This window comes from Pezoporus flaviventris, unplaced genomic scaffold, assembly GCF_033815535.1.
Source record: "Pezoporus flaviventris isolate CSIRO_AGI_PZ_B2104156 unplaced genomic scaffold, CSIRO_AGI_Pfla_v1 ptg000059l, whole genome shotgun sequence".
Lineage (NCBI taxonomy): Eukaryota > Metazoa > Chordata > Aves > Psittaciformes > Psittacidae > Pezoporus > Pezoporus flaviventris.
Window position 1 is genome coordinate 752,050 of NW_026892607.1, and position 243,793 is coordinate 995,842.

General features: G+C 43.7%; 5 protein-coding genes and 2 long non-coding RNA genes across 18 annotated transcripts; 5 read left to right on the forward strand and 2 right to left on the reverse strand.

Annotated features, from left to right (window-relative positions):
* The first annotated feature begins 100,963 nt into the window (after positions 1 to 100,963).
* FOXD3 (forkhead box D3) lies at positions 100,964 to 102,337 on the forward strand. The gene has a single exon (XM_061469589.1). It carries the CDS (start codon positions 101,014 to 101,016, stop codon positions 102,220 to 102,222), a length of 1,209 nt encoding a protein of 402 aa, XP_061325573.1. The 5' UTR covers positions 100,964 to 101,013; the 3' UTR covers positions 102,223 to 102,337.
* A 4,568-nt stretch (positions 102,338 to 106,905) lies between these two features.
* Positions 106,906 to 108,407, reverse strand: LOC133277608 (uncharacterized). Its single transcript, XR_009746261.1, has 2 exons — positions 108,097 to 108,407; positions 106,906 to 107,080 (listed from the first exon to the last, which is right to left on the reverse strand). It is a non-coding gene; the product is annotated as an uncharacterized LOC133277608 (long non-coding RNA).
* A 1,801-nt stretch (positions 108,408 to 110,208) lies between these two features.
* Positions 110,209 to 133,554, forward strand: ALG6 (ALG6 alpha-1,3-glucosyltransferase). Its single transcript, XM_061469664.1, has 15 exons — positions 110,209 to 110,251; positions 113,104 to 113,215; positions 116,713 to 116,797; positions 120,159 to 120,248; positions 121,164 to 121,252; positions 123,488 to 123,570; positions 124,191 to 124,255; positions 126,470 to 126,655; positions 127,117 to 127,252; positions 129,510 to 129,595; positions 130,404 to 130,488; positions 131,590 to 131,660; positions 132,199 to 132,267; positions 132,414 to 132,612; positions 133,079 to 133,554. Exons 2-15 carry the CDS (start codon positions 113,134 to 113,136, stop codon positions 133,274 to 133,276), a joined length of 1,524 nt encoding a protein of 507 aa, XP_061325648.1. The 5' UTR covers positions 110,209 to 110,251; positions 113,104 to 113,133; the 3' UTR covers positions 133,277 to 133,554.
* A 3,171-nt stretch (positions 133,555 to 136,725) lies between these two features.
* ITGB3BP (integrin subunit beta 3 binding protein) lies at positions 136,726 to 168,909 on the reverse strand. Of its 8 annotated transcripts, XR_009746268.1 has the most exons (12): positions 168,778 to 168,909; positions 164,659 to 164,701; positions 160,904 to 161,042; positions 153,954 to 154,026; positions 151,183 to 151,261; positions 149,978 to 150,068; positions 147,516 to 147,575; positions 143,965 to 144,045; positions 143,211 to 143,372; positions 142,649 to 142,750; positions 138,812 to 138,865; positions 136,726 to 136,919 (listed from the first exon to the last, which is right to left on the reverse strand). XR_009746268.1 is itself a non-coding variant. In XM_061469661.1 (9 exons), exons 1-8 carry the CDS (start codon positions 168,780 to 168,782, stop codon positions 138,813 to 138,815), a joined length of 543 nt encoding a protein of 180 aa, XP_061325645.1. In that variant the 5' UTR covers positions 168,783 to 168,909; the 3' UTR covers positions 136,726 to 136,919; position 138,812. The 8 variants fall into 8 exon arrangements, 4 of the variants coding, with proteins under 4 accessions (XP_061325645.1, XP_061325646.1, XP_061325644.1 ...); XR_009746266.1 differs by having other exon boundaries at positions 142,649 to 143,372; XR_009746269.1 differs by lacking the exons at positions 136,726 to 136,919; positions 138,812 to 138,865 and adding an exon at positions 141,728 to 141,907.
* EFCAB7 (EF-hand calcium binding domain 7) lies at positions 168,893 to 200,188 on the forward strand. 4 transcript variants are annotated; one of them, XR_009746265.1, is made up of 17 exons: positions 168,893 to 169,004; positions 169,233 to 169,336; positions 171,488 to 171,675; positions 176,457 to 176,668; positions 179,414 to 179,500; positions 180,283 to 180,478; positions 181,559 to 181,683; positions 186,376 to 186,517; positions 187,211 to 187,320; positions 188,367 to 188,524; positions 188,876 to 189,009; positions 191,404 to 191,552; positions 193,160 to 193,369; positions 197,057 to 197,164; positions 198,207 to 198,272; positions 199,059 to 199,128; positions 200,062 to 200,188. XR_009746265.1 is itself a non-coding variant. In XM_061469659.1 (16 exons), the coding sequence occupies exons 3-16, from the start codon at positions 171,489 to 171,491 to the stop codon at positions 199,065 to 199,067; spliced, it is 1,893 nt and encodes a 630-aa protein (XP_061325643.1). In that variant the 5' UTR covers positions 168,893 to 169,004; positions 169,233 to 169,336; position 171,488; the 3' UTR covers positions 199,068 to 199,199. The 4 variants fall into 4 exon arrangements, 3 of the variants coding, with proteins under 3 accessions (XP_061325643.1, XP_061325641.1, XP_061325642.1); XM_061469659.1 differs by lacking the exon at positions 200,062 to 200,188 and having other exon boundaries at positions 199,059 to 199,199; XM_061469657.1 differs by lacking the exons at positions 199,059 to 199,128; positions 200,062 to 200,188 and having other exon boundaries at positions 198,207 to 198,489.
* A 701-nt stretch (positions 200,189 to 200,889) lies between these two features.
* Positions 200,890 to 229,181, forward strand: PGM1 (phosphoglucomutase 1). 2 transcript variants are annotated; one of them, XM_061469655.1, is made up of 11 exons: positions 200,890 to 201,219; positions 216,249 to 216,411; positions 217,042 to 217,188; positions 218,785 to 218,910; positions 219,819 to 220,009; positions 220,443 to 220,597; positions 221,042 to 221,157; positions 224,869 to 225,004; positions 226,351 to 226,534; positions 227,776 to 227,910; positions 228,927 to 229,181. In XM_061469655.1, the coding sequence occupies exons 1-11, from the start codon at positions 200,974 to 200,976 to the stop codon at positions 229,014 to 229,016; spliced, it is 1,689 nt and encodes a 562-aa protein (XP_061325639.1). In that variant the 5' UTR covers positions 200,890 to 200,973; the 3' UTR covers positions 229,017 to 229,181. The 2 variants fall into 2 exon arrangements, with proteins under 2 accessions (XP_061325639.1, XP_061325640.1); XM_061469656.1 differs by lacking the exon at positions 200,890 to 201,219 and adding an exon at positions 211,352 to 211,902.
* A 687-nt stretch (positions 229,182 to 229,868) lies between these two features.
* LOC133277636 (uncharacterized) lies at positions 229,869 to 239,216 on the forward strand. The gene is made up of 2 exons (XR_009746270.1): positions 229,869 to 230,332; positions 237,820 to 239,216. It is a non-coding gene; the product is annotated as an uncharacterized LOC133277636 (long non-coding RNA).
* Positions 239,217 to 243,793: the final 4,577 nt, after the last annotated feature.

Consider the following 243,793-nt stretch of genomic DNA (forward strand, 5'->3'; position numbering starts at 1 on the left):
TAAAGCACTTTACCTCTTGTAACAATTGCCTTTTCTTTATGTTTCCATACCACAGTACATTTCTTCCAAGAAAGGAAAGGCTTCAGATGCTGAGCTGTTCCCTGGTCCCTTGTTTATATTTACCATAGAACCACAGACTGGTTTGGGTTGGAAGGGACCTTAAAGTTCATCCAGTTCCAACCCCTGCCATGGGCAGGGACACCTTCCACTAGACCAGGTTCCTCCAAGCTCTGTCCAACATGGCCTATGTTGAGGTCCATAGGCCAGCTACTGGATCTCTTTTTCTTGTCTACAAATATCACCCCAACAAAAAACAAATCATACAAATTTCAGCAGTGACATAGGCACAAGAAAGCTCTTAGAGGACATAAGCAGAAGAGGACAGAGCAGGTGGGGTATAACACTTTTGATGATCTTAGTCTCTGGTACAGCTCAATTCTGTTCTTCAAAGTAGAAATGGCCTTTCAGTGGCATTCACTTTCTGCCTCCTATTTTCCACATAAACCTTTTCTCTGGCTTTAGTTTTTACTTTTGGTGCAGCAGAAGGATTTCCCCCCTTTGCTTGTAGCAAGATTTTAAGAATAGTATAGTAGGTGAAGATTGAAAGAAGCTAAAACCTTTAAAGTTTCTACCATTTACTGCATAGTTAGCAGCAGCTCAGTACACAGCTTTTCTAGTGCACAAGAACTGGGAATCTTTACTGGATGAGACACAGAGAGCTCTGTAAGGTACACCTCACATATTCCATGGTTCTCTGATTCCTGTGCTCAGTCTCAGCTATATAAAGTATAGATGCATCTTGTCGCAGAGAATCACAAATGCCATCTTTCCTCAGTGACTTTGCTTAGGTACAGGTATTCTCTGCTCAAGCTGCGTTGTAGCTTGAGCAATGCTACAGCACTCATTTTGTTAGCATGAAAAAGCAAAGAAAAAAGCAGTGCTACACATTTGGATTTCTGGGCAGCTGTCCTTTAACAAAAGTAGCTTATTTATCAGTGCCACATATTTAGAGGGATAAAAAGAGTATCTTTTTCTTCAGACATGTCTTAACTTTGTAACAAAAAAAATCCAAACACCTCCAAGTATTTCTGTCTTCTTCTAAATGCTTATTTTGCTTTCAATATCCTTATCTGCTTGTGCTTAATGAGGAAAATGGACTGGATAAGGTAGTAAACTAAAGCTGGTGACTAAATGCCAGATATGCAGGGGGAGGCAGGGAATGTGGTGCCATTACCTATCCAGTAATCAGAAGAGCAGGCAGCTTTTAACATTTTAAATATGACCCAATTTTCTTTTTCCCTACTGTTTGTACACACACCACTGTTTTCCTTGAGCATAAACCCTTCTGTTTACTGCAGGAAATCCCTTTTTGCTGTTGGCTACCTGCTTTGCTACTCCAATCTGAGGGATTTCAGAGAAAAGGAATGGTTTCTTTCCTCTCCTTAGCCAAGCAGCTAATGCAGAATGTTTCACCAGTCTGTGAAAGGCTTTTTCTCTATCTGTGGGGAGTGCTATTTCTGATCCCCAATGTAGCAGTTAATAAAGTCTCAATAGTCTTCCTACCATTTCCCTCAGCACCCGTTTGCAGTCCTAAAACTCCACTGCTCCTGTCACTCTCCAGCCTCTCCAATCTTCTCTACCAAATGATGTTTTCCTTAGCAGGAACTTCCAATGTAGCCCCAATTGTTTCTGTTTTATTGAGGGACTCCTCCTGAGTGGATTTTTCAATAGCATTTTTAACCACACCAGCAGCCACGCTCCTCTAAAGCAAAATTATCTACAGCTTCCCAAGATTTAATAGCAGTAAAGTTTTTAATGCTACCTTTACTGAAGTCCCCTGAGCCTGCAATAGGTTCCTTCTCTTAATATTCCATTATGTCTGACATGCTCTTGCCATCCATGGAGAGAGATTGGATCTTGTACTCCAAGCTTCCAGACTATCACATTTCCTGCCTCTTTCTAAAACATACTCTGCTCTTTCCTGGAGGTCATTCTGCCTCTTCTCCCAGTGAAGCCTGCACACAAACAGGCACACAGTACAGAACAAGATGAGCCAAGGAATTTAAGTTTGAAGAATTCTCTTTTTTTCTTTGGGGGAGGCAAAAACAAGCGTTGTTAGAATGTGTTTTAACTTTGGTCTCGCCGTTTTCCTCCTTTCTCACAGTTAGGAGCTGATTCTGAATGAGATGTTTCTCAGTAGCACATGAATGTCTCAACATAATGGCCCCGAAAACCATACCCCACTGGCCACCACTGAAATCAGCAGCGCAGGGGACACACATGGACACATGCATGCATTGGGTGGCAAAATTAAGGTCTTAGGAAAAAGAGAAATGCTCCATTCAACCGCAAAAACATGAGGTTAATACTCAGCAGGTGCAAATCCAAATCCTAGTTGTGTCAAAACCAAGCAGTGATGGTGCCCTCAGTAAGACAGGTTTAAAAGGAAGTAAATGGCTGTCTGTGCAAGTGTAATTTGGACTAACCAAAGGCTCCACTGAGAGGAACCTGTGCTGTGATGAGGTGTTCTAATAACTGCAGTGACATTACGGACAACTTGGGTAGCGATTTGTGTTTGAGAGTTTTGTCAGCTGGTTTCCATTAGCTCTGCAGGTAGTAAAGTGAGAATACAAAGAGCTAGTTCACGAACATTTAAGATTCTCAGATAAGAAGTAGTTGGTATTATTAAGTGCTGTACATTTACTCTGGCTCTGAAAAATAAATACTACAGTATATGAGCAATATAGCATATATATATTCAGATATCTATAAACAGCAACTTAGAGTTACAAACTGCCACATCTCTGCAGCCTTGTCACTTGGTCATTTTTTTGTCATGTACCTATTTTCAAAGCTGAATTAAAACCAAAAGTTTGGACATATTGTTCCACTCAGAAGAATGTTTTTTACCACAGAGAGTTCTGTATTCTGATAGCTTTCGTATATCTGAAGGGAGCTACAAGGATACAGGAGAGGGACTCAACATCAGGGACTGTAGTGATAGGACAAGAGGTGATGGATTCAAACTGAAACAGGGGAAGTTCAGGTTAGATATAAGGAAAAAGTTCTTCCCTGTGAGGGTGCTGAGGCGCTGGCACAGGGTGCCCAGAGAAGCTGTGGCTGCCCCATCACTGGCAGTGCTCAAGGCCAGGTTGGATACAGGGGCTTGAAGCAACCTGCTCCAGGAGAAGGTGTCCCTGCCCATGGCAGGGGGTTGGAACTGGATGAGCTTTAAGGTCCCTTCCAACCCAAACCAGTCTGGGATTCTATGCTCATATGCTTTGCTTTTTCTGTTTGCTAACATTACAAGGCAGGATGGCTTGTATTGCTAACTGCCAATACTAACTATGACATCCAAAAATCGCAGTGTTTTCACAAAACACAGCATCTCTGCATAATCACTTAAGGATGTTTACACCATCAGTAGTTGCCAAGTAACATTCTCTGTATGTATTTATGTATTATCACTCCCATCTCTATTACTCTAACATGGCAGATACCAACTGTTAATACCACACTGTAATTTCTGTCATGTCCTCTAATGCCTGGTAGGTGTATTTATTTATTTAGCCTCAGAATAGAATTATTAGAACTCATAAATTAAGAGTTGGTTGCCCAAAAAAATACTCAGGCAGCTGGGGATTATCTATGTTCACGGATTAAAAACTGTGTTATAGTAAATGTACCACATATACAACTACTACAGCGTGTATATGTAACTGCTGAATGCATTTACATTTCATTCTGCTCAGCACTTACTGTTGTCTCTCTGGCTCTAATGCAATTCTACCACTGGTATCAATGATAAGAGGTTAAGTGTTTACCTCCTCTAATGTATATTAGATTGCAGCAAAACCACTTCATTGGCAGTGCTTTACCTGTGCCATTGCTTTCACAATTAGAAGTGCAGGAGCATTAGCAAGGCAGGGAAACCCAATGTGAAGACCGCTGGATTTACTAAGGAGTCTATGCATGGAGTAACTGGAATATCAAGATGCAAATATCTCATTTGTGAGTATTCGAACAAGCCAAAAAGCAGCAAGGAAAGTCAACCCCCCAGTTATCCCTGTAATGGAAAGGAAAGGATGAAATGTGTATGGTAACTGATGATGCAGATTGACCAAAAGCTTGTGGATCTTGCTTTAAAACTGAACAAGAGTATTTTAAAACGGTGCTGTACCACACCTTGTCTGTGGAAGAAGACTGCTGACAGTGCAGTTTTAGAGCAGAGTGCAATCTGTATGCAAATGAAATGTTAATATGGCATATAAAAGTAAAATTCAATAAAAGGAGTTTGCACTGAGATCGCGGAAATTTGGCCATTTTTTGGCTTTGTCTCCTCCCTGCATTGTTGCTGAATCAGTTTTCCACACCTCTCCAATCTCCTGTGAAGTTTATATATGTTGTGTGACTTAGCAAATAAAACAAAACAGCATCTTTACTGATAACGATGTGAGATAAAGGCTTTTACTTGTGTCCACTGGCATTTAATGACCTAAATATCTCCAGCACTTTTGATAGCCAGGTTAAAAGCCATATTGATTTCTCTGAACTTTCTGTTGCATTGCAAAGAGCTGCACTAAAAAGCAGTGACTCAGCTAAGCAAAGCAGAGGGCAGTTGTTACTGTGTCTTGGATGGGATACTGTAGTAAAGAAACCATACGAGTAAGAAATGCTGGAGTCAAGCATTTGCTGACAACCTCTCTGTCATTTTCAACATCAGCTGGAGTATTCTGCTGGTAAAATTCACCACCATCCAAAGAGCCAAATTGCTTAAGGAGTGAGGAAAATCAGCAGTTGGCCCTATTTGGAAGAAAGAGAAATTCAGATCTAACAGGTTAAATACAAATATAGGTTAACTATGAGATCATCCTTAATATTCCTATTTGTAGTACAACATTTTGCTATAACCAATCTCATGTTAACTTCAGATCACAGCACTTCACAAACATGAATTAGTGGCTTATCCGTTACAGAAGTGAGATTTTAGCCCCCATTTCACAGAGCAAGAACCTAAAAATCCCAGAGAGTAAAAGGCATCAGAATTCTGACTTAGGTGACTGACCTTCAATGCCAAGTGGATCTTTATGACACTATTCCAAGAGAAGCTGTGGCTGCCCCATCCCTGGCAGTGTTCAAGGCCAGGTTGAACACAGGGGCTTGGAGCAACCTGCTCTAGCAGAAGGTGTCCCTTGCCAGTGGCAAGGGGTTGGAACTGGATGAGCTTTAAGGTCCCTTCCAACACAAACCAGGCTGGGGTTCTATGATATATCAGTGTGCTTTTGCTTACTCTTGTGTTACTTGCACAGTGCCTGACTCCATAATTGAAATATATACTGTATAAAACTCTGGATTCGATTCAGGGGTTATGCTGGGAAGTTTTTCATATGATTATCTAAAATTAATTGACTAATTTTGTTGCTATAACTGCTAAAATTTCTTAACTCCATTTGACAGCAGCTAGGTGAAACTGAAGAGTCACCATTTAGAGAAACTGGCCTTCTTTAGGATGTATATAAAGAATTAACATCTATTTTATCCTTAAACTTAAAACCCCTGGCATCCATCCAGTTATCATTCCTAATTTGTAAGGCTCTGTCTTTGAAGCAATAGCTACTTCCGTAGTTCAGAAAGGGCTCTTTTCATGGCAGTAGCATTTCTTCACATGTCCATGTTTTGTATTTGGGATTATGTCTGCAAAGATATCTATCCTCTTAATGTTCAGTTCAGAAAGGGCTGTTGAATCAAACTCTGTGCTTCAGAATACAAGATCTGCAATTATTATTGCTTTGGGTTACATTTAGTACTTAGAAACTCCACTTTTGCTACCTGGGTGTGTAGGTGGAAACAGTCCATGTGTGTTGCAGAGAGTGACTGGGGCGAACCACACAGGCAAGCAGAGAAGGAGAGGTAAGAGCTAAGGTGGAAAGAGTTGAGCAGGAAAATGGATAGCTGAACTCTTCACTTGGCAAACCAGTATGAAACAGTAATGATTTGCAGGCATTGCAGAGCAGATGATCTTTAAAGATTTAAAAGAGAATATGTTCTCTTCTTTAAAAGAGAAATAGGGACTTTTCAGACTTGAAGAAATCCTTATACTTTCACATGCAGTTTGTATTCTGAAATGATAACTCCAGAAAAATTCCCCTCTTTACCCCTAGTGACCAATTGAATCTTGCAATTATCTGGCATATCTTCTATGGTATTATAATAAAAGATAACAACAGCAACGGTGGTTTTCTATCAGCATAAATATTTATAGTTACCCATTAATAATATTCAGGCCATTTTCATAGTAGGAAATAACCTCAACATCTGACAGTTTATGCTAGTCCAGAGGTTACTTATTTGCAGATCAGAAAGAGTTTTCTTACAGACCGGGAGATATAAATTGGAGTGATTTTTATGTCAGCATCTCTGCCTCAAATGAGATGTTGCCTTTAATCACCCTACAAGGCAAAAGATTCCTTCCTATGTGAATGAGGAATGTGAGGATTCTCCTGTTTAGACTGGTGAAAGCAACTGGTTTTCTTTTAAAGTCAGGGACAACTTTGCTCCTCTTATTGTGCTAAGCCCTTCTGGCTGACAGACCCCCCTGGTTTCTGGAATGGCTCTGGGACAAGCACTTGCACTGCTCACCCCAGAGCTGAAGCTGTTGCTGCACAAGCTGCAGACTCACATGGTGGCAGAACAGTCTGAACAAGAGACAGTCTCAGAGGCAGTCCCAGTAAAGCCAGATGGCTATAGGTGAATACAGCTGGGCTGTGTCTTAGCAGTCACACGTTTTTAGTTAATGATTTAAAGCCCTTCTCACTCTTCCCCTCAGTTTTGCTGCTGTTCCCAAACCATTCCACTGCAGCACCTGCCCACTCCACAAGACTTGGGAGGCAGACAGAAAAACACACCTTTCCAAAGAGAATTCCTCTTCCCAGCACTTACAGACCCAAATCTCAACCCCTTTTCTGTGTGAATTAGCTTTTCATTGAAGAGCAGCTTATGCCTACCTGGGGAACTGGGTGACACTGCAGCAGGGCTGGGGACACACAGGCTCACCCGCTCTCCTGGCCATGGTCCAAAGCACAACACATTGGCTGCTATTCAGCAACAGAGGTTCAGTCCTGAAGCTCCTAAACTTCTGGAGTCTTTTTCTCACACCATGAAGATGAACCCCAATTATTGAATTAGTGTTTCACAGGGGAGCATGCATTATTCTACAAGATACCTACCACAGCTACTTGCTTTTCTATGATGATATAGAGGATCTAGCATCAAGGTGATTGATACCTTTCACTAACAGCACCAATGCCCAGAACATTTTGGTCAGTGGAGAAACAAGTTATGCCTGTTTTCAACATGGGTATCAGGTGTTTGGCAATGGTGTTCAACCTGCAGTGCAGAAACAGCAGCTGCATACGATTGAAATAATGTGCCTTAAAGCTAACGCTTGGATTTATTCCAGCAAATCCTGTATATTTAGTAAGAGCTGATAACAAAACATCATTTCCCATGCTATGACTAGGCTTTAAGCATCAGTAAAAATGTACTTAATCAATTTATATTAAATTACTGTGCAATCACCATGGCAGTTTAAGGCTAGGCCTATGTCTATTAGACATTCTATCAGATAATTATTATGTTCACTTAACTTCAGAGCACTACTTGATATTTTGCATCTGCACAACTGGTATGTTTAAATAGATATTTTATTATATCTTGATACCACAGTAACTGCGACTGCATTGTCTTGAAAAGGCATTTAAAGGTGGTACTTTTTAATTGTCTATGGTATGCCTTTTGATGCAGGGGCCTCAGCTGTGAACTCTGCAGCTGGTCATCTTCCTCCTGACCATCCTCAGTGCATATACAGCTGAAGACTACATGGCCTGGTCAGGGTTCCCTAGGATGCCCTACAGCCCCAACAAGGGTCAACAGGGCTGGCACACAGCTTGCCCATGAAGGAAAAAAAATCAGCTTCAACCCATCTTTACCTGCTGCTTGCCCTCACCTAAGTGTTACAGTCAATGATTCTCAACCTCCATGATACACTGTGCCTTGTCAAAGCACTTTACAGCCTTAAAGACCTAGCTACGGTCTTTCTTCTGTAGTGTAACAGATGTATCATAGCCATATTGACAGATCTCAGCAGGCCTTCTGACAGCACCCTCTCTTTATCCCTATAGTACAAGCCTGCTTTGCTGATGAATGTGAAAACAAGCAATTTCACCATAAAGTAACCATGGACCAAGTCACTCATTCCCCATGGGTCCACCAGGCTTTGGATGTGGCTTTGCAGGTACCAACACAAACACTAGCGTTACATTACTTCATAAACTGGCATAGCACAGGTGCTCTCACCACTTCAGGAGCTGTCAAACCTTGACCTTTCTCTATCTCTACTGCTTCCTTATGCTGTGATCTTGTCCAAGTCCCTTAATTTCTCTATATCTTCCTGTAAGAAGTAAAACAATAAAGCTATTGAAATCTTTGCCTGCAAATGCCATGTCTGTTGAAGAGCAGGACTATGTATAAGAAAGCAGTATGCTCTTCCTTTGTGTGTCCCTACCCATGCAATTCTATTTTCTGATGTGAAACCTCAAGGGGCTTTTTTGGGAACTATGTAAGCTAAAATACCAAGGTCCAGACTTGACAGGAGATTTTCATGCTTTTGCAGTTGTGTCACAGAATCACAGAATCATAGAATCAACTAGGTTGGAAAAGACCTTTAAGATCATCAAGTTCAACCATTACTCCAGGACTGCCAAGACCACCACTAATCCATGTCACTGAGGGCCTCCTTGTAAATAAGGTCAGAATGTAGCCATGGAAGCATCAAGAGCCTTTCCAACCTGTCCTTGGCAGCAACAAGCACTGGACCAACCCACCTAAGACTATGCTCATCCATCTGTTACTCTCCTCCCTTTGAACCCTCCAGCTATTGGAGCTCCAGGTATTCATGTGCAGAGCATACTGCCTTCCAACAGGTGATGGTATGAGTCTCTTCCAGAGAAATTCCACACAGCAGTTCTCCAGGGAAAGCAGCCCATAGCCCTTGCACACCTGGGAGAAGCACTCCCGTGATGCTATGGCAGAGCTGGAGCAGCCCAGGCCCTGCCAGGCCCCTTTTGCTGCAAACCAACAGGCACATACCTAGAGCCACATATTTATTTAATGTTAATGCCTCATTGTCTTGACATTCATAATGTGCTAAGCTAGGAAAGTAATTAAAGTTAATTTCTGCTTGGGGGAGAATGAGAAAAGGTGGGGATAGGGGGAGCATCCTCACTGTAAATCCTTATTCATATTTCTTTCCTGTTTTGTGATTCTCAATCGGAGTTTTCTAATAACAGATCATTTCTTTTTGTCTAACTTTAATCTGGCCCTGCTTGACAAGCACCATCCTTTTCATTGAAGGGTAAGACCACTTAAAGAAAGGCCAATAAGCCCTTGCACTGCTCAGCTGACTAGGGTGATTTGTCACCCTGTGCAGTGGTGGTCACACCAATGGATTTATCTCAAGGTAAATGGAGATGCTGAGACCTGGGACCTGGAGCTTTGATTAAGGCCCCCTTTTTGTAGTGTTGATAGATGTTGCTTGTGTTTATCTATTTGAAATGCCACTAAATCTGTGAATACAAAGGAAAAAGAGAGTAGTTTGCAGCTGAAAACATATTAGTGATTTATGTTTCACTAAGAAGCACAATAAAGAGACAGAGGCTATTAAGAGGAGCTATTTTCATGAGAAATAGTTCTGCTTTAAAACATTAGCAGCCACACCTTGATAAAGACCTACATGCATGCATAATCGTGTTTACTTATCCCTTTAGTTGAGTGCAATATACATTTGGAATGTACAGCCCCAAATTATTAATAAGCCAGTAGACACTTTGCTATGTAAATGCATAAGAATGGGATACTTTGCATGTTAATTGTCTTGCAGAGGAAAAGCAAGTGCAATGTACTGACCTGGGACTTCAGATGGACTCTACATCCCCTAAAGCCCCTTCAAATCCTACTGACCATCATTGCCAGCATTTATTCCCAACATTTTAGTAGAAATAACCAGTGGGGTGACACAAAAGGATTATAATGCATCAATATAAGTTATAACATGAATCAATGTCAACAAGACGCACCCATTTAAATGAATAGGGTCAGATGAGAATGCTGTATCACCCTGACTCGGGTGACAGTTACAAATGCATAACCTAGTCTGCATAATAGGAGTGTACAAACCAGTAGAGATTTGTAAACTTGGTTCATTTCAAGCAGAACTGACCCACAGCAATGGAAAAAGGAAAAGCCAACTAAGCTGTCGAGAAATAAGTGATTCTGTAGTTTGTTGTTTAACCAAAGGCATAATGAGGTTTCATTTTCTCAAGCTTGAATAGAGAACACAGACCTAAAATGCTATTAGGTAACCAAGCTGTTATTTATCCACAATGTTCAATTAAAAGAAAAAGATAACACATTCCCTTCCAAACCCATTTCTGTTTACAAATGCAAAATAAAGCTTCACTGGTCTGCCTCCTATATGCAAATATATAGGCACACTGCAATTACATGTTTGGAATTAACTGTGCTGTGTTCTGATTTATGGAAATGTTCAGAGGATTCCTCTTGAGCACTAATGAGCAGTGGTGGAGGGGGGGATGCTCTATAATGGGTGTGCACCTGGAGCATGAAAACTGGTACAGTAAGTTATGTACCTGTTGGGTGATGCTGTGTCTGTGGCTTGGCACTGCAGTGCACTGATACTCTAGCAAAGCTCTTAAATCTGGACAACACCTGCACCTCATTTGCTTTGCAGAAGCTCCATGACCTGACTGCTGATGGTTGAGCCCTCCCTTTCATCCTTAGGATTATGACAAGTTATTAATTGCCACCATTAGCTGCAGCAGCCTGCTTGAGATCTCTGCTGCTCTCTGGAGGTGAGAAACTATGTGTGTGTGAATGCAGAGAGAAAAGATGTGAAGCACTGGGGCAAACAGAGCAACAATCTGCCCAAAAGGGATTCTGAGACTGTGAATAATTTATTAGAAAACATTTTTCTTTGTCCTTCCCACAGACCCACAAACCCTCCCTAAGCACTCTTTACCAGCCTTGCAGATAATGTACTTACACATCCCAGAGCTTGCTAAATAGACTGAACAGGCCACAGAGTTCATTCTTAACGCTGCTTCTTCAGTACCTTATGCAGATGAAACACCCTCATCACTTCCTGGAAGCCCTTCCTATGGATTTTTTGGTAATTAGGTAGAAAAGCGAATCTAAATATGACAGTTCAATGCTTGGAAAATATTTTTTTCCCCTTTGTTTGTAACCCTGTAGGGAATTTGCTGGTTCCTAGCTACAGCAGACTGAATTGCATCATGGATTCACACTTCATTTCACCTTCTGCATGCATTTGCTTGAAGATGCTCAACCTGTCTTACCATTTTCAGACACCAAAAGTCATATCTCACCACCTAATAAAAAAGGTTGTGGTTGCACTGCAGGCATTTAGAGGGAAAAGCAAGTTCCTAACAAGGTAAAGAGAAAAGAGCCAACTTCAGTAATTTCATGTACAGCCACCAGAACACTATGGGTAAATTTGAGTATAAGTGAAAGATCAATTTTCAGAGGCGACAGGAAGGGAAGCTGATAAGGATGAAATATGAGCTGATGTCAGCAAAAATAGCTTGGAGCATACTTGACCATGCCCATGGGTCTTGGTCTGTAGATCAGCCAGATGAGGGGACCTCTGGAGAGTGTTAAGAGATCAGCTGCAGCCTGTGTAGCCAGGGCTCCCTTCCAAAGACATCCAGAGGAGAGAGCAAGGGAGAAAAGGGACTGGCGTATGCCTTAGTCTCATCCAGATCAGGAGTTAGGGTGCAGCCAGTGGTTGCTCCCAAACTATAAACTCAAAGACTTCAAGAATACAGATGGTGCAGTGGTGTAATTACAGAGAGAACCTGAACTGTCAGAGGAGCCAAGGGATCTGTATTTTAGCAATCCTTTCACAATATTTACAAGACATTCAGTACCATCATGTGCAATCTCTAATAGAGTAAGAATAGTCCATATTTTAACAGAATACATTTTAAATAAGATTTATCAGTTGTGCTATTTGTCTGAACTTTTCAGTTCTCTTCTGGTCATCTTATAGAAGGTGTTTCAGTGCTTGCATTTATGTGTGGCAATAGATTACATGCAGAGCTTACGCACCTACAGTATCACTCCTCATTCGGCTGGGTAAGAAAGGATGCAGAATGCTTTTATAGGCTATATGTAGATAGAATGTACTTATAATTAGGATTGGAAATAAGAACTAATACTGACTCCATCAGAACCCTCTCCAAGAGGCCAATCATTTCATATTTAGCATGAAATCCCATAATGGTGCAGAGTGTTCTTCTATTTGTTACCAGATAAGTTTAAAAGTATCTTCTCATGTTTGGTTATATATTTATACATCAGTATCTCAAGAGCACACAAGATTTCATACCTCCACAAAGCTCCATACATACTTCAGTGTGAAAGCAAAATCCATGAATCCATGTGGAGGTACAACTTACATAGATTATAAATTATTACTAGTAATAGTACTACAATATATGCTAAGCCTGAGTTTGCAGTAAAACCTACAGAAACTTTAGGTCAAAGTAACATGATTTTGTGAGTCATTTGGGTCAGTTTCCATAATTTCTTTTGTGGGACACTTACACAAATAAGGAGCATTGTAACCTCAGTGTCACAGAGGCAGCCTTAGCTGGGATATCAGTCCCCTCCATGTGTTAGCCTCATGTCTGCTTTGATTACTATGAGAAACTCTTCAGTTTCAGCCCCACAATGGACACTGCTGCCAAGGCAGAGGTTCAGGACAGACCCCAAAGAGCCTGGAGAGGGAATGGATTCAACTCCTTGAGCAAAGAGCTTTGACCACTCTGTTGTAATGCTCAACTTCTCAAAAGAGTGAAGCTCCTCTCCATTTAAAGAATACTTGTAGGCTTCTGTCAGGGGATGATTTGGGGCTGTGAATCGTGGGTGAAAAGCAGATCTGTCTTTAAGCCTAGACCCTGGCAGATGCTGTTATTTATTGGTTTGCTTAGTTCCCAAAGTCCCTCACCATTATGATCAGAAATAAAATTTGATCATAAACCTTGGCTTTTCAGCTCTAGTTTGGCCCTGCACCTTTGCCCAACCAACCAACCAACAGCTGTTTCTATGCCTCACTTGGAGGCTCCAGTCCTTTGCTCCATCAGGCCCAACCACCTTCCTCCCCATTTCCTCTTCCCCCTGCACAGGTTACCCAGAGGAGCTGTGGTTGCCCCATCCCTGGCAGTGTTCAAGGCCAGGTTGGACACAGGGGCTTGGAGCAAGCTGCTCTAGTGGAAGGTGTCCCTGCCAGTGGCAGGGGTTGGAGCTGGAGGAGCTTTAAGATCCCTTCCAACCCAAACCAGTCTGGGATTTTATGACTGACAGCTTTATACATGTACAGGTATATGCACACACAGCAGTAAGCAGCTTTACTGCATCCTGCTCTACCTCAGCTTGCAGTGCTCAGAAAGGGATTAGCAAGTTCTGAATTTCAGCTTGACTCGTGGTTCCAGAAGAGCACGAGGAGAAGAGGGAAAAGCCAGTCAAAGATCTCACAGAGAGAGGTAACTTTAGGAACAACAACAACCTTCTTTTGGCAAGGCTCAGAATCCAAAGCTCACACCTACCCCACAACAAAATGCTTTTTCAATACCATTTTGAGAACCAAACCTGTCTCAGAGGGAGGTAGCACCTTAGAGCTGACAAAGTGGGAGGCAAAGGGTTAAGCTGCAAAGCAAGCTGTGTACACACTCAAGGTATGTTTGTTTCTGTAGCAATGAATAGAGTCACTGTAAGGAGCAGAGTGTTGTTTTAACACCTATTCTCTCTTTGGTTCTGTGGCCAGTTCACATGTAACTGAGTGTTTCCATGGAGGAGTGAATCCATCTGTGTTTTCTCACCTGCAGGTGTTGGGGTTTTAATTAAAAGCTCTAACTAATATGTTGCTATTTTGTGAAGGGATGTGAATTATAGCAAAGGCAAATTATGAATTATAATGAGACAAAGTAACTCACTTGTAAACATTTTCTGTCTGCCTTTTTCCCCCTTGTAACAGAAGACAATGCATTTGATTCAAAGATGAACACTAATGTAGTCTCATGCTCTCTTTGTATGTGCAAGACGGGTACAGTTCAATTTGCACAAGGGATTGCACCAAAAAGCATAACCACTTGAAGAGCTTGACTCTTAGTGAAAACCTTCAGATGCATTAAGGAAAGCAGACTTCTTACAAAGAGCTTAAACAACCCACACAGGGAGCAAATTCGTCTTCCATCTGCAATGATTTGTGTACATACAGACACACAGCTGAGTTCTACAACCTGCATTGCACCATCCCAGCTCTCAGTCTCTGGGCAGTTTGAATCCTTTCTGTTTAGTAACATAAGAAAGTAGGATTGAACATAATGACCTCAATTCAATTGGACTGGAAGCATTTCTGCATGTTTCATACAGTGAAGCAAGTTTTATATTCAGAATCTCATTTTCAGAACAGAATACAAACTATCATGGCTTACCAGAATGGTCCTACCTTTTCCTCCATGTATCTGACATGGTAGGTATGCAAGAATCCTTCTGGAAACCTGTTTTAAAGGCAGTCATCCCAAACCTCCCTTAATTACCATTAGGACATCTCTTTATAATACCTGCCCTGTATTCTTGCTCCTCCAGCTCTCCCCATCTCAGAGACGCACAAAGAGCCCCAAGAGCCAAGCAAACAGTGCCAGGCTGCCCTCAGTGTTCTCTGAGAGCCAAGGGAAAGGATGGTGAATAAAACTGACCCCAAGAGGCTAACAGAGCCTGGGTCAATATCAGAGGACTTCAAGGCATTAAAGAGCCATAATATATCATTCAAGCTACAACACAGTTCCAGAAAGAATTAAGTCTCTCACTCCCTATTAAAATACACTATATAGTTGTGTCTCATGCCTATAAAAATTACAGAGAAAAACTCAAGGTGTTCAAATAATAAAGGAAAAGAAGAAGGTGATGAAATGGTGAAAAAGGGAGAAGAGAAGGACAGGCAACAACTAAGCCTCATAAGGGGGAAATGGTCATTAGGTAAAAGGGGATAACTGGGCACTGAGGTGACAGAGAGAGAATGGGGGGAAAAAGGAATAAGAAAGGCAAAAAACAACAGGGGAGAATGACAGAGGAAAGAGAGATGAGGAAGCCTGATACCAGAAAAGCAGTTGTTAATTACACTTGGGTGGATTTGCTGTAGACAGTAACATAACCTATTCTATTCTATTAATCATCAGTATCTGGGTGCCTCCACTGGCACATGAAGTATGTGTTATTCGTCCTCTGGTCATTTCTCTGGGGAAAGATGTGTGTTCAGTGGGCACGGATAGATTCCTTTTCTTCTTTCTTAATATACATGTTGTGGTTTCAGTTTAGAGATGGCAAGGTCAAAGAAATATCCCTTCCCTTGCACAAATGTGTCTTTGAGGCATCAGGGGAGTGAGAGAAAAATCAAACAGAGCTTGCAAAATGCAAGAGACCTTTAAATGTGGCTTTTCCTTCACCTTCATTGGGTTTTGTTCAGACCTTCGGGATCATCTCACCTAAGAAAAATAAGACTGAAACCTCCATCACTGCCCTTTTTTCCTTCCTTTCCCTGCTGCTTTCACTTCACCCTGAATGGGTGCACACCAGAGCTCCCACCTGAGCAGAACCCCCACCTCTGATGCCCACAAAGCTGATGCTGAAGGTGCAGCACATGTGAGGATCTCACAGAGTCCCACTGCCCATGAATGTGGCTGGATGCAATTCCACACAGGAGAGGAAGATGGGACCTTTTCCTCAAGGAACCTACTAGAATGAATTTAACCTGATTAACCTCTTGGCTCTTTAACCACATCCTGCAGTTGGGCTCAGCAAAGGTCCCCCAAGACTGTGTTAGTGGACTGGGATTCTCTCTCTGTGTATATAGCACCACCCCCTTTGCATTCATAAATATCTCGCCACTGCTCTGACTCCCCATCCTTTCATCAATCATAAGTCACATTCAGACACAACTGATAAAACATTGGCATTTGCATGTCTCGAGGCTCTGACACAGCAAGAGTTCAAAGCACCATAAATTACCATATGAGCACTGCAACCTGGAAGTAGCTGGGGACACTGTGAGCATAGGGGGAACTCAGCATCGGGTACCAGGGTGTGCCAGGCACCATTAGCAGTGGTTTTCCTGTTCTTAAGGAAGGCATATCACTGATCCTTATAAATGGACAGTGATTGTAAGGCTAAATTCCCATCAAGGGGCTGATGAGTCATTAAAACCCCTCAAGCTTTGTTCTCACAGTTTATTGCCTCATCATCACCACCGCCCCTTCATGAAATTATTGGCTTCTAATTAGCTCTAGCCTTTCCATTGCTGTCTGTATCATTGCAGAGAAAGAAAGAGGGAAACAGCTCAACTCAAGTATCTGATTGCCCCTTCTGAAGGTAGTAATAGGATAACAGCACAGTGCCATTTAAAATGATGGCTTTTACGTTTCAGCAAACTGATTTTTTTTTTTTCCTAAATGAAGGAAAACCCGGATATGCCTCTTACTTCCTGCCCCAGAGATGCTGAAACTTCATTTCCCTGCCACCAGGAGAGCTTCCACTGTCTCCTACTATCTCCCACCAGCTCAGTAGAGGGGCTGGTGGGCACCAGTGCTCTGAGGCTCAGCAAGCAGCATGAGTTGCAAGCAGCATGCCCTGTGTGGGACCATTTCACCTGATGTATTGTAACACTTTCTACTCCCAGCTTCTGTGTCTCCAATGGAAGATGTTGATTGGAATATGTTAAATAATAGCAAGCATCCCAACTGGAGTATTCTCCTGTATTTAAAACATGGGTTTACATGCTTCATAAATTTCAGTAGTTGTAATTATACGATATATATATGAAGAGAGTGAGTGAAAGAGAGCATATATATTATGTGAGGAAACAGCATTATCGATCCTGTATTATACAGTGCACAAGAAAATTAGTTAACCATACAGCTCATTGGTTTAAAGATGGCAGTAAAGTTTAAAGGCATTCTGTTGTGAAGTTAAATATAACAGCCATGACACAAATAGAACAATTGCTTTCCCTGGATTTCCCTGGCAGCCAAGGAATCCATGGGCTGGATCCTGCCCCAGCATGTTGTTGCAGACCCAAAATAACCCCACAGGAACAAGTGGGGTTACTCCAGATTTACACCACAGTAGCTGGAGCAGGAATTTGGATGCAGAGGTTTAAATGAGGCTTATGTAATAAAAAGGGAATTTATAATCGTTCCCTGTGGAGCTGGAACGCAAGGTGAACGCTCTATCTGCTTAGATCAGAAACAGAAGTAACAGAAATGGACTTCAGCTTCCAACCTGGAGTTATTTTATCTTTAAGAGTTTGGGTTTTTTAAATGAAAAAAAAAAAAATCACAGCAAGAAAAACTATTTACCAAAGGGGGTACTACTGGGAGTATAATCTTGCTCTGCCAGAGGCTTCTCCATTTTCAGTCAATACCAGTTGTGTTCCAGCTTTCAGATCACTTCAGTACAGTCCCTTCACAAGGGCCTGTAGGACAGGACAAGGGGGAAGAGCCTTAGCCTGCCAGAGGGGAGATAGAGATGAGCTCTTAGGCAGAAGCTCTTCCCTGTGAGGGTGCTGAGGCGCTGGCACAGGGTGCCCAGAGAAGCTGTGGCTGCCCCATCCCTGGCAGTGTTCAAGGCCAGGTTGGACACAGGGGCTTGGAGCAAGCTGCTCTAGTGGAAGGTGTCCCTGCCCATGGCAGGGGTTGGAGCTGGATGAGCTTTAAGGTCCCTTCCAACCCAAACCATTCTAGGATTCTACCTGGGCCAGAGGCTGGCTTGTGTGGCAGGAGGGCTGGCACACCACAAGCCACAAGTCTGGTGTGGATGTCAGAGCATGGCAAGAATAGGAATATCCCAGCAAGCAGCAAGACTCCCAAGCAAGAAACCACAAGTCCCAGGTCTTGTTGCTGCTTCTGCCAGGCCTTTGCTTGTGACTTCCAATATATCACTCACTGTCCCTTCTCTCCAAGAGGTGTGAGATGGATGAGGACTACAGAGATGACTCAAGATCTAATTATTCCACGTGGGGAATTCTATTTCCTTAAGAGAGAGAAAGTCCTACAGAAATACAAACCAGTTTCATACTGCTCACACTGGCTCTCACTGCCCTCCAGAGCCATCAGTAGCTCCAACCCCATCACTAGCTGCATGCAGTCAGAAAGGGGAGTGGAGCAGTGGCAGTCAACAGAATATACAAGGAATTGCAGAAATAGGGGTAGGAAGATGGAAAAAATAATAAATTCTGCCTTTAATTTCTGCTCCCCCCCCCTTCACACAAATGTGATCTAATTTCATTTCAAAGAAATCTCTCTCCTGAATGCTTCGAAAAGGTTAAAATGCAATTTTCTGAAACTAAGTTATTAGATAGAGGAATATTAACCTTTGAGCCCCATAGACTTTTACTCTTTTTTATCTCCTTTTCATTTTTGTTTGTGGGTCTATTCATTTTTGGGTGCTCTCGGCCCTGTTGCTAGGTAACAGCACTTGGCGTGCAGGCATGTTCCTCTCTCCAGCCTGCCTGGCCCAGGCTAACCGGCTTCCCCAGCGCTTGCTGCCGGCGCTGCAGCCCCTTACAGAAAGCATTTATCACAGCCTCACACAGTAATGGCCACTCAGTGAAGGGGAAATTGAGCTGACCTGAAGGCCAAAGCTGTTAGGGAGACTGGTGGGAAGGGTAAAAGGGTCACAGTACCCTTTTCCCACCCACTTAGTGGGCAGTAAGCAATAGAACAGCAGTGCCACTGTTTTCGCTAACATATCCCGAGGCTTTGCACCTGAAATAAATGTTTGTTTGACATTAACAATAAACCAAAAATAAAAATCTGGTTTCCTCACAGAAGCTGGTTATGCTGTTTAAACTTTAGCAAGGTAGGGGGAGAGTGGGAAGAGGGGTTTAAGGTGTGATTTGTTGTGTGCTTTGGACAATATAATTACTTCCTTTTGATAGCAATAACTCTAGTACGCTCCCATCTCCTTTGATTTAGAGGAGACAGGAACTGCAAAAGCAAAACAGTAAGTCTTTTGTTTCCTTTGGGTCAAAAGCATCACCTCCTAAGAGTATCTGAGGAAGATGAGTTCTGTTGACAAATCAAATACTTAAAGAAGTAACATCAAACCCAAAACTACCTAAACACAAGCACTGATTTGGACTTCTGAGTGGTTATGGTACAGAAGCCTTTTCTAACACTAATCTAGGTGGCTCTTTCAGGGTGATGGGGAAGCATTTACAAATGGAGAAACTACTTTCCAATGAAAAATGGGGGGGGGGGGGGGGGGGGGGGAATGGGGACAAACCCATCTCTGTTTTCCTTTAATAACCTAAAACTCCAATTTCTTCTGGAGATAATGTGGGCTGCAGGACTGAAATCCTAAAGGAAACAGAGAGCCTGGCTCTCTGAGCACATTTTAGAAAACCGGATGTATTTCTCTTGCTGCATTACTTACAGGGATCTCAGGGTGCGCATCAACCCCTCACACAGGTAAGGTGCTAACCCACAAGTAACTCTTCACCATTAGATCCTTATTGAGAACCTTTAACTGGTGTCAGCAAAGAGCAGGGTTTGGTGTCTATGAATTAGTAAAACATCATCGCTTTTTACCCACACAAACACAGGACAGCTAAAACCATAATAAGATTTCTGCTGCTGTATCCAGTGTTCTCAAACAACAATATTTAAGCAACAAAAAGAGGCAGAGTCAATCTCAGTTTTAGTGATCCCCAGGAAAGTCATCAAATAAAAATGTGAACTTTAAAATTGATCAGGATTAATTTCACTGACACTGTATCATAACATATATCTCTTTGGAGACTCATTTGTTGGGCTGCAGATGCAAAGAAAGTAAGGAAAGAAATAAATCAGAATACAATCAGGCAATTAGACTTTTGCCATTGATAGAATACTAAAAATGTCCGATTTATCAAAGCATTAACAAACAGAAGTAAACACAAGATGGAGATTTTCCTGAAAAAGACCTGCTTAGGAAAAATAAACCAACAACCAAGACCATATTTATCAATAAATTTCATTTCCCAATATTGTGCCTTTCAATGGGGAATGCTATTTCACCTGCTAATTTCACGAGCACAGCAATAGAAGATGATTTATCACCTGAATACTGATACAGTAAAAATCCTATTCTCCTCTCTATGAAATTGTCTTGCTCACAAGAGAACACTCTCTCTTATACACTATTATATGCATATTAATATATAAAATATCCAAGATTTACATGCACACATATATACATGCACATCTAGCAATCTAATTTCACAAATGTTATATTGAATTTGGGTGGGATTATGAGAGATTCCTTTAAAACTCAATGATTTGGAGCTCCTCAGGATTTACTAGAGATCTAGATAGTGGTAATACTCCTCATAATATTACTAAAGGCATGAAACACTTCCATATTTCACAGTTGTTCTGTTATAATAATACAATGAAAACAGTCAGATTACAAGTTTTATTCCCTATTGCTGGCTACAGTGAGGTAGAATCTAAATGATGTGATGTACTGCTGCTTCATGGATCATATTTAAGCTGCTTACTGTACTCGAACACCTGCAAAGATGGCAAAAGTGCAGTTCACATAGCGTCATCTTAACCATCTGAACAGAGTTAAGTCTTCATCTAGAGAGAAGATGGGATGCTGGGTTACCTAATGAACTTAGAAATACCTGACATCAGGGGGAACAATTTCACCTGTGAAATGGAGAGGAGGGAATAATCCTCACATGGGGTCCCTACAAGGGAATTTTCCTGTCATTTCACCCTATGTACCTAAATACCACCAGGGCAACCGTAGGGAATTTCTAAGCTTTCCCAAAAATGTTACTCTCTCAGAATAAGTACAGAGCTTTTCAGAAAAAGGAGGAAAACTGAAGGAAATTCATTGTTTTAGAGAGAAAAGTGAAGAGTAGGAACTCAAGGCAGAGGTACTTAAAATCTTAAGTGATCTTCCCATAAATGCTTGAGCTATTGTTGGTCAAAAGTCTGGATTTTAATCTAAATCTTTTACAAAAGAAGTAAGACAACAGAAATCAAGTCCAGTAACATATTTAAAAGGTAAATATGTGGTACAGTCCTGGTATAGCACAGATGGGGTATAATTCCCCCATCAGCTCCACAAGTTGAATTTTCCAAACAATGTTCCAAACTGGATATACATTGTTTCTTATCACTTACTTGTTCTGAAAACAAATAGCATATTTGTAACTTGATCTGAAACATGCTTAACTAAAAACTTGTCACTGAAGTTAAGAGTCAGCCCATAAACTGCAATGGATTTGGCATCACATATATTAAATATTAGATTATAAGGAAGGCAAAGCACAAGTGTTTAACGGCTTTTGTATGCTGGTATTTCTTAATCATAATCCCGTTCAGAGAACCAGACCAGGGGTCTTGAAACACCCTGAACTAGTCATTTAACTGCAAATCTGGAACAAACCGCGATAACTTATTGAACCCAGTCCTAAGTCAACTCCACAAAAGCTTCAAAAACAAAGCAGGATTGGAGAGACTTTAAAAGAAAGCTGTAGTTCTTTCCCCTCTTCTCCCTGTTATCCATTCCTGGAACTATAACATATTGTCTCTTGTCAGGGACCAACATGAAAAGAAAATTACATGGCTGTCTAAAGTTATGTCTTCACTGCAAACCAGCTTTTCACTGCGGCTTTGCATTGATGGCTTTCTTGGTGGTACACTATAAGCAAAGAGAAGGCCATGTAGTTTTCTTTTGGTGTAACTTGTACAGGTCAACCTCAAATTGTGGGAGGGAAATAACCACAACTACACCAGGATGATAACAACATCCCAGAGCACCCTATAATCGTGTCTTATGGTATTGTGCGGGGGGGAAAATGCTTTAAGAGTTTTCACTGAAAAAGAAGAAACTTAAGGCAATGCGGGGAAACGTTAAAGGAAGTCACAAAACAAAGCCTACCTGAGTGTGAAGAGACATTGATGCAAGACCTGTTTCAGAAGGTGGATTGTCTTCTATTTACCTCAGTAGGTTAACAGCATCAAAACCTATTAAGCACAGATGTTGCTACTGATTCATTGTTACCACTTTATAGAAAGAGCAAAGAGATAACCTGTTCTTTCTCTGTATGCTGGATTAGGATGCAGCACAGCTTTGAGTTCTCGTGGTTATTTCCTGCACCAGGAATTCAGACCTTCCCATCTTTCATCAGACTTTCCAGGTTTATTTGCTCCTGGATTTACTTCCTTCCTGTCATTTCTGTCACCGAGCTTTACACACAACAACCTAAAACAAACTAAACATCACCTGTGACTAGGCTGAGGTGGGGGAGAGGGGATTTGCTTGGTGATACTCCAATACCAACACCATTTGGAGAAGGGAAGAAGCAGCATCTTCTGTTCCATTGACATGCCAGGCAGCAGCCACGTTACAGTACCAAACACTTTTTCAAAGCAAGAGGTTTGCAGTCCAACTTCCAGCAGGAGCTTGGGAAAGTTCAGCGTTCATTCTCTGCCACGTGTTGGAGTCCCCCCACTGCTCTCCCTTGGCACATTAGTTAATGCTAGAAAAATACAGCTGTCAATTCTCACGTAACAGCTGAGATTTGGGAGTTCTTAATGCAATCCAAGCTGCGTTAACACAAGGCATGTTAAAACTGTCGCTTCAAATATGTGTTGCTAAAACAGTCAGTTGTAAGCTTCACTTGTTGGATAGGCTGTTTACAGACTCACATACCACAAGTCCAAGTTAATGTGAATAAAAACTGAAACTAAAGTATGAGTGATATCCTTTTGATGTGGCTTATGTGTGCACTTTCCTTTTATAGCAGATGGATATTTTTCTTGCAGGAGATTAAGCTATAAATTGGAGAATGTTTTCCTTGACGTTTGCCAGTATGCGCCTGACGGAAATGAATGTGAAAAATGAGCGTGAATGGTTTGGTTTGGTTAAATTAAATTACATGTCTTCATGCTCCTTGAAGTTTGGAGGTGCTGAGTAATGCTGGGCTATGCCCCGCATTCTCTTCATAGGTTCTATGTTGGCTAAATGAATTACAAGACAAGCCTTTGGAATTAAGTGTATTTTAAGTTCAGAGGCATCTGTTTAGAGTCTTCTAATACCTCCAGCCCCTTTGGAAATATACTTGTTAGTATGAGTGGTATAATATTCATTTCCGCTGGCATGGTCGTAGTAGGACTTCTTTGGTTTCAGACACACTTCATTTGACCTATCAAGGGCATAAACTCTGAAGATGTTCTTACCGGTTTTGTTTTCCTAACAGAAGTAACAAGATTCATTTAAATACACCCTAAGTATCAAAAGCCTGTTGCTCCTGTTGTTATCCCCTCCAAATACCAAGAGGATTGTTATTTTTAAAGCAATAAAAAATGCAAGAGAAAAAAGGGCCTTGAAGATACAGGAACCTGTAAGAACAATGTAATTGTCTTGCCTGTAATTGGTGCAAAAATCAAATGTGTGAATAAAGTATTAAATATCAAATTCATTAAACAGAATGGAGCAATAATCAGTGGGAATAAATTGGAAATAAAAGAGGCTTCAGGAGGCTTGAATTCAAAGCAGGAAGAGATTTCGCTCTCTAAAATGACAGAACACTGGGGTTGGTTTATCATTTTATTTTGAAGGCGTTGCATTTCATATAAACACTCAACTGAAAGAAGAAATTCCTCAAATGTCTGCTTTTATGGAAAGGATTAAAGCCTGGCAGATCTATGCCCCACAGATCCCTAATACGCTCCAGGATAAGGCTTCACCAGGCATTGCCCACAAGAGAAAGTGAGGCATTTCTGTGTACAAAACACACACAACTGTCTCTTCAAGTGGTGCAGCTGCTCTGCAGTGCCAGAACAGTGGGAAAAGCAGTATATAAGTATATATAGTATATAAATATAAAAGAAGAGGAAGAAAATATTATCTCATTATGGCTGCTATTATTGTTGTTACTTCCAGCCCATGTTGGTGGTAGCCACAAGACATACTTGGCAGACACAAGGAGCTTAGGAGGAAAAAACACAACAAGGAAAAACCTGCTGTAAAGGAAGGAGAGTTTATGTCCCAGGGGAAGGAACACTTCCCTACAGATCTACTCTGTAGGACAACTGGAGCCATCAGCTAGTGCAGAAGCCCAGACATCTACTGGGAAGGAAGGATCATGCTCTGCACTTAACAGCCAAGGTAGTAGCTAACACTAGGTCCCCAGTCTAAATATAAGCCCACTCCCAGTAGCTGAAGCTCAGGAACAAGAGGCATCAGCTCTCTGTGCAGCCAAAATCAGAGGAGAGCCTCTTGACAGAGCAGTGTGATATCAATATGAGGGAGTCATCAATGGGACCTTCTCCAAGAAGCACCTGGACATTAGGAGGATGCTTATCATGTTTCCTGAGCATACCTAGCTGGGCACAGTAGATATTTCCTTACATAAGATCAGTCATTCCTTTATTCCACAATGTTCAGCTACAGGAATATCTTAGAAATCTAAAGCAGGTGGAATCAGCTTCTTTCAGGACACACACTGGAAAACGGTACTGCCATTTACTCATGTCTGCAGACATTAGAAACCCCTCATTATGCTGCAGTTACTCTACTGTGTAAACTGGACACAGTTTAAAATGTCATCAGCTGAAAGAGAAATGCCAAAGTACACAGGATTTAAAAGGCCCTCAGCCATCAAGGGCTGTGGCCAAAGCAGATATATCTTAGATTAAACATGTCAGCTAGCGAGGATACTTGTCACTGAAAGCATCTCTCCCATGCAGCCCCCAGGGTGCTCCGAGTGGCAGGAGCCTGCAGAGCTTTCCCTCATTTCCACGCTTCCCATTGTTTGGTTGTTGGAAGTGTAACACTAATTTAGGATTAATTTCCTGACATTCACTTGGTTCCCCAAACTGAACTATTTCCTTCCTTTTCCCATTTAAATTATTAATATGTATTTACAGCCTTACCTTCACCTTAATAAGGATTGGTTTTGTCTGGGAATTACACTGTGATGATACTCAGGGCATAGTTAGGTGGGTCTGTACTGAGAGTGCATTGCAAATCCATATGTACTGTAAATCTCTTTCTATGGGCTGTATTAATATTCTGCATATACCCTCCCAACCCATAATCTCCTGGCATTACTCATTTCTAAAGCCCTGCTCATCCAGATTTTGCATTAGCTTTTTCCCAAAAAACTTAGCAAACAGGGAGTAAGCTAAGCTAATGTGGGAAAGCTCTGTTCATTGGAATCTAGGGACCAAATAAATTGTGTTGGCACATTTTATTGTGGTTTTGAACAAAGCAATAAGGCTCCAGCCCTGGCTGAGAAGAACTGGAATGCTGGAACTCACTGAGAAAAGTTTTCTCTTGGAAGATGGATTAAATTGATCATTTTTTCCTAGACGGAGTGCACTTCAGGCTCATTTTGCTTTGTAATTAAGAAGAAAGCCAGAAACATCATTTACACATTAAGAATTTAATAGATATATTTTTCTAGCTTTATGCATTAGCACAGGACAGCCCATTAATGAAATAAGTCTTCCTTCAGGGTCAATTTAGATGGGCTGTAATCTTCTGCAAATATATTGCAAATGAGGATCATTTAATGATCTTAAAACTAACTGCCAGAAAAGGATTGTTATAACTCTCCAGACAACAAAAAAGGGCTTTGGCATGGCTTGTGGTACCTTTGTAATTAGCAAATGCTCCATTTCAACCCGCCACATCACAAATATGATCTTCTGTGGAGGTCAGTTGCAGACTCTCTGACCTGGGAGGTTAAATCTGAGAAAGGAGAAGCCTGTGGTTGTGTTTGTCAGTCAGTACAATGACAGCTCCAGCCCTCTTCTCTAGTCTGGATGCTTCAGTTTGAATCCCACCTCTGTATGACCAGACCCTGACATGCAAGGAAAACCTAAATAAAAGGGTTTAGTGATAGCAATATCAAATGGGTGAGGAGAATGAGTATTTTACTCAGGCCAGAATTAGTAAGTCTGACTGGTCATTGAACACCCATATTTCTTCAAGGCGGTCACACAAAAGCACTTCTCCGTCTCCCACTTTATGTTCTGTCTGTACCAGTGTCTTGCGTTTCCCCATGGGTCCCTACACTATCGTAATGCAATTGTATTTTGTGCTTCCAACTATGGTAGGCAGACTCTTGGGAATTTGGGAAGTATATGTGAGTGCATCAAAGTGGCATTTAGGGACTCTGCATGTTTGGTAATTCATACAACAGTCCCTCAATTTTAACTGCTCTACAAGCCTTTCCTGATACTGTAGTATTACCCCTGGTATTTCATCCTAAAGCCCTTGGCAGTGTAATAGCAACCTGAGCACCTTGCTAAAGGGTTTGGACACAAGAATGAAGAGTTTATGTTTCAAAAGTGGACTCATAGAGTTTGTATAATGAACCATCACAACTGCTAGTGACTCACTGGGCTACATCAAAAGGAGCATGACCAGCAGGTCAAAGGAGGTGATCCAGTCCCTCTACTGTGCTCTTGTGAGGCCCCACTTGGAGCACCGTGTGCAGTTCTGGTGTCCTCAACATAAGGGCATGGAAGTGTTGGAACAAGTTCAGAGGAGGCCACAAGGATGATCAAGGGCTGGAGCACCTCCTGTGTGAAGATAGGCTGAGAAAGTTGGGGCTGTTCAGCCTGGAGAGGAAAAGCTGCTTGGAGACCTCAGAACAGCTTCCAGTATCTGAAGGGGGCTACAAGTATGCTGGAGAGGGACTCTTCATCAGGAATGGTAGCAATAGCACAAGGGGTGATGGGTTCAAACTTAAACTGGGGAGATTTAGGTTAGATATACGGAAGAAGTTCTTTGCTGTGAGGGTGGTGAGGCAATGAAACAAGTTGTCCAAAGAAGTGATGAATGTTCCATCCCTGGCAGTGTTCAAGGCCAGATTGGACGGAGTCTTGGGTGACATTGTCTAATGTGTTTTGTCCCTGCACGTGGCAGGGGAGTTGGAGCTAGATGATCTTAAGGTCCTTTCCAATCCTAACTATTTTGTGATTATGATTCTATGAAATACACAGTTCACTTCACTCACAAATGCAGCCTGTGGGCACACTGCTGGTGCTATCAGTGAGCATTGTTAATAGCCAGCCCTGAGAACTGCTTTCTCCTTTTCTTGATAGCAGGATCCTGACACAGACTTTCACTCTACCCATCAGAAACCCCCCACAGCCTGCCTCTAGCAACACTTGGCAGCAAACTGTGAATGACAACATGCAAAACTTCTCCTAGATTGGGACCAGACCATGGTTTTTTGCATCTTTATAATTTCAACAGTCTTCTTTTCACCTCATCTTTCTACCAGGCAGAGAGACACGGATTAGCTGCAGTGTTTCAGTAGCTCATACACCTCTCCCAGAGTGACTTGCAGTCCTTCTGACAGTACTTCTAAGGTGCCTTGCTCAAATAAATGGGCAATTTCTGAGCTCCATTTGGAAAAGTTGGTCTCTGTAGAACATTTCTGCTTTCTTGTACCACTAAAAACCTTGGAACAAATTTTGTATTAGTGCAAGAAACACATTCTCAGTTCTATAAAAGATTTCCAATCTCTCTTCTTCTTACGAGTAAAAATAATCATTTTCATATTTTCTTTGCCTTCCTTCTTTCCTTTCTTTCAAAATCAGTTTTAGGCATCACTTTTAGTTGATTCATATTCGCTTGTTTTCTGTTTCATACACTAATAGTAGCATTTTTGGTAAATGGAAGGGGAGTAATTGCTGTTTTGGGAAAATACCCTGATTGGGAATTTTACCAATGATTTCAACAGAGGCCCATTCAGCTGAAGACCAAATATTACTGGGAATTTTAACCTAATCTTACTTAAATCTCTCTTGGTGTTTTTAATGGAAATATCCAAAGTTCAGCAATCTGCATAGCCAGTAGCGACTTTGAATAGAAGTTAAGGTTTCTGTGCCACCAGCAAGAGATTCGGGGTATTTGTTGTGCTTTAGGAGTGACTTTTGATTGACTTCAGATTTTGTTTTAAAGAGAAGAATGAAATAAACTGTGTTTCCCAAATTCTGAGAGGGATTTTTTAGCCTCTTTTACAATCTGAGAAGATGCTGGATTAGCTTGTAGCAAAGTATTACTGAGCACAGCATTTCTACAAGACCTGGCAATATGAAACAGATCTGACTATCAGTTTCAAAAAGGGCTCTCTATTGACTAGTTGCATAACAACTCAAGGAAGGAACAGTTTGTGGGAATAATTTCTTGGAGAAGCCATTCCTTATTAATCTTTGTTATGTATATACTGTTAAGAATGCAAGATTCCACGCAAATGGAATGGCAACCACTCTAGAGAAAACTATTTGCCAGCATGACTGTTTTAATTCACTGGCTTGAGCTCTAAGAAAGAGGAGAGCTTTAAAAAGGGGCTCTAGACATAGCCTGTATTGTTGTGCTCAATTGAACTCCATGAGGAAGCAAAGCTCCGAGGCTAACTGGAGGCATTCTGTGCTTCCCTCTGTTTTATTGCACAACCTCAGACACAATGTGTAAAAAAGGTCAAGACATCATGTAGGCTTTTGCATTAAGCAGCAGAACACTAATTAGTTTTACTGACAATGAGGTTTTGTGCTTGTGTTCTAATATTTTGATGTTTAGTTTTGCTTGAAAACGAAGTCTAACATGATACAAAGCCACTTCTATTCTCTGTTGTCTTTCCCTCAGCACTATTTCAAAGCTCATCATGTGTTCTCCAGCTTGAGTGCTAAGTGTTCTGTGGCTTTGGTTTTAATTTAATGCTCCTACTTCAAAGAGAATAAATAAGTAAAATCTAGGAGGTATCTTATTCAGCTCTGAAGTGGCATTTGTAGAAAGCATCAGGTAGTAATTGTTTCCCCCAGCTCTGTCTCAGAAATCTGTCCTCCTGATAGGCAGTTGCAGCACTGTCTCTGGGTGTTTCACTCAAGGCTGCACTCAAGATACATTCTTGCTTTAATTTCCCAAGGATATTTGCTCTTGCTGTAATGATGGGAGGCCCTATCTAAACAAGAAGAAAATTTGTTAATAGGTTTTTGCAACCAAATGATCTTTTAGGAGGGCTTTTTGGCTCTAGATAATGTTACTATTGCATTCACTCAGACTCTAGCTTACTGCCTAAATACATATATATATATATATATGTTAGAAACAAAGACCAGCCTTGATGAGCTCTTAATCATAGAATCATAGAATGGTTTGGGTTGGAAAGGAACTCAAGATCACCCAGTTCCAACCCCCTGCCACAGGCAGGGATGCCTCTCACTAGACCATGTCACCCAAGGCTCTGTCCAACCTGGCCTTGAGCACTGGCTATGGATGGGGCACCCGAGCTTCCCTGGGCACCCTGTGCCAGTGCCTCAGAACCTTCACAGTAAAGGACTTCTTCCTTCTATCTAACCTGAACTTTAAACCCAGCGCCCCTTGTCCCTGATGAAGAGTCCCTCTCCAGCATCCCTACTGCCCCCTTCAGATACTGGAAGGCTGCTCTGAGGTCTCCACACAGCTTCTTTTCCCCATCTACAGAGCAGTCACACATCAGATTAAGATACAGAGTAAGTTGATTGGGTTTTTTGTGTAAGAAGTTAAAAATACGTGTAAATGTCTGCAAGATCAAGGTCTGTTTACATTGTGGTTCCCCAGCTGATGTGAATGCACTGTGCCAACCCCAGTGGAAGGAGCCTTATTCCATCAGAGCCACTAAAGAGCTAGAATCATCATGTAATAATAATAGTAATAATATATCAGCATTAAATTATATCCCACTGGTTAAAATATATCCATCCCACACTTTCTGAGAAGAGACAAGCTGCCTCTAACTGTGCCATGAATCAGTCAAGTGCCTGAAGACAACTTTTGCCCAGATGCATATCTGGTTTATTTAGTCCAGTGCAATACTGTGCTCATGTGGTTGCAGGGCTTTTGACTGGCTTGGAGAGCTGCAGCCTGAATGCTTGCCTGCCCAGAATGTGCTGTGGAGAAATAACCTCCATTTTTGGCACAGAAGTGCTATTTCATTCAAAACAATGATGCTGTTAAAAGTACAACAGTTCGGAATGAGAGCATTGGAGGGGCATACTCAAAAGCTCAATTCAAGAGCCACATGACGAGCTCTGAGGCAGCTGTAATGGCAGCAGTTCAAAGGTCTAAAGAGCTCTAAGAAGAACGAAGCCAAAAGCTACTGTGGAGAAGAATTTTTCTTAACTTAGGATCCTGAAGCACCCAAGGAAATAAAGCTAGTTAAAAAAATACATGTACTTTCCTGACATTCTAGGAGACATGGAGAAGAGGAATGAAATAGATGAAGCCATGCATAATAAAACCAGAGGGTAAATCTAAACATTTTGTTCTGCTTTAATCAGAAGTCCACTGCAGTGGTGCACTTACACTGATGCACTCCCTTTCCTGCATCACTACTAGCAGTAACAGATTAGGTGCCGAAAGCTGTCAGTCAGGGGCTCCATTTCAAAGGGAAGTTCTGTTCTGCAGTGAGCAAGAACAACAGGAACAAGGCTGGTTTTTCCTTTGGTACTTTGGAAGAAAATGGCCTAAGAAGCAAAGCTCTAATCAAATCCATCTTTCCCCAGATTTGGCAGCTTTCAGGGTTCTGGTTTCAGGGAATTCCAACATGCAGTTTTCAAAAATGAGCCAGGTGAGGATTCCTTGGCACAGTGGGAAGTTGCATCCTCAGCTGTGGGTGATGCCCAGGCTATGTGCCCAAGACCCTCAGAGTATGCATCCTCTGCATTAACAGGGGAACTGAGTCCTCCCAGCATCTTACCAGGTCAAACTGGTACATCTGGGGATCCCATGATGGCCACAGACAGCTGTGCAAGAGCATAAGGAGGGACACTGCAGTGGATGGCACATACCCAGAACTATGGAGATGCTACCACACTGCCTCACAGGACAGTAGCTGATCTGTAGGGATTTGGGGCAAATCTGTAGCAGATCAGTAACTGATCTGTAGGGAATGGGAAGTAAAAGCTCCTCAAGCTTCCCCTGACAGTCCAGGTTTGGGCTTAGGTGGAACACAGCCTATGAACCAGTCTACACTGGGCAGCTGTAATGAACTATGAAGTAAATGGGTTAATATACTATGAAGTAAATGGTTCAAGCTGAAAGTTCTCTGTTGAATAGAAAAACAGTTTTTTCCCAGTTTTACAAGTACCCATAAGAAACAAGGGTAGTATAAAGATCTTTCAGTTCCTGATACAATGATCTGGAATATTACATACACAAGAACAAAAGTACAGGCTCTGTGCTGCAGGGTTCGTAACACAACCGTAGTTTCTATGCTTAGTACTAACTCTGTCTTGTTTACAACAGAGTCCTAATCAAGCACATTTAGGGGCCATGTGCTCTGATACCTGTATTGCTATTGAGTAGTCCCCTCCTATGTGAGTAGTTTGGAAGTTTTCACTGCTCAGATAGCAACCCACTATCTGGCATGAGGACGTAAGAATTTTGCCTTAAAGCCTTGCTGGATATGTCATCTGCCCTCTCCATCCCTGGCAGGAGAAAGGGTGTTTAACTCTTTGCTCTATTTGCTCACCTGCATATTGAGCTTGGAAAATCTCACACCAAGATCAGAACTGGGTTGTTGTTTGTTGAGGTTGGTTTGATATTTCCTACTTGTTTTTATCTGCTGTGTGCATTGGAAGCAATACAGCAAATCATTTTGGAAGGACTTGGTTATTAGCACCTCACAATACACAGTACGTCTTGTTACACAACTCAATATTTTTAATTACTAGCCTTTACTAGTGAGACAAAATTTACAGTCAAGTTTCAAGTAATCCCTTTTATTGGACTAATGCAGCACTATTGACAGTCGTGCTTTAGGGATATACAAAACTCCCCTGCAGGTCAGGAAGGGGTTGGCTCTAAGAATGGATTCCTATACCTAGAAAGCTGGTCTGTCAATAGTGTACAGTTAGTCCAATAAAAGGGATTACTCAAACACTGGCTCTACACTTAGTCTATAAAGAAAATACCTGAGCTTTTTACTCAACACATTTATGACTTGAAGTGTGTCCATTTTGTGATGAATCACTCCAAAAATGAGGGTTGGTCTAAATATACCTTAGCTACATCCTTACCATGAAAAAAAAAAAAGCCCAAACAGTGAGTCCACAGCTTTTCTTGGTATGTGTTTGAGTGTTTCTGTGATGTTCAGAGTATTTGCATTGACTTGTACCAGCTATCTATCCGTAGACTGCAGTGTTAGTGTTTATGTGTCATTCTTTAGACAGAACTTTTTATAGCCTTATAATAAGACATTCAATCTACAAAAAACAAATAAATTCACTGTCATGGAAGAGCTGTACCCACTTGAACCAAATCTGTATTTGGCCTGGTTATGATGGTTCTACTTAGGAAGGGCAGCATGCTCTCTTTCACCCTGTATTTGATTTGCACTCTGGCAGCAGTTGTACCACCCAGAGGACCTGAGAGGTTATGGCAGAAGACCCTGACATACAGTGTAGCCTGTAGCTATGCCACTGCAACCTGCTCTCTGCAGCTGGGTCTCTACACTCACCCACTGCCCTGGTGATTTACATCAGTCCAGAAACGTCCTGGCACTGAGCAACTTGTAGGAGGTACCACAGATTCCCAAAGCGTACCCATACTTTGTTCCTGTTGTCTGTTAGCCTAAAAATATAAACCAGCAAGAAGTTTAAAGCAAAACACCCAAAACATGGCAAAGACTGGAAGTCACACTAGCAGAGACCAAATTGGAAGGCAAGAGGCCATCACCCACTTAAACTGCAAGTGTCTTTCATTTCTTATATTCCCCAACTGAAAGCTTCACAGCCAAAATGAATTTGGTAATGGAGTTACAAGCTCCTGAAAATAGAGCTTTTATAAGGTAATATAAACCCTAACACAACCTTAATTATAGTGAGGCAATCTCTGTGCTATAAATACCGACATCTTTGACCAATATGATGCATAGTAACATGAAAAGTGATGTAACATAAGCAATGTCACTGCTAAAAGTTAAAGGGGAACACATTTTTCTCCGACAGAATATCCACTATCAAGTCAGACAGCACATATCTGATCTAGATTTACGATAGTGAATAATAGTGTCATGAATGCTAAAGTGTCTGTGGCTTTCAAATAGTTTGGCAAATCTGTACATCAAAATCAGTTTGAAAAGGAAGCACAACCCTTCCTCTGACATAATTGCAACTAGAATAACATCACATATACCTTTAACATGGTTTTCGTAAGCAAGTGCCTCCATCTCTTATGCTGTTAATAAACACAGTGAAGAATGACATTATATATTGACTGAAATACCTGGAAGAGGCAAGATCTATGCATCAGGGAAAATAGGAAGATCTTTAATGAGATGGAGATTATTCAATACCCAGAGAAAATGCCAAAGATTTCCTTCAAGACTTAGCAAATATTTTGGCATCTGGTTAAAAGTTCAGCTTTACCTCACAACCTTGGATTTACTTCACAACGTCAAACCACTTGAGAAATGCACAAACAACAGGTTGTGGTATTCAAGGATGTACTCTATCTTAAGCACATATTTAAAAACAAGCAACATACCTACATTATTCCAAAGTCCCTGAACTCAATGGGATGCATGCATGTGCTTAAGCACCTACTTCAAATATGGCCTGAATCATGAATTCCGAACAAAGTTTGGCTCATCCTAATGAAGTAAACTCCTGTTTGAGTTACCAGGAGTTTTCCTGGCTGAAAATACAGTAAGATCTTGAGGATTTGGTCATCAGCCCAATACACAGGTCATTTCCTCACTGTTTTTCGTTCCCAGGGAAACCACTTCTGTGACATCTTCACTCCTCAGGACACTTTAAAAACTGGGAAATAAAGAGGATCCCAATGAAAGGCAGCCTGCCCTGTGACAGAAAAAGCCACCAATTGATACTCAAAGCAGCAGACAGCTGCTGGAAAAGGAAACCCTTTGCAATAGAAGTAACACTACACTTCATAAAACAGGCTGTGAAATACAGAGGAACTAGACAGATTGAGAAATGAAGAGTCTGACCTAACACCTGACACAGCCTCAGTCATCTCAGCCACCCTCAAATGCACATGATCAGGGCACAGACGTCCCTCAAGATCACTGAAAAAGGTAAAGGTTCTAGTGGGCTGAAATGTCCTTTGCCAAGTGCCATCCAACTCTTTCAACCTCCCTCATTCCTTTTTGACTGTTGTCTGTGAGATGGAAACAACAATATTAATTGTTATTGACCTTACAACATGGCCATGGTTCTGACTTCAGATACTTTAGATTAAGGTGGAAGAAGCAAAACCTGAATGATTCCAGAAGGATTTTTAACCCCTGCACTAACATGGCTTAGTCCTAAGGAGGAGCCCATCAAGCCGGATTCCTTGCAGTTCTGCTGTGCTGTCTCTGTATTTAAGTACTTCAGTGCCTTCCCAGCCAGGATATCGAGGAAGTGCTGAACCATGCAAAGGCTGAGAGAACATTGCTAAAAGCTAATTTTTTTTCAGCGGGATCTACCCAGATAATGAATCCTAGAATCACAGAATCATGGAATGGTTTGGGTTGGAAGAGATCTTAAAGCTCATCCAGTTCCAGCCCCTGCCACACGCAGGGACACCTTCCACTAGAGCAGCTTGCTCCAAGCCCCTGTGTCCAACCTGGCCTTGAACACTGCCAGGGATGGGGCAGCCACAGCTTCTCTGGGCACCCTGTGCCAGTGCCTCAGCACCCTCACAGGGAAGAGCTTCTGCCTAAGAGCTCATCTCAATCTCCCCTCTGGCAGGTTAAAACCACTCCCCCTTGTCCTTGTCCAAAGCCCTTCTCCAGGTTTCCTGTAGGCCCCCTTTAGGTATTATTACTTCCCATTTAGGAAGGAATATGCCAAGATGCATTTGCTTTTTAGTGGCTTTTGGCCTGACTCTTCATTAGCACACACCAAGAACAACATCAGTAAAGGGAATTATACCAGAAGAAAACCAATGCTCTTCTGAAGCATGATCACCCACAGATTGCTGTAAACATGGAGTGATTCAAACCATACATCATTTTCTACTTTGCATTAACATTTTTAACGTGATTAAACAAAGCCCAAAGGACACAATGGCCCTGGTAAGAAAAATGATTTCTTGCACATACATTTGAAATGAAATGCAATGGGACTTTGTGATTCAGACCTTAGTAGGCACAAAATTTAGAATAACTCTGTTTATCTGTGCAAACTTTCCTTAGCCTGTTGCAACTCCAAATGTTTTAACTGTTACACATGGGTGTTTGGTAGAATATACTAAATAAAAAGTTTACAAAGACTTTCTTTTTCTCCAGCCTACAAAGGACTCCAAATCTTTACTGTTCAGCACAGCTGCCTAGAATAGGCACACTAGAGCTTTTGTCCAGTGAGTCAAACTGAGTGGGAGTGAATACCATTAACCCTTACAACAGAATTATCTTATTCTTTTGATTTTACTGGCCACTGTAATATGTTTGTGGCCATATTTGGAACGCATCCGGCTTGATCTAGAAGGACACAGGAATAATAGATATCATTCAGATCATAATTAGCCATGGACTTGCAATAGCGGGATGTAAAGTAAAAGGAAAAACACTGAAAATGTTGTTTTTTTGGACTGTGACAAAGAGCTTTTTAAATGAGTTTGGGCATTTTTAGTGTCTGACTCATGTCTGGAGATTTCTGCTATATTCCAGAATCCTTTAACTTTTGTGGGGTTTATTTCTGCCTTTGACAATGACATGCGAATAGCTTCAGGCTTCCTACTGCCTTCTTGTACATATTGCTCTCCTTTGTTTTCTGTTAGAGAGAAAATGTCAGAGTTTTACATGGGGGATTTTGCAAGAGTTAAGGAAATTTTAGTGTATCCTGTGATGACAGATTGGTCCTTCTGCAGACCAGAGTTTGCACGTTATGTATTCTCTTTCTTTCCTTTTTTTTTCATGAGGCTACACATAACCTTGTAGCAGGAACAAGGAAATATCACTTTAAGAGCCACTGATTTATTCAGCATTTATGTAAGGAGAATGTTTTCATTATTTTACCAAAGTTTCACACAAGGCCAATGCATTTCGCAAACAGAGACTCTGCAGGTTTGGCACCTCTGAGCCTGGCCTGGAAAAAGCAGAAATCTCACTTTTCTTATGTTATCCTCATTAAAAGATCTATGTAGACTAATTCTTACGTGATCATGGAGTTCCATCAACGATCAAGTGATTTCATTATTCCAGTATAAATATTCAGGTAATACGAATCTAAGCTTGAGATTTCAAGTGTTTGTGACTTAGGAAGGCACACTGGGATGTTGAAAATGCTCCTTAAATTCCATTTAGGAAATTATCTAGAACTCTGTAAATAAAAACATAAGACCTGGGCTTTTAAAATACCAAAGTACCTTCTTCCTTGTGGGCAGGGCAGCTACATAGCACGCTGCCCATGTGGACATCAGCTTGAAGGGCAGATCACAGACATGCTCCTCCTCAGATCATACTCTCCATCCCATACTGAAGTGACACTTGTTAAAAGAATGCCCAGAAAGAGAGTGATAAGGATATTATTGACTTTACAGTGGCATTTGATGGCAAAGAATTTTGATGACCAGTGCACATGAACACTTGAGAGAAGGTCCAATTGCACGTGGCAGTAAAAGAAAGGTGGGTGTGAGAGAAAAAGCAAAGGCCTAAAGTCTTTACTTACTGACATAGCTCCGAAGTAATTCCTTTGAAGGCGCTGAATTTACAGTGGTGTCAACCTGATAGTGGAAGATGTCTAAAGATGGCAGAGACAGATGAGCAGGAGGATGGCAACAGGATGTAGAATAAAGTGAGAACAGATGCATATAGGGTGAGTGTAAAAATAGAACAAAGCCCAGAGCCACAATTTTACTGCAAGAGCAGTAAACTATTAATCGTTGTACTGAGGTGATGGAGCCTGCAGCACCCCGGCAGCCAGTTCTGCACCTTTGTGAATTACATGTTTGATGGCAGAAAAAGCTGTTCAAACTCCTCCACATTTTACTAAATGAAGGCTCTAACTGGTTGTGTGCTAGTAAGGAGGAATTTCTAGCATCGATATACAAAACAAAGAGCCTTCCAGAGATGTTAAATTGGATCTGACCATCATCTTGTAGGTTCTGAGTGAAGTTGGCGGGATTGATTAACAGAAGCAGTGTGAAGAAAGCCTAAAACATTCAGAGAGATTAAAATATTGCTCAAAGTATCACTTTGCCTATTGTTTTGGGGGGTTTTCCTTTCTTCCACTGCCTAGTGAACAAGGTGATAAAATAGCATTGAAAAGATGTAGACAGGCTCTCTGGGAATCGAAGAGTATGAAAGCCACAGGTGCTTAAGCTAGAGACTCCAAGAATAGGAAAAGAAAGGGAAGAGGATGTACTGTGCAGGAGGTAATCCACATATATTGCCATCTTAACACCATGGAATATTAGTAGGTCTCCAGTTGCCTGTACATTCTGACATTGAACTAGACGTGTCTGTACTTAGTTTTCTTGCTTATGCCAGACTCCTCAAAGTGTTTCAGTTTCCTTTACTGACTGAAAACAGCCTAAGAAAAACTAAGGCCTTATTCTCACTATGCTGTTACATTAGGGTATGATGCTGGTGCTGCTCTTGTCCTGACTTGACTTAAGATACAGAGCAATTCAACCCAAGATAGGATTTGTGCTCCAACTAATGGGGGAAGTCGGAGGAGAGATTGGGTTGCAGGTGGAAGCTTCCCTCCTGGCTAAGAATACCACAGAAGCCCCAAGAGGGCTATGATCTTGCATGCTTTCCCAAATTACCCTCTGATGGGACTTTCTGGGACTCTGTCTCTCCACCAGCCAACCAGAGATAACCTCTTAAGGCATAATTACCACTTTTGGACGTGGGAGCTTTGCCTCAGTGTGCAAATGCCTGCACCTGTGTTTTCTATAGCTTCACTGGAGCTGGGTAAGCAAATAATATCTAGGGGTGAGACCTTCCTTCATAGCCTGTGGCTATGCGACCTGGCTCTGTGACCTGAGCCTTCCCCTTCAGCTCCTTACTCATGGTTGTGCTGTGACACCAGTAAGATTTATGCTTTGGGGGTCAACACTTCAAATCAGCATGTTCTCATGACATCACATGCAGGCTGTCTGGTGAAAGGGTGCATAGGAGTAGTCACCATTGGCAGCAGGAAAGAATAGATTTGAGGCATTAAAAAAACCTGAGACCCTTACCATGTTCTGAGCAGTTTAAGAAGACACTTTCCACTACTCTGAAGTCCTGAATCTGTATCACAGGGCACTCAAAGACCTGGGAGAAAGTCCACGAGACTGAGGAAGACCTGGAGTTCACATAAGCTTGCACTTGGTAGCCATGGCTACTCCTGCTTTTCCTAGAACTCCAAATAGGTAAGAAAACTAGACCCAGGAGAAACAGGGTAAGAAACAAGCAATAACTGGGAGTGGCTGCCCAAGGAGAGAGAAAGTAATCCATGATGATTAAAGACATATCATAGAAGAAACCTCACACAGGACCACACTGTGTAAGACAGGCTTTTAGAAATGCTAGAGGAAAAATTCATGGCACTCATCTTCCTTCATCATCAAAGAGCTGGTTTTAGCTAATGGTGTTCTCGCATTCCCTTTTGGCCATAAGCCCCATTCTCCCAGTTACACACCCCAGTCTTTCCCTTCCCTCTTTCAGCTTCTGCTTTTCCTTTCTATTCTCATGATTTTGTTAACATGAAATTATAAAGCTGTATTGGGCAAACTTAGGGAAAAGCATGACAGGACTTTTGTCACTAGATCAGAGGACAATAATTTATCTTCACTGCAGTTTTGCTGTATTACTTATTGCCTTGTACTGAGTCAGTGTAGCAGGTACATATAATGCACAATCTCAGAAATTAAATAAAACAAAACACATAAGGGCACAGTCATGTATTTTGATGGCATTTGGGAAGTTTATACTGGGTTTCCCAGGACAAAATGTGTGTGGTATTCACTCTGTGATCTGTTAAAAATCAGTCAGCAGAAAAATGGATTTCATATAGCTGGTGAAATTCGGAGAAAGAAATGAAGCAGATAAGAGAATGGAGGAGGTAATGAAAACTGTCCTATTGACCTTATTAAAGGATAAACAGAAAAGCAGGAGGTAAATTCTTTGCCAAAGTGCTGCAGAAATAAACAGAAGTAGAACACGATTAAAACCAGACTGAACCAGGTGGGGAATGCAGATAAACTTCTGCAGCCACCATCATAAGAGTGATCAAAGTGACTGTCTCCTCATGGCCACCTATGACTCCTCAACCCAAATGCCGAGGAGCCATTTATAGGTGGATCAGCTGGTGAGGAGCAGCCTTCAGTGGGGTCCCAGGATGAGGTTCAACTGGTGTAAGATGCCTCAATTGATTTGTCAGTGTCCCCAGCTTAAGACAGTGCAGAAGCCAATGAAAATTAATGAATTAACTCAAATGACATTGCAGACTTTGATGGGAAGTATCCCTCAGAGAAAATGATGGAAGAAAGAGAGGTGTTTCAATACTAAATCAGAGCAATGGTCCATCTACTACTTGATATAAAATCCCTATAACAGACAGTTATGCAATAAGATACCCATTGGAGAAATTCCTAATACCAGGTGATTTTATTTGGAAGTAAGAGGGCTTATATATTTCTTTCTCACCTGATGTATCTGCAGATGTTCTTCTTCATACCATGGCTCTTTTCTTTTTCTCTATTTCTGCTTCACTGTCTCATGACAAGGAACTCCATAATCTAACATACTGTATTTTCAAAGTGTTTTTTGGTTTCAGTAGTGTTATGTCCATGCAATGGGTCTCTTGTTTGGGTACTGGGACAACAGTTAAACATTTCCTTTCTGTATACACTTCACACAACAAATAACATCAACTTTCTTGTTGAACTAAGCACAAGAACCACATTTCTGCTCCTATAATATAGAAGTTTTTCAAGCTTCCAACAATATTTACTGCTCTTCTGGAAATCGTTGATATTTCCACTGTATGTTTTTCAAAGAACAGATGAGAAGGTCAAAGACAAGAATAGTACCTGGCATTGGTACAACGCTGAGGATGATTGTCCACTCCTTTCTAAATGTTTTTGACCAATTTTAGGCAGTGAGAAAACATTTTTACTACAGCATGCCCACACTATTACTTAGGTCTCCTTCATGAGCACTTTTCTCCATAATGCAAGAGAAAGCCATCAGATGCGTTATAAAGAATGGTCCCTGACCCATTTTGCACTGGAAAAGGAGACTGGTATCAAAATTAAAATGTAAAGTCCCATCAAGCTTTACAGCTTCAGACTTCTAAGCAATGTGCTACTTGCTCACCTTGATACAAAGATTTCGGTCCTCCTTTACAATACACAGCAGTGTTTCTGTAATCTGGGTAGATATCTGGTGAGGAAAACTGAACACAGTCCTGGCACAGGCTGCCTTATCTCTTGAATGAATTGAAGACACTGAACGTTAAAGATGTTCTCTTTAATTCATGTTAGGAATCATGTGTACAACATGATTTGATAAATGTGGCTGGCAGTTTGAATTCAGTATTATGCCATTTGAACTGAGAAGCTATTCCTTCCTTCCAGAAGTGCTAAATTATTGGAGAGAGATCCAGGATATTTCATTCATATATTTCCTCTGATCTAACTTGCTCCTAATTCCAGAACTAAATTCAGAATATTCAAGAGCAACTTGACTATTGCAAAGAGAAGAAAACAACTAACAGGCCTTGTGACCAGCATAAAAAGAGTTTAAAGGATGGAAGGGACAGATTACCTTGTTGATGGCAGCTTTCACCTTATGTAATAGGAATATTCTTTTGCAATCATTTCAGCAATAAGGAAAGGGGATGTGTATTTTACTAAATGATCTGTAATGCATTTCATCTCCTGTTGGTAGATGGAAAGACACGTAAATGTACACGGTCTACAAAGGAGCAGAAGTTTAAAGAAGTTAGCTTGTTTAAGGAAGTATCAAACAAATAGTGTCCACAGCAAACAGAAGCTCTTGGAAGCCGATTTCCACATAATTAATAGTGAAGAGATTCTGTAAGACACAGTAAGGGTCCTCTCATCTATACATGCACACATATTTTAAGGTCAAAGGGGACTCTCCTCTTGCATAACAATGGCCACAGGACCTCCACACTGATGTCTCTAATAAGCATACCTTACTGTGAGCTGTAATCCATCTTGGAAGGGAATAGTCAACCTTCATTCCTGACTTATTTTTACTGTTTGATGAACTCAAACTTACCAGCAATGACAACACACTTGATCAGAAGGAAAACAAAACAGAATCCCAAATACCTGTGTGACTGGGTTGCCGCAAAAAGCATGTTGGAAGAAAATACGATGTTAAAACACTATTTTAGGTGATTAAACCCTATTTTTTATCTTAAAATTTAATCTTGTTTCTTCAAATCCTGATTTTAGTAAACTGAGTGCTGTGGCCATGTAGAACTTACTAACTCACATTAAGAAAGCACTAAGCAGATGCACTAAAATAATCCTGTTAAGCAACAGAAAATTTGTATCTTTCTCAACCACTTTGTCCTAAGGGCAGAACAGGAGTCCAGATACTTTACACCAGTAAAGCAGAGTGTATTGCAACAACTGCAAGTCCTTGAAGACAGCATGTTACATGCCCAGTTCTTCATACTTCATTATCTGCAAGATACACATACACAGACAGCAAGGGACAAGAGAAAACAAGAAATTCATGCAGATAAGAATTTACAGGTATCATTCCAGTTAAAGGTCATAAGTAAAATCAATCTTGTATGGGAAGCAGATTTCCCATTACTGAAATATCCCTGGCATCTCATGACTGCAAGATTGCTCAGTACATCTCTAGTAATAAGGTTAACTTTGGCCAGTATGACTTATCATATCAAGAGTTATAGAAGAATTATGTTCAGAGAGCAAAAGGTGCTGGAATATGCAGAAGATGCCACCTGCAGCAAAGAATATTAATTGTGTTGGGGCTGGTGTAAAGGTGAGCAGCTGGAAAGAAAAGAACTTTGACTGGCAGCATCTCATCTAACAAAGTCAGTTTGTGCCATGTGGAAAACAAGTGTGGTTACAAAATAACACCCTAGTGTAAGCCAGCTGGGAGACCTGGTGGGGATGGTGGGAAAGGGAGAACGTACATTATCTTTAAATGCAAGTAACTTATTTAGGAACAAGACAGAAAGACAGAAATAAGAAGTAAAAGGAAGTGTGGAATAAAACTGAATTTCATGGGAAATTATTTTCCATAGGTGAAAAAGTATTCTGAACATAAAGAAGAAAGGACACAAAACCATCATTATTGTTGTGCTCTGTCTGTAATTAAGAAGAAGCAGTCTTGGAAAGACACAGAGACACAAGAAGATGAATCCTGCATTAGATGAAGGTAAACAAGGAATGCAGGGGGAAAGAAAGAGCTAAATGCAGATAGTGTGTGTGCAACCACCAGGTGGTTGAGAAGTGTATGACATATGAGGAGCTGAGCAGATCAGCTGGCAGAGGGGATGATTGAGTGGATGCCAGCAGGGAAGAGGCCACATGAAAGACCAAATCCAAGAAATTGGGTCTATGTATCCCAAGCTGGAGGTGACAGCATTAAAGCGATGAGATAAATGAATCAGCTCTCAAGGCAGCAATGATGATGGATAAGGTGGGATAGGATCAGCTGCCAAAGGAGTGTGAAAAGGCTCCAGAAATATTCAGAAATGCATCATGGAGGGGAGGGAGGAAGAAAGGGTACAGGAAGGAGCTGTTGGTTTATCTGGAAGATATGAAACACAAGCAACTGGATTTTATTTGCTGTCTCAAGAGTCATTTTGCTTTATGGAGTTTGTTAATGACTTTGTATAATGTTACTAAATGAGAATGGTAGGAGAATATGAGGTGCATTTTCAGTTTGACTCTCATGGCTAGGTAGGTTTGTGCAGTTCTTGCAGGGGTGCTGAGCTCCATAATGGGGCAAATGTGAAACTCCTTCTGAGTTGCTTCAGAGGCTATAGACAGGAGGGCTGCCACTGAAATCCAAAGAAATTCAACTGTGAGGAAAATGCATGTAATCCAGAATCTCAGCATTTGACTTATTGAGTCTGCGGAGAGCCAGGAAGCTCAGTCTCTCACAGGATGATGTTTGTAATGAGAATAGAAAAAATCACTAGTTCTGTATCTTCACAGCACCTCACAAAAGCTCTGCTTTATTCCAGAAACACCTTCACCTTTGTGTGTGAGCTCAGAGCACACAGTGAAATGTGATGAAGAGATCCCAAAACGTTGTGGAGAGCAGCTCTGTCAAAGGTGCAGTGGTGATTTTTAAGACCCTTTCTCACCAGCTCCTCAGGCACAGTTGGAAGTAAGCACTCAAATATGTCTCAGATCTGCAGTGTCCAGATCTCTTGTGCACTGAGCTTTCTTTAAAAATCAAAGGGCAATTGTTCAGGCTCTCTGCTGACTGAGGACAAAATCCCTGACTTTCTTCATAACAATGTCAGCCTTCCCTTCTGAGGAAGGACTCCAGTTGTTTTACAAGTAAAATCAAATATTGCAGTCCCGTTGGAAAACAATTATTCTGGGCCGAATCCCAGAAGGTGCTGAGTGCCTTCAACTCCCACTGCAGTCATGAGGGACTGAACGTGCTTAATTCTGTGCATGATCCTAGAGATTTTCCTTAAGTGTAAGAACCAGATCCCCCATATATTTTAACCTGAGGCACTGTTTGCTCCTGCAAATCGAGCACAGCTTGACCCTGCAAGTCCTTAGCATGAAAGGGTGCACTTACTGCTGTGCCCAGCACCACTAACAAGAACCTCTACCATCCATAATAAAGTTTTGCAGGATGAAGCCTTCAGTAAAATTTATGTCACTGACCTACAACCAACAGCTGCAAGAGGAAAGTAAAACTGTGATGAAAATTCCCAACCCATTAAAGTGGGCATTGCTCTGCTTCGGCTTCAGACAAAAGCTGTATTAGCTCTATCCTTCCAAAATGCTGCAGTCTAAACAGCTCAACTATGCTCATTAAACATCATGGCGGCTTTTCTGTGCAACCTAAGGCCTCAACATTTAAGCATACTTTAAATATGATTGATTAAAATTGTATTGCAGAGATCATCAGTAAGGTAAATTAATTCCCCTTTGCAGCCTACACAGAGGAATGGACATACGTCAGCTAAACACCGGTGTCTGGCTTTATGCCTTGCAAATGTCCCCATATTTATAAACATATTATTCAAAGGGTGAGGAGTTAAGGCGGTGAATAATGATACAATAAAACCTAAAGAGGAGACAGAGATCTGGTCTCACTACAACATCCCTATTTGTATCTGAGAGCCACTCAAAGACCGCCCGGGATTAACTTCATGCATCTGGCACAGTGTATTGAGCATGCCTGTGTTTATGTGTATGACTCTTCTGTCTGTGAAATGGTTAAAAGTTAAGGTTACCCATCCAAGGAGTAGAAAATGAAGGTTCTCAGTTTGATGGACAACAGCTCAGAGATCCCTGATGTCCCAAAATATTAGGTTTCTCTTCTAATAATGTTGGAAATATTGCCTACTGTCATGATTAATCTCAGCAGCAGCTCCGGCTGATTGCAGGTGACGCAGTCACAGCGCAGTGCCTGTGTTGGTTTCCACACACCGTCAAATCTGCTACAAATGCAGGGGTGAAGGGGAAAGAACTGTGCTACCAGGTATCCTAGTGGCTAATAGATTGTGACATGAGAGAAGGAAACCTTTATTTTAATTCAAAAAACAAAAGCCAAATAGCAAAACTTCTGTACGTGCCTAACTTCTTTTTTTTCTCTTCCTCAAGTGGAAAACATTCCCTTGCTAACAACATCTTGGCTGGCATCAAGGGAAAGCGGAGGGATTTGCAGATGTGGAGGAAGACATACAAAACATTTTTCAAATCAAAGGCTTGAATTATTGCACTGGGTTCATGAAGTTTCACAGGCATGTAGACACACCATTGTCTGCCCCCCGGAACAAGCCGCCCTTTCTTCGGGAAGCAAAAGCAAGCCAATGGTTCTTACAATCCTATCTGTATGTAGCAGGGAGCTATCTATATTTTGGAATTCTTTGCATTGTCTGTGGTCAGGGTGTGCTGTTTTGGCCCAACAATGGCAACATTGATTTTAGAATTTCAGAATTTTGGTGCATAGAACAAACTGTGAAACAAAACCGGCCTGCTCTCAATAGTACAACAACAGTGCTCTTACATAAACTTGCCTTGCCTCGCCATTTTCCATAGTCAAAGATCAATACCGGTCATTCAGCCAACATTATTAAAGCCATTTATCAGAGACTTTTTTTGCCTTGTTGCTAATAAAAAGGGTTTTGCCGACAAAGTTATGTCATCTTCCGCTCACTCGGGAGCAGCGCAGATAATCAGCTTTGTTGTGGCCCCAACAATTGGGCCTTGTTTGATGAACTTACATTTATGAAGTGAAAGTATTTGGAAACTGATGGTACATTGAAGTTTGGTTGCCATGGGCAATAATCATCCCCAAAAAGTCATGACCTCCCTGTTATGCAGCTAGTAACTAATTGAAATGATACAAATTACTCTGATTCTCTGTCTGCCAATTTAGAGGCTGGCTGTGGTCAAGGGTCAAATGAGCTCTTATTCACGAAGCTGTGTTTGAAGTGGCTGCTGCCATAGCGAGGGGTTTGGTGTGGACGCGGCGACTCCTCTGGACATTACCCCATACTGGGGACGAGAGTGTTGCACACATAGCAAAACAATAAGCCTACCACTACTACCTTCAGCTGACACATCAAAAGCTTCTCCTTGTCAGTCACTTAGCAGTAGTTGCTACCAATCAGGACATGGTTTACTGGGTAGAAATAAGTGTTGTATTCATCCCCAAGGGCTACTTGATACATTTAACTGACTCTACAAATGCCTCCTGAGGTAGTTCTAAGAAATCAAAGTATCATTCTGCTTGCACTCAGTTCACTAGAAAAAACAAAGACCTCCTTTTCTGTGCAGCAGAAGAAGAGAAATTCAAATCTGATGAACTGTCTGAGGTGTCATCCTTTAAAAACATTTATGATAATGCAACACTAAAAAAGTTAATAGCATAATGGGATTTTTGTCCTTTAGGAAATTCAAAGTAATTCCAGGGAATGTTGCTCAAAGGCTTATTAAATATGTGCCAAATATATCGGTTTACTTGGGAGCATTTGCAATGGCATTAAAGAGGTTTCTTTCTTTGTGTAAGCTCCTGCAGCTTTAATGTGTCTAAATCTATTAAAAATGCGAGAGAAGAACTCATGCTACATGCACAAGGCAGGCTCCTGGGATAATGAAGATTAACATTTTCTGTGGTTCAACACTATTTGAAAGATTTACCTTGTAGTTTGAGGCCAGGATGTTTCAACAAACATTTTTGTCAGTACCAAAACTGTGCACTATCTACTGAGGACAAATATGATTCTAATGGCAGGATTTGTCCCTTATCTAGCAGGTTTTCTCTCTTCAGAAATACGTGACTGTGCAACTACAGCCTGAGTAGATTGGGATGATGCAAGCCAAGAATACAAAGTCGCAAGTGACATAACACATCATCCTACCAGGCATTCTCATTGGGCTGTCCTCCAAGCTTCACTCACACCTCCCATGCAATGCAGGAACAGATATGCCATCAATTCCCAGATATGCCTGAAGGAGCTGCTAAAAAACACCAACAAATATATATTTAAACCACTGAGGATGGAACTGGTCTCATTCTGGAGTCTGTTCTGATCTTCATTATACAAGATGTGAGTGCAGTACAGCCACAGACATCCTAAGGGCTAACTAGCTGTGGTGAGGACCCTGAAATCTCCGTGAGACCGCATTGCTCAGAACAGGGTCATTTGCAGTGTTCCATGGAGTCACAGATTGGTTTGTGTTGAAAGGGACCTTAAAGCTCATTCAGTTCCAACCCCCTGCCATGGGCCACCTGCCTGCCAAGGGACACCTTCCACTTAGAGCAGCTTGATCCAAGCCCCGGTGTCCAGCCTGACCTTGAGCACTGCCAGGGATGGGGAAAACACAGTTTCTCTGGACACACTGTGCCAGCGCCTCAGCACCCTCACACGGAAGAGCTTCTGTCTAAAATCTCAATCTCCCCTCTGGCAGTTCAAAGTCATTCCCCTTGTCCTGTCCCCACAGGCCCTGGTAAAAAGTCTCTCTACAGTCCTCTGCTCCTTGACATGATTTTAATACACATTATGAATTTCAGGTTTTTGTTCTGTTCCTTTCCCTGGTTATGTCCCAGGAACTCCCACATGCACTGGTTGTGTTTAATACTATCTTTTTTACACACAGTCTCCCTAAAATATGGCATAATTTCAAAATGGTTATCACTGATGCTCACAATCTAAGTAGTAGTCTACAGGTGTAGGTACAAGGCAGAGTGGAACAGAAAACAGTAATTTGTTTCCTAAGAAAATGATGTCTTTTTTTTTTTTATCCACCTCAGTGTTTTCTCCTGGCAAAATTCCTGCCTCTTGTCAGGTAACAAAAAATGAAACCTATCCATTTTCACATTAAATACATCAGTTTGGAAGTGTTGTTTTTTAACAGGACACTGTCATGCTCAGAGGAAAGTGGCATCTGTCAAGAAAAATATTCCTAGTAGAAAACCTAATTTTCCTTTAAGCATAGAAAAAAAATTGACCAGCCCTATTGCAGAAGCCTTTCAGTGCCATTGCATGTCAGCACTGTCATTACCGCTCCCATTGTGAAGACAATTGAGAACATGCCTTTGAAAATTTATTCTGGGGTTGCCCTTGTGGCCTATTGATTGTGCTCCTGCTTCATGTGAGAGACCTGGGTTCAAGCGAGAGGGCTGCTTTGAAGGGACGAAGGGGTCCTCTTTGCTCCACAGAAGCAGCCTGACCATTCCAAGGTTTCAAAGTGTGTTTTAATCTCATCTGCCACAGAACTTCCTGGGATGATGGTGTTGAAAGGTTTAAAGAGAGAAAAATGTCTTTTTAAGGGTTCAGAAAGGTACTGAGCACAATCCTGCTGGGAAGAGGCCCAGGGCAGCAGCGCTGACACAAGATGTGGAATGATGGCACAGCTTTGCTGATTCCCTTAAACTGGGGGGCATAAGCAGAATATTTGGATCTGATTCTTCAGTCTACCACAACAGAACAGCTAGAATCATAGAATAATAGAATCATAGAATGGTTTGGTTTGGAAAGGACCTTAAGATCATCTAGTTCCAGCCCCCTGCCATAGGCAGGGACACCTCACACTAGACCATGTAGCCCAAGGCTCTGTCCAACCTGGCCTTGAACACTGCTAGGGGTGGAGCATTCACCACTTCTTTTAACTTCTTGTGCTTATAGCTAATTTCTGTTCTTAAGGACAATATTTCCCCCACTGATACCAGTGTGAAGTGTCTGTCCATCTGTTCACCCCAGTGAAGTTATTCCTAAGTAGCACCATCATGAGGAATGGTTCAAGCCAACCTGTCCATACCCTAAGCAAATCATAGGGTTAATATAAACACAGAGGTCTATGGTTTTCTTCACTGAACCTGCCCTGAGCCAGCAACAAAAGAAAGAGCAGATAGATCGCAGCTCTGGAAGCAGGACAGCATGTGTCAAACACACTCAAAAAAACCCAAGAAGTTACTTGGTTCCACTAAAGTCACTGAACTTACACAGCCAAAATCTAAAACACAGTTGGTAAGGTAGCACTTAAGAGTAGATTGGCTTCTGACTCAAACATTGTGCATTCATTTCCATCTTATAATCATGCGCACAAAAGTAAGAGTAATCTTTAGGTCTATAGCCTCAAAGACACTTCACAGATGCTGTTTACCCGTGTAACCCTGTTTACTCCTCTTAAGGCTCTGCCAGCAGCATCACTGACTACTTCGATTATGCAATACACACATTAAACATTGCCCAAACACATTTTAGCATGAGGGAACACTTCAGCTGAAAAGGAGGGGCAGTGGTTTGTTGAGTCAATGACAAACTCTCTTCCCAAAGTCTAAATGCAGTGCTAGTTGTTTAATCTGCATATTAAAAAAGCCTATAAACATCCATTTACACAATAAAACATAACCATCTGAAAGAGCCATTACAGCCAATTGTCCTTTGTGTCAACTAATTCCTTCCATTCCCTCCCTAAATGGCTCAGCTGAGTCCCCCTTGGAGACCCTACTTCCAATAGCAACAATTCCCTTCCTCCCCAAACTATAAAGCCCCCACTACATGGGCAGTTTCCCTCCTGGCCATCCTCTCCCATCCTGATCAAATCTTCAGCCTCTGTTTTCCTACTCTGAGGCACACAGAGGGGCTGGTATATGTCCCCAGTGTAAAAAGGTCCTAAATCCAAGTGTGCCGAGAGCATTTGTGGCCACTGTTCTGATCTGCACCTACCATGGACGGAGATCTGTAAGATGATTTTTTTGCTCCTGTTTTGGTTGAGAAGTCTGAATGTTGTCAAGTGTCAGGACTCTCCAATCTACTGGCCAGATTTTCTCCCATCTCTTATACAGACTAATATGAATCATACTATGAATGATATGAATGAATAACATGAACCATTTAAAACAGAAGCCAAGGGGGCTGTGTTTGCTAGGTGCTCACTTCTGCTGCTGATCTCTCATGGCCCTGTCCTGCTGTATTGCAAAGCTCAGCCCAGAGATCTGTCTCCCCACACAGTGCTTGCTTATGTCTATTTCCCTTGACTCCTATCATAAGAAAGAAGCACTAAGCACCAGCTTCTTGTTGAGTGACATTAAACACTGCTTTACTTCCCAAAAAGCCCATTGCAATCAGTAGTTATTTATATTAGAAAGTAAATCTCAGCGTGGTGAAAGAGTTGGATGTCTTTCAGCTTCAGTGAATAAAAACAACCAAAGAAGGTAAAACAAAAAAGGAAAACTGCCACGAGGGAAAATGAAGATGCAAATCTCTGGAATATATCCTTCCTTCTGCAGAGGTATAGTCCCACTTTTTTTCCTCAAACCATTATCACCTTAATAAGCAGCATAAGCTTTGAAACAGCCAAAATCAGAAGAGTTACACAACTCCTGAGAATATTCAAAAGATGACAAACATATTTTTGAGTCATCATTACAATACACACATGCATTTTATATGTGTTTATATATATATATGTGTAAATATAGTCAGCACATATATATACAGAAAGACACAGTCAGCATTTCCAAAAAAGATCTGCTTTTTTCTAGCAGAGGGTTTTGCACAGCTGCCACTCTCACACTACTAAAGGGAGCTCATTCTACCAGAGCTTTGTACAGGTTTGGGTGATTTAAAAGACTTTGGATTAAAAGCCCTTCCTCAAACAGAACTAGGAAGTACCCCTGCTTCTGCCTGAGCAGTGTCTGGGTAAAGCACGGAGCCTTTCTGTCCCCTCCTGACTTCAGCCCACTATCTGCTAGTAAAGGACCTTCAGGTTCACCTTCAAACGACAGCAAAAGCTGCTGCAGTCACAGGCAGGGCCAACTTCTGCTTATAGCCCCCCAGGAGAAGTGAGGAGCAGAGGTAGCTGATGAGCATGGATGCTCTTTTAGCTTTTTGCTTTCCAGTATTTTTCCCTTTCTAAAATCCTTTTTTTTGGTAGGTTGGATTGTTCACTAGTTCAGAAAAGGTTACTTAAACCATCACATACTGCGGTGAAGTTAATTAATGCACTTGACTAAAATTCAATGAGAACAGAAAACAGATACAGAACAAGAAAAATGATATTAAGTGATACCTAATCCCACATCTCAACAAATAACAATGGGCTGTTTATGCTGCATTACTCTTTTCTAATCTCCGCATATTACTATAATTATTAACTACTAGTCCTAAAATCTATAGAGTTATCATTATTGTTATTATTATGAAACTCCATCTCATTTTCATGTCATAAAGATAAACCAAATCTCATTTCAATTAGTTGCAGCAGGAGGGAATGAACTTTAAACAGACATTTAATTTCTGGAAAAAAAAAAATTAGGAAGTTCTTCATGGAAATGTTATGGCATTTTGAAACAGATTAATAGTTCAGTATGAACACATCCACCCTGCAGCTAAATGACGGCTGTACTGCGATCAGGAGACAGGTTAAATGAGCAAAAGCAGTTGATGCCACTGCTCTGGATCTAATCAAATAGTATTCATTTTTATGACTTTTTAGCTACATTATTTTTTCATCCCATGTGCTCTCTGAGCTGTTACTATGGGTTATCTGCTTTTTAATTGGGTTCTAGTTGTCTTTAATGTGTTTGATTGGTAAAGAAGTACTAGGACCAACGAGGCACTTCACCTTCTGGTTCCTGTTGGAAACGGTTCAAAATCATACTATCCCCACCAGTACTGAGCTGGTTAAAGGTTGTACCATGCAGTTGCTAGTATCAGTTTGAGCTATGACAGCCATGTGTGTGCAAGGCTGAAAAAGAGCACACCATGAAGGGTGCAGCTCTGGTTCCTCTCAGCTGGGGTAAGGGAGTCCAGTGTGGTGTAGTTTGCTCACTAACTGAACACGTGGCTATAGATGTGGCTCTCCAGAAAGGCTCTCCATAGTATTGAGCACTGTGACAGATGCTGCGATGATGACAGAATCCCTCAAGCCTTGGGAAGTTCCTGTGATGCTGTCGACTACTATCAATCTCCGACAGTGTCCTTTTTTACAGACACTTTCGCACAGCTACAAAATTACTTCATTATTCATTTATTCATCGTTCAACAATCCCAAGTTTTAAGCCAGACGCAAAAAAAAACCACGGAGATGTCAACAGACTGGGGACCCCCTCGCTTTGTCCCCCACCTTCGCCTCGCTGCCCACGAAGAGCAGTGCAGCGCAGAGCGCAGGTACCTGCGCTGTCCTGCAACATCCCCACCTCCTGGTTAGCGCCCAGATGACAGCTCCTGCCGGAGGAGCCATCTCACCCCAGCCTACTCCCTGGTGGCAGCCTACACGGTCATGGTTTTACCCTCTCCTCAAGTATGTTTAGGCTTCAGAAACATTAAATGTTTGACGCTAGGCCGAGATGAAAGCACAGAAATAAAAAGACAACCTGTAGATGTCGTCAAGAACTTCACAGACCCTGTGGGTACAAGCTGAAATCCAATCTCCCTGAGTCAGTGCAAAGAAGTTTCCCTCTTTCCTTCTACTACAGTCAGTTATTTCCTTCCTAACACTGAAGCAGCAAAAAGCAGTGAGAGCCCCAGGAGAAAAGTGCCTTAGCTTGCAATGAGGGGCAGCATCAAATGGTATGGACCAGGACACAGAGAGCTGGTGAAAGCTGGCAGAGAGGAGAACTGGACTGGACCAGGGAACGCAGGACTGGAAGAAACCAGCAGGTGAGAAATTAGGGGATGGCTGATAATAGGTGAAGAACATTATTAGCTGAGATTATGAGGTTAAAAGAGAAGTGAGATTAAATTAGAGGAAATTCTCTACATAAGGGCAAAGAGCTGGGATAAAGCAGAGCAAGGAAGGAGTAGTGGGCGAGAAGCAAAAAATGTTTGGGAGAAGAAGGACTAATCTAAGAAGGCGGCAGAAAGTAGGGAAGTGGACAGCACTGGAATCAGAGTTGGGGGAAAAACTGTGACTGTATTTTGAAACACGAGGCAAATCCAGGCTTCTTGTATGTCAGAATTCCTCTAATCTCAGCAAGCATCTGTGAAATCCTGTGGCAGTGTAGGTCTCATTACAGTACTGTGCTGGTTAGCACAGCAGGATGACACCTTCTGTTCCTCATCAATCCATTGACCCAAAATCTACTTTTAGAATCACTGTGGCAAACCTAAAGTTACCAGCTCTTCAGTCCAGATAAAGCAGTAGCTGTGCCATGTTTCAGACAAGATTTTTCCAGTTGGACCCAATTTGCTTATTTAACAGCTCAGGAAATCACACAGATGAAATCAACTTCAAAATAATAAACTCTAACACTCCCAGTCAGGAATACTAGAATTGAGTTTGCTTCAAACAACTCTAATTTGGTTCTCTTTTATAGTTCAGCACAACATGCAGAGATAACATAATTATATCCCGTTTTTTTCTGTAGGACTCTGTCACTGCAAAGGCCCTTAAGATCCTTTTAATATAAGATTGGGGTGTTATTTTGGCTGTAATAGGAAATCAAGTGGCTTGTTTCCTTTAAGTAGATTAATCTTGAATTATGGCTGTGTAATATCATTTTAGGTTTCTGGTTGCTCAAGCAATACTCACAGAGTTGGCAACAGACCAGTCTGTTGGCCAAGACAATGGGATTCCCACTTGCCCTTTCTTTGCTTTATATATGTATTAATAAAATAGATATATTTAATAAAACATAGCAACATAAATTCATCAGCTTCTCTTGCATAAAAATGCAGGTAAGATCTAATAACAAAACATATATGATCACATAACAAACATGACTCCAAACTTCTCCTTTCTGCAATGACGAGCCTAAGGTGTGATGCACTGATCACACCTCATGCAACAGGAACCCTCAAAGAGCTTGAGAAACTGATCTTAGAGAAAAACAAAGGAATTCGTTGATAGTTTGGCTAACAGCAAAACCACAGGGCCGAGGTTTTCAAAATGCACTCACAGTGTCAGCATCCATCTTTAAATTTCACTTTTTAGAATATGAAAACTTGGCACTTGATGGAAAAAATCCGGTTCCTTTTCCAAGTGCTCCAACTGGCCTCCAGACTCTCTGTTGCCACCTTGATAAAGCTGGTCCACATCTAACAGTTAGGAGCATCTACTGTAACACTTCTTCAAATGAGTGAATGGCAGTGAGTTTCTGAAAGCTTCTGCTCCAATTCAGTGAGATAATAGCAAGTGTAACTAAGGCAAACGTGGGTTTAACATGTGAATCAGGGACTCACCTAAGCCATCCAAATCAGGAGGCTTATTTGTTTGCTGCATTTCCTAATTGTCTCTGGAACCAGCTGAGTGCCTTCCTCGACAACAACTTTGCCTTATTAAGCTTATCCATGCAAGAGAGAGAGAGAGATTCTTGACATGCTCTGGATTACTTCTGCTCCCATCTGTGCTAAGCAGCAATGAAGAAAGTTTCACAGTGCTTACAAACCCCATAGCTGGGAGGCTCCCCAGTCACACCACGTTGTGATTTATTACACTTGTTAAAATCAAATGGGGAAGAAATTGTTACAGGCCTTGGAAAGTACAGAAATTTAAATGACACTCAACTCTCAAAGGGAATAGGATTCTCTGGGGAACAGCAAAATATGTGGGGTATGGTTCTCTCTCCAGTTCATACACCAGAGAGTGACTTCTTTTTGCAAAGGGACTTACTTTATACCTTAGAGTCTCAGGCATGTTATCGACGTTTTATGGTGTTGTTAATGGAATCTCCAAATCTGTAATAGCAATGATCATTTGACATTATGCAGCATTTTCTATTAGAAGATTTATTTGGGATTCATGGGAAATACAGCCCCATACGGCGTAGCAAGAATCAGGTATTTAGCAGCATACTGTGATACCACAATAGTGTCAGCTATTCAGAAGGGAAAGTGAAAAATGTATTTCACTGAGACCTCAAAACCGGTGCATGGAGAGTGAATGTGATAATCCATTTGCAGCCAAGATTCCGGGGCTATTGAAAATAAAATCAAGACAGTCCCCCAAGTTTTCAAGACCTTGGGTTTATGTTTCAAGCCACCATGTGCTACCTGTGCAGCATCTATTTGTATTACTATAGGATCCTAGGCGCTGGAGTTGCAGAAAGGAAGGGACTGACTCCTTCTGAGGCAGTTAGATCCCTTCTCCAATCACAGGGTTGAAGATTTTCAATTATATCTGAAATGCTTTTAAGTTAAAAAAGAAAAGAATATTATGATAATAAATAACTATTACCAATGCCTAGATTTCAGTGTTTGTGTTCAGAGTTTGTAATTTCCTCCTGCAAAATTATACTGCCAACAGTATTACTGAATGCTGGATGCTGATGGTTCCCAAATCAAAGGCTTACATGTGAGAAAACCCCCACAACCTAACACCCACAAATGCTGTTCATGAAGATAAGCTGGAGTTTCACCTTGTGTATCCCTCCTGAGTAATACCCCTCCGTTTCCTCACTAAAGCATTGTATTACCTGTACCAATGGTGTTTATATATATATCTGTACATATATGCATACAAAAACATATTTATGTGTATACATACACACATATATGTATATATGGATATAAAACTGACAGTCTTCATACTGGTTATTTAGTACATACTCCTCTTAAAAATGCCAGAGGCAGCAAAGAATCCAATTCATTCCTCTCAAGACTTGTTTCTTGTGTACTACGCTGCTGGCTGATGCATTTATACAAGGCCACAGATTGATGCCAGATGCACAGGGTGAGAATGGTTTTAAACTGAAAGATGGGAGACTGAGATGAGCTTTTAGGCAGAAGCTCTTCCCTGTGAGGGTGCTGAGGCGCTGACACAGGGTGCCCAGAGAAGCTGTGGCTGCCCCATCCCTGGCAGTGTTCAAGACCAGGCTGGACAGGGCTTGGAGCAAGCTGCTCTAGTGGAAGGTGTCCCTGTCTATGGCAGGGGCTGGAACTGGGTGAGCTTTAAGGTACCTCCCAACCCAAACAAGTCTGAGATAATATGATTCTATGACTCTTCAGAACAGAACTGTACTCTATGCCTTGCTTTGGAGGTTGCTGCTCCGTAGTTAACAGCCATGCAGAGCAGTGGAGCAAATGTGCACAGCCTGTATGGATTTCAGTACAAAGCTGAAGGGTTTTCCTCCTCAGGAACTCTTCTGAGGGCAGAAGGACTACACTGAGCTGTGAGGCTTTGCTCTGGAAAGCTTTGCCCTTTTTCCTGTAGTCATGGACAATCCATCTGTTTTGCAACAGTGTTTTGTAAAGCAGCAGAGATGAATGAAATGTTCTGAGAAGGGTCACAGCAAAAAACATCCACCAATAGGAATGTTCTTGGAGTTCTTTTATTACTTCTCTGCATTTCAGGGAGGGGTTTGCTATTAATATCTTTTATCCTGATCTCCTTCCAGGCTGGTCTTCATATTTTCAGTCTCAATTCTCTTTATTTTAGGGCCCTCTCCAACAGTTTATAAATGTCACCATTTGTCATGTATAAATTCATTTTGAAAACAGGCTAAAACCTTCCAAATTTCCCATGCTGCAGTTCAATAATCCTCCCAATTTTAGAGCAACAAATACTTGCTGTCTTGAATACTCCATAATGCCAGTCAGTGCATCTTACAGGACGTGAGCTATCCCTTCGCTTCGAGAACAGCCTGGCATATGGAATCACAACACATTTGGTTTGGAATAAATATAGCCTTCAGGCAGCAATGTGTGAGCAGGACAAATACCAACCAGCCAGTCCCTGCAACACCCTGAGACTGGGTCATTTTCTTTGTGTGTACACAAGGAAAGAGTATGTCAGTTAAAGGGGTAACTCATCATGGTGCCATGGTGCTGTAGCTGACCTAAGCAGCAGCTTCACTCCCTATTTCCTCACCTCCCACAACAGATTACTCCCCCTTTAGAGCAGCCAGCACAACTGTTCAGGTAGCCATTAGTTAGTCCAAATCTGTCAAATGGTTTGGCTTAGCTTAAAGAGGTTTAGTACAAGGTTCTCTGAAGCAGGATCACTCCTGACTGAGCTGGGTTAATGACTCATTACACCAGCAGTTGTGCTGTCATAGCTGAAGGCTGATAACCTGCAGAGGAAGCAGATATCATAGACCACATCGCTTGCATTTGCAGAGGCCCTTGTGACCCTGAGATGATTTCTACAAATTCATATGAATTCAGATCCAGTGATTCTTAGACATACCAAAGCCTTGAACCTCTCCCAAGAGATTCTAACACAAGCACCATTGCTGGCTTCAAGGTTAAGTTAGTATTAGAGGGACACAATTATTCATTCACACCTATTCTGGCATGTGAGGTTTATGTTACATTAAAACATTGCCACAGAGATAACAGTAAGATACTACACCTGTACCAAGGGTAACAACAGCAAGTCAATGTGATGTACTTGTGCATATATATTACAAAGCCAACAGGGAATACTTCAGCAGGAAGGACGAGGGAATAGAAGGCTAAGAAGAGTTTTTCCTCAGACTATAATAACATTTTCAAGTTTCAGATCTCTTTGATTGTCTTTTGGGATCCTTTCGATGGCTGAGAAGTTTTGTGCTGTGCCTTGCTGCCTCTCACAAACATGGCAACAGGTCTCTAATAACTGGGCCGATTCTTCAAGTTCTTAACTGAAGTCAGTGGGAATTTGTTCCTGGACTTCACATTTGGAGCTACAGATGGTTTACAAACTGACATTTGGTATCCAGACCCTTCATGGAAAAAAGAATACCACATCTCAGAGAGATAGATCAACAACTCTGAGCTTGGTTTTGCTCCTCTTCAGGACATTGTTTTTTACTTCAATAGATCCTAGATCACTTACAGAAGTACAATAAAATCAATAAATCCACTACAGTTGCACCTTATAATTTTATTAGAAAAGAGCCACACCATGAAAAAGATAATGGCACAGCTGACTCCAGACAACATAATGCCAGAAATGGGTTTGACCCTTAGTCTCTTGCTAGTATATAAAGCCACTTAGAGGATGTGGCTGAACAGAGAACTAAGCATGGAAAGTGCTGAACATGTATGTAACAACAGCCTGTCTGTTTCCCAGAGTTCACAAAGAAAGTAGGCAACCAGAATGTGAAATACCATGCCTGGAGCCAAGGGAGGACAAATGAAGGTGCACAGTTTGCGTGGAAGGTCTGAAGACAGAGACCAGGTTCAGAGGATGCTTGTGGAAGGGAAAGGTGGAATGCAACATGCTCATGACTGCTTTAGAACGCAAGATGGAAAGAAACAACAATGTAACACTCCTGCCAATGACTTTGTCTATCACTTGCAGGCCAGTGACTTTTCTTTTTTGGCCAGCTGAATAAATGGTGGCCAACTTCCCCATTACTGCACTGCAATCCCATTCAGACAAGGAAGTTGGTAACTCTAGGAAGAACATACAATCTTGTATTTCAGAAAAGGCTCAGGAAAACTTCCCACCTATCTGTGATATTCTATTGTCAGGTATAAAAGACATAAACAGCATAGTAAACGAAGCAGAACAGTTTTGTTACAAAAGCGTGTGAGGTGAAGCAGACCAAAATCAGGACTGACCAAACACAAGCATCCTCTGCATTATCTTGAAAACATCCACGCAGTAAATAATCAACTGAATTTTGCCATCAAATCAAATTAAGCAACTGTCACATTTACCGTTGAGTTTTGTTATAGCAATAAAGTACATTGTTGTTTCTCTCTGAGGCACAAAGTGCCTAACTCTTCCAGCACAAGCACCCAGACAGCAGAGGGTCAGCCTGGCTAGACTTAATCTTATTCGTCGGCTGCATCGTCTGCTTACTTACTCGTCTGATCAAACATGACCACCCTGCCAGGGGTCTGATGGCAGATAAACCACACACCTTGAGGTGGATCTTATCTTCAATTCAAGTGACCAGTTTTTGCATTTCCCTCTTCTCTTTCCTCTTTCTCCCGGTTTTCCTTTCTATTTGTTTCTCACGATCTCATCCAACATACATCTTCTTATGGCTAACTATCTTTACCATGTAGAACAGTTTCCTCTACCTACCCTTGCATACGTCAGTGAGTCAAATAGATACTTTTGTTATTTCCTCACAGATGCTCAACAGGAGTTATAACCTCTGAAGCTCAGGTCCTTAGTAAGTAAAGTTAGGTCTTATCCCTCTTCTCCCTCCCAAACTGCAAGTAAGTTATAAAATATGGCACACAGTACAACATACTCCAGGCTGTGTTACTCACCCTCAATATGCTAATGCTATTCAATACGCATCTGCAGCCATGACTAGAAAAATGTCAGCAACATGAAAGCAAAGGTAGCTTCACCAGCAATTTCCATCTTTCCATCCCATTTTCCCACTTTTTTCACCCTTCAGTTCTATCACATCTGCCCAGCAGTTCTCATTCCAGATCCTGCCAGGCCATTACTCAGACCAAAAAGCTATGTATTATTATTGATGTAAGCAGTGGTTAAGCAAGACAAATTGCTGGTTTACAGTAATAGATATATGAGGATGTGTTTGAGTCAGTTTAAACTAGATCTAAATAAGGCTTAATATAAGTTTCACCAAAAAATTGTGTGATTAAAAACCAATGGATTATTGAAAGGATGTTTATGGATGTGTAATCAGGATCACTGTTAAATTTGAAAACATTCTTAATAGTACTTTTGTATCTAATCATTCTGTAATAACTCATTAAATTTAAATCAAAGCAGCAGCTGAGATGCACCATTTAAACCAACTGCAATGAAAAACCAGCCCAATTCAATAAAATGCCACCCATACCCACCCCCCCCCCAGAAGACTCAAACAAAATCCAAACCCAAATCCTTTGGAATTAACAGCTGCTCACTAAGATTTGAACTGAAATAAAATGGTCCCAGTTGCTCAACTGTTCCAATTACTGTGGTTCTGCATGTTGCAGGTGCCTGATTCAGCCACCCTTTGGTGAGTATGTAATTCACTGGGTTCTGACTGCCTTCAAAAGTCTTCTCTGATGGGCTAATTGTATAAAAATAACAGTTCATGTCTTCAGCTTCATTTGAGGCTGGAAGACTCCACAGTTGTAAAGGAAAAAAAGATCTATTACAACAAGCTCAGAAGGGGGTTTTCATCCTTTTTTCTTCTACCTATTTTCCCAGCTTTCTCCTAGAGTCCTGCAAAAATGGAATGTTCTGATACCAGGAATAACTTTCATCTATTTATATGGCATATGCTCTCTAGGTTACCCCCAGAAGTCTTTCAAAAAACAATGCTGAAGGGGAAAGAGCACCAGTCTGCACCCTGTGTATGGTACTAGACAGAAGATAGGGACCCTTTCAGAAGTAGGTTACAGACATACAGTGCTGTGCTAACAGATCTACCTATGCCTATGCCAGTGGCCAAGCTGGTGTTTGTCCCAAGAGCACTCAACCCTTAGACATAGGGATATCTTAAAGCACAAAGCCACCCATAGTCAGATTCAGCATAAAATAAAACCAGTGCACAAAACCTAAACAGAACAATGGCTGTGGGATTCTCAGGTGAGAAATCGTTCCACCCAAATAGACCATGAATGTAAACACTGCCTAAGGAGAGTGGGACAGATTGGGCCATTAAAAGCAAGGCAGAGATGAATGGAAATGGCGGAGCAGGAACATAAACCAGACCAATTTCTGCCACTAAGTAGGAGCAGGAGTATAACAGTCCTTGTTAAAGAGTTGCTGGCAGTGATGTTATTGTTAAGGCTGAAAAAGACATTAGATTCCAAATCTCTCTTTTCACTTGTAAAACGGTAAGATTTCCAACTTGATCTTTCACTTCAAAGGTGAACTGCTTAACAAAGGAGAAACGGGAGATTGAAGAGAGGAAAAAAATCAAATGGATTACAAAATGTTACACTGACAGAGGCAGATGAAGGTGAGATTCCAGTTCCACTGAAGTTCAGTTTTACTCTTTTGCAGGCAACAAGATTTCCCCCACCTCAGTAAGCCAATACGGAAGAGAATAACCCAATTACAGCAGAGATCACAGCCGGTAAAATACGTGTTTCAGAAGAGAGGATAGATGAGATGACAACCAATTCCTGACAAAATGGGAAGGAGGTGGAACTACAGGAACTGACGTCTCTAATCTCAAGACTGGAAATGGAAGCCTAACATAGCAAAGCAAATGTTCAGTTTTACCAGTACTGGCTTTAGACAATACACATGCACAAGCATGTCTACAAAGATCTTTGATTCCCAATTTATTTTTCCTTTATACAGACTTAAGAAAACTGGGGTGTTTTTTTCTGTCTGTTTTGAAGGTGCTTAAGATTTATTTATTCTTTTATCCATCAACAAAAAGTTTTGATTCATCAATTCCGCTTGTGATTCCAAAAAGGCAAATTCATGGCTTGGTTTAAGACCACTCTTCTGTTCCTAAAAATTCCTGGCTGCTTCCACTGGGCTTCTCAGGAGTCTCAGAGCCATTCTGAGGGAAGAGACTCACAGCAATGGATTCTGAAGTTTGAACATTTGTCTTTGTTATGACCCGAAATGAAACCTGGAATTTTCAATGAAGGAAAATTTGTACAATGTGGCAAATAGTTTCAGTGCAAAATTGAAACAATAATTCTAACATGGCCTTTTAGAATTTGACCTTTTTATCTCCTAACAACATTTAAATATAATACAGAATTTGAATATTTGAAATGGAAAGTAATTTCAACGTTTGAGATTTCCACTTTTTGCTCTGAAAATGTCAAAACAGGATATTTCAACTTTCTGGGAACTTTTTTCCCTCCCATTTTTACTTGAAAATGGGAATTTTTAGATTGGGCTAGTCATTCCATTCCTGGCAGTGTCCAAGGCCAGGTTGGACACAGGGGCTTGGAGCAAGCTGCTCTAGTGGAAGGTGTCCCTGCCCATGGCAGGGGCCTGGGACTGGATGAGCTTTGAGCTTCCAACCCAAGCATGCTATGATCTTATGAGTCTATGATTTACATGAATCTCTGGGACAACCTGCTGTCAGCATGGAAAGGAAAGCTGATGACATGTGCTTGACACATTATAACAAGCCTAGCCATTCATTTCCTATCCTACTACCCAAAACAGTTTCTTTTTGACAGGTTCTGGAGGAAGAGGCTGGGTTGCATTTCTCAAGTAACTACTCTGTCACTTAGTTACAGACACATATGCAGGCTACAGCCTAACCTGTTGCTAAGTCTACAAAGCAGAGCAAGAAAACCCTTGGACGAGAAAACAAGCAGAGCTTTCAGCATCCTCAGTACTTTCACCACAGATAATAATCAGTTCTGTGCTGCTGCTGCCAGTGCTTCATGTTCTGAGAACACTGTAGTTGCATGGAACTTCTACTGTATGGTGTAAGTAATATGTAATTTTTAATAGCTCGCTTACACTGAGGCAGTCTGAAGCAAGCACATGTTATGCAGCAGATGACGTGGGTCACACACTTTACAGAGCTCTCCATATTTTGGGTGCCAGTAACTGAGAGTGCAACCTTGTGAGTCCTGCTGAATCATGCTGGAGCAGTTTAAAGCTCCTCTGAATATATTTGTTATTCACATGATTATGCAAGTATTTTAGGCTGAAAATTTACTCTGTCAGCTAGTCATGAGGGGAAAAACAGTGGAGATAGATAACCTTTTCAGCTGCTTTGACTAAACCCAAATGGGACTGTGAATAAGAGGTCTCAACCCACAGAGTTACCCTGACACAAAACTGGAGTGAGAGGAATCCATTTATCCCATACTCAAAGATATTTTGTCCAGTTCTGCACTGGAACTCTGAGGTGCAACATTTGCACATCAATCCAGCCATGCCTTGTGAACAACCAACAGTGTGGTCTCAATTCCTCTTCCTCTAAAATGGAGCTAATAATTCTACCCGCATTTACAGATTATTTTGAGATGCCTGAGTGAAGACTATTACAGAATAACTAAAAGTTATTATGCATCATGCATATGTTTGCCCATAAATAATAAATTCCTGAAGCAGGCATAAGAACAGAAGTTCCCACCGTTATCTACCTTTGTAACAAATTCATAAGCAATAGCATTGTATATGATTTCTCAGCCAATCCTTTTGGAATGATAGGTTTCACTCTAGATCCTAATCTCCTTATCTATGTTATGTGGATTTTATTATCTTGAATATTTCCAAATGGAAATGCTGATTTGTGAAGCAAAAGTTTTAAAAATCTATTTTGTCTTGTTTGTTTCTAATTCTTTACACAATTCTTTTCCTAATGATCCTTCTTTAGAGCTCTTGTCCTGCTTATAGAGCAGGAAGTTGCCAAGCCTGATCTATACTGCTCACTGCTGCCTGATAGTCTGTCAGCGTCATCCAAAGCCTGGTTGCCAGAGACTGGCTGTGGCTGGTGCTTTGGTGGTGGTGACTCTGCTGTTCCCAGTCCCAGGTTTGGCCAGCTGAAATGACTGGTTCCTGAAATCCCTGCCACTGTGTATGCCACCAGGATTTTACACTGGAAATAAATTGTCACAGGGAGAATATTTAAATTCAGGAAACAAAATGTTCCCACTAATTCAATGGAGCCATCTCCTGCCTACTAAAAGTTATGAGTTATGTGTGAAGTGAAAAACCTCTCTGCTGCATGAGATAATGAGAAAACGGGAATTCTTTATTCATTGTACTTGTCCCCCTGCACATAACATTTGTATATCATGCCAGGACTAGCCTGTGTCACTGCACTTATAGCCACAGACCAGACTAAATGCCTGCCCTTCACTGTTTTTACGTCATGATTCATATACTCTCTCTGCTCTTTCTGACTGCCTGCAATTACTTGTGACAAATGATTCTTCAGTGGACTGTCTGCTTTACCTTTTCAAAATGTTTCCATGGTTCACAGATAAGTCAGCTAGTGTACACTGTACTGTCTTGTGGGAAGTAAATCCCAGGACACACACAGGAACAGGTTCCATACCATTTTACTGGCAGAACTGTGAACATCCACCTCACTCAGCTGCAGCATGTGTACTCTGGGCCAGCCCTGCCTGCAGTACTGGAGCCCCACCAGTTATGGTGGAGATCCCATAGGAACAGAATGTTACTTACAGACATACTCTCCTAAGAATATGAATCATTGTTTCACAAGGAGCTTGATATCATTTATGATGAAGTACCTGGTCAACATAAAATCAGTTTTTGGTTATCTATCTCCCATGCAAGAGCCTCCAGGTGAATGACCCCCGTCATTGCTCCCCTGGGATGCTTGTTAACCACACTTATATCCAGAGGTAAATGCTGCCTTGATTCAAACCTGTGAAAATCCAAGTGGCCTGATCCTGCTCTCGGTTACAGTAGCGAACACCAGGGCAGCTCCACTAATCTCAGGGGATGTTAGTGCCAAGAGATTCAATCCATTGCATCCTCCCAGTAGCACAGAGCATGAATGAACATTCTGATTGCGATCTCCACCCTGCAGTACAAAGCTCCCACTCATATAATGAGTTTCAAGCACTTTCTGCTCTTTGCCAACTCAGTAGATCAAACTATGACAAGCACATGTAGTGTTTTTTCATGGAAAATGATCTTTCAGTTGAAAATGAAGGCTGTCAAGAAAATAGCTAGCAAGGCTTCCTTCTCTGAACATCTTCGTTTTTTAGCTGATGTATTGCAGACTTCATTTAAAATGTATTTATGGCATCTTTGGCCTTTTTTATTGCCCATAAGTTGCCCTTTCCTATTCCAGAGTTTTTTCTTTAATAAATACATTTCTTTTTTAATAGCAAAATAGTTCAATGTTTGGAACTGTACAAGAAATGTTGCAGTGAATAGAATCATTGTGACAGCTGTGAACTGACAACAGCTTTAAATGCTGTATTTTCCATTCCAGTTCTTCTCGTCTTGTCAAAGTCTGCTTAGGTATGTACACACCTCTTCTCACTACAATAACTTTGCTCAGCAAATGCCAGAAATGGAATCCCCACTGCTAAGCTGCAAATGTTTATTCTGGCCTTTTCCAGACACACACCTCTGCATTAGCTGAAGTAGGACGGATGACATTGTTAAAGCACTTCTTCCAGGTAGACCCTCTGCCTGGGTCTCTGCTCTCACTCCTCCTCACTTCCCCTCTCTGCTTCTGAGCATTAAGTCACCCCTAAATAAATTGGTCTTGCTGCTGTTATGAAGGTGTTAGGAGTGAAAGATGCTATGACGTTCCTGGCTGCTCATAATGTCCACCTCCAACATATTTCACATTCACATGTGGTGCTTGGCCTGCCCGTGCTCATGCCCATCTGTCTGGGAGGCGCTGTGCCTGCCTGCATGGTGGTCAGGTCTTTGGCCAGACTGAGGGGTTTGCATGGGAGGCAGTATAACATTGAAAGTGACATCTGTTCTGCAGGAAGTGTCCCTTTGTGGGACTGAGGTGCTGCACACCCCCTTTCACTTGATTACACTTGTTGATCACCATGTGCCAAGGCAGAGAAGCAGAGCAGGACAGGAGTGGCTGTTCACAGGCACTTATGCCAGCGCCTGGGAGACACTCAGAAGCCACAGAGGCTTGTGAAATCCCATCCTGTCACCAAAATGCATGGCACTGAAAAGGATTACCCTTCCTGTAGTCCATTTACAGAACCCAATTTTCTGGGCATCCTCTTGCAAAACAGATGCAAAATGCCACCATCTGTTCGTTGGTCCCAGGGCTGTGAAAGATGCAAAGAAGTGAAAAAAAGACCTGTATGAGAAAGCAGTCTCCAGCCAACCCAAAGGGAGACACAGTTGTACCACACACAGGAAGTCATGCAGAAGGGCTGTGGTCATGGTGGGTCCTATTTGTAGTGCAGACAACCATTTCCAGTTCTGAAATACTCACACATTTCCTGGCACCCTAATCAAACAACTACGCTGAACCTCCGTAAGCTCAGAGTTTATGGTTGTGGCTGGTTCTGGGAGAGAGCAAGAGTCCACTGCCAGACCTCAGAGTAACTTATCCAGGGGAAGAAGAGAGACAAAACAGACCCCATGTAGTACTCATGCTGATGTGATATCAAGCTTCTGTCTGAGCTTCAGACCCAAGCACCAGCCAGCCAGCAGCTCTATGCTGTACTTGCTACATATGGTAAAACCTGGGTCATCTTCCCTTCACTGATTTTGTTGGCAAGATAAAAATCAGTGTGGGCATGCCCCCCTGTGCTCCAGATGCCCCTTTAGTTTGACATATAGCAGTACCCATCAGGGCCACCATCACAGGCACATCCACATAACTGTGCCTCGGCTGGAGAGAAAAACAGGGGGAAAAAGGGAGCTTCTGTGGGAGAAAAGCCCCAGAGAGAATCCACAGCACAACATTTGGGCAACTGATGTTCTCCTAAATGCTTTCCATTCCGCTCATTGGTATCTGTGCTTCTGCTGAGGCAGTGAAGCCAATTGCTGCTGCAGTCACAGCTGACTGTGCTGCCCCTGACACAAATCCCAACCAGAGACAAGAAGCGTTGGCATGGCAAATCCACCCAGGACAGCAGCACCACTCAAGTTATTTGTTTTTATGGACAGGGACACTGAACCCAGACACTGAATTGTCAAGTCCCTCTTAGCATGCAGAATGCTCCACTATAAAGAGAAAAAGAAAAGCAATTCAGAGAGAAGAAAAGGATGGAAATATCTATCATTCAACAACACTGACAAAAAACAAACCCTGGCAGCAGCCTCCTATGCAATGCCTTGTTTGTGCCAACACTGGTTGCAGCTCCTGTTCGGATCAGAAGCACAACAAATTGTCTGTTCCTCTGAACCCAGCAGGCTTTGATAGCTAGTGACCATGCTGACAGAGCCTATTGCCTGCATTTGAATGGCAACGATGAATAGTAGAAACAGCCACACTTGAACACATACAAGATTGTTTTTATAAATCCAAGACTGCATTTACAAGTTCTAGCTTTTAAGGCCAGGGTATTTTATTTACTTTGCTGTTTTTTTTAATGTGAAAAAGGATGAGAGCAATCCATCTGTCTGAACTGGAAGCTTCTTATAAATAAACAACAATAGAACACCAACACATGAAATTCATTTTCCCAGCTTCTGTTTTGTCTGAGTCGTGTCATTCGCCCCCCCAAGATTCTAAATCAACAAGAGATCAGACTGTAGTTTGTGAGTAAATTTCTTTCAAGTGAAACAAACGAAAATAGACAAAGATAACCGTCCTCCTTATACTTTATACTTTATGCACAGTAATGCAAGTTATTTTCCACTCCATTTAGACTTTTCCCCTTCCTTTCATTTACCCTGTTTTTTACAGTTCAATAAATATTTTTCCAAGCTTCACTTGCCAAACAAAAGAGTTTAGCTTCAGTGTTACTCCTCTGACAAATATCCTTATGGTGTTGCACATGTGAGCCATTGATAAACAAATTAAAATTCTGTCCCAGCTCAGAGCTCAGCTGGCCCATTTCATCCTGCAGGATGGGTTTGGAAAGGTCTGGGTGGCTGTCATCCTCCCCTAACCTTGTCTTTGTCAAAGGGATACAAAAGCCTGCACGCTCGGGGCCTTACGATACTGATTAGTGTGAGTGACAAAGTGGAGTAGCAAGTCCACTCAGCCCTTCATAATAAATCTATCAAAGAGTAATAGAATTCCATCAATTCTGCATCATCCCCGAGGGTCGCTGTGCTGGGATGGAAAGTGTGTTCCGCTGGGATTGTACAACTGTTATTATTCAATTACACTCTTTTCTTCCTAGTTAAAGACCATGATATCATTATCACTTAATGAATACATATAATTGGATCTGGACTCTATGTTTGGCTGATGAATACCACTCACTATTCATTCAGTCTCAGCTCATCTTCTGACCATTTATTATAGACTTTTGGCTGAAAACCATGATGACAAAGGGAATTTGAAATTAGCTGAGATTTCATTCAATGCTCAGTTAGACACAAAGGCAAAATACAATTCAGAGGCTGAGACCACACAGAGAAGTTTTGCCTAAAAGTTAACAGCTGCTGGTTCCTACATAAACACGTTGAGGTAAGTGCAAAGATATTTTTTAAGACCGTCTCCTAACTTTGCAACAAGCAGAGATTTTGTCTCTTCCCCAAAATGGCAGGGAGAGGGGGAATTGTCTCAAAGGTAAATACTCGATCTTTAAGTTGGTACTTTATTTCCCAACTTAGGCAAAATATTAGCTTTAAAGATGTCATCTGAGGCCATTATGATCTTTAACTCAGCCCTGCTAAGCCAAACACCATTTTATGATTAACTAACATTTAAATCTGACAAAGCAAAAGTGCTTTCTATACAGTATATTTATTACACCTAATACCAAGACCATCATTAAGTTTCATCAAACAGTGTGCCCCCAAAGGAAACTGGCCCTCCTATTCATATTGTTGGGAGTAAATGTAGCATACCTCCTTTGGATCACTGGTGAACAGGCCACCTCATTAATCCTAGTTAGTAGATGCTGCTGGGCATGTGGAGCAGCCAAATCCAGATGCTACCCACAGAGCCTCTCCAGGCAGTTAGGGAATCACAGAGTACCACCTCAAGCCCTCCATACATCACTTCAAATTAAATTTACATTAAGTGCTACTCCATCAGAGCCGAGAGAAGCTGACATCTTTGGAAAATGCAGATGATAATCCATTAAATCCTATTATATACATGTCTTCTAATTTTACTTAAGCTCATGCATACCAAAGTGTGAGTTTGTGTTAAAAATTAAAGACCCTTTTACTAGAACAAAAGACTTTATGAACTGTTGACTTTGGGAGGGTTTATTACAGGATCAGGCTATTCTGTCAAGACAAGTAGACTTTTTTTTTTCCCCTGTAAAATTTCTGGTTAATCATTTGTTCCTGGGTTCTTTTTTCAAATGCACAATGTGTCTTTGCTATTTCCATCTCCAGCTCTTTGTTCTCTCAAATAGAAGTGCAGCCTCTTTAACTTAATCAAATGTTATGAATGAAACAGTGGGACGCATATTGTCTCCTTTTGCAATTAAGAAAATATTTGCTGGCAGCTTCCAAACTGGCAACAGTAAGAAGATGCTATAAAATCATCATAGTGAAAAAGCTGAGGCTTTAATTGCCCTATTAACACATATGTCAATCCCTTTATATTTTCATAGTCCTTAGTCACAATTACTTTTACTTTGATGAGTCTCTTCTAATTTCATAGCAATGATCTTGTTATTTTTGATTTAAAGCACTTAAATCTTTATATTGAACTATGGTATTTTATGTTTGTGTTCTGGTGTTTCTGTCTGAATTTACTTTTCTGCAGGACCGAAACTACAATTCAAAACACACAGATTTCAGAAGAAAGGTAATAATTATTTCAGATATTAGGCAAAGTATAGGAAAACATATCAAGAAATAAAATACACACATAGGCATGTACACACACAATTAATATAGAAGCTATTTATCAGACCTTTTAAAGTTCAATCATATTTTGGATTTCAGGCTTAGATTTGCTTTAACTTTCAAATTACGGCTTTCCAAGTGTGTCACTGTGTGTTTGCTTTACAGGACATGTAGTCCATATGTGTTTATTTTTAACTGTTGTCATCTAGCATAAATAAGTTTAGCACCATAAAATTCATGTGAATGAAAAACTGAAGTTTTTCAGTGGAGTATTTCTGGTTTATGCAAGATGGGGATGTTTCCCTGTATTATTTTCTACCACAGAAAGCAGAAGTAGCCCGTGTTTATGGTCTGGGTTTTTCCAGTCTGCTTGTCCAGTCCAGGCAATACTTACGTGAGACAGTAATATCTCCTGTATGACTCCTGATGCTGTGGCAATGGGCAACAACACACTTGGCATTGACAGGTTAGGACAGCACTCATTCTCATTTGGAGGCATTTTTTTAGTATTTCAGATAGTGGCTTTGAACAGCACTCACAGAGGACAGATAGCAAAATGAACACAGACTGTATGGAGGTGGCTATCAAAACGCACACAGCCAGTGTATCTGTCCCCAGGAGAGGTGTTAGCTGCTCTCACGAGCCCTTACTGACCAGCCTGCCTGAGGAGTGAGCCATCAGTTGCATTGAGGCTCCCTTACCAAGAACCAAGTATGACAAATAAAAAAGTAACGTAAGTAATAATTAAAACTGGAGAGTTTAATTTAATCTTCTCAATGCACAGGGATTTATGTGTGTCACTCCAATTAAAACTAGTAGGATTTGCTTCCATAAATTACCATTCATCAGGATTGCAACATTATCCAAATTATTGCTCTATGATTTCAGAAGCTAGCCATCATATATGGGAGTTCCCCAAAACCAAAAGAAATTTCAACCTAACCCTTCTAGAAAGAATAGCCCTAATCTGAGGACTCAGCTGAAAAACCCAAGGCTGGGCTACCACAGCTTTCCACCTGCCCTGCAGGAGCTCCTTACTGTATTCCTTATTTTCAGTAGATGCCATATAATATGACATAATTTAGCCTAATTTGGGCCAAAGAAGTCACCTTTGATTTCATTTGCCACTTGGCATGGATCTTCCTTGAAATTGCATGTGGCTCAGTCCTTGATGCCCCTTAAGTGTCTGGAAACTGTATATCCAGGTGCTGAGAGCTCAAGGCAGCTTATGATGGCCAAAGTATCCTCACATCATGGTCTGTGGGGCAGGGAAGGTCTCTCTGCTCTGGTCTTGTGTAGCACCTAGCACTGTTAGAGGCTCTTCCTTGTTTCTTTCTAGCTTGCCATCACTTTACACAACTGTCTGCCAACTCATTCTCTTTCTGTGATTCCCTTGAAGAGAAGCTGAATGCTATTATTTACATGCAGCACCACTTGAAGATTAAGCCATCTTAGAGGTCCCAGTGCACTAGACATGGCACATACATACAAACAGCAAGAGGTAGCCCTTGCCCTCAATAACTTACAGTCCAAATAAACAAGACAGACAGAAGGTCAGAGAGGAAACAGAGGCACAAAGAAGTGACGTGATTTGCCTGCAGTCACCTAGTAGATGATTGGCAGAGTCAGGATTAGACTAATAGATCACTGAATCAATCCACTGACTAAACATACTGCTTCCCATTATTTCTTGGGAGGCAAACCAGGAAGAATGATCTCACTCGGCTAGGAGCCATAATAAAAATAACAGCAGTACTGAGGGCAAGTTCAGAGTTTTCTACATGATGTGCTGTGGATCAATTGGTGGAGAGGCTTCTCTCCCCACCGCCATATTTTGAATTGTCTTCACGGCAGGAATGATGGAAAACAGAGGAATGGCTGACAGTACTGAATAAAACTCCATGTAAATTCCCCTTATGAACATCTGATAAGTATTTATATGGGCATAAAGGGTTATTTATTTCCCTGTGTCCATGAATGATTTACATGCTACTCTCCATTTTTATAATGCACCCGCTCAGGCTTGAGGAGGAATGTACTCTGACTGGCTCTTTTTCCACAAGAAAGATTGGATACTGAGCTGGAGCCAGGGTGATGGGTGGGGGTGGGAACATTTCAAGTGGTTTAACTGTCTTTCATGGTAGCCATTTCCACTTTTGATCCTTGGTTTTCAACCTCCTGTCACTGAGTTTCATCTTCCCACAAGTCCCTATAGTCTCCAAGCTTCTTTGCTTGTTCTATAGGTGGAATATCCCATTTTTATGTGACAACTTTTAAGGATGTGATTCAGGAAAAAGACTGCACAAGTTTGAACTCTAATCACTCAGTGAGTGAGACTGCAGTGTGCAGGAGGTTCCTCTGGGTCTTTAGCTCTCACTCTAACTCAAGCTGTGCCAGTATTGCCTCCAAGGGTTTCCTACCCAGAGGCCTGGGTCAGATTTTTGGGAACTCTGTAATTCCAAACCAAAAGGAGCCTGAGAATTTGAGAATAACTTGCTCTGAATCTAGATCCAGTTTTGTGGTTTATAAAGAGCAAAATCAAAGTTTGGATCGATTCCTGATACAGAGTTTACAGTTCAGCCAAACCTTAGTATTTTTCCTGAGCTTGTTTCCTTCTCCCTGCCAAATATGCATCTTAATAGTATAAAAAGAACATGAATGGATGTATTGAGGAATATTACAGATAGATAGATTTTATATGGGACTTCTAAGGCACTTTGCCTTCAAATTCCAGGCAGATGGGTGGGAGTTCAGCTTGAGGGAGCACATTTTTTCCTGGATACAGTCAAATGAAGTACTCAGTCCCTCACTTCCAGTAATATCAATTACAACGGATGTGATCCTACTCAGCTGAATTAGCTGGAATGATCACAGTAAATATGTTTACAAAGTGTTGGACAAAGACTTACCACTTAAACTTTGAAGAAAACCTTTTTAAAGAGTGCTTAAAAGAGGTGTAAAGAGTCTTTTACAAACCCGGGGCTCTACAATTTATTCTCTGACCCTTCATATTCAGCCCTCAACATCTTAAAATGCTATTTTGCCTTCATTAAGACTTCTACTGGATTCATCCAGAGTAGAGTTTGCTAATGCTTTCCGTTAGTACACATTTCTGTAGTTGCATTGCAGTATTAGATTATTTTCAGATCAAGAGTCATGCTTGTAAGGAGCATTCAGTGGTGAAAAAGAATAAAAGGCAATTAAAATACAGTGCTATTTATCAGATATAAATGCATTGTGTACACTACCTGCATTGTCAGCTTCCCATGGTCTGCCATTCAAACACCTCAAATATCAAAATGCCTCCAAAGGAAGACATTAGGGTCAGCACCGAAGCAAATCATCAGTACAGGTTTGAGGTTGTGCACCACCTAAAGCAAAGAAAACAGAGTTAATGCCTTGTTACCTGGGTCCCTGGTTGTGCAAACATCAGACCAACTCCCTGTGAAGTCAGATCAGCTCCAAACGCAGCTTCTTCTAAACCCTTTAAAAGCTGTTCTGCAGTCCTGACCCCACCAGACCGACTGCAATGGCTCCATCACAGCATAAAGCCCTGGGCAGGAGTTTGAAGCTCTAGGCAGCAAACCTTGGTTTATAACAAGTTCATATAACTTGTGAGGAGTGGGAATGTCCCATCACACCCATGTGCCTCCCTCTGTGTAGCCACCAGCCAGCCCCCTCTAATTCAAACCTCAGTGCAGCTCGCAGCCTACCCCAGCACTGGGCAGATACCCGAGGGGCACCTCTGCCGGTCACTGTATGAAGTTATGTGTACTGCCAAGCTCCATTTACACCTCCTTCATCACGCCTGGAGCTGGGTGGCCAAACCAACCTGGAAGCAGTAGGCCATGGCAGGCTCTCCCCACACGAAACCTCCGGCACCCAACATGGCGCCAACTTCTCCACAGCGCCCCTCAGCCTGCCCCCTTCCCTCAAGGGCAGCCAGGCTGTGTGGAAGCGCCTGATTGGTCAGGAGCACGTGTCCGCGCATGGAACTGGTCAGAAGCAGACAGATGGCAGCCTGTGATTGGCTGCCAAGGCAGTGTTTTCCCGCCTCCCTCGTGTCTTTCACAGCACTGTGAGGGAGCCAGGGGTCCAGGAATGGGGGACAGGGACAAGGACGAGGATGAGGACAGGGATGGGGATGGGGACGAAGACAAGGACGAGGATGAGGACAGGGACAGGGATTGGGATGGGGATAGGGTTGGGGATGGGGTTGGGGTTATCCACCACCTCCTCTATCCCTGGTTTCTTTGCCATCTCTATCCTCTGGGATGACCAGTCTGACCGTGTGCTGGGGAGGAAGTAATTTGGGATAACGTTCCTTGGGATGGGAGCTCCGCTGCTCAGCTTGTTCCTTCAGGCAGGCAGACATGGCGTCCCACCTCGTGTGGGTCTATGCCATCTCCTCAAAGCTTTATCCCATCAAATTCAGTGGAGCTGAGCTGCTCCTCCACGGAGAGCCAAGTAATGCTCTGGGCCTTTGGGATCATCTGCTCTGTGTCCAGGGTTCCACACCCACAAAGTGCCACAGACCCACATTCTGCTTTCACTGATGGGGTGAAGCCACTGCCATAGGCAGAAGCAGCATCAGTAGTGTCACTGTGGAGAGCCACCAGTGACAACACTGCTCATGTTACAGCAGGGAGATTTTCAGATGAATTAAGAGTCTGCAAGCAGAAGAAATTGCAAATAGTCTCCCTTGTTGGAAAGAGGGGTCTGTTTTCCTGCTGCGATCAGGTTTTCTTGTTAACTTAATGTCAACTGCTTAAATTACCATAACCATAACAAATGTAAGGCCGAATTTCATGCAGGCGAAGAAGTGAGCAACCTCTGAAGTCTTTCACACAGGCAGAACAACATTCCCACCTTCCCCAGGCTCCCCAGCATGTATTGAGTTGGTTGGCTTCCCTGGGTGACCTGGGTTTACTAACATCTTCTCACAAAACAAAGCAGGGATTATCATAAGCAAAGATTACATTTATTAGAACACAAAGCTTTTCACCAACAGTTAACCTCTGTGGGGAATCAAATTATTTTCTCCCGTGACTAAGAAAAATCTAGTGATATTAAAATAACAAAGAAGAGCCCCGTTCTATACAAGTGTAATTATGTTCGTGTGGTATCACTGTAATTGAAACACAGAAGATGTTTCAGCCTGTATTAAAAGAGAATTTCGTTCACTGGGTTTCCTGAAGCTCATTAGATATTCCCTGGCCTATTCTCCTAAGTAATTAGATTTTAACAGGATTTTCAACAGATCAGAGCAATCTCTGTGGGTGCCAATAGGAGACTCTCCCTCTGGCCTTACCAGCAGGGCAGCATGGATAACATCCAGGCTGGGAGTTAATAGGACGATTACTGGCCTCTTTTAAATGAGTTACATTAATGCACTTAAGCTAAATGGCTCTGCATATGATTAAATATTAACATCTGCAAAATATGAAAGCATGATATGCAATCAAGTTTTGTTGTTTTAATTTCCCAAATGCGGGATTTCAGTGGTGTATGTAAATGTGCATCGGATAGTGTATGTTAAACTTTCAAAACACAGATCAACACTATTTGTGAATGGTTCTTCTGGAGCTACTTAGTTAAACGTCTTAAAATAGCACAAAGCAAGAGGAAATTATTGAAAATCATATGAAAACAAGAAAAGGAAAGGAAAAAAATCCCCAGCCTTCATTTTGCATCCTTCAAAGTGAGCCAGGTCACTATTTCCATTGCAGGCAACAGAAATCTAAATTTTACCTTCAGTGCCTTGATATGTAACTGTTTCCCAGCAGGAGTAGGAAAAAGAACAGGAAGCAGCTGAACTGTTAAACGGCATGGCCAGAGTGGGTGCATGCTGAAGTGGATAATGTTTTTAAAACCTAATGCTTTTTTGCATTATATGAGAAGTTACGGGTTTATTTCTTCACATTCCCGCACAGTGCACATCGAATTAATGGAACTTTGAACACACATATATGTACAGGTGAGAGGGCAAATATAGTTACAAAGGATGAGAAAAAGCCTGAGTTACTTAATGCCTTCTTTGCCTCAGTCTTTACAAGTAAGACCAGTTGTTCTCTGGGTACCCAGCCCCCTGAACTGGAAGACAAGGAGCAAAATGAAGCCCCCTTAATCCAAGGGGAAATGGTTAGTGATCTGCTACACCACTTAGATACACACAAGCCTATGGGGCCAAATGGGATCCACTCAAGGTTATCAAGGGAGCTAGTGGAAGTCTTCACCAAGCCACTTTCCATCATTTATCAGCAGTTCTGGCTCACCAGAGATGTCCCAGTTGACTGGATGTTTGCAATTGTGACACCTAAACAAAAGGAGAACAGAGGAGGATCCAGGGAACTACAAGCCTGACCTCAGGGCTGGAGAAGGTTATGAAACAGATCATCCTGAGTGCCATCACTTGGCACATACAGGGCAATGTGGTGATCAGGCCCAGTCAGCATGGGTTTATGAAAGGCAGGTCCTATTTGACTAACCTGATCCCCTTCTATGACAAGGTGACCTTCACTGACCTCAGGGTCTGCAGAGCTGTTTCTCTCACATGCTCTCACTCTTCTCTTTGGCTGCAATTGCTGTCATGCAGCAACTTTTTCCCCTTCTTCAATGTTGTCCCAGAGGTGCTACCACTGTCTCTGACATGCTCTGCCTTGGCCAGTAGCAGGTTGTCCTGGAGCTGGTTGGCATTGGCTCTGTCAGACACAGGGGAAGCTTCCTGCAGCTTCTCACAGAAGCCACCCCTGTAGCCTCCCTGCTACCAAAACCCTGCTACACAAACCCAATACACTGGGACTTGATGGAGTCTATTCAAAGGTGAATTCCTGTTGAGGAAACTGTATTGAGGAAAATGCAAGTACTAACTTAACTTGCATTGATATGCATGACTGGGGGAGAGGGAGATGTGAGCTCTATGACCTTATTCGTTTGACATATTTGCTGTTCTGCAGATCTCACCTGCTCACCAGACCCTGTGCCCTGTCCGTGCTAATCCTGACCCCTACTTACATGTCTGCTGCCGGAGTAAGCCCTCACTACAAGTTGGCCAAATCATCTGACAAGATAACTAAATAGGGCTTTTACATAGGCTGGAAACACACTCACTTTGCAACAAGAAGACCAGCTGTGTATTGAGAGTTCTCCATTATTTCCCAAAGTTCTTGCTGCGTGGAAGGATTTCTTTTTGGTGCTAAGAGGTTTTTTTCTGTCAAACCCTCTAAATATTCCTTGGATTTCAAGAGTAGCAAGGGCTGGACAGCACAGAGGCACTTCTACAGCTCATCTGAGGTTCCAAAAGTTAATAATGTCAGCAATATGGAGCACATTCTTTCCAAAGTAGTCTACAAATACGAAATAATTACTCACTGTAAGTCTGCTGTATGGCAGAGAAATATTGCTACTGTCTTTCAGCTGGGAAACTAGAGCAGAGGTTAAGACCCAAATCCTTCAGTATCTAAACCCCCTTGAATCAAATGTAAGGATCTGAAGAGGTTTGTCCCAAAAGTTGGTAGGGAGCTGGGATAAATATTCATTCCTGGCTTTCAGCTGTGATTTTGGTCCAGCAGAAAACATCCTGTGCTTGCCCAAGTCCATAGAGTCTAAAGGAGGACTAGAGATAGGTAATAGAAACAGCTACTCCTGCTGGCTAGTCAGGGTTGGCAACACATCATTTTACCAGTCGACTCAATTTGAAATAAAAGCAAAACTACTTTTCTTTAAGAAAAAAAAAAATTTCTATCCTTTTTCTTTACCCAAATTCCCCAGACTTTCTGATCAGTTCCAGCCATGCCATGGTGTGAATACATGCCCCAGCCATGGTGCATGCTTCCAAGAGAGGGAACTCACCCCGGCTGCCTCAGGTGACAGCACTGAGCTGTCACCATCTGCTATCTGGAAACAGTGCCATGAGAGCTGGCCATGCCATGGCATCCTCCTCACAGACCTGATGGAGGGGCACAAATGTTCATGTGGTGCAAGAGTTAATGATGGCAGCCCTTGGAACCAAGATGGAAAATATTAGCGTAGCAGCATGACGGGAATGGAAAACAAAAGAGAAAATGCAGGACAAAAGAGACACACAAAACTGGAATATGAAACTCAGTAAGCATGGAGATATTTTAGCCAATGGTACTATTATTAGCAGCATGCAGGCTTGTGATCATCCAGGAGTTAGCCCAGGCTGGCTCCCATGAAAAGCCTTATTATGAGCACCATGAAAAGTGGGGCAGATCAGTACCTACAGTTAAGCTTGTCTGACACTTCCCATTGAATAACTGCTTTCAGTTGCCCATATCTTTGCCAGCTTTTGCCCATTTGAGATGAAATATCCCATGATGACTGCCTGTCTCAAGATGGATTATCTTGCTACATTTCAGAAGCCAAAAAAAGAGACCATTCACATCATCCTTAAAACAAGAACAGGGCAAAGGGTTTTACTTTGACCACATTAAAAGGAATCTCACAACCATCTTGTTGAGATCTCACTTCAGTATGGTTTGTACTTAAAATTTGGCTGCAAGACTTCTGCTTTTGGGAGTGAACTCTTGACTTTTCCCACAAAAACTGTCTGGATTTGGTCAAGTTAAAACAGAAAAAGTAAAAAATCAATAGAGGTTTTAGGATTTGTCAACTCCATCCTCCAACGACCCCGTCTTCTGCACATAGCATGTTGCTTCTCCTCACAGCTCCCATCAACCAGGCAATTATGACCCCATCAGAGCAAGACAGAGAAGAGCAGACCACAGTTCTGGCACTTGAGCAAAACTTCCCAGGCTCCCTCCTGCTCCCTGAGCTCTCGGCTCTTCCCCCACAGCATCTTTTGTTGCAGAAGCTGGAATCATGCAGTTGGAGACTTTCTCTCTATTCAGGCATATGACAGAGACAAATTAAAGTGACCAGAATAGCCCTAAATCAGGCCTTTTCTAACTTTGGCATACTTGGATTGGCACCTTAGCACTTCCCTCAAATAGTTTTTGGAAGCATTCATCTAGCCCTGAATAGCGAGCTCAGTGCTTCTCTGGGCTCAGAACACCACGGGGCCTTGCTCAGCAAAACCCGTATCTAATAAGCATGGTGGCAGGGATAGGGTTTAGCCATGAAAAGATGCCAAACAGTTTACAGAGGCACTGATGTTGAAAAGCTTTGCAAAAAACAAGAGGAGACTATAAGAGTTTTGGTGTGAAAAGGTCACACAACAACTCCCCATTCGCACCTTGCATCAGTACATCAAACTAAGCTGCACCCCACACCACCTCTTAGGTTTGTCTCTAGTATTCCAGCTAGAAATATCTGACTAGTGAGCTCAGTGTTTGCCAGCACTGAGCAAAACTTGCTACAGGATGCTTGGTTGAGCCTTCAAGACCTGGGAGGACATTTCATGAGGACATGTCATCCAGCACAGGGCTCAGAGCTGTGCCACATCCAGACATGGCAGATAAAGGGAGGAAGGTCCCTGCACCTTGGAAGGACCTCTCTGCCCCCAAAGCCACTTGCCAAGAGGGAACACATCCGGGTGCATATTACAGCTTCACAAGAAAGGTCTTTATGTTTCCTCTTGTGAGCTGGCCCAGCGTGGCTTTTACAGTACTGTAAGGGCGCTTTTATGAGATTCACCCCTTGCAATGTGAAGGTTTTTATTAGAAACACGCCTTCCTCTCTGTCATTTATGATGAATAATGTTTATTGATGTTCACTTCCTTCAGTGAAATAAAGTGTCAAACAGCACGTTGGTATTTGCCAATTTTCTTTTCACATTTCTTGTTATGTGCTTTCTATGTAACATGCCTGATTAAAAATTTAAACATTGTCACCATCAGTGCTAAAATACGTTGCCAGAACATCTCTAATTATGCTTCCTTGTCTGCTCTGAGCGGGGACTGACATTTCTGGGTCAAGATCTGGTTGTTGATATGCAGCACAGGAAGTATCCAATAGCCACTTGCTGAAAAATAGCTCCTTCTCTCTCACACAATTATGGTACACAATGCAGAACAGGTACCCAGGGGAGACTGCTCATGCCATGGTAATTCCTGGCTCAAGAGGCATTATCCACTTTCTGCACATCATTTTGGACTGAAGTTGATTAACACAGAATAAAAACACAGACAACAAAGTGTTACAGAACAAGCCCCTCTCACAGGGTTGTGCTGGGAGGGGAGGTGGGCAGGGGTCCCAGCACTGCCACCACTGAAGCAGCAAGCTCTGCTTTGGCACTGCAGGAAGGCGATGACTTGAGCTTCACCTCAGGCCCAAACCATGTTCATCCTCTTGCACACACCATCTATGTGCTCAAGCTCCCCACAGCAGGAGATGCCAGGGGTACCCATTTTAGACAGGCCTTTGGAACTGTTGTCCCCTTTCAGAGGAGGCTTTGCTGTTTGTGCACCATGCAGGGGTGAGCACAGTTCCTTCAGCAAATCTTCCCATCTATTTTTCCAAAAGAAAGTGAAAATATGAGGTTATCTTCAGGTTCTTCTCCCTCTACAGACACATCCAAACTCACAGACACCCTTTCCACTGAGCAAACATCCAGAATGGGCTTTTCAGCAAGAGCTTCTTAAGCACCCCGCATGTGTTTGATTTTATGTTTTCAAGTTTGGTTTTCCAGTGTATACACAGAAACCCAGGCTGGTCTGCAGATACCCACCTGAGTATGCTAAGCTACGGAGCGGGGCATCTAACAACACGACTGACCTCCAGGAGGAGCCTTTGTACATATAAAAATGCCAACAGCGATATATACTCTCGGAAGTATGGCTATTAAAACAACCTCACAGTATGTGCTATGCTTGTTCACAACGGTAGCACACAAAATGTAGTTAAAACCAGCCAGGTTTCCCCAAAGAATCAATATTCAGGAAATTCAGCTGTTCTCCTTGGGAGCTGAGGGTTGATGAACAGTTATGAAACCCAGCCATAATTTATTGTGAATGTTCAAATTAGCTAAAAGGTGGTTTTATATATGGCTCAATGTTTCATCAGGACTTTAAAGAGTGTCCTTATTTGACCCATTAAATGCTCATTATATGAAGACTGATACGTTCCAAGATATTGTAAAAATCCTTCCCTGATGCTGCCAGAATTCTCTTGCATTATTTGCTCTCACAAAATATTGCCGTTTTGCCTTTGGAAGAAGAAAAGAATAAGAAAAACATGAAATGAGGCTCCAAATTTAAGAGTAGCCATTGAAATTCAACAGGCTTTACTCAATGTCCCCTCATTTTCTGAAAACATTGGAATTAATGTTACATATCATTTTACATATAACGTCTTTAATTTGTGATCACTATGTGGCTTTGACTAGCACAGGAACATTAAAGGAAAAAACGCACCTAACTTGAAGGACTTTGCAAACAGCCACAGGACCAGCTGCAACTGTTAGATTCAGCTTTGACCAACCTGGCTTTAAGTGCAAAAAATAACAATACAGGCAAAACAGAGTTAAGTTTGTGTCCTTCAGTACCAAAAGTATCCATTTAGGTAGGCTTTTCCTTTTAAATATGTCACATTTCTAGTATGCATAGCACCAACTTGCCAAAGTGCCTGTTGGATTTCTGGACTTAAATGATGCACCCATCTCTTACAAAGGGAAATGCACCCTACCCATGGGCTGCTATGTTTGGGTGGTTGCACAGTTTGCTTAACTTTTTAACCGAACTTCACATATAGTCCAGTAAGTGATCTGGTTACCTGAAGAAATGTATTCCTGCCACTTCCAACTACTATTTCATTTGCCTGATTTTGCTGGAAACAGGATTTGGTTGTTCGCTAGTGGTATCCTATTTAATACCACATATCAAACCATGCTCTGGACACTGATCACTGACACACCTGAAAGTAAGGCTCAGATACAGGGTTAGGATTGTGAAAAGCCATCAGGAGCAACCACGTGGGCTTTTGCATCTGATTCAGAGTTGATAACGTGCGTTACCACAAGAGCAGGGTGATTTTGCCACCTCCTAACCAAGCTGCAAAAGGGGCAGTAGAATAATGAGGAGTGTCTATGCAGGAGCACACACATCAGAGCTTCTGCAGAAGATCAGGCTGAATCTCCAGAAGAGTCACAGATTATCTCCATTTAGACCTGAGTACGGTCCTAATGCCCCAGCAAGGCTTTTGAAGACACTGAGAGGCAGATCACAGAGGGTAGAGAATAGGCAGTCTCACAGCCCTGTTTCCCACAACACAACCAATGCGGTGGTAAACAAAAACTGCAGGACCAGCAGTAAAAAACAACATTGGGTTTACTGGTTGAGTTCACTATAAAAAATCAGCATAAACACAGACATCCACACGTACAAAGCGCTTCAGCAGCCTTCTACTGAAACACAGCACAAGCACTCCTACAAGGAGCACAACACACACTGCATCGCACGTCCACCGGGCACTGGCTGTCTGCAGCATCAGCCTCGAGGCGTTTGTGGAAATCATGCCCAAGGCCCTGAGATCCAGCTCTGAACTCAGAAACCTGTTATCACTAATGAGGATGGGAGTCATTTTGCAATAGCTGTAATAAGCGTTTGTTCAAGGAAAAAGAGAAGTGAGATTAGAAAACATGCAATATGTCCCAGCATTAATGGAAAACCTATTTGTGCCATCTATTTTGGAAAAATTATTGAAGAACAGTTCATCCATGTGAAAATATTAGCACTGTAATTCTGGCAAGGTCAGTGAGACCTAGAGATTTGCTGAGAAATCACCTTCATTTCACCAGGTAAATAAAGAACTCGTTTTTCAAAGAAGCCTATTGAAGAAGGCACTCCATAGCAACAGTTAAATTATGAATACAGCACATATGTTCCATATCATATCATTTACAGCACACTTTAGCATAGACATAATGCTTAGTAACAAACTACAATACCATTCACAAAATGCATTTAAATAGCATAATTTAGTTCATTAAATTCAGTCATTTACAGTAAATCAAAATTATCACAGGAATTGAAGAGAGTACACAGTTGTTTGTTTGAATAGTTAAGCTAGGGAAGTCAATTCCTTTTTGAAGGTCAAGGACACAGTTGTTTCCATTTTCTGTTGTAAAAAAGATACAGCCTGTGTCATAAGATAATTTAGTATCATCTGAATGTGATCAAGTCCTTTCCCCCTGCTTGTTCCGTGTTCTATAACTGGCACGCCTAAAATACATCTAAGTCAAGAAAACGCTTTACGTATAATGTTATCAAATTAGACTTCCTTTTCTTTCATGGACTGAATGGATGTGATTCTGGGCTTTTAAAAGGATTTAGTCTTGCAAATCTGCAGCCTATTACTTGGAAGCAAAGATGTATGTTTTCCCCTAGCCCAGCCATCAATTGCTTGGCCTGTGGAAATATTATCATAAAAGAAAAGTGGATTTTTCGGAGCTTTTCTAAGAGATACATCCTGGCTTTTGCCATTGGAGGGGCAGCGTGCGTCTGTGTGTGTGAGTGGTGCTGGAGAGGAGGTGGGTGCAGAAACGATTTCACAGCACAGGTAGCTCTGGGTGAATCACTAAATCCCTCTGGGGAACTCCTGAGGTTTAAACTCTCCTATGATTCCTCGGGCATCAGAGGGAGGAAGGCAACAGGATGGGTCATGGTGCATCCATGCTCATAGGAGGGGAGACCAGCCCTGCCTCACTGCACCACCTAGAAGCCCAAAATCCTCCCTGGGGCACCCAAGTCAGGCAACTCTGCTTGTTTGGTAATGGTGAGGGATACAGCCCCTTCCTGATGGCTCTGCTGCAGGGATGGAGGTAAGGGCAGGACCAGGAATCTGGTCTTTGTAGGGTATAAATTCAGGGAGAACTGTGAGGATCTCTCAGTCTCTTCTCATATCACAGGCACAGACAATCCTGCCTTTATTCTTGTTTAAATTCCAGCTTCATTTCCAGAGAAATGAACAATCCTAATTTTAAAATGGGCAGCAAAAAGCCCGAGCCACTGGGCCTCTTGTGGAATTGTTCCCTACACTGTAAAAACATGCACTGGTTCTTAGTGTGAACTTACCTGGCATCCTTTTGCACCTCACTGTTGGCTTGCCTGATTGATATAGATTGGAAAGACCATGATGAAAGTCCTGTTGCCCTTGTAGAACTTTGTTATCATCAAGTCTTCCCAGCCTGCTCTGGGTTGAGCTGAGGGGAGTCCCTTACCCAAGAGCACAGTTTTCTCTCCCTTTAAACAGTTCCTGCCATCAGGACCGCTTTCAGGAAGAGTGAGCCCTCTGCTACATCTTCTCTCCCTCGCAATATTTTGCAAGCAATGGAGATGTTTCCATTGCATCTATGAGAGTGAAATGCTAACTCTTTTCTGACCACCTGGATGGGAAAACCATAGAACCATAGAATGATTTGGGTTGAAAGTGGAAGCTCATCCAGTTCCACGGGCAGCGATACCTGGCTCTCCCAGAGGCAGTAACACCTTAAACTGCCCCAGAATGCTTGCCTGGAGCTCTCCCTGTCCCCAGTCACATCAAGCACCATGGGAGTCCCTTGGAGCAGTCCCTGTTCTGCATGGAGGACGCAAGCATCACAGCAACCATCACTTGGCAGCTAAGAACTGACCCTGCTTTGATGAAGCTCTGTGAAACACCCGAGGGAGAGCCTGGGAATAGCTAGGCAAGCAGCCAGCCGCGTACAGGGAGGGACAATTAGGGCCCAAACAGAACTGAATTATGCTAGAGAGAGCAAATTGCTTGTTGACACTGGTGTACAACAAAGAGGGAGAAAGAGAACATGTTCTTAAGACAAATAACCTTCTCCATCTTGGCGGGCATAGGGAGAGAAGCATGAGCAGGCACAAAGGACACAGATGGCAGCTCAAATCCTTTGTAACACGCACTGCCATCAGAGCTGTCCTGGGAATGCAAGGGAACAGATTACCCTGGGCACGGAGGGATGCACCAAGAGGGCTCACCAGGGTAAAAGTGCTGAAGTTTCCAAAGGACAGAGCTGTGAGCTGAGGATCAGTGCCGCAGAAATGTGTCTGGGCACAGCTGGAGCCTCCTCTCCTTGCCACAGTCCTGGAACACTGCAAGGACCAGCCTTGTGGGGCTGGTGCCCAGGAAGCAGGGTACGGGGTACCAGCAGCTCCAGCAAGCACCCATGAGGGAAGGGCTGTGGAGTCACACTGGCTCCTTCCCAACTTTTTAGCTTTTCAGCACCATCTGGAAGAGCAGATTGTTTCTTACAGTCTGGGAAATGAAGCTTCAGGCCTCTGCAAACCAGCTTAGTAAAGACTGGGAAGGAAGGAGGGCCATGAGGATGCTCAGGGGACTGGAGCACCTCTTGTATGAAGATAGACTGAGAAAGTTGGGGCTGTTCAGCCTGGAGAAGAGAAGCTGCGTGGAGACCTCAGAGCAGCTTCCAGTATCTGAAGGGGGCCTATAGGGATGCTGGGGAGGGACTTTTCTTTAGGGACTGCAGTGACAGGACAAGGGGTGACGGGTTCAAACTTAAACAAGGAAGTTTAGATTGGATATAAGGAAGAAGTTCTTTCCTGTGAGGGTGGTGAGGCACTGGAATGGGTTGCCCAGGGAAGCTGTGAATGCTCCATCCCTGGTGGTCCTCAAGGCCAGGTTGGACAGAACCTTGGGTGACCTGGTTTAGTGTGAGGGGTTGGAACTGGATGATCTTAAAGTCCTTTCCAACTGTAACTATTCTATGATTCTAAATGGAGCTACTGCTGGAGTGGAGTAGTTGTTTGTAATGGCCATCACCCGGGAATCCCACAGCGAGAACAGCTCACCTGAGAAGGTGCAAGACTTTTTCATGTGCACAAAATCCATGCACCCAGCAGCAGACCACAGCTAGAAACAAGCACCTATGAAAGAACTTTTCAGTATTTCCCACCTCCACATGCAGAAGAGGACAGTAAATTTCTCCCTGTTCAATCCTACATTAGTTGGCTTTCCCTGGGATAGGGTGAGTGACCGTGTCCTGTGCATAAGCCAGGCCAGTGAACACAGAGTGGCCTGTTTCACAGCATCAACAGCTTGGATTACTGTGTATGTCTGGTTTGAATTCCAAAAATGAATTTTAGCTGAGTTATGCTGAGTTTTAGCAGGGCTGAGCTATGAAGATCTGTAGCAGGATGCTTGAAATGTAAATGCCCACTTGAGCACAGATATCAGATGCTAAAGTCACCAAGAAAGAGACATATTCCCTGTCTTACACAGTCTACCTTCTTCAGGCAAGCATGGGATATAGCTGTTCAGCAATAACAACAGTGTTAACCTAGGACTAGTATTAGCACTAATTTCACTGCAAGCAAAGTTGGGTTGATTATAACCCCCCTTTCCTGCTCTATTTCATATACATCACTTTTCTGCAATAGATCTAAATCATTTCACAGAAAAGGCAGGATCTTTGCTCGTTTTATAGGTGTGGAAACTGAGGCACAAGGGACAAACCAGTTCCTTGTTCCTGGGGAGCTGCAGCGCAGTGAAATTCCAGCTTCCCGGCTTCCAGGCTTCTGCTAACTGGTCTGGAAATTGCACAAAATCATTAACTCCTCCTTGAAAACTTTTCATGATAGGTTATAACTATTCAGTCTGTCATCTCCAGAGCCTGCCTCTCTTGGGAATTATAACTATGTACCTGAGGGCTGCCACTACAGAATAGCAGAGGGATACATCACATCTGCTGCCAGGCAATCCTGAATGGGCCTGCGTTTGGTTGCTGCTGGGTGTTATTGGTTCTAGTAGTTCCAGCGTTCTTACTTTAACGCTACAGTGTTAATTTGACACCAAAACTGCATTTAAGACCTCACGGTGGGACTGGAAAGCAGTGAACTCAGGAGGAAAACTCCAGCATCCCTCTGAGATCACTGTAAATCTTTTCTCTCCCATTCAGACACTATATTAAGGCTACTGCATCAGCCCAGAATTTTACCTTTCATTTCCACTTTTCTTCTTTGCACAAGCTTCAGCCAGGCTTTGAGAGCAGGGGGGTCACAGCAGAGCACTGACAAAGGGCCTTATTCACAAACCAGCAGCAGCCCCATTTGTGACTTCCCCCAGCACCCTGGAAGCAACTCTGCTGTGACAGGAGAAACTTCACAGCAGACAAACTCCAGATTTCCCCTGCAGCCACCGTTTCCTGATGACTCCACGTCTGCACTTCCAGGCACCGCGCGCTGCCTCTGATGTGGACTTGCTCTTGTCAAGCTCGGAGGCTTTAGGCAGAAGCTATCGCAAGCTGTCTGCCAGCACGGTGCCAGCCAAGGTGGTATTACTTATTAAAAAGACTTTACTTCATTCCAAGAAAGTCCCTCAGATGAAGCTGAAGGACTCAGAGCCAACCTCACCAGCATTTCTTGGTCTATGTAGTGAACTCAACTGGGATGTTCAGCTCAACCTGGGAGCTGGCCGCAAGAATGGATTGTCTGTGCCTGGCACACAGGAATATCACAACCCGGTGGCTACAGAGGGTTTAGGAGTAAGAAACAGTTGGTAGGTGCCCTTGCCCCCACAGACTTGCCCCTATGGCCTTGCCCCTACAGCCAGGATCCTATATAGCCCCCGTCAGTACCCACACTATCAGGGGCAGCCCAAGATCAACCCTTCCTGCAAGCCCTGTCTTCCCTTGTGTCAAGCACCAGGAAGAACCATTGTGGCCAAGTGACCCAGTGTGTGTTTGCAAAGCAGATGACAACTTGGCACGATGCATGAAGCCAGGGGAGTTTCAATCCAGTCAGCACAAGGATGGCTTTTGAGAGGTGGTAGAGGAGGTCCCTGGGGCAAGCAAAATCCCTCCATGCAAAGGGAGGCACCAGTGACAGTGAAACACATGTTAGAATCCCAATTTTAGTGCACAGCACTCTCTTTGTTCCTCTGGAGCTTCCTCCCAGTGCCTGAAGTTGACTGGGGTCTATCAGGTAGACACCAGCCTGGAAGTGTCCGTTCAAATGCAGGTCCCAAAGCAGAGATCAACAGCAGATGATGGAGAACTGGTCTTCTAGTCAAAGTAAACCCACTTAAAACCCAACCTGCAGCAAACATCTCTATCTTTCCATTGGGTGCTCCAGAGCGGGGTACGTACAGTTTAGACCCTTCAGCAGCAGCAGAAGCTCCCCAGATCCTTAAAGTGAGAGGAGACCTCATCCACATGGTGATTCTAGACACCAAAGCTAGGCTCCCACTTTTAATTTCTCTCTGGTGGTGCTTCTGTCTGTTGAGCAGATAGAAACCCCAGAGCAGTTGGAGACAAGAGCCCGGCAATGGAAAGTGAGGAACAAGAACAATGTAGGCAAGGCACATGGCCACCCATGGCAGCCTCCCCAGCAAAACAAAGTAGCCATAAGTGGCATGAGCCACCATTCAAGCCACGTGGCATGGGGAGCCTTGCCTGAGCAGGGAGCCCTCTGCTCCCAGCCTGCGACACATCAGCACCCAAACAAGTGCTTCACGAGGCAATAAACCTGTTGAAGGAATAAATCAGCTGTACAGCAAGGTTATGCTTTGGGAACGTCTCCGCCATGGTGAAAGTATCCTCTGCACCTAGTGATTAGGTTTATATTACAATGTGGCTTTTAAGGCTCACTGTGCTGAATAAAAATTTAGGCAATTAGGGATCTTATTTCTTAGGAAGAGCTGCTCACTATCGTACAGTCACAGAGCTTTTGCTCAATTACAATTGTTCACAGTCAGCAAAAACAATTTCTGCACTGTAATGAAATAATGGAATAATTATATGCAAGGGAGGGCTTCTGATCTTTTTAATTATTCTATTCTTCATTTTTAAAAGGGCTATTTGAAAACGCACTCTTATAATTGATTGCTATAAATCAGTCAGAGGCATTCTAAGGATCATAAATATTCTAACTTTTAAAAGACAAAGAAATGCTAAATATTCAATGAAATCCTTCAATATTCAGAAAATTTAATCTAGGGTAAAAGGATAGACTGCTCTTTGGAAAATAAAAAGTAAATTTGTTGTCCTGTGAAAAATGAAATATCTTGAATGTCAGTAACAGAAATGGAATTAACAAGAGATCTTTTTACTGTTTTTTAAGGTCATTAGGCTGTGAATTCTATAATTATGGAAATTGTCAGTCCAGTTCTGTGGAGTGTTTGCTCCCATCCATAAGGTATTGGAATGTTCAATCAGTCTCTCTCGTGGGAAAGTTAGGTCATAACTGTAAGTGTACCAGCAAAATTGAATTAAGCAAAGAGATTTCATTAGTATTTATAGCCAGAAGGCATCTGTAAAAGTACAGGGCAAAGAAGTTATGTGGAAGTCAAAGGAGAAAAAAAAATGGGCTTCTGGTGACAAAGGCGAATCTGAAAGAGATATAAGTGTATAATGAATAAGAGCTATTGAGCGCTGCTCCAAAGAGGGAGTTGCAAAGATGTCAAATATTGATTTTCTTGTGTATGCCTTTGGACTACATATGTAATTGTTTAGATTTGCTGTCTTCATGATACAACAATATTTGTTGTTGAAGGTTAAAAAGCAGAGTGGGAAACAACCCAAAAAGTCGGAAACGTGTTGGAGAGTTATAATAATCCTACAAGGAGGATTGCATGAGCAGGAGTCTGTGCTTCCCGGCAAATAAACGTCTTTATGACAACCAGAAGCACTCGTCTGTTGGAAGTATTGCTCCTGGTATTGCAGAAACACACATTGTATGCAGGGCCATTGAACCATATTGCATTTATTGATTGAAAATATACAATTTGCTTCTAATGAGTTCCTCCAACTTCTTATACCAGGAAGATATTCCATAGACATGCACAATACTGCATGGGTACACTGACAGATAAATACAATCCTCATATGTGAGTTATTTACACGGGAATGAGAGTGCCTTTCTGGGTCTTAATGCAGAACTGAGAGCGCATTTCCTGATGCTGATTAATATCTTAATGAAATAAACCTCTTGAAATATTTTTGCTCTATAGAAACAAGCGCACAAATCACCTTAAAACTGTTCTCACCTCGAACAGTTACATGATGCTGACAGGGTAGCTCTTGGTATTTCTGCACAACAGGGATTTGTGACAGACCACCCGTGACATTTTCCACATGTGGTCCTTACGCTGGCATGCACAGCAATCCAACCTTTGCTTACGCTGGTGGGAGCTTTGTCCCTGACTCCAGCAGGACATGGACTTCGATTTGAAAGTCTCTTGGAGGTCTTGGAGAGCTGAAAGCAAAAGGTGTCCCTGGAAAGCTGGAGAAAACACAACCATCAGAGCCCACCTAGGTTGTTAAATCCCTTTTTAGGTGGTCAGGACAGGAGGTGAGGTCTCCATTTTCAAGAAGGGCTGGACTCTGCAGAACCTGATAGAATCACAGAGTCATAGAATAGTTAGGGTTGGAAAGGACCTTAAGATCATCCAGTTCCAACCCCCTGCTATGGGCAGGGACACCTTACACTAAACCATATCACCCAAGGCCTCGTCCAACCTGGTCTTGATAGAGTCTGACAATTGGGTCTTAAGCAAAGAAGTCACATGGAAGAGCAGTTGGGATAAAGCCCAGACCCCTGCTGTAAACAAGAATAAGAATGGGATTAAACTCCTGGCAAACCCTGCGGCTGCTGAAGTCAGTATCAGGGCTCCCATTGCTCTCTATGGTGCTACAAGTTCACCACTGCCTGTGCAAGCTGGGAAGGAGCAAAATCCCTGGGGAGCCCAGGGAAAGGTGCAGTTCCTCTTAAGTTGCCTAAACTTAAAGGTATCTCAGGGGTGAAACTAACCCATGGATGCAACTTGCTGGTTACTTCCTTGTTTCTCTTTTGTTGAGGGCATCAAAGCACCTCATCCTTCATCCAAGTCACCATTGCAAAGCAGTCTGTCGTACCAGCAGCAACGCTACATGCTGAAAGCGCAGTGGAATCCATGATTCAGCTTCCAGACCCTCCTGAGCAGTCAGTATTACTATTCCCACTCCACAGAGAAAAATGGAAACGTTTTGCCCCTTCTCTCAGCTGGAGCAGTTTTACTCTGCCGCTCACGTGGTGTAACTCTATTTACTCTGTTACACATGACCATCAGTGAGATGGGATTACAGCTAGGAGATTAAGTGATTTACCCGGGGCCATATGATAGGAAAACCAAGCATTAGAAGTCAGTGACTCTGATATCTAAATCTATACAAACTTCTCTAGGCTGCGCTATAGTATTTATTCCCTAAATTCACTGAACTATCCTTTAGAACTCATCTTTAGAACACCCCTAGAATAAGACTAATCACAAATTAAACGTGCACTTGATAGCCTGAAGTAAAAAAGCTTTGTAATAAGGCATGTTTAACACCCTCTGCCATGAAAACAGGATTTCCAACCCTGCTAAAAACTGGGAAGCTGCTTGATTTTGCATACCTGATAATGCAGGGGAGAACAGTACTGTCCCCAGCCCCCAAATCCTGCTGCCTGCTCTGCCAGGTAGTGAAGGGGCTGGAAGTTTTTGGAGCCCTGCTGTCAGGGTACAATGTCGCCTAAGCAAGCATTAAGAGATTATGGTAAGCATAGGTATGCTTACCCCAAATAAAAGGTTTCATTAATCAAGCCATACCGAGATAAACCTGTCAGTGGACAGAGGAAACTAGAAATCAAGCGCTGTGGAAGTTCTGACAGATTGTTAAATAGAAACCCTTTAAAACTGAATTTAATTTACTGTGATATTACAGATATTTATGCATCGATAGGCAAGTGCAGATTGAGTTCGGAGGTCAGCTTGGTGCTTGAAAAATAAACGCACAGAATGAAACAAAAGGTGACAGTTACCTTTGTCGGAAATTACCCTTTATTAAACTAAATACGAAGCTCTCATCTGAGCTGCGTTAAAGAGGAAGGCACAGGGCATCACTTACTGCAGCAGGTTGGTTAATGGATAATTACAGGGAATACACCCCCAGTTTATAAAGTTGTAGCTCTAAACTTTACCAGAAGAAAGTAGGAACAAATATCGCCCTGCAGAAGCACAGTAAGGTGCAAGGGGCAGTGAGCACAGAGACCTGGCAGCAGGACTGTTCACTAATTTTGCCACTGAAGTGCTCCTCTCCCATCTGGAAATGTGGGTTTGATTCCGATACCCACCACTTATTTATTTAGTTTATCCTCTTGGAATTTTTTCAGCCTCTCCATTTTCAGATCCATCGCTTCTTCGGAATCAGGATGCTCCTCTTCCTGCCTTTTCCTCCTCCTTAGCTGCATGGTTTCAGGGAAATAAAGTAGGAGAAAGGTAAAGGAGAGTTTTCTATCCAGGTAGTTCTGCCAGCAAGTGGCACAAAGTTGATTGCAAAGAGAAGTTGCAAAGACCTGGGCAAGAGCTGCATCATTCTTCATTCACCTTTCTCCTAAGGAGTAAGACCCCCGGAGACAGAGCATGAGGTGTCTTGGGCAGATAGAAAGCAAAACATCACCCTTGTTTCAAAGGATTATCCACTCTCATACAAACAGGCATAAATCTTTTTGCCATTGACAGGATGGATCCTTATCTAACAATAACATTTGACTTGAACATTATGGTTACATTGCATAACATGCTTTTTCTTTCAAAGAGATACTGCGATTTGAAGGGGAAATTTGGATCTGATGATGATCCAGCAAAGCCAACAACAAGGCTCCTACTGTCCCTACCCAGCACAGAAAGAAGCCCTCAAATACAAGCAGTCCTAAGTAAAAACAAGTATGTCAGTGCTATATGATATGAATGTCTTTATCTGCCAGACTTACATGAGATCATATCTAAATACATTTCTCCAAAACATATAGGTATATTACATTTCACACACACGAGAAACATGTAAAACATGCAGCACACGTCAGCCAAAGCTATGCCAGACATATGTCCTTCCCAAAACAACAGCCCAAAAAGTCCTTCCCAACTCAAGGTACAAATCATTACTGCACAGGAGGAGCCACATGAGTAAAGTAGTGCAAAATCTGCCACTGCTTTCGAAGTAAATGTCCTCTTTGCCCACACTGGGGACGCAGGTCTACGGGCTATAGGTAGCAGTTAATAGAAGCCAAACCAGCAGGATACTGTGACAAAGTCTCAGCTGTGTTCCTCCTCTGATCATCGCTGCTCCATGAGCAGCACACGTTAACACAGACCAGCCCTGCAGGACACCTTGTAGTTACCTGGGAGCTGCATTTGCTGTGGCTTCAGTACAGGAATGACCATTGCTTCAGGTCCAGGTTCACTAAGAAATGAAAATAAAGAGATAAAATCTATCAGGAGAAAGCAAGGATGGAAGGTATTTCATATATATGAAGATGGAAATTTACTTTATGAATTTTAACTAGACTTACCTGGAAAACGAAACTCTAGTTCAGCTTTGGAGTAGTGCTAACTTGGAGCATATATTTAAGTCCCATTGGTTGACATGGTTTAAATGCTACACTGAGTAATTCTGGAAACACAGGCTATAGGACTGGAAGAATTCAGGAAGCTCATCCCTTTAGTTGGAGGAAGACTGGGTCAGATCTAGCAAAGCCAGCCCTGTGACTGCAGGCTGTAGGAGTAGATGGAAGTCACTTACACTCCAGAAACAAACCAAACCCAAACCTCCAAACCCAGAGTCATGAAGGACTAAATAAGAGCATATTGGAAGTGAATCCATTCATAGCTGCAGAGCTCCAGGAGCCCGGCGTTCTCAGGGTGAAATGTAGCATGTCCTTGTGCCCTGAGCAGCCACCTCTGTTGGATCTGGGGGAGGAAAGCCACCTACCCACTTGTTTAGAGCAAGGCAAAGAGTATAAACAGGGGAGAAGAAGGACATTGAGAGCCTGAGGAAAGGTGAGTGTGCAACCCCATGAGGACAGACCTGAGTGGTGCGCACTAGCTGGGATTGCTCCCTGTGAACGCCAGTACCTCCCCTTGCTGCACTGGGGAACAGTAATGCTTTCCCAGCATTAAATGAGTTGCACATCTTAAATTCATTCATTTCTGTTCTGTGTATTGAGATAAAGCTTGAATGCTTGAATGTCTTCTTATTATGAATGAGTGTTAACTCTGCATTGGTGCTAAGAGGTGTAACGAGCAGGAATGAAGTAAAATTAATAGATGCCTGTATGGACCAAGTACAAGAAGTGTCTCATAGGCAGTGGAACATTTTCCCAAGGGAAGCAGAGAGAAAAATATACAAACTGGAAAGTTTTAAAGAAGCAGAAGGAGCCCTCTTACACCTGGGCTGCGTGAGCCCTCAAAGTGAGTGATCTACGAGCATCACACTGAGCCCTTTTCACCAGGAAAACTTACAAGCAGCGGTATAAGAGCTGAGTAAAGAGGAGCCACAATGGTTCTGTGCCTCCAGCAGAGCCAAAAGCCACCCGAGTGGCTCCTGCCCATGGCCAAGGGCTGGTGCAGGGATCACTCGACACATCAGCCACCCAACCAGGGGGGCAACAGCCCTCACACACCTCCATGACCCCCTCCAAGCCCTGTGAAACCTCCCAACCCTCCCGCACCAGCACTGGGTGGCCACGGCTGCAATAAACCCCGGGATGGGATAGGGTCTGTTATCCCAAGCGCTCCTCCCTGTGCACAGACCACATTCACCCATCACAGAGCTGCCACCGCAGCTCCCCCCATTTTATTTAGATGAGTTTACAGAGCAATTAAGATGTTTTGGCAAATGCTGAGGCGCAGATTTCCTCCCTTATGATAGATCATTGCTGGCTGGTTTTTCCCCCTTCTCCTTCTGGACAGATAAATGTTTCATGGTCCCACAGACATATTTTCTCTGTGCCCAGTTGCTTAGAATCCATCTAAACACGCCAGTTGAACTCCTCTATCATGTAATATTTTAACAAGAGCCCCTACATAAGCTGTATTTACAGGCTGTAAATACTGCTTGATGAGCTCAACACGTTATTCTGTCCTCTCCTTAGCTGGAATTCCTCTTGGAAACCTTTCTTACCTGGGCAAAAGCAGGAAATCTGACCAAAAAATCATGCTGACGTGGTTTAAGGAATAAATATTGATCTTTGACATCCTCCCCTTCCAATTGGGAATACCACCCTTTACAGACTTATGTCAAAATGAAAACCCTCCTTGGTTTTATCCATCCTGCCCTGCACATGAGCTGAGTTGCCAGTGTGTGCCATCATCATTGTCTGAGTGCTGGAAATGCTCATCCAGGCTCTGCGCTGCCTTTGATCCCCCAAAGAAGCTTCTGAAATCAGCAGGGTTTTACAACATGCCCTGGAAGGCATTAAAATACCTTAATAAAACATTTAATAAAGATTCCTCTAATAAGGTGAAAGATTTAAATTGAATTCACAGAAGCACCCTGATGGCCAAACCAGCAAAGAAGCTTCATGGGGTACAGCAGGAAGATGCTTGGGTGGAAATGGTCCACGTTACCCCCCAAAAATATAACAAGTAATATTATTTTTGGCCAAAAATAATATCGGGGGGAACAAAAGCCAACCTTTCACCTTCTGAAGCTGCCAAATATGTTTATAACAAGTTTATGGACGTCACCCACTTTTCCTATTAAAATAGTGATAACTCAGTCCTGGATTTAGAGGATGGAGGAGGAGATGTGGCAGGTCAGGACGGCCCTTTGGTGGCTGCCCTTACCCTGCTGCAGAGCCAGGACATGTAGTTTAGAAATGCCTGTTTTCTTCACAGACAGAAAAAGCAGAGAGTCCCCTAAAATGCATTAGAGCATCCTCCAGATAAGGAGCTACCTGGTTCAGCAGGTGAAGAGGTGCTCGGGGAGGTTTTGATAGAGAGATTATGGACCTGATTACATTAATACCTAGCATGGGTTTTAACCTGCATTTTGGGTAAAATTCACCGCTCTGCAGAAGGCCCATAAAAGGCCTGTGCTCTGCTTACGCTCCACCAAGGCACCATTTGGAGGGTGCACGTGGAGCTGCGGTGATGCATAGGCCCTGCGCCGGCCGCAGGCATCAGGAGCTTCAGCCCTTAGGTATCAATCAGACTCAATGTGTTGGGGAAAAATATTAGCAGAGTGATTTTATTAACAACAGCAATCATTCACTGCTTGTCTTTCCATGCTTAATAAAGGGAATCGAGGGCGTTATACATGAGCCATAGGAATGGCTTATGAAGATATCCTGGAAAAACACAAACTGAAGCTCTGGGAAGCATGAGAGCACATGGAGCTGGCTGCTGCCGACGTCCTGCGTTGGTTAATACAAATAAACCTTGAATCAGCTTGTGGTGGTCCTTGGGCACCCTCGTGATGGGCAAAGTCTCAAAGGGGTGTCACTGAGCTCAGTGCAAGTTGGTTTCATGCTGGGAAGAGGACGGGGCCAGCCCATGGAGGGCTTCTGGAGATGCTGCTTTTGGCAAAGGGATTTCCTCACAGCCCTGGAAATCCTCTTAGCCTCTTCTCAGCCATTTGCATCTCACTGGGAAGGGGAATAACTGAGAGAAAAGCCTGCTGTGCCTCCCTCACACCTTATACCTACCTGCAAAGTCAGTATAAAACCTCACACGGGCAGCGGGTGAAAGGAGCTCCCACCGCTGCCTCTCTGCAGACCCTCCCTTTGAGTTGTGCCCCTGCTTTCTGGGATTCATCAGCCCTTTTTGAGGCATGTTTGTCACCAAATTGGCATCACTTGCGCCATCCCTTTGGGACACGTGTAGCTGATGAGAAAGGTATTCCGTCATGTTGATTTCATCCCCTTCCTTAGACAGATAAAGGCATCTTCATATAAAATCAGAATCCCACCCTGGTTTGGGTTGGAAGCGACCTTAAATCTCATCCAGTTCCAACCACCTGTCCAGCCTGGCCTTGAACGCTTTATCCCCATCAAACCTCTCCTCTCCTTCCACACATGGGGAAATCCCTGGCTTTTGAAGGAGCAGTGATAGCCCAAGCGCACGCCTTCCCTGACCAGGAGCAAAGCCAGAGGGTGACGGCTTGTGCTATTGGAGAGGCCTTTGGGAAACCTGGTGTATGGAAGGTGTCTCTGCCCGTGGCAGGGAATTGGAACTGGATGAGCTTAAAGGTCCTTTCAGCCCAAACCAGGCTGGGATTCTGATTGCACCCACCATGGAGCCGATTTATTGGCTGCCACACATCTCCCTCTGCCCTGTACCAGCAGCTGGTCTGGGGTCACCCCTTCCACCCATCCTCTTCCCTTGATAGAGTTAAATAAAGCAAATTTAAAGGAGTTTTTGAGAGTCGTCTCTGCTTGTTCCTGTGTATTTATTACCCCTCACAGCACAGGAGCCTCCTCCGGGGACAGGGATTTGGCAGGGTGTCCAGAGGACAAGTTTTAGCCATTTTCTTGGAGGTGGACGGGATATGATTCCTTCCAGGAACCAGCGCTGCTGGATGCTGGGGCTGTGCAGGACTGGCAGGCACAACCCGGGGGCACCTATTCCAATTGCTTGGAGCTGGGATTTGCAAAACGAAAACCTGAAGACCAAACGAATTTTGGTTGAACAACTGACAACTGATTGGGGGGGGGGGGGGGGGTGTCCCCCAAATCAGACCTGAACTGACTTGGCAGCCGTCTTGCACTAAAGGCAGTAGAGTTCCTCTGCTCACACAGCCCAATTTACTCAATAATAATTCCGTGGTTTAAATCCTTTGGTTAATTTCGCTCTCTCCCTGTTTTCTAAAGCATCCGAATCTCGAAGCTCTGCTGGGCTCCGCTCTTCTGACCGTTCCGGGTTTATTTTCTCAGTCCCGAGGGGATACGCTATGGGGACACCTGAGCGCTGCTGCCTTCTTTTGCCACGTCCCCTGGACGTTTTCCTGCCCGTATCCAGCACAGGGATCTCCCCCTGTGAGCTGAGGGGAGCTGGGTCCCCCCATCCCAATCCATGGAGCAGAAAGGGAGGATATTGGGGTGTCTCCCCAGAGGGAAGGCTTGGGTTGGTTTGGGGTTGTCTCCCCTGCAGCAGCCCCGGGGCGGGGGGGGGAGAAGAAAGAAACGGGGGGGGGTCCCGAAGTTGCCTTCCGCGGCCGCGCACCCCGCACGGGGGGACAGTCCCGCCGCCGCCCCCAGCTTGGGTTTCCCTAAAGGCGAACTGGGGCTAAATAATGAATCGATCTAAAATTAACCGGAGGAATGGAAATGCTCTAAAAATAAGCCAGCAGCTGCCGTGGTCGCAGCCCCCCGCTCCCGTGGGGAAGGGGGAGCGGGGCCGCCCGGAGGAGGGGGCTCGGCACGGCGCGGCCGGTCCGCGGGCGCGCTGCTGTGAGGACGGCCGTGATTTCCTCTGCTGTCCGCGGGCGCGGTGGCAGCTCCGCATCTCGGCGCGGACGGAGCCCCCCAAAACTTCTCCGCTGCGATGTATTTATCGCTATCATTGTAACTGTAAATGCCTATTTTCTGTTGCCGTTTCGCAGGGCAGCACCGAAGACGCTCCGGGAACCGGCGGGTCGACTCCCCGACATCCCCGACCCGCCGGGGGCTGCGGAGCGTGTGCGGGAGCCACCGCCGCGCTCCTGCGGGGCAGCGCCGGGCAAAGAGCCGGCCCCGGGCCGCTGCGAGCCCCGCCGCACCCCCCCTTTGCACACACACACACACATACACACACTCACACTCCTCTTCCCTCCTGTCTGATCCCGGCAGCGATCCTGTATCCTCCCGGCTTGTCTCTTTTATTCTTTTGTACTCAGGCGCGTTGTCCTGGCCAGCAGCGTCGAACGGGGGCTTTTGTAAAACGGGACAGATAAAAATGAGCAACATCACATTGTTTGACAGAAGGATCCGAAATGATAAAATGCCTTCTCCGGAGGGGGTGAAAATGGTGAATTCCTAAAAAACAAGAGCGTCGCTTCTCTCCTCCGCCTCCCTGCGCTGCTCGCAGTAGCCTAAAGGGATCTGCAGCCTGCACCAGCCCGAATCACGTCCAGCCACTTCTTTGCCACGGGAAGTCCTCTTTTAAAAGCCTTCATTTATTTATCTTAAATAAATAAAGAAAAAGGGATGGGGGGGAAGCAGCGGTTTCGGTCGGGACCCCCCCGTCCTCCTCCTCCCGGCGAAGGAAAAGCACAATTTTCGAGAGAAAGGCTGGTTTTGATTAAATCTGACATGCTGCTGATAACTCCATGCTAATGTGAAATAATTAACATAATAGCCATAATTAAAAGCACGCTAACAATGCCATAAATTTATCACACAATTTTACTAGCTTTCTGCCCCTAACTGCTCTCTCATCGTTAATTAAACGTGTTGCCTTTTACAGAATGGATGTTTAGACGTTTCCAATACAAATAAATCCGAAACCGTTTTGGAAACATGAGCGATTTCGTTTTGTACTGAGGTCTGCCGGGTTTAGAGGCGATTTACTACGATGAAAAAAAAAAAATAGATGGGGGGGGGAAGTTAAAAAGGAAAACAGGAGAAAAAGGAACAGAAAAAAGAAAGGAAACACTTGCAAATAGAGGCCTAAACCCAATATATATATAAAGGAGAAATAGGCATATGTCTATTTGGAAAGCTGCGTCTTTAGGGAAAAGCGGCCGGGGGGGGGGGGGGATCCAGGCCCCGGACCCCGCCGTGTGCACAGCCCCGGTCCCGGCCGAGGGATGCTTCTGTCGCGTCCCCCTTCCTTTGACTGTGTTATTTTACGGGGGTATATGTTATTTGATGGTGTTTTTTTTCCCCGCAGCCCCTCTCCTGCCGTCCCCTTCGCGTTGATAACGAACCACAATGCTGGTTTAATCCAGGTCAGGTCAACGATTTATATAACTCATTAGTGAAAGTAATAGGCTTAAGGAGATGAAAGGGGACACCTTGGGTTTCTCCTTCCTTTAAAACGATTACAGAAGCAGAAATCGCCCCAGCCCCCGAGCCTCAGCCTCCGGGTTTATTTTTAACTCGCTCCGCAGCCGCGATCTTGCTTTGCCATATTAGAATCAAATTGAGTTGTAATTAATTTCTCCCTCTCTCTCATAACTTGTACCCGTCCTCCCTTCCCCGCCGCTTGCCGCGTCTCTATTTGACTCCGTATCGATCCGGACGATACAGTTTGCTTTCGCTCCTGTTGCTAAATCTATCTATCCATATGGGCGCCCACTTTCTATTTCTGGAGGCGTTATTCCCGAAGCCCTTTTGATTATTGCAGTGCTCCGCAGGGCGCAGCTCCCGCTCAGCCCTTGGACTTCCGCGGGGCCGGGATAATGCGGGATAAGTTCCCTGATTTTTAGAAAAGCTTTTCCCATTCCTCCCTGGTGGCCTCCTAAATATTATCCAGGCGGGTGGGCTCCTAAATACTTCCTTAAACTTGGCCGGTTGCAAGCCCGCGGAAGGGCGCGGAGGAGCGCGGAGCCCTGATTGAGCATGGGCTTAGTACAATCGAGCCCTAATCGAGGGGAAACGTTTTTTTTTCACGCTAAGCACCGTCATTAATGGTATGAATCAATTAATTTGACTTTTATTGTGTCGAACAAAAGCGCAACAAATGAAGGGGGGGGGGAGGAGTTGGTCTTTTGTTTTTCCTTTCCTTTTCCTGAGGAGAGGCTTTGCCGTGTAACGAGGGGGGGGCTGAGAGAATGTGAGTGGTAGCGGGCTGTACGCGGGTGCGGAGGGCAGGGCCGCGGGCCGCAGAGTTCCGCAGGGAAACGCGCAAAAACGGGTCGGAGAGAGGCCCCGTCGAGGCCGGGTATTAGCTCGGGGGCACCGTTATTTCGAGGCTGCCATGGATTTGGGGGGAGGAAAGGAGTGGATTTGCCTTTCCCATCCCAGAACGGTGCGAAACCGTTCGCTCGCGGGGCATTTCCCCAATGTAATTGTATTTCCGAAACCCGACGACTCGTAACGAGCACTGCAAGAGGGGTGACGGCAGGAACTGAACGGCGAAGCTGGGAGTCGGGAGGGGACAGAGGAGGGCGGCCGGGCCCGGCCCCTGCGGCCCCAGTGGGCCCCTCTCCCCTGTTCGGGGCTTACCTGGGGCCGCGGCAATACGGTGCTCACATTCCCACACACTCCCTCATTTCCTACTTTTTCATATGCTAAGGCCCGCAATGATTAAGTCGTTAACACCTCTGGAGGAAAGGGAAAAAAAAAGAAAGAAAAAAGAGGAACAAAATAAAGGAACCGGCTCAAAGCTTCTTTATTTACAGTTTCCCTTTGTTATTTTACGTCCTTTTGATTTCCCCTCTCAACTAACCGGATAGATCGATCAGCAGCCATTCCTCGGGATAAAACAACATACATCGAGAAAAACACCAAAACCTCATTTCGGAGCCCAGATTTAGGGGTGGGGGTGGGGGTGTTAAACCCTAACTCAGCTCCGCACCCGCGGAGCCTGCGCTCAACCGCTCGGGGTGCGGGGAGGGGGGGCTCCGGTGGGCGCTGGACGGGGCGGGCGGCGGGGAGCGGAGCCTCCGCGCTCTTTGTTGACAGCCCACGAAGGGACCCGAGTTTGTGCATGACTTCCCGGCGGGGCGCCTGACGTCACGCGGTCACGTGGCACCGCCTCCGAGTATATCTTTAACGGGAAAGTAAATCCATCAGCAGAGCGGACCCCGCCGCGCTTCTCAAGTGGCGAGCGCGGCCCCGCGACGCCCTCGGCCTCCTGCCCTGCCCCGCCCGGCGCCGGGAGCTGCGTCCCCTCCCTCGGGGGGGGGCGGGCGGAAAAAACCCAGCCCGGGGAAAAAGGGGTGAAAAGAGCAAAGAGACCCAAACCCCGCCGGGCCGAGCGCGGTGGGGCCGCGGAGCGGAGCGGTGGAGCGCCGGGTGCCCGCGGAGCCGCGGCGGCGGCGGCCCCATGCCCGGCGCCCGCGGGCGCGCATCGCGGCGGGCGGGAGCCAGCGTCGCCGCCTGACGCCCGATGCCCGGCGGCGGGAGCGGGGCGCGCAGCCGGAGGTGACCGCGCAGCCCCGCGCCGCGGGACGCGGCGGACGGGAGAGGAGCGGGCGCGGCCGCCCCATGCCCCGCGGGGCCGGCGCGGCGGCGGGCAGCCGGTCCGCTCGGGGGTAGCCGCAGGGGCCGGTCGGAGCAGCGGCGGGAGGGGGGCGCGGGGGCTGCTCCCCCCGCCGCCGGGTGCGGGAGGGAGGCCCCGCCGCCGCAGCCGCCGCCGCGCCCCGTCCGCCGAGCGGGGATGACCCTGTCGGGAGGCGGCAGCGCCAGCGACATGTCCGGGCCCGCCGTCCCGGCGGCCGAGGATGTGGATATCGACGTGGTGGGAGAAGGCGACGACGGGCCGGGCAAGGACAGCGACGGCGAGGCCGGCAGCCCCGCCGCCCTGCCGCGCCTGCCGCTGGACGAGGCGGCGGAGCTGGCGCTGCCCGCGGAGGTGGGCGCGGGCGCGGAGAGCGGCAGCAGCGGCAGCGTTAGCCCGGCCGGGGCGGCCCCCGGCGGCGCGGCCGAGGGCGGCAAGGGGGGCGGCGAGGAGGGGGCGAGCGGCGGCGGGGCGGCGGCGGGGCAGAGCAAGCCCAAGAGCAGCCTGGTGAAGCCGCCGTACTCGTACATCGCCCTCATCACCATGGCCATCCTGCAGAGCCCGCAGAAGAAGCTGACGCTCAGCGGCATCTGCGAGTTCATCAGCAACCGCTTCCCTTACTACCGGGAGAAGTTCCCCGCCTGGCAGAACAGCATCCGCCACAACCTCTCCCTCAACGACTGCTTCGTCAAGATCCCTCGGGAGCCCGGCAACCCGGGCAAGGGCAATTACTGGACGCTGGACCCGCAGTCCGAGGACATGTTCGATAACGGCAGCTTCCTCCGCCGCAGGAAGCGCTTCAAACGGCACCAGCAGGAGCACCTGCGGGACCAGACGGCGCTCATGATGCAGGGCTTCGGCGCCTACGGCCTCGCCGGCCCCTACGGCCGCCCCTACGGGCTGCACCCCGGTGCCTACACGCACCCCGCGGCCGCCGCCGCCGCTCTGCAGTACCCCTACATCCCCCCCGTGGGGCCCATGCTGCCGCCGGCCGTGCCGCTGCTGCCGTCGGGCGAGCTCAGCCGCAAAGCCTTCAACTCCCAGCTCAGCCCCAGCCTCCAGCTCCAGCTCAACAGCTTGGGCGCCGCCGGCTCCATCGTCAAATCCGAGCCCAGCAGCCGCCCGTCCTTCAGCATCGAGAACATCATCGGCGTCCCGGCCGCCAGCTCGGCCGCCAGCGCCCAGACTTTCCTACGGCCGCCCGTCACCGTGCAGTCGGCCCTGATGGCCCACCAACCGCTGGCGCTGGCCAGGACCACCGCTGCCATCGCCCCTATCCTCAGCGTGCCTACCAACATCATCGCGGGGCAGTTCCTGCAGCCCGCGGCCCCTGCCGCCGCCGTGCAGACCAAGTGGCCGGCGCAGTAGCCCAGGCCGGTAGCTCCGGGGTGGGAGATCCGGTAGCCCCGGGCACGGACAGCCGGTAGCCCTGAGGAAGGAGAACCGGTAGCCCCGGGGAGGGCCATCCCGCAGCCGCGGGGAGGGAGATCCGGTAGCCCCGAGCAGCTCCGGCCGCCCCTTCGGGGCGCAGCGGGCGCCGTCCCTCCGTGTTCCCCCCCGTTTGCCGGCCCCCGCCGCTTGTACATATTTGTATCAAAAATCACTGACGTTGCTTTGGGGGTTTTTATTTTTCTAAAGAGGCGGATGAGGGTCGCCATTAGGAGCTGCGAACTTTCACTTTTTTTGAAGGTTCCGGCGCTCCGAGCGGTTTTATCCGAAATAAAACGAAAAAAAAAAACAAACGAGGGAGGAAAAAAAAAAAAAGAAAAAATGTATAAAAATAATAATAATAAACGGGGGAAATTTTAAATATTGAACGGGCGAGAAAAAAAATTGGAGCGAAAGAAAAGGAATCCAGGAGGCAATCGCTGTCACTCTATTATAAAGCCTGTTTATATATGGATGGATATATGTATTCTAAATGTTATCCCTTCGTGTTGTACACAACTTTGTAAATAAATTTTTAAACTGCTCTGCCCGCCTTTGTGTGAGCGCGCATCTTTCCGCACCCACCCGCGGGACCAGCTCCGCACCCGCGGAGGCTGGAAATGCGCATCCGCGGAGCGCCGGGCTCTCCCCTTCCCGCCGAGCTTCAGCGATGCGGTCGGGCTTCCCACCTCCCGCCGGTCCCGATGCTCCATCCGCGGCCGCGCAGCGGCATCGGCATCGCCCCGATTCTTCGCGTATTAAAACTTGCGCGGTGGATCCGCGGCCCCCGCTCCGTGTCGGGATTTTTCCTTTAGGTGTATTCATTTTTCCCAGCCTGGCTTCGGCTCCGCATCCCGGCGCTGCGGGATCTGCCCCTTTCAGCCGGAATAGGTACGCTCGCGGTTGGCTTTTGGGGCTGATTATAAGGGAAATGATGGAAAAGAAAAGCCGTTGGGGCGATTTAAGCAACGTTTCGGATTTATTCTGCAGGGTGGGAGGCGATAAAATGAAAATCGAGCCGTGGCCGAGCGCGGATCTTTCGTTTAAATCGGGGGAATAAGCGGGGTTAAGGAAGCGGCTCCGCGTTCCCACGGGTGGGAACGGCCTTTCCCAGCGAATTCCTCCTAACCGAGTTTTCAACCTGCTGCGAACGCTCGGAACGCGGTGTATTTGTGTGTGTTTCTCTGCATTCACGGGGGTAAAATAAAGACAGCGCCAGGGTTGAAATGAAAACGGAATAGATCTGTAGGATTCCGTAGGGTTTAATCTCGGGCACCGTTTCCCTCGGACCGTGTTTGACACTTTATTCTCTGCCTCGTAAAACGTTGGGGGTTTAAAACCTTGCTGGATTTGGGGTGTTGTTATTTTTTTAATAGATATTCATTTTTTCCGCCCAAATAATTCGCTGTCTTTGTTAGGAAAACCGGCTGCGGCGGGATGCGGCGGGATGAGGAACGGGCCGAGGCGCTCATTTCACGCCGGGAGCCGCGGATTGAACCCAATAGTAAATAAAAGCGGCCCGGTAAGCGGTAAATATTATTTCATCCTAAAGAAATATTTAGACCTCGGCAGACAGAGACTAAAATAAAACGAGCGGCCCGGCGAGGGGGGAGGTTGAACTTTAATAAGGCCACGGTGATGGGCTGGAAGGGAAGGGGGGGCCTCACCTGAGGGTTCAAGGGGGGGGTGTCCCCCCGAATTGGGTCTTACTGGGGGCGGCTCCATGGGTAACAAGTCGTTTCCCAGTTGTGCCTCATCGGGTTTGCGCAAACAGCAAATGGTCCGGGGGGGGGGGGGTGTCGGGCAGCCGCCGAGGTTATTTCTATATTTAGGGCCGGATACCCCTGGGAAAAGGGGAAGGAGCCGCCGCGGAGTTCGCGTTTCGGCTCGGGAAGCCGCTGGCCCGGGGCTTCCAGAGGACACCGGGTGAGCGGGGCTCATTCCACCCCAGCCTTTGTTACTTATAAAATTACTCGCTCATGTTTCCCCGCATAGCAGCAATACCTCGGGCTCGGCATCTGCGCCGCGCAGGCAACTTTCCCCCTCCCCGTGCCGCGGCCCCGGGAAGCGCCTCTCCCCTCCCAACCCCCCCGTTACCTCCGTTCTCTCTTCCTCACCCCCTGTTTTCCAACGGCCCCCGTTTCCAGCAGGACCCTGCGGCGCTGGGGAAGCCTTTCCCGGGGAAGGGGCGGCGGCGGCTCCCGGGGCCGGGCAGCACCGGGCTCAGGAGGGACGCAGCGGCCATGGACCCCCTCCCGGCGGCCGCCTCCCGCGGGGCCCGCTGCTTCCCCGCAGGAGCGGCGGGGCCGGGAGCGTCAGCGGGGGCCTTGCGGGCAGGTGAGGGCTCCCGGTGGCGGCGGCAGCCCGAGGGGGCTGCAGTGGCGCGGCGGGGCCTGCAGGGGGCGCGGCGGCTCCCGCAGGGACCGGGTCCCCTCACCCCTGGGGCCGGGAGCTCGGCCGGTGCCCGGGATGGGCGCGCTCCTGCACGGCGGGACGAGGGAGCCAGAAGCCGGTTCCCGAAGCGGGGAGGGCTCGTAACCGGCTGTCACTGCGTGCGGCGGCACAGCGGAGCGGGCCGGGCCGGGGAAACCGGAGACAGCGTCTCCCGGTGAAGTTTCCGCAGCCGTTTTCTTGTTCTTCTTCCACAGACCTGTGCCCGGCGCGTATGGCAAAACCCGACACGGTCGGTGACAGATGCCCGTTAGTATAAGAGGTGTCGTGTCGGTCCCTGGGGTGCATTGAAAGTAACCGGATCCTAAACACGGGGAAAACGTTCCCCATCCCTGGCAGTGTTCAAGGCCAGGTTGGACACAGGGGCTTGGAGCAAGCTGCTCTAGTGGAAGGGGTCCCTGCCCGTGGCAGGGGTTGGAGCTGGATGAGCTTTAAGGTCTCTTCCAACCCAAACCATTTTGGGATCCTATGACTGTATGAAAATGAGCGTCTGCAGCCAGGCACCCTCTGACTCTCCATTATTTATGGAGACAGGACCTGGCTCTAATCTAAACCGCACTTTTTTGTTTGCAAAAGAAACGAATCGGGCTCAGCAGGGCCGTGTCCTCGACTGCTGCGGCTCTCCCGGGGCACCTTCTCGTTTGCACGGCCTCGTAAGTTGGGCTCCCCCCGCCCCCTTTATAATCAATCCCCCTCTAGGCAGGGCGGAAAGTTACTGGCTAAGGGGTGTTGGAAGATCGCGGGGAGCGTTGGAAAAGGCAGGAAAACGTCTGTTTGAATCATTAACATCAATGTATTCACTGCACATGGAGGCTGTTCCTCAGGACGGAGCCCCACAGCTCGGCTGTGTCTGCCCTTCAGCCCCCGAGCCCCGCAGGCAGCTCCTGGGCAGCGGCCGTGTCGAGCCCCAGAGCCCCGGTGCTGCGGAAGGGCAGCGCTGAGGCCGGAGGCACCGGCGGGAGCGTCCCAGGGGGAGACGCCGCTCCTGGGGCTGCCCCACGGAGGGGTGCGGGAGGAATCCGGTACCGGAGGCACTGCCCACGGGCGGCTCAGGGCTCCCCGCTGCCTCGCGTCCCTGCCGGGGGAACCGGGGGGAGATTGCCCCGCAAACCCTCCGCGCTGCCCGAACCGGTCCCAGCCGCCGGCCCCATGTTCAAGGCCGGGAACACACGGGGTGGAGGGGGGAGAAGCTCCGGTTGGGAATCGCCGTTCTCATCCTCCGCGAGGGTCTCTCACTACCGGGAAAAGCCCACCGGAGACTCTGCTTTACGTGGGGGGCGGGTTTTCCTCTGGCGGTTCCCGAGGGACCGGGAATTCGATGGGAATTTCGCTCGTGGGGCGGTATGGCAGACGTTCCCGTGTGCGCTCCCGGGGGGCGGGGGACGGGACGACTACGGAAAAGCCGCCTCGCCGTTTCGGGGCTGCTGCGGACGGGGCTCGGCCCGAGCGTTCAGCGCATCCCATTTGATACGCGCCCGCTTAAATCTCTGCCGTGCAATTGGCCGCACCCCGCGGAGCGGATTTCTCCAATGGCGACACCTCTATTCCAGGGAGTTTTATTGAATTACCTTTTACTAACCCTAAACCAGGAAGCGTTATGCACCGAGCAGCTCCAGAGCGGAGGAATTCCATCCGCAGGAAGCGTTGTAGTCAGTGACTGTTCAATGTAGGAGGTAGAGATGAACTTAGCACGTCTTCCCGACTGAGCTGGGAACGGGCTCTTCAGCCATAAAATGCACTTAACAGTCTATTTAATAGTGGCGAGGTCCTTGAGAATGCAATATCCATGCTAATCCTGCCTTTTTCTAAATCAGAAATGGAAAACAGGGCAGTAAGGGAGAACCTTCCCCTTCCATTTTAAACGTGACATTTAATCTATTGATATAACTAAGTAAACTTTATGAAGGCAGGATTGGGTAAGCAAGGTGAGGAACCAGGCGCTTCGCTGCTTTAGTAAGGTGGCGAAATGAAAAAGGAGGTTCTCCTTCGGTTCCCGGTTCGGGAAAATCCCAGTTTTCTTGAGCTTTAGCTAAATGGGAAGAGCCGGGAGCCGAGGGCGTCAGAGAACGGCAGGGATTTAAGAAAAGAACCCCAAAACTCGAGTCTAACTTCATTAAGTGTTAATATTTCAGGGAAAATAATAATAGTAGTAATAATAAGAGAAAATAATAATAATATCAAATATTAGTAGTAAATAATAACGAAACCACCAACAACGGTAATAATAATAGTAACAGCAACACCAAATCCAGCCTCCCTGAGGATAAGGGCAGAGGTTTCAAACGCGTTTCCCCCCGTTCTTGCCAGGGAGAGCCTCGGGAACCCGGGAAAAGCTCAGATCGTGAATCTGCAATTAAAAACGTCTCCGGAGTTTGTTATCCCGCCTGCTCCGCTCCGAAACTAAATCCTAAAGGAGCCGGACTGGAACTCGGGATGGCCGCAGGCTCCCCGAGCGCTCCCTCCTGCCCTCCCTGGCGCTGCCTCTTTATTCCGACCGCATTTCACTCCAAATTTCTGGAATACCCGGGAGCTATGTCCCTCGCCACCGCTCGGCTTTCCACCGGGAGAGGCAGCGGGAGCCTTCCGAGGACTCCAAGGGTTAAGGAAAGCCGTTTAGCTGCTCGTTCCCGGTTTCTCTTTACCACCGAGCGCTAAAGCCGAGCCCCGCCGCGTCGATGTGTCCTTAACGCCTTTTCCAGTCATTGATCTGGTCAATGTCACCTCGGGAACACTGGTGACAGGGACTCGATTCCAGGCGATGGGAGCGAGACGAGTGTTTAGAAAGCACTCAATAAAAAAGCTTTCCCGGGAAGGGAATGATTTCACCCTCCAACAAGGAGCTAATCCTAGTAACGCACTGGAACGGGCAGCCCCCGTCCCGCTCCCACACCGGCCCCGGGACCGAACGAACTATCGATAACCTGCCAGGCAAAGCCTAAGGATTCCTGGTTTATTTTGCAGTAGGGGCCCATAGGCAACGCTCATAGACTTGGGGTTCCCCAGCCTAGCGATTAGGGAATTCCAGGCATGGAAAATCGTGGAGGGAGGAGAGGGAGGAACGAAGAGAGGGGTTGGGAGAGGAGCAATTGAAACAGGAACCTGCGCTGGTGATTTCCCCTCCCTGTTCAGGCTGGGAGTTCGCTTTGCATCGCGTGTTTTCAGTCAGACTGGAGCTGCAGCAGGGTTCAGGAGCTGTAACTCTTCCCCTCTCCCAGTTTGGTGTTGATGGATTGTTAGGACTCTGCTTATTTGACAGATATCTCCAGACCTCCCTCAGGATCTCATTAACCCCCTAAAATGGACCTGTTTTACTTCCCAGCAATCTGCCTGATTGAATCTAACAGATCTAGGTAAAATATATACATTTGATGATCATAATCCACCATTTTCAACAGGATAATAACTCCAAACACCTCCACGGGCCAGTAGAACAGCATGACTTGTATGTTCACCTGTAGAAGACTACAGACTTCCAGCCTCTTCACACCATCCCGCCTGGAGCAACACTCACAAATGGCAGTTCCTGGAATTCCAGCGGATCTGAGCGGGACCAGGACAGCCAAGTAGTTTGCACTCAACTGAAAAATGGCTGGGAGAGTGGAAATCGGTATTCCATACGGTATTGTACTGGAAGAACATCAAGGAAGGAAAGCCAGCTCTGGTAATACGAAATACTGTATGTTTGCCAAGTGTTCATGTATTTAAACACAACCTGAATATCTGAAACCATAATCTAGGATGAAATTTGTTTTCCTGCCACCTCTGGTCACTTGAATGTCTCTGTTACAAGTGATCAAATACTTCTTGACCATACTTCCATTTGTAGCGGTTGAGTTTAAACCCTTCCCAACTTTCCTGGGATAGCAGTCCCAAGGAGAGCACCCATGGCAGTCCATCTGGGAGTCTGGCCATGAAGCCATGGCGTTTGTTTAAAACCGATGTGTTTTCTGCTGAGTTTCATACACCAGCCTCAGTCAGACACACAACCAGAAGAAAAACACAGCGATACAAAGAAATATAAATAGTGGTAAGGGATGTACAAAGATGATCTAGGATTGTATACAGACTCACGGAATGGTTTGTTTTGGAAGGGACCTTAAAGCTCCTCCAGCTCCAACTGCTGCCACAGCCAGGGACACCTTCCACTAGAGCAGCTTGCTCCAAGCTCCTGTGTCCAGCCTGGCCTTGAGCACTGCCAGGGATGGGGCACCGTGTTCTGCTACGTATTTAAAGTGAATTGAAGCCTGTGAAGCTGGAAGGCTGTAAGAAGGAGGCCTGTGGTGTACAGGATCTTTCTTCTCCGGGTTGGTTACTATACAATGGCTCCCAGACACAAAGGCTGAGGAGCTGCTTCCCAGCTCTCCGGCAGGGTTAAAGAACAAGTTTTCCAGCTGCTCCCTTCTTCTGCTAAAACAAACACTTGGATTCATGGCCTGAATCTTCCCACATGTCAGGACTGGGCTCTTCACCACTGACACCCATTATCCCATTTCCCTGCACCGCTGCAGTAGGAGCTAAGCACTACCTGTGCCATGAAGGATGCACGTGAGCATAATAAAAGGTGGGATGGTTTAGTGTGAGGTGTCCCTGCTCACGGCAGAGGGGTTGGAACTGGATGATCTTAAGGTCCTTTCCAACCCAAACTAGTCTATGATCCTATGATTCTACCCACTTCTGACAGGGGGGAATGGCTTTAAACCATTTCCTCTGATTTAACCTCATGATCTCAGCTAATAAAGTTCTCAGGCCATGGAGCCAGGCTGAGAGAGCTGGGCTGGGGCAGCCTGGAGAAGAGAAGGCTCCTGAAGGGGAGACCTGAGAGCAGCTCCAGTGCCTGAAGGGGCTGCAGGAAACCTGGAGAGGGGCTTGGGACAAGGGATGTAGGGACAGGCCAAGGGGAATGGCTTTAACCTGCCAGAGGGGAGACTGAGATGAGCTCTTAGGCAGAAGCTCTTCCCTGGGGGGGTGCTGAGGCGCTGGCACAGGGTGCCCAGAGAAGCTGTGGCTGCCCCATCCCTGGCAGTGTTCAAGGCCAGGTTGGACACAGGGGCTTGGAGCAAGCTGCTCTAGTGGAAGGTGTCCCTGCTGGAGCTGGATGAGCTTTAAGCTCCCTTCCAACCCAAACCATTCCCTGGTTTTACGCCAGCCGCAGCCAGGACACAGCCGCACCTTCCTCCTCCGAGGGCAGCTGCGCACTGCGGGCTCGCCCCTGCGCGTTTCCACCGGGGCTGCTCACGGCTCCCTCATCCCTGAGGTAAAGCCGCTGCCCGCCGCCATTCCCGCCCTCCCGGGGGCACCACGGCCCCAGCTCCCCCCTCAACGCCGTTCCCGCCCGAGGACACCCGCCGCGGGCACAACTGCGCAGGCGCAGAGCATCCTTCCTCCCTCCCTCCCTTCCTCACGCACTCACGCACGCACGTACGCACGCACGCACGCACGCCTCCTTCATGGGGGCGCGCGCGCGCTCCCGCCGGAAGCCGGTTGCGAGGCGGAAGCGCGTGCGCGCGGGACGTGCCCAGTAAGGAGCGGCGGGAACGGGCGGGATGGGGCGGCAGGGAGGGAGGGGGCATCGGCTGCCGCTCGGCCCCGGTCCCGGTCCCGGTCCCGGTCCCGGTCCCGGTCCCGGTCCCGGTCCCGCAGGGCTCCTCGGGCCGCTGTGGAGCCCCGCAGGACCCGGGCTTGGAGTATCCGCGGTGTCGGTGCGCGTGTGCCGCGGTACCCCGCGGTGCGGGAGGGGGCTGCGGGGAAGGGGAGGCCCCGGTGCCCCGCAGCACCCACCCCTCGTGTCCCTCCGGGGAGGCTGAGTGGGAGATCCGGGAGTTAAACGCGGTTTGTGACCGGGAGTGGTGGGACAGCGGGCTCACGGCGCGGGGTTGGTTCCACAAAGCACGCCGTTAACGTGGTGGTTGTGGTCTGAGGAGGGACGCGGTGCGGTGGTGCTGGGTGATGGCATCTCTTGAACCGGCATCTGGGACCGAGTTCTGTGGGGTTCCCTCTGCAGGGAGCGGGTGTTTGCATCCGTGTTGTGTGTCTGCATCCTTACAGCAGGCAGCGTGGAAGGACAGGGGTGTCCGGGGCTGTGATTTCACTCCACAGACGGTGGCATCTCGCTGACGGACCCTCTGGTGTTGCTCGTCCAGAGGTACAAAGTTTGAGACTGATCAAACCAGCTTTATCTTGCCCTGAAAACTAAGTTTGTTACCCAATGGTATAGCAAAAACTGGGGATCCGTGCTTTAGAATCTAATGAAGGCATTGCTTTTGTTTCGGGGGTATGGAGTAATTATTAAGGAGGAGGAAAGAATATTTGGAGAACCACTTTTGAGCAGAGAGAAGAAACTCGGTACCCCTGAAAATGTTACCCCAAATGCAGGGAATGGCAGAGATACAGGGAGGAGCAGAGATGAGGGAGTTACAAAGGAATTAAGCTGTAATTAATAACTGTTCTAACTGCAAATACAAAGGAAGAGCTGATGTAACTTTTATAGAAGAGAAGGGGCAGGCTCTGTGACACTTGATTTGGGAAGTCGGGTGGGATTCTGGGCTTATTTGACCCAAGTTTAGGAAGCACAAACATTCCTTTAGGGTGAAATGATCCACAGAGTCAATCTCAGTATCTGTTATTTAGGTCAAGGTGCCTCACCTGTGGTCTGAGCACAGCTGTAGCACTGCAAGCATTGTGGATACCTGTATTCACCTTTCTACCTATAGATGGTGATCTACTGCTGTCATCCAGTTGTGTTGTTAAAGTAACATTGATTTTACCCTTGGTAGTGGTGTTGGGTCACCAAATACGGATTTAGTTTGAACAGAAAATCATGTCTTGATGCTGTTTGTTAAAAAAGCAGCAGTTCAGGGCTGCTGCTGTGTGGGTTGGGTTTTGTTGCCTTATTTTTGGCAGTGGCAAGTGTATTAAACTCACTTAAACTGGATGATGCCTCTTCTGCAAGGAAAGTCTCTTGACAGTTGTACCCATGCTCATCCGCTCATCTGTAACGTATCTGTTGCTGACTGGAGGGAATGCTGCGGCTGCTGCTGATCTGGCAAAGTGCAGCTTTGGATTTACTGTTGCCTCTCCCTGTCAACACTGGAGTAGTTTCTTTTTCATTTCTTTTCTAACTCAGGCTAAAATATTTTCGATTCCCTGGGTCAAAGTTTGTGTATTTTATACTTAGGGGGGGTTGCTTAGGGCAACATCATTACTTTCTTGATTTCTGAGTTTGATGCATGTGGCCTTTAATTTGAGAGCTCTGGCAATGTATCTTATTGGATCCTTACTGTGGTGAGCAGGCTTGGTGGGAAATCAGTCTTCCTGCCTTATGGAGTAGAAAGATGGAGAAGAGCTCTCAAGCTGGGTAGGTTTGATTTGATGTATCTTCTAGGGAGATGTTGCTGGTGCTTGGGAAGGGGAGGTAGAATTTTAACCCCCTTTTGAATACTGAGGAGACTGAAGTAAGGTCTAGTTCAGGGATTTGCATTTGGTCACTAATGCCAGATGTTGCATTCCTAGGCTGGTTGTATGCAGGTCATTTATTATGCACTGGACTGTATTCCTGTGGAATTAGAACACTTGTTACAGAGTTTATAGTGGGCTCTGTGCTTTTATAGTGGCAGCAGGAGGACAGATAATACCTCATCCAGCCTAACACCTGCTAGCACATAGTTATCTTTTAAATCACTTTTGTGTATGTGTAAATCGACAGAGAAGGCTGCACTTTGTGTAATTTGGCAGCGGTTTTCTTAATCAAGCAAATACTTAATAGTGGGACACTTGTTAAAACTGTGCTTGTTAATAATTTTTTTCCTAGTGAGTTATTAATATAGTAATTTTTACAGACCTCTCAGAAGAGGTTTCTCTTGTTCAGTGACAAATAGTAGTTTGTGACCTACTTAATGCACATGGTTGGCATGAGTATTTTGACTGCTGCTACTGGTCTCTTGTAGAATCTTTTCTTGTCACAGGTAAAAACATGCTATATGTTTGCAGAACAAATTGTGGAGCTTTTTGAGAGGATGCTTAAGTTTGTATGTGTATATACAGTGCAGTGTTGATCTGGTAACTGAATTCTCTCAGGTGGTTTGAAATCTTTTACCCCTCTTGCTGCTGTTTTTATGCATTTTAGCAGATGCCTTTTCAGCTTCTGGCTCGGCAGTGGAGGAAATTGCTTCTGGGCAGCTTTGGGCTTCATGGTTAGAAATTATCCAGTACTGAAACCCCTCCTGATTGTAGCACGCTTCCAGACACGAGACAGTAACGGAATGCTTCTGGGTGGAGAGAAAGCTGGGACTAGCTGTTGTGCTATTAAATGCCTGAGGAACAAACCCACAGACAGTGCTGTAGCAATGTTTATGGTGGGTTTATTTTTTTCAGGTACCTTTTGGCTTGTTACAAAGAGCAGCTATGGAGAAGTGGAGCTTAATGACAATCACTGTTTTACTGGCACTTACTGTACGCTGGACTGTGTCGCTCAGTTCTTACTCAGGTAATACATGTTCATGGTCTGTAAAGCAACCACATGAAGGTGAATTATGGAGCTTGTGATAAATTAAAATAAACTTGCATGTAAAATCATAAATAGGAAGCAACGTGTTATTTCAAGTATTGTCGTATTTTAGTGCCTCTCTGTTTCCCTGGGGTTCGTGTAATGCCTTGCTCCTGTGTTTCTGAAGTGTGCAGTGATTAACATCACAGCTGCTTGGAATAAAATGCTGAGGAAAAAACACCACAATGTGTTTTTCTGTGTGTGTGGTGGTCAGTAATGTTTTAGGAGCTGAAGAACAGCTGCCAGTTCACCCCATGCCTTTTGTTTCAGGAGGTGCAGAATGTTATTGCAATCCAATTGTACTTTTGTTTAATCTTGTCCTTTAAGTTCTATAACAGATACAGCCTTAATTTATATTTAGCTAAAACTGTACTGGTGGTAATGAAGACAGTGTGATGTGGAGTGAGCGATTACACTCTGCCTTGTAGCTATACTTCCTTAAGGTTGTTTACAGCATAAACTAGAGCTATAATCTTTTAATAGATGAGGTTTTCTCCTCCCCATCTCAGCATGCTTGAATGAACTTGCAAGTTGTTTTTTCCAGACCTCTCAGTGCCATTCCTACACTTGGCATGAGCTTGCACAAAGCTTGCTCTCTGCAAATTAAAACCCCCTCAAACCCAAACCGTTACTTTTAATCCCCATCAACTAAAAGAATCACAAGCTCGGTCAAATTCAACTCTAGTTCTCCGTTAAGGCAATTGGGAGCTTCGTTCCCTGAGTAGTTGGAGTTGTTCTGTAGCATTCGAGTGATTTTTAAACTGGTAGCTTCTGGGTTTCACTTACTTGAAGGAATTTGCTTGTGAAGTTGCATGCACACCTTGCACAGTTGTTTGATTTCTGAAGGTGCCATTGTAAGAAATCTGCTCTGTAGGTAACAGGCTTTTCTACCCATCCATAGACAGCAAACTAAACACCCTCTCTTTTGCCACACAATGCTAAATTTCTGTTGCATTGCAAGTATTTACAACTACTTTGCTAAGTAGATTTTTTTAAAGTCAGTTTAATTTCAAACCTGTCCAGATTTTGAGAGTCTTAAAGTGAAGCCTGAGCTAAAATACCATATTTTCTAATCTTGTTTCCTATGCAATGATTGTATAACTTATTTTGGAATAGGAAAAGCTGAGTCTGATCCAGTCCAGCTAATTATTAAAGCATGTGCTTAACTTTGAGCATTGGCTGGCTATAAAAAAAAGGCAAACCTGAATGTTAGAGCGGTCATGCCTATCTACACTGGGTGTTTTTTTTCCTCTTTGACTTCCTTCAGGTGTAATATACATTTAATAACAGGAGCAAGGCAAAAAGTGGTCAGGGTAGTGCTTAAACGGCTGTGATCTCGTGTTGCTTTCACTGCTGCTCACTGCAGTGAAGTTGAGCAAAGGATTGGAAGCAGTCATCGTTCTCTGAAGCGGGCTCTAGTAGAAGTGCTGATTCAGCATGCTCTGAAGTGGTGTGGATGGCCAGAAGCAAGGGGGTTAATTCTGCCCTTATTTACTGTAGAGTCCTGGATTGCCGTTATCGGTTCTGTTCTGTTGTCGCTAGCCATCCACCGTGTTTTTGGATCTGCCTTCTGGAAGCCCATAACTAATACCTAGTTTTGAAAGGTCACCATTTATGATCACCTTAGATTGGCTGATCTTGGAGAAGTATTGAGGAAAACCTTGGCTTCATACATTAATGCATATTTTTTTAATGCATTGCTAAACTCCTGCTAAATTAAAGCTAAACACCCCTGTTGAAAGGCAGCTTCAGACCCTTAAAAACGTCTGCTTCCAGGTAACAATAGAACTCAATAAGACCACTCTAAATGAAAAGTATTTGTGACCCTTTTCAAATAAAACACTCAATTTTAATGAATTCTGAATTCTGTTTAGCTGCATTACTTGATGCTTGCTGTAGGTGGAAGCTAAATGTGCGTTCTCAGACTAAGACAGATGCATGATCCAGCTCTGTATTTGGCTTTCAGTAATCGAACTTTAGGATTAAGATCTCTCCTGGTCATTCTGAAGGAATTAATTTCTCTTCCTGTGGTGGTTTTTCTTTTGAGAGCTGAAATAAAATGTGTGGGTTTAGATATGTACCGATGTGCATATGAACACACACAAACACTGTAATTTGGATAATACCTTTTCTTGTATTTCAGTAACCGTATGACAGTTTCTTTGTTCTAGATTTATAGTTACAGAACAGTCACTGCTAAACCTCCTATTCTCCAGTGACCTCACTTATTTGGGAGACTTTCAGTTGAATGTGCCATACCGTGGAGAGAATCTCTTTACTCCCCTGGATTAAAATAGCAGAGATAATGTTCTCTCCACTACCCAGGAATAAGTAGTACATATCGGAGCTTGTGTGACTCCCACAGACATGGATCATGTGAAAAAAATATAGATGGCTTTCCTATATTTTAGAGAAACTTTTAAATCTCTCTCTGGCTCGTGTCAATATTTTACTGGAAGTGTTATCAGTCCAGTTCCTGTTCTCAATAAGCACAGGTTAATAGAAGTAAATAAATTCTGTGATAAAGATGCTTAACATACTGCCATTATTGGAGTTAGGCTTATGTTGAGGCGATTGTTTATGAGTAGATGTCTGAAGTATTTGCATTGATAAAGCTTTTTGTCCTGTGGAAAAAGAAGGAATATCTTGGTTTCCTGAGAGACTTATGTATGCATCCGTGAAAAGTGTCCTTTAATGTAATTCACTCCGCAGAACTGCTACATAGCAATCACTCAGTTGAAAAATGTGTGAGGGCGAATTCCTGTAAACCGAAATGGAGCAGTTATTATTTAGAAAGCTTTGTAGATCATAAGAAAAAATCCTTCCAAACCTATTCTGTGTGCTGAATGGCCTCATTCGGTAAATGGCTCATCTGAACTCCTTATTAAGGGACAGATGCAGTGTTCTTGCTAGGCAGACAGCAGAGGGAAGGGATCTGGGGGACTTGCAGCAGGTCCCTGGTTCTAAGGAAATATAAAGAATAAGGCTGGTTGTTACTTTTAAAAGCAAAGCACCACAACGTGGCTGAAACACAGGCGAGAACACTGTCAATTGTTATATACTAAGGACACGTAGTAGCTCACACAGAATCAGTACAGGGTGTCTGTTACGTGCATTTTCTTATTTCAGAGAAAGTGCCCCATTTTTCATCTACACTTGGAAATGATTTTTTTGTCAGATGAGGAAGCAATTCTTCACAGTGGAATATCTTGATAAATGCTTGTTGCAGAAATATCCAGAAGGCCAAAAGAATGTGTAACTTTCTTTTTTCCCTTCCCTGTTAGACTGCGTAGCCGATGAGGTCTCTATTTCATTCCCAAATATCATAAGGGAATGGAGAGTAAAATTAGTGACATATTAATATGCAAATGCATATCTAGAGGAAAAGCAATCTGCATAAACTTAATAAATCCCTAAGCACTGTCGTTTCTTTTTAGGTGCAGGAAAACCACCTATGTATGGAGACTATGAAGCTCAGAGGCACTGGCAAGAAGTTACTTACAATTTGCCCATCAGGCAGTGGTACGTAGTGTGTGGGTTACAAAGGGGTAAATGTAATGAACCTTTGGGTTGTATCTTCCTTTAATATACCTTTGAGATCTCTGCAACATCTCTACTGTTCCCTGAACTATGCTAAAATCTGTTTTGTATTAATGCAGTATTACCCTGTTCTTGAGCTGAGGCACTGTTTTCTTCTCAAAAAAGCTAAAATTTGGAAGTTTGACTTGCTAGCTATGAGTTTCTATAACAAACTGTTCTGACTTCTCTGTTGTGAAGCTCCAGCTTTGTTTTGGATTGAATGGAAAGATCCAGAAGCAATTTTTTATCAGGTTTATATGAGATCTTATAGAAACTTGTTCTCCTGGGTTAGAAAAAAAATCAGTTCAGCTTCCTGAGTTACAGATCTGTAACGCACTAAAACCTGCATGATTATCAGCACTGACGAAACCAAACCAAGCTCTGCTCATCTCCCCTAAGCTGGAAGGTAGAGGCATGCCAGTAAATGCAGAGATTTGACTTCTTGTGCTGGAGCACTGGTTGGTTTTTACACCTGCACATTTGTTGTTCATACCCATGTTCTTAATATAGGTTTTAAAATGTGGGTGCCTGGACTCTAGCTGTAACGAGAGTGAGCTTCATTTGTACAGATCACTTAAACCAGTAGGAAAATGATTCCAAATATTTTATTTCTTTTTATATTGTTCCTATTATTTCTTAGAGCTTGCATGGAATGGTAAACGTGATTTTGTCCCTGTATATGCTACAATGTAAATTGGAACACTTTGGAACTTCAGTTCATTTTCCAATAGGAATGGTTGCATTCTGTTTGCTGTAATTTTGTCCTTAGCTGTCTGTTGGGAAAAAGAATAATATGACATAATAGAATATTAATTCAATTAATTGTATTGCTGTAAATATATGCGGGGTCAGCTCTGAAAGTACGACACTCTGAAACACTGCAGATGACTTTATATTGTGACTTTGGATCATCCTGTTGTATCTATATTATCATTTCTCTTCTGTGTTTTTCTGGGATATCTAAACCCTCATTGTGCCAGAGTTGGGATAATGAAGAGCTGACATAATGATGGAGTTGGCAGCTTTGATCCACTCTGCTACGTGGAACTATATGTACTTAAAATTAAGAGTTATAGCAGGCATTACTTCTAGGCATTCCCTGAGGGCAGATGAAACTATATTGCAGGCTGGGTTTCGCCTCTGGGCTGCCAGCTGGGCATCTCAGCCTTGTTGTATTTGTGCTTTTATTTATAACAGAAGTTTTTTGATTAGGTCTGCTTTGAGAATTGAATTTCTAACACAGCAAAGTCATATTCAGTTTTGGGTGGTGGAAAAGAACATTTTGGCTGCCATGGAAGGGATTACACTCTAGAAAACTAAGCTAAGCTGTCTTTCTCTTCCTGTAGTGTAGAAATAAGCACAAAAGACATTATACTTCAGGGTGTAAAAATAGTATTCAAATTTGAAGTTGAGATTCTAACCACTTCTCATGCTGTTGCTTGTTTAGTATGAGAAGAGCTGTCTATGCAGCAAGTGTTCCTCTGTAAACTTGGCTCTGTACGTACAGAGAGAAGCTCTTGGGAGGAGAGCTGTCACACTGACTGTTAAACAGGCACCTATAGGTTATATAGCTGTGTGTTCCATGCTTATTTTCTTTGGTCCAAAACAAAGATGTATAAGACAAATTGGTGCAGTAAACTACAGTATTAGTTTCCTTGTGTGACATCTCTGAGCCAGAGGCCAGAACTTAAGTATTTCTTTTCTATATTACTCTTTATATTCTTGATATTATTTATTAAAGGCTACTCTAAGATCATCCTTCCTTATTACACTGCTAGTTAAAACTGTGACAGCTTTTTTTGCTGAGTATTACTGGGTAGAGGGGTTGTTTTTTCTGTTGAAACTATGAGTTTATGGACAGTAAGATTAAAGAAAACCAAACAAAACCCCCAGACCTAAGACAAACCCAGAAAGTTGATGACAAAGGTGTGGACTCTTACAATGTGCATGAAGAATCTGAAGTGCTTTGGCATGAACAGTCTGGAATTGTAGGGTAAGAAGCAGAGATGCAGCTCAAAGAAATGTGATTTATCATCAGCTCATCAGATTCTTCAGGCAGCTCATGAAGAATTCAAGAAATATCATTTACTATAATAGATGTCAAAAATTGGCTGCATTTGACAAGAGAAACTGGAAGAGCCACAGGCTTGCCCCATGGCAGTTAGGCTAGTCAGTCTGTTCCACTGTGAGATATAAAGGGTCTAATGCCTTATATTTATGACTTCTGTTTTCCTTGGATAAGACCTTCTGTTTCTCATTTGGAAGAGGTGACTTAATTCTGACTGCTGCCAGTCTTCCATACACGTGACACAACGTAATTCCAAATGGGCAAATCCTTTTCCTTTCTTTTACATGTTCCCCCTGAGTTTTGAGGCAGAACGAGGTAAAGTGGTTGTGGCTGATGTATCTGGTGGAGGTTTGTGCCCTTGTATGGTTATTGAGGTTACTCTCATAACTTGGTGCTGCCTTCTAAGGAACTTTTTAGCCTCTACTCCTACATTCATGCTGACACTGTTGCCTAGGTGCCCCTGCTGTGACATAGTTCTCTTCCAGATATATGCTGCTTTTTGTTTGTGTAATATCCTTATGCCACCCTTTTCCACTTCTGTTCTGTTGCTTTCCAGCAGTATAACTTCAACAGGTGGTTTTTCAGCACTTCCAGATTTTCTGTTGAGCAGAAGCAATTTACAATGTGCTACATTACAGTCTGACAGAGGAGCAGAGAAAGGTGAACTATTCCAAAGTCACTGTCACATACTGCATGTGCTGTCCAAGTCCAGGAAAGAGAGGAATAGGTTTAAATACAAGGAAGAAGAGTAACAACTAGTGAATGAAATTTCTTTTGCAATTTCCCTTGGTTTTATTTCTATTTTGGCTGTCTCCTGGAATTACTGACATGGGTGACAAAGGTAGGTTTGGTTTGGAGATGGAGGTAAGGATGTACAAACCCCAGCACAGGCAGCAGCCTGGAGCTGCAGTAGATTTCTATAGTGGTTCTTGTGCAGGCTTTGTTTTAGTCTTTGGATTTTTATCAGGCTCTGTTCACATCAAGGGTTTTCTCTCTCCAGGTAAGTAGCTTTAGCAGTGTTTTTAAACATACTTCGCAAACACAAGCACTCTGGGTCACTTTTGCTTGTGTTTTGTTGAGGTATTTAGTGTGCAGCAAAAAAGCAGATGTAGAAGTTACTGACTCCTGTGTTGGATTTTGAACGTGTTAATACAAATACTTGGGATAATATTTAGCCTTGAGCTGAAACAAAGCTGGAAATGTAGAGCCTCATTAAGGTTTTAATTATTATTCTAGGTACTTCAATACAACTGATAACAACCTGCTGTACTGGGGCCTGGATTATCCGCCTCTTACTGCCTACCACAGTCTTGTGTGTGCTTACATGTAAGTTCATGATTTAAAGTACTTTATGAAATACCAAATTCATCTCTCTCTCCCCCTTCCCCTCCCCTTTTTGTGTCTTGTCTCTCCTGAGGAGAGAAACCAGTAGCTAAAAACTTCCAATCTGGACAGCTGATGAAACGGAGAGTATTGTTTGCTTCCTTAAAGCTAGGGAATAGCTTTTATGTGTATCCCTATTGCTTAAAACTAATACTGCTGGTTTTCTGCCTTGTAATTACCTCGAGGGGGTCTGAAGGGTTACATTCCTTCTGCAAGGTCTGTAAACTTTAGCAGAGTTAGACGTGACTTAGACATTTATGTTTCCATAGAAGCTACTGTTGGATCAGTGAAAAGTGCCGTAGGAATTGTGCATATCTCATGGGAAAGCTCTCGTGTGTTGAGAGCCCAAGTGACATTTGATGACTGGATATCATGTAAATAGAATTCTGTTATTGGAATACTTTTTCCACAAGGGCTTTACTGCTGTTGGAATGAGACTTATGGAATAAGAATGTAGGTTAAAGTGCACCGGCTGAGTTATGTGGGGCATCTATGTGAACTGTAAATGGTTTATATTTAATACTTAAGCATGAAAGGTATTTACAATTGTTTTTCTAAAAGTCAGTGGAACCACACTGAAGGTGGTTACATTGTCCTAATAAATATTGTATTCCAGTTGTCCTGTTTGCAAAGATGATTCCTTTTTAATTGTCAAATAACAGCTAAAGTCTATAGCATAAACTGATGTAGCCGGGAGGGAAATCTCTCATTGATCACTATTGCTCTTTGAAATCTTCCTTCTCCGTTCATCTTAATTCTTGGAATATGCTTCTGTGCGTGTCGTCTTTATTGCTGAGAGGAGTGTAAAGGGAAATGAGAACTGTCTACGTTTTGATGTGTCTATACTTTATTTTACAGTGCAAAGTTAATAAATCCCGATTGGATTGCCCTGCACACATCTCGGGGGTACGAGAGTCAGCCACATAAGTTATTTATGCGTACAACAGGTAGGAAAATTATATTTCCTCAGGATGAAGGTACAGATTGTCTTGCTTACTAATTTAGAGGGTTTAATGTCATGCAGCTTCTCTGGCTTTACCAGTTTATTCCCAGTTCTTGGACTTGGGTAGCCATGCAGCTCCATTTATGAACCAAACTCCTGTGTTCTTTTCTCTTCTACCATACTTGTGAAGCTGATGGAATACAGAAACAAGTTCTTAACTGATTCAGTAAAAACTGTTAAGACAAAGCCACTTTGTTATAGCATATAGCTGTAATATAGCTTATAGCTATACAATATAGATTATAGCATAATCTATAGCATTTTTGAATTGGAAAACATTTTGTTGCTTTCCCTTCCATTCTCATAAACGTGCTTTTCATTTACAGCTTGGCTTGGTCTTAATTGTGGAATTATTTCATATGTAGACTGGCATTAACAACCTCTTGAGGTCTTGGAGAGGTTCATTATGAGCTGTGTCCTTTATCTTAAAGGAAGATGTATTTGCCACTTTCAGAGTCACCACTTTCTAGAGATAAACTGTTAACAAAAAGGTAAAATTGTATTTTACCGCTTTTACCCTAAACTTCATTTTCCTGCAGTTACTTTTCTGATTGTTCTGAGCTACAAAGGAAAGGTTAAAATAAGTGCTGAAAAAATACATGTGAATAACTTAATTCAGTAGCTGTGTCAGTGGGTCTGCAAACAATGGGGCCTGTGAGCTCTTGTTCTGTAAGCAGTGGTAGATGCTGTGTTATCCTGTTACTATTTTCTTTCATTTGAAGGGTTTCTCTTGCTTTGTGTAGCACTGGAATTGCACAAAATGTTTTTGGATTGCAACAGCAGAATCTCTTGTTCCTCAGTAGCTTTTCAGTACTTCACAAACCTCTGTCTGGTCCTAGGAATTGATTGAATTGGAAAGAAATAAAAATCACTAGAACTTAATTACCCTTGAAATGGGCTTTATTAGTTTTGAAATCAACTCATTTGACAAACCACTGATGGCTCGAGCAGAGCTGATAAACGCTTTTTAACAATAGCCATTAGAAGAATGCATTCAAATAATTCAGGGTGGTCTGTGTCAGCTCTTGGCATCGCACCTTTGTCTGAAGTGTCAGTGGATTTGTTTTGCTAATGCCTTGGGTTTATTTGTTTAATTGTGGCTTCAGCACTGAATAACTGATGTCTTTAAACATTCTCTTCCAAATCCTATGACTACAAAGAGGCAAATTATACTTTCCCTCTTGGGATAACTGAAACTGGTGTATAGGAATAATCTGACTCTTTCTTGGACTCTTAAGACAACACTCAATTCACCTGGTGGTTTAAGCATGAGCAGGAGTTGACACAGTTCCAGTCAGGTGAGCCTGCTGGTTCTGTTGTCCACCCTCGTACAAATACTTGCTGCAGACAGATGATGAAAGCCAAATAACTAGTTTTAGACTGTTTATTCACATCACACAGACCAGGGATAGTTATAACCTAGAGCTTCATAATTGTGTCTCCAGACTATTTGTTTCATCAAACAACTTGACTGGATCTGGTTGTAGTTGATTTCTTTGGAGAACGAAGAATGCCTTCTCTCATTTCGGCATGTGAGGAACTAGAGTGCGCTCTCTTACTGACTGAGGCTGTGCCAGAAGCCAAAACAGCTGAACGCATGGAAGCAGCAGCTTCTGGACATCAGAAATGATAGCATTCGAGACATTAACAAGATCAAATTCTGTGCACCCATTTCTTTCTGTCCTTTGAAGTGAAACTCCCCAGTTTATTCCAGTGAAGAACTTTCTGATATTTTAATGTTTATTTCCCTATATTTTTTCCTTGGTTTTCCCAAAACTATTGAAAAAAATGAGCTTTGGTGTAGCTGCCAACTGGAGCTATGTTTAAAGCAATGAAACATACTGTAGCACAATGTAAGATAATAGAAAAGCTTATTCAGCTGAAGCTGTAGCCCTGGGACTTGTGAAATCCAGCTGAATTGAATGACTAAGTGAAGTTTTCAGTGAGGGTACAGAGGTAAACCCCACATTCAAAAGGCAGACAACTAGTCTCACCCCAACACTGTCTAGTTATCATCTGAGTGATAACCACCAAACACAACCAAGGCATGGAGCATTCAGAAGTTAAAACCGTAAGTAAGAGTTGACGATTCACAATCCACATGAAGATGTGTGACTCAAGCAGCATTAAGTGGGGTATGTGTGAGGCTTCTAATACAAAGTTACTCTTTGTTTTTCAGTGATTGTTGCTGATTTGCTGGTTTATATTCCTGCAGTTATTTTATATTGTTTTTCCTTGAAAGAAACATCTACTAAAAAGAAGGCAAGTATCTGGTGTGTGTGTAAATGAAGAAACAAGGAGAGCAGCCTCTTAAAACAGGGGAGAAATGTAACAGTACGAGAGTTAATGTGTAGAACACTGTGATGGTTTTAATTGACATAGAACTGTTGTATCTTGTATTAAAGGCTTTTCAATTAAAAAGATAAAGCCATTAATTATCTGACAGCAATTAATATAATGCTTTCAATAACAAGATGCTCTGAACTCCTGAATTATGTCTCTTTATGAACTTGGGTAGTAAACCCAAGATAGGGGAATCCAGGAACTGCTTTGCCTTGCACAGTCCTTATGGCAGAACCCATGCATTGTGGAATAAGTCTTATGGTTTTTGGAGTGGTTCCAAGGCTTAAGATGGATGTGGGTGATCTCAGCTGGCTGGCAAAGGGGAGCCTGGTCTCTATTCCATGTTTTCTCACTTATGGAAAATCTTGATCTTTCTTGATTACTCAGAATATCGCTGTAAGAATATTGTAGAAAATCAGATTCCTACATATAGGATGCACCATGGAGGGGCAAAGTTTTGTACTGGAGTAGTAGTATAAGTTCCTCTATTTCTAACTTAGAAATAATTATTTTCCTCTTTTTTTGATCCTTCTTCCCAGGTTTCCAGTGCTCTCTGCATACTGCTTTATCCAGGCCTCATTCTTATTGACCATGGACACTTTCAGTATCCTTCTTCTGCAGTGAAATTCCTTTTGATTTATGAAGTACCACTGTTCTTTTAGTAGTTGTCTTTAGCTGGGCAGGGGGTTACTTCTGTGTACAAAGGCATCTGGGGGGCTTCTGCCTACCCCAAAGCAGAGATGACAGAGAAAACTGTAAGTCTGGAATATATTGGGGATAAATAGTTGAGATTGGGACAAATCAGACATAAACAGCATTCTTCCTGTGCCTTGAGCTCATGTTTGTCAGTCACCTTATTGCAGAAAACATCACTAGCATGACATCGACAACACTATAGAGTGGAAAGAATGATGGCTTGTGCTCCTGTGCTTTGTGTTTGGAGAGAGAACCACCTTAGATCTACCTGAGGTGGCAGAGGGGCGAGTCAGATGGAGTATGTAAAATGTTCACTTATGTAAAATGTGCCATCCTGTCTTACCTTTGCCATTACGTGAGACTGGATTCACTTCACATAATGCCTAACCATTTACCAGCTGGGCACCTAACATGAGTTAGGCTGTCAGGCTGCCTGGTCAGTGTCGGTGGCAGATACCTTCAGATGGACTAAGACTGAATAAGATTTGAACAAGATTGCTGGTTTTACACTGGTTTTGCACATCATAAAACAAATGCTATTAGCTGATTCCTCCAGGCTGCGCTAGGTAGTGCCATTGAGCCAGTGGGACACAATCCTGGAGTTGTAATGAATGTTAATTCTTGTTAATATTTAACTATATTATATATACTGTATTATAATATACTAATAGTTAATATTTAACTATTCCAAGGAGATGTTGAATCTCTGTGTCTACTAAATCAAGTCTTGACAATCAAATACTAACGTGGTTTCCTAAGAGAGGGCCTGGTGAACTTAGAAGATAGCATATCTTAGAATGTAGATTTCAAAGGAAAAGAGTTCCTAATGCTACTGGGTATTTGACTTACAGTTCAGGGCGTCTGAAATTGTATTTGTGGCCTGACTCTAAAGATACAGATTGTCTGGAGACATCACTTACAAGGATAGGGATGGGAACGGATGCATCTCTTAGAGAGAAGGTGGTGGTCAGGAGGTGGCACAGGGTTATACTTTCTAGTATGCATAAAGAGGAAGGCAGTTATCTGCTCTGTGTGTTCCACATTGGATAGGGCAAGAAGTAACGTCCCTAAGTCACCGTAGGGAATACTTGGGTGGCTTTTTAAATACTTGGAAAAATCTTTGAACCATAACTACAGTGGAATGCTGGAATAGATTGTGGATGTTGTGGAATCTGAGCATCAAATCCTTAAGAAAAGGTTCCACAAACCTCATGTCTGGGTGATGCAGGTGTAGCAGATGCTGTGTTGAAGCGGACAGACGCAGTGCAGGGTCTCCTGTGCTCTGTTGCAGCCCTGTTGCATGGATAACTTCCCTAGCTGTGACCAGCTCTCAAGAAGTCAATAGATTTACTTAACCTGAACTGCTGCTGCACATCTCTGCAAGGACAGAGCCTTTTGATGGTGATGTGAAATTGAGATCTCAAATATACATGGCAGTAAAACACAGCCCTAAAGGAGGCCTACAAGAAACCTTTGGACCAGGGTCTGTAGGGCCAGGCCAAGGGGAATGGCTTTAAGCTGCCAGAGGGGAGACTGAGATGAGCTCTTAGGCAGAAGCTCTTCCCTGTGAGGGTGCTGAGGCGCTGGCACAGGTTTTAGCAACTTTGTACAGTATTAGCACCTAAGGGGACTGCTTGTGGATGAGAGTGTGGTGTGAGTAGAATATATCACAAAATCCTCAGGAGTCCTTGATCTAAGTAAAATATAGTTTAAATACTGATGTATTTGAATGTTCTGTATGTACCTTTTGAGAGCTGGGAGGAAACACTCTTGAAGTGTTTATCTTTAATCATGTAAATACCAAGAAAAACATGTTGACCCTGATGTATTTGACAATATAGTCCCCAAAATCCTGGTTGACTTAATATATGTTACTTGTATAATGAATATACAGGCTATTTAGCCTCAAAATTGCCTGTGCAAACTTTGAATCAGGCTTTGTAAATCTTAAATGGAAGTACAGTTACTTCTGTGTGTGACCAGCACAGTTAAAATGGGCAGTGTGCTTTTAAAACTAACTTGAAAGAACTCTTATGTGCCATTTTTACACTCATCCCTCTGGACATTCATTGCTGCCTTCCAGTATGAGGATGTGTATCTTGTCCTTGACATAAAAAACCATATACAACTCAGTGAGCCTGGGCCTTGCCCTGTGGGGTGTACTTTATTTGTCTTATGACTGGGACCTGTTGGGCTCAGTGGCCTTTTGCTTGGCCTTAAATTACAAGCAAATGGAACTCTACCATTCTCTGCCCTTTTTCTGCTATTTGCTTGGCAAGTGCTTCAAGAAGGGACTGAAAGGAAAGGGGTAAGTGACCTAAACCATTGTATCCACTTCCTGGCATTGGGAATGTTATTCTTATTTGCATGTGGGCACTTCTGCATTAATTTCTAGTGGAAGATCCTTCTTGTAATGTATCCCTCTCCTGCAAGATAAATATATCTTGTTGAGGTCTACATGAAGTATTTCCATTGAACAAACAGCAAAATCTATTCAGGTGTGTTTAGCACTCTTCATGCTGGAAACTAACTTAAATCTGGGCTGCAGCAGGCAAGCAGATAAGATTGACAGCAGTAATTCTATGGTTTTCATGAGGTTGTTCTCATTAACCTGGGGACAATGAGCTCTTCCTGTGGTGCTGGTGGCTCCTGATTTAGATTTGTTGCCTTCAGTTCTGTACCCCGTGTTGTAAAAGATTTATGCTGTAAGCTGACTTGTGTTACCAGTAGGTGGATTGATCTTTTCTGATGTGTTTCTCTTGCTTGCAGATTAGTATTGCTAACTAAGATAGCAGGGACAGTGGTGGTTTCCTTCGCTGTCTGCTGGCTCCCGTTCTGTACCGACATGGAACAAATCATGCAAGTACTCAGAAGACTCTTTCCCATTGACCGAGGCTTGTTTGAGGCATGCATGTTTTCTTCTCCCCCACCCCACTGTAAATGTTCTGTATTCTTAGATCCCTTGAGAAACCTTCAGCGTGACCTTTAGGGATTTCATGTGGGAGACACACCACAGAACTCGTAATTTGAGCTGCCTTCTTCAGCAGTCATTTCTTGCCAGTTATTTAATCCAGTATTTAACCCCAGCTCAGCTGGCATCTTCCAGGATATTATACGAGTAGACAACACTTATCCCATCATCAAACCCATACTTCAATCCATACATTTTTCCATTGAAATAGATTCCATAGTAATTGACAGTGTCAGAAGATGTAACCTTGAAAGTCAACAGCTTCAGCCTCTGTCTGTAGTCCTGCTCGGCTTCTTTGGGACAGGATTCGTTATTAAAATCAAATAATTAAAAATAGTGGTTTGAGTGCATTTTACAACTTCCTTTTTGTCCCACTTTGCAGAAACTGGCACTGAAAATCCACTGTTTTCGGCCAGTTCTGCTTTTCCTTTCCCCAGGCTATGGAGATTTGCGTGCTGCAGGGTGCTGAGTACCTTAAAGTAAAGCCTTAATCCAGGAAAGCAATTCCTCATTCACCTAATGCTAACACAGCACCAGGGAGTCCTGCTGATAAAGGAAAGGGGATTCCTTTCCTCAGCACCACCGAGTTGTTGCTGCTGTTTTCCTTAGTTAGGGCATGAATCTTAATATTACACTTTAGAAAGCAGCTTCTCAGCTTCTAGTTCTAGCACTAAAATGAAGCTTGGAGTTTGCAGGGTTTGATGTCTTAGGGACTTAAGCAAATATTTACATAGGTTAGTTCATCTTAAATATTGTTTTTATCTTCTTTAGGTATAAATATCACAAATGGCCCTTTTCTCTTGCTGAAAGGCCAAAGGCACCTATTTATTTAGGCAGTGCTATTGAAGTGTTCTCAGTGTATTCTCTGCTAGGTTAGTTAAAAGCAAATAACCCAAACCCCGACCCCCCGCAAAATGACCCAACAACCAAACAAAATGCCCAACAACCCCTCCAAAAAAAGACCATGTCCAAAAATCCCAAAGTAGAGCACCCCCCCCAATAACCCTATTTCTTAGGAATTACTTGGAATTTAGAAATGGATAATTTTGATCGTCATGCTTTTCATTCAGTACCAAGTTTAAAACTAAAATGTGTAAATGACAATAACCAAGGAGTCAGAAAGAGCTGACGGATTTTAGTCTAATATTAGCCCAGATATTTCCCGAGCTGATCAGGGGTGAGTTGCTGGATGCTGATCGAGATAAACCAAGGAATTGTCCACGTAAGCAACGCGCAGTAAATTTACACTGGGGTGCCTGGAACAGGTTCTTTGAATCGGTTCCCATTTACAGCAGCAGTAACAAATGCTGCTGGTTGTAAAACAGTATTGGCTACTAAGTAGGCGTCCCGTGTGTGTGTGTGTGCTGGTGCTGCCAAACCCTCTGTTGGCTTGTAATCCTGAGCAGGTTCGAGGCACATACTCTGTATTGCTGCTGAGCATGTGAGGAAGATGGCTCAGTTGTTGGTGCGAGCAGCTTTCGCGGTGTTATGTCTACACAGCTGTGCCTCCAGCAGCTGTTTCGGGATGAGTTTCAGGAGCATGAGAGCTGTGGTTACAGATTTAATTTTGAAAGTGATCCTAGCACAACTGCTAATGTCCTTAGAGCTCTTGATTTATTAGGGGTTAACTCTGTCATTGCTAGCAGGCGGTAAGCACGGCTAAACACACGCAGGTACGTCACGAAACGTGGCAGGGTACAGAATGTCTTCACGTTCGAGCAGAGATTTGCGTACAGCAGTGTTTACTCAGGGACAGGTAGGTTCAGAGCCTTATTCTCACAAGGTGTGTGATCTCCTGCGTTCAGGGGCAGCCTCTTGTGCTGAAGAACTATTTCTCAGTGACTTTGAAGTATGCTCATCCCTGACAGTGTTCAAGGCCAGGTTGGACAGAGTCTTAGGCGACATGGTCTGGTGTGAGGTGTCCCTGCCCATGGCAGGGGGGTTGGAACTGGATGATCTTAAGGTCCTTTCCAACCCAAACCATTCTATGATTCTGTTTCCTTGAGTCTTTTGAAAGTTCTCATTTTGGAAGATCAGAATAATATAAAGTACATCTAAGCATATCTGCAAGTGTCTCTTTGCACTATTGTGGTAAAACCTAATAATCCCCCACTTCCCAATTCCATTCTTGTCACAAATATTACTTCAAATGAGTGTTGTTATCACTAATTACCTCTTTTCCCCCTTCCAGGATAAAGTAGCCAATATTTGGTGCAGTCTAAGTGTCCTTATAAAGATAAAGGATGTAATGTCACCTCAAACTCAACTAAAACTCAGGTAAGACATAACTGAAGTGTTTTACATAAGTCACTGTTGGTCTTGATTTCTGCAAAATGACTGATTTTGGTCAAAGAATGAGAAATGGTGTTTAAAATCTTGAATAAATGTTTTCTTTCCTCTACTGTACCTTCCTCCCAAGCGATGCTTGCTCCAAGTGATAATGCTCCACCCCTGGCAGTGTTCAAGGCCAGGTTGGACAGAGCCTTGGGTGACACGGTTTAGTGTGAGGTGTCCCTGCCCTTGGCAGAGGGTTGGAACTGGGTGATCTTAAGGTCCTTTCCAACCCAACCCATTCTATGATTCTGTTCCCCAAGTGCTGTTAGGAATATTGATGACTGAAAAAAATCCTGCTTGGTTATGTAGTGATTTGAGCTACTTGGCTGGTTAAAACTGAGATAAAACTTCCATGCTTTCCTCTTAAAGAACTACCTCCTGTAGTGCTCTTGGAAGTTAGAGTTCACAGGTCCGGTTTTCTGACTAAATGGGAGGATTCAAGTCTAGGTCTGCAGAATCAGAAATATCAATAGATATCATAGAACCATCTGGGTTGGAAAAGACCTTTAAGTTCATAGAGTCCAACCATTACCCTAGGACTGCCATTAATAAATGCTTTATTCCTTGTTCAAAAGCATGTCTGTCAGTGAAGAGCACTCAGTGCTCTTGTGATGGAGCCTCCTTGGGTCATTTTGTACTTCTGAAAACAAAAACCAAATTCCAAACTTAGATAACCTTCACAAGTGATCATATGAGAGCGTGGATGTAGCTCCTCGTGTATTGAAACTGGTTTTCTTACACAACTCCTTAGTTTTGCTGTAACATTCCTGAGCCTGCTGCCTGCTTGTGTAAAGCTCACAGCCCAGCCTTCTCTGCGAGGATTTAAGTTTGCTTTGGTAAGTGCTGCATGTTTTTAAGTGCTCCTTGGTTTAGATCAACCACTGAGTAGTTCCACCCGCTGTGATGTGAACTGTGGTACCAGTCAATGTCATTGTGCTGCTGCTGAAGAGATCACTTCAAGTGCTTTGTTATCATGTGTCCGGGGCTCTGACCTGTCTTTTAAATCCAGATTTTCTCCTTGAGCCACAATTATTTAGTGTGCATTCTTATTATCTTCCTCTGAAGAGTCTCTAGAAGGTTCCATACACATTAAAGCCTTATGCAGGGTTGGAATGTCTCCTGTTATTGTTTAGCTTCCAAAGTACTGGTTTTTCTTAATCTTCAGCTGCAAAAATCAGTAACAAATGTCCCCAGATGGACATGTGAGCTCTTGGTGGTTTGAAAATGATACTGTTTTCCAAATGTTTGCCTTTCCTTAGTCATATCATTGAATTTAAGCATATGAACCTGACTTACATGTGAAAATCAGTGTTTCCTCGAAATCAAAATCCTATGGAGCTGGTCCTAAGGTTTCAAGAGTTAAAAGATAATTTATACTTCTAATTTTATGCAAGTAAAGTTTTGAAAGTTCATCACAGCATTGCCTTAAAATTAACATTTATCCTTTCTAAGAACTGGTTTACGTTGTAGTGTCTTGTGTTTCGTTTGGTGGGAGGAAAAAGGACTGTGTTTAACTTTGGGGTGTTGGCTGGTCATGATAATGACCAAAATTCAGTCAGAGAGGTGGGTAGCTCTCATCAGGACTGAGCTTTGCCAGTGTTTGTGTATGTGAATGTTGTGTTTGCCACACAACAGCGTCCCACAGTTTGGGGATGCTCTTGGCAGTAAAGCAGAGCAAGAGTGAGGGCTCTTCATGTTAAGTGCTTTGTGACTACACTGAGTAAACTTTCAAGCAATGTGTTTCTCAGTGTGTAGAGGTGGTGACAGAAGCACCTCTATGCACTTGGAAATGGCACTGGAGTAAATGTAGCAGTTAATTAGAAAACTACATCATTTAGCTCAGAGATTCCTGTAAAGTCTGTGCCAGCAGAGAAACTAAAGCCTCCCTTTGCATTGCAGTCACATAGACTAATGTGTCTCTGATTTGCTTTCCTAAGGTTAGTTGTGCATTGTCATTTTTCCTGTTCTCCTTTCAAGTACATGAAAAATCTATTCTTCTAGTGTCAGTGTAAGTAAATGATTTTTCTGGGGATATATTTTGATCTTCTTTTCCTCACCTTGTTATTGCATGCTGCTTCCTCACTTACAAATACATCTGATTGTAAAAACTCCACACATTTGCTTTTCTGAATAACTCATAAGTGAAAGCATGCAAATAGAGCCATGCTGCTCTCTCCTGCTTCACCCATCTCTGGGCCATGTGTCCTGGAGCACGGAGAGGTACAGGCCATAGCTGCCTGCCTGGGGCTGGTTGAGGTGAGGGTCCATGCTAAGCAGAGGTGTCACTCAGCTGCCCAGCATGGCTGCAGGTTGAGCTTGGATGTCCTGTGTGTATCTGAAAGTAATGTTTGATGAAGGAGGATTTTGAGAGGCTCTGGCAGAGGATGCTCTTCACATGCTGCCTGTTCCTGGGTTTTCCAAGCCTGTGCCAGTGTGGAATAGAGCTCTGCCTGACCTCCTGGAGGACTGGGAGCACAGCATCTGGGTAGAGGGGGAAGTGCTGTCACTCAGAGTTTGCTTATCTGTTTCTCCTCTCTTCATTCTAGACCAGTCTGCTTAATCATAAATGAAATCCCTTTTATGGCCACGTGGTTTTTACTCGTGTCAACCTTCAGGTGAGTTGGACGCTGATAATAGTGTTTAAATAGATGTTCTTTCCCCAGTTCCAGTATAAACATCTCCTTTTCCCCTTTCTTTTTATGATCTTTAAAGTATAACTTGGATTGTGCCCTCACTTCTGTGGGTAATTCTGTTTTAACAGCATGCTGCCTCTGCTGCTGAAAGATGGCCTGCTGCTGGCCTACGCTGTGAGCATGCTGGCGTTCCTGTCAGTCTGCACCACTTCCTTTTCCATATTTGAGAAGACTTCAGCCGAGGACCTGCAGCTGAAGCAGTTCTCCCTTTCCCTGAAGGGATACGTTTCTTGGTTTAAGTCCTTTCCCAAGATTGTCAGGATGCTGGTGAGCCATTTTAATTCCCACAGCTCTTCCCTGCAGCTCTTCCTGGTACTGAAGGAGTTGAATGAACCAGTTTTATGTCTGTAACTGCACATTATTCCCTGTGAGGGTGCTGAGGTGCTGGCACAGGGTGCCCAGAGAAGCTGTGGCTGCCCCATCCCTGGCAGTGTTCAAGGCCAGGTTGGACACAGGGGCTTGGAGCAAGCTGCTCTAGTGGAAGGTGTCCCTGCCTGTGGCAGGGGGTTGGAACTGGATGAGCTTTAAGGTCCCTTCCAACACAAACCAGTTTGGGATTCTGTGATACAGCCCCAAACAGGGAAAGCCACACTGCACCTGTGTAAAGATGTGCTGGAATGTTTTTCTGCAAGTATAGAGTGAAGAATACAGAGCAGCCAAGTAGTAAAGTAACAGCTTATTTGTTTGAGGTTTTGAATCATCATTAGCTAATGCATCATTCCTTCTCTTACAGTTCCTTATGTCCATAACCCTGATGGCTGTCCTGTCTGTGATGAGTGCCATGGTGCATCCCCCACAGAGGTTACCGGATTTATTCCCTTTAGCTGTGTCTATTATTTCTTGCTTACATTTTATACTATTTTTGGTGTATTTTAACATTGTTATTCTGTGGGACTCAAAGAACAGTAGAAGTCAGAAGAAAATCAGTTAATGAACCTGTGAAGATCAAGGACTAAACTGTATTCTCCATGAGCAGTGTCTGGCATTGCAGGTAAACCTGCTCATGCTGTAATACAATTCCTGTATCCTAATGAAAATCAGGAAACACATAATGTGTATTGAAACACAAAGTAATCAAGGACTTTTAAAGGAAGGAATATTGTGAAGAGCATTTGGAAATGTGACTTGGTGTCGTCTGCAGAAGTGTAATACTTTTTGTTACCATTTGTAAACTTAAACTCCCTAATAAAGGACCAAATTTTGAGTTAAGGCTGAAGTCCCCCACCTGTATTGGCAAAGCAGCTTGATGCCATTGAGTTTACAGGTTTCCCAGCATAAAAAGTGTGAGCAAGTGGGTTAAGTATTGAGTAGAAACTCCTCACTGGTAGCTCTGAAGTTGTCTTACTGAATTGTTTTATGACATAAACTCTTCTTGTATCAGTTTCTGTCCCACATCACTCTTTGCTCCCCAAGTGGGGGGTATGCTCTTCTCTTGGTTCTTCATCTGGTGCTGGAGGGGAGGACATGTGGTCTCCAGCAGATGGGATCTAAAGCTCAGCCCCAGCACAGACCCAAGTGCTGTAGCCCGTAAGCACAGCAATTCACTAGCAGCTTTGGTTCACCCACAGGCTTTTGGTTCTCTTGTGTTACGTGTTCCTTTCCTCAGTACCAGCACTTTTGGAATGCTGAAGAATTGTCTAAGCCACAGATACACACACAAGCTAATGCTGGGTGCAGGGGTAGAGGCTGTGATGTTTGGGAAGGGGAAGGCTTGTGTGTGTGCAGCAGGTTGGAGGATGCATCTTTCTTCACTGTAGTCATCAGCTGTGATTTGGTTTTAACACAGTTGTAGCCTTTTGACTCAACTGTTTCTAACAGGGCTGAAAGGCCAAAAGCTCTTGGTTCTACTGAAATAAAGCTGAGGATACCACACTGTGCTTTGAAAGTAGGTACTGGGTGCTTCAGGGATAAAACCCCCCAGTAAACTCCCCACCTATTGCATAATTTGCAGGTGTAAATGGAACTAAACTCTGCAATTTCTCCCTCTGCACAGCCCAGCTTCTGCTGCAAATAATTGAGAGAATAAAAATGGATTGAATAATTATATATGTATATAAAGCACACAGAAAATAAATCATAAACCCATTCCTGGTAGTATAGTTTAACTAGGAGCCAGTCTGTCCTTTTCCTTCACATACAAAAAGCAAACCCATCCTCATTTAAGGCTTCTCTGTGTGCTGTCACATTCCAGACTTCTGCTGGCATTGGCAGTGTTATGGTGAGTGTGTGAATCAGCTGTTCTGGGAACTTCCACCTGTGTCAGCTCTGAATGCTGCAACTGAAGTGTCTACAAGCTGAGTGCGTTTGTTCTGCTTTTCCAGCTTTACTTGTTGGCTGCAGTTACATTTTCCACAAGGTTATAACCATGGCAGCTCAGGGAGAACACAAAAGGTGCTCTGGAGTAGTAGTTGTGATGGTGTTGGGGGTGAGTAGAGGTTAGTGGTGGGCCTACACTGTAACAGTTCACTATAAAGCAATGTGACTTAAGTATTTCCACAAGTATGTAGAGCTTCTGTGAGGGTGTGACCCTCGTGGTGGCACACAAGAGCTCTGCCCACAGCGTGGCCTTTCCTTGGAGGAGCGTAGGCTGAGGGGCAGAGATGTGTATCAGGATGTGTAAATGGGGATCTTTGTCTCCAGAGGCTGTGAAAGCCAAAGCCCGCAGTGTTCCCTCCACGTGTGATGGGGTGAGGGACCACCAGCCCTTGAGGCGGTCTGGAGGACATCTCCTTCGACCCAGGCAACATCTGAAACGGCAAATTAAGATGGAAGGAAGCAGAAGGGCTTCAGGTTCTCATGGGCTTGGTCTCGTGTTCAACACAAGGTGATGGTGAGATCCTTCCCCCCATATAAAAACATTAGTTTTGAGTGTATCTCTTTTCTTTGTCCTTGAGATGGCTTCAAGGGGTGATAAAGTGCGAGTCATACGATCCACCTTGTGTGGAACTGGAAATGGTTCTTAACAGCCCCAGCTGTTTCTGAAAGGCAGCAGCCTGGTACAGCAAAGGGGTCAAAGGAACAGTAACTGCTCAACTAGCACAGGCATGTAATGAGGAGCATTTGCAGCAGAATCTCAGTATAGAGCTTTCTGCTTCCCTAAAACATTATTAAACACCAAATTTCATGTTATTTAGTAACTGCCATGGTGTGAGGCACCACTGACTCATATTAGCCATCACCTTTATTGTTCTTTTATTGTATGCATGTTGTCTTTTGTTCTTCCAAGACTAGACAGAAGGGATTGATTTAGATGAGTGTGTGGTTGGTTTCCAGATGCTTTTTAGATCAAAAGTATTCCTAGCTACAAAGGTTACACTCAGGTTATATAAACTAGATATATATAAGCTAGAGCTGGTTTGGGCTCACCTTCTACTATCCCTAAAGCCATCAGCTGGGGCATCTTGTGAGTACAACCACCACCAAACAGCGCAGGAGGGTAACAGCAGAAGGGAGTAACTGCCACAATTCCCTTCCAACAGTTACTAACAGCTTTTCCACTTGGATTGCACAGGTATTATGTAAACATTTTAAAGGCTGGAGCAGACAATCCTTGAGGTCCCTTCCACCCTGGTGTTCTATGATTTTTATTAACTAAAACTGCCCAAAGCTCCAGTGTGGATGTGTTCACCCACACTATAACACAGCATTTTGGTCCTTGGTATTTTAGTTGTAAAAATCAGCTCTTTGCAGCAGTAGAAAGGGTTATTCATATTTACATTGAACTATCTGGAAGAATAGCAAAAAATGGAATATAAAATAAAGAAAAATCATCCTACTCTTCCAATATGAGACAGGCTGCACCTAACACAGTGATCTGAGGTGCAGGGGCTGCAATAGGCTGGAGGGGTGGTTTTGAGGATAGTGGTTTGTAACAACTCTTCCCATACCTCACTGAATTCCAAAACCAAGGTAAAATCTTGACAAAAAAAATGAATGGTATTAGAGCCACGTGTTTGAACACTGGGGGCTTGAAAGTGACACCTTTCTATTGTGTATCTTGAGTTGATGTTCTCCACTATGAGGGAGAGGCACTGGCACAGGGTGCCCAAAGAAGCTGTGGCTGCCCCATCCCTGGCAGTGTTCAAGGCCAGGTTGGACACAGGGGTTTGGAGCAAGCTGTTCTAGTGGAAGGTGTCCCTGCCTGTGGCAGGGGTTGGAACTGGGTGAGCTTTAAGGTCCCTTCCAACACAAACCAATCTACGCTGTCAGAGGAGACAGGACCGTGGATGACATCTGTAACTGTGGCAGCCATAGAAATTGAAGTTGTTTGCCAACAACTTCAGTGTGCTCAGCACTTGGAATAATTTCTTGCACACTAGAGCTTTCTTCTAGTTTTGATCCAAATCCTCATTAGCAGAAGCCATACATTTCCAGACAGGCTGTTGCAAAACTGGATGCATTTATTTCAGTCACAGTTAACCGGCTTTTGTGGGGCTGGTGGCGTGATGACAGGAGCAGGGCAGGAAGCAGTCATTTCCCACAGAAGGCCTGGGATGCAAAGGTCATCTCTGACCAGAGTTTCTTCTTGCCTGGTTCTTGTAGGGAGGGTTAGAGGTGGGGGATTGGTTTATTTGCTGTAAAACCATGGCAGCATAGATCTCTATTTGCCATAAGAACATACATTTTCCATGCAGCAGCCAAGCTAAATGAGCATTTTGCACTCCTGCTTGCATAAACCAACCAGGATGTATTATTTACATTGGGATCATCTGGTTGTGCACATTGTTCAGTTTAAATAGATGCCAGAAATTGTATCTAGATGTGCACCTGCCCATCACAGGGAGCAATCCCAAACTGGTATTTGCTGGGGAGATTGGTTTACACTCATTTCTTCTCTCCTTTTAAGTACAGCCACACAGATGTAGAACTTTGGGTTGCTGTGGAATGCATTTTTCACATAATGCCTGTGTGGAGAGGAGGAATGACTAAAATAAATAGCAATTAGGCAGCAGCAGCATCATTCATGTGATCTGCTCAGCATTACATGGCTGTCCTGCGGCCAGAACTGCGTAAGAAAGGACAGACAGAGGCACAGACAGCCTAAGGCAAAGCAGAGCAACAGATGGTCACTGCAGCCACATTTCAGATGTTGTAAGGAACCGCTGTCAGTTTATCTGTAGAAGAAGTTGAGAAGTAATTGCTGAAAGATCATTTAACTGCCACAACTGAATTCTTGTAAATAATAAGAAAACAAAGGGCTTTATAGTGATGGCTCCACTTACAAAAGGGGTAGAGAGAACCAGGAAGAGTAAATGTGTCTCTTTTTTGACCATAGGGCCCAGAATCAATATTCACTGACTAAACACTAGTCTTGGACATAAACTTGTAGTGGGGATGAGTGCTTTCTGATCTAACTTTGACTTGAAACCTCGTAGTTGTCAGCATGAGTTTACTTCAGGCTAATAAGCCAGGGTAAGGCTTAAAGTGATTATTGTACCATAGAAAGGTCACTCTGTGGTCTCTGGGACTCTGAAATTCTGCTGAATGGAAAATGAGCTGCTAAACAGGCCACTAGTGCTGCTTGCCTGCAGGGCTTCCCACCCCTCCGTTATTCTGGTGTGGGAGCTGGTTTGGAAGGAGTAAAGAGGAGAAAGCATCTCTGGCATAAGCAGCTGGGAAGTGTAAGGGTGGCATTAGCTTGGGGACAAGCAGGGGTTTAAAGCTTTTTTGCTACTAGGTTACTTGTGATTATAAGATAAAAGGGCTAAAGCCTTCATTGAGAAGCAAAATGCATGTGTCTGAGCTCAGCCCTGCACTCAGTTACATAGCTTGTAGATGCACTGTCTCATATTCCTCAATTACAGGAATTGGAATACATTAACTTTCCAGAGGAAAGATGTTCTCACACCACATGGGCAATTGATATAATCTGCAGATAATCTTTAACATCCCTTCCAACCCAGACCATTCTATGACTATTATATTCTCATCTCTCAAGACTTCTTTGTCTGATGAGACTTTATGAAACAGATTGGACAGCAGTGACCCCAACATGCCTGAGTTGCATGAGCAGAGATGGATGGAATAGGGGTGGGAAATGCTCCTGAGGAAGTGGGGGGCTGGAAGTGGCAACCAGGTCATCACCATGGCATTTAAGAAGGGATAATCTCAAGTACACAAATTTTCTTGCTTTTGTTACATGTGTTACAGCTGAATTGCCATTCTTGAAAAGAGCCATGCAGTTAGAAACTGAGAGTCTTGACAAGGTGAAATGATACTGGATGGTTTAGCATAGGACAGAGTTTCTACAGATTGAGTACCTCATTTTGCTTAACAAACCAGAAACAGGAAATACCACATGCAGAATAACAACTGTTTTCCCCCCAAGCTATTCCAGTCCTCACTGCAGGCCTATACACTGGGGCACCCTGCAAGTGTTGTAAAATGAAATACCTCAGCCCTTGCGATAACCTGACCTGTACGTGGTGGCTGGAGAAGGCACAGAGTGGATTGAGGAACTACTCACCTCAGTCAAGGAGAGACCTCAGGAACGCGGAGCTACCGGTGGTCTGAATGCATCCTATGGAGAAGAAAAATCAGTTTTGGTAAATCATGGAATGGTTTGGGTCAGAAGGGACCTTAAAGCTCATCCAGCTCCAACCCCTGCCACGGGCAGGGACACCTTCCACTAGAGCAGCTTGCTCCAAGCCCCTGTATCCAACCTGGCCTTGAACACTGCCAGGGATGGGGCAGCCACAGCTTCTCTGGGCACCCTGTGCCAGTGCCTCAACACCCTCTTCTTCCTGAAGTCTGATCTAAATCTATCCTCCGTCAGTTTAACACCATCCCCCCTTGTCCTATCACTACAGGCCCTTGCAAAAAGTTCCTTAGAAACAGAACAAAAATATAAAAACTAAACATAATAATGGTGTTATTATACAAGTTGTGAAAATCCCCCCACAAATAAAGGTAACAAAGTTACTGCAGTGTTCAACAGAACCCCTTTTACTTCATACAGTTACAGTGTCTCGGCAGTAATTTAGGAGGTTGTCTTAACAGGCTACGTGACCACCAATGATGACAAAGCAGTACAGAACATGTTACGAGTATTAGGAGCTGCTCCTTCTTTTTTGCTATTAATAATGAAAGAATAAGTCTGTAAGGATATGAGCAGATTCAGTCAAGTACTATGTGAGGAACAACCATCTCCTGTGTCCTGAGAGAGGACAGCAAAACAAGAGGGAACAGCACCTGAGTCCTGTGCTCAATGAGGGCAGGGCCAGGGTGAAGGGCTGAGCAGATGGCTGGAAGAAGTAGAGGAAAAGTGTGCAAGGGCAGAAAGGAATTCAGGGAATGAGAACACAGGGAAAGGCTCTGGGAGCAGGTGTGCCTGAGAGCCAAGATTTCCCCCCCACGGATTACTGCAGCAGAGGATCAGCTCTGGTCCCTGTACCCTGAGTGCCTGCTGATGGGTCATGCTGCACTTGGATTCCACCAGCACCAAAGGGTGAAGAGAGAATTCAGAATTAATGGTTTTATATTAAACATACCAAGACCAACAAACAGATATTTACAGTGGTTTATAGCTAAAAAGATGACTACTGTGAGGAAAGGGGCCGCATGTAAACTCAGATGGAGAGAAGCATCAAAGCCATAGGGTCGGTGGGAAGGCTCTCCTCATCTAGCAGGCAGTGACTCCTTAGGTGTCACATACAGCATGTGGCACAGACCTGCCTGTGGATCTGACATGAGCTGGAGCTGACCAAGCCAGAAATCCTGTCCTATCCTGAGTCTGAAGTTACTCCAGATAAAGGCATCCCATTCAACTTAGCCTCAAGCACAGCTCCTCAGCATCACACCTAATAAACACCATTTGTTTACACACATACCGCTACTGCTTACAATAGGAAACTGTCCAGTAACACAAAAAGATTTAATTACAAGATGGTACAAATCCTGAATGCAAGTCCCTAATTGAATCTTTACAAACCTGATTTGCACTGATTGCACCATTCAGGCTGTGCTGTACTTACAGAACCCGTGACCATGCCAAGATCTGCATCTCACTCCAAGAAACCCTCTTAAAAAATGTAAGCTGCCCAGATTCGTATCAAACACCATTAACATGTCCCTCTTTCCACACATATACCACGACAACACCTTGTGACCAAAGCCTTAGTTATATAATATTTATACAGATGTCATTGAGATTTAGCTATTCAAGGAATCAGATAGATATTATGATTTATTACTCACGTGCTCCAATAACTTACAGTGCTTGTTGTAGCAGTTTCAGGGTTTTATATATATATTTCTGGGGGGTGTGTGAACCTAGTGAGTTGCTCTTAACCCCAACAGAACAGACATCCCCTAGCAACAACCCTTCTCTCTCTTAGTATTTTATATAGGTGACATAGTTTAGTGGTGGCCTTGGCAGTGCTGGGGAATGGTTGGACTTGATCTTCAAGGTCTTTTCCAACCTAGTTGATTCTATGATTCTATGTAGAACTCCTAAGGAAGTTAAACTACATAGAATATTAGAATGGTTTGTGTTGGAAAGGGCCTTAAGATCATCCCGTTCCAACACCAGAAAAACCCAAAGAGAACATTATCAAAACTTTAGTATGAAACCCTCTTGTGCCCAGGGCATTTAGGAAGGGCAGGGTCTGTAGAGGTGACCAGAAGGACATTGGCTCAAGCACTAAGTGGATGCTGGCCCAGTTCATGCTCCTTCATCAGCTCAAGCACTTTGGGGGTGCGAATGGCAAGGCAGGAACCTCAGCCCTGCCCCTTGGCATGGTGTCTCCTGTCCCTGGCCCACAAAAGCATTAGAATCATAGAATCATAGAATAGTTTGGGTTGGAAAGGACCTTAAGATCATCCAGTTCCAACCCCCCTGCCACAGGCAGGGACACCTCACACTAAACCAGGTCACCCAAGGCTCTGTCCAACCTGGCCTTAGAAGGGCAGAATCTTCCCAAGTTTCTTTCCCTTGCTATTCCCAGCGCCGTTCTTCCCCAAGTTTGACTGCTCTAAAACATTTACAGATCTGAAAAGCAGAGAGGAAAAAAATGTCCACCTGTCAGGTGATATAAAACCAATCTTCTCCTAAATGTGCCAGAATAATTTTTCTCCACCTCAACCACACTTAAAACCTTCAGTCTATTCATTACTGTCGTTTTATAGTATTTTTATTTAATAAAACCTATTAAGACTACCATACAAATCTCTTTACTTATGCTTTTATCTTTTAACTGATCAATTTTTATATTGCTGACATCCCTTCTTCACCATTTGCTCATTTAAAAATTCATAGTATATGAGCTATGTCTCGGGAGAAAACGTCTATAAAATTTGTTACAGCTGGCAAATGTGTATGAGTCAGGGGGAGCACATGACTAAATGCTTCACAGCAAATAAAATTTGTTTCTGTAGTAAGCAGAACTGTTTAAATGTTATTTATTTTTATGTTTCAAAGAAAATATATTGTGAAGTGCTGCATTGATTTAATACGCACCAATGTCTGTGTACACGCTGTACGAGGGGAATTTATGAAACCTTTGCACAACTCCTTTAATTGAATTTTCCAAATCTCTCACCACACACAAATAATCAATATCTTCTGCAGAGAAAACCAGTCAGAATTATTACAGTCTTTCTTTTCCATTTTGTTGTCATCAGCACATACGGAGCACCTGGATATTTGTAATGTCTGGGTAGCGAGTTATTTACACCTCTTAAACATATAATTGCTACTAAGTGAGCCCAAACTAATGTTTCTTTTCTATTTTAAATAATTATATTCATGGGAGAAAGCAGTATTTATTCTCATGGAGGAGCTGCTACATGGAGCTGTTGAAAGAACTACAGTCCCTTTTAATTTTTCATTAAGCTTAATACTCACACTCTAAATCCACTAGAATTAAAAATTAACAGTTATTGTGTCCATAAAAAGGTACGTAGGAAAAGAGAGAATAAACACAAGTGTGGAATTCATGAATAAATGGGGCTGACACCCAAATACAAAATGCAGGTTGACAGTTCTCTATGTACGTATGTCTGAGGCCTATAGTCGTATCTCTCATGTGCATTTCTGTATCTGCCACAGAAGTTAATAGCTTAATATTTCATCTACATAGCAGAGGATGTTAAATCATTGGAGAGGTTTGTAATTTGCCCCCTTCCCTCCATCCAAAGAGCTCATCATGCCAATGACCTCAGGGCCAGGTACTTCTCCAATCTCAGGTTGTATTTTAAAATACAAGCTGTGGGTACGATCTGACAGACCCACATCTGTTTGTTTGAGGTCAGACAGAAACCTGTCCACCAGCTCCTTCACCTCTTGGTAAATGAGGTTACTCACTTGTCCTAGGAAAACCACCAGCATTGCAAATTCTGGGCACCAGAACGTGCTTTTGTTACCTCTTCTAGACTGTAAAGGACTTTGCATGGTTACAAACTAGACCTGCTTGCACAGAATGAGAGATGTACGGTCAGATTTAGCCTGAGCAACGACAGCTTTTAGCCCACACAATACGAATTAGAACATGACACCACAACACACTCCTCCTCTGGGTGCTCTTGGGGCAATCTCACAGTTAGTTTTGATTGCAAATGCAGGAGGGCAGAGTGGTTTCCCTGGGTCTCTGCACGGGGACATTCAAAGGTGCACCACGTCCATGTGTGCACACACACACTCGGCAGACTCTTAATTCAGTTTTGATGAATGCAGTCCCATTTACAAGTGTTCACACTGAGGTATAACTTAAAAATGTAACTGTCATTAATTTTTTTCCCATGTCTAATGGCAGAAAAGCCTTATGAGCAGAAATACAGACACATCTTCCACCCAAGAGAGCCAGAACTAGGCCAGATTCCCCCCAGCATCACATAAACCAAGTTATGATTTCTTGAAGCAGTCTTACTGATGGCATAAGGCACTTTCTGCCTCACTTCAACAGCCTCTCTGGTGAGGCCAAGGGGGCAGCTCATATCTTGGTGGGATGCAGGACTCAAGCGAAAGAGTACTGATGACCCCATCTCTCTTCCAAACACGGTGCAGGGACATTAACTCCGAGCAGATGTTTCTGATGTGGGACAAAACATCAAGCCTGACCTTTAGCATTAAGAATTGAAGTAAACCTATAATTTGAAAACACAAACTCTAAATCTCCATCTAATAATAATGTATTTGGGAAAAAAGAAGTCCTTCAGCATCATCTTTGTTGCTTTTAGAGATGATGTACACCACAAAGAAAGCTGCTAGAGAGACCTTGTCAAATTTTGCTGGAAAGAAGCCTAGGATTTAACTGAAAGGACCTTGGTAGAAGGAAGGAACTGTTGTGTCAGCATTAGCAGCTTTTCCCAAACAGATTAAAAACGTGGAAGAACTGAACCTCAGATGAACCTCTATCACAAATGCCTGGAAGTGGGGCTTGCATAAACAAGAGCATGAGGTTCATCCGTAGTCAGCTCAGGTACTGGTTCTTAAGAAAGGGGCCTACAGATCTGTTTGGTAAAGAGGCCTTTCCCAAACCCTAGGTCTGACTTCAGTATCCACCTCATCACTTCCCTAAAAAGTGAGTATTTGCCGTAAGCAAAGACAGTCCCGATACTTGTTCTATTTGCTCTCAAGGAATGGAAACTCTGGAAAGAAACTCAGTTTCTGAATAAATTTACCTGTGAATTCATTCAGTTCACTTAATATATTTCTGCTTAGCCAGTTCACAAGACCAGAAAGGGCAGAATAACATTTCTTCCCTGCAAGGAAATACAAAGTTGGGCTGAGAAACAGCCAGAAAACTCCACAAATATGCTCCTGAAAATGTACATCTGAGGTCTAATGTATTTCCCTTTTCCACAGAAGATCCCAAAGGAGGGTAAGAAAAGATGGGTGGGAGACAGACACCTGAGTATATGTAAAGGTCAGCAAATATATTCTACTTGGTATGAGAATGATGTAGAAATATGTTGTAAACTTGATTTACCCTCACTCACAGCAAGCCACCAGCAGTCCAGGCCCAAGCTATTCAGTTGCTTGTACACAAGCATCCAATGCAAAGTCCAAACTCAAACTGACAGGAATAGGGATAAATAGTGGGATATTGCAATAAAATTCTTACTATTTTATCTGTTTTGAGAAGGAACTCTGCTTATTAAGGAGAAGTCCATATTTTACAGTGTTTCTGAAATGGGAGTTAATGTTTTGCCATATATACACAGTTTGGACTGGTGAGTGGGAACTCAGTATTACTTAGTCCCTGATCTCTCCAGTTTGGCTTTTATTAAGAATTTCAAGTGGCATTCAATAGAAAACCATCAAGTTAACCCTGATCTAGTGTCTTGGAAAGCCACCACTATTGCTGCAAAGAGTGCAAGCTTCAGTCACTCATATTAAAAACAATATGAAAGTTAGAAATGTTTAGAACTAACCTTAATAGGGGTGATCAGATCTGCCCCTGGGCTTGGCAGGATGAACAACATGAAAAGAAAGTATTTACTATTTCATTGCAAGACATAGCCTGAAAGTAGTTTTCCTTGACACTGCAACTATTTGATCTCCTGTAACACTCTCTTGTTGTTCTTTACTTGGACAGCAGAGAGAGGCATGGACATGATTAATGTCAGTGTTTCTGGTAAGCAAAGCATTAGTATGACTTTTAAGAACCAGCTTTCCTGTTTAGAATGTTATTTTGACTCCTTGAGATTCTGAACCCATTAAATTTTCCTTTAAAATATGCATATCACAACCTACACATTTCTTCTCAAGAGGCACAAAGCATGGTTTGGACTGTGACATACCAACCAGATTTCATCTCTTGGCAGTCGCTTTGCAGTTTGCTTACATTCTATTCAAAAACATTTTGTTTACTGTAAATGCTAGTCATGGACAGACAAAGATGCCATTTGTTATGCTGGCCACACAAAATGATATATTGAGTTCTATATAATGGTGCCCATTGAGCAAGGAATGTTTTGTATTAAGTTGTTTTAAGTAGAGGTTGTTTTATGTAAAGTAAATAAATTTCATGCCTCACCATGTGATGATAATGTGACATTCCATCTGTATCAAGCCACTGAACAGTCATAAGTTTTAAGTCTTGGGCATAACTAATTAAAAATAATTATGGAAAACCACATCCAAAACTAAAAGGCAAAGTAAAACATCTCCAAGTGCTCTTCTTGTACTACACGCTTCTTTGCCTCAACTGCTATTGCATTTGCAAGACTGCAAAAGCAAATTTATGCTTTACTAAAGCAAAATTGACATAGAAACTTCATCAAAATTGGTCAACTTAAACTCGTAATTCTATTTTCCAGCTCAGTTTCACAAAATATCTCATTTCTCATCTAACAAGACTGGAAGCATGTTTAGTGCTGGGAGCAAAGATAGAACTATAAATGTATACCCTGGCGGCCATTCAAAAGCACTGCACAAAGCAAGCAATGACTGTTCACATCTGCATTGGCTCACAGCATCCACCATTATAACTTTTTGGTAATCTGGAGCTGAGGATACTTCATTTTGATCAGTTTTCTTTCCCTTAAGAGAATTCTCCAGAGCAGGATGAATTTAGGCACATGGAAGAGCAGATACAACCAAAATCGAAGGGGCTGCCTGTGACATAGAATCAAAGAATCATAGAATAGTTAGGGTTGGAAAGGACCTGAAGATCATGCAGTTCCAATCTCCCTGCCATGGGCAGGGACACCTCACACTAAACCACGTCACCCAAGGCTCTGTCCAGCCTGGCCTTGAACACTGCCAGGGATGGAGCATTCACAACTTCCCTGGGCAACCCATTCCAGTGCCTCACCACCCTCACAGGAAAGAATTTCCTCCTTAGATCCAATCTGAACTTCCCCTGTTTAACTTGGAACCCGTTACCCCTTGTCCTGTCACTACAGTCCCTAATGAAGAGTCCCTCCCCAGCATCCCTATAGGCCCCCTTCAGATACTGGAAGGCTGCTATGAGGTCTCCACGCAGCTTCTCTTCTCCAGGCTGAACAGCCCCAACTTCCTCAGCCTGTCTTCATACAGGAGGTGCTCCAGTCCCTGATCATCCTCGTGGCCTCCTTCCAACAGCTCCATGTCCTTTTTATGTTGAGGACACCAGAACTGCACACAATGCTCCAGGTGAGGTCTCACAAGAGCAGAGCAGAGGGGCAGGATCACCTCCTTCGCCCTGCTGGTCACGCTCCTTTGGATGCAGCCCAGGATACGGTTGGTTTCTGGGCTGCAAGCGCACACTGAAGCCAGCTCATGTTCAGTTTCTCAGCAACCAGTACCCCCAAAGTCTTCTCCGCAGGGCTGCTCTGAATCTCTTCTCTGCCCAACCTGTAGCTGTGCCTGGGATTGCCCTGACCCAGGTGTAGGACCTTGCACTTGGCATGGTTAAACTTCAGAAGGCTGGCATCAGCCCACCTCACAAGCGTGTCAAGGTCCCTCTGGATGGCATCCCTTCCCTCCAGTGTATCAACTGAACCACATAACTTAGTGTCGTCAGCAAAATAGTGCTGTTGCTTGGGGCAGCTGACAAATAGAGCAGCAGAGATGCCATCAATTATTTTAATTCTGGTTTAGCTCTACGTGAAGACACGTGAAGATAACAGAAATATCAGAGTATCAGTGGTGACTGTTGATTTTACTGGGAAACATAAATCCCCCCGCCACATTTCCTGCTAGACAAGGCACTATAGTGACTACATGAGCCATACTCTATGAAATGCCACCAACTTCAAATGTTTTCACAGCACTAGTTATGAAGAAACCAAACAGTTAGGATTTCACAGTCCCCTGAAGCGTGCTAAATACCTCACAATACATATAAGGTGAAAAAGTTTCTGCTGCAAAGGCTGTTTGCTACCTGGTTTGTACACTAAAAATGCAAGGGGAGGGAGGAGAATGAGGAATAACAAGGATAACTGTTATATATGAAAGATATGTAAGCTCTCTAGGACCTGACTGCACACATTTCTAGACCATGCCTCAAGTGTAACACCATTAATGATTTCTTCTCCTTGCACAGTTTCATAGAGAAGTACCCAATCCAAAGAAAATAGCAGAAAAGATGAAATTTACATTTGAGTAATTCCAAAGTTTTCAGAGGAAACACATTTGATGATCATCATTTTCACATATGAAAGGTTACCCAACTACAAGTGGAAAGAACTAATCACCTAACAGGAATCACCAAAACCTGTTACATAGGAGTTATTCAGTTTCTTACTTTGGGCAAGAAGTTTTCCATGGTCTCTTTTCAGCAGCTGCAGTTCTTCTGCTTGACTCACTAGTGAAGAAAGAAATCTGCAATCAGTAAACGTTGCCCCAGAGATTTCAAAGAAAATATCTATGCTGCCTTTTTCACATTTTCAAAGCTCACAAGAAATCTGGAGAGCAGCTTTGGACAAGGGCCTGTAGGGACAGGGCAAGGGGAATGGCTTCAATCTGCCAGAGGGGAGACTGAGATGAGCTCTTAGGCAGAAGCTCTTCCCTGTGAGGGTGCTGAGGCGCTGGCACAGGGTGCCCAGAGAAGCTGTGGCTGCCCCATCCCTGGCAGTGTTCAAGGCCAGGGTGGACGGGGCTTGGAGCAAGCTGCTCTAGTGGAAGGTGTCCCTGCTCTTGGCAGGGGTTGGAACTGGGTGAGCTTTAAGGTCCCTTCCAACACAAACTATTCTGGGATTCTGATTTGGATTTTCCTTCAGGTGATGTTAAAAAAACACCCCAGTGTAATTGTACTCAAAAAATTAACAAAACCATTTCAAAATCAACATCATTTTGAGGAGTTGTGCTTTGTTTGTTCCCATTTCTGTCTTCTAGCACTGACACGGTGCATTGTTCCTAATTCAGAGGTGGGAAGAAAGGATGATTCTTTCCCATTTGGAAGGCAACAAGAAGCTAACAGCAAGTGTCAACAACAGGCCTGGCAGTTCATTTGGGAAGTCACTGCCCTATCCCTGGTGTAGGGTAGTAATGTAAACACAGACTATATTCAGAAAACTTCATTTTGTATAAGAAAGCATCTGGATAAGCGCATTACAGTGGCAACAGTACAGTGTATAGACATGCAAAATGCAAACGGAATGAGCATGGGAATAGGAGTCAGGAAAGAAATGGTAATTTAAACAACAGTAGTTGCTGGAATTGTGTGGTGCATAAATTCCACTGTTGGGGTCCATTCAGCTAATGAATTGGAAGGGTTACAGGGCTCTTTGCTAAGAGAAATTCTCTAGCACTGGGGCCTTTATTGTCCACCTCTTTCCAGCTGCAAACAAAGTAGCAGTCACAATCACTCCAGGTTTTTATTTCCTATAGCTAGCTCAGTGTTTTTACACTCTGCAGGCAACAAAGCAACCAGAGAGGTTGTAGAATAATGTAAACCAACAAAACATCCTGTTTACTGCAGGTTAAGAAGCTGTTTCATCATCTCTGCATGCTTGTCCAAAGCCTGGACACAGGGAATACATGTATGGTTATGTTATTCATACTCCCTGTTCACCTGGAAACTAGATAATCAGAGGTGGGTATGAAAAGTCTACAAGAACAGTATTACATACACAGACTTTTGAGAAGTAGTGGTAGGTGAATGCAGTCTTAGAGACACACCTGTCCCACAAACATGTATTGGGAACAGATAAAGGTGCTGCTATTGTGAAAACAAATGAACAACCTGTGCTGAGGCATAAATTGCCCAGAGAAGCTGTGGCTGCCCCATCCCTGGCAGTGTTCAAGGCCAGGTTGGACACAGGGGCTTGGAGCAAGCTGCTCTAGTGGAAGGGGTCCCTGCCCATGGCAGGGGGTGGAACTGGATGAGCTTTAAGGTCCTTTCCAACTCAAACCATTCTAGGATTCTATGATAAATACTGGAGCATCTTGGGTGTCTACGGCTACATTTCACCACTTTTAAAGGAATTACCTGGTAAGGGAGATCTTTAATTTTTCTCCCTGAAGGCCAATACCTATTTTTCCTGCAACTATCCACAGTGCAAGGTTTTGCCATCGGAGTACTTCCCTATCACATATTTCCCATGTAGCTGCAGAGGCAGCTGGGAAGAGAAGCATGAATGCACTTTTTGCTGCTGAGGATTACATGTTCCAAGAATCTCTGACTTGGAGTGAGGATAAAGAGTTTCCTAAACGTGGACACATATAAATGAAAATCTTTGCTTTCTCTGGGTTTCTTTGGAAAAGTAACACAGATGTGCCATCTGTAAAGTGCCTTCATCCCAACACAATAAGCATCTGGTATGTCCATCATTTAAAGACACATGAATAACAATTTTTAAAGCCTGGAAACCTATATTCAGCATAATCCTCCTAACAGGAAAACAAACAAAACAACTTCCTTGCAGAACAAGCAGAAAGGCAATGCAATCAAAGTGCAAACGTTTAGCCTAATCACGAGCTAACTACCCACTAAGTATCTAACTATTTACATTAGAAAAGGTGTTGCTCTTGCAAGTTTTCCCTCCCCACCTGTGACTGGGAGGTAGAAAAGTGGAATGCTGGGGTAGCCTTTCTTTTACATCCCTGGTTGTATGCACAAGGAGGTGCTTTTGTCCCAACGAAAAGACTAAGGGCAGAGGCTTGGGGTATAACACTCCATTATAACACAGAGTGGGGTATGACTCTAGCAGAGATCACAGATAAACTGTTATAAAGGGGATAAACGTTATTGAACATCCTCCTTACTTAGCTCTTCGGTTTTCCGCACTTCCTCCCTCAAGTTGCCAGACGAGACTGAGACACCAACATTTTCAAGCTCTCTACTGCCCTCTAAAGCCTGGAAAGAAAGAACCAAAGGCATTGTTACATCTCAATCCCAAAGTGTCTCTTTATAGAGGTCTACAGTCTATTAAAAACATCGGAAAGAAGGAACTTTTGAATTGTTTTCATAAGCTCTAAGTGATGCTCGAGGCTCCAACTCACAGCGAGCTAAGGGGACTTAAATTTTCAGGACATAGGAACAAACCCCGCTTCTGAAAATGGCATTCAGGTGCCTTGGAAAGTGTTGCTTAAAAATCTCCTGTTATTTACGCTTCATCTGTAAGTCTTCAGCTGTCTAAACAGATTAGCACTTGATCCCCAGAAAAGCAATCTTGGCACATGGACAAGCTATAATATGTCAGTAAAATGGAAATCTACAGGCATTTAAGACACTTGAACACACTCCTCAGCACTGTGGCAGACCCAAGAACATACAACTATGTTTTCATGAGAAATAGAAGGGTTTTTTTTTTTAATAGTTTTCCAAATAAACTTTTAAATTCAAATATTTTAAATTAGAACCAAGCTATTTTTTTGTAAGTAAAACACTCTCAGGCCATGTATGCAAGCAAAATAAATCAATACAGTTCTTTGAATACACCGAATAATTTCACAGATAACAATATACAGCAACGAACCGTGTCCTAAATTTATTCAGGAAACAAAATGTGAATAAAGCAGGAAAGTGATTTGCATTTTAGCATGCATTAAATAGAGTACTCCATGATGATGCATTAGTGGTAAATCAAATAGTACAATCACTTCAACACAAAGGGGTATTTAATCTTCATGAACAAAAATCTATGCAGTAATAAGTCATATTTCTGACTTCAAGTTAGAAATAACAGTTGATAACTGCTTCATATGCTTTTATTCATGGACAAAATGAGCAGTGATAAAAATGGTGCATTTGGAAAAGTACTTCTACTAGTTTAAAAACATAATCTACTAAATTCTGGGTGGGTTTTTTTTTTGCACTTTCTGGATTTCCAAGTCAAACTTCCCAGCTTTAAAGTATTGTGTTTGATTCCTTAGTCATTAAAACTCAAATGTTGCCCATAGGATTTTCATTTTTATTTCAAATCCTATATTAAAAGTAGATTCAAGAAGTAAATCAGTGTAAAGCAGACCTGGAGGCTTGTCAGATTTCCTCTTATTTTCAGGATTCTGTCCAGGGAACTTTTCACTTTGCACTGCAACTCCATGAACCTGCATCAAAAGGTAAAAATCAAACCATTTCCACTAGTCACATCCCCACTTGCTGCTGAAAAACAGTGTTTACAATGTTGCCTTGAGTTTCTTCACATTGTAATAAGGATGGGTATAGATAAGCTGTGAACAGATGGGCTGTACAACCTGACTGTGTCACAGAACACCAAATATAACTTGCCTTTGGGTAGGATTTATACACAGACTGCCAAATACATATATAATTTTAAGGACAGGAGCTCAGGTTCAGCAGTATTAGAGGATTTTGTGAGGATTGTGCCGGAAGACAATGGTAAAAAAGGAATTGAACTCATTTGTTCCTAAGAACAGGAATTCAGTGAAGAGGATGTGCTCCCCAAAGCCATGGTTAATGCCATACAACACTGCTTGTAGCTGTATGAAACACAGGAAGTTAAAACTGAGCCCAACAGAGACAACATTCCCCATTTCCTGGGGTAATGGTTGGACTTGACGGTCTTAAAGGTCTTTTCCAACCTAGTTGATTCTACGACTCTAACACTGCATGATGTAATTTGTTCAGCTTTTTCCTACTGCCTCCGCTTCTAAGCTACAAATATTTTACTACCAGTATAAAGATGGTCAGTTTTCAGAGTTTAATGGGCTTTGCAATAAAAATTAAAGTGATATACAATCAGATTAGATCTACATGGCAGACTTTAACATACGATTAAGGATTTGCACTGAATATGTATTGAAGTCATTCCTACAATGAATGTTTAGGCTTATTTTCTCTTTCAACCATTTAAATATGTAAAGCAAATGGAGATAACAGAGAAATAATCTATTATTTACTGCTTTCTCCTACAGAAGAATCACCCTTATAAGAAACCTCAAATTTAGAAATAGAACTACAGTATGATATATATATGAGTATAGTATGAGAAAAACTTCTCACTGCTGCATCTCAACATGGAAACAGAATGCTATGCACAAAAGAAGATGCTAATGTCGGTGCATTGTACAGTATATTTTCCACCTGTACACTTAAAGTGCATGGAAGTTCACATAAATATTACTGTGTTTATAAATGTGTTTTACTGACATGTCCTTCTGTAACTCTTGCAGTTTCTAAAACCATACTGAATTACTGAATGCACACATTTACATGTCAATGAAGACTATGATTACTCAAATTGTTCTGCAATTCAAGGTTACTATTACTAAGAAATGAGTCTGGATGTGTTGACCAAGGGATTTACTGAATCACAAAACCCCCCAGTTAATCAGTTTACAGCTTTCCACTGTTATAACTGTAAGATTTTAGTTTTTACTATCTAACATGCCATCCAGGACAATCACGTTACACAGAATGATAAAAGAAATAACTTATAATGTAGGAGAGAGGAGATGTGGTATAGCCATGTCAATGCTGAGCTGGAACTAGACTGCCTGGGATAGATGTCAAAGATATATGACAAGATGCCACCAGACGACAAGTTGAAGCATCAAATAAAAAAGCAGGACAACACAACAGGATAAGAAGATCTCAAGAACAAAAATGTAGATTATTGGAGAACGAGAATGAAGACTTTTTAAACCAATTTTCCTAAGAAAAGATCACAAAGGTCTGGTGAATGCAATTCCAGTTGAGTAAAAAGGATGGAAATGGATGGGGGACTATCTGGGATAATACTGTATTAGCAGCAAGAAGTATGATTGTGCTCACTGAGGGAAGAAACTTGCAGATTTTTAGCTGGTCTAAAGCTTAAACTCAAAGTAGCTTTACTGAGCATTTACAACTTGCGTATTAAGAAACTTCATAACTTGCAGGATTTCTGAATGGCAAAGATGAAAGACATCCCTGATACAAATCAACTTACAGAGAGTCAGTTTTCCACTTCTCCCCCAACACAAAACAAATATTTCCTTTATCTAGCTCTTATGGATGGATGCGTTTGTTTTGGTTGAAATGCATAAAACATTTAGCCTGACACTTCCCTGGTGGTGCAGAAAAGTTCAGTTTTCAGCTGAGATTTGGAAATGCTAAAAACAATTACATATGTTTTGCATAACAGAAAAGATCAAGCAATGCTAACAATACTCTTACTTCTAATAACACAGTTTATTGCTTCTCCCTCCTCATATCTAGCACGTTTAGGAAAACAGTTTACTGGACACTTCACCTGAAACACTTTTTTAAGTGCTTTACTAACTGTGGACTGTCCAAAACCCATTAATGTCAAGAAACTTATAGCTTAAAATAAGATTGTGGAAGAAAAGACAAGAATTTTAAAAGATTCTGCAAAGCAAACATGAAGTTTCACCATGAGTATCTGTGGCTAGTTTTTAATCAAAGTGTCCTGCATTCCTGGTCCTTTAACTTTGACAGTTAATGCTTCCAAAAATAAGGTGAAGGAATGTACACTTCCAGAAGTCTGAAAAGACAAAACGTATCTTCCTTTCAGTAGCTGACTTATGACACCTCATTGCATAGTACTGTGAGTGTGGCTCCTGTAATTGGCAGTGTCATATGCCCCACACTTCAGTGAAAGGCAGAACTGGCTGGACAGCTGTATTGCAAACCCTGTGCCTATAACTGCAAGGCTGCCATTCAGTGCCTTCCAATAGCCAATCCTGTGGAATTAAAAGTATTTAAAATAATTGCTATTAATTTAATTCTGTATGAAATATTACTCTTTCATAAGTAAAAATCACAGTATTGCACACTTACACATCCTTCTCTGTTTGAGGCTGCCCTCTTCTGGGTAATCTGCTTGCTGAACCATTCTGCTCCCTTCTATTTCCTAAGGGGTTCACAAGGAAGAAAAAAAAGAAGATGAAAATAAGATATTGAGTATTTAAAGCATTTTAAAAAAGTGTTAGTATGAACCTTGAGTGCTGTACGATCTTTGAGGAAGAGGAGAAGAACCAAAACTCACTCACAAAGCAGGACAGATTCCCTTGTAATGAAACACACTAAGTTCACTATATTTACTCTTTCATAATTTGACCCCTCGTCAGTTCACAGGACATTTATATTTGTGAGAATCTTGGGATTATAGTAATAGTTACTGGAATTTAGGATAATTGTGACAGATAGTTACATGTTCTGCTCAGAAGCTTTTTACCCTATTAACTGCCTAAGTACAGCTTATTAGCACAGAGCATTATCATGAAAATACTGTCCTGACTGAGCAATGAAACCTGTTTTCCTTCAATAAAAAGTGCCTGGCCCCCAACTCCATCTTGTAAACAACTACAAAGAGATGCTGCAAATTATTTCCAGAGGCTCTGACATGCTACACTGACAATATAATATTCTAGCTTGTCCTCTGATGGGGTATGATAAATCATATGCCAGTTGCCATTATTCTGCGTGGCAAGTCATGTTTCTACATTTCAGTGCACTGGTATTTTGAGCAGTTGCAGGTTTCTGGGAGGAAACAGGAATGTATTACCCCAAAAGTCCTTTCCCATGGATTTGATAAAACTTCCTAGGCTCACATGTGGTGTCGGTAAATGGCTAAACTGCCTGGTTTCTACTGAAACTAGTGAGACTGTAACTATTCATGGTATTGTGCTCCACACAAACTATATGGTCACCTTCCAGTGCTTCAAGTGTTTTATCTGTTGAGGCTCCAGCAATACAGAGGTCACATCTGAAGAGAAGGAATGATCTCTGTTTCACTGCAGCTGAAGTTGAAGATACCATATAATGTGGAGTGTTTGTAACTGCCACCTTAAGAATTTCCCCCCTTAACAGTATCTGTCACTTACTCTGTCTTTCATTTTCTACTACAATGTAAAAGCTCCTGGGTTTGGACACAGTTTTGCTCTCCTATGCAATGGATTTCTTTTGAATCTGATAGTCATTAAACACAAAACAGTGAGGTGTATGCATAAATAGGAAGGAGGAGAGGCATAACCATACATTCATTCTTTTTTTTTCTGGTAACAACTTTCCCTTAATAAGGAGAACAATGAGATAACTAGTGCATTTGACAATTAGTGACTTAGAATCATGGAATCCCAGACTGGTTTGCATTGAAGGGACCTTAAAGCTCATCCAGCTCTAGCCCCCTGTCACGGGCAGGGACACCTTCCACTACAGCAGGTTTAAGCCCTGTCCAACCTTGAACACTGCCAGGGATGGGGCAGCCACGGCTTCTCTGGGCACCCTGTGCCAGCGCCTCAGCACCCTCACAGGGAAGAGCTTCTGTCTAAGAGCTCATCTCAATCTCCCTGGACTTGTAGCCATTCAGACTCTGCTCATCTCTCCAACACCCAAGAAAGACCTCCTTTTCTTGTGCCAAAGAGGTTCACAAGGTGTTTAAAATGAGTACTTACCTACTGTCTCTCCAACAGATACATACACATCTTAAAAATGTTTCATATTCAACAGCTGTTATTATAAGGTGAAATTCACCTTTAAGGGAAAGATTTGGAGAAACATCCAACAGGTCTTTACTGTGGCCTTAATACTGATCCTAGAGCAGACCCTCTGCAATTCTCACTTCACTGTAATACATCTCCTTTCTGACATCAGACTTGAAAAGAGAGGCCACACTATGCATTAAACACTGATTTCTTCTTGCTAGATCTAAATTATTACATACAAGTATCAGCACTAAAGGATAAATTAACTTCTAATTTTAATATTTAGTAAAACATTTACAAAGACCTCAGAACGACAAGCTGCTATGAAACTTTAAGCTGTTCCACTACAGTAGCTAAAGGTTAAGACCCCAAAAGATTTCATTTTAACTCTAAGTACTCATAGAACTTGCACTTAAATCAGTCATCAGTTATCAAACAGATACTACTTTCAGACAAATGCTATGGAATAGTGGAACACTGGTTTGATTTGATTAAAAATAGATTGTTTTAAAATAAATCTTAAAAATATATCAACCAATAATGATGAGAAACCAATGACGATTCAATATTCTCTTATTTTAGAATTTTACGTCCTAAATGGGTTGTGAGATTTTGGGTAGTTGGGCAATATATGAATTATCAGGCAGCCCTACAGGACATACATAGGACAACATCATAAAACCCCACTATCTTATAATTGGGTTGGTTCATGTCTTCTCCTAACATAAATGTTACTTTTGAACAATCTTGGCATTCTGTAGGTATTTAGTCTTTTTTAAGGCACTCCTCCACACTGGTATTCAAAAGAAAGCCATATTCATTAGATGAGTAATTCCCATCTGTCTGTCCTCTCAGTGAGATAGATTCATGCTACTTTTTGTACTTCACACAATGCAAAATACATTTTCATAGCTAATGGCATTAATTTGCAATGATTTTCATTCTGTTGTTTCTTACATATTAATAATGGAAAAATAGGATATAGATTACACTCAAGGCCTCACAGATGATATGTGTAATCTATGACACTTAAAAGTGTCTTTTCAGAAGGAGGAAAGAAATTGTGGGTTTACAAGGCCAGCCTGAAACCTGTGATACAAGAGGAAGTCTCATGTACCATCACCTTGTAGCTATATGAACACAAGGAAAAAAAGATGTCTGGTACTACATTACTGAATAATTATCCATCTAAATGTCAGCTATGAGCATGTGCTCAGACTTTTTATAGGCAAAAAGAATGCTCCCCTATGTCCATACCTAATATCACTATGGAAATCCAGTACAGGTTCACCTTTCACATTGACATCCTAATATACAGGTATTTTAGTATAAGACATTTTTCCTTCTTTTTTTTTTCACCTCAGAGATAAGGCATTTAATGTAAATGCAGAGATGCTGAAGAAGTTTTACTACTTGTAGTAGATTTAAATGTTTGTGTATTATCATATGTTGTGTCACCAAAAAGGCATCGACTAAAACAAAAGGAAAAGAGGTTGTTAAAGCAGGGAATTACAAACATGGAGGGATATTCAAGAGAACATCTCTAAAGAGCCACAGCATTTTTAATTTTGTATCTGACTGCTATCACGATATAGAATTTTAAAAGCCTTTTTCAAAGTGTTTAATTGCAGGTGGATTTCCAGCCAGGTTAAGGTATAGTTTCATATTCTGCAGACATCCATAACATGGAAATCTGTATTTATACGTTAAAAAAACATGGGTTTTCTTCAGAACTGCTTTTGTGATGTGCCAACGCTAAGAGCAAGCTTACTGCTGCCAGTGCCTCACACTGGAGTCAGTGGGGACATAGATTGTTCCAATCTGATTCTTCCCTCAGGATACAGGTGATGTTGATTCAGCCAGAAGCAGCAGCTAGGTGTGACATGCAGTCACTTTGCCTGATTCTGAATACTTATTGCTCCATTCTGGGTGAGAACACAGGATGCCACATCATGACAAAACAATTAATTGGAGCATGGTATGAGCTGACCTTTCCAGGACATGACAGATGCCACGACAGGCACTGATTGCACTAAGAACAGCCATCTCTCTGATGTGATGGAGAGCACCTACTGACAACCTTTCTCATGGAAAGGTTTTGTTGTATAGGATGAAGAGATTCATATTTACCAAGAGGAAGGGAAAAAAAAGACATAGGCTCTTCATTCCATCCAGGAAGCACCATCAAATCCTGAGACTGCTAAAGGAGTTAATACATACAAACACAGTATTTCCTTCTTACTGATGAAAGCAGACACCACTGCCTTAGAAATCTGTCCTGGGAATACTTTGAAAATACCTTTCTCTCTATAGAAAGGTACGGTAGATAAATTTACACATCAAAGACATAAGTTCCCAAGAAACTAAGTCAGAATGCTGCTCACCAGAAGAGTTACTTTTCACAGTTAGAAGAAAGTTGGAAAACAGTGGGGTTAGACTGCTACCTAACTTGGTTTAAGCTCCAAGGAGAAAATTCAACACATAACTAGGGATATCTGTGGAAATACACAGTGCTTTAAGCAACTTTGTTGGAGAGGAAAATAACCCTAAAGAGAAACTGCTTATGGTCTTTTAAGAATACGGGGGTCAATAGTTTGAAGGGCTGATTAAATGTCACTAAAGATTTCTGGATCTAAAATAAGTGGGAATGTGGAGATACCCAAAATAAACATCTTTTTAGGAATCAAGGAGCCATTAGTTTTGAGAAGAGAAATTGTTCACAAGACAGGGTGGGCACTGTGGCAAAGGCGCTTTCTGGCAGACAGAGACTTTCTTCCATCCCAACCCAGGAATAAACCAAGCCTTTCATTGCACATGTCAACATAGCTCTCAGAAGGCCACAAAATTAAACACACACCAACCACATATATGTTAAAATTTGTAAAGGCAAAGATGTTCCTTTCAATACAAGGGAGTTGGAACTAGATGTTCTTAAGGTCCTTTCCAACCCTAACTATTCTATGATTGATTCTATGTACCAGGTTTGCATAAGTAATTGAGACATGCCATCACTCACTGAAAGAATAGGTAGAAATTAGGGTAATTGTTCCTCCAAAGGCTTCTTGGAATGTCAATGGTCGACAGAGTCATTTTTGTATTAGGTCCAGGTGCCCAAATCAAAAACAGCACTGGTGGAGGAGAAGAGCTACTCTGGGAAGAACTGGAATCAGCAGAGAGCTTAGTAGGAGAGTTGTGAACATTCTGACTGGCAGCAAGTGCTCAACTGTGTTAAAGCTGTTTGACAGACAGGTAATAAGGACATAAAGCCAGGTCATAATGAAGACTGACAGCACATTAAAGAATTAGGATATAGCTGCTTCTGTTTAGTTTCCTAGAATGACTATGACTTAGGAAAAGTAAAAACCAAAACCAACCCTCTGCACTATAACTATGCAGAGCTATACTGCCACCAAAACACCCCATGCTTCCATGCTTCCTCAAGTACTCTGCTAATTTAATAAGGAAAAGGGAGGTAATGCTCACAAATTGTACTATTTTCAGCTTGAAGGCTTCCAGTAATTTCCATTTTTTTGGCCAGCCACCTCTGACAAAAATTTCCTGATCACATTCCTTTAAAAAATAAAACTTCCTTTTTTTCCTGGAGGAAAACCCCACTTTTTCAGCTCCATCGTAAGAGCATATGGTGTGATAACCAGCGCAAAAATCTGCAGACTTCTAGATAAATTTCAAACAGTGGTTATTCTATCCTGCTCAGAATATTTCTGCTCATCATAATTCACAAATGTTAGTGAGGCCTCAATTACTGCACATAAATTCCAAAATATATGGGGCATAAAAAGCTCTTTAACCCAACAAAAAGGCATAACAAGAAGTGATGGCTCAAAATTAAAGCCAGGCACATTCAAAATCAGACAGGAGAATTTTGTTCCTTTAATAGCAAAGGTAATTGAACAAGGAACTTGCTAAAAAAGGGAAGTGACAGATATTACTATTATTATTATTAAAATGATAATTATTTAAATTATAGTATTTAAATAATTTGAAGTCCTCAAATCAAGATTTCAGCATCTTTCCAGGAGTTGTTTTGCAAGAAATAAAAGCTCTTGGGCTCTGTAAGAGAAAGATGACAAAAAAAGTCTCTTTGTTATTTTATTTCATATTAAAAAGTCACATCAGGTGACCTAATGGTTCATTAACACTTAAAAAGAACACAGTCTATATAGCTATAAAGGCAGGTTAGTCTAAGAAAATATACTTCTTAAGCAGTCATAGTTTGCATCAAAACCTGTGATTGTGTTAGTAAGTGGACATATATCCTGAAGTCAACTGGAAATTTTCTGAGAGCTAATGACATTCAGTGTTATCCTTACTATGAAAATCAAGTGTAAAAAATTACGTAAATGAATGCAAAGTGGAAGAGTTAAACTGAATTTCCCTTCTAGCTTTGATTTGATAAAATCTACATAACTTTCAATATTCATAAACAGAAACTCAGACCTGAGAAATCTTGTATGCATGTATGCACACATCCATGCAAGAATTTACCACCAGAAACCTGGAAGTACATAGACCAGGACTTGCACTGCAAATCTCAACGTAGTTCTCAAAAGAGTAAACATGCACCAGCTGCAAACATCTTTTCTTTTCAGCTCTCCTGAGCATGAGAGTGTCCAGACCTCACCTGTGTGCTACAAACAATGAATTACACTGCCTCGCTAGAGTGAACCAGGACTTTGCATTCAACCAGAACTAAGTGTTCAAGGCCAGGTTGGACGGGGCTTGGAGCAACCTGCTCTAGTGGAAGGTGTCCCTGCCCATGGCAGGGGGTTGGAACTGGAGGAGCTTTAAGGTCCCTTCCAACCCAAACCAGTCTGGGATTCTATGACTTCCTTGCAGTAATTTTGCACCTAGCAACCTCAGAGCATCTCCCATATAATCCGAAGAACAGTCACTGCCAGTAGCATGCACCAGTGACAGCTGTGACTTAGAAAGAAAGCAAACAAATGACGTTGTTAGGATGAACATACCCAACCGGTGGAATTACTGTAATTCTTGAGAAAAATGCAATGCAGGCGTTTGGGTTTGTTTTTTTTTTTGTTGCTGAGGCAGCAATTTCAATACTGATCAACAGAAAGCAGAACTTGTTGCATAACCAAGTTGTTTCATAAACACCCCCAAGATTTACACTGAAAAGATTCAAGCTTTAAAAACCAGCATCAGCTTTTCCAGAAGACATCAAAATTATTTAAGAGGAAAAGGAATTCAAACATACCACATAAGTTACTAAATCAAGTCAATAACAAGGAAAATGTTGCATTAAGAAAGACAAAATGTTAAACTAACCATTTGATAGGTGCTTCTTGAGATTTTGTGCATCATGACTCATAGGAGATGAGAATGGGCTCATTTCACGTGTTCCTGTTGTTGGTGAGTAAGCATTTAGATTTTTCAATTTGGTCTCCAAAGGTGTTGCATCATATCGCTAAATCATAGCAAAAGACAAAGAATCCAGATGAATTTTGGCTAAAGACAAATAAGTACCTATGTCCATCTAAACCTACAACCATTGCAAACTTCCCTTCTGCAAAATAAATACATTGTCACCTCTACCCTTCCTATCAGTAGTTACATATTCGCCCCCAAACTAGACAAAGCCTCTCTGAACACTTACTATCTGCTAATAGATTTTCCTTAGTAATTCCCAACTTTATGTCCTCCCTTTTATGGAAAGTCCATGTTCTAGGTTGTGGTGGGTTGATATTTGCTGGTTGCCAAGTGCCCACTGAGCTGCTATATCACTCCCCATCCTCAGTAACATTAGTTTTACTCAAATAAAAAGCCCTTCAAATACTAACCTACCAATTCTCATATACAAAAGGTATGTGGTTTCCAGATATTTAGTTACTCTGGCATGAACATTTGATTGTTTGGGCTTTTTTTAAGCAGTTAAACCCTGGTATTATTTCTCCTACAGTACCGAGAGTTTAAGACGCATGAACTATAAACAAGTAGTTCTCATTCTGTCTATTTAATACTATTTTAGTTCTATAAAACCATGGTTATTTCTAATGCTGAATTGCAACTCTGAGAAACTAGGATTTTACTGCAAAACTAATATACAGAGGAAAAAAACAAATCCACACTTGGTTTGCATATAAAGGGCTTTAGCTCTAGTAACAACTTGCTTCCAACTAAGTCTAGCAGTTTTAAATAACACCATCAACGACTGTCACAAATGAGACACATGCAGTAACAGAACACATATAGGACTTAAAGGAGGCTCCAATAGTACCAGCAGCATCTTAATGTCATGTTACACTCTTAGAAACCACTGATAAGTGGCTACAGGATTTTCTGGGTAGCTGAATTTGGTGTAACAACCAATGTGCCTACTACCAGACCCACTTTGATGACCTGCTGATCCAACTATTTAACAAAAGTGCTGGCAGGTACTCCATGTAGCAAGCTGCAGAATGACAGCTTTCTAGTCCTGCCCACCTTTTGTTTCAAGGAGATAAAATCTGCAGGCATGTAAACTACTGCTTCCAAACAAAACTAGCCACCTCTGTAGAGAAGAATCCAAGCAGTGAAAAACTGATTTCATAGAATCATAGAATGGTCTGGATCAGACATTCAAAAGCCATCTAGTCCAAACCCCTTGCATTGTATTAGCATCAGTTTACAAAGAATAAAGGGACATTTTGGGCAGCATCATTTTTTCCAGTCCCTTTCAGAATTCTTTCATGGGCTTAAAGATGGGCTGTCCAATGCACTGCAATAGACATTTTTTTATACTGGTTAGTATGTTATTTTCCCTTGGAAACATAGTATAATCAAAACAAATCTCACATTAAAATGGAGTAAGTGATTTCTTCATTGTTACACTCCTGAGGCTTTGAGTTAGAGGAGCAAATTAATTTATCTCTATGTAGTAAGCAAAAAATTGACTAACTCACTTCTCAAATAACCACCCTTTTCTACCAACTTGAGCCTCACTGCATCTGTAAAACTGAGTATCTATCATTTGTCTTCATGTCACTCATAACAGTCCTTCAATTTCCTACAGTATTTCTTCAATCAAAGCTTTATTGTACATGATTATTCTATAATCTCTTTAAGTTCCATTTATTATTCCATTTATTAATGTTAGAAAGTATAATAGGTAAGCATATTACTCTGTTTCAACACCATGAATGAAATAGAAGGTGAGTATCTGGGATTTATATTCATTAAAGAATACACAGTACTTAAGCCAAGTTGGGGGGGGGGGATATCAGTCAACCTTATATTTGCACTCTGGGAACCGACCTATCCACTCCAATTTCAAATTAATAACTCATTTATTCATACTTAATCATATGTTGCCCTGTTTTGCTGGAATAAGACCCTCACACTACCCCTTTTTAAACCAGATGAAACAATGGACACACTAATCTTTGAGTCCAGTAAGGATTCCTCAGCACAGGAATCTCCTGCATGCTCTGGAAAAAAGGATGGTTGGAGACATAATTGAGGGCAAAGGCAGCTGAGCTGGGAGCACGGGACAGCATGGAAAGACAGCTCTGAGAAGGCCTAAACCTCATAGGTTTAAGGTCTCACAAATAACCCCTGGAAACTTTAACTACAGCAGTTTTAGATCTCAAAAGGGCTCTGCAGTACTTTTAAGGTCAAAAAACAGGTTTACCAGGTAACACGTGTGAAAGCCACAAATCATGTCAGGATGTCAGCCAGATCAGATCAGAAAGCTACAGATACAAAGGTGACTTAAAGCCCCTACTGTCCAGCAGGTACACTTTAAATCGTTGCCATGTATCCATTAGAGGCATCATATGAACTAAAAATCATAACATAAACCTACATTACTGAGATTCCAGTAGAAGTTTTTATCATTCAGATGGACTTTTTGCAGCACAAGAATCTGAATGCAAGTAACCATCAAGTAACTATCTTATGAGGAGGGAGCAGAGAAGGAATAGCTTTAGGGAAGGAGAAGAACTCTATGTAATTTCAGCTGGACCACTCATCTACAAAAACATTACTAAAGCCCAAGAAACAGATGCAAAATTACAGTCACAGCTGCATTCTGAGCAGAACAAGTTGGGTAATGGTACACTAAGCTGCTAATTAAATTGCTAATGATTTTTTTTAGTGCCACTGCAGTATTTTGCCACCTTTGTTTAAATTCAAAAGAAAAAGTATCTAGAAAATTTTCAAAATGGCAAATTTCTGTCTTACTAAATACCAGTGAGAGCTCCAAATATGTGCTGCATATAAGCAAATCTCTGCAAAATGACACAGGGATTTATTGGGAGCTCATTTGCTGACCAGCTATTTCTATTTACTTCTCCAAAATTTTCCTTCCTTTAAACACTGTCATCCCCACCAGCTCCTCTGGATTGACGCCTGCAGCAACACCCACTGTTGGTAGGAGCAGATAATAAACTGACATATGTCATGACATGCTGGTACTCGGAGTATACTATAGCTGCATTTACAGAAAATAATAGCAACAGTACAATTTTATTTTTATTGTGATAACTGTGGTGAAATTTATTGCAGTGTTGGTACTTTAGTGTTTCATTCTGCCAGATTAGCTGAGGGAGGTAATTATATCCTTGACATGAAAATGCCTTTAATGTTTTCATTTCAATTTTGCAGTTTATAATATGCAGATTACAGCATGATCATAATTCCATATTGTTCCACGTACAATTACATGGCAGAACATTTGCTTCCAGGATAATGGAGCTAATTTCTAATAAATGATTTCACCAAGGATCTTAACTCGTTCAGCTCTTGGGTAAAGAGTGATGGCAATATAAAGATGCATCTTTCTCCATTATTTTCCAGTGATTCATGCAGATGTGCATTACTTAATGCCAGGCAGTTCCATGACAAATGGAATATAATACATTTTATACTAATATTTTAAGCAGTAGTTTTGTGCCTTGTTAAGATTTTCCTAGACAACATCCAATCTGTAACAATAGAAATGAAGCTCTAACAAAATACCATGTCTATCCACACGTGTGGATATAAATATATGTATATACACATATATACAGACGAGATGATTCCACACACCAAAAAATACTTACAATATCTTTTTTAATACTCTCCAGCTTTAATGCTCTCTTAGCTCTGCAAGAGAAAAATACAGACAAGTTTTATGGTCATCTAGACACAAAGATTTCTCTTAGTAAGGTCTATAACTGGTAATTTTATAGACATTTTTCTTTCTTGTGTTTCACATTTTTTTAATACTATGCAAGAAAACTAATGTCATCCAAAGAAAATAATTTAACTGATTAAAATACCGTGTACCAAAAACATTGCTTGTTTATAAGGATAAAATATTTGCATAAGAAAATCCACTTCTCCATTTTACTCTAGAGATAAAAATCAAGACAGTGAAGTGAAATCACATTGTATATTTGTCTCTTTTTCAAGGCTAAAAACAAGGAAAGAATGCAAAAGCATTATTATTTACATACCTTCTGAAGAAGGGTTGAAATTATTTTGCCATTAGTAGAAATAACGTATTAGGCATTTAAAACACAGGTACAGCCAAGGTGAAAAAAGTAGTTCTTCCCATCATTTTAGCTCTTAATATGATTCAGTGTTACCAGACTATGACTTAACTGGGGAACAGATGCTCTATGTCTTTACAGGTCCCCAAACCATACGAAACTATCTGCTAGTCTTCCTCACTATACTGATTCAGGAACATGCCAAGCTCTCTCTGCAAAATCTGCTCTGCTGAACTGGATGCCCAGCTGTTAATGGCAACACTAGAAGAGGAAAGCTGAATATTTATAATACTTTATATCGTACAGCTGTCTTCTAAAGAGCAGTCATCAAAATTTTATTGAATGCAGACTAAATGCTCCAAGGAAAGAAAGGTCAACATAAATTAAGACTATTTTTCCCAGAGACAACTGGAACTTTTTAAGCACACTCCTAAATCTTAACAATAGTTTAAAGCATGATATAAAACAATGGGGGGGGGGGGGGGGGGGAATTAAAAACCTTTTTAAGAACAATCCCCAAGAAACATATTTATTATATACAATTATATTTATTATATCAAACAAGATTTGGAAAATGCATCATATTTCAGGGACTTAGCTCCGCTCTCATCTTGGAAAAGAATGTTTTGACTTTGAAGATGACCTTATTCCAAACATATCCTTTTAAAATTTATGTTACTATTCCAAAACTGCAAATTAAAGGATTGGAAAAATAGAATGAAAACACATCTTTGAAATTTATCTCTGATAACAGTGTGATATGAATAGTGTTTTACAACTATCTCTATTACAAGAAGGGGAACAGAAGTATTCTATCTTAAAAAAGCCAAGTAAACAGGTAACATTTAAATTAAAAAAGCGAGTGAAATTCTTGCCAAAGGGCAGTCAAAGCTGTAACAGTTTGATGGAATTCTTTACAATATATTTCTTTTTTTAATAAAAGCCCATATTGCTTAAGGAATGCAGACTCCATTCCATCTTTCACCCCGGTGGCAGCAGAGAAACATTATATTTATTAATACATCTACTCTGAAAGGATGCTCTAGGGGCCAATGCATTTGCATGTTATACTAAGGCATGTCATGATGGAAGTTTTTATGATGGACTTCAAAAGAAGCTGGAAGCCAAAGCAAAGCAGAATCTGGACTCGACATAGCTGTAGGATGAAGATAAATGAGAAATGACATGAAAATCCCAGTAAATTATAAACATTTAGAAAATTTCTATGGTGAAAGTTGTGAACTGGTCAAGGCTATGTTCTTTAAAGTCTGTCAAATATTGTAGAGATGCAGACAGCCCAGATTTCTTTTTGCTGGTCTGTAAAACCCATGCAAACACCTTGAGCGAACAGGCAGCCTCATTCCAGGCAAGCACTTCAATGTTGGAAGGAGCTGGCATATCGTATAGGGAGATAACAATTTTGGTTTCAGGAGTTCACCTTTGTTTTTCCCAATCCACCCCACCCAGCAGCTTGGTTTGCTTGTTTTTAGTGATTGTCTTTCTGATGTCATAATGTGAGAAGGTAAATCTCTGGGCAACTGTGATTCACTCATATTAAGTTAAAATGTGTGGCTAGGACAACTGAAACAAAATTCATCCAGACATCGAACATGAAGACCCAGCTGGCCAAAGTGTCTTCTTTCAGGTCGTTCCAAAGATGAACATGGAGAAAACCCCATACATGCATCTAGGTGCAAACAAAATCCTGAAGTATTTTAGGAAGCACTATGGAGAAAGAGCACCAACTTTGGTTTGGTTTATCTTTTTTATATGGCTGGAAAAGGTCCCTTCCAAACCAAACTACACTGCGATTCTATAAAAGCCTTCCTTTGGCTATGGTGTAGAATCAAATGTTAGAATGTGAATGAGAAAAGGAGATAGAAAAATGAGGCGTGTGTAATGACAGCACACTTATTTACCTGAGTTTTCCTTCTGCCTTTGAATTGTTGGCCTGACAACTTAACTAGGCAGAGCACGATGGCACATGTTTATGGCTAATGTCCATCCTGCAATGATTATTTTGTTCATAGGATTTATCAGCTTAAAGAACTACATATGACTTCTACAGCATATTGTTCATCAATCATTCCAGGTCATATTGTCAGTCCTGCTAATACCTTCAGTCATTTGAACAATGCTTTGATGAAACCACTTAGATGAGGAACTGTTTAACAGTGAGAGTCTTAGGTATGCAATTTAACTTTCCATAAAGAGATAAATTATTTATATTGTTTTTAATTCCACATACACTTAAAGTTCTCTCCACAATTCATTTATGAATAAATGCAATGGCAACAGCCACATACAGATTGAATACACAAAAAAGAAGATAGAGAATCAGGGACCTGATCATATTATTTCATTAAACATACCCTAGGGAGTACTGTAGTGCATTTTGAGGCCATTTCAGTTAGCTTCCACTTAACATTCTGCTTTTACTGGGGAAAAAAGAAAGTATCTCTAAGCTATTTACATATTCATGATATTTGCTTCATCTTCAAAACCTGCCAGCAAAAATGTCTTATTAATACGAAAAGCAGAAGAAATCACCTTGAATCATTTTCTATGTTTGGTTTAAATGGCAGTTAAACTCAGTGTGCAATCAGGGACTTAAACACCAAAACGATATCAAAGTTTGTGTATTGGTGTTTTCTTTGTATTACTACTGTCTGGCATGATTACTTAAAGTGGTCAAGAATGGCAGACGTTGGAACCTATGTTAGCTCTAACATAAGTTATCTTTGAAGCTGTGTAAGGAGCTGTAAACTGAGATACTATCCCAAGCCTGTATATAGGTAGCATGAGCCTCATGGTCTCACCTTAACAGCTGTTAAAGTTAGCAACATCCTACGCATTATTGTTCTTCAGAAGCCCACGATTAGCAAAGATACACAAGAACAGCACCAGACTTTGAATCACGGAATCCCAGCCTGGTTTGGGTTGAAGGGACCTTAAAGTTCCTCCAGCTCCAACCCCTGCCACAGGCAGGGACCCCTTCCACTGGAGCAGTTTGCTCCAAGCCCCTGTGTCCAACCTGGCCTTGAACACTGCCAGGGATGGGGCAGCCACAGCTTCTCTGGGCACCCTGTGCCAGCGCCTCAGCACCCTCACAGGGAAGAACTTTTCCTTACATCTAACCTAAACTTCCTCCGTTCAAGTTTTAACCTGTCGCCCCTTCTCCTATTGCTACAATCCCTGATGAAGAGACATGTTTATCCATGGGGAGCGCAGCGATAAACCACCCCTCCCTCCCTCCCTCCCTCCCTCCCTCCCTCCGGAAGCCGGACACGGCCATGTAACTTATACTTCCCCCCATACCAGCAGGCATCGTCCCCCGGGACTCCGCCTGGACAAGGGCTCTGCCCCAGGGAGCCACCATCTCAGCCGCTTCCCGGTCAAACCCAACGCTCGGGAGACGGGGCTGGGAATAAAACCCGCCCTTCGCACAGAGCGCAGCGCTCCTCCCCTCTCCGGACAGCCGGGCGAGCGCGCTTCTCCTCAGGGAACGAGCTCGCTGCCGGAGCAGAAGCCCGCGGGTCGCCAAGGAGGAGCGCTCCTCCTCAGCGTCCCACACGGGCCCCGGCTCCATCTCCCGCCCCTCTCCACTCCAAAACCTCCCGCTGCGGAGGGGGGAAAGGGGCTCCCAGAGCCCAGCTCCTCAGCCCCGCCGCCCGCCCCGGTACCTACGACATCGCGTCGCCTGGAGCCGCTCCCGCCGCCGTTGCGGATCTCCCGCCGCTGCCGCCGTGCACCGGCCAAAGGCCTCCGGCTGGAAACGGCGCTGAGGGGCGGGGCGGGGCGGGAGCCGAGCCGAGCAGGCCCGCGGCGCGGAGGGGTGGCTCCTCGGGCCCCGCCGCCCCGGTGCTGTGCAGCGGTAGGAGCCAGGCCGGTGGTGGCTTCCTCCCCTCGGGAAGGTTGGTGCGAGCGCAGCTTGGGCGGGAGGTGAGGGGCGGCCAACGCGTCCCCTCAGGGCAGGATGGAAGGGGACCGGAGGGCGGGATGGTTCCTGTATGAGGGGCTGGGGGAAACGGGTTGTAATGACTTGTGTGTCTTTTGAGTGGTAAATGTAACCCGAGAAAACCCCTGCGCCCGCTGGAGAAGGAGATGACGAGATTTGTGTGGTAAAAGTTTCCGTGTTTCAGGTGAGGCCTCGGCTCTTGCGCTCGGAAGGTTGGAAGCGGCAGTGGGAAGCTCGCAGCTGGTGTGTGTTTGCTGCGGATGGAGGTCTGGGACCGTGGTGGGAAAGGTCCGTGTGGCGGTGATGAGTATGGCTTAATTCGTAGTTAGAACATCGTTTTCATTAGAATCGTAGCAACTAAAACTGAATGTAATAGGTAGTGTTGTCTTCCTACTTCAAGCCAAGGCTGGATCGTTCCCCTCCATCTGTTTTTGTCTGAAGCGTCGTTTGTGCAGTAAAAACATACCATGGGGCTGCTGGCAGAGCTGGCGCTAAGCTACTGCTCGCTGGATTTCTGAGCAGTGCATTGGCAGCACTTCTGGTCAGAATTGTGGCCCACGTAAGAAATATCTCGGTAGTGGGAAGTTGGAGGAGTATAAAGGAGAGTTCACATTTTATAAACTAGTTGCTGGAAAATTAACATTTATTCTTCTTTTCCTCCTTGACTTTAACCCGCTTCCATTTTGTGTGTGTAATGCTGGTGCTTAATTATAGTGACACCCGTCTGCAGTAACCAGACTCTATCACAGTGTCCCTATGGGGTCCTTTTAATGCCAGTGTAATATTAAAGTGTCAGACAGGCGGTCTGTGTATTATAAATAGGGTACTTCATCCATGATAAGCAATTATTATCTTTCTTTCCCAAGTGTAAAAGACCTATATAACTCAACAAGGTGCAAGTGATTTAGGCCTTCTGAGTAAAAATCCAATGAGTCCTGAAGGGGACCCTGCGATGTCGTTGTCTTGTTGCTGAACTTGAGATATTTAATTTATTATGCTGGAATATATTTTCTGAAGTCAACATTGGATAAAATAATAGGAGAGGCTGTTAGACCAACAGGATTTAGTGGCCCTCTGTGATGGCCTTCTAAAAACCTTAATCACCCTTGGTAAAAGCAGAGAGCTGCTGTTAGAGTTTACTGGCCATTGGTGAGCAAACAGTATTAGTTACTGTTTTGAGTGGCTGTAATATTGTAGAAAAAACACATTTTATACTTTTTACCATGTATTTACAATTATATGGGTAGTGTTCTTGTACTTTAAAGGCCTGAGTGGCACAGTTTTATGCACATTATATTCAGATAACTATTAAAAGTAGAATAGTGTGCTTTACTTCACATACTTGAAGGATTAAGGGTTATAATTTTGACCAATTTTACTATTAGCTATATGTTTTATTGAGTTACAGCTAAAATCAGCAAACAAAAGCTCAGTCTACTGTGGGTTGGCACCATAAAAAATATGTAATCAATTTAATAACTATATCACTTCTTTAACGCTGGATATTATATGGCGTTTATGATATCAACAGTGTGTCTGATGAAGCTGTGTAAAGCTACCTGGTTTTCCAGCTGTATCAGTCTTGGAAATATGAAAGTTAGCTTTTGAGTGAGGGTGAAAATCCTGACAAATATGCAGTTCAACATAAACATGGTCACATGTGGTTTCCACTGGAGGACAAAGGAGGCTTTTACTCTGCTGTTAACACCAAGAAATATAACAGGGAATCCAACATAAGTGAGTTGCACTCGTGCAGCCACAGAGCTGTCTCCAATGAGGTGAGCACTGCATCCATTCTTGGTAGTATTTACTGTTGTTGCTGTTTGGTGAAAAAATCTTTTAGATAATTCTGTGCCTCTCACACCTGTGGCCATGTTTAAATTTACTTTTTTCCCCCAAAACCACTCCAACCTTTCTACTGCTGGTGAGCTCTAACAACAGTGAGAGTGGCACCGAGAGCAAAACAGCGGTAGGTATGGTATATTCATTTATTAATATGAACATACTGTAATAATATTATGTCCATTAATGTCAGCATTGTGACAGATCATGCAGAGTACAGACAGTGGTAGTAAAGTCCTCAGAGCCAACAAGTGTGCTTCTGTACAAATTAAATTATCCCATTCTTTCTGTCATTATGAGAATTTAGCTTATGTGGCAAGAATAGAAATTCTGGTGAAAGTGTTTAGGAAGGACAAGTCCTAGTGGTTCATTTCTAAACATGGACAGCAATGATTTCTATCAGAGATAACTTGAAAGTTTGTTTTTATGCTTTCAAATGACGTGACTGTATAATCATTGTGATATCAAATGAGAATTAAAAACATGACCTTGATGTTAGGATAGGTTTTGCTAGTCTGTGTTTCAGAGGACAAAGCAGATGTGTTCTTAAACAGGCAAGGCAGTAACAATTTGTAACTGTAATTGTATCCTTCACAGAATGGCCAGCAGTCCTGAGGATAACACTTCTCTCTCCAGTGAGAAAGTCATGCACCCAGGAAGTCTGCAAGCAAAGAAGTCTCAGCATGAAGAAGAAGCCACCTTTTACATGAACTGCCGAGCAGCTTATCTAGCTGTTTTAAAAAGCAGTTTAGAAAATATTAAGTCAAAGGAACAACTCAGATTAGGTAATTAATAGATTATTTCTTTTCCCTGTAACTACTGTGTGTGATGATTACAACGGGTAGTTTACAAGCAGCAGTCAGCAATTCAGTAGTGTGTAACCCAGTGCATAAACTCAGTAACTGTTTCAAGCAATTTACAGTAGGTTTAGATAGAGTTCAAATTTCAAGTGTTGGTAGGTGCATCTTTGAAGACATTTTCATCCTTAATCTTGGCTGCTAAGCGCTGGAAGACTCATGGAAGTGGGAGTGGTAGACAGAGCTTTTCATCTGTAAATCACCAGCAGGATTGGGCAAAAGTCCATGTTAGCTGTCAGCTTACAGAGGACCCAAGTAAGTTGTTTAAAAGCACCAAATTTGATGGTAGTGTTGTTGCTTACCTGAGGTGGACCTGTTTAGTGCTTTGTGATTGTGACACTTCTACAGTAAATTTTTCCCTCTCCCTGTCAAATGATTAAGTGAGTTGGTCTCAGTACAGTTAATAATTGTGGGCAATTGCCCTGGCCCAGAAAATCACCATGAACTGGCATGAATTGGCACAGAGGTTTGCAGACTCGGAGAACAGGTTGGTACTGTAGGCGCAGATACAGGAATTTACCCTCAAAGCAGTTTTGAGTAAGTGAACATACTGCCTTTCCTCTCCCAATTTATATGATCTAATGGATTGTTTCAGACACTGGTGTTTCATTAAAAAAATCTTACTCTTATTTAACCTCCTACTGAATTACAGTGTTCCCGTAGACTAAAATGAGGTTTCTGTTTTTTCATCCCTCTAATATTTGTGGATAAGTGGTATTGCTGTCAGCAGTGGAGCATGAAAAAATACCTGCTTCAGCTGTGCTGGATAAAGGTGTTTTGTTTTGAAAGCTGTTTGTTTTGAAAATCTATGGACTTTCAAAGTTCTTTTCATGGAGTTACAGAAGTTTGCTTCAGAAATGGTAGTTAGGGCTCTGTGTTAGTATAACATATCTTAGTGACTGAGTAAGCTAAGGAGTAAGATAAGACTGAGCAAAAACCTGTTTCAATTTTGAAATAGGTTTTACTCTCCCAGATAAAACTTTTCAAACAAATATACTCCAACTTTGCTACCTCTTGGAGTTGTAGGATTGTGTTTGGTGTCTTTTGTTGTTTGTTTTCTTTCTTTCTTAGAGCATTTTTGTCTTTTCATGAAGTTTATTCATTGTTGTATATAACAGCATGGGATTATGCTGGGAAACTCATGCAAGTGTCTTTCTGTCCTGTTTTTTACCTGGAGTTCTGTGATGTAAAAATCTTATCTTACTTTATTGGAAACATGTTTCCAGCTCATGTGGTTGGCAAGAAATCATGAGAACATAAATCTTCAGTTAGATAAAGAGAACTGAAATATGTCGTTAAAAGCCTAATGATTTTTATTTTGTGGGTTTTGGGGTGGAGCTCAGAATGCATTTGGGACTGTGGTTTCTCAAGTCTTCCTCATAGGTTATGATGCCAGGAAAAGGTATGTGTGTGTATTGTGGCATTTCAGTTGTTTGTAATAAAACCCCCAAGCAACAGCTAAAGGCAAAACCATGCTGAACTGTCAAATAATTTAGTTATATCATAATTCTAATGACCAGGTTTTATTTGCACATGTGAGGAAATATTTCTCACTAATGCCTGCATTGCCATGCCTAAAATATGTGAGGTCTCCATGTGCAGACTCCACTATAAAAGCCGAGCGTAGCTTCTTCCCTATACCAGTACATGAAGTTCTACCCATTGAAAAGCACCTTCTTTCTCCACGTGACTTAGTGTTTATCCAGGCTTTCTCAGCTGTAATAAAAGTGCCTTTATAGGATCCTAATGATAGTTTTGGATAATCTGGATTTTAAGATAGGAGTGGTGTGAACAAATGTCATCTCTTTTATATATGCTTTGGCTTTCATCTCTATCCATATGCTACTTTGCCATGTAGCATGTGTTTGGGCATTTTGGTTTCAAGGTCAACACAGAATGGGCAGTTAATTGCTCAGGCTCCCAGTCTATTTAGAGATATTTAAGATCTTTAGAATTTGAAAGCGTTCAGAGTTACTACAGACTTTTATTGCATCTTAAGTAAATTCTGGCATTTATCAAATGACTGGTGCCGGTGTTTAAGCATCTCTTGCTACATGATGTTTGCCTAAATTCTAAACTAAAATATTAACTAGAGACTGGCCCTGCAAAATGTTATTTGTCAGAGTTTGACTTATTCATGGAATGTAACTTCATTTCCTGTGTTGTAATATTACTGAAGGTGTTTAGCAGGATCAGTCTGTAAGGAATATTGTGTGCAGTTCTGGTGTCCTCAGCATAAAAAGGACATGGAACTGTTGGAAAAAGTCCAGAGGAGGCCATGAGGATGATCAGGGGACTGGAGCACCTCCCATATGAAGACAGGCTGAGGAAGTTGGAGCTGTTTAGCCTGGAGAAGAGCAGGCTGTGTGGAGACCTCATAGCAGCCTTCCAGTATCTGAAGGGGGCCTATAGGGATGCTGGGGGGGGACTCTTCTTTAGAGACTGTAGTGATAGGACAAGGGGTAATGGGTTAAAACTTAAACAGGGGAAGTTTAGATTGGATATAAGGAGGAAATTCTTTCCTGTTAGGGTGGTGAGGCACTGGAATGGGTTGCCCAGGGAGGTTGTGAATGCTCCATCCCTGGCAGTGTTCAAGACCAGGTTGGACAAGGCCTTGGGTGATATGATTTAGTGTAAGGTGTCCCTGCCCATGGCAGGGGGATTGAAACTAGATGATCTTAAGGTCCTTTCCAACCCTAACTATTCTATGATAAAAGGTGCAGTCTATTTGAACTTCCAGATATACAGACTTGGGAGGCAAGTGCTGTTCTCCCTGGCTATATAAAAATACAGGATTATCATATATTTGAAGGATGCTCTGTTAAAGTAAGTGAATACTGAGCTATATTGACTTTCCAGGGAGCTCAGCTATCCACGTACACAAACACACAGAGAAACTGCCCTTCCTTGGCTGACCTTGACATTGAAATCCTTAAACAATTGCTGCATGCCCAGGCTTTGCATGGATAAAGAAATGAGCTTTGCTGTATTCTCCTGACTGTTTGCAAAGGTGACAGGACAGAAATCTTTATTTAGTACTTGGCATTCAATCAGTGATTAACAACAGAGGTGGCTGGTTGTGTTTGTTCTTGATGGTGACACAGTTGCCTACAGAGAATTGTAACGATGCCACCACCTCATTTCACAGATGCTACTGATCTGCTCTCAGCCTATATAGATTTGGTCGTTGGTCAGCTGGCTGAAAATCCAACTGCCAGTGTAGGAAGAGATGAAGGATCATTTGTATTTCCCTAAAAACTTGATTATATGGGAAGATACAAAACCATCCCTCCATTTCCAGATAGACTGTGCATTTGGATTTCAGTTTAACATGATACCTTCTTCACGCTGGCAGCTGATGAAAGGATATTTTCAGTAAAAATTTCAAGAGGCTAACTAGATCCAGCAAATGGATTTTGAAGAATGCCAGGTCTGGTTGCATACTGCATACTGGTTGCATGTATGGTATTGGCTGTTGGTATCATTTTTCTTTTACGTTTGAAATACATATTGTGTAATTTGAATTGATGAGTTCAGATGTATAGATTTGACATAAAATATTGTTGAAGATAAATTCTATGCTAGATTTCAGTTCTTGGAAAAATAAGGGTGAAAGTCTTATATGGATCTCAGTAGAAACAGTATCTAATAATCTTGCTGCACCTCTCCTATGAAGACAGGCTGAGACAGTTGGGCTGGTTCAGCCTGGAGAAGTCTCCTTAAGGGGAGGCCTTAGAGCAGCTCCTAGTGCCTAAACTGGCTACAAGAAACCTGGAGAAGGGCTTTGGCAAGGGCCTGCAGGGACAGGCCAAGGTGGGCCTGAGAGAGGGGAGATTGAGATGAGCTCTTAGGCAGAAGCTCTTCCCTGTGAGGGTGCTGAGGCGCTGGCACAGTGTGCCCGGAGAAGCTGTGGCTGCCCCATCCCTGGCAGTGTTCAAGACTGGGCTGAACAGAGCTTGGGGCAATCTGCTTTAGTGCAAGGTGTCCCTGCCTGTGGCAGGGGCTTGGCACTGGGTGAGCTTTAAGGTCCCTTCCAACCCAAGTCATTCTAGGATTCTGTAATGTAGTAGCTTACAAATAATGGGTTCTTGATATTAAGGCAAGGGAAATATAGACACTAGGCTGAATTTTCACTTGTCACTTAAGGAGACTGTCTTTGAGTATATGGATATTTTGCTTAATTAAGGGTTTAAACCCATTAACTTTCTTTAAGGATGACATCCCATTGAGTTTAGTACAACAGTGCACATGAGTAAGTGGAAGCTGCAGCTCAGAGCCGGAGCAAAACAATTCCTGTGATATCGTTGTGTTATAGCAAGTCCCAAACTGCTCTCTAGCTTCTTTCTTTTTCTGTAGAAAAAAGTGAGTGTGATTCTCAGCCGTACTACCTCTGTGCTGGATTAGAGTTCGCAAGGGATGATATGGGGTGCTAGACACTGCCTGTTTGATGTCTCCTTTCAGAAGAAGATGCAAGTGAGTTCTTTTGCCCCTTGGGCTGCTTGAGCCTCTCTAGTGCAAACCACAGAATTCAAGGCCAGGGAAGGTCAGACTGTATCAGTAGAGGATTGAGTCCTTCATACTCACTTTCCCCTTGGATTGATGGGGCTTAAATAGAAAGTCTGAACATGGAAAGTGATTAAAGGATGTTTTCAACAAACTCCTTTGCTGACAGCTGGATGATATAGTTAATATTGTGTTCTGTTGTTCAGTGCTTCAACAGGCTGGAAGAAATCCATCTCAGAAGACAGTTAATAAATACTGGACTTCACAAACAACTACGCTGAATTTTGATGATTTTTGTACTATTTTAAAAGAAGAAAAACCAGCTACAAAAACTGAGCTGCTGAAAGCATTTGGAAAAATAGACAAAGATAAGACTGGATATATTTTACATGATGAACTTCATAGAATTCTCACAACGGTAAGTATCAGTGGAAACTTAATTGTCCATCTTTAATTATTAGTAGCGTGACCAGTAGGTCAAAGGAGGTGATCATGCTCCTCTGCTTTGCTCTCGTGAGATCCCACTTGGAGCACTGTGTGCAGTTCTGGTGTCCTCAAAAGGATGTAGAACTGTTGGAGCAAGCCTAGAGGAGGCCACGAGAATGATCAGGGCTGGAGCACCTCCTGTATGAAGACAGGCTGAGCAAGTTGGGGCTGTTCAGCCTGGAGAAGAGAAGCTGCGTGGAGACCTCAGAGCAGCCTTCCAGTATCTGAAGGGACCTACAAGGGTGCTGGGGAGGGACCCTTCATCAGGGACTGTAGTGATAGAACAAGGGGTAATAGGTTTAAACTTAAACAGGGGAAGTTCAGGTTAGATACAAGGAAGAGTTCTTTACTGTGAGGGTGCTGAGGCACTGGCACAGGGTGCCCAGGGAAGCTGTGGCTGCCCCGTCCCTGGCAGTGTTCAAGACCAGGTTGGACAGAGCCTTGGGTGACATGGTGTAGCGTGAGGTGCCCCTGCCCATGGCAGGGGCTTGAAACTGGATGATCTCAAGGTCCTTTCCAACCCAACCCAATCTATGATTCTGGAAATGAGCTGGTAAAACTGTTCTGCATGTGTAAACACATCTTCCTGATCAGAAGAATCAAAAGATCAAAACCTCATGCATGGTCTTTGGGTTTGATTTTGTTTTTTCCCAAATTTTATGTGGTTAGCTGATCTTTCTTCCACTTTTTCACTTTACAGCCGTGCAGTTGATAACCTGTCTGTGCCTTGAAGGTAGAAGCTGCCAGAAAAACTGCTTTGCATAGTTTGAGAGAAAGCTTTGTTGTAAACCCTGTTTATAATGGAGTGCAGCAGCAGAAAGGGAAGCCTGTGTCTCTCCCTTGCGTCAGTTAGTGCAAACCCTCTGTTCATCCCTTTGGGGTTTACAAGCTTTTACCATGAGAAGTAATTACATGCCTTTGCTATTCTCCCCTCACAAGCTGTATCTATGCATGTTCAGATACAAAGTTTAATAATATTTTTATGTTATACATAAAAAAGTCAGTGCTTTCATTTTATTTGATGTTCTGTCATGCCAGTGACTTCACTGGATCTTACAGATAGTTCATCAGGCTCTTAAAAGTAAACTCTACTGGGGTAAGTGAATACTTCGGTTGGAGTTTATGCATTATCCACCTAAAGGATGCAAATGTCATAAGGCTTATCTGTTATATGTTATTAATGCTGCTTAAAATAATGACATTAAAAAAATACCTAAAACTTCTCGTTTAGCTGCTGAGCTGCCACCATAGTTTTAGGCTTCATTGTGTACTCTAAAACAATACCAGTCTTCTGAGGATCTGCAAAGCAATCAAACAACCCCTGATACAGAAGTCTTCCAAGCTGCTGTAGAGCTAATGCTCTGCCTTTAAACTAGACAGATGTACATCACAGATGATGAAACCCACCTCCTTCATTGTAAAAGCCAACCACCCTGCACAGCACAGACACTAAGGAGCAGTTACAATTAAAAACTACTAGTAGAGTTCTAGTAGAATGCTTAAAAGTGAGAATAAAACAATTTTAAGGAAATGTGGAGAGCAAACTGAGAAGGAACTGACAGTTCACATACTGTATTTGTTGTGCTTGACTCGATAAAACAGAATTACTTGTTTACCTCAAACATTGAGGCAGAACCTTCAGTCCTCATTCCACACGAACCAAAAGATACAGTTGCAGTGGTAAGGAAATACTCTATATAATGAAAGGTAGAAGTACAGACGTTGAGTACTACTGTAGTTACTCCATGAAGAGCTATAAACTCTGTATTGTTAAACAACGTCAGGGCATTGCTTTATATAGACCTAGACTGAGGGATTTTTACTTGCAGTAGCAACTGGTGCTGCTCAAAGAGGGGAGGATCAAGGTTTGATTTGTTGCAATCCACTCTGGCTCTGGTACAGTATGTCCATATCATGTGTTCAACAACAATGAAGTTGGCATTAGTTTTCAGTCCCAAATTTACGCCATGGATATATAGCTGAAACATGATGTGATGTAGGTTTCTGTACAGCAAACACATGTTGCCTTGTCATTGCTAACAGCCCTGTGGATCTGTGTAGAGGACGTTGCTGGGGGACCTTGTGGAAGACATGCTTTCTTCTTGAGAGATGTACCTTGTGTCCACATTGCAGGTTGGGCAGTTGAGATGGTGCAGCTTCAGGCTTGGTTCCTAAAGGAGAGAAACTGCTTTGGTTTCACACTAATTATTCCAAGCAGAGATAGGCACAAGGCAAGTTCATGCCTGGAGTAACCCTTTTAGTGAACTGAGTTGCAGATGTAGCCTGCTATAATAGGATAGCTCAAGTAAGTAAGTGAAGCCATTGTGAAGTTAGCTCTTGGTTGTTAGCGTGCTATAATGTAAGTGAGAATGAGGGCTGGGATTCCCCAGTTGTGGAAGATTTTCTGAGACTGATTTATCATCTGTGGTAGGTTTCCAGAGGACACCACCAAAACTGCATAAACTGATGCAATGTGTCTGAGAATTGTAGGGACAATAATTTCTTACAGTGTCAACATCTATTTTGATGATTCCCCTTGAAGTGCATTTAGATCTTTTGCAAGATAAGGTTCCCTAAAATATATTGAAAGAATCCTTGTGGTTTCGTTAAGTGTCCTCTGTAGATGAACACCAGTCTTGATTAGGAACCCAACCTGAGGTGGTGCTTTTCATTGCAGAGGGGTGAAAAAATGACTGAGGATGAAGTGAATGCCATTACTGAACAAGCCGATTTTAACTGCGGTGGCAAACTTGACTACAACAAGGTATGGCAAACAGTGATATTTGTTCTTGTTTTATTGGCTTGATATTACTGACAGTATTAGCATTATCAAACACAATACATACCACCTCCATCTGTTGATTACCTTGGCCTAGGCCTCCCCCAGCTGCCTACATAGTGGAACACAGGCTGTTGTATAGTTCTGTTTCACTCACTTTATCTGGCTGCTATCCTTGAAAAGGTCACTTGCTGCAAGTGAACTTAATGCATTAAGCAATGCCTAATAGCCAGCATGAAGCCTAACAGCCTGTGTGAAATCAAGAGTTAAAGGAATGGCAGAGTAAAGATGACAACTGACAGCAAACTTAACTGACCAGGAAGAGTTGACACGTCTGTGGCATTTCATAAGTTCTTATGTGGGGCACATAATGTACGTGTTGAGCATCTTATTTTCAAGATGCAGCATCTCACTGGGTTTTTATTTGACAGAACTGCTAAATGATTAAGTTTTGAACTGAATAAACAGTCCACAATCATTTGTATATAAATATAGTTTCACAGGAGAAAAACAACTCCCTATTAAGGATCTTAGGAATCTATAAATATAAATCACCTCTTGGGTTGAAAGTTGCACTAAATTTCTCTTCAGGATTTGGACTTCCTTGTTGAATCATGGCTCTATTTTTCTGTGTCACTTGCTTGGAGTGAAATGAGTATTGTGCTTTAAGAAAAAGCATTGCAACTATTGACCTGTCTTTTCCTTACATTTTAATCCTTAAAGAGAAAGAATGTTTCACTTACCAGATTATTTTTGTTTATCCCAAGTTTTGTGATTTATACATGACAACCAGAGAGCAGTGCTGCAAGACTGCACAAGAGAGACTGGAACTTGATAGTCGATTGAAGCAGCAGCAGTTTGGAAATCAAACTGATCCTTCCTCTGAAGAGATCACACTGCCTGTGTCAAAACCATCACCAAGAGTCTCGAGGAAAACTGATCACAAACTGTCAACTACAAAAGGTATTTGTATTTCATGTTGGGAGTTGTGTTTCTGTTGGAGATCATGCTCTGGGCCAGTGAACGTTTGGGTATTTGTTTAATGTTCTCAGAGTAGTGAGGATGTTCTTGACTAATGTTCATTTCTGCTGTGGCAATCACATAAATGTCTCGTAGAGTGTCCGACCTCCATGTTCACATGGACTTTGGCTGCCTCGATGTTCTCAAGCCCTTGTATTGTAAAGGGTGAATTTTGTGACTCTCATATGACACAGTCCAGAGGGAAGAGAGAAAATGAATGCTCAGATGTTGTAATACAGGCAGATTATTTATTTCCTTCCCAGGTCAGAGATGAAACCTTAAACATTTATCAATGTGCAGTATGTTTGTTTCAATTATTGAGGCCCCTTTTAAAGCACAATCAATATGAGAGTTTAATGTTCTTCCTGAAGTTACAAAGATATCTAAAACCTTTCCAAACTGGAAAAAGACCACAGGCTAACGGACTTCAAAGGTACCATGTGTGAAATATTGCATGTAGTGTGTGCCTTTTAAGTTGCTTCAATTCTAGGCAATACTGAAGAGGTGTAAAAATGACAGAACAGTGCTGAAGACTGAGTTTATGTGGTTAGATAACAACTGTACTAGTAGAATTGCCCCAAAATAAAGAGCCAGAAAGTAAATCCTTGGAAGTAATTGCATTGGGCAGCTCTGTGTAAATGATGCACTATATGGCAGGGAAACTTTATTGTCCTGAAAAGAAATAATTTGAAATTAGAAGCAGGTAAAACCTATCCACTCAGGAGAGGTTTACGTTGGTTGCAAGGTAAATGGAATCATGTGGTAACAGTGTCTCATCCTTCAGGCAGATTTGATTCCAAGGTTTTGCCATTTGTATTCCCATTCACCTGGGATGTACATTCAGAGAAGTAAAGATGTTTGACTAGTGAATTGTTAATTGTTATATACATATAAGGGAAGTCAGCTTCTCTGATTTAATTTCTTGTCATCCAGTTTTTCCGGACGCCTATGAATGTAAGGCTTTATGCTAAATAGCACTGGAAGTGGGATGATGTAATTGTAACCAAATACCTATGTTTACAGGTGATAGCAGAACTCCTTCAAGACCATCATCAGCTCAAAGCTGCAAAGCATCTATCTCTACCACTATCAGCATGGCTGCCAGGAGCAACAGAAACACAAAGCTAACTGAGCCAGACACCATGAAGGTATCATGTCGGCCAGTCCTATTGGGATTATGCTGTTTTCCTGTAGGCACGTTATTGCATTTTAAATAAGAAACCATTTTTCTCCAATTTTTAGCTTATGTTTTAGTAATAGTTTGTCAAGGACAGCTATAAACTACTGAGCAGTTTCCTGATCCATGTTGGTATCAACATTTTTATATATTGTTGGTTTTGCTGACACTTAGCTATTGACAATAATTTTTCAGGTGTGAAGGTTTAGTAGAACAAAGTGTGTGCTTTATAAATGAAACCACTGTTGGATAAAACATTTAATGACTTTTTGAGAAATTTGAAAGTTAATAATTGATTAGGTTGGTGAGAACTTTAAATGCTTAAATAGCCTGAAAGATTGCGTATCATAAACCTTTAGATGAAAGGTAATTGGAAATAAATAACAGAGCTGAGAGCATATTCAGTTGTTGGGCATTACTTTGTAAATATATGCTGTAGCCTGAAAATATTGATTTTTAGTTAGACTAATATGCTCTATCAGGATTTTCTTTTAAATAAATCACTCATTCAATATAAATCCCTGTGGGAGAAAGACAACAAAGTCACTTTGCTAAGTCAATATTTGTAGAGTGTTAATATTGATCTCTTTCCTTTGTTTTCCCTTTCTTGACTGAACCTTTACTAGTTTTCTTTCACTAGAATATAATAGCTGTAGAAATATAAAACATTAACTGGAAACTGCTAGGGTACATTAAAAATGTGCACCTTGAGACTCCTCTATAAAGGGGGAAAAATGATTATGACCACATAGTATAACTGCTGCTGGAAAACTGAACTGATTGTTCTCATGAGTTACATTTTGTTTCAAATAACAACTCTGTATTTGTTATTGAACTCTGAAGTCCTCTATGTCTTCCACACTGCTATGCAGTGACATTTGCTCTATATTAAAATTTCAAACCAGAATCTCAAAGGAATTCTTTGCAGTCTGTTTAGGTATCTGGACCTCCATGCAATTTAACCTGCAATTTCACCTTGTTCAAACATGATATGTAGTATATAAAACCATCGCACACTTCCCCAATATTGGATTCCTCTTTCTTTGTACAAGCTAGTAAAACCTGACTGAAAAAAAGCAGCTGCAGATATTGATTATTGTTAATTAGCATCATACAAACCTGAAATCAATCAATAAACAGGAAAATATGTAAGTAGAACTAGTAATGTTTTAAATCCTAACTATTAAGGCCACAATGCAAATTCAATGTCAAAATCAATGAATAAATACACAGTGATTCGTTTGTGATGTGGATCAGAATCTAACACCCCAAAGTTCTTCTTTTTTATCTTATATTCAGAAGTATTTACCTTTTCTTTTTCTGCAGTTTACCTGTCTTTTTGGGACAGTGACAAAATATTGCCACTGTGAAGTTGGACCATTGCCAGCTTAGATTTCATAGAATCCTGAAATGGTTTGTGTTGGAAGGGACATTAAAGCTCATCCAGTTCCAACCCTTGCCATAGGCAGGAACACCTTCCACTAGAGCAGGTTGCTTTAAGCCCTGTTCAACCTGGCTTTGAACACTGCCAGGGATGGGGCAGCCACAGCTTCTCTGGGCACCCTGCGCCAGCGCCTCAGCATCCTCACAGGGAACAACTGCCTAAGAGCTCATCTCTATCTCTCCTCTGACAGGTTAAAGCCCCTTGTACTGTCACTACTGACAGAAGAAAGCAGTGGAACAGATTTCTGACAGAGCAAAATAGTGGAAGTCAAAGCATTGTGAAAGTCTAGATTCAGAATCCCTTGAAAACATGAATGTATTCATAGTACATTCTCTGTGTTTTAGTTAGTGGAGTTCAAAATGAATGTTCAAAACCATATATGTAAATCTGGGGAGAAAAGATCATTTACAGAAGTGCTGCAGATGTGAATAAACTGCATACTGTCCTGTTGGACTTCAACTGAGTTGAGTCACAAGTCATTAAAAGAAGGCTAGTGGAGATCTTAAATTTCTGCCAAGTTTTCTTTGTGTTGGTTTCAGTCAAGATTGAAAGACATGAAAACCAAATCCCAAGCAGTGTATTGTGTGAAATCTCCTGTCTGCATTGGGTAGCCAAATTATCCCTGCTAAGGAGTCTCACTTTTGCATTCTGTGCTGTTTAAGTCGGTGAAAGACCTGTACACACAGAGGGTAGCAGAAGGAATACCTGACAAAAAGTCTTCTTCTTGAAAGAAGCACTTGCATGACCCCACTCCTACCTGTGAAGTAGCCTCACGCAATTGAACTAGCAATAATTTCTCTTTGTGTATGAACAGGTTTGTATAAGACAAAGCATTGAAATTCTTTGCTTTACTCAGAGAAACAATTCCTCTCACGAACATTGCTTTTTATTTGGAGTTATGCATGACTGTGTGGACAATTCCAATAATAACTAAATGTAATGGCAGTAGAATTCATTATTTGGGCAGCGACCAGCGCTGACAGCAGCAGTGTTTTCATTCTGTCACTATTTCAGTATGTGATTTCTTAATGATTAACATTTCTAATGCTACCATTTCCGATTATGATAGCTATTCTTTGACAACTCTTGTTATGTTTTGAAGTGACATACTAAAATCAAAACAGAAAATCATCTTTCAGCTTCCCAAATTTACATCCCTCTTTGTAATTTGACATGGGTAATTTACAGAGCATAGCACCACCTTATGGTCTCTGCAAGAATAACAGTTTAGTATTTGATTCACGGAGCATTGCCAAACTTTTCCTTACTGTTGTTCACATCTTAAACTACGCATTGTTCCTTGAGGTATTTTCCCTGCTTGCTTGGATTGTTTGAGGTCTCTGTTGTAGCAATGTCTACCTGAATGCAAACAGCAAAAGAGGTAGTCTTCCATCTGAAAGGACAGCTAGAAAAACAGGTGCAAACCTACTCTCCATGGACTATCTTGAAGTGATGGTTTGAAGACCACTGCCATAGTGGAAAAGGGGCAATAGAACACGGCTGTTAGTAATTTTTGAACATAAGAGTCATCACAGTATCATTTTGAATAGTTCTAGCACAGTTGGACTGCTGTTAAAACGTGTATTACGTCTTTTTATGTCTCAAAAACCAGCCATAGTGCTTCTCTAGCAGACTTTTTGATCTTTTGGAAATGGTTAGTTTTTAAACAGTTTTGTAAGGTATTAAGTTTAGGGACTAAGTGAGCTGGCAACCAGTTTCCTCAGCTGTGTCAGGCTTTAAGGAAAAATCTCAATGTACTGCATATTCAGAGGCAGAAAATTAAGTGAGAGATAGTATTAGATTCTGCAGTCTGACTATGCCAACACAGGGGGTGAATTTGCTCAAAGTACATCTCTCTTTGTTCTGATTAATTTATAAAAGTACTTCAAGTAGAAAGGACTATAATGAAGATGAATTTGGTAATGTTTGAATGAGAAATGTTTAGTATAGAGGACTTGATCCTGTTGCCATAAAAATCAATGGCAAAACTGGCACAGGACTGAAAGCTTTTAAATCCAGGAGTAATTCATATTAAGAAATCTGGAGATCTGAGTGGGGAAATCCAAATTCAGGGTCAGAGCTGCATGCATTCCAAAAGTTGCTCAGCATCCTGAGTGGATGTACACGAGTGAAGTCCAGTTCTTGCCTGACACCTTTAGGTCACTGACTGTAAAGTACCATCAAGTGAGTGTGAGTGTGTTGTAAGGACAAGTGGCCCTTTAAGAAGGGAGGTGAAACACAGCACTCTGGTAAGACTGTCCGTAAGTGGAGTTAGTTGTCATCTTTATAACTGGGAGTTACATGCAGAGCTGCTCCGATTTTTACCATCTCTCTTCTCAAGTCAGTGTTAGCTTACCTGAGGCACTCAAGACTGAGCATAGGTACAGCCACCTGCACAAAGCTCTCTGCTAAAGTTACACTGAAAGATTCCTTCTTCTAGGCTCCACTGAGAAACATTATCTTCCATTGCTAGGGAAGTGACTAGAAGTCATGGACTTAATCCAGAGCAGAGAAGGCAAACCAAGAATGTCTTCCATTCCTCAAAACGTGAGATATGTCTGTATAGACTTTAGTTTTATTTTGCTAACGAAATATCAGTCAACTGCTATTTGAAATTGAAAATTGGGACCTGCTGTTAAAAAAAAAATCAGACTGAAGCATGTAGCTGTTACAGATTCTCAGCACACTCATGGGTTCTCTAGAAACCATATTATTCACAAACACTACTTTTCAGTTTGTCTTTCCAATAGCTTTGACAGCAATTGGGCAGAATTGGTTAATTTGACCAGTACCTGTGTTTGTGATATGTCTAAGCAAGTAGTTCCTCATTGTTCAGCTCATCAGTTATGTTCTTTGCTTGATTGGCCTGATGGAACTAATGTAGCAAAATGCCAGTAAATCACACAGTTCAGAGAATTTCATGAATTCAGTTTGATTCTTTGTGGCAATTCAAATTTCATTTCAACTGTTTGAGCATTGGGGTAATCTGTATGTCTGTCAAGCATTTTCACAAGTGGAGCAATGTTACTGCTTTGCAAAATGGACTGCAAAAAGGACTATTTGAGTCAATATATATTTTGTTTTAAGTAGAAGGTCAGTGCTGTATTTTGGGGTGTATTTTATGTAGGCTTTTTTTAAATCATCAAATTAATATTTCAGAGAGAAAACTTTATCTTGATCAAAGATGAAGGCAACATCTGATGTTTGCTTGGTTTCCAGGAGTGGCACTGTGCACAGTCCAAAGGATGCTTCTACTTAGAAGAAGATGGTGAAATCATTAGTCACAAGTACAGGTTGCACGTACCTCAAAGGTCTACAATGTGTATCACCATCAAGCCTTTGAACATTCATCAGGAAGAAGGTGAGTATCTCTGTTACCAAAGGAGTACTTACTTACAATTTGTAAAGCAAATGCTACTTTTGCACATTATTGTCCTGTACATAGAAATTTCTTTGTGTTTTGTTATGAAGAGGAAAGCATTATACTGGGATGTAAGGAAAAGATTCATGATAGCAGAGCAATTACCTTCCTGTGAGAAATCAAAAACATCTTCAACTTTTTAACAGAGTTGCATGGTGTGTAGCCACTTTTTGGTGTTCTTGAGTCCTAACTGTAGAACTAAGCCTCTGCATTCATTGTTTTGCTGTGGTCTGATCAACTTCAAGACCACTTAGTAGCTCATTGATTGATTGCCATCAGGAGCTGAGCAGCTATGAGAAATCAGAGATTCAGATGGCATCGATTCAACATTTGTATGATTCAACCATTCCAATCCAACCCAAGCCAAACAAATCAGACATGACCAAAGATTTTAATATTAGAACTGTTAATAGTAATCATTATCTGTAAGACAATGAGAAGATCTGGAACAATTTATCTGAGCAGCCTAAATAGGAAGGAAATCCAGATAGCATATAATGGCTTCTTCTTTTCTATGTTACATTGACAGGGATCTTTAGTATAAATACCTTGGAAATATCGACTTTGGAGTTCAAAGAAAAAGCATTTTGTGTCATTATTGAGCATTTGTGTTGGGAATGTTTTTCTTTTTAGGAATATCTTGTCACTGGTTGTCAGTGGATACAGCTTTGTATATTCTGAAGGAAAATGAAACCCAGGAAAATCTGCAGCTTGTGAGCTTTACTGAACAACAAAACCAAGAGGTTAGATAGTTCTGTTGTATTCCTATTTTACTTGTTATATCTCTAGTGTATGTGTTAATGGTGCATGGGTGAGTTCCCACGTGTTTTGAAGGAATTCAAACTGTACCTAATCAGACTAGAGAAGAGGAGGAACACTTGTTCTGTGTATGTTCCTTTTCAAAACTGACAGCACTTTTGCAAGGTAAGATGTAACACTATCTTAGTTTTGCCCTTTGGATGGGCTGAGTTGCAAACCACATGTTCAGAAGTTTATTCTTCTGAGGTCCATATTACCATGTGGTGTATGGGCAAGTGTTGTGGAGTTGCTGGTTATCTGTATATATACTCTGTGGAAAGTCTCTATGCTTCCACATATCGATAGATATAGATATCTATATATAGCTGTATAGATACTCTGTGGAAACTCACTTGTATTCCTGCACCTGTAAAACCAAAATTTCAAAGGTATAATTTGTTGAAATTCCCTATAATTTTCTTTCTCCTTGCCTGATACGTGATTCTGAACTTCGCAGTGCACAAAATATTCTTATCCTGTGGCAGGAATAGGGAAGGAGAAATGGCAGCATTAACTTCCTTCCCCCTTCCAAGGCACAGGAAATTCAGCTTGTTCTTAAATGCTGAGTTACATGTGACTTTTTACATAGGAAGTTTTTGTTGCTAGTTTGAACTAAGCTGAATAATCAAGGAGGAAATAGAAATCTCAGTGGTTTTTGTCAGCCTGCTGTTGTTTTAGAGTTTAACAATTAGAGTGTGTTACAAATCTGAAAAATGATAGCACTGTTAGTAGACATTTCTAGTAATGCCTCTTTTCCCCTCATTTCTGGTCATATATGTTTTTGTAGATTTTAAGTAAGAGGTTCACCAGTTTTTGTGTCTTTAAAGTGATATTACACAGCATCTTGCTGCAGGCATTTCTTTAAGTGAAGAACCTAGCATTGCCAGTGCTTTCAATTCATTAATCATGTTGGTATGAATATAACTAGTAATAAAGAAAGGTATCATGTGAGAAGTAACTTACAAACTTGGCTGCCTTCCTTTAAGAGTAGGTGTCTGGCTGGAAAGGGGAGCTTGGATCAGGTGTTTACTGGCTGCTCCCATTCACAACTGGCTGTAAGCTGAAGAAGGTAAAAACGCAAATTAGTGAAGAAGCAGAACTGGTGTATAGAGATGAAGATGGAGAACTGGCTCTGACCCCAGAGTTCCGGTGAGTTGTATTCCCAAATAGGCATGGTATCCGTTGTAAAAGTGTGTGCTCCAAATAACACCTAGCTTTTTTAAGCTGTATGTTACTAAAGCAGAAACCTAGAATGGTTTGGAAGGGACCTTAAAGCTCATTAAGCTCCAACCACCTACCGCAGGCAGGGACACCTTCCACCAGACCGGGCTGCTCCAAGCCCCGTCCAACCTCACCTTAAATACTGCCTGGGATGGGGCAGCCAGAAAATACTGTTTGTGCAGAATGTTCTCAAATAGATTGACTAGGTATCAACAATATTAAGAAACAGTAAAGGGAACAGAAGTACTTGGAAATAGTTCTGCCTTTTTAATCTTTTAGAGCTACTTTACTGGATATATTTGAAACCATTGATTTGGATGGAAATGGCCTTCTGTGTTTGGAGGAATACAACTTCTTTGAGCTGAGAACTAGTGGCGAGAAGTGTGATGAGGAAGCATGGGCTGTATGTAAGGGTAAGTTTGTTGCTGTGCTTGATACAAATAATTAGGGCTATAATCTACTTACAAGCTGTTGTTAATAGCATGCTATTATGTAACTAGTGTGGCACTACTCAGTATTTCGTAGCCTATACCAAGAACACATGTAGATACTGTTCTCCTCCCCTTTCAGTTTTCTTTTTTTCCCAGTCTCCTGTCCTTTGTTTTGCTTCATTCTGGTTTCTGTGCCGCTGACGTTCTACTGAGAAAACTCTTCCCATTGCTAATTGCAAAGTTTTGTGGGTGAAAGATTTTGTAGCTGTGAAAAACTGCAGGTTTTCTTATCATAATAATCCTACACTGGTTTGGATTGGATGGGAGCTTAAAGTTAATCCAGTTCCAAGCGCCTGCCATGAGCAGGGACACCTTCCACTATAAAGGTTGTTCCAAGCCCCATCCAGCCTGGCCTTGAACACTGCTGGGAATGGGGCATGGATCCTGGATCATATGATAAATTAAATTGTAACAGATAATTGTTTCATCAGTCTCCATTCTTCAGATTAGCTGATACTACTTTCATTTCAGAAAGTGTTGAGGGGATATTCAGTTAGTGTGTATATGGTGCTTTAAAAATGGCATCTAGAGCTTATGATGATTGTTCAGAAAATTAGACATTAGAAAATACCTATTGCAAGGATATATTTTCTTCAGATGTAAGCAGGTTTTCATTAAAAATCTGTCTTTTGAAGGTTCAGATATGGTGTGTCAGTTTGTCCATACTGAGATACTGAGACTTCCATGAGTGAGGTGAGGAAGCTGATAAGGTGTAAAGACTCTTTCACCATTGTTTTCTATTTGCCAATACAGCTCCTCAGTGTTACTGGATTGCCAGCTTGCAGTAGCAGTGTGGGGCTGCAAATGTCAGTTTTGAAGAAAAAAAAAAAAGGAGTTCTGTGGCATTGCTTTAAGCTTGCAAAGGCCTTGAGAATGAAGGTATTTATTTACCTTGTAACAGAACCACCAGCAAATGTAGGCTGCTCTAATAATGCAGTGCATGAAAGCAGTGGGTCCAAAGCACAGGCACTTCAACTGCAGTGAGTGAACAGCTGGAAATTTAGAAGCCATTGTATGAAAATTAAAGTTTCTATAAGAAATGCAGGTTTTTTTCCAGTGGATATAAGGAAGAAGTTCTTTAGGGTGGTGAGGCACTGGAATCGGTTGCCCAAGAAAGTTGTGAATGCTCTATCCCTGGCAGTGTTCAAGGCCAGGTTGGACAGAGCCTTGGGTAACATGGTTTAGTGTGAGGTGTCCCTGCCCATGGCAGGGGGGTTGGAACTTGATGATCTTAAGGTCCTTTCAGACCCTAAGTGTTCTGTGATTCTGTGATTCTGCAACTCATACCTGACATGTCAGTGTGGCATATCATTGTGTATCAGCTGAGTTCATGTTTGATGGAATTCCTTTGTAAGCTCTGACATGTTGCAAGATACTTCAGATTTGGCAAGTCCTGCTAATTATTTCTCCCCAAAGATATAGGATGGAAAACTCATACAAACATACTTTGTTATAACTGAGTTTCTCCTCTGTTTCATCCCTGTACATGCTTTTCCACGCTTGATGACTTTGTCAGTGTCATATCTCTGTGCGCTGGTCTCAACATGAGTAGGAGGGGAGTGTGTGAAATGTATAGGAGAGGAAAAAGAGAATATGGTGAATCTTTTACCAGGTCATTAATCAGTGGAAGGGTTCAGATTACTATCATAAATCTTGACACCAAAGTTCAAGCCATTTATTATAGCATCTGTGCCCTGAGATAGATTTATGAAATCGGTAATCCCTTTTTAATAATATATAGTAAAGATTTAGCATTGTTATGAAGATGGGAAAACCATTTTTAAAAGTCTCTGACACAAGGACATTTCAATTATGTGTTTGCTGACATTAGAGTGCTCAATCTATGATATCCTCTCTAGAGAAGGGTGTTAGGATTACTGGCATTTTATTGCTTTTTGGGAACTAAGTAAATCATTTCTGTATCAAGGACCTCAAGCACTAAGGGTGCTGGCTCCAGCAGACTTTCATTTCCTACTCCTAATATATCCCATTCTCCAAATCTCAACCATAACAAACACTGCTAGCAAAAAGAAAACCAAAACCCAGTATCAACTCTTTCTGTTTTGAAATCTCACCCTCTTTTGGGTTATACAGGGAGCAGCTGTTTCTAGTCATTATCTAAAATCCACAGGGAAGCTCTGGAAAGAGCTGGTCAAGGATACTGTTTCTCAAATAATATTGGAGAGTCTGAGGCTGCAGGATGGCTCCATCTTTTAAACCTTGTTAACATAAGTGCACGTTTGGTTTTGGAAGGATAAAGGGTGTTTGTAGAGAGAACAGATATTTAAGTGCTACCTTATGTTTCTTTTTAAACAGAGAATTTTGATATGAGGAAGAATGAGCTAACAAGACAAGGATTTATGGATTTGAATCTCATGGAAGCCAATGACCGTGAAGGGGATCCTAGTGACCTTTGGGTCACTTTATTGTCTCTGGGCTACAATAAAGCATTAGAAATGACAGAGGTATGACAGCCATATAGCAGAAATAACTGCTTCACTTATAACATGGTGCACATGCTTAACTGCAGGAGTGTTTCTGTCTGTCATAAATTGATTTCAGTAGGTCAGTGATCCAGTCCAAACGCTGTTAATACAGGGTTTACACTATGACTTTCAGTCATTATGGTATCCTATTCCTTAATACATTCTTAAAAGAAGAATTTTGCCTTTTGCTTTAGGGAAAGCTGGTATTTTGTGGGATTATAGAGGAAGGAATCCTGGGTTGTACCTATTGAAAGAGTTCAGGCACCTTGCAGGTGGGAGGTCATAAGGAGACAGTGACAGTGAACTGTGACCTGTCAACAAACCTTCAAAATGCAGGACTTGCTCTGCTTATGAAAGTCACTTTCCTGGCCCAAGCCACAACAGAATTGCGCTGGTATTAATAGTTCTCACTTAGGAAAGAGGATTTCTTTAATAAAGAGAAACTAAATATGGAAAATAAAACATTAAATATGCAGACAATTTAACATTTTAAAGATCATTCCCAAGAAAATATGATTTTTAAAAATCATTGTCTGATTATATTATTTCTTCAACTTTTGTGAAACTAAAACAGGTCTGTGTAGCCACTGTATCAAATAGATGTGCATGAAGCAAATACACACAGACCCAAAAACCCTCAGTATGGTTGAGAGACATCAGTTGCCTGAGTGAAAAACCCGAGATCACTGTGACAGATCTCTTAATGCTGAGCACTTTCCCCCTTTCCTGCGAGTATGGTTGGCCAGAGCAACTCCTTAAGTGTCTTTCTGCATTTCGGACGTAAGAGGGAGCTCTCCTCTAAGAAAGAAGGTTTTGGGGAGGTTTCCCTCAGGTTAGGAATTTCAAAAAGGCATTTTGTGCCTTACTGTGGTTCCTGGCTTATAGCCTTTGCTGCAAAGGACAGTGTAGCTGTCTGAATGCTTTAGCCATTCATCTAATAAATGTACCCCTACTTAACTTGTGCAGTAACTTAACCCTTGAATTCCTTGATTTCAGATGACTTAAGAGATTGGTATTTCAGGAGCATTGAGCCCCTAACAAATTAAGGGCAGAACCTGAGGAATCCTTATGGATTCCAACAGCCATTTGAAAAAAACTTGAGCTGCTAGTAGTGAGAATATACAGACTCCTGTTTGTTACATGTACCTAATCTTAGCCAAGAGAGTGTAACAGCAGAGTGCTTAATGCAGCACTGTAGATATTTTGACTCTGTATGAAGTGGCACAAGTAGCAAGAGTGTAACAGGTAAAGGAGACAGGTTTATTTCAGACCCTGAAATACATTCATACTTCATCTTAATTCCTGTACATTTTGTGTCCAAGGAAGGGTTTGCTATGTTGGAGCCAAACGTACCAAACTGCATATAGAGTGTATGAAAAACATTCATTTGTCCTGAGCTTTCATTTGGTTTAGAAGATGGCCACAGCTCTCAGGTTTTGGGTATTTAATATTCAGTGACATATTTGTATTTCGGTATTCCTACTTTAGAGCATCAATGAAAAAAATATTTAGGAGCTGTAGATGAAAATCTGAGGGGGAAAAACTGCAGATTAAAGTGATGATAAACCTCCATTTCTCCATTGCAGGCATGCCCCTTTGTCATTGACGTCTATGCAGAAAAGTGCAAACCCAGAATTAAAGCCATGTATCTAGAGGCAGGGAGCTCAGAACTCAACAGGGCTGTTTGCAAGTCTGTTGTTAGTAAAGGAGAGGCCAAAGTATTGGATGGCTGTGAAAATGTCATCGTCTATACCTACAGCACGGGTGGGAGAATCACGTCTGTTATTGAGAATAAGGTATGGAATGAGACTTCTGTAAGGTACTTTGGGTTAATGTCTCTTATTATTTTCCTCTTCCCTCCTTGCTTCACTTTTGAGAATTATATTTTCTGATATTTCTCTTGTAAAGTTTCTGTATCTAGTTAATAAAACGAGAAAAAAGAAGAAGCCAAGCTGATTTTGACATATGACTCGGGCTCTAAAAGAGTCTGGATCAGTGCTCTTGAAGGGACAGCTTCTTATAAAGAGGCAAGCACTTGTAAGTATTGTACAGAATATGAATATTTGTGTTCACATTCCAATTTTTCAATATGTTAATAATTATTGGAGACATAATATGTTCATAGTACCAGAAAACCAATACTGACAACAGGAAGCACAGTTATAGAAAGACCAAAGACTACCGCATTTACCCTATTTAACATTTACAGTGCAAATAAGACAGGAAAAGAGCACTGATCTGCATTGATTGTGGTTTAGAAGCATATTATGGGTGACTTGTTAACTGGCCAGTCTTACCGGTCTGCTTTATGACTTACCCAAGCTAAGAACTGTAAATCCAAGCAGAAGTGCTTGGTGAGAAGCAGAGATTTAAAACCTTTCTGCATAGAACATAATGAAAGTACTGTTCATTCTCAGTTTCATTTATATCAGGAACTGTGAGTAAATAAATATGGTGCAGTAAGATGTTGAACTTAAGATGCTTTAGATCCTGAAAGATCACAGCAAGAAGTATATTTTTAAATGGACAAACATGCACAAGTAATATTAGTCCACTGAATGCTGAGTCTCCTTGGAACTACCAGTTTAGATCTGCACTTCGCCCTTTAGGGTGGCTATCCTCAAACATATAAATAACTCCAGTACATGTCAGAGAAAGAGATGAGGTCTGTACAGAGGCAGCTGGATGCTGTCTAATAAAAATCACTGACCACTGCCATGTATACCATTTGGGTTTCATTTGTGGATGACACCATATGGAGCTGGAGGTTGGAAGGCTCTGCAGAGGGATCTGGACAGGCTGGATCGATGGGCCGAGGCCAGTTGTATGAGGTCAAACAAGGCTCAGTGTTGGGTCCTGCACTTGGGTCACCAGAACCTCATGCAACGCTACAGGCTTGGGGGAAGAGTGGCTGGGAAGCTGCTCAGCAGAAAAGGATCTGGGGATGCTGGTCAACAGTGGCTGAACTTGGGCAGCTTGTGCCCAGGCAGCCAAGAAGTCCAAAGGCATCCTGGCTTTTATCAGCACCAGACCAGGGCCAGGGCTGTGATTGTCCCCCGTACGTGGCACTGGTGAGGCTGCACCTTGAATGCTGTGTTCAGTTTTGGGGCCCTCACTACAAGAGAGACATTGAGGTGCTGGAGTGGGGCCAGAGCTGGTGAAGGGCCTGAAGCACAAGAGTGATGAGGAATGGCTGAGGGACCTGGGGGGATTTAATCCTGAGAAGAGAAGGCTCAGGAGGGACCTTATCGCTCTCTACAACTGCCTGGCAGGGGGATGGAGCCAGGAGGGGGCTGGTCTTTGCTGTCAAGGAACAAGTTACAAGACAAGAGGAAATGGCCTCAAGCTGCATCAGGGGAGGTTTGGATTGGAGATTAGGGAAAAATTGTTCCCCAAAAGTATTGTCAAGCACTGGAACAGGCTGGCCAGGGAGTCACCATCCCTGGAGGTGTTGGAAAGATGTGTAGATGTGGCACTCAGGGACATGGTTTAGTGGTGGCCTTGGTAGTGCTGAGTTAATAGTTGGACTTGATGATCTTAAAGGTCTTTTCCAGTGTAAATGATTCCATGATTCTATTCTGTGAAAGAGAGAAAGGAAATTTTATGCATCTGTCTTCTAAGCTTCCCACAGTGCAGGCAGCCTGATTGTATCTTCAGTTATTGTGCTGAGGATTTCAATGGAAATAATTGTTTCTTTGTTATTTCTGTAATTAAATTAAGGAAATACTCCAGTTCCTCAGGGATTCTGTTTCAGTCTTGCATATGTATTGAGTCAGTGGGCAGAGAAAGGTGTCTGTCTTCTTGAGAGCGTAGGGCTACACCCTACGCTCTGTAGCCAGGGTGTGAGCTGGGGAGATGAAAAGACCTTGTGCACAGAGCTTCACATTTCTCTGGGAGTAAGCAGTACCCAATCCATTGTCTGCCCATTTGTGTGCCAAAAGAAATAGTCCTGTCATCCAAAGCACAAACTTACTACAATAGACTCTCTGTGCTAGGTGAATCTTTGTGACCTTGTTCCTGTTACAGGAGGATACTTAGGGCATGGCTAATTCTTTTGTTCGCCATGTAGAAAGGAGGACTTCATTGAAGTGATGCCAGACAGATGGATAGAAGTCAGAAAGCAGCTTAGATTATGTTTACCTATCTGCAACAATACCGTCTTTCAAAAATGACTATTACACTCTGCTGGCCAGAAACCCTTTGTACTGTGAGCACCAGAGGGCTTTTTCAGTCACTCCTTACCAGTCTAATAGTAGCTTCTTTGCTGTGTAAGGCTGACTGTGTGGTGTAACTGTGTTTCTCTTCCACTTCTCAGTGCAGAGAGAATGGTGAGTAGCATTGCCTAAGAATCAAATGTTTTCTAGCATCTGTGTCAAACTGAAATTTATCTGGAGACAGCTGAATAGCAGGGAATGTATCATGTCCTTGGGTCTTATGTCTGAGTATTGCGTGGGATAAACTGATGGCTGATGAGTTTTTATATTTTTCAGTTTTATATCTTGCATCCTTCTTGGAAGTATTTGCACAGCAAGAACATCTGTTCTTTAAGTGATTATAATTATATTGGGATGGGTCACCCCTTGATGAGTGTCTCTTACAAGCACCTTTGATTTGTGGCAGTAAAGAAATAGTCAATCCTGGTCACTTATTATGAAAGGAAACCAAATACGAAGTTTGCTAAGGAAACATATGAAAGGAAACTAAACGTGAAGGATGCTCCTAGTGCTTACACTGGGCATTGAACTTCACTTGTGAGGAGCCTGGTCTCCATTGAATCCTACATAGTTGGTGAGAATTTAAGAACATGTAGTATAAGCTCTGGTTAAAGTGGCCTTTTGCTGGAGGGAAAGGATTTTGGAAAATCAAAATGGCTGCACAATAACAGGTAAAGCTTCTTCTAGATCTGTATCCTGCCTCCATAAATGCCCTGTAGGCGATGTTGCAAGTACAAACATTGGGCAAGCATCCTGTGATGCTTCTCCAGGCGCTGTCCTAGTCTCTAGTTAGTTGCAGTTCACAGACTACTTGAGTCAGAAACTTAAAATCCCTGTCCTTTAAAATCTTAAAATCTCTGTCCTTTAAAGTCTTAAAATCCCTGTCCTTAAAATCCCTCTAATGTATTTTTTTCCAGCATGACTTTCTCCAGTCACCTTTTGAAATTATGTAAACCATTAGTATCAGTAATGTTCTGTGGCAAAGAGTTTTCTTACTCAGTAGTGTTCTCAAGTTGTATATTCACAAGTGCTTACACTGTATCAATGAGTCTTAAATGGCTTTGGCAATGAATATGGGCTCTGGTGAGGCCAAAGTAAGTTTTGAAATTGTTATTCTTCGAAGAGAGTGGTTGTCAGCATTCTTAAAGCATTTCTGTCCCCTGAAATAACAAAGCTGGAGCAAGTGAGAGGAATGTGTAAGTTGTTACAAAAAGAATACCCACTTAACCATTGAGACTAATGGATTCCCTCATGTTTTTTCACTTGCAGTCTGAAAACAAAGTGATTATTCATGTCAACAATGAGCAGAGCAAGAACTGCCTGAGTAATAGGGGTCTTACTGTTTTTGCTGTAGAAGTGGCACCAAAATCCATGATGGTAAGGTTTGTACTGTTCAGCCAACTTGAAATCGAAGCAAAAGACAAAATCACATGACATCTTTACAGTTTCCTTCTGCAGGTCCTTTACCATGATAGTGAGAATGTAGGTAGTGGCATCCCCATCACCAGCACAGATCAGATGTTTCAAAGCTGAACTGTACTTGATGCATCTGTGCAGATTGCTATGCAAGTCCATAGCTATTTGGTTTTTCATATGTATGCCTGTTTCAGTTGTCCATTCAATACATGTACCCTTTACTAATGTTTTTAATATTCTTCCATTTTTAATACTTTTTTTTAGGGCTGTATTTTCTTTACTTGGTAAATTTTAACCAGGTGTTTTGATGTCTATGAGATATAGACCAAGCATGCACTACTCAGAAGCAAAAATGTATGTGTTGCAGCCCTTATGCACAATGTGATTTGCAGGCTTGACTTGCAGACCATGTGTACCCATGCAGCAATTTGATCTGCTGATCCCTGTTCCAGAGCTAGGCAGGCTTTAGTGAAAACCTACATGAGGGTTGTAAGGGATAGAATGAGATTGAAAATGCATTAAATGGTATTTTTCTTCATGAATGAATGAAGAAAATTCAGTTTTTATTATTCTAAAAGTATGGTCCCTTTCTTTAAAAGCAGAGGCATCCAAACTTCGTATCACTGCTTCCCAGTGTAGATGCATTCAAAGCTGTTCTGAACAGGTACAGTCTCATGATAGAGGCAGGGTTGGGGCCTATTCTAATATTGCTGCTGGCACTTCAGATATCTATAGCCTGATCCTATAAAGTGTTTTAGTTATTTAAGTTTCAGTTTCATTCAGTATAAGCTGTAGGCTTAGTGCCCCTTATGGATGTTTTGCTGTCATACAATTAAATCCAATATTAAGTTTTGAATACAAACTGTGACAGAAATCAATGTTCGTCATTTAAATCTTTGTGATGTAAGTACTGAAACAGTTCATTTTGCTTACTAGCACTTTAGTTAACATGCAGTTCTCCAATAAACTACTGTTTCACCTCTGTTTTCTCTCTTGTATGCAGGTTTCTCAGCATATGATGCCACTGAACGAGCAGGAAGAATGGCTTTATAATTGTGTGCATTCCCTCGTACGTTAAACATTCCACTTGGAGCTGCTTCTTGGTAGCATTCAGGCTAAGCCAGCAGATTGTTTTGGCAGCTTTTAGACAATTTATAGTCTTGTCCTTCTCAAAAAGCTGACATTTATACTTTGTTGAGGTTGATTTGTTAAAGCCAATGAATCATCTAAATACTTATTTCTGCTATCACATTTCTGCTAATGGCTTTAGGAAACCTGTATAGTGATAGTTTAAAAACTGCAAATATGTAAAATAGATGGAGTGACTGTAAGTATGTAAAATCCTTTGACAGAATAGTGTTCATGAGATACAGTCTAACAAAATAAATTGGCATTAAAATATCAAGACAGTAAAAATTAGTGCTGTTCAGTAATAGGGCTGACAGTTCTAATGTAACTGTGTTTTATAAAGGCTAAATTCCCTAAACATGCTTTTGTTTTCTATAACATGTAACATAGTTCCATCACATCGTGGAAGTGAAGAAAAGCTTTGTTTAATGGGTCTGATGGATTCCTGATTAAATACTCTTGTTTTGATGCAAGAGGTATGAAGAGGTGGGGTTCATCATGTTGTATGGCCACCTGATAAAGGACTTGGTTTTGTATTTAATTTTCTTTTGTTATTTGATGATAATATTAATCTTACACTTGTTCTGAGTAATCACTGCCTGATTTTATACTCTTTTATATAAAATAAAATCTGCCTTTTCATATGTGATAAGGAAATAACATTATTTGAGGAAAATGAAGTTTTGTCTTGGGCTCTTGACTTTTAACAGCAATTTATTATTTCCAGGGTAGCTGAAATAAGGACTCTGAAGTCCCCTCAAGTTTAGGCTGCAATAGCAATGAAAACCAGCTCTGAGGTACTAAAAATACTCAGCTTTTATGTTTTTCTGATTCCACTAAATGTCTGTTAATGTGGAAAAAAAGTAATGACCCTGGCCAGTGGATGCTTAAAAAGTGTCCGAGTTTAAAATAGACATTAAATGTATGTGACCTCATCTGCAAGGGCAGCAAGTAGCCTGGTAAAGCTATATTTATCTGCCAGCAACTCCTGCACCCTGTTCTTCCTCCTCTGTAATTGTACACTGGGTGAGTAAATGTCAGTTACTAAATGGGAGCTGGGCTGGAGGCTGGCTGTGATTTACACGCTCTGCAATTGGTGCTCGGGCAGTTTTGCTGGGATCTTTAGTGTTCAGGGTTTAGTTTTCTTAGCAAATACAGCAGATAGTATTTTCATTTTCAAAATTGCTTTAAAGAATCCCAGCCTGGTTTGTGTTGGAAGGGACCTTAAAGCAATTCCAACCCCCTGCCACAGGCAGGGACACCTTGCACTAAAGCAGCTTGCTTCAAGCCTGGTCCAACCTGGCCTTGAACACTGCCAGAGATGGGGCAGCCACAGCTTCTCTGGGCACCCTGTGCCAGCGCCTCAGCACCCTCACAGGGAAGAGCTTCTGCCTAAGAGCTCATCTCAGTCTCCCCTCTTATCAGTTTAAAGCTATTCCCCCATGTCCTATCACTACATGCTCTTATAAAAAACTAGTGGAAGTTGTATTGGGAGGCCCCACAGATATTTGGTGATTTCTAGCAAATGTCTGAGCTCTGGAAATGCTGCTCCAGGCGAGGGGTGTGAAGTTCCATGCTGCCTGTTGAAGGAGGAGCTGGGAAATGATGAAACACTCTGTGTACAGCAGACAGTACAAAGTGAGCACTCTGATATCTGCATTTCTTTTGTCTGTAAAATCAGCCCTATTAGATGTGGCAGGAATTCATATACTGCTCCTTGTGCCTTTTAGGAAAGGAATGGTTAAACCTGAAAGAAGCGCTTAGCTGCGAAATCATTGCACATGAGAAGACTTGGGTTTGCTGCAGGTAGGGTCTAGTTTAACATTACACAGTGATACACCATGAAACCTTTTTACTTTTCTGATCCTGTTGCTGCTGGGAAGAGTTTCATTATTTTAACTTTTTAGGTGGGAACAGAATTCTCCATGGTTCTACTTTTCCTGCCCTTGGAGGCGATGAGAATAGAGATTTTCGTTGTTATCTACAGAGTCTTTTGCAGTTTGCTCCAAGTCCAGGCATTGTAGTGATGGAAAAACATTCTAGCTTCTCTTTTTGGGGCTGGACACACATGCTAGCATCTTTAATGGGAGATGTTTGGGAGAAAGGGTGTCTGTTAGCAGCTGTAATTTGAATTTCTGAAATCATAGAATCCCAGACTGGTTTGGGTTGGGAGGGAGCTTAAAGCTCATCCAGCTCCAACTCCTGCCACGGGCAGGGACACCTTCCATTAGAGCAGCTTGCTCCAAGCCCCTGTGTCCAACCTGGCCTTGAGCACTGCCAGGGATGGGGCATGTTTTCTTTGGACGGCTGGAGTTATAATGCAGCTTCTTCGCACAGTTGCCCACACCGAGGACCCTTTGGGGGCCCCGGCCGGGTCTCCCGGTTGTTCCGGTTGCTCAGCGGAGCCCCGAGGTGCCCGGGCGCCGTGCGGTGATGGGCTGCGGGTCGGGGCCCGGCCTCCTCACGCCGGTCCGGGGCTGCGAGGGCACAGCGGGAGGAATCCCCCGGAGCCATCCCCGCCTCTCCCGGGGCGGGCGGCGCCTTTAAGGGGCGGGAGCGCTGGCGGGGCCGGCTCCGGCGGTGGCTCCGGTTCCCCCCCTCCGCCTCCCGCGGCCGCCCGGAACTGCGAGCGGCGTCCGGCCATGGTGCAGATCGTGACCGTGAAGAGCAAACCGTACGGCGACCAGAAGCCCGGCACCAGCGGGCTGCGCAAGCGGGTGACGGTCTTCCAGAGCAATGCCCACTACACCGAGAACTTCATCCAGAGCATCCTGGACACGGTGCCGCCGGCAGAGCGGCAGGAGGCCACGCTGGTGGTGGGGGGGGACGGCCGGTTCTACATGAGGGACGCCATCCACCTCATCGTCCGCATCGCTGCTGCCAACGGGGTAAGTCGAGCGGGCGGAGCTGGCCTCAGCTCAGTGGAGCTTTCTTTCGGGAAAGCGGCATCGTATCGCCCCGGAGGGGAGGCAGGGCCCCGCCGGACGGGCGGTGGCAGGAGCTCCGTGTCGTGTCTGGACGTCAATGGGTGTATGACATGAGAGCTGGTGAGGCTCAGCGTGGGGACAGCTCGCCTTTCAGGTGCTAAAAATCACCTGGAAGTCTTTGCCTCCCTTGGGTACGTGCAGCAGCAATCGCTTGTAGAATCAGCGAGTGCAGAGGTGGGGAAGTACGTGCAGTATCCCTGTTCCAGCTTTTTCTGTCTTCTGGCAATAGCTGTGTTTTCCAGCACATACAAGTGGCACAGCGTGTGGAGCACCATGTCATCCCTGGCAGTGTTCAAGGCCAGGTTGGACGGGGTTTGGAGCAACCTGCTCTAGTGGAAGGTGCTCCTGCCCGTGGCAGGGGTTGAAACAGGATAAGCTTTAAGGTCCCTTCCAACCCAAACCATTATAGGATTCTGTGATTTCATGATACTGAACTGTGTCTCATGGAGACTCCCATCCCTACCTATTCATCTTGTTCCTGTCACTTGATCAGCCCAACAGGAGTCCAACAGGGAGTGTGATGTAAGTGGGGATCACTGTGGTGAAACGGAGTTTGCAATGGGAGGCTTTTCCCCACATTTGGTGTTTTTCCAAAGGAAAACAACCCCTTCTCCTAGGACACCTGGCTCATCCTCAACAGCAGCAAGCGTTCTTCCTCCTAGTCAAACAAGGAGAGTGGGCTTGGTGGTTAGGTTTGGACATGAGGGTAATAACCTAGCATTGCCTATTTCAGCTTCTCAGTAGCAATCAGGTGCCTCAGTGCCTTTAGGTGTCTGCCTTCTTAAGAAAAAATAAAACTAAAGATCACTGCCTTCTGATGGCATAAAGAAACTGGGAGGCTGAGATGAGCTCTTAGGCAGAAGCTCTTCCCTGTGAGGGTGCTGAGGCGCTGGCACAGGGTGCCCGGAGAAGCTGTGGCTGCCCCGTCCCTGTCAGTGTTCAAGGCCAGGTTGGACACAGGGGCTTGGAGCAAGCTGCTCTAGTGGAAGGTGTCCCTGCCTGTGGCAGGGGGTTGGAACTAGAGGAGCTTTAAAATCCCTTCCAGCTCAAACTAGTTTGGGATTCTATGAAAGAAGGAAATAACGGTTTCTTTTTAAGCCACATAGAAATTCATCTTTTTTGATTTGTGGTAGTTGCTCAACTGTCAGTCTGTGTCCCAGCATCCCAGCACCATCCTTGCTGTGTGCTCCTATGGAAGTGATGGATAGCACAGCCTTCCCTGATGGGAAAAGCAGCAGGCACTGGTTTATTTATATGTTCTCGGAAGGGGTTGGAGCTGAAGTGTACAGTGTTCGTGCCTGACTGCACACAGACAGCACCTTGGATCCCTATGAATAAGCAGCCTGGGAGTCTTGTTCCCTGGGATAAAGCTGTAGTTTGTGCAGGTTTTTGGATGTTCACCCAGGGCCTGGTGGGCTGTGGCAGCCTTCCTGGCGCTGAGGAGTTCTCAGCCATCTGCACCTCAGCTGAATCCCAGAAGTAAGCAAGGGCTGAAGGTAAAACTGTGCTGGGGTCTGATTTAGGTGTCTCCTTGGAGGGGGTTGAGGACCAGTCACTGCTCAAATCCTCCACCCTGGTCAGGCACTCACATATGTGCAGCACTATGGCGCTGAGCTTTCTGTCACAGTTGCATAAGCAGATCCCAATGGATGTGCTTTCTGAAGGCATTTGCCTTGTAGCAGTTTGTCTGTGTGTTCAAAGTGCTAGGACAGAATTGGCTCTAAAGTCAGAAAAATGTTCTGGGAAGGCAAGAGAGGAAGCAGGAGGCAGAGGAAGAAAGCAGGTGAAAGAACACATGGGTGAAGAGCCAGGACACCAGTACCTGAAGTGAGAAGTTTTACTTTAAAAGCTTTTCATTCTGAATCATTAATGTATAAAACAAGATACTGGCCATGGCCTGAGACAGAATGGTAAGACCGTTTCAAGTAAAAATTTGGCAATATCACAGCACTACCAGTCATCTACTGATGCAGGCTCTCTATACCCTTGTCTCAGGACAAAGGTAGTCTTACAGGCTTGCCACAGTGCTGTAGAGTGCTATGAAATTACCCCTTTTTCTTCCCTAGAGATTCAAAGAGAGCCAGTAGGTCAAAAGCACTGCAAAATTGTAGATTTAAGTATCCCATTTAGAAAGGAGGAGGAAAAAAACCTCATAAGGGAGCACTGAGAAGAGCAAATGTCCCCCAAATTTTTCATTAGATGCACTGCAGGTGAAGCCTAAGTAAGTAACCACAAGGAGGAACAGTGGGGTGATCTACAGGATACAGAGTCATTGAAAACCTGATACACAGCTGCTGGCTAAGTTTGACTGGCACTGGCTTGTATAAGCGCAAGTATTGCATTGCCAAACTCAAGAATGGCAAAACCATTAGGTCCTGAGAAATGAGGTGCCTGAAAGTAGTTTCTTTAGGGAATACAAAATGCTAGTTTTGAATAAATTTCTATCTACTTGCTTTCCTATTTTGGAATGGTGAGGGAATGCATGCTTTGCGGTTTTTCTCTGGAACTAAAGTGTTAGTTCCCTGATAGTTACCACAGTGTGGTTGAGTAAGACCTTATGAAAATCCTGTTTCTTCGTAATAAATATGAAGTAGCTGGAAGTCACCTACCCTGCAAAGGGAAGGATGGACCGATTCTGTTAAGGGGTAAGGAAGTGTACTGCAGAACATGTGGTAACTTGCTCCAGGAGGTTGTGGTTTTGTCTCAGTGCTGAGGTTCTCCTGATTCCAGCAGCCAGGTCTCAGAGAAAGACTCTGTAATGTCATGCTGAGAAACACTGAGTAATCTGGGGAAGACTCCAGATGTGGCTGCACTGCTCTGTCTGGACACCTGAATCCACCCACAGTGCTGCTTTGTCTGTAGAGAAGTGATCATTACAATGCATGTGAGGAGGGTATATAGTTATAACCTGAATGTGGTAAAATTGAAAACAAGAAGGAAGGAGTAACGAGATAATGAAGATAAGTTTGGGCTACAGTCTTCCTAACATAGCTCTTTTGATTCTTGATTGACAGGTACGTTGTACCAGGCTATATTCACTCATCTAAAGTCAGCCAGCCACCACCTGTGCCAAAGCAAGCACTGGAAAACTGTATTTCTGGTCCTAGGGATTAAAAGGTGATTGGATTGGTACTTTAAAATCATGTGGGTTTAAGATCTGTTTGCATGGTCCTCTGGAGCCTGAGGACCACAGTTTGATCGTTAGTTTTACAACATGAAAGGAAGGGATGCTGAAGTGAGTTCTAGTTTTGTCTGCATCTTGAATGGTTAATATATAACTGAGTAGTTGCATTTGACTAGCAATAACCCAATTTGTACTTGCGTGATTAAAGAGTTTTTATCCTGTTTATAAGCTTGCATTTGTATAAGTAAACTAAAAGGGAGGTTGTTGGATTTGCCTTTCTCAGTTGGCAACCAGTGTATCCTACCTAGTTTGTTTTGTTCCCTTGCGCCAGGTTTCCTTGATGTTATTCCCAAATAGGGAGTCTGACTCTTTAATTACAGGAAGAAAAGCTTAAAAGGTCCTGTTAGAGGAGAATTGTGGCTGTACAATAGCTTTATGTGGCTGTACAATAGCTGTATGTCAAAAGCATACTAAAATTACGGAAGGGAAGGTGTAAATCTAGCTCGGCTCATACACCAGGTTGATTCAGTAACTGTCACCTGCTAGTCAACTGATATACTGCGCCCCTGGTTCCTTCTTAAATAAACGGGTTTCAAAGTGCTGCAAAGTAGCTACATTAAAGCAAATAGCTTGAAGGTGTTTTGAATGCCAGGCAGTGCTTTGCATGTTAAATACTAGCCTGGTTTTGTTTTACTGCTGCAGGACAAACAGTGCTCTCAGCCCCAGAAAGTTTTGGTTTCCTGGCTTGGCTGCTATTAACTTTTTTCCCTGCTCAGTTATTCCAGGGAAACCAGGCTTTTAAGCTCTGTTGCCTTGCTCAGCAGCTTTTTGTTTGCCACTTTGTAGCTCTGCTCCCTTTCTGTTTGTGCTGTTCTGCTGTAGCCTCCAGACCAGTTCCCATTCTGACAGCGCCACTGAGCCCATAATAAGCAGTACGGTGTGGCACAGGCTTGCAGGACCACGTTCTGGTCCCAGTTAGAGCGTGCTCACGTTCCCAGTCTCAGCATCCCAGCTGTAGAAGGGGCATAGCGGGGTTTGCACATCTGTGATCTGCTTTAGGCCTGCTGATGGGAAGCATTTGATATTGCTATGTGAGCCTCAGTTGTTTTTCTTACCTAGTTTTTAAAGAAACCTGTTACCAATGACCCTTCTTCTTGTTCCTATCTCTGCACAACACTGTGCAGTCAGCCTTAGCCTTGTTGTTTACAGACTTTAATCCATTCAGCAATTGGCATCATTATCCTGAAGAATGGTCTCCTTCAATCCTCAGGGTCAGATCTTGCCTTTAAGTAAAAGCTCTTGGTATTAAAACGATTGAACTAAAGTGATCATAAAGAAAGTTCTTCCAAAAAGCAATCCCTGTGTACCAGAACTAGATGCTATGGGCATTAATTAAAACCTGAATTTGTGATCTTTCTTACCTTACTGGTTTTCTCAGAAGCAGAAGTGCAAATTGAGCTGTGCCATCTGAAGTAAGGAAATAGATACCAATTGTGCCATGAGCATTCCCATGCGGATATGTCCTGGTTTCAGATTATGGTGAGTTTTAGAAGACAACCATGCATGCAGCAGCTCTTGCAGCTTGGAGACTGCTTTAACACTACTTTAGCTTCTTTTTGCCTGTGAAGTTAATAGGCTTATATCAGTTTACAACTGAGGGTTATTAAGGCAGTGGTCAGGCCATCCAGTTACAGTTCCTTTTTGGAATTTTAAACTCTACACTAATGAAACTCCAGCTGAAAGGAAGAGCTAAGGTGCTTTAGAGTTAATCTCTGCAAATCCAGCAGCCAAGAGTTGAAATCCATGCTAACAGGGGTTTCACTGTAATCTCCTGGAACAATGACTCCCTCTAACCAGAAGCCTCAGCTCTGGCTGTGCTGGTAGGGCAGCAGGATGGGGTCTAATGCCTTCTCTTTGTCAAGGCAAAGTTTGGGATAGGTGAGCTGGACTGAATAGGTGCTACCCATATGTCTTGTGCCACGACTGAGGATCCAGAAATCCACTGTGGTGGTCCTTGACATCCTGTTGTGGTTCTCTGTGAGCTATCCAGTATATTGATTACTGTTTCAAATGATGAACTGGAACATATCTTAGAAATAGAGAAATAACATAGGATTTCAGTAAGAAGAAATGCAAAGGTTGCATAGGCAGAAGTAGTAAAATATGAATGTAACATGTACATTTATAATTGTAGTACAAGTTGGAGAATAACATACTAAGCCACAGATCTGATGAGTAACCACAAAGACACCCAGGAAAACAAATGTCATTCCTAGATTTTCAAGTAAGGTTGTTGTAAGTAAGAAACCCAGGAAATAAAATGTCACCAGGAATCTGATCTGGGATCCTAGCCCTCAGAGAGGATGCAATCTGCTTGGGGGAGACTCCAGCAGGAATGACCTGAGGTTGGGCAGATGAGGCCAGTGAGGCAGGAATGAACTTAGCCTAGAGATGGGGAAGCATGCTGGCAGTCTGCAGATGTCCTGCAATGATGCTGCAGGGAGGAAGGTAACAAATTGTTCTCTGGCTTGATGGGGATAGGGCAAGAACTAAAATTGCAACAGCAAAGGTTTAGGTTAGACATTAGAAAGCATTTTGGAAGCTTAAGGCTAATGAAAGGAGTGAGTTGCCTGGGGAGGTCACTGAGTCTGTCTGGGAAAACCTCTAATGCGAAGGGTTTGGGCTGGGCTGTCCCTGCCTTGGGCAGGGGCTGAGTGACCTCTCTACAGCCCTTCCAGCCCTCTTTCCTGCTAATGTACTTGAGTCTCTTTTTACTCCTGGGCCACAGACAAAGCTTCTCTAGTACATTCATGTCTGTGAGAAAACACTCATCTATGTCTTCTCCTCTCCTTTATGTGCACTTTTCTTGGCTCTGTACAGCCACCTTGCCATCACATACATGTACTGTGGATTCCATACAGCAGTTTGGCTCTGTACACCTCAGACCAGAGCTTCTATCCCTGATTCTACAAGGTTTAACCAGATAAATCTGTGCACCTCGCACTAACATCAGGCTGACTCAGTCAGTGCCTTCCCTCTGCTCCACAGCATAGTCTGCATTTTGTAGTTCTAGAGCATTTGGGATCAGGTGCTGGTGTTTTCTAAGAGGGCCTAGGGTCAGGGGCTATCTCTCAGCAGGCTGGGGCCAGAAATCCTGGACCATTCCTGGGTTTGCTCAAGGTAAACCACGTGGAATCCCTCTCATGTCCACGCTGCAGGGGCAGGACAGCAAACGCCCTGGCAATTCAAGGTAAAATGGGTGTGCTTTGAGCAGCTGACCTTTGAACAGCATGTTTCTCAATCATGGATGCTGGTGTGTACTTCTCTCAAGGCAAAGGGAGGATCAGCCCCTATCAGTGTGACAAACCTGGAGCCCATTGCTCACCTACAGCAACCTTGCAGATGATGGTTTCACCCCCAGCTCTGCAGAGCCCTTTCAGGCCACCCATCTAGCTTGTGTCGTAACTTTAACTAGGGTGCAATGTAGGTGTAGAACAGTGTCTCTTAATCCTGGAGTGACTCCTATGTATGTGGTTGCACTTATGTGCCCCCTGCTTTCGAGATGGTGCCATATATTTTGCCTTTCTGTCATCTCTACAGCAACTTCAAACCCTAGTTTTGAATTGATTCTTATGGAAACAGAGTTTTGCAGTTGGAGCAGTACTCCTTGTATGGCTAATAGGCTTGCAGTTGGTCTGTTTATTTTGCTTTGGCTCCACTTGTCTTGGCATTACAAATGTCACACACAGCAAGTGGCTGCCTGGACTAAAGGCAGAAAGTGCCTGTTTCTGGCAACTCAACAGCAGCTTCCTTAGAGCTCTTGGCACCCTCTTACGGTGAGTGTGCAGGGACTGTCCTGTGGGCAGAAGCTGAATGTGATTTCTGTCTTAAAGAACAGTCACAAAATAAGTGTAAAATACCTAATTTTACTCTGTTCCCTGGGATTTCATGCTGTGTGCCTTTCTGGCGAATCACAGAAAAAGAGCATAAAGAGATAATGCCTATCACCAGCTGATTGCTGTCAGAAAAGTTCCTGTGGAGCTGGAAAAGAAAGATTGCAGCTAAACCCAACTCCACAGTAGGTAGGTTACATTGGCTTTATCAGCCCCCTGAATGTGGGAGAGAAGAGGAATGGGAAGAACCTAAAAGGAATGGAGAAAAAGGGCTGCTCATGACGGAGACGGCATCCTGGACTTAGCAGAAGCCTGACCCCAGGAGTGTTTGCAGGGGATGAGAAGAGAGAATTACTGTTCAGACTGGCTTTTGCACAGGGGGTTCACCCCCAGATACTTGGCTTGCCTGAATGTCGAAATGAAGCACTGTAGCTTGGAGTAAGGCTGTGCTAAGGATGAGTTAGCATCGGAGTGTGAAGCCAGGAGAGCCTGGCTGCCTGGTCACAGGCTTAGGGAAGGCTCCAGAGAGCCATAGGCCACAGTGCAATGAGGCAAGGTGGCAGAGCTCACGCATGGGGAGAGGAGATGGGGCAGTGATCCATGGTATGGAGCCAAGGGAGGAGCTGCAGTGCTTTACTGAAGTTTAAGTCCTCTCTGAATAGTCTTGTCTTTAAAACATAAAATTCAACAGCTAGTTCATAGTTTTCGTTTTGTTCTTGCATGTCTGAAGCACAAGACAGTAAAAGGGGACCTAAGCTAGCAAATGTCCCCTGCCTGTGGCAGATGAGCTGTTTGGTGGGGAAGCACCTTCACCAGCCTCTGACTGCCATGAGGAGTAAGAGACCCAGGAAATACGACCACAGGGAAAAGGTAAGGGGATTGGGGTTGTTTAGTAAAGAGAGAGCATGCAGAGTCTGTATACTAAAGGACTTTTTTAATGTGTGAGAAGTTGTCAGGAAGAGGATTGTGATCAATTTGTTTTCTGTGACAGCTCAGGAGGACTTAAACCACAGCAAGGAAGATGCACAGCAGATTGTAGAAAGACTCTTCTAACTCCTAGGTTCACTATGCACTGGCATGGCTTCCTGGAGAGGAAGATTTCAGAACAAGTCATATCAGCTTTCTGGAGGATGCTCTAGGTGCATTTGATCCTGCATCACTTCTGGAGGGAGCAGGTGATCTGCTGAATTCCTTTCCCACCTGTAAGTGCTGTAATGATCAGTCACCCAAGCAAAGCCTCCCAAATCACAGATCATAGAGTCACAGAATCATAGACTGGGTTGGAAAGGACCTTAATGTTCATCCAGCTCCACCCCCTGCCACGGGCAGGGACACCTTCCACTAGAGCAGCTTGCTCCAAGCCCCTGTGTCCAACCTGGCCTTGGACACTGCCATGGATGGGGCAGCCACAGCTTCTCTGCTCAAGAGAAGTTGTGGAAGTCTAACGACCAACACCTTCCTCCCCAGCTTTATTTACCTTGATTCCTCTGTCCAGCACATGTACACTTAATTAAACAAATTCCTAACCCTCCAAAGGCCTTTTCCCTAGCAGGAAGTCCATGTGCATCTCCTCTGTGTACCCATGGAAGTTGGTAGGTGGCCTGTGCTTTCCTCCTGTCACTTAATGCCGGGGCATTTCGCGGGCAGTAAGTTATCTTGCTGGGGATAAGAAGGGAAAGAGCTTGCTCAGGCCTTTCGTGCCAGGGGACTGTTCGGTGTGAGGCTTATTTTGAGAGCTGGATTTTGTTTTCTCTGCCGCTAGAGGGAAACCTCTGCCTTTGCTTGGCAAGAAAGGGCGTCTCAGTTTCGGGATGCTGAGTTGTAGGATGTATAAATACCAACCCTGGGATACTGCATATGCCAGGCAATCCCGCTGCTGATGTAAAATATATGTTGTCATACCTCAGTGTGGTTTGGTGGGGAAAAGAGAGGAATTAAGGAATCAAATTCTGAGCCCATGCAACATAAATTGCTCCTGGGGCTCTGAGACAAGGGGTTCGGGGGGGATCAGGCAGCTCAGTTCATGTGTGGTGTGTTCCATCAGCATCCTGCAGCATCCCAGCTTTTGTCTAAGCCAGTGCTTGCCCCATGGGCTGTGGTGGGGCAGCAGCCTTTGGGGTTCCCACAGATGCCTCAAGTAGCTTTGCTTTCTGAGAGCAAACCTGAATGAAATGCTTCTTCCTTAGGAATTAATTCGCCACAGTTCAGCTGTGTACACATCTCTTTTTCCCCCCTCCTTTTTATTAATAGGAGAAACTGAGTCATTACAAACAGTGTGTTCTTTAATTGCTCCAGCAATGTCTATAAATTGCTTCCAGCAGCTCAGGCAGAGGAGTCCAAGTGTTATTGAAGATGCTTGGAGGAAACTCTGATGTCAGTCTAGCATTCAGAGTTACCTTCCCCGTGTTTAGGAAGGTGATGCTTTGTCAAAGTTTCTTGGTGTACGAGTCTCTTCTGTATGTGTTGAGGCTGCTCCAAAACAAATAGCTTTATCAGATGTAGTAGTTTTTTGTGGTTTTAATAACTCTGGGTGCTTATACTGCCCTTGGTGAGACTTGTGTGGGTGTTCAGTCGAACCCATTGATCATGCTTTTCTTGGTCATATGGCGATTTCTCCACTATTCATTGTGGATAATACCCCTGTGTCTGAGGGGGAACCCATGGCGAAGTCAGGCTGTGGGAGCAGGAGTTGTGTGAGCACACTGTAGGTAACAGATCTGTTGCCTTCCATTTTAAGAGTGACCTTTAACTCACCAGACTTAGCAAAATGCCTCGGGCCGGGTGCTGCGGTGCCCACTGGAGGCTCACCTCACGGGCGCAGCGTGACAGTGGCCCTGGCCAGCGGCTTGGCACTGCCCTGCAGCTCTGCCTGGCTCGTGGTGACCGTGCCAGGGCAGCGGGCAGTGCATCCGAGCTGAGGGCTGAGCTGCTTCCCTTCCCCGACACCCCTGTCCTAAGGGAGAACAGGATGGATTGACCGTGCTGGGCTCCGGTGGGTGATAGCACAGAAGGACGAGGAGCTGTGCCTGCGGAACCTAGAAGATGAGAAAGGAGACAAACCTCCTTTCCCAGTGAGGGATGGCAGCGTGGAATTGTGCGTTCTCCGTGACATTGATCCTCCACAACAAGTGCAGGAAAACGTCTTCAGTTACAGAAACCACATTCAGCTGGAGGTTCAGGGAGTTATTTTTGGAAGCTCAGCGACTTCCCTGAACTTCTGTTTAATAGGTGGGCCATTGCTGGTGTCAAGATTGATTTTTGTATTGTGGCATAATTGGCTTTTTAAATGCGTTTGTGTGGAAAAAGAACATGGAAGACGCTCCTCTGCCTCTGTTGACTGTGCCAACAGCTCCCTACAATGACCAGAAGCCAGGAACCAGTGGATTGCGGAAGAAGACCTTTTATTTTGAATCCAAGATGAACTATTTGCAGAACTTTATCCAGAGTATATTTTATTCCATAGACCTAAGAGATCGACAAGGATCTTCTATGGTAGTTGGAGGTGATGGGAGATACCTTAATAAGTCCGCAGTGGAACTGATAGTCCAAATGGCTGCTGCCAATGGGGTTGGTAAATGTTAAATGCCTAACTTCCTATAGTTGTGTAGCTGATAAATGCAGAAAACCATAGTAAATTAGTCACTGCATGATTTAATTTCCCCAAAGACTTTCCTCAACTGGTAATAGTTAACTTTTTAATGGGAAATCAGCTTGGTAGTACAGAAATTGCTGGTTTTTCACTTTGAAGTGATGTGGTTGGATAGAAGCATGTGAGAATACACGTGCAGCAAAGAAAAGAAAGGCTGCTTGGGGTTTGTGTGCTCTTGCTTTGTGTTTTGACATGCTACGAGCTATGGACACCTGTGGAGTTCATAGCCTCCCTGTCAGATCCTGTTCAGAAGTGAGGTAGCTGCTAGAGCCATGGCTCACCGTTCTGTGCAGCTCGGCAGAAGCTCTTTCAGCATGGGTCTGAGCTGCTCAGCAAAATGAAAGGTAAACCAAGGTGGTTTCTTTTCCAGTGGTTATAAGTTATGGCTGTGTGATAAAATACGCTGGGAGCATTTGAAAATTGAAGTAAGATGAGAGTTAGGAACCGAGTGGCAGTCTTTACAGTGTTCTCTGTGTGGAAATCTGTGTTTTGGAAGCAGAACAGAAGGCTTGCATGTTTGCAGCAGACTCTTGGGCACTGGGGTTTTGTCTTTGTTTCCTCCTGCTTTTTAAGAAGAAAAGACTCTGATGTCTGTCCTGGATCTCTTAGGGCAGAGCAAGCTTTATGCTGAGAGACCTGGCTCTTAGGAATTTGACAGAAAAACCTATCTGATCACAACAGGGTAATAAGTAGTGACTGGGAGAATAGAAGGAGAGAATTATTTTGCTTTTTAAATCAAGATATTTTCAACCTTTTTGGGGCAAAATATTCTTTGGCATTGCAAATTAATGTATTGCTCTAAAGCCAGTGTATGGGCTGAGCAGAAGAGCTGGGAAATGTGCACAAAGAGCCAGGCCTGCTGCTTGGACTGCTTGACACTAGGACAGATCTGCTGGTAAAGGTGAGATTACACAGATCTTCCCCAGCTGAGGCTTTTCTCATGCGTTTCATTCCAGCAATGTGGCTCTTGTTTGGCTAAAATCTAGTTTCACTGCTGGTTCTGGTATTTTTTGTTGGTTTTTCTACAGTCTGGCTAATACCTGTGACTATCAGCAGTGTGCTTTATAGAATAGAAGGCAGGAACCCAAGGATTCTTTCCAGTATAAAAAAGACCATAAGGAGGGTGTGTGTATTGTGTTTTGAGTATGTGACAATCTCCTTGGAGGTGTGTACCAGAGACAGGTACTGTTAAGTCTATAAATGTGGGATCAACAGGGTTTCAAATTGCACCAAACATGTTGATAGCATCACATTCCATGTTAATGATGATTATTTGGTTAAAGGAAATTACCAAGGTAGTTGGTTCACTTAACTTGACTTGCCTAAGGAGAAGTGTCATTATTCAGAGGCTGTAACTGTACTACAGTGTATAGGATTGGTGCATCTTGTGATGCATCTCTTTTACAGCAAGAGGATGGGAAGGGTGTGCTGATGGCACAGTGAAGCTGTAGATAACAGTTTCCCTGGCCTGGAAAATATGGTTTTGGTGTGAAAGCATCAGCCTTGTGTTACTGGGGGAGGAGGTAGGCCACAGGAGGTATCTTGCTTTGTGTGCATCTTAGTGGGGCTTTCAGTAAAACCAGGGTAGAAGTGTTGCCTGGATTGCTTCAGAGTGCTGTGACCCAAAATCACTGCACAAAGTGGGCCTGTTTGTGAACAGGAGAAGAGAAGGCTCCTTAAGGGGAGACCTTAGAACAGCTTCAGTGCCTAAAGGGGCTGCAGGAAACCTGGAGAGGGGCTTGGGACAAGGGCCTGTAGGGACAGGCCAAGGGGAATGGCTTTAAGCTGCCAGAGGGGAGACTGAGATGAGCTCTTAGGCAGAAGCTCTTCCCCGTGAGGGTGCTGAGGCGCTGGCACAGAGTGCCCAGAGAAGCTGTGGCTGCCCCATCCCTGGCAGTGTTCAAGGCCAGGTTGGACACAGGGGCTTGGAGCAAGCTGCTCTAGTGGAAGGTGTCCCTGCCCGTGGCAGGGGTTGGAACTGGATGAGTTTTAAGGTCCGTTCCAACCCAAACCAGGCTGGGATTCCATGATTTCATCCTTAGTTTTTTCTTGTGAGAATTTCCAGAGAATTAAAGATCAGGTGTGAATTGCTCAGTATGCTGCTATACCAAGCAACATTTTCCCCAGAGGATTTAGCACTGGATGGGTGGGAATAACGTCTGAAAAACTTCTGAAAGCCAAGGAGGACCCCAAATCAGAGAGTAGCACATCTGGAGACAAGTTTTCCTTCTTTTCCTTCCTCGTAGCTTCCATGCACAGGCAAAAGCTGCAGTTCAGGTGCGTGGGGAGGTCAGGTTGGGTAAGGCCAAGGGATTTGATGTGTTCCCCAGCTCTCCTGCAGCTGATGTGTGGTTTGGGAGGGAAACTCCCTTGTTTTGCCAGTCCTTTCCAGCATCCCTTGAGCTGCACATGAGGCCTGGAAGAGCACTGATGCAGAGAGGTATTGTGGCTGAATGTGACCCTCAAAGGGAAGCTGTGAAACGAAAGAATCACAGAATCCCAGGTTGGAAGGGACCTCAGGGATCATCTCATCCAACCTTCCTAAGCAAAGCATGACCCCGAGTAGATGTCCCAGCATGCTGTCCAGATGAATCTTGAAGTCTTTAGCATATTTTACTTTCGAAGGTTATTGCCTATGTTCAACCTGATTAGAGAACAGGTGTGCCCAGAAACTATATGAGGGGATATCTGCTTTCGTTCCTGGCAGAGCAGAGAGACAGCGTCATGAGGATCAGCTTCACGTGAGGATGTGTACCCATGTGTCATTTGGATGTGCACCAAAGGAGCTTATATCACATAGCAGTACAGAAAATGTTTGCCTAGGTAATGCTGCTTTTCCTGCCATTAAGAAGATGAGGTTTTAGAGAGGAGTTTCATGGAGACTGCATTAATTCTTGGTGAAACTGAAGCACCACAATTTGGAGGCTGGAAAGAGCTTTCACTTTGGGTTTATAAGCTGCTGTTTCAGGTTTATGCTCACTGGGGGGGATGCAGCTCTTTTAGCAGCACCTTGCTCACCCATCCCCTCTGTGACAGCTGTAGCATGCAAGAACCTGTTGGCAGTGAAGCTGGGGCTTAGCACTGGGCAGCGCCATGGGAGAGGAATCACAGTCATCCAGTGCCCTTGGCTTAGCACCAAACCTGGGCCTTCAGTCTGGGAATGCTGCTTTTCTTTGCTGCTTTATCCTGTGTTTGAATGAAATTCCTCCTCTTTCCTCAGTCATATATAGAGTTTAATCTCTGTGGTTGACAGGGAGTAGCCTGGTATTCTCTTACATCTGTCACCTCATTAACAAAGTCTGTGTTAAGGAACATGGCTTATGTTAAGGAACATGTTCTTCCAGATAAATATTCATCTTCTGCTTTATTATATCAACTCCAGCAACCTGATCACGTTGTACTGCTTAGCACATTGTTCTGGATTTAATCTGGGTGATAGAACTGAATTCATGGGAAGGAGATGTGTTACCCGCTGCGAGTCAGACAATCTGCAGCTGCTCCCATGGGAACAGAGATGATGTTCAATTTTTGTTCTGTTTTGGCTTCTCTCGGTCCCATTGTGTCTTTTGAAAGCAAAGTTCAGTACCACAGACAAAGGGTGGTGTGCTGGGGTTTTGTTTAGCTCTTGCTGAGATGCCCCTGGAAAGTTCAGCTCTCCAGTGCAAGCTGCCATTTCCAGCTGGGCTGCAGTGCTTGTAAAGGAAAATGCTAAAAAAGCACAACAGAATCAAAGAATCCCAGCTTGGTTTGGGTTGGAAAGGACCTTAAGCTCATCCAGCTCCAACCCCTGCCACAAGGCAGGGACACCTTCCACCAGAGCAGCTTGCTCCAAGCCCCTGTGTCCAACCTGGCCTTGAACACTGCCAAGGATGGGGCAGCCACAGCTTCTCTGGGCACCCTGTGCCAGCGCCTCAGCACCCTCACAGTAAAGAACTTCTTCCTTAGATCTAACCTGAACTTCCCCTGTTTCAGTCTGAACCCATGACCCCTTATCCTACCACTACAGTCCCTAATGAAGAGCCCCTTTCCGTTATCCTTGTAGGCCCCCTTCACATGCTGGAAGGGTCAGATGCTGCCCTTCACTGTACACAGCAGAGAGCAGCAGCAGCCTCCCAGAACAAGCTGTTTGTGTGCAGAGAAACAGCACCTCTGCCATCAGCATGCTCCTGGGGCTCTGCTTTACTTGTCACCAGTGGGGTTTCGTGGGTCTGCTGGGTTTAGGTTTTGGGGTTCACAGAAGTTTCTTTTGCTCTTTCATTTCCAGATTGGCCGCTTGGTCATCGGGCAGAATGGCATTCTCTCCACCCCAGCAGTGTCCTGCATCATCAGAAAAATTAAAGCCATTGGTGGCATCATTCTGACAGCCAGCCACAACCCTGGTGGCCCCAATGGAGATTTTGGCATTAAATTCAATATTGCCAATGGAGGTAAGTTTGCTTTGTCCATAAAATCCCAGACTGATTTGTGTTGGAAGGGCCTAAAGCCCATCCAGTTCCAACCCCTGCCACGGGCAGGGACACCTTCCACTAGAGCAGCTTGCTCCAAGCCCCTGTGTCCAGCCTGACCTTGAGCACTGCCAGGGATGGGGCAGCCACAGCTTCTCTGGGCACCCTGTGCCAGCGCCTCAGCACAGGGAAGAGCTTCTGCCTAAGAGCTCATCTCAGTCTCCCCTCTGGCAGCTTAAAGCCATTCCCCTTGGCCTGTCCCTACAGGCCCTTGTCCCAAGCCCCTCTCCAGCTTTCCTGCAGCCCCTTCAGGCACTGGAGCTGCTCTCAGGTCTCCCCTTCAGGAGCCTTCTCTTCTCCAGGCTGCCCCAGCCCAGCTCTCTCAGCCTGGCTCCAGAGCAGAGCTGCTCCAGCATCTCCGTGGCCTCCTCTGCACTCACTCCAACAGCTCCACACTCCTTGTGTTGGGATTTAAGGCCATCCCTGCTCTGTGAGACATTCCTCTCCTAGGGAGGTATTCCCAGCCCCAGATCTGTTGCTGTACTTCCGAAGCACACTCCTCTTGCAGTCTGATTCTTTAACATCTTCTCCCTTGCCCATTCCATCCTGCAGGTCCTGCTCCTGAAGGTATCACGGATAAAATCTTCCAAATCAGCAAGAAAATTGAGGAGTATGCAATCTGCCCGGATCTCCAGGTGGACCTGAGCTCCATTGGGAAACAGCAGTTTGACTTGGAGAACAAATTTAAACCATTTACAGGTAAATGACAGCTCTTCCTTTTGGAAAGTTTCCTTTCAGGTGCATTTAGTATGGGCCTGCCATAAGGACATTTGGTGTTTCTGAAGGACAGATGTGGCCATTCTGACCTCTCCTCCTCGCCGTTGGATAAGTCAAACAGGGACATTGCTCCTGCTCTCCCTGGCATTTATTCCTGTCTTTTTTTGGCCTGCATCTTACCTTGTGTAGATATTTTAGTTATATCACTGTTTCTGTCCTAGAGAAGGTTGGACTTCACTAGGTAGATTTGCTCCCCCAAACTTCCCCAGACACTGTTTTGTCTGTAAATCTAGCATTAACCTGTGCTTGCAAATCGGACAACTCTGCAGTTAAAGTGCATTTTCCTGATTAAAAATCACAGTGTGTAATCCGTGTAACTGATTTCTTTTCCCATAATTTCACATCTAAAAGCTGTCTCTGTGAGTGGGAAAGCTGTTCCATTTCACACATGACTTTTGTCAGTCAGCAGTGAAACATGAAATGCATTAAAAAGGCTTTTGAAGAACACTTGCTGTGAGGGTTTATTTCCCATCTCCTGGTGCCCTATGCTTGGAACTGAAAGAAGTAAATTCAGAGTTTCTAACAGTTGGTATTTCTCTCAGTTCCCATCTCTGTGTACTGGAATTTCTATGTTAATGGGGTTTTCATGGCTCTGTCTTTATACTGCCTGGTAGTTGCAAAGGTGCAATGTTTTCCAGCTATTAGGTGCACAGTTCCCATTGAGTTTGGTGGAAATCTGAGACCTGTTTATATTTTGATATGTATATATAAAAAAGTATAAATATATATATTAATATATTTTATGTATATTTATATATATCTGTTTCTATATATAAAAATTATATATATATAATATTTGCTTCCCCTTTTCCTTTAATCCCACTCTCCAGGTAAGCAGGGTAGGACTGAGCCCTCTGGAAAGAAGTCCAGGGAGCCATGGCTGTAACAGTGTTTGCCTTAAGGATTTTGTTGGTCTGTTTGGTCTGTAACCTGATTAGCAGTGACAGCCTGTGATTAAATTCTTAATACAGGACCATTATTAATGTCTTTCTGAAATGATTCTATGGGATGTTTAAAGGCTTTATGGTGAGCCTTGGCCCTTTGTACCAAGGACTGTCACCACAGTGCCGTGTGTAGCAAAAGTATCATTGAGTCCTAGAACGGTTTGGGTTGGAAGGGACCTTAAAGCTCATCCAGTTCCAACCCCTGCCTGGGTTGGAAGGCAGGGACACCTTCCACTAGAGCAGCTTGCTCCAAGCCCCTGTGTCCAACCTGGCCTTGAACACTGCCAGGGATGGGGCAGCCACAGCACCCTCACAGGGACGAACTTCTTCCTTATCTCCAATCTGAACTTCCCCTGTTTCAGTTCAAACCCATCACCCCTTGTTCTATCGCTACAGTCCCTGATGAAGAGTCCCTCTCTGGCATCCTTTAAGCCCCCTTCAGACAGTGGAAGTTTCTCTGTCGTCTCCATGCAGCTTCTCTGCTCCAGGCTGAGCAGTCTGGACAGTTGCTTTTCTCCAAAGATTTTGAACTGTGAGGATTGGTCTCCATTTACTTTGTCTTTTTTTTTTCCAGTGGAGATTGTGGACTCAGTAGAAGCTTATGCGAATATGCTGAGGAACATCTTTGACTTCCATGCGTTAAAGGAACTGCTTTCAGGGAAGAACCAGCTCAAGATTCGCATAGATGCTATGCATGGAGGTAGGGGTGGACTTGGGTTTGAGGCATTGTTGGGGGCAGATATCCCTAGGGCTTTACCTCCTATTTCAGAGAGCAAGGTTATCTTCTGGAATTTCTATCCATCACTTGTAAATCTGGGGTTTGTTATGTTTGGATTCAGGAATTGACCTAGGGCAGAGAGATCGGTGGGATTTGGGGGGGATGCTGAATGGCTCACACATATCTGTCCACACTTGAGAGATGGAGGAGGTTAGCACTGGTGCTGTCATCAGAGCTGTCCTGGAGGACCCCACATCAGTCAGTGTCCCCTTGAGGTCACAGCAGTTAGGCAAAGATCTTCCCATAGGTATCTGAATGCAGAAATGGCACCATTAGACTGTTTTATATGATTGAATATAGAAGCCAAACTTGTGAGTCTCTTTCAGTAGACATTTTCAGGAGCACCCTTGCTTTCCTGCATCTTGTTTCTCCTGTCTCAAGATCATTCCCATTCCAATGCTCACTTACTTTTTATTGCCTACGTTATTAGTATTTGAGAGCAGTAAATCCTATTGTACTGCTGGATATCTGTGAAGCACATGTGCATTTTGGTCTATTATGTGGTGATACTAATACCTTAGGGCCCTCGTGGCATAAGCCCTTCACAGTGGGGGCCTGGCTCACATGCTGGACCCCTGGCATAGGCTCATCCTCGCTTCTAAACCCATGAGTGGTTTCCCTTATTTAGTGGGACAACCTCCATCTGAGAAGCTGCTTTGGCAAGAGCCTGTGTGCCTGGGTAGGTCAGGGTTAAGCACACCTATGTGCTGCTTGGGTCTTTGATGTAATCATTTGTGCTTTACTACCAAAAACTACATAAACTGACCCAAAGTGACCAGACCAGAGAGCTGGGTGCTAAGCTGACGTGTTTCCATGTTTTGCTGTGATAGTTGTGGGCCCTTATGTCAAAAAGATCCTGTGTGAGGAGCTTGGAGCCCCAGCAAACTCAGCTGTGAACTGCACCCCACTGGAGGACTTTGGTGGCCACCATCCCGACCCCAACTTAACCTACGCTGCTGACCTGGTTCAGACTATGAAGACAGGAGAGTACGACTTTGGAGCTGCCTTTGATGGAGATGGGGTAAATGGGCTGTTCCTTACTCACCTTTTTGCCCTCTAATCAGCTATGGAGACTGACTGCTCAGCTGCTTTTAAGTAGAGGAGGATGAGGGCAAAGACCTTTTATTCTCCCTCTTTCCTTTCCAGTTGTGAATGGAGAGGTGAACCACTTGTTGCAATGTGCCACCACGGCAATAGCTGGCTCCTGTGTCGATGCTGAAGTCCAAACTGTGTTTAAATAGCTTTAAAAGCTGTGAAAAATCAGCAGGAAAGCGAAATCCTATCCAGGTGCTATTTAACTGTGTCAAAACTCTGCATTTATTTCAGTGCAGTCAAGAAGCCCTCTGTGAGTCGCTGCCTTTATGGGCTGTGTCTGCCAAGCAGAGCGACTTCTGCCGCTGCAGCCGCTCCGCACTAAGCACGGGTCAGAGCTGTTCCTCTCTTGTCTCCCCCAGGATCGCAACATGATTCTTGGGAAACACGGCTTCTTTGTGAACCCCTCCGACTCCGTTGCTGTCATCGCTGCCAACATCTTCAGCATCCCGTACTTCCAGCAGACCGGAGTGCGCGGCTTTGCCCGGAGCATGCCCACCAGCGGGGCTCTGGATAGGTAGCGTCCACCTCTGTGTGTGGTGGGAGAGGGGAGCCCAGCCAAGGAGAGGGACTGTCCTTTTGTCTTCAGTGGGAATGAGTGCATCTCATGGGACCATCTCATGGTCCATCTGAGGGGTGAAGCAGAGCCAGAGCTGTTAGGTTTATATCTAGTCTTTAATTGTGCAGGGGGTTGGAACTAGATGATCATTAAGGTCTCTTCCGACCCAAACCAGGCTGGGATTCCATGATCCCACCTATTTCCAAACCTCGCACCAGGATGAAACAGGTTTATTGGACAAAGAATTGTTCGTTATAAAAAACCAAACCAGTGGCATGCCCAGTGTTCCGTGCTACCCCAAAAGCAATGCTTGGTACTAGCTGAAGCTCCTGTTGCAGTATTACACATGGGAGTGCTGAGAGTCCAGCTGTGATGTGACTTTAGCCTTTCTTACCTTTGAAGGGTGGCCCAAGCTACAAAGATTGCTTTGTATGAAACTCCAACTGGCTGGAAGTTCTTTGGAAACTTGATGGATGCAAACAAGCTGTCTCTGTGTGGAGAGGAAAGCTTTGGTACAGGTAAGTCAGCATTCCTGATTTCACCAAGGATGCTATTATTCCTCCTCGTAGTTCTTTGTTGTGGTGGGTAGCTTGGGATTTATCTTTCATATATAGTTAATAATGCTTCTAATTAATTACATCTTAAAAAAGCTTGCAAGAATCCTTGGTGGAAACAAACACAAAGTTTGGTCAGGCAGGAGCTAGCTCTCCTTTCAGTTAGTTAGGAAGGCATATGGAGATATGCAGGAAGTTTAAGGGCCTCTTTACTAGCCCGGTCATTGAGTCTGTGGGGATTAAGTGCAATGTTAAATGTATTTTTCAACTCTTGGTGGCCAGGAAAACCTTCTAAATGTTTTCATTTCTGGAAAGAAATATGGTTTGGAGCATGCAGTTTTATTAGGGAAGGTTTCAGGTCACTATTAAATCTCTGAGCTTAATAGGGCCCTCATTTTCCTGTTCGAAAAACAAGGTATGATTTATAAAGTTTAAATTAACACTTGCCTTTGAACAGTCGGAGCAAGTTACTGGGTTACTGAGACAAAGTGAACATCTTAAGGAATTTACTAGGGGGGTGCACGTGACGCACAGCCATTACTTGTGCAGGGAAGCAGAAGTGAGCAGGTTTTGCTCTGCGTCGGCGCGGCGTGCCCAAAACACGCAGTGCTCCTGGGAGGCCTCGGCTGCTCCTGAGCTCTCCCGTGGCATCTACAACATGGTTTTAACGTCCTGACTGTGGAAATGGAACCTTCCCATTAGGTCAGCAACTAATTCATGCACAAAGGCTGAGTTTTATCAGGTCTGAATAACCCCCAAGGTCTTGTTTTTCCTGTTCTCTAAAGACCTCTGAAGACCAGGGGGCAGTTGGTAGGACACGCAGGGCACAGGGTCCTGAAGGTATTAAGGTTGGATGATTTCAGGCTCAAACCTTGCGTGTTTTCATTCCATCATCCCATATTTCACAAAAACATTTCAGGCTGTGGGGGGGGTGTCTCACAGAAAAGGGATGGCCTCAAATCCCAACGCAAGAGGGACTGGAGCTGTTGGAGTGATTCCAGAGGAGGCCATGGAGATGCTGCGAGGGCTGGAGCAGCTCTGCTCTGGAGCCAGGCTGAGAGAGCTGGGCTGGGTCAGCCTGGAGAAGAGAAGGCTCCTGAAGGGGAGACCTGAGAGCAGCTCCAGTGCCTGAAGGGGCTGCAGGAAAGCTGGAGAGGGGCTTGGGACAAGGGATGTAGGGACAGGCCAAGGGGAATGGCTTGAACCTGCCCGAGGTTGAGGAGACTGAGCTGAGCTCTTAGGCAGAAGCTCTTCCCTGTGAGGGTGCTGAGGCGCTGGCACAGGGTGCCCAGAGGAGCTGTGGCTGCCCCATCCCTGGCAGTGTTTGGGGCTTGGAGCAAGCTGCTCTGTGGCAGGGGTTGGAGCTGGGTGAGCTTTAAGGTCCCTTCCAACAAAGGGACCAAACTATTCTATGACTGTGCTGTGTGGAACTGGGGTGCAGCCCTTGACAAGAAAGGACTACCCCAGCTTTTCTGTAGCTGAGGAAATGGGACCACTGGGTGCCCACAGTTTGCTGCGGGGCTGAAAGAGTCTTCAGTGGCAATGCTATTGCAATTAATGCTGTTCTGATACATGGGGTTTGGCCTCAGGAAGAAAGGGGGAGTTTCACAAAACATGGTATCTGTGTAAAGAAATCTTGAAGTATGAGCAAAGACAGGTTTTGGAGCTTTGCCCTGAGTGATTTCAGCATGCATTAAGTTTACATTCTGAACTCTGGCTAATGAGAGGGCACCAGCATTTCAGTAAATAAATAACAACAAAAAGCACCAAATGATTCATGCAGCTGCTGATAGGAGATGGTCTCTAATGAGCAGCTCTCTAAAATTGTTTCCATCTTTTACTGTACCAGCCATGAGCTCATAGCTTCTCTCCCTCCCCCAGTAGCTGAGTGACTCTGCATTACAAACACAAGTGAGTCCATTTGCAGCAGGAGAGGAGAGTGGTCTGAGGTTTTGGCCATGCAGCAGCATGAGTGGGCAGGAACTGAATCAGAAAGGGCCTGGGAGTGCTGGAGCCTCCCCCTGCGATGCAAAAGGAGTCTGTCCATCTGGCACATACACTTTCAGGAATGAAAAGGGCAAGGAAGGTTGTTTGATAGCAAGTTAATGAGGAGCTGTTTGGAGCCGGCCCGAATGTGAGTGTTGAAGGGGGAGAGAGGTGAAGGAGCAGGCAAATAGACCCAGTAAAAATTGAAACAAACTGTGCCCCAGTGGGACTGGAGTCCAGGAGCAATTAGAGTAATGCGACATGACAGAATTCCTGCTTGCTTCCTTGGGTATTTGATTCCAGCAATAAGTTGATACATCACATGGGACTTGTGTTTATGTAGCATTCCTCTCCATCACCTCTGCACGGCTCTCTCTGCTGTAAAGGACCCCGAGGATAATTTATCACCGTGTCCACAATAGTGGGATTTATGCAAAGCCCCACATAACCCATGCCCCAGCCTTTTCCCCAGGTGATTGCCCACTCTGGCTACCCTTGAGAGGGCAGAGTGGGAGCTCCAGAATGCTCTCTGCATACCCCAGCTCCTTGGGATTCATTAATACCTGTTTGGAGGTTTTCCTGAGCTCAGACGATGAAAGCCAGAAGCTGTGCATCTGTGGAGCACTCACAAGCCAGAAGGCTGGGGTCTGGGCTGGGTGTATTCTGGGCTGCCATCTGATCCCTGTTTAATTTAGGTGCTCAGGGTGCTGGATAAGTTGCAACACCCTCTCTGGTTTCCCAAGGGCCCTGGTGCCGTGTGGTCCCTGTCCAATGTGCTCCCAGGGCAAGGGGGATTCCTGCTCTCTGTGCAGTGCTTGCTCTGGAGGAGCCCTCTTCCAGCCACAGCAGGGTCTTTGACAGCCTTTATGGGATGAGCATGTGTGGGTGAGAGGGGGCACAGGGCTCTCCTCCGAGTCTCCACATGTGATGGAGTGTCTCCTTGCACTGCTGTTTGCCAGACCCGGTGTTGTCTGATGGGCTTTTCTCTCTTTTGTGGGGGGATATCTTCCCTGTGAGGGTGCTGAGGCGCTGGCACAGGGTGCCCAGAGAAGCTGTGGCTGCCCCATCCCTGGCAGTGTTCAAGGCCAGGTTGGACACAGGGGCTTGGAGCAAGCTGCTCTAGTGGAAGGTGTCCCTGCCCGTGGCAGGGGGTTGGAGCTGGATGAACATTAAGGTCCTTTCCAACCCAAACCATTCAAGGATTCTGGGATGCTAATTTCGGAGTCGTTAGGGTTTGGCTTCCTCAGCAAGGGCTGACATTTTTCTTGGTGCTCAGCCAGAATATGTGCTGCTCAGGGTATGCTGATTTGGCAGACAGCTCATGACAGCTGCTTGAGGAGGCTGATGTTAGTCCTTCCTGAGCTGTTCCTTTGCATTTCCCTCCTTTTTCTTCTTCTTTCTTTTGATGACCGTTTCATCCCCATTGCTTCCTTGGGAACAGAATTAAGGATCTGTGAACAATGAGCGGGTGTGCGTTAGAAGAGGCTGAATGTTTTATTTGGGCTATAGCTAGAAGCAGATGATATCTTGAACCGTTTTAACAATACAGCAGGGATCAAGCTCACGGAATGGCTTCCATTTGTGTGTCTGTACGGCTGCCAGTTGGATGGGGAAGGCAAGGTAGGGCCGTAGCACAGGCTCTTGCATGAAAAGAGGTGGGAAACGTGTTTGTGCTGCGGCTCCCTGCAGGCTCCGACCACATCCGCGAGAAGGACGGGCTCTGGGCTGTCCTGGCCTGGCTGTCCATCCTGGCCACCCGCAAGCAGAGCGTGGAGGACATCATGAAGGATCACTGGCAGAAGTACGGCAGGAACTTCTTCACCAGGTGGGGCAGACGCCACGCGCTCCCCTCTGTCCTGTGTTCAACCCTCCAAGGTCAGGGCCCCATGCACCGATGGTACCTGCATGTGCCACCACAGCACAGTTCCTGCCTCCTTACATGTGCTGATTGCAGTGATTTCAACCCCCCCGCCCTCCGAGCAGGACCATAACTGGGTTAAATAAACCAGCAGGTACTCACCTTAACCTGTCCCAGTATCTGGTTTAGGGTTTGTTATTCTAAACATAAATCTAATAAGTATCAACGGCTGTGCCTTTTATATATGCAAAGTGTCTTTTTTGTTCTTTTAATGAATATATTTTCCCTTGCAAGAGTCTTTTTTGCCATTGGAACAGGATGTTTCTGGAGACTACAAATCCCAGGTTAACCTGTAATGTCTTCAGTGATGGCCATGTCGTATTGAATGGATGCATGGCTCCTAGGCTGTTATTCACCTGGTTGAATTTCTGTCCAGTCCCAAAATACTCTTAATTTCAACTACAGTAGATATGGAAGATAAAAAGGGAAGTGAGAGCCAGCCTGCTCCAAGCAGAGGTGGGAGTGCTGTGTGGGGTGAACGCATTAGGCAGAAATCTTTCAGCTGGGAATACCTGCCTGAAAATTGTGCCTCAGATTGCCACATGAAGGAATTTGCCCTTTCCTTCTTTCCCCCCCCACACCACAAAGCCAGCACGCAGCTGAATGTGGAAAAAATGCCAAAGCCTAGAATAAAAAGGCAGTCTTTTAGCACCAGAGGTACGTCTGCAGAGCGAGCAGTGCAGTAGTAGCAGGTTAGCAAGCCCCTGCGTGCTCCAGACAAGCAGCTGGGGAATAAAAGCAGCACAGATCATGCAGGGAATTGTAATGCAAAGTCTCACATCCTGATGTGCACTTCAGGTGCTCTCTGCTGCCTCTCTTACCCGGGTTAGAGAGATCAAAGCTGGCACTGGCACGTTATCCTGGCTGCAGTCACACCTGCGCTTTGCTGTGGATGCACAGGCAAAGGTTTTATCCTGAGGATCCTGCTGAGATCCTGACATGGATAGTCTTTGCAGTCAGTGCTGCTGGAGTACAACACCACGATGTTGTGCAATAGCACAGCACAACCTGCACTTTCATCTCTCCTGACACTGAATGCTTGGGATGTGTTGTGGTGTACCCCATGGATTTGTATTGGACCATAGCCGCGTTGCTGCGCACAGATACTCCTCTCTTTTCTCCTGTCCTCTCCTCCAGTAAAGAAGTAGAGAACATCCATGGGGCAGACCACAGTGCTACAAGGACATCACAGAACATTCCTACTCATGGCAGCCTCCCCTTCCTAACCTTTGTTTTGTGCTGCCTGCTTGTAGATACGACTACGAGGAGGTGGATGCAGATGCAGCTAACAAAATGATGAAGGATCTGGAGGCGGTGATGTTTGACCGCTCCTTTGCGGGGAAGCAGCTCTCGTGTGGTGACAAAGTCTACACGGTTGAGAAAGCTGATAACTTCGAGTACAATGATCCTGTGGATGGAAGCGTCTCCAAAAACCAGGTGGGCACAGCCTGGCCCGGGCTGGATGTGGCCTCAGAGGGGTGTTGTGCTGTGTATTTTGGGCTCGCCTTTAAAGCAGCACAAATGCAATGGGCAAAGTCAAACGCTGCATTTGTCCCTTGGAATGTTGTTTCTGCCCTGTGTTTGCTGGTGGGATTCCTGCTCCACGTGAGGGAAATTGCTGCCTTGGAAAGGGAAGGGTCTGGAGGCTGCTCCAGCCCCAGCAGGGCTTGGAAGGCGAGCAGAGCTTCTATACAGCCACCCTGAAGGGGAAGGAATGATGGAGCTGAGTTAAGGGGGGTCCTTTGTGTGATGGGCCACCACATGAGGGATGGGTTGTGCTGAATGAAGGGTTGAAACCCCACTGGAGCACGAGGAACAACCACCCCTGTTCAAGCATCATCTTGTCTCTAGCACCAGACCCCCAGGTTGCTGCAAGCAAATCCTCCCTCAATGCATTTGTCCCCAAGCTGGTGCCGCTCCCATGGGCTTGTCCCTAAGAGGGCAGGTAGTGGTGCAGAGCAGCTGTAATGGGGGTGGAATTCCAGGCTCTAGAAGTCACAGGGCTATTAAATACGTGTGAGAAGAGTAACCTGTGACCAGAGGTTGATATAAAACTGTCCTGTAGATGGATTGGTTTGGCAGCATAATGTGGAAGCAGAGTGAGAAGGAATAATGGAGAAATGATTGCCCTGCCTGTGGGATGACAGGAGCGTTTTCTTTATGTCCTATTTTTGTGGAGGGGCAATGGGTTGGTAATGCTGTGTATGGCAGAGAATCATAGAATCACACCATCCCACGTTGGAAAGGACCTCAAGGATCATCTGGTCCAACCTTTCCTGGCAAAGCATGACCTAGACCGGATGTCCCAGCACTCTGTCCAGCCAAATCTTTACAGTGTCCAGCGCTGGGGAACCCACCCCTTCCCTGGGGAGGTTATTCCAATGGTTGACAGCACCTGGCTCGTTTCCATCCAAGCAAGTGCTGGGGTGAGGGATCTCAGAGCAGCAACACGCTTTGTGTTCAGGAGCTCTAGCACGTTGTCCAGGGTGGACTGGGAGGGACACAAGCTCCTCTGGAAGTGGGGAGAAGATAACGGAGGTGTTTTCTGTGGCTCCCTAAAGAGGAGCTCAGGGATCATGCAGGCCAGGCACCACCATGCTGGACCTTATGGAAAACGCCTTGGCTTCCCAAGAAGCACAAGGCTCAGAGGCTTCTTCCCTCCCCTCCTCTCGTACCAGGGCTTGCGGCTCATCTTCTCTGACGGCTCCCGCATCATCTTCAGACTCAGCGGTACCGGCAGCGCGGGGGCCACCGTGCGGCTCTACATCGACAGCTATGAGAAGGACCCTCAGAAGATCCACGAAGACCCTCAGGTGAGCGCTGAGCCTCAGCCCTGGCACCGCTGGCTCCCTTCAGCCTCCCTAACAAGCTTAAACCTTTGCTTAGCACTGCATTGCTTAGAGCGGTGTGGAGGTGTGAGGTGTTTTGGCTTTAGTATCTTTAATCCCAGTCTTTCATCGATTTATACAACAGATGTATTTAAAAACCTCCTGTGTTACTTACTCAGAATCCCTCACAGCTGCTCCTGCAATCCCACATGAGAATTGCCGTTTGTTTATGTTACAGCTGTGGCTGGTTGCAGGTGTGGGAAGACACCGTTTCAGTCCTGAACTCACCTTGTAGTTGAAATGTTGCATCACTAGGGATAAAATCAGCTCATTTCAATAAAGAATGTGGGAACTGGCAGTCCCTTCAGGCACTGGAGCTGCTCTCAGGTCTCCCCTTCAGGAGCCTTCTCTTCTCCAGGCTGCCCCAGCCCAGCTCTCTCAGCCTGGCTCCAGAGCAGAGCTGCTCCAGCCCTCACAGCATCTCCATGGCCTCCTCTGCACTCACTCCAACAGCTCCACGTCCCTCTTGTGCTGCTGCCCCAGAGCTGAATATGCACGTTCTTTACAGCATCATTTAGAAATGCCTACAAGAGAGGTCAGCAGCACAGGAAGAAAAGAATTCTCATTTTCTATTCCCCAGCAAAAAGTCCTTGAGCTCTCTTTGCATAATGTGCTGTGCTGTTATTGACAAAGGACTCAAAACCCCACGTTCTGAGAGGCACAAACTGAATTTAGGATTTAATGGTGCCAATGGTGCAGCAGAGCTTGGAGTATGGCACTGGAGCTGTGCTGGGGTTTTCTCTCTGAACCTGCACGTGGTGGTAACACCGCATCCCTCACCGTGGTGGTCCCACAGCTCCCGTTGTGAACCTGAAGCAGTGCTTTGACCAGCAGTGCCGGCCTTTGGGTGTCCCTGGCTGATACCAGATGCCCTGGAGGGAAGGGGGGACACGATGTGCGCTCTGCTCCGTGGTTCTGAGCCACCTCTTTCCTTTCTGCAGGTCATGTTGGCACCTCTTATTTCTATTGCACTGAAACTCTCCCAGCTCCATGAAAGAACTGGCCGCACCGGTCCGACCGTCATCACCTAAAGGCTTGGTCAGACACCCCGCTGGATGCTCACGAGTGAAGGAAGTCAGCCTGTCCCCTTCTATTGTCACATCTGTCACTAAAAGAGGAATATTAGTCTTATCTCTGTATGTAAGAGCACTATTGAACTGCTGAGAATAGCCAATAAAGCCCTGCCCCTGTCAACACTTGGTGTGCACGTGGCTGTGCTGCTGTTCTGCGCCGCACAGCACCGCTGGCAGCTTGTGTGGTGCTCCTTAGCCCAGCCTCTTGCTTTAGCACATGTACTTTCCTTTCTTCTGCTTCAACAAAAGGCCCTAGAAATCACAAAGACACGGAATTCCTCAATAATACAGAGCCTTTTTTCTGCCTTGGAAACTTTCCTGGAAAAGAAGCACAAACACTTTACCCCTGTTAATACAGTCTTTTAACTGTGATGTCTCTGAGCCAGTGAAGGCTGTGTATTAGGGCTGAGTATTTTTCACTCAAGTGGATGTTTCCCTTTCAAAACCAATGATATGAATTGATTTCCATTTGCCTGCTCTATAAGAAAACCCCACAACGAACCCTCCACACAGGAATGAGCAATAACAAGCGAACAAGCGTTGCAGGATATTAAAGGGACATAGGCCACAATTACTGTGCAGTGCTCTATTAGGTGTTTTTCCTCCCTTACATCTTGAAAGGCTCCTTTTGGAAGAACAACAGATTGTTTTGATGAGCTCGTTTGTTTGAATGTGGATGGCAAGATCGTAGAATCCCAGCCTGGTTTGTGTTGGAAAGGACCTTAAAGCTCATCCAGCTCCAACCCCTGCCATGGGCAGGGACACCTTCCACTAGAGCAGCTTGCTCCAAGCCCCTGTGTCCAACCTGGCCTCATCTCAGGCTCCCCTCTGGCAGCTTAAAGCCATTCCCCTTGGCCTGTCCCTACATCCCTTGTCCCAAGCCCCTCTCCAGCTTTCCTGCAGCCCCTTCAGGCACTGGAGCTGCTCTAAGGTCTCCCCTTAAGGAGCCTTCTCTTCTCCAGGCTGAACCAGCCCAGCTCTCTCAGCCTGTCCTTGGAATAATCAGATTTGCTGGCATTAATGCTCACTATCTTTTCCAAGGGCACAGAGAAGGGTCATTTTGGATACAGCTGTCACTCTCCAATGTTAACACCTTGCAGCTGCACCTTCCAGGCCTTTTCCAGGAAGCCATCCCCTTGGAGCTGAGCTGTGTTCCTGTTCCCAGTCCAGCTGGCTGACTTTGCCCTGCAGAGGACCAGACCTGCTGACACAATGCCCTTCATCCCTGGAGGTGACACCTTCCAGCAACAGGGGGTCTTGGAAAACAACCCCAGGTAAATCCACAAGACCCCTTTGGTTTACTCCCTGCATCTCAAGGCTGTTACAGCTTAAGATATGTTAGTAAAGTGTTAGTGGGAATGAGTGTAGGTGACTTTCCTCTTTTGGTATACCTTTGTCACCCAAATGGGTGGGGGAAGCCACCACTGTGCCTTTTCCACTGCAGCCCTGTCCTCTCCATGCTCTGGTTTTGGACCAGCCATGGCCTTTGGGCTGGATGGATTCAGGCCAACAACGCAGGAGCACACCAGGAGTTTATCTGGATAAACGCTGGGTCAGTTGTCTGAGGAAGCAATGCTTGTGCTTGGAATCTGGCCACACACTATGGCAACAAGGATTCCTCTTGACAGTAAAAAATAGCAGGGGTGGAGTGTGCGTTCCCCCCGCTCAGAGGAAAAAGGGAAAACCAAACCCAAACAACCCGTGTATGTGGAGACAGACCAGCTTCCACCCCAGCATGTGGCGGTGAGTGCTTCACAAAGCCAGATGCCGAGGGTCGGTCTCCAAAGTCCATGTGTTGGCGTTGCCAAGGGCCATCACCAAACCGCTGTGTGCCAGTGCTGGGCTCCTGCAGCTCCTTCCTGCCGCGGCGCTGCCGATTCCTCCCGCTCACCATCTGGGAGTGAAAGGAAAACCCCTGGAGGCAGCGCAGGTGCCAAGAGCTGCAGGAGGAGCACAAAGCCTTGCCCCGAGTGAGCCATGCCACATCACTGATAAAACCCAACAGAAGAAATCCAAAGGCCCAGCAAGCACCAAGGGGACAAAGGGCTAAACCCCCATATTCAAACAAATCACTGCTGTGAAGCTTCCTCTCTGAGAAGCTGTGGCTGTGCTTGAGCTGGCAGTGCTCAAGGCCAGGTTGGACGCAGGGGCTTGGAGCAAGCTGCTCTGGTGGAAGGGGTCCCTGCCCGTGGCAGGGATTGGAGCTCGATGAAGCTTTAAGGCCCCTTCCAACCCAAACCAGCTGGGATTCCATGATTCCCTGCTTACATTGTTACTGGCAACTTCAGGTTTCAGTCTCTAATCAAAGCCCTTGTTCCCTGAGAGTGCTGGGTGCTGGGCTATGACTAAAACTCCTCTTTGCTGCTGCTTCCCAGCTCACTCTTCCCTTTTTAAGCTGCAGAGGAGGTTTGTAATTGTTATAATGGAGAAACTGTTTGGCATGGCTGGGGCTGCAGCCATGACTCCGTCTCCACGCTGCATGTCAGGCAGCGTTAGCATAGATGCTCCAGTGACTTCTGCCAAACAAATCCCTCTGGAAGCATGAGCTGCACGGGCAGGAAAGGGCAGATGCAGTCAGCAAGGAAGCTTCCAAATTAATCCCGGGAGTCTCCTTTCTTCTGAGCACTTGAAGACCAAGCCTAAATCTACTTGACAGCTTCTTCTGGAGGGACACATGTGGCACGGAAATGTAGGATCTCCTGATAAATAACAAACTTGAGAACAATGTAAATTGGTGAGTATCAAATAAGAGATGAATTTACATTTGCACCACAGAGCTTTGGTCTGATTCGAGCCCCTGAGCCCAACGCTTCCCTTGCTGGGGTGGGATCGTGGAGGGTTTCCTCACTGCTGGCTGCAAAGCAACTAAGCCAGGGAGCTGGGAGGAGTGGGGGAAACCAATTTGGCTGCTCTGATTTGCTTTTAAGTGTTGCGTGAAGAAGTGACCCCATAGTTTATGGTTGGCCTCCTTTTAAAGCAGGTCAGTCCTGAGTTTCCTCTAATGGAATTGTGAGTGATCTTCAAACTGTGTGTTAAAAACTGCTCCCTTGCCCATAATGGTGCAAACAGCTCCCTGGCAGTGCGCAGCTCTCCTCAACTGGGACTGACTTCATAGAATCCCAGCCTGGTCTGGGTTGGAAGGGACCTTAAAGCTCCTCCAGCTCCAACCCCTGCCACGGGCAGGGACACCTTCCACTAGAGCAGCTTGCTCCAAGCCCCTGTGTGCAACCTGGCCTTGAACACTGCCAGGGATGGGGCAGCCACAGCTTCTCTGGGCACCCTGTGCCAGCGCCTCAGCACCCGCACAGGGAACAGCTTCTGCCTAATATGTCAACAGCTCCCTCTTGTGCTCCTGCCCCAGAGCTGGATCAGGGCTGCAGGGGGGGTCTCCTCTCCGCAGAGCACAGCAGAGGGGCAGGATCCCCTCCCTGAGCTGCTGCTCACGCTCTGAGGGTGCAGCCCAGCACATGGGGTGGTGGGGGACGGATGGACGGACACACGTCCATCCTCTTCAGCACACGATGCAAAGCTTCCTGTGCTCTCATAGCTTTACCTCAGCTGCAGTGTTTATCCTTTCCACTGCACCTACAGCTCCCAGCAGCTGCTGAGTGCTGGCAGGTCTCTGAATACACAGCAAGTGAAGGAAACCTGGCTGGTGGAATGGGATAACTGGTCCCACTATGAATACTGGAGAATTCCATTCTGCGTTCATAGGTTCACTTAGTCATGATTTTCCCAGGAAATTCAATTTTACTCTGGGCTGTGCTGCAGCAGATTCCCTCCAAGCCAGTGACTCTCCACAGCAACAGGGAATCACCATTCATGGGCTGTGTTTGCCAGGGATGCAGAGCCTCAGCCCCTCTCACTGATGGGCTCACCCACGAGAAATTACTCCTGCTCTTTCTTTGCTTCTCTTCAGGCTCAAGCTTTAGACTCTTGCCCCGGAGGAGTCCAATCAGGTCCAGATGTCTCACTCCTCGTATGTGTTCTAATATTTACCCCGTGTTTATGTAATGCAGGATCTCCTTTCTGCCCTCCATTTGTGCTGTGCAAAGATGAAAACGCATTACAAGAGCTTACTGACAAAAGCAACCACAGCCATACACAGCATGGAAATCAGCCACCAAACTGCCCCTCAGTGGGTTCTGGTCCCAGTCTGGTGGGTCTTGCAGAGGTGCCATTGCCAGGCTGACAGGCAGCAGTGGGGTGATGGTTTGAGTGGCTAGTGTCAGTGAGCACAGGCACCAGAGGCTGAAGCTTTGTGCTATGGGCAGAAAAGCTCCAAACTCCTCTTGCTCTGTAGGACCTGCTCATGTTTCACCTGTGGACTGGTTCTCTCCAGAGGGCAGCACTGGTAGAGTGTCTCTGATGGGCCCATAGTCTTGTTACACCTCACTTGTGATTTAATCCATACTCCAGGTGTTCATTCACAGGTCAAAATTACTGCATCTTTGAAGTCCTTAGTGAGTGCCCAGGCCACCAAGCTGCTCCGCAGGCGTAGGCTCCCAAGGCCAAAGCTGAAACCCAGCGGTCACTTGGAGCCTGGTGAAAACAGTTTAGGAAAATCATAGAATCCCAGCCTGGTTTGGGTTGGAAAAGACCTTAAAGCTCATCCGGTTCCAACCCCCTGCCATGGGCAAGGACACCTTCCAGTAGAGCAGGGTGTTCCAAGCCCCATCCAACCAATGGCATCTAATCATGGTATTGCTCAGAAAGACTTTGCACCAACTTCAATTCAGCTCCTTTGCCTCCATTATAAGGGTCATTCTGGAAGCACTGTTAAAACCCTTTCACACTCTGCTCCCTTGGGTGCCACAGGGTGACTTTAAGATGTGCTGAGGCTCCCACCGTGCTGTAGTGCTCCCTGCTGTGGGGTCATCCCTCTGCCTCAGGTCCCAGTGACCCTCCTCAAATCCAGAGCAGAAAACAAGGTAAACCCCCCAGATAAGATGTACAGGGAATAAATGAGCAAAGCAAGTCCCAGTGTCCCAGGGAGCGCCTGTGCGAAGCTTTGAATCATTTGACTCTGTTTATCCAGTGCTCCTGGGAGACAGGGGGAGCTGGAGGGAAGCGGAGGAGTTTAGGAAGTTCGCAAGCAGAGTGCTTGTGTTGTTTCTGGCACTACATTACCAGTCATGTGTGTCCCTTTGCAATGCCATTAACCTCCCATGGTGAGGCTGGGAGGCCTTTGGGGATGATCAGCTCCAGCGCTTCCGTGAAGGATGACAAGGGGAGTTGTTGCTGCAGCAGCAAGGCTTGGGCTGCTGGCTGGAGCTAGAAGAGATAGGGCAGGATCCAATTATGTAGAATGAACCTGATAAATGCTAAAGCACTGGAGACAGCCCCTGTTGGAATGAAAAGCAGCTTTGATCTCCAAACAGTGCTGGTAAATGACTCGTTCGGAGAAAGGTCCATCCATAACCCAGGCACTGGCATCAAGGCAGCTTAAGTGGAAGACCTGCCCTGGCTGGAGGATTGCCACTGATGCTGGGGAGCACACATGGGGCTTTGTCTTCTCCTGTGGGGTTACTTGCCTGCAAGGATCACAAAATCCCAGACTGGTTTGTGTTGGAAGGGACCTTAAAGCTCCTCCAGCTTCGACCCCTGCCATGGGCAGGGACACCTTCCACTAGAGCAGCTTGCTCCAAGCCCTTGTGTCCAACCTGGCCTTGAACACTGCCAGGGATGGGGCAGCCACAGCTTCTCTGGGCACCCTGTGCCAGCGCCTCAACACCCTCCCAAGGAAGAGCTTCTGCCTAAGAGCTCATCTCAGTCTCCCCTCGGGCAGCTTAAAGCCATTCCCCTTGGCCCGTCCCTACAGGCCCTTGTCCCAAGCCCCTCTCCAGCTTTCCTGCAGCTCCTTCAGGCACTGGAGCTGCTCTCAGGTCTCCCCTTCAGGAGCCTTCTCTTCTCCAGGCTGCCCCAGCCCAGCTCTCTCAGCCTGGCTCCAGAGCAGAGCTGCTCCAGCCCTCGCAGCATCTCCACGGCCTCCTCTGGCCTCGCTCCAGCAGCTCCACGTCCCTCTTGTGCTGCTGCCCCAGAGCTGGATCAGGGCTGCAGGGGGGGTCTCCCCAGAGCACAGCAGAGGGGCAGGATCCCCTCCCTGAGCTGCTGCTCACGCTCTGGGGGTGCAGCCCAGCACACAGGGGGGTTCTGGGCTCAAGCACATGCTGAAGTCCTTCTCCTCAGGGCTGCTCCATCCAGTCTCCACCCAGCCTGTATTTGTGCTTGGGATTGCCCTGATCCAGTATTACACACTCATCCAGGAAGAAGGGAAGAAGAGAGAAAGTTTTCTGTATCTTCCCTTCTGACCATGCAAAACTGGATGAAACAGGAGTCGGAGACTATAAATCTGTCCTGTCCCAGTGCTGCCTGGAGATAGAAGCGTGAAAGTACTCTGTAATTACAGTCAGCCTCAAAGCAGAGGTTTTATGAGGGCAGTCAGCAGATGCTCAGCTCTTCCAATCCATGGCACAAAATTAAAGAATGGGATTTTAAAGCAATGCCAGGGTTTAATTTGGGTCAGTGACAGCTTTGAGGTGTTTCTCCCTTCATAAGAAATTCAAATTGCTTGAGAGTCTGACCACTTGGATGACAGAGGGAAAATGCATATACACATATATGTATTTAAATGATGGTCCTGTGTAGTTCCAGATGCCTGCATCTTTCAGGGTGAAGCGCAGCCTTTCACAAAGCAAAAGGAAAGCATCAGTTCTCTGCAGCTAAGGCTGAAGAAGTGAATTAGCACATAAGTGTTATTTGAAACAGCTAAACAGGAGTTTATTAGGATGCCAAAATGGATTTGCCCCCGTTAGGTCCTGCCTGCTTATTTGAGGAGTACCTGAGCTCCAACCAACTTCAGGAGGTCTGAGTGAGCCCCACGCTTGCTGGGGTTTAGCTTTGGGTGTCCTGATAATATTGTGTTTGTGGAAGCTGAGAGGTTAAGTTGTGTGGGAAGCAGGGGAGTCAGTGGGTTCAGATGGCTGAGGGGCACATTTCCTAATGAAGGGTGGCAGGTCCAGCCTGTGTTCTTTAACCCAGCTTATTAAAAATGAAAACCATTCTGTTAGACATTCCTAACACATCCTGGTTTGCAGTGTTCCAATTAAACCCCTCTTATCAGAGATTTCCTCGGATTTCCTGCAACCAAAGGACACTTTCCTGAGTTTAACTTCTCAGTGGGCAGCACACAGGTAACACACCTACCAGCACATCGCTGCTGTCACTGTCCCAAGTGGTCACCCCCCTTTCTGTGTCTCTTCTTGGTGACACCTGGAAATCTGTGAACATATTTCAAATTGGATATAGATGCGAGTTAGCAAAGATGGTGTGCAATGTGTTAAACACTGTGTGCAATGGTGCTTCACTGCAGCATGGCAGAGAGAGAAACCCTGGTGAGACTGCTGCTGAGGAATGGTGGCTCTGGGAGCTCAGCCCTTAGAATCCCAGCCTGGTTTGTGTTGGAAGGGATCTTAAAGTTCAGCCAGTTCCAACCCCTGCCATGGGCAGGGACACCTTCCACTAGAGCAGCTTGCTCCAAGCCCCTGTGTCCAACCTGGCCTTGAACACTGCCAGGGATGGGGCAGCCACAGCTTCTCTGGGCACCCTGTGCCAGCACCTCAGCACCCTCACAGGAAGAGCTTCTGCCTAAGAGCTCATCTCAGTCTCCCCTCTGGCAGCTTAAAGCCATTCCCCCTTGGTGTAGTGGCATTGATACCCCTCGATGACTTCAAGATCAATATTATGTTTAACATCAACATCTGCAACCCCTCCTCTGGTTCATGCTTTCAGCATTGACTAAAGGCCCCATTGTGGAGCTCCGGTGCAGATGTCTAAGGATTTCCTGTATGATCAGGTGAGTCAGAAACAGCAGACACTGCAGTGCTTGTCTCATCCCTGGAAAGCGCCCATGGGAGAAGAGGGAGACAATGTCTCTCCTGGCTCCCCTTGGCAGCTCTGGGCTGGCTGAGCTCGACTGGTAACCTGGGAGTTTGGGACATGTGTCCTGAGCTGTGCAGGTCTGTCCTGCACAGAAGGTTTTGTAATGTGTACAGCTGTGTTAAAGCAAAGAACATCTTCCATAGCAACTGCAGGCTTTGTAGTAGCAACAGCACACAGCACTGCCTCACTTTATAGCACTGCAGCAATTGTCCATGGCAAAGAATGCTGAAGCCATGAAGCACTAACTGGAAAGCACAGAGGCTGGGTGGAGAAGAGCAGCCCTGAGGAGAAGGACTTGGGGTGCTGGGTGAGGAGAAGCACCCCATGACTTGGCTTCAGTGTGTACTTGAGCCCAGAACCCCCCCGTGGGCTGGGCTGCATCCCCAGAGCGTGAGCAGCAACTCAGTGATGGCCAAACACTGAAGGTGCTGATGCAGATGCCAAAACCAGAGAGGATTTATCAGTGGTAGGAGTAGAAGATGACACAGGAGGCGTAGGCTACTTTTTAGGAGGATTTTCTTAACAGTAAATGATTTTGCTAAGGGTTATTTGATGGAATTTGCATTGGAACACTCTGGAAAACATCTCTAATTTATAGACCTTTAAAGCTCTGTAGATGTTCAGTTTCATTTACTCCATAGAAACTAATGTAAATCTAAAGAATGTTTTAATCAACATCTTTTAGGTTAAAAATACACCAGAAGTATTCACTTACATCCCAGGATCCCACCACTTTCATTCCACAGACAATGCCACGTATGAGTCCTGAAGCAGGCTGAGAGGCAGAGGTTAAATTATGGATATGTATTCAGCATTTCAGGAGTCTGGGAAGCTGTCAGGCTCTGTAGTCCCTTTGAGATGAAAGGCTTGTCAGCACGTGTTGGCGAGATCGGTGGGAGATCCGCACTGGCAACCCAGAAGAGACAAGCAGACATGTCATGAGCTGAAAGGATAAAGAATAGAACTAGCAGTGGGCTAGAAAACCAAGATAACTTGTATTTGTTCCTTTGGCATCGGCATACCACTCCAAAACAGAGGCCAACTTTTAACAGAGGCAAAGCCAACTTCATCTTGTGTAGGCTGACAAATGGTCATGTAAGTTACCAAATACCCCAAGACCTCAGGATTAAACGTCTCCAATTGTTTTCATATGATGCAACTTGAAATCTCTCTTTTAACAGTATTAAATTTCCTTTCATTCCCATAAACTTCAGCACAAGTTGCCTGCTCTCACATTTCAGGCTGTGACCCAGCTAACTTGCACTTTTCCCCTCTGCTAGTCTGGGGAAGAGAATAATGAAATTCAGACAGCAGTGACCAAATGTTGCTCCACAGAACTTTCCTTTTACAAACCAGATGAATACTCCTGGGCTCCAAAACACTGCAGGGAAGAAAACTTTCAAACCTTATGGAAATAAAATAATAAGCCTGTGCAGTGACTTCATCTCCTTTATCAGATCAGAGACTTTTTCACTGCAGTTGAAATGGGTTTTTAAAAACCCATCTCTAAATAGAGCAGAAGAATTAAGAAATCCCACTGAAGCCATTCCTGAAATACTGCTTTATTGAAAACCTCCACCCCAAAACGAGTGAAAGCTGAATTTCACAGAGCTACAGAGGGGAAAAACCTCTTCATCATCCTCTTCATTTAAATAATTCTGTTGCAGATAGAGGTAAGAACTGTAAGAGCCAGGAAAAGGAATACTTTAGCTTTGGTGTTTGTGATGGAAAAGATGATAAGCAAACGTGAGCTCTGACTGGGACAAAGGGCTATAGAAATGACCGCAGACAGGCTGTGTGGAGGGAGGTGCAGTTGCTGCAAGGTCTGGAATTTCTCCCTCGAGGTGCTGAGCGCTCTCGGATCTCACCCGGCCACGTTAGTCCACTCAGCATCTTGCCAGATGAGGCCCTGTATTTATACAACCAGAAATACCCACTGTGCTGCAGATTTGCTGCTGGTGTGAGTGGAATTGCATTCACTTAAGCCCATTGCAAACGCAGCCACTAGAGTCAAAATAAAAGGAGCCAAAATATATAAATCCAGCAGACGAAGTTTATGGGGGAACTAAAGCAAACATTCACCATCAAGATTTAGTGGGGCCAAATTGTTCTCACTAAAAGGGGTACCTTACAACATTCTGTGTCCTAGGGGCACAGTCTCCATTTTAGTGGTGTGCTAAACTCACGCTGATATCAATAAAAGTTTTACGTGGAAAATACGAGATGTTAGATAGTTCAATACGAGTCTATAAACCTGATACCTAAACCCTGCTATCACGGCTTTGCCAACCCCCTGCTAACTTCCATGCAAATTCCACCGATGGATCTCTAGTTCACTTTGTCTCTAATTGAAAGTCTTAAAGGTGAATTGAAATGTTGTTGGAATAAAAGCCTGTTTAAGATGCCAAATCCCTAACGAAATCCCTGTGTAGACTTACAAGTAAATAAATTGTAAAGGCAAATGTAGGGGCCTTCTTATTAACCTGTCAAAGCAAGGATTCTGGCATCTATTTTTCTCCTGCAAAAACTGTGACATTCTTCTTCCCCTAATGACTGCAGAATTTTACAGCTTCACATGCCTGGCCACAAAGATGATATTGTTTAGGGCGGTGGTGAAATCTCCCTTGTTCATGCTGATGACAATCATGGTGCTTCCCAGCAGGGCTACTTACTACATAAAGGTCTGGGGCTACCTGTAAATGGTGTGAATTCATGGATTAAGGCAGTTCAGTTTTCCAAACTGTGGCCTTAACAACCTTCTCCCTGAATCAGTTTTGCTGAGGATTGGGTTCATTGATTCCTTTTAGAAAAAGCAAACCCAGTTTGCAAGAGGAATTGTGGCCTCTTTGATGTTAAGGAGGAGTTTCACCTGAAATCACCTGCGACATCTTGCAAAAGGACAACCTGCTCATGCCTGAACTGAGCTGGATATCCATTGCCTTCTTTTTAAGACTCACTATTGGGGATAATGAGAAAGTTAGAGATAAAACACTAGCAGCTCTTTCCTCTCAAAGGGTAACTGCAAAGCTCAGCATCTGAAATGTGAATATAGTCACACATAGAGCCTGCGTGACTACATGGAAGCATCGCTGTTACACGCTTCTCCCATTGACCATCCTACTCTCCACCACGCCTGGTTGTTAAATTAACACTTGGGAAGTGCCCTGCACAATGAATACGAAATATAATGAAATGCTGAGGTGCCAACGCACAGTTATGAAAGAAAAAAGTAATAACAACTAAAATCATGCATAATAAGTGTGCCAATATTTGCATATGTTATTAAGTACTTGGTGGTGTTTGTGTCCCATTCTATCACCCTCACTCTTCCAGAAGGGCAACATCACATATTATGGAGGTATGTAATTTCAGGATATAAAGAACAGAGTCCTTCTGCTACATACATAAAATTCCAGTGTAATACACATATGAAAGAATTGTGGTCTATTTCAAGGCTTTTCCTTTTATCTTTTCCATAGTCTCCTGCCAATTTCCAAAGTACTCCCAGATCACAGACTGAACTAGATTATCTGAACAAGATTTGTACTGCACCTCCTGATACTCGCCCTGTCATTCCCCAGGGCTACAACCTGTCCTCTGACCCCTGACAGTGCTCTCTTCCATCATTCCCTCTTAGAGAGTCCTTTGCCAGTCCTTTGCTTTTCCTCTTCTTCAGCCTGAGGAGACAGAGCTGTTGTAAAGATTAGCACAAGCACACCTACTTATTGGCTTGACGTGGCCTTTAAAATAGAGGGGCCCCTGGCAGGCAGGGGATGTGTGTCCCCTACCTCCAGGACATACCTTGTGCTGCTCCGCAGCTGACCTGCCAGATTCAGGCAGTGAAAGGCACCTCAGGAAACATCCTGACAAGGACCAGCGCTGGATTTAACCTGTAACTATAACAATGCATCAAGTGCAGTCCATAACCTCCCTGTCCTTGGTGTCTTTCCTTACTCCTGCTGAAGCCACAAATACTGGAACCCGAACTAATTGCGCACCAGGGCTCTGTCACGATCACCAGGTTTATCAGCCATTTTCCTAATGTCATTCTGAACAAAAGGGAAAGCTTTTGCTGTGCCATCATAGAACATACATTTTTTCACAGGCATGATATCCAGTATCTGTATTTCTTAACTGTCTTCAGCAGACTTTTACAAGACATCTAACTTGCTGGGGAAAACCACATTGCACAATATATGCCTGTCTTGTGCTTGCCTGTTCTCTCTTCAGTGGCTAGTTTTTCTTTTGAAATGCAGAAAATTCACATTGATATCTCCCGTTCCTTTCAAAAGCTTCCAAAAACTGAGCTAGAAAAAGAAGGATGCATCAAGTGAGACAATGTCATCAGAAAGTTAGTCAGAATTCCTGTTCTAAAGAGCTGACAGTGGAAGTACATCTCCAATCTTTATAAAGCACCATGTTGTTTGTCATGTTTTGTCAGCATTTAAAACTCAGCAGTGAAATCAGGTTTACATGTGGTCTGTCTGTGGATGCACAGATTCCAGGAATCCACAGGCAGTTCCAACCTCATCTCCAGGTTCCACTCCGGAAGCCTTAACACGTTGGTGTAATTCTAGTTGGACTTCAGATGGGCAAAGGATGATTATTACTGTGGCCTCAAATGGTTGAAAGAAAGGAATCTGGTACAGATTAATAGGACTATTGGTGAAAGATGGGAAGGAAAACAAGGATTCTTTTAGAACGTGACATGATACTTTAGAACGCACTTTGTCAGCAACTACAAATGTGTAACGTTTCTATTTTGCTATACTTCTGACATTATTCTCTCACAATATTTTGCTTATCATCCTCTTGTGAGGTTTATTGTACTTACAAATCACTCCCAGACAGCAGCTCCTTTGCTATCTTTTCATTAAACCAAAAAAAGAATCAAAAAGTTTTGTGTGTAATACATTTTCCCTGCGGGAACTAATTCCACAAAGATATTGACTACAAGCCTTTCCTTGTTTTAAAGTATGTAGGCATGCATCAAGCAGTTGATTCCTCTCCCCAGAGTCACCTTCTGAAGCTTTATCTGAGTGTTACATCTCCAAAGCGTCCTGCAGATCATGTAGGAGAAACTAATTTGTCCTCCCAAGCCAGCACTTATCCTACCTCGACTACTTTTTGCCATCAGTTCATTATGAACACTCTGTGCTGTTCATTTTATGGTGTTTAGGGCTGTGTCCACTCCAGTTCCTTTGTTTAATATATTTTTGGTTCTTTCACTGTGGTATGACAGGCTGCAGCATGCTGAAGGAAAAGTAGGGGGAATAATTGTATTGATTTCCAAATGCTGCAGATTGAGAGCAGATGTACCATGTACTCCCCAAACGTATGTTTTAACTTTCCTTTATGTGCTGTGCTGCAGTCTTCAAGCCAGGAAGTGATTTATATTTGCTAATTGCATGCACTTTGGTAGATTTGCAGCTAAAAATAAGGGTTTGGGTTTTAATTATAAATGACTTATCCTTTCACACTGCATGTCTCTAACACTCTGAAGCTAAATGAAGACTTGGGGAATCTGCACTTCATTTCCCCATCTGCCATAGACCTATTTTGTACCTTTAGCCACCCACCGTGGGTCATCCCTGTACCCAGCTCAGAGGTACCTGGACCTCATGGATGTCTGTCTTTGTTACACACCAAACACAGAGATGAAGGGAACACTTCTGTGTTACAGCTGAACAAGTTTAATCTTACTGTCAAAAGCACTGGTTCAGCTGCTCCTAGCCCACCCTTTGCTGGATCTAACACCCCAGCAGCTGGGGGGAAGCTGACCTAACTGGTTGATCCGGAGGAACATTGCTCTTTCTTCCTATCATCAGAGGGCTAGTTTTCTATGGGACCAGTCAGTTGAATGGACTTGCCCAGATGAGCATACAGAAAACAAAAGAGATTTTTTTATTGCGGGCAGCTTGTTAGATGAGCTCAGATGTAATGTGAAATGTCACCTCAGAGGGTCAGGGCAGGCAAGCCTTGGCTGGTTCTGCAGAAACCCTACCCCAGCTGCACGGCCTGACCTTCTCACTGGCATTAGCTCTAGTATTCCTGGACCTAGATGATAAGTGGCAGGAGCCTGAGGGCACTCATTGCTCTTAATGACTGACCAGCCTCATCTGGGACCTCCAACCCCGCCCTACCCTTGCCCAGGGGCTTTATTTAAGCTCAGCACTGGCCCCCCACTAAGTCCCTATCCGGGTTGTGTTGAAGGACTCATACTCTGTAACTCCAGCATCCCTGTGTTTGGCTATGGACCCTGCTGCTCTGTACACTGGCACATGGATGGACTTCCTTGCTTGATCTCGGGCCCATCTTATCATTATGGACCTGCCTGGCAATTGTGGCACTGTGTTCCAAAGACTCCTGCTGGAATGGACCCAGTCTCACTTGATGCATCCTTCATTTTGGAGCTGAGTTTTCAGGAGACAGTGCCTTCACAAAGTTAGAATTCCTGTTCTAAGGAACTGACAGTTGATTTCTGCTTGGTCTCAGCCTTGCCTCACCAAGGGAGTAGTGGATCAGGCTCTGGCTTGTGAGGCCCCTGTTCTGCTGGCTGTGGCACTCCAACTCCCAGTTCCTTAAGGACCAAAGAGCATTTGCTGTCCCTTGGCAAAAGGTGGTTCAAGGACCTGAATTGGCAGAAACATCTCCACTCTAAAGGGGCCAGCTTAGCTCTTGAACTAACTTGACTCTGGGCTCTGTGTCATAAGCAGCACTGGGATGACCGGGCAGCTGCCTGGGGAAGCCATTGGTGTGGCTCCTTCCTAACCTTGATTTGAATCAGGTCTGGA

Bases quoted from the DNA above. Each gene is read 5' to 3' on its own strand.
- ALG6 (XM_061469664.1), top strand. From the start codon at position 113,134: ATGGAGAAGTGGAGCTTAATGACAATCACTGTTTTACTGGCACTTACT. The intron at 116,798-120,158 runs GTACGTAGTGTG...TTATTATTCTAG, and splicing joins AATTTGCCCATCAGGCAGTG to GTACTTCAATACAACTGATA. The intron at 123,571-124,190 runs GCAAGTATCTGG...CCTTCTTCCCAG, and splicing joins AAACATCTACTAAAAAGAAG to GTTTCCAGTGCTCTCTGCAT.
- PGM1 (XM_061469656.1), top strand. From the start codon at position 211,645: ATGGAAGACGCTCCTCTGCCTCTGTTGACTGTGCCAACAGCTCCCTAC. The intron at 220,010-220,442 runs GTAAATGGGCTG...TGTCTCCCCCAG, and splicing joins CTGCCTTTGATGGAGATGGG to GATCGCAACATGATTCTTGG. The intron at 227,911-228,926 runs GTGAGCGCTGAG...TCCTTTCTGCAG, and splicing joins AGATCCACGAAGACCCTCAG to GTCATGTTGGCACCTCTTAT.
- EFCAB7 (XM_061469659.1), top strand. From the start codon at position 171,489: ATGGCCAGCAGTCCTGAGGATAACACTTCTCTCTCCAGTGAGAAAGTC. The intron at 189,010-191,403 runs GTAAGTTTGTTG...CTTTTTAAACAG, and splicing joins AGCATGGGCTGTATGTAAGG to AGAATTTTGATATGAGGAAG. The intron at 193,370-197,056 runs GTATGGAATGAG...TTTCACTTGCAG, and splicing joins CGTCTGTTATTGAGAATAAG to TCTGAAAACAAAGTGATTAT.
- ITGB3BP (XM_061469660.1), bottom strand. The intron at 151,262-153,953 runs GTAAGTGTGCAA...CTTTTGATGCAG, and splicing joins CCTCAAACAGAGAAGGATGT to GTTCATGGAGTTGCAGTGCA. The intron at 147,576-149,977 runs GTAAGGAGGATG...TTTCTTCACTAG, and splicing joins GCGGAAAACCGAAGAGCTAA to TGAGTCAAGCAGAAGAACTG.
- FOXD3 (XM_061469589.1), top strand. From the start codon at position 101,014: ATGACCCTGTCGGGAGGCGGCAGCGCCAGCGACATGTCCGGGCCCGCC.